Raw genomic sequence first — 288,358 nt, forward strand, 5'->3', positions numbered from 1 at the left:
TTTTTGTTTCATCAAACCAGAGGACATTTCTCAAATGTACGATTTTTGGCCCCATTTGCAGTTGCAAACCATAGTCTGGCTTTTTTTATGGCAGTTTTGGAGCAGTGGCTTCTTCCTTGTTGAGCGGCCTTTCAGGTTATGTTGATATAGGACTCGTTTTACTGTGTATGTAGAGTTTTGTACCCGTTTCCTCCAGCATCTTCACAAGGTCCTTTGCTGTTGTTTTTGGATTGATTTGCACCAAAGTACGTTAATCTCTAGGAGACAGAACACATCTCCTTCCTGAGCGGAAAGATAGCTGCGTGGTCCCATGGTGTTTATACTTGTGTACTATTGTTTGTACAGATGAATGTGGTACCTTCAGGCGTTTGGAAATTGCTCCCAATGATGAACCAGACTTGTGGAGGTCTGCGATTTTTTTTTCTGAAGTCTTGGCTGATTTCTTTTGATTGTCCCATGATGTCAAGCAAAGAGGAACTGAGTTTGAAGCTAGGCCTTGAAATACATCCACAGGTACACCTCCAATTGACTCAAATTATGTCAATTAGCCTATCAGAAGCTTCTAAAGCCATGACATTTTCTGGAATTTTCCAAGCTATTTAAAAGCAGTCAATTTAGTGTATGTAAACTTCTGACCCACTGGAATTGTGATATAGTGAATTAAGTGAAATAATCTGTCTGTAAACAATTGTTGGAAAAATGACTTGTGTCATGCACAAAGTAGATGTCCTAACCGACTTGCCAAAACTATAGTTTGTTAACAAGAAATTTGTGGAGTGGTTGAAAAACGAGTTTTAATGACTCCAACCTAAGTGTATGTGTTATTTTCGATAAGGGAATGGTTATTTTATTTATAGAATGCCTCTGAGCTAAACTGTCCCATGACAATTACCCCAATTCCAAATAAATACCCTTATCCCTTCCCACATACACATTTGAATCCTCCTTCTAACGTACCTAATAGACGAATCTCCCTCTCTTTCTCTGTCAAGCTGAGGTATGTGTGATGTCCTCACTACCCTTCTCCGTTTGTGTGCTGATGATTGTTGACAATGCGACATTGGCATAAAGGATTGCCATCCTGTGATGCGAAAACAGAGCAACAAACATACTGATGTGAATAAGCATACCGTTGAAGCATACATGCATACCAAACATTTATACAGACACACACTCATGAAGAAATCAAGATATGCGTCCTTGGTAGGATTTCACATCTGGACAAAAAACTGAATATACTAGGTGCATGTAGAATTGTCCACATACTGTTGATATGTATTTTAAGCATCCCTGTGTTATGTTGCTGTATTAGCAGATACAATAAAAAAAGAAAAATGCAATGAGTGTGGAATTGTATGTATAGGCTACAATATATCTGCTAACAGTCCAAGCTAAAGAGTTAAGGCATCAGGGGACAGAAGCCATGTGACAAAGCAGATGACTGCCGGAGTGCCGGGATTGGCTCAGCGCAGGTGTGACATCAGCAAGCAGCATACTCACTCCCTCCATTGCTCTCTATCTCTCTCTCAGTCTGCCTCTCTCGCTTTGTGTTTTTCTCCTTTGCCTTTCCACCTCAGCATCCACCTCTCGTTGATGGCGTGTGTCAGTGCTGTTGGGGCGACTGAGGCCTAACGCGCTGGGCCCTTCCCCCAATTGTCTACACCTTCCCTGGGCCTCTGTCTCTGCCTCTTCCGTCGGCCCGACAGCCTGCCTGGCTACCTCCCCCACCCCCGGTGTGCTGGTGTCTGGGCTCAAGGGGTGGAGGAGGAGGGAGCAACGACGTTCCGCTTCACTTGGGAGCCGTTCGGCAATTAGCAATGCCCTAGACCCGGCATCATTTAGCCACTTGGAATATCTCGGGTTTCTCCATCCGCCTGTCTGTCTCTCTATCCATCTGTTCGTCTCCCTCCATCCGTGGAGGGGGACAGAGGAATGAAAATCTGCAATCATGATGGAAGGTAATTATCTGTGCCCCCCCCCGCTCCTCCTTTTTATCCTCCATCTCCTCCCTCTCTTCTCCTACCTATTTATGCCCTTCTGCAAGGCAGTATTTTGGGTGCTATAGCTTGGTAATAAGCTCTAGTGGGTATCTAACTATCTTGAGCATCTCTGTGTTTTGGTGCTTAGGCTACCGTATGTTTTTTTCTATCTGTAGTGTGACGTGGCTCTGTCAGATGCCAATGTGTGTGTGTGGATTGATTTGTAAGGGAGGGATAGATGTTCACACCACAGCTGTGTAGCACAATGAGGCAGACGTCCGGCTCGGCAGGGTGTGTGTGTGTGTGTGTGTGTGTGTGTGTGTGTGTGTGTGTGTGTGTGTGTGTGTGTGTGTGTGTGTGTGTGTGTGTGTGTGTGTGTGTGTGTGTGTGTGTGTGTGTGTGTGTGTGTGTGTGTGTGTGTGTGTGTGTGTTTCTCTCTCTCTCGTGATGGGTGTGTAATTAGTTAATAGTCTTGTCTCAAGGTTATGCCTACTGAGGTTGTGGCTGATAGTAACTGTGCTAGAATTCGGTGAGCTCTAGTGTATTCTATTCAAGTCTTTTGTGTTGGCTGAAATAATGTGAATGTGTTTGAATCAGTGGCCCATTCACTGATCACCTATCATATTAAGAGGACATTATCAAAACATTCTGTATGGCGCAAATTAAATAGTGTTTTTATTGTGACATGAGTTGGTCTATTCTCTGGTTGTTATATTTCTTTAAACATTATGTCAACATGGTAGGTGTTGTTAACAAAACACATACACATACATGGTCTGAAATGAGTTGATTGCATATGTTTTGTGTTGTCAAACAAATACTGTATTATATTGTATGTTGCTTAGGTTTGCTGATTGAATGGCTCACATTAGAAGTGTATAATGGTTTATAGATACAGATTATTTGTGAAGCTATGGACTGAATCATTTGTAGACGTGCATGCCAAGCTGGCAGCTCTTAGGCTCTAATACAATTGAGATGTTAGGCTTTCTCTCCATTCATCATTGAGAGCCATGGTAGTGTGAGCCTCAGTGCCCATTTGAATAGCAAGGTGCTCTATGGGATTGAAAGGTCTTAGGTAACAGATAGGCACACTGGCCAGAAATAGAGATGCTGTGAGATGCATTCTGAAGTAGAGAGAGAGAGAGGGTCTTGCCTATGGTTTCTCTGAGGCCAGTTGACTGCTATTCAGTGCAGTGTTACTGTACAATGTTTTATTAAGTTGTCCATTAAAGAATCTTGAGTGGAGCGGGTAAGGGAAAACTGGGTGCGTCTCAACAGTCTAAAGCAGCTTCATCCCCATGTGCCCTCTCTTTTTTTCACTGGCCTTAAAAAAACATTGGACATTGGTGAACGCAATGGGGTAGATGCCCAATTCGTCCCACGTGTCCCGCTCTTTCATGTCAGTGCAAATTAAGGAAACAAAGAGAGTAAGCCATGGTAGACTATTGAGATGCATCCCAGAAGTGTCTAAGGCCTGTCCGAGGCTGTTTTTGTCTACTTATTGTGCTTGGCTTAAACTAGGCCTACATCAAAACAGCTGAATAAAATTGACCTCATGATTCAGTAATACTATAGTTAAATGATTAATTCCGTTTCCATGCTTCTACAGCACTGTCTGCCTACAGGCCCTGTTAAGTCAAACTTGGTTACTGTGTTTTCAAACACAAACGCTTCTTCATAGGCTGCATTTGGATTCAATGCACTTAACAAAACTATATTTAGAAGGTAAAAAATAAATATATTAACATGTTACTGAGTGGGAAATGTTTTTAACTTCTCCATGAGACCCAGTTACAGGTCATGATTCAAAATAATCCCTTAAAGTAACTGTCCAGTGTTTCCAGATTTCTATAAAATAAATGTATTAGGCATGTTAAAAAGCAGCTTTTCTGTGTTGGAATAGTTTGTGTGTACCCCAACAACAGAATGGTGTGGGTGTATACCGGTCATAAAAAGTTTTCATGCAAGTAGACTGCTGATTAGCCAGCTCAGCCAATGAGCCAACAAGACGACGTGTTCTATGAGGAAATAGCAATAATTTTTGAAAAGGTCTGTTTGAGATACAAGTTTGAGTTGGGGTTTTTTAAGTGTTTTTTTCCTCTAATTTGTGCTTTGGCCACAAATACGAGTATAGTCAACAACATTACTTGGGTATGAGTTGAAGATGTGTTTGGGTTTTATATAATTTCAGCCAGTCATTTTGAAAGTAGCCAAAATGGGTTCCTGAAAATGGTGCACGATTGTGTACAACAGTGGTTCTCAATCCTGGTCCTGGGGACCCAAAGGGGTGCACAATTTTGTTTTTGCCCTAGGACTACACAGCTGATTCAAATCATCAAAGCCTTTTGATGAGTTGATCATTTGAATCAGCTGTGTAGCGCTAGGACAAAAACAAAAATGTGCACCCCTTTGGGTCCCCAGGACCAGGATTGAGAACCAGTGGTGTAGAACATAATCCATTTCCTATGATATGTTATGTCCTGCAAATATATATAAAAAATCCCCCTGCAATTCCAATTCGTACAATCTCTTTAACACAACTTTTACAGTATGGGCCCCAAATTAGAAATTCAGTATTTTCCTGGGACACAAGCGCATGAAAACATGCCTCCTTTGTTGGGGCGGGCCTCCATTTCGCAGGCCAAACATTTTTGTGGCCCCCTTCTTGATATCAGAGAGAAACATTTTAGTTTTATAGTTAATTTCATGAAATCCTACACATTCGATTCGGTCTTATGTAGAAAAATTTGAAATTGTGTTTTTTTACATTGGATAAAAGTAGATAGTCAGAGATTGAAAACTGTATATCATACACTACAGTTGAGGAACAATGGAAAAGTAATTGGAAGTTGATCTTCGTTCACAGCCTCTTAAGCCTTAGCCCCACCCATTTCTTTAAGGATTCACATGTGAGGCCATGTGCTAAACAGTGAGTATGGTAGTGTACAACCAAAGATTTCAAGACTAAAGGCTGGTGTATACTACTTCTATCAACATGTCTGTATGCAGTTGTCGGAGTGACATCATGTACATTCTATTGTCGTCCGACATTAAACTTGTCGTTGTCGTTATGAAAAGTATAAACACAAAAACGGCAGGCTTCATGACGTCAGCAGCCTGGTGATCCAAAATAGCATTTTAACACCAATAAACCTGTCTCTTTAAAAATGTATTTAGTATATGTCAATCTAGCAAACCAGGCAACTAAAAGCAACTTTCTAAACAACGATTTGTTTCGTTTCTAGTTTGTTAGCTAGGTAGCTAACTTTAAGTTAGCTGGCTAACCAGTTCAAATGATGACCATATCACAAAGCTGACAACCTCTTAACTTTAGCTAATTTGTATTCAATATTACAGGAAAATAAGCTCACAACAAGATCCTTATTTACAAGTTAATGGCGAGCTAATTACAGAAAATACGGTTGCGAATGTGACGTAATAAAAGCAGGGCATTCTACTGGAGAATTGTAGAACTTGGACAATATCTCGTTGGCCTAACGTTATATCCTAATCTGACTTTGGTGCAGGTCATGTTGTTCTTCACATTACCTTTCTGGGTTATGAATTTGAAACATATTTTTTAGCACTTTTTCATGAACGTGGCCGAAAATACATTTTTAGGCCCTATCCGGCATGCCGCTAGTTCAGCATGACGGGAGACACCGTGTCTGGGTTACGAACTTGAAACCAATTATTGAGCAGTTTTTCATGAACATGGAGGATTTTAATTTTTTTAGACCCTATCGTAACCCACAAATGTTTGTTTCTGGTAAACACACACTATATCAAATAAAATCAAAGTTTATTTGTCACATGCACAGGATACAGAAGGTGTAAAACGGTACAGTGAAATGGTTACTTGCACTGTGGAGTCTTTTGTTTAGACATGTAGCTTGCTAGCCAGCTTTAACTTGCAATGAAAATGACTTTCTGACAAAATTAGAAACGTATAATATCTGAAAATGTAGCTAGCAAGACTCTCTTACCCGTATACAAGAATGAACGCTTCTCCCTCTCTGTCACGGATGCCATTGTTGCCCGGTCTTCCTGTTTACGTTAAAATGCATCTCCTGTGAAGTAGTGACATGCGACATATGCCTAGTTTCCTGAAACGAGTCACATTTTGCCATGAGACGTAAAAAAAATGTTGATGTTTAAAGCATATTTCCTGCAAATCTACACATTATGCCATGAGGCAGAGAAATAGTTTTTGTGGTTTTACAGCTAATTTCCTGCCATTCTACCCAGAAATAGAACTAAAAGGTTCTGTACTAACTCTACTAAGAGAAACAACACAGAGACCTACTATTCCAGGCCTACATTTATCATTTACATGTTCATATATTACATTTACAGTCAGTAGCATCAATCAGTACTGTACATACACACAATATGATGTCTGAGTGAGAAAGCAATGGGGGCCCCCTGGAGGTCAGGGCCCCTGGGCACGTGCCCTTCATGCCCGGTCGGCATTCGGCCATGATAGCTGGCTAGACTAATTTACCTACCTAAAAATTGTTATCTGACATGTCTAATTAAGTGACTGTCAGTGACTGACATACTGTAACAAGAGAGAAACTGCTGATGCTCAACCACATTTCGAAACTGCAGCTTGTATATGCTACAATTCCCAACAGTAAGTACACTCTATACACTACCATTCAAAAGTTTGGGGTCACTAAGAAATGTCCTTGTTTTCCATGAAAACATACATGAAATTAGTTGCAAAATGAAGAGGAAATATAGTCAAGATGTTGACATGGTTATAAATAATGATTTTTTAATTGAAGTAATAACTGTGTCCTTCAAACTTTGCTTTCGTCAAAGAATCCTCCATTTGCAGCAATTGCAGCCTTGCAGACCTTTGGCATTCTAGTTGCCAATTTGTTTGAGGTAATCTGAAGAGATTTCACCCCATGCTTCCTGAAGCACCTCCCACAAGTTTGATTGGCTTGATGGGCACTTCTTACGTACCATACGGTCAAGCTGCTCCCACAACAGCTCAATAGGGTTGAGATCCGGTGACTGTGCTGGCCAGAATATCCATTTTATTGCTTCTTTAACCTGTTAGGGCTAGGGGGCAGTATTGACACGGCCGGATAAAAAACGTACCCGATTTAATCTGGTTACTACTCCTGCCCAGTAACGAGAATATGCATATAATTATTGGCTTTGGATAGAAAACACCCTAAAGTTTCTAAAACTGTTTGAATGGTGTCTGTGAGTATAACAGAACTCAAATGGCAGGCCAAAACCTGAGAAGATTCCATGCAGGAAGTGGCCTGTCTGACAAGGTGTGTTTCATCTTGGCTCTTTTTACTGAAGACTGAGGATCTTTGCTCTAACGTGACACTTCCTACGGCTCCCATAGGCTCTCAGAGCCCGGGAAAAAGCTGAACGATATCGAGGCAGCCTCTGGCTGAAACACATTATCGCTTTTGGCAAGTGGCCGATCAGAGTACTATGGGCTTAGGCGCGTGCCCGAGTCGACCGAATGCTTTATTTTCTTTCGTCTGTTTACCTAAACGCAGATTCCCGGTCGGAATATTATCGCTTTTTTATGAGAAAAATGGCATAAAAATTGATTTTAAACAGCGGTTGACATGCTTCGAAGTACGGTAATGGTATATTTAGAATTTTTTGGTCACGAATTGCGCCATGCTCGTCACCCTTATTTACCCTTTCGGATAGTTTCTTGAACGCACGAACAAAACGCCGCTGTTTGGATATAACTATGGATTATTTTGAACCAAACCAACATTTGTTATTGAAGTAGAAGTCCTGGGAGTGCATTCTGACAAAGACAGCAAAGGTAATAACATTTTTCTTATAGTAAATCTGACTTTGGTGAGTGCTAAACTTGCTGGGTGTCTAAATAGCTAGCCCTGTGATGCCGGGCTATCTACTGAGAATATTGCAAAATGTGCTTTCACCGAAAAGCTATTTTAAAATATCGAGTGCATAGAGGAGTTCTTTATCTATAATTCTTAAAATAATTGTTATGCTTTTTGTGAACGTTTATCGTGAGTAATTTAGTAAATTCACCGGCAGTGTTCGGTGGGAATGCTAGTCACATGCTAGTCACATGCTAATGTAAAAAGCTGTTTTTTGATATAAATATGAACTTGATTGAACAAAACATGCATGTATTGTATAACATAATGTCCTAGGGTTGTCATCTGATGAAGATCATCAAAGGTTAGTGCTGCATTTAGCTGTGGTTTGGGTTTATGTGACATTATATGCTAGCTTGAAAAATGGGTGTCTGATTATTTCTGGCTGGGTACTCTGCTGACATAATCTAATGTTTTGCTTTCGTTGTAAAGCCTTTTTGAAATCGGACAGTGTGGTTAGATTAACGAGAGTCTTGTCTTTAAAATGGTGTAAAATAGTCATATGTTTGAAAAATTGAAGTTTTTGCATTTTTTTGGTTTTTGAATAACGCGCCACGGGATTACACTGGCTGTTACGTAGGTGGGACGATTTGGTGCCACCTACCCTAGAGAGGTTTATCAGGACAACAGTTTTTAATGATCAATTAGCCTTTTATAATGATGAACTTGGATTAGCTAACACAACGTGCCATTGGAACACAGGAATTATGGTTGCTGATAATGGGCCTCTGTACAACTATGTAGATATTCCATAAAAAATGCAGCTACAATAGTCATTTACAACATTAACAATGTCTACACTGTATTTCTGATCAATTTGATGTTATTTTAATGGACAGAAAATGTGCTTTCTTTCAAAAACAAGGACATTTCTAAGTGACCCCAAACTTTTGACCGGTAGTGTCAAAAATGTGTGGATTCGGCTATTTCAGCCCTTTGTTGACAGGTGTATAAAATTGAGCACACAGCCATGCAATCTCCATAGACAAACATTGGCAGTAGAATGGCCTTAATGAAGAGCTCAGTGACTTTCAACACGGCACCGTCATTGGATGCCACCTTTCCAACAAGTCACTTCGTCAAATTTCTGCCTTGCTAGACTGCCCCGGTCAACAGTAAGTGCGGTTATTCTGAAGTGGTAATGTCTCAACAACGGCCACACAAGCTCACAGAATGGGACCGCCGAGTGCTGAAGCATGTAGCTTCCAAACTGCCTCTGGAAGCAACGTCAGCTGTTCGTCGGGAGCTTCATGATATGGGTTTCCTTGGCCGAGCAGCCGCACATAAGCCTAACATCACCATGCACAATGCCAAGCCTCGGCTGGAGTGGTGTAAAGCTCGTCGCCATTGAACTCTGGAGTGGTCTGACGAATCTGGGTTTGGCAGATGCCAAGAGAACGCTACCTGTGCGAATGCATAGTGCCAACTGTAGAGTTTGGTGGATGAGTAATAATGGTCTGGGGCAGTCTTTCGTGGTTCGGGCTAGGCTTCTTAGTTCCAGTAAAGGGAAATCTTAATGCTACAGCACACAATGACATTCTAGACGATTCTGTGCTTCGTGGAAACAGTTTGGGGAAGGCCCTTTCCTGTTTCAGCATGACAATGCACCAGTGCATAAACCGAAGTTCATACGGAAATGGTTTGTCGAGATCGGTGTGGATTAACTTGACTGGCCTGCGGAGAGCCCTGACCTCAACCCCATCGAACACCTTTGGGATGAATCGGAACACTGACTCCGAACCAGGCCTAATTGCCCAACATCAGTGTCTGACCTCACTAATGCTCTTCTGGCTGAATTGAAGCAAGTCCCTGCAGAAATGTTCCAACATCTAGTGGAAAGCCTTCCTAGATGAGTGGAGGCTGTTATATCAGCAAAGGGGGGACCAACTCCATATTAATGTCCATGATATTGGAATGAGATGTTCGACGAGCACTTTTGGTCATGTACTGTATATGTTTTTACTCCCACCATTAACATGTCCGCGACTCATACTGTAAGAAAGGCTGCTTTAATAGAATATTAACTTTTAAAAATGCGATTTTCACTGGACAGTTAGTTTAAAGTGTCTGTACAGAACTTTTGCTTCTGGGGGTGCCCTTGAGTCACAAGCGGTACCCTAAATGGACAGAACTATTGTAAAAAAAAACCGCACCCACACCCTATGTGTCCCCAGTATTACGTTTTTCCACCTGTGCTTCAAAGTCACCTTAAACTGTACCAACATGGGATCCCTCCAGGGGACATAGGCCCTGAGCTCTTCGCTGTGTCCACACATTAAACTGTGTCAGGGTGTTGGTTTTTCCAGTTGCCCTGATTACAACACTGTATGATGCCAACTACCAACCCTGGAGGGGGCTTGGCCTCAGTTTTGGCACAGAATGGCCGCCGTAGCTAGATTTCTCACAGGCTCAATGGGGTGTATAAATTGATCACTACTGCCATTTCTTCCATTTCTGTATTGTCTTTGGTTGTACAAATGTGGTGATTGTGTTCCTGTCTTACAGTTCCTAGTGAAAGTCTGCACACCCTCTTCACATTTTGTTGCCTTCAAATTAAATAGGAATAAAGCATACTGTACATCTGGATTTTTCTCCTACCGATCTACACATCCTACTTCATATTTTCAAAGTGTTAGAAAAATTATAGAAAGTGTGACAAAAATAAATAAAAGTGAAGATGTCTTGATGGCGTATGTTTTCACACCCCAGAGTTAATACTTGGTGGAAGCACATTTGTCAGCCATTGCAGTTGCTGATCACTTTGAATAATATTCTACCAACTTTGCACAACTAGGAAACATTTATCCATTGTTTTGTCATAATCAAATCAAACTTCATTTGTCACATGCACTGTGAATGGCTTACTTACAAACCCTTAGCCAACAATGCAGTTCTAGAAAGAGTTAAGAAAATATTTACCAAATAAACTATAGCAAAATGTATAAAAAGTAACTCAATAAAATAACAATAACTATATACAGGGGGTACCGGTACCAAGTCAATGTGCAGGGGTATAGGTTAGTCAAGGTAATTTGAACATATAAGTAGGGTTAAAGTGACTTTGCATAGATAATAAACAGCAAGTACCAGCAGTGTAAAAACAAATGGGGGGGGGTGTTAATGTAAATAGTCCGGTGGCCATTTGAGTAATTGTTCAGCAGTCTTATGGCTTGGGGGTAGACGCTGTCAAGGAGCCTTTTGGTCCTAGACTTGGCGTTATGGTACCACTTTTTGAGGATCTGGGGACCCATGCCAAATCTTTTCAGTCTCCAGAGGGGGCATAGGTGTTGTCAGTGCCCTCTTCACAACTGTCTTGGTGTGTTTGGACCATGATCGTTTGTTGGTGATGTGGACACCAAGGAACTTGAAACTCTCGATCCACTCCACTACAGCCCCATCAATGTCAATGTGGGCCTGTGCGGCCCGCCTTTTCCTGTTGTCCACGATCAGCTCCTTTGTCTTGCTCACACATTTGGGAGATGTTGTCCTGGCACCACAGGTCTCTGACCAACTCCCTATAGGCCATCTCATCATTGTCGGTAATCAAGCCTACCACTGTTGTGTCATGTTTGGCCACGCAGTCGTTAGGGTGAACAGGGAATACAGGAGGGGACTAAGCACGCATCCCTGAGGGGCCCCAGTGTTGAGGACCAGCGTGGCAGACGTGTTGTTGCCTACCCTTACCACCCGGGGTGGTCCGTCACGAAGTCCAGGATCCAGTTGCAGAGGGAGGTGTTTAGTCCCAGGGTCCTTAGCTTAGTGGTTTTTTATTTTTTTTCCTTAGGGGTGGATCTGCTTAATATTGTGGAAAGATTGTTGCTTCCATCAATGTAATTGTCTGCATCATTTCCAATTCCCCATATCTTTTTTGGTAAATATATATATCCATATACATACATGTACATACCCATACATATGCATAGGCATACATAAACATTCATACATATACACATATATACATACACATACCTATATAGATATACATACTTTTTTTGGAATATACCTTTATTATTCCCCGCAAACCCTACCACCCTTCCCCCAATTGGAGTAAACTAATAAACAACAACTCTTAGGCTTCTTCCTTCAGGTTATACATATTATACACATTTTACAGACACAATCTATTTTACAATAGATATATTTTGTTTGTTTTTAGTCCTTCCTCTATTTCTGATGTCCATCCAGTTTGATTTCTATTTGTAACTGTGCTATTTCACAAAATTTCTTAACCTATATACATTTTACAGACCCCATATGTTTTACATTGGCTATCTTATTATTAGTCCCAACCTTCAGCTCCATTCAACCCCTCCCATCTATCTCTTAACACCATCCATTTTGGATTTCTATTTGCCATATATTTTTCAACTGTGCTGTGATGCTTCACAAAAGTACTGAACCATTGACTCTGCCTCCTCACAGCAAAATCTGCAGAGCTGGGAAGATTATATCCCCCATATATATAACATTCTATTCATTGCAAAAATTTTGTATAGTAATTTAATTGAAAAATGTGAAGTTTTGAATCCGGCGTTGTTTTGCGTGTCAATTCATAAACCATGTGCCATGGAATGGGTACATCGAAAATCTCTTCCCAACTATTTTGCAATTTAAATGGCACATCTGTCGATTTTTTTGGTCTTTCAATTAAATTGGTATATGTTTTTATTTATCACACTTTTCTTTAACCATTTATGTTCTTTAATGCAGGGCCGACAGACAAGTTCCTTACTTTTTTCTCCTTCTACTTGCCTCTTCCATTTTTGTGGTAATGCTGCAATTAGTTGGTTGTAATTTTGGGTAGAGCAGACATTTCCATATGTCTGTGTTAGCTGCATGTGTGACATAACTCCACCAGTCCTATTTATGATATCATTCACAAAAATTATACCTTTTTTAAACATTTCATCGAAAAATATGTACTTTCTTTTTTTTTTATCAATTAGTGTATTTGAATTTAACCACAATGTTTGTTGTATTATTTGTTCTGTCTTTTCAGGTGGATTAAACTGAAATTGCAACCAACTTTCTAAAGCTTGTTTAAAAAATAACGATATTTTGGAGATTATTTCCTTTTCAAACCGAAAGTGAGCAGTTGTAATCTGAATAAAGGGAAAAAGGCCATTCTTGAACATGGGGGAGACATTCCTACCAATTTACTAGAGAATCAGTTTGGATTTAAGTATAACTTTTATATGAGTGATGCCTTTAGTGAGAGGTCTAATGCTTTAATATTTAATCATTTCTGCCCTCCGAATTCATATTCGTTATATAAATAGGCCCTTTTAATTTTGTCTGGCTTGCCATTCCAAATAAAATGGAATATTTTTTGTTCATATAATTTAAAAAGCAACCATAAGCAAATAGGTAAACTGTGATATGACTAAAGCGTTAATCAGGGGGATTTCTTTCCACAAATAAACAGGTATTTTCCTTTCCATGGTGGCAAGATCTTATCTATTTTTGCTAACTTTCTATAAAAATGTATTGGAGTGAGAGGATTTGTATACCGAGTATGTCCACATCCCTTCAGACCATTTTATTGGTAAATGACACGGTAATTTAAAATTTGAATTTTTTAGTGATCCAATATGTAATATAGTACACTTATCATAATTTGGTTTTAATCCAGAGAGGATAGCAAAAGTATCTAGAGCCTCTATGAGGCTGTGGAGGGATTCTAATTGTGGTTTTATAAGAAAATATGAATCATCAGTGTACAATGACACCTTAGTTTTTAAGCCACAGATTTCTAATCCCTTAATATTATTGTTGGATCTAATTTTAACAGCTAACATTTCGATGGCAACAACCTTGTTTTACTCCTCTAGACAGTTTAAAACTTTCTGAGATGTAGCCATTATTTACTATTTTACACCTAGGGTTACTATACATAACTTTAACCCATTTTCTAAGAGATTCCCCAAAATGTTTATTCTAGGCATTTATATATAAACTCCAGTCATACTTCATCCAAAGACTTTTCAAAATCAGCTATGAAAACCAGGCCGTTTTCCCCGATATTTCATAGTATTCTATTGTTTCCAGTACTTGTCATATATTATCTCCAATGTATCGTCCATGTAAAAAACCTGTCTGATTAGGATGAATAATATCTGACAATACTTTTTTAATTCTATGCACCAAGCATTTAGCTAGGATTCTTGCATCACAACACTGAAGTGTAAGAGGCCTCCAATTTTTTAAATGGACTGGATCTGTCACGCCCTGACCTGAGAGAGGGTTTGTTTCAGTATGTGGTTAGGTCAGGGTGTGGGGTGGGCATTCTATGATGTCTATTTCTTTGTGTTGAGCCGAGTATGGTTCCTAATCAGAGGCAGCTGTCTATCGTTGTCTCTGATTAGGAATCATACTTAGGCAGCCTTTCCCCACCTGTAGTTGTGGGATCTTATTTTTGTACTGCTTGTTAAGCCTGCAAGACGTTATTGTCATTGTTTATGCTTTTGTTTGTAGTGTTCTGATTTATAATTAAATACAAAGATGAACACTCACCACGCTGCACCTTGGTCTACTCCCTTTGACGATCGTGACAGGATCTTTATATATACACCACTCGGGTCCTGTTTCAGTAATAATGATATCAGACCTTCTTGTTGCGTGTCCGATAATCTACCATTTATATAGGAGTGGCTAAAACAACCTATTAATGGTCCTCTGAGTATATCAAAAAAAGTTTGGTATACTTCCACTGGTATGCCATCCATTCGGGCTATTCGATGCTAATGCAGTGTGCCACGGGATATTTTTGTGCTGGTCGAGGGCAGTCAGGTCTGGAGTGAACCAATGGCTATATCTGTTCTTAGTTCTACATTTTTTGAATGGGACATGCTTATTTAAGATGGTGAGGAAAGCACATTTAAAGAATAACCAGGCATCCTCTACTGACGGAATGAGGTCAATATCCTTCCAGGATACCCGGGCCAGGTCGATTAGAAAGGCCTGCTCGCTGAAGTGTTTTATGGAGCGTTTGACAGTGATGAGGGGTGGTCGTTTGACTGCAGACCCATTATGGACGCAGGCAATGAGGCAGTGATCGCTGAGATCCTGGTTGAAGACAGAGGTGTATTTAGAGGGCAGGTTGGTCAGGATGATATCTATGAGGGTGCCCGTGTTTACGGATTTAGGTTTGTACCTGGTAGGTTCCATGATAATCAATGTGGATGTTTCCTCTAATCCATGGCTTCTGGTTGGGAAATGTACTGTGGGGTCACTGTGGGGACGACATCATCTATGCACTTTTTGATGATGCCGATGACTGAGGTGGTATACTCCTCAATGCCATTGGATGAATCCCGGAACATATTTCAGTCTGTGCTAGCAAAACTGTCCTGTAGCGTAGCATCCGCATCATCTGACCACTTCCGTATTGAGTGAGTCACTGGTACTTCCTGCTTTAGTTTTTGCTTGTAAGCAGGAATTAGGAGGATAGAATTATGTTCAGATTTTCCAAATGGAGGGCGAAGGAGAGCTTTGCATGAGTCTCTGTGTGTGGAGTAAAGGTGGTGTAGAGTTTTTTTTCCCTCTAGTTGCACATATGACATGCTAGTTGAAATTAGGTAAAACTGATTTAAGTTTGCCTGCATTAAAGTCCCCAGCCACTAGGAGCGTTGCTTCTGGATAAGCATTTTCTTGTTTGCTTATGGCCTTATACAGTTGGTTGAGTGATGTCTTAATGCCAGCATCGGTTTGTGGTGGTAAATAGACGGCTACGAATAATACAGATGAGAACTCTCTTGGTAGATAGCGTGGTCTACAGCTTATCAATAGGTGCTCTATCTCAGGTGAACAATACGTCAAAACTTCTTTAATATTAGACGTCGCGCACCAGCTGTTATTGACAAATAGACCGACACCCCCGCCCCTCATCTTACCAGACATAGCTTCTCTGTCCTGCCGATGTATGGAAAATCCCGCCAGCTCTATATTATCCGTGTCGTCGTTCAGCCACGACTGAGTGAAACATAAGATATTACAGTTTCGAATGTCCTGTTGGTAGGATAGTCTTGATTGTATATCATCCATTTTGTTTTCCAATGATTGCACATTGACCAATAGAACGAATTCTTCTAAGAATTCGCCTACGAATTCTTAGAAGGCAGCCAGACCTCCTCCCCCATTTTCTCCATCTTTTCTTCACGCAAATGACAAGGATTTGGGTCCGTTCCCGAGAACGCACTATATCCTTTGCATCGGACTCGTTAAAGAAAAAATCTTTGTCCAGTTCGAGGTGAGGAATCGTTGTTCTGATGTCCGGAAATTATTTTTGGTCATAAGAGACAGCAGCAGCAGCACTATGTACAAAATAAGTAAAAAAATAAGTTGCAAAAAAAATACAAAATAGCATAGTTGGTTAGGAGCCCGTAAAATGGTAGCCATCCTTTCCGGTGCCATTCTAAATTGCCCAAGCTCAGTAAATTTGGTCAGAATAAAAGAAAAATATGAAAGGAGCAAAGCCCTGGTAAAAAGTTAGAGGAAATCCCACCTCAGTCTTCTGAAAACCTATCCCTGGGATAAATTACACAAATGTTAATGCCAAAGACACACCAGAAAGGCTTTCCAATAGATGTTGAGTGTTTCTGAATGGTCCAGTCTCAGTCCTGACTTAAATATGCTTGAAAATCAGAGACAAGGTTTGAATATTGCTGTCCATCAATGTTTCAAAACCAAGTTTACTGAGCTTGAGCATTTTTTACAAAAAAATAAAATATATAAACGCACCAGGCAACAATTTCAAAGATTTTACTGAGTTACAGTTCATATAAGGACATCAGTGAATTGAAATAAATTAAATAAGCCTTAATCTATGGATTTCACATGACTGGGAATTCAGATATGCATCTGTTGGACAGATACCTTAAAAAAAGGTAGGGACGTAGATCAGAAAACTAGTCAGTATCTGGTGTGACCGCCATTTGCAGCGCGGCACATCTCCTTCGCTTAGAGTTGATCAGGCTGTTGCTTGTGGCCTGTGAATGGTTGTCCCACTCCTCTTCAATGGCTGTGCGAAGTTTCTGGATATTGGCACGAACTGGAATACGCTGTCGTACACGTCGATCCAGAGCATCCCAAACAGGCTCAATGGGTGACATGTCTGGTGACTATGTCGCCATGTAAGAAATGGGACGTTTTCAGCTTACAGGAATAGTGTACAGATCCTTGCAACATGGGGCCATGCATTATCATGCTGAAACATGAGGTGATGGCGGCGGATGAATGGCACGACAATGGGCCTCAGGATCTCGTCACGGTATCTCTGTGCATTCAAATTGCCATCAATAAAATGCAATTGTTTTCGCTGTCCGTAGCTTATGCCTGCCCATACCATAACCCCACCGCCACCATGGGGCTCTGTGTTCACAACGTTGACATCAGCAAACCGTTCGCCCACACAACGCCATCTACTACTTTTCAATGTCCATTGAAGTCCGGTGTCGGTCAGTGCTAAGTGGGTGAGGATGCTTATTACAGTAAATGGAAAGAGAGGGGGCTCATGGGTAGGTGTTCCTAAGAGCTGGGGGAGGTGATATTAACTGAAGAGAGAGAGGCAGAGGGAGAGAGAGAGGGAGGGGTTGTCCAGACTATTATGATTTCCCATTGTAGCCAATTCAATTGCAGTAATTCCGTTACTGATTCTTTAGTAATTACGCTATTTGGTAACGGAATTACGAGTTTTAGTCACTTAATAATTCATGCAAAAATAGATCACTACAACTAATTGGTAGGTCTATCATTACTTGTTACTTCTGTGAACTTTCATTATCCACCCTCCTCATGAGGGAGACAAATTAGAAAAAGATATGTGGGATTTTAGTAACGGAATTACATAGCATTTGGCAATATTTCTGAAACTTACAGAAGATAAACAATTTCTCCAAAAGTACATTTAATTGTTGATATTAGCTTGCAGGGATCTTTATGTCAACATTATTGTGACTTTCTGATACCTTTTAAGACCTTTTTCTGGAACATGTTTTCCAGAAATCAAAGCCGTTACTTATGCCTACTTTTTAAGATGGTTGTATCGATGCCTTCATTTCCCAAAAATATACTCTTAGCTTTCATTTGACACCCTATTTGATATGCTTCTATGAACTTTACATGTTGGTGCTCATGGGTCCTTTTACATGGAAATGCCCATCAGTATTTCATTACTCTCTCTAATTCACTTTCTCTCCTTCTTCTTCTTCTCTTTCTTCACTGCTAGGACTGAAAAAACGTACCAGGAAGGCCTTCGGGTTACGAAAGAAAGAGAAGGATACAGATTTCACGTCAGTGTGCACGAGTAGACAGTTTAACATGCAGAATTAAACACCTGGCACCAAGACATTAAAAACATGACATAATTCAGCAGCTAGATTTACTTTGGTAACACTTACTTGATTGCAAGTCCATAGACATGCGGTTTGCATATTACTGCATGTTGAACGTCTATGATCTATCCCAGTGTTGTTTTTTTATTTTGGTCTGATAGCTATTAGAGAGGTCATTTAGAACTTCTGAGCTTTTCACTACTATTGTCAAAGTAGTCTTACCTGATGATTCTGTCCTTTCCTCTCGTGTCTCTCTATACAGGGGCTCACCTGACAAAGATGGAGTAAGCACGAGAAAGGTAGACTATGGGGTAAACAATCTATGTGATGTCCTTGATACCCTTATTTTTCACTCTTATTTTTTTTTTTTTTTTTACTTCTCTTTACTTTAGTTGAATGTTTCGCCATTGTGAATTGTGTTGTTGTTGTTTTATTCAAGCTATGTGTATTTAAAATATGGGTATATAAAATGCTTGGTGTTATGAGAGTTTCTCACTCACACGTTCCATTATCACAGAAAAAGACCAACGGGGCTCCAAATGGCTATTATGGGGAGATTGATTGGGATCGATATGTAAGTACATTCATACAGCACAGTGCAGTAAATAATCCCTCTATAGTGTCAGTAATTAGTAGTAATACAATGGGTTAGTGAATAAGCAATAGCAGGTATAGGGAGCACAAAGGGAAATGGTTGTCAGAACTCGAACTCATGACGTGACGATAAAAATGAAGACATATTAAAAGTTCAAAACCGTTCATGCAATACTTTGCTTATAATCGTTTCAACCACAAAGGACAAACCACATTTGAAAATGTACTTCCCACAACCAGATGTCACTTCTGCTTCTGCTCCCTATAGCTTTCCTGATTATGGCAATCAATCATCCTCATATAACATTGAATTTGGAATCAAAACGTGATCTCTGTTTTCAGAATCGTACATAAAGTTTGTGTGAGTCTGAACAAACAAGCATCTTCAAACATCTTTAGTTATGAAAAACGTAGGATTGCGGTTTTTGTGTGCATATATTTAACCACAAGCATGAGAGAAGTGACTGTGTTTGTTGGCACACAATGTCATAAACCATGAATTGACCACTTAGTTATACATATTTACTTCCTGTTACAGGCAACTCCAGATGTGGATGCTGAGGGCTTCAGTCTCAGACCTGGAGAGGAGGGGGAAAATATCCTTTTATCAGATGTAGCTGATGTAGAATGGCTAGCTAGTTATCGGTGCACTAGTAGTGGGAATCTTGCAAGTGCTGTCACCAGCTCTGAGACCTAGTGCTGTTGCCGGGCACCAAGAAATATTTGACATTTCTGTCATTTATCCAGAGCGACTTACATTTGTGCATTCATCTTAAGATAGCTAGGTGAGACAACAACATAGCACAATCGTCACAAGTACAGTTTCCCTCAACAAAGTAGTTATCTAATCCAGTCAAACTGTATTTGTCACATGCGCCAAATACAACAAATGTAGACCTTACCGTGAAATGCTTACTTACAATCCCTTAACCAACAGTGCAGTTCAAGAAGTGTTAAGAAAATATTTACCAAATAAACTAAAGTAAAAATGTGATAAAAAATAACACAATAACATAACAGTAACGAGGCTATATACAGGGGGTACCGGTACCAAGTCAGTGTACAGGGGTACAGGTTAGTTGAGGTAATTTGTACATGTAGGTTGGGTGAAGTGACTATGCATGGATAATAAACAGCAGCACTGTACAAAACAAATGGGGGGGCGTCAATGTAAACTGTCCGGTGACCATTTGAATAATTGTTCAGCAATCTTATGGCTTGGGGGTAGAAGCTGTTAAGGAGCCTTTTGGTCGTAGACTTGGCGCTCCGGTACCGCTTGCCGTGCGGTAGCAGAGAAAACAGTCTATGACTTGGGTGACTGGAGTCTCTGACAATTTTATGGGCTTTCCTCTGACTCTGTCTATTATCTAGGTCCTGGATGACAGGAAACTTGGCCCCAATGATGTACTGGGCCGTACGCATTACCCTCTGTAGCGCCTTACGTTCAGATGCCAAGCAGTTGCCATACCAGGCGGTGATGCAACCGGTCAGGATGCTCTCGATGTTGCAGCCATATAACTTTTTGAGGATCTGGGGACCCATGCCAAATCTTTTCAGTCTCCTAAGGGTGAAAAGGTTTTGTCGTGCCCTCTTCACGACTGTCTTTGTGTGCTTGGACTATGATAGTTTGTTGGTGATGTGGACACCAAGGAACTTGAAACTCCCGACCCGCTCCACTTCAGCCCCGTCGATGTTAATGGGAGCCTGTTTTCCTGTAGTCCACGATCAGCTCCTTTGTCTTGTTCACATTGAGGGAGAGGTTGTTGTCCTGGCACCTCAGTGCCAGTTCTCTGACCTCCTCCCTATAGGCTGTCTCATTGTTGTCGGTGATCAGGCCTACCGCTGTTGTGTCGTCAGCAAACTTAATGATGGTTTTGGAGTTGTGTTTGGCAACGCAGTCGTGGGTGAACAGGGAGTGTTGAGGATCAGCGTGGCAGACGTGTTGTTGCCTACCCTTACCACCTGGAGGTGGCCCGTCAGGAAGTCTAGGATCCAGTTGCAGAGGGAGGTATTTAGTCCCACGGTCCTTAGCTTAGTGATGAGCTTCGTGGGCACTATGGTGTTGAACGCTGAGCTGTAGTCAATGAACAGCATTCTCACATAGGTGTTCCTTTTGTCTAGGTGGGAAAGGGCAGTGTGGCATGCGATTGAGATTGCGTCATCTGTGGATCTGTTGGGGGGGTATGCGGGAGGATGCTGTTGATGTGAGCCATGACCAGCCTTTCAAAGCACTTCATGGCTACCGACGTGAGTGCTACGGGGCGGTAATCATTTAGGCAGGTTACCTTCGCTTCCTTGGGCACAGGGACTATGGTGGTCTGCTTGAAACATGTAGGTATTACAGACTCAGTCAGGGAGAGGTTGAAAATGTCAATGAAGACACTTACCAGTTGGTCCGCGCATGCTTTGAGTACATGTCCTGGTAATCCGTCTGGCTCCGCGGCTTTGTGAATGTTGACCTGTTTAAAGGTCTTGCTCACATTGCCTACCGAGAGCGTTATCACAAAGTCATCCAGAACAGCTGGTGCTCTCGTGCATGCTTCAGTGTTGCATGCCTCGAAATGAGCATAAAAGGCATTTAGCTTGTCTGGTAGGCTCGCGTCACCTCTGCAGCTTGCGTCTGGGTTTCCCTTTGTAGGGTTTCCGTAATAGTTTTCAAGCCGTGCAACCTCCGACGAGCGTCAGAGCCGTTGTAGTACGATTCGATCTTAGTCCTGTATTGACGCTTTGCTTGTTTGAGGGTTTGTCTGAGGGCATAGCGGGATTTCTTATAAGCGTCCAGATTAGTGTCCCGCTCCTTTAAAGCGGCAGCTCTTGCCTTTAGCTTGATGCGGATGTTGCCTGTAATCCATGGCTTCTGGTTGGGATATGTATGTACTGTCACTGTGGGGACGACATCGTCAATGCACTTATTGATGAAGCTGATGACTAAGGTGGTATACTCCTCAATGCCATTGTATGAATCCCGGAACAGCAAAGTCAGTGCTAGGAGCAAAAGACAAGTGCATTTTTTAATATATTTTTTAAAATTGGTGTGGCTCTTCTAGGTCAGGTATTGAAGGTGCTTCTTTGGGTGGCGAGTGTTGATTGGTGCAGAGGATCCCTGATTCCTGCCCAACTCGGGGCAGACAGGGATGGAAGCTATGCTGTGTCTTGGGACACTGACTGTTAAGTTATTGACCTGTTTAGCTAGCTGAGTCATTGGGCCAGTGGAGCTCAGTGTTAAATAGTCCAAATCAATCAGACCACCTCTCTATCGCTCTCTATCTTTATGCTCTACATGTCAGTGACCCTTGCCTGCAGGACCAAAAGAGGGCCAGTAGGTGAAAGGCAGTGTTGGGGAAGCTAGTTTACCAAGCTTCCAATTACTTCACACTGAAAGAAGTTAAGCGACACTAAAGTTACCGTTAAGAAACATATAGTTTACTTAAAAAGTAATTCACTTCATCTAAACTGTCCGTTCTAAATCTGAAATGTCATAGACTACAAATTGCAAGAATAGATCACTCTGGAGTCAGATGTTATTTAACAGAATGTGTAATTTAGGCTATTAATAAACTCACAAACTATTATTCAAGCAAAAATTAGGCAGGTCTGATGCCGGAAATGTAAGAAAAGTATTGCCTACATCACCCATATTTTCTTTAATTTTTGCAAAAAAGAGTTGTGTGTAGTTCCAGTAGTTAGCTACACCGCTACATGTAAATAGTAGTAATTAACTACTGAAAACACTAAGATTTGAATTTAGTTCAACTACCAACAAGCTACTGCAAATTGTAGTTATATTACCAGTTGAACTAAATGTAGTTCACTACTCCCCAACACTGGTGAAAAGGTAACACAACCTGAACTCAGGGGTAGACGTAATATAGTACAATTACATTTGTCTCCCTCCATTTTACACCACTGCTACTCTCTGTTGTTATCATCTGTGCATAGTCACTTTAGTACCTACATGTACATATTCACTCAACTTGGCGGTGCCCCCGCACATTGACTCTGTAATAGTACCCTCCTGTATATAGTCTCACTATTGTTATTTTACTGCTGCTCTTTAATTACTTGTTACTTTTATTTCTTATTCTTATCCATATTTTTTTTAAACTGCAATGTTGGTTAGGGGCTCGTAAGTAAGCATTTCACTGTAAGGTCTACACCTGTTGTATTCGGCGCATGTGACTAATACAATTTGATTTGATTTAATATCATATGTTACGATTTATATGATATGTATGAATTTGTGGATGTCCATCATCCATTTCATATGATATGTTACTTCGCACAATATGTTACAAATTTTCAATACGTATGATATGTTCCGAATTCCGACGGCTAACGAGAGCTAGCTAGGTGGCTATGGTTAGGGGTTAGGGTTAGCTAACATTGTAAGTAGTTGTGAAGTAGTTAAAATGTAGCTAATTAGCTACAACGCTAAAGTTGTGGTATTCAATGCTAAGGTGCAGTGGTATTCAAACTTTTGCAGCGGGGACCCCATTTTTTTGACAACAATTTCTCACGACCCCACCCCACCCCACACCAAATCTAATGATACAACCTTCAAATCTGTACATTTAGATTTTAACATTAACAAATAACCTTCAATTCATTACATTTTCATCTCTTGAAAGGAATCCAATAAATACATTTACTTAATACATATATATATTTTTAATTATCTTTCTCAAAAACATTTGTATATTACCCATAAAAGAATCTGCACTCATAATTTTTTGTTCCCAATCATTTTTTATTTTAATTTATTGACCCCACTGCAGTTTCCACGTCGCGTCCCCGACTTTGAACACCACTGTCGTGGTGTAATTCGAACTCGCAACCTTTGGGTTGCTAGATATTGGCGTTATACACACACCCATCCTCCCTGACCAACCTCCCTCTTTTTGTTCCTGTCTTAAATAACCTTCTGTCTTATGTAACCATACCAAACGTAACAAAACATACTAATTGGACCGATACAAATGTAGTATTATTTTACGTCTAGTCAGAACAGCCAGGCTGGGTAACAGGGCAGAGTCAAATAAGAGGATCTGGGGACCCATGCCATTGTTCCCATTGTCTATCTCTGTTGCATCCCACCTAAAAGGTTTTCAATAACATAGAAAATGTATGTTTGTAATCACTGGCCCAGGATCAGATTAGCAATTGAGCCTTTGGACAAGGTTAGGGGTAGGGCAATATTCAGTGAGATCTTCTACCATCAGCAGTGAGATATAACAATTAGGATTTGGGGTAGGATAATCTGATCCTAGATCAGGGACAACAGCAGGTGCAGTATAGTAAACTAGGCCACACCAGACGGAGTCAGACAGGCGTACTGTATATTGCTGCACCATTTGTGCTCCAGCGACTATTGGCTTTCTGTCTGACAAAGTATCTATTTGGCCCAATTCTGATATTTTGCCACAAATGAATCTTTTGACCAATCAGATCAGATCTTTTGCCAATAATTGGGTAAAAGATCAGAATTAGGCTGCCTTAGTAAATGCACCCTTTGTGTCTTTGGAACGGATGTATGCTAACGCTAATTATACATTTTGTGGCAAGGGAAATTGATAGGCACTTGGCTCGATATGGTCCAGAGTATGTGTGAGGATTGGTCTTTGATGCCCTTAATTTCATTTAGGGATCAAATTACACATTGATGTACCCGAAAGATAGGGATTGGACAATCTTTAGTCATTTAGTTTATTAGAAATGCTTTTGGTGCTCCTTTGTCTAATTTGATTTGTCTCATGGACAAATCAAATTATATTGTCACATGGGCCGAACCCAACAGGTGTAGACCTTACAGTGAAATGCTTACTTACAACCCTGTACAGACGTACGTAACATAAATGTATCCAACCATAATGGAGAAGGTCACACAGTAACGCAAGATTTTTGTTCTGGGTTTCCAAGATTAGGTTACGGGTACCAAGATTACCCCTGGGCGCCTCTCTAATGTGACTCTTTGAAAAATATATTGTTCCTTAACGAGTGTTCACCAGCTCCCAAAGGCAAGCAGCACTTCTTCTCCTCCAGCGACTCGGAGGACGAGGACGACAAGAGGAAGTTCAAGATCAAGATCAAGCCGTTGCCTTCCGACACTGCCAAGTGTGCCGTCCCATCAATGGACGAACTGAAAGCTTCAGTTGGGGGCTTGGCTCTATCTCCCTCTCTGGTGAGCCCTTGATGTTATATCTGTATGTAATTGGAGTAGGATGAAGTTATCCCAAGATGCTGCTCTTGGGTTAGTTTAGCATATTTCCCACTAATGGTTAAGGATAGGATTTGGGGAGGGGATGTTGACCCTAGATTTGTACCTAGTAAAGTAGGTTAAAGTGCAATGTACCTGACCAGGGCTTGAACTCGGGTTGCTATGACCAAGGGTCACGGCCGTAACTCATTCTCTCTTGGATTTAGCTTGGTTTTTTGTTGTTGTGATATTTGCTGTCAAAAATGCTTGATTTTCCTGCTGCAATTCAGAAATTTTATACGGCAATATGCAACGATTTTGTCCAATTTGTTGCGAAAATGCGCTGACGAGGGATAAAGTTTGTTGACGTCTGGCTTGACTTTATGCAGCAAATGTGTGGTGATTAGTTGAAATTGCAAGCTCTCTTTTTGTACTGCGGCGATGGGTCAGTTTTATGTGATAATATTGCGAGGATTGAACTGTTTTATGTGGAAATAGTGTTGTGTTCATTTAAATATGCAGGCCCGCACATAAATTTGCTGAAAATTGCTAGCTCTCTTTGGCGTTATATGAACTATTACTGTATATGAATCTGTTTGTTGAAACTTGAGACGGCTACAGCTAATTCTAGCCAGTGAAATTATCGGGAATGTACAGAACATCTGAATATCTTTCCCTCCTCTCACTTCCTCTTCCCTTTCTCTTCCGTCTCTCTGTCTCTTCCATCTGTTGCTCTTGTAGCGGAGAAGTCCGGTAAGCCCGTCTTTTTTTTTTTCTTCTTTCACTTCTTTATCTTTCACTGTAAAGTAAGAGCATGGCATGGATTCACTTGACTGTGGATTCTCTTCTCACGTGGGTTCTCTTTCCCATACAGAGGCAAACATTTTTTTATCCCAAGCAGGCAAAATGTTGCATGTGATGTGATATTACTTTCTTTTGTTAGAAACTTGATTTTCGGATTCAGAATACTTCATATCACCAGATTATAACCAAGCAACCTCTGTTTTCATGATGAAATCAAGAAAGACGTCATATATTGGTTCTCATCTGGTCAAGTGTAACCCGATTACAACTAGATGAAGATCTATTTTTCTGGTTGTTAAAAATACATTTACAAAACGTTATTTTACAACCTTAATGACGTCATTGACGTCATTACTACCAGTTTTGCCCGCTGGGATTGGCTCTGGTATTTCAGTTGTTTAGTTATTCTAATTCCTCTCTCTGCATATTAGATATGTTTTATAATATTAACTATTTCACAATGCATGCCTTTAGCACATTTTAAAGAGCATCCTCGGTTAGAATTTTGTTGAAGTTTTATTTTAGTTGAAACCTTTACTTGAACTTCCCTTGCAAGGCTTACATGGTACATAATGCACAATTCTTCACATAACACCTGTTGATAGCCCATTGATTCTGTTTGACCAAAGCTAATTGGTAGGCTAACAAACGGGATCACGTGTGCAGCTTTGTCAATTAAATGACAGCAGGGTCTTGTTCATAGGCACCAAATGGAAGAAAACAGACTGAAGCAGGGAGGGTCTAAATGGAAATGTCCAATCAGAAACCCTTTTTAATTTACCGTTGCAAAATGTAAAAATATATATTTTCCGTTCTCTGCCCTAAAGTGCACGACCCAGGCCTATGATAATAACGTAACCTACCAGGTGCTATGTTGTATTGCTGCATTACCGTATGTACAGTAGGCTTTATGGCACAGTGCTGAAGTAAAGGGGTGCTACATTCTTTTCCGTTCCATTTGACTGATTTGTCACTCACTCTCTGACCAGGTCTGTTCTCTCTTCCTTTTTGCTGGTCTCAGAGACGCAGCCCGGTAAGTCGCCACCTGGTGGCTTATTTTAAAAGTGTCTGCACCCAAAACACTTGCAGGGAAATAAATGAATTATTGAAGATTATCTTTTGGTGCTGTCCATTTAATTTTCTACATACCCAAACACGGCCTTTCAACACCTATTCTCCAGTCCAGCAATATGAAATTTACTGATGGCCTCAAAAAATTTGGTCTTTTGTCAGTGTCCATACTTACAGTTAGTTCTTCACTCTATTCATTCACATTAGCAGGGAGACTCATCCGGGGAAATGAACTATCAGTTGAACTGTTTACCTTCATGTTTCTTATGTGAGGTTAGGATTCCTTTTTACTGTTACACTGAAAATGACTTTATTTTCGTTGCAGGGCTCGATAAAGAGACACCTGTCTTGTAAGTACATTGTTTGTGGAAGTAGTGTAATGCTATTTGTAATTGGTTTGACATCATGTCAGTGTCAACTACATACACATACAGTACAGTATAACGTCATAGTTCTACACCATCAGTTAAACAATTTGTTTAGGGTTGGAATACATACTGTAGTTACACTAGTTTGAGTGCAGATGCACATTCAGTGGCTGTCACAATTTGAAGACATCCAGTATACATATAATAATATATGATAGAATGTTATGATATATAATATTATAATATTGTTCTTTCCAGGTGAGGAGATTGCCAGACCCAGACGCTCCACCCCGACGCCAAGCCCCGCCCCCGAGATGCAAAGGTCAAAATTCAAACCCGCGCTAATGCTAACAATGCAAACAGCCTAGCATATTAACATACTGTATTGTTAGAATTCTGCTAAATGTTATCGTTGGGGAAAATAAAGCTGTTCTTTCAATTTCAATGACACACTACAAGAAAATCGATGAAATCTTGAATATCAGAGTTGTAAAATCATATTTATGGAAGTTGACTTTATCATCTCTTGCAGTGAGAGAGTATCCCAGAGTCGCAGAGCATCCCCAGCTTTCTTCGGGCTTCCTCCAGAGACGACCTATGAGACACACATATATGATAGTAACAGAAATGATGGTAACTCTCACAAGAATAGTCTTTCTGACTGCATATGTTGCATGGGTCTTAGCTTTGTGTTAATACAGTATGTTGGTTGATTGCCCCTAATCATAATAATGCTATCTGTAGCTGTATTATCACCAGTGCTTGACTTGGACTGGAATAGGTGCCTGTGCTCATTTTGAGTGCCGGTACTGTTCATATTCAGGTGCAGGAACCACAATACTTTTGAGCTTATTCTATAGGAGATGCAGGAACTCAAGCAGTGAATACATACATATACATATAATAATATATGATATATAATATTAGTGGTATTGGGTTGTTCCTTTATTATTATTCATGTATTTATTGTTGTAATGGTTTAACCCCCCCCCCATATAGAAAATCATTACTGAACTGGCTACTGTTTTAGCTGGACTGGGAGTCAATGTGTGAGTTTTGGTAGCCCATTTGCCTGCCATTGTACTGTAAGCCTACCTAAACCTCTACCAGAGCATCTGCATGATAAGAAATACATGGAGTTAGTCATGTGTGTGTGATCAGGGCTCTAAAATGTGACCAGTTCGGTCGCATATGCAAGGAAATGTTTTGCTGTACAACCATGAGTTTTATTTTGGGAGCACTGTGCGACTAGGGTTGTTGTAATGCTAAGGCTTTGCGCTGTACCAGTGTTTTTTAGTTTTTAGGTTTTTTCTTCTCTTTACTTTTTTCTGCCTACCCTACCATCCCTCCCTGATTGGAGTAAACTAACGGACAACAATACATCTACTGCTACTTACAGCTATTTTGCACACATCTACGGTACCTGTAGTTAAGTAATTATACATATATTCCTAATTGCCTCTTTTTCAAGTGCTGGATTTTCACCCACAGCGGCCAATCCACCATTCTTTCTGATCTTAACTCCAAACCCTCCGATGTCCACAGATGAACCTATATTTCCCAGTATAATCCCATTTCGCTCTTTCCTTTTGCAATACATCCTTCCATATTGGGTTGTTCTTTCCAGGTGAAGAGATTGCCAGACCCATACGCTCCACCCTTACGCCAAGCCCCGCCCTCGAGGCACAAAGGTCAGAGTTCAAACCCGTGCTAAAATTAACAATGCAAATAGGGTAGCATATTTACATACTGTATTGTTAGAATTTGTAATGGGTCTGCTAAATATTATCATTGGGAAAAAATAAAGCTGTTAAGTTCAATTTAATAACACACCACAAGAAAATGAAGGAAATCTTGAATATCAGAGTCATAAAATCGTATTTATGTATGTTATCATCTCTTGCAGTGAGAGAGTATCCCAGAATCGCAGAGCATCCCCAGCTTTCTACGGGCTTCCTCCGGAGATGACCTATGAGACACACAGATATGATAGTAACAGAAATGATGGTAACTCTCACAAAAATAGTCTTTCTGACTGCATATTTGTATTTGTGTTGCATGGGTTTTAGCTATGTGTTATTACAGTGGTATGTTGGTTGATTGCTCCTAATCATAATAATACTACTATCTGTAGCTGTATTATCACCCAACAGTGCCTGTTCTGGCTGTGTGTGATATATTTGTGCATGATACCTTATGTTCCCACTGAAGTTCGATAAACTTTTGATCAAGTTTGATATCATGTCTTGCTTTATCATAGTGGTCTGCATAGAGGCCGATGCATGGTGTGACTCCAGACCGTACCCTGACTCCCCTCTGACCAGATCCTTTCCCACAGGAGGTAAGCCCAAACTATCATTCATCAGTCATGTTTGTGATTTTAGATTACTATATTTCTAAGACATCTACGGGCCATTAAATCGGCTTGTGGTCCGTATCTGGCCCGCCAGTTTGAGACAAACGTTTAAGTCAATTGTGTTACTAAGTGTTATAGTAAGTCTATAGACTGACCTAGTGTCACACTCTCTAGTACCGTAGTACTGTAAACTAACTATTGTACAAAATGCAAGTCCTTTGACCAAGTGTCACTCTCATTGTAGCTCCTCCTCCACTGCCTCCCAAGAACATCCCAGCAGCTAGTCAAGGCTATTCTTTGACTGATTCTTCCGGTAATATTATTCTGCCAATGACCATAATTCCCATATCGAAGCAGATTCATTCCAAAACTGAAATGGTTTTATTTGTATTTGTTTTGGAATGAATCAGCTTCCATATTCCCATGCCTCGTGCACAGTTGTCATAGTGAATCTCGTTGTTCTTTGGACAGCATTGATAGAAGGGCCACTTTAAATCAGCAAGATCTCTGAACTATTTTTTTCCACAGCTGATTTACCCAATGGGAGAATAGTCCCAAGCCCCAACCCTATCTACCTGAATGTCCAATCCCCAGCCTCGTACAGAGGTTCCCCTGTGCCTGACCTGGAAAACGTGTTCGGCACCATGGAATCTTCCCAGACCAGTGAGGACAGGGACTCGCCCCGATGGATCAGCTTCAACAGCGAGAGACCGCCCCCACCAGACGAACCGGCCCCTCCTCCGCCCTCTGCCTCTCCTCCTTCCGACTCGCCCCACTCCCTCTCCTCCACCCCAGACTCCCCCTGCCTCTCCGCGGGCCCCCCTCCGGATGAGCCTCCCCCCTCCCCGCCGCCCTTCTCCTCTCCCCCCGACTCTCCCATCTCCATTATCTCTATTCCTCCTCCAGATGAACCCGTTCCTCCCCTGCCTCCCGACTTCTCTCCCCCGGACTCTCTGCCATGCATCGGCATCGATCCTAGTCTGTTTTTGGATGATGAGATACTGGGGTACTCCCCTGCTCCCTCTGGCTCACTGGAGTACTCCCCTGCCCCTACCAGTCCCATCCCTCCCCCCCTGCCTGTGGAGCGCTACCTTCGGGCAGGTGTCCCTTCCCCTCTGGCGTTCCTGAGGGAAGAGCAGCCTGACTATATGGCCTCGCCCCTTGGGCTGACCCCAGGCTTCAGGGGCACACCGCCCCCACTCCCCCCGCTCACCTACAGGTCCATGGTGTCCTCCCCCGGACCCTACCCAGGCAGTGGTGAGTACCACTGTAGGAAAAACATAGATAGAGTGGGTAGATTACAACTGTAGGAAAACGTAGAAATACAATCATTAGAATGGGTAGTCCGATCGTAGTGAAACTGTAATTTGTGGACATCTATTACTTGTGGTCAATTGCTATCGGATCTAGATGGTCATGTACTCTATATAGTGTAAGTCATAGCTGATCATAACACTTCTAAATTGGGGACATTTTTCCTCATGTCACATGCCTTTCTTTTCCCTGTGCAGGCCCCTCCTCTCCAGCTCGTCCTTCCACGCCCCTGTCAGGAGGCAGTCCAATCCCTCCCCCTCTTCCTACAAGGCCCTCCTCTCGACCCAAACTGCCCCCTGGGAAACCAATAGGAGACCTGGTATGGCACCTACAGTATACTCTTACATGTGTTAGACTTCTGATCGATACCATTAGAATTTATTAGACTCTCATTATTCGTTTTTTTCTTCAACCGATTTCCACAAAGTTAGAGGTACTACTTAACCTAACTGCGGTTACTATGCTAACATTACAATGTGTTTTAAAAAGTTTGGTACAGGAGCGGGCTACTGATATTCTCACCCCCTCCCCCAGACTCGACCCTTCAGCCCCCCAGTCTCCGGCAGCCCTCCTCCCTTCGCCCCCCTGGCCCGGGCCGAGAGTTCCTCCTCAATCTCCTCCATCACCTCACTGAGCGCAGCCTCCACCCCCACCCTGGGGAGAGAACTCAACATATCCACCACAGGTACTACCATCCTCCATAACACCTCCTTCACCTGTGTACGCTGAGAATACCAAACATTGGGAACACATTCCTAATATTGAATTGCACCCCCCCTTTTGCCCTCAGAACAGCCTCAATTCTTTGGGGCATAGACTCGACAAGGTGTCGGAAGCGTTCCACAGGGATGCTGGCCCATGTTGACTCCAATGCTTCCCACAGTTGTGTCAAGTTGGCTGGATGTCCTTTGGGTGTTGGACCATTCTTGATACACATGGGAAACTGTTGAGAGTGAATAATCCACCAGCGTTGCAGTTCTTGACACAAAGCGGTGCGCCTGGCAACAACTACCATACCCCATTCAAAGGCACTTACATTTTTTTGTCTTGTCCATTCACCATCTCAATGGCACACATACACAATCCATGTCTCAATTGTAGCAGGGCTTAAAAATCATTTTTTGCACTGATTTAAGTGGATTTAATATGTGACATCAATAAGGGATCATAGCTTTGACCTGTTCTTAATGTTTTATATACTCAGTGTATGTCTCTGGTGTTAATACATTCAGTGTTCATCATAATGAACTGTTCATTGTTTTGTCATTTTGTGAGTGGTGGTATGCTCAAATTTGAAGCATAAAATTTGACTTTTGGTGGAACAGGTATTTTGACCATAATAGGACAAGCCTTTTTCACCACAACGGTACAACCTGGTTAAATACTGTGGAGAATGGAAGCATGTACCCTGTACATAATGATGCATACATGCACATCCCTCATCATCTTCACCCTCCTAAACACACAATGGTATACCATGCACAATCTGATGTTCTCTCACTTTCTATCTATCCATCACGCAAAAGCTCCCTCTGGCCTTGCCCTCAGTGTCTTGTGATGGGTCTACACCTCCAGTAACTCATCCACCTCTTCTTCTCTTCCTCTCCTCCTGCCTGCCTCTCCCCCATGTCCTCTAACCCTCCCCGCACACACAGAGGAAAAACAGCCAGCCATGGTATGGTTTGACCATGGCCGGTTTTATTTGTCTTTCGAAGGTGAGTCGTACCAGGGTCGTATTCATTCGGGTACACTGCAACAACAACAAAAATGTGCAACGGAAAAGGAAAAATAGCATGTCTTATTGGACAAGTCTCTTTCAGTCCGTTTGGTTCCTAATAAATATGACCCAGTACCAGTGTATGGAGGCTACTGTGTTGTACTGCACTACTCTGGTTGTCCATGCTATTCTAGTCTCTTTAAGCATCCTCTTCATTCGTCATTTTATCCCTTTCTATGATCTGTCCAAATCGTCTTTCTTGCCATTTCTATGCTCTTTCACCATGCTCTTCCCATCTCCCCTTCCTTACGCATGTCTGCTCATTTGACCATGTCAGTAGGCCGTTACAGACACAGGAAGTGCTGAAAGTACTGAGCTAGTGTCTTTCTATAGTAATCAACTGTGTGTGTGTGTGTGTGTGTGTGTGTGTGTGTGTGTGTGTGTGTGTGTGTGTGTGTGTGTGTGTGTGTGTGTGTGTGTGTGTGTGTGTGTGTGTGTGTGTGTGTGTGTGTGTGTGTGTGTGTGTGTGTGTGTGTGTGTGTGTGTGTGTGTGTCAGGATGCTCCAGAGGACCCAGCCCACTCACCATGGGAGCCCAGGACACTCTGCCTGTGGCGGCTGCCTTCACCGAGACCATCAACGCCTACTTCAAAGGAGCCGACCCCAGCAAGTAAGACTAGCATTCCTCTCAATGCTAGGCTAATGGTAACACAAGTAGCAATAGAAATAGGCTTACATTCTCATTTCAATGCTAGGCTAATGCCTACACAAGTAGCAACATTGATACTATTATCGATAACAACATTGATGTGAATCAAAGTCAATACTGATGTGAATGCAAATTCATGACAACATGATGTTTCAGCCGGCAAAGCGACCCTCATCAGAATAAATGCAACAAGTAAGATGGCTATGATATTGTTGTTGATATATATTATCACATTGCAGCTATGCCTATTTATTGTCCCCTTTTGCTGTGCCCACAGGGAAATTCATTTTTTTGCCTAGATTGTTCTGAGAATGTGGATATTTTGTAGTGAAATGTAGTTTGCTTGTTTGTGGCATCCCTAAGGATTCTGGGTACTGCAGTTTTTGTCTTTTTCTTTTCTTTTTTGTCTTGACCCATTTCTGAGCACTGAGGTGGCTCTATTCTCCGTTTTTCAGGTGTGTGGTAAAGATCACTGGGGAGATGGTGCTGTCTTTCCCTGCGGGCATCACCAGGCACTTTGCTAGCCACCCGTCAGCCCCTGTGCTCACCTTCAGCATCAGCAACTACAGCCGGCTTGAGCAGGTCCTCCCCAATCCACAGCTACTGTGCTGGTAAGGCTTACTATACAGTGCACTGACTCACTAATTTGTTTTGGGGCAAGGATTATAAAAATGTAAAAAAATATATCATGGATTGTGGCCAAATCTAAAATGCCCACGTCATGTATTTCTTTCCAGTGACACCACCATGTCCAATGTGGAAACCAAGGAATTCTGGGTAAATATGCCAAACCTGATGAGCCACCTGAGGAGAGTGGCTGAACAGAAGCCTCAAGCAACCTACTATAATGTGGACATGATCAAATATCAGGTGAGGCCATCTGCATAGTGCATATTATTACATATTATTACATATACTGTATATAGTCACAATTACATAGAATTGTTAAACAAATGCAAAATACTGTGTGTGTGAGTTTCTGTCTCAGGTGGCAGCCGATGGGATCCAGTCGACTCCCCTGAACCTGGCAGTGAGTTGGCGTGGCGATGCCACCAGCACGGATCTCAGGATAGACTACAAATACAACATGGATGCCATGGCCGCCCCCTCGCCCCTCCACAACATCCACTTCCTGGTCCCTGTGGACGGGGGCGTGCACAAGCTCCAAGCCATGATCCCCACTGCTACCTGGTAAGGATGCTGAATTGCTGACCTGAGATTCTTTTAAAATGTATTTAATCTTAGAATTGTTATTTTAATCAAATTTGAAAAAATTCAGGTTAATGTACTTGAAATAATAATGGCAAGTAGGCAACTATAACTATTTTGTTTTCTCTCTAAGGAAACCAGAGCAGCAGAAAATTCTATGGAAGATACCAAGCCTTTCCCAGAGGTCTGAAAATGGAGGTAGGTGATCTTCCTTTATCTCTTCCTCATCCTCTTCCTCCTCTTTCACTTTTCCTGTCTTCCTCCTCCTCCTCTTCTTCCTCCTTCTCCTATCCTGTCCTCCTCCTCTTCCTTATCGTCTTTGTTTTCATCTGCCCCAACTTTATCTTCATAATCTGAATGATACTCTTCACCATCACCATCATCATCATCATCCTCATTCTCTTTCCTATAGGAGTGGGGGCTCTACTGGGTAGGTTCCAGTTGACAGAGGGTCCCAGTAAGCCATCCCAGTTGGCGGTGCATTTCACCAGCGAGGGCAGCACTCTGTCAGGCTGTGACATCCAGCTGGTGGGGACTGGCTACAGGCTCTCGCTGGTCAAAAAGAGATTTGCAGCAGGTCAGTGTCTGTGTGTGAGGGAAGCATGAAAATACTGGCCTGATCCCAGATCTGTTTGTGCTGTCTTGTCATCTCCCATGGTCATTGTCACACATTTTGGGATGCTAATCTTGGGCCCTTATTTGAAACTGAATTGAAATTATACCGTTCCTAATCCTGAATGTGACATTGTTGCCTTACCATGCAAACAAGGCAAGACAACACTTTGGCAATAGTTGAAATTCCCTTGATTGAATACTCTGTGTTTCTTTACAGGGAAATATCTGGCGGACAACTAGTCACTACTGTTGTATAATGACACCCTTTCACCCATACAATGGCTTTTGATTGTGAGGATGATGAGCGTCTACTACGGATTCTTCATTCAAGCTACCAACTGAAAAAACAACTGAAACCTTACACTTGAGCAGGGAAGGGTGGATGATGGGATAGAAGCAACAACAGGATGTGATGTAATTCACAAAGTTCACCAGGGTATCACTTTGTTTTAACACGCTCAATACAGTAGTCTCACTGTTGGGGTTTATGCAAGTAGTACAGCCTTTTTCCGTTCTGTGCACCTTGAGGGTTGTCGAGGCAAAGATAATGAATTCAACACTTACGTTTATCAAAGTCATTTATCATTGGCACCACATCCAGTTTTATTTGTGAGAAGAAATGTGTGAATGAGTGATGATGGAAGATTCACTGGACAGATTTATGTGAAAAGATATAGATACTGTTAACATTCATTGATAATTCGCTATGAGGACATTTAGATTGTATTATTTGATGCTTTTTTTTAATTTCTCGGGTTGGTAAAACTAATATGGTACCAGCTGGTACTGTACCAGCAGGTTGAGGCCCACAACTTGGAGTCAACTTGGAGACATTATGTATGTGGTGGTTGTGTGTTTGCTGGGAGGTCAAGTGGTTAATGTAATGGTTCACATTGTTTACCTGATTGTGGATGACAAAAACAAAGCAGGCTGCCTTGCAGGCTGGATAGTAGAGTTGCCTTGAACCAGATAAATGACTGATCTGTTTGTCCCTTAGAGTTGTGTTCATCTCCAGGAGGCCTAACCAAGCAAAACTGGTTGAAATGACATCATTACAATGAGAAACTGTTTGAAATTACGCCGAAACTGGTTGAAATTCCTTCTTTATGGCGTCAATTCAACCAGTTTGAACCAGTTTGGCCCACTGGGAAGTATAACCGAACTACAGCAAAGAAGATGAAAAAGTGCCACAATAATTATTTATCTAAAATAGAATACTAATGTACGTATATGTAATTGGAAGCCCCTAATGTTATGTTTCTTTTGTTGTTTTTCCACCGTGTGGAGTAAATAGGTGTTTTATCATTTTCTAATAGCAATATATTGAAAATCAATTTGTAAAAAAGTGTAAATATGAAAGAAGTTTCCCTTTGGACATATGGATGTTTCTGTGTATTGTCAAATAAGAGTTATGCTATATGGTGGTGTTAGCCTTCACGATACATAACCATTTTTAAAAATGACCATTTCAAGTTTCATTTCTAACATGGATTTCTTGTAATATACTGTGACTGTCCATGCTTAAAAAAAAAAAAAAAACTCAAAAGGTACAGCATGAGATCTGCGTTGCTCAAAAAGTTGTTTTTGGTTACATTTTACTCTTAACACAATACTATTTATTTCAAGACATTTAGGACGCACAGCAGCACACAATATGGAGAAGAAGATAAAATATCCATCAAGAGTCACCTCCTTATCCAATGCTATTCCAACCTAGCCTGGTTAAACCAAACAGTAGTGAACGTAGCATTCAGTCTAGTTTAACCAGGCTAATTCAGATCTATGCCTTTTATACAGTAAGTGTACTATGTGATTGCCTTCACTGTAACTTCTAGTCACTTCATCGTGTTTGACCGTTCACCTAAAGCTTTGACCTTCGGCATGAATCCCAACAACATTATCACACTTCCATGATATATTGCCGTTAACATCCTCTTATGTTTTCTCCTGATTTCAGTACATGGGGTTTTCCAGGTGAACAACAGTCATTGATCATATCAATCAAAATCATTTTGGTTTATTACAAGAATTCAGGGAGAACATCTCCAGAGCAGAAGCCAAGAGACATTTCTAATTCCCCTTCTCTAAGCATACCCTTAAATTCTAATCTGGTAGCACCGATGTTCTCTAAACAACAGCCAGAGGCTTCTACAAAGTCACGGCAAAAGACAGTGACTTTGCCAGCTGCTACAAAATCACACAATGTTCATAATTTCATCAGTATAATATCTGTGTGTCCTCGGCTCAGTGTAGCTCCAGTCTGACGTCAATCATTATCAACAATATGAGTTTCATACATAAAATACAGCATCCAGTCTAGTGACCATCAACCTGTGATACAAATGAGTGTCACAAATAGAATACTTGAAATCATGTGTATTACATAAAAAGGCAACATATAAATATGCTAAGAATTGTGTTAATTACTCTTAACTAAATATTAACTTTCTTACACCAACAACAAATTATTTTGCATAACTATAATTGTTATTCTCCTGCCCATCTCAAGGAGAAAATGTTTAGTGTGTTATTTTATGCATTTTCACGTCATTATAATGTTAATAGCCTTACATTACCTCAGATGTTATTACTCATTTCCAAATCAATATATTCAAAAGGAGTCACAAACAATGACAAACATCGCTTTTTGTCCTTGATATTATCACTAACTATCGTACTATTACTTTTTAGTCCTGGTTGCAAACTTTTATTTCTTTGTTTGAGCCTTACTGGTCCTTAAAAAAGAATGCACAAATATCAAACTTCTCTCTGGATATGTTGAAGCAGCAATTTATAAAGGTTTCAAAAATGCTTACATGTTTTATTATTTGCCTTATTCTGGATTAGCATATTTCCAGCCAGTAAGAGACTTTCTGTATGTTTTTGTACTATGAATTTTTTTTCTTTTTCTGACTGTATTTTATTCACTGCATAGGACACATTTCATGTAAACATTTCATGTAAATTTCCCATCCAAAGATTTTAAGAGTGAAAATATATAAAAAAAAATGAATATAATGTGATAACTTTACCTGGTTTACTTGGTAATAAAGAATGGGAGAATATTGGAAATTAAAATTGTCTTTATTTTTTATATTTACCAATATTACAGGTGAAGATGAATATACACTACTCTTTTGGATAGGCTATTACTTGTCTGTTGCGCGCTCTACACTGTGTGTTGGTCTTTGAATTGACAAGTTGCAACCATAGACTTAGATAGGCATTGCATCATTGTATCTGTCAATTTCCTGTCAGACCCTGATCTGTTTCACCTGTCTTTGTGCTTGCCTCCACCCCCCTCCAGCTGTCTCCAATCTTCCCCATTATCCCCACTGTATTTCTAGCTGTGTTCTCTGTCTGTTGCCAGTTTGTTTTGTTTTGTGAAACCTACCAGCGGTTTTGCCTTTGCTCCTGGCTGTTCTAGTTTCTAGTTTCTATTATCTAGTTTTTCCTGGTTTTGACCATTCTGCCTACCCTGACCCTGAGCCTGCCTGCCGTTCTGTACCTTGCCACACCACACTGAATTATTGACCCCTGCCTGCTCTGACCCTGAGACTGCCTGCCGTTCCGGAACCTTTTGCACCCTATCTGGATTACTGACCTCTGCCTGCCCTTGACCTGTCGTTTTGCCAGCCCCTGTCCTAGTAATACACTTTTGTTACTTCGACACTGACTGCATCCTGGGTCTTACCTGAAATGCGATAGTACGAACTGGCCATGACTGACCCAGCAGACTCGGTCCAGCTCCGCAACGCCATCTCCTCTCAAGGAGCCACCATAGGAACGCACAAGGAGTTGCTTTGTGGTCTAATGGAAGGGTTCCAGACCTTGGCCGAACACCATGACCAAGCGCTGAACAGATTGCTGGAGAAATTCCGCGGGTTGTCTGTTAGGCAGCCTAACACGACGGTAACCTCCCAGCCCCTCAGTAACCTGTCTGTTAGCAGCGCCACCTCCCCGGTCACCCCGGTTTCCCGGGAACCCCGCTTACCTCCCCCGGAATGCTCTGATGGAGTGTCGGGCACCTGTTGGGCGTTTCTCGCTCAGTGCTCCCTCATCATCAAGCTGCAGCCCTCCTCCTTTCCCTCGGACCTCTCTCAGATAGCGTACCTCATCACGCTGATGTCCGGGAGGGCTGCAGCTTGGGCTCAGGCAGTATGGACAACAATGCTCCGTTGTCCGGGAGATAGGCTGCCCGGAAGTTACTCCAGCTTCGGCAAGACTCCCACAGTGTGGCAGACTATGCGGGGGATTTCCGGTGGTGTCCATGCAGTCCTAAATCCAGCCGTCTAAAACCGGAAAACAGCCTACCAAACCGCTCTGAGCCGTCTGCATGGTCCTAAAGCACACCGGTGCCGCGTTTCCTATCACAGTGCAATAATAAAACTGGGGGGGACAAAAATGCAATTTTAGAATGGGTGTGGGGGGGCATGTCCCCCCATTCCCTGTGAAAGTTGCACCCCTGTCACCATCTATTGTTATTGCAAAAAATGTTGCCATCATACGCCATAGAAATTGTTAGAAATAATTAAATGAAGCTCCGGTAATATGGATAACTATTGAAAGATCGCTGATATGCGTTTTCTACACAGTGCAACCTGCGGTACAGCAAAGTCAAGTCAGCCACTGCTCATGGTTCTCACAGGGGAAGTGAAATGATAAGCTACAATGACTTTCCTCATGATCATGCACGCTGCAAATTACATGTAAGAATACGTTCCTTGAATTTTCTTTTGTGGGTGCCTTTTCATTCATGGATAGACACTTTGTGGTTTCTAGCTAACATTACACATATCAAAGCAGTGAGCGTGTAGTGAAGCAAGACATAATGATCAAAACCATTCAGCTTTGGGCAACCGGGGAGTGGGTTTGCAAAATGCTGTCATATCAGACAATTATAAAAATTTTAAACTGGTCATACACTACCGTTGAAAATTTGGGATCACTTAGAAAGTTCCTTGTTTTTGAAAGAAATTCAATTTTTTTGGTCCATTAAAATAACATAAAATTGATCAGAAATACAGTGTTAACATTGTTAATGTTGTAAATGACTATTGTAGCTGGAAACGGCTGATTTTGAATGGAATATCTACGTAGGCGTACAGAGGCCCATTATCAGCAACAATCACTCCTGTGTTCCAATGGCACGTTGTGTTAGCTAATCCAAGTTTATCATTTTAAAAGACTAATTGATTATTTGAAAACCCTTTTTCAATTATGTTAGCACAGCTCAAAACTGTTCTGATTAAAGACTGGGTTTCTTTAGACTAGTTGAGTATCTGGAGCATCAGCATCTGTGGGTTTGATTACAGGCTCACAATGGCCAGAAACAAAGACCTTTCTTCTAAAACTCGTTAGTCTATTCTTGTTCTGAGAAATGAAGGCTATTCCATATGAGAAATTGCCAAGAAACTGAAGATCTCGTACAAAGCTGTGTACTACTCCCTTCACAGAACAGAGCAAACTGGCTCTAACCAGAATAGAAAGAGGAGTGGGAGGCCCCGGTGCACAACTGAGCAAGAGGACAAGTAAATTAGAGTGTCAATGATTTATTTACCATGATTTATTGACTTAAAACGTTGTGCAACATGATGTTGGGTAAGCTCTGGCTGTCGTCTTTTAGCTCGAAAAAGTGGATTTCTACTGGTGTGGGCGTTAAAGAAAATCGTGTGTTAAATGACGTCAAAAGAAGACTGTAGTGCCACTTTAACCACACTGCTAACCTTATGTTGCCTGGCTACCCAAACTCCTTGCTCTGGCCAAAGGCTACGCCACGCCCATGGACGAGAGTTTCTTCTCCTCAATGAGTCTGGATCTGAATACCTTCCCATTGATTTTAAAAATGGAAATCCATTCTAGACCATCTGATTGGGCCCAGAAACTGATGGGTTGGGCCAGAGCCAGAACACACGTGGGTAAAGAAGCGTTTTGATCATTGACTTTTTGATGCTCTGATGGATAGAGCTGACCCAATCGCTGATGACTGTTTTGTACAGCACCCCTCATTTTCACATCACCACAAATGACTTCAATGATGTCAGTCAGACTGAAGTATGTAGCGAACGATAGAGCAGTGGAAGAATTCAGTTTGAGTCGTCAGGCAAAACCTTATGCCTAACCCTAACCTTACATTAAGACAAAAAGCACATTTTTCTTTTCTATAATTTTTTTTGATTTTGCAATTTTAACTTTGTGGCTGTGTTATCTAGGGGAAACCAGACAATAATGGTTGAATATAGCCAAAGATAATGGATACGCTGACAAGGTACGGTATCTACACCCTAACAATGGGAGTAGTTGAGCTCCCACCAATCCTTTCTTTGGACTGGTGGATACAACTCATTATACCATGGCATTGTTGAATACTTGTTTCTGATTGGCATTCTAGAGTGTGCTTTATTTCCCTATAACGCACAGTATATTTGCACGGTAGAATTCAATGACTAAAGTTCATTCTTACATCTCTATGTTTGAGCTGCTTTTGAAAGCAAAAGTCTAATTGAAAACATTATTGGCATTATTTTATTCGATTTTCATAATGGCAAACTAGGACTGTTAGCTAAACTGGCAAGTCTGTTTGTTTGGTTACCACAGCAACTACTGTAGTTATCTAGTAAACTTGCTAGCTACTTCAGTGGATGTTGAACACATTTACCAGCAAATAAAAAAATTATAGCGGCAGATGGGTTAAATTATAGCCATGGTATAAAAGGGATAATTCCATATTTAACTAGGCAAGTCAGTTAAGAACAAATTCTTATTTTCAATGTTGGCCTAGGAACAGTGGGTTAACTGCCTTGTTCAGGTGCAGAACGACAGATTTTTACCTTGTCAGGCCAGAAGCAATTTAAGAAAATTGCTAATCATTTTTGGCTGACTGCAGCAGCAGTCGTACGGGTTCGACGAGCCAAACCCAATGAATATAGTTGGTCACGAATGGGTTTTGATTAGATGGGTTACATTTTTCGTCAGATTTTCGTAGCAGGTTAGAATAATTAGGTTAGGGTAGGAAGAGGATTAGGCTGAGCTAAAATGCCCCACAAAATAACTTTTGACAGCAATTTGACAAACGGTGTACCCTTTCTAGCCATGACCGAGATGTAGGGGAAATATGTGTATGGGCGGGGCAAGTCAATCCGGGAAATTGCTGACCCCCAATGTAACCCTACAGGATTTCAAACATGGCGGAGGTAGGAAGGAAACTCCAATAAATATTCGGGATAATAAAAATGTTTTTATTTATTTTATTTATAGAGTTGATTCTGGTGGGTGCACAGGTCCCAAATCAGAAACAAAAATATGTACTAAAAACACGGAGAAGAGATATACATTTTTAAATGTTAAACTTGTCGCGTTTCCATAAGTTGTATTTTTCAAACTTCAGTTTAGCGATGCTGGCTAGCTTCGTAGCTATGCTACGCTATCTAGCTATAGTTGGCATAGCGTTAACGTTACCCACTCGAAAATATAGAATTTAATATTTAGAGTGCTATTGTATTTATTTATTTTTGACCTGGTGGTATTCTGCATATTGAAAACGAAGCTAGGTGGCTAACTATTTGAATAACTAACTTAGCTAGCTAAAGTTAGCTGAGGCAGAGGCTAGCAAATAGCTAACGTTAGCTAGCTAATCATTCATACCTAAGTGTCTACATTGTGAGAACAACCCACTTGTTTATCAAAAACGACTTTAGCGCTCTGCTGAAATTGATGATTTGACTTGTTTCAATGATGGCCTGATCAGAGTTCTCTCCGTGCTAGAACCAGCTAACGTTAGCTACAGTAATGTCTATTCTACCTTAGCGTTGGCCAACAAGGAGCCAGGCATAAGTTTCAGGCGCGCTTTTAGTTTGACTTCCACTTCCATCCACTACCCAGACTGATGATCGGTTTGCTGTATTGTAGGCAGTTCATGTTTTTGTTCAGGCCTAGGTTGCCTGGAGACGATATTGACCTCATCCAGAAAACAGCATAATTCACTGACAGTATCTCTGAACCGTAAAGTTATAGCAAAGTTACAGCTACATGTGTTGGCATCAACCGTACTTGTGTATCTGTATCTGGTTCTGACTACTTTTGTTTTGTGTTTTAGCCCTCCGTTGGGAGTACGAGCCCAGGTAAATATTGTTGTATTACAACTGAGAGAAAGGTATATGCTCACTGATATGTTCATTAATAATCCCTCATTAAATCATTAACATGCGTGCTTCTACACCTGCATTGCTTGCTGTTTGGGGTTTTAGGTTGGGTTTCTGTACAGCACTTTGAGATATCAGCTGATGTAAGAAGGGCTTTATAAATAAATTTGATTTGAAGGAAAATTGTGCTGAACACACCACGCTAACCACATTTCGATCCACAGTTTTTATACGAGTAAAGTCATACCATATAAATAATAATCATGACAGCAGTGATGGATCAGTGGTTCCCAAACTGTAGGGCGCACGAGGGGCTGCCAACAATAGGGGTGTGAACAGCTTCCATTTTTTTTATTGGCCACATACACATATTTAGCAGATGTTATCGCGGGTGTAGCGCAATGCTTGTGTTCCTAGCTCCAACAGTGCCGTAGTATCTAACAATTCACAACAATACACACATCTAAAAGCAAAATAATGGAATTAAGAAATATATAAATATTAGCGTGAGCAATGTCATTGACTAGAATACAGCATATACATATGAAATGAGTAAAGCAGTATGTAAACATTATTAAAGTGACTAGTGTTCCATTATTAAAGTGGCCAGTGATTCCATGTCTATGTACATAGAGCAGCAGCCTTTAAGGTGCAGGGTTGCGTAACCAGGAAGCTGTTTTTCAGTCTCAGTCCCAGCTTTGATGCACCTGTCATGGCCTTCTGGATGACAGTGGGGTGAAATAGATGTGGTGTACGGGGGTGGTGAGAGATGTTCCCCAATGCTGGAAGAGGGGCCTGATTGAAGCGGTTTAGGAACCCCTGATAGAAACAGGAAGTTTCTGTACAATTTTTATAAATGCCGACAGATAATTTGTTCGTTCGACATGGTGGGATCTTTTTGTGTCAGTAAAATGTATTTTGCGAGAATAGGTGGTGGAACCTTGGAGTCAAACGATGATATCGTGTGTGGTCCTCCCACTACGAATCGGGAAAGAAATCTTATTCTGTTGACATGATCGATGCTTGACTGCCGCTTGATAATGAAAAATATTCTCGCTCTTAGCCATAACAATCTCATGTAGACTAGCCTACCCTACTGTATCGGCGAGCTGTTGCCTAGAGCGCACATACCAAGACCAGAGTAAGCACATTTGCTATTTACCACAACAGTTAATGGCTAAACTATCGGTGGAGTTGAAAATGTGATGGAAACACATTGAACTTTAGATTTTTATTCAGTATATGAAAATATACATTTAGCAGATTTTTATCTGCAGAAAGTCAGTTTGGTGGAAACGCACCACTGGTGGGAAAATGTGCATATTTTCTTTATGCGACTTTTAGAATATTTACCTGAAAATCTGTCACCAATTAGATGGAAACCTAGCTTATGTCACAATATTGTTTGTTATAAATCATGTAGCACTTTATCAAGTATCTCCTCAGTTTCCCGGTGTTTTTTTCCTTAGGAGGTTCAGCAGACGACTATGAGTTTGATCCTTCAGCAGATATGCTCGTTCACGACTTTGATGACGAACGCACACTGGAAGAGGAGGAGATGCTCGAGGGAGAGACGAACTTCAGCAATGAGATTGACGACCTTGCACGGGTGCGTCTCAACATAATTTCCTCTTGTGGTTTGAAAGTTATCCAGAGTCCTATTCATTAGGCACTGATCGGGAGGGACTACCCAAACTTGTCCAATAAGAAACACTTGTTTTTGTTTTACGTTGCAGAGCGTTTTTGCTACAGTGAATGCTTTAATGAATACAACCCTGGGAACAGTAACCTTTTAGTTATAGATATTGACTATTTGACCCCTATTATTGTAACATACCAGTGATTTATGTTAGAAGGCAACACTCAAATATTGATCATGTGAAGCTAGCTAGTCTTAAGTGTAATCCACTAAATCCAGTGTGCAACAAAAGTTGTTTTTGTTCCATTTGTGCCATAGGAGGGAGAGATGCCCATTCATGAGTTGTTGAGTATGTACGGATACGGCGGTGGTTCACCTGCAGATGGAGAGGAAGAAGATGAGGAAGACCTAGAGGATGATGAGTTAGAGGATGATGAAGAGGAGGAGGAAGAGGAGCTGGACAATGATGAAAGCAGCAGAAGCACTGGCGAGCTGAAGAGGAGTAAGGTGGGCGCCATAAATCTCCTGTAATAACAGGGATAGCAATCAACACACTCATAAAGGAATGCTTCTTTGCACCTTATTGCACTAATTTGATGTTATAAATCAATACTACATATTCTGTAGCCAACAAAATTGACATATTTACACTGAACAAAAATATAAACGCAACATGTAAAGTGTTAGTCCCATGTTAGTCCCATTGGCTGAAATAAAAGATCCCAGACATTTTCCATATGCACAAAGAGTGTATTTCCCAAAAATGTTGTGCACAATTTGTTTACTTCTTTGTTAGTGAGTATTTTTCCTTTGCCAAGATAATCCATCGACCTGACGGGGGGCACATCAAGAAGCTGATTAAACAGCATGATCATTACACAGGTTCACCTTGTGCTCAGGACAAAAGGCCACATTAAAATATGCAGTTTTGTCACAACACAATGCCACAGATGTCTCATGTTTTGAGGGAGTGTGCAATTGGCATGCTGACTGCAGGAATGTCCACCAGAGCTGTTGCCAGAGCATTGAATGTTAATTTCTCTACCATAGGCCACCTGCAACGTCGTTTTAGAGATTTTGGCAGTACATCCAACCGGCCTCAACGTTGTGAACAGAGAGCCTCGTGGTGGGGTTATGGTATGGGCAGACATAAGCTACGGACAACAAACACAATTGCATTTAATCAATGGAAATTTGAATGCGCAGAGTTACTGGGACGAGATTCTGAGGCCCATGGATCCATGTCGTAAGACTCTCTACACAATTCCAAGTAGCTGAAAATGTCCTAGTTCTTCCATGGCCTGTGTACACGCCAGACATGTCACCCGTTAAGCACGTTTGGGATGCTCTGGATTGACGTACGACAGAGTGTTCCAGTTCCCGCCAATATCCAGCAACTTCGTACAGCTATTGAAGAGTGAGACAACACTCCACAGGCCACAATCAACAGCCTGATCAACTCTATGCGAAGGACATATGTCATGCTACATGAGGGAAATGGTGGTCACCAAATACTGACTGGTTTTCTGATTCACACTTCTTTTTTTTAAGGTATCTGTGACCAACAGATGCATATCTGTATTCCCAGTCATAAAATCCATAGATTGGGGCCTTACGAATTTATTTCAAATGACTGATTTCGTTATATGAACTGTAAGTCAGTAAAATCTTTGAAATACGTTTATATTTTTGTTCAGTATAGTTACAAGTCTGCTGATAGTATTTAAAATGCTGATCATACTTGAAACATATGCACGCATGACTGCTAAATGGCATATATTATTATATAATAGATACATCTAGGCAGCTTTGATGCTGATTCCACTGTTTTCATGAATGAATGGCAATTTTGTTGGTTCACAGGGGCGTTTTTGACTGTAATGCACCATTGGTGACTAATCTGTGTGTAACTCCGTGTGTGTGGGTTCAGACCGAGAGGCTGAAGATCTCTTCAGGACTGGGGAACGAGAACCAGTCGTCCAACGAGGGTCACACTCGCTCCGTCAAATCCCACTGCACGGCAGAGCTGATACGTGGATCACAGAAGCTCAAGTACTTTGAAAGTATGCACCTTTGCTTCCCTCACGAGCAATGTTTTTTTTTTTGTTTTTTTTTGTATTGGATAGTTTGTGAGATCTTGTTCTATGTGTTTTAACCCAGTAGTTCAAAATGAGAACTAATGTGTCAGTAACCAGGTTTCCATCCAACCTTTTTATGTGAGTAAAGTACATGTAGGATAAACATTTTATCTGCAACAAATACATTTGGTGGGAAAAGGCGCATAGTGTTTATGCGGATTTTAGGATATTCACATGAAATTCTGTCGCCAATTCGGATGGAAACCAGTCAAAATGCCAAATCTTGTTTCAGATAATGATGCAGAGGAAGAATCAGAAGACGAAGATTATGTCCCTTCTGATGATTGGAAAAAGGTAAATCTATTGTTTTTTATTAATGTTTAATCATTTGTTAGATATGGTAGTTCTAACATTAAAGACATGTTATTCATTTGAAGCACACTTTCGATTTGTGAAACTAAACAATGTTTGTTTGACCTGGACAGGAAATCATGGTTGGTTCCATGTATCAGGCTGAAACGCCCTCTGGCCTTTGTAAATATAAAGACAATGAGAAAGGTAAGGCATTATGTTTGCAATTACAATGCACTAATTAAGATCAAGTGAAATATCTTCCAATCGCAGAGGTAAATGGGAAATAAAATTCGTTTTTTTCCTTCTCTCTTTCTCCCCTCTCTCTCTTTTTTGTTCACTCGTTCCAGTATATGAAAATGATGACCAGCTTTTATGGGACCCTGAGTTTCTTCCCGAGGGCAAGGTTGTGGAGTTTTTGACGGAGGCGTCAAAACGAACAGGAGAGGAAAAGGGAGTGGATGCCATCCCTGAGGGATCCCATATCAAAGACAATGAGCAGGTATGAAGACGACCACAGTCAAGCAGACTGGCATCCAGGCTTGTGTTCAGTAGGGCACACCGTAGAAAAAAGTTTCGCAACGGAAAACTTTGTTTATTGGAAAAGTTTAAGCCTTCACATTTCACTGTTCCAAAACTTTATGCCACCTACAGTTGAAGTCGGAAGTTTACATACACTTAGGTTGGAGTCATTAAAACACATTTTCAACCACTCCACAAATTTCTTGTTAACAAACTATAGTTTTGGCAAGTCGTTTAGGACATCTAATTTGTGCATGACACAAGTCATTTTTCCAACAATTGTTTACAGACAGATTATTTAACTTATAATTCACTGTATCACAATTCCAGTGGGTCAGAAGTTTACATACACTAAGTTGACTGAGCCTTAAAACAGCTTGGAAAATTCCAGAAAACAATGCCATGGCTTTAGAAGCTTCTGATAGGCTAATTGACATAATTTGAGTCAATTGGAGGTGTACCTGTGGATGTATTTCAAGGCCTACCTTTAAACTCAGTGCCTCTTTGCGTGACATCATGGGAAATCAAAAGAAATCAGCCAAGACCTCAGAAAAGAAAATTGTAGACCTCATCAAGTCTGGTTCATCCTTAGGAGCAATTTCCAAACGCCTGAAGGTACCACGTTCATCTGTACAAGCAATAGTACACAAGTATAAACACCATGGGACCACGCAGCCGTCATTCCGCTCAGGAAGGAGACACGTTCTGTCTCCTAGAGATGAACGTTCTTTGGTGCGAAAAGTGCCAATCAATCCCAGAACAACAGCAAAGGACCTTGTGAAGATGCTGGAGGAAATGGGTACAAAAGTATCTATATCCACAGTAAAACGAGTCCTGTATCGACATAACCTGAAAGGCCTCTCAGCAAGGAAGAAGCCACTGCTCCAAAACTGCCATAAAAAGCCAGACTATGGTTTGCAACTGCACATGGTGACAAAGATCGTACTTTTTGGAGAAATGTCCTCTGGTCTGATAAAACAAAAATAAAACTGTTTGGCCACAATGACCATTATGTTTGGAGGAAAAAGGGGGAGGCTTGCAAGCCAAAGAACACCATCCCAACCGTGAAGCATGGGGGTGGAAGCATCATGTTGTGGGGGTTTTTTGTTGCAGGAGGGACTGGTGCACTTCACAAAATAGATGGCATCATGAAGAAAGGAAAATTGTGGATTTATTGAAGCAACATCTCAAGACATCAGTCAGGAAGTTAAAGCTTGGTCGCAAATGGGTCTTCCAAATGGACAATCACCCCAAGCATACTTCCACAAAGTTGTGGCAAAATGGCTTAAGGACAACAAAGTCAAGGTATTGGAGTGGCCATCACAAAGCCCTTGACCTCAATCCTATAGGAAATTTGTAGGCAGAATGGAAAAAGCTTGTGCAAGCAAGGAGGCCTACAAACCTGACTCAGTTACACCAGCTCTGTCAGGGGGAATGGGCCAAAATTCACCCAATTTATTGTGGAAGGCTACCCGAAACATTTGACCCAAGTTAAACAATTTAAAGGCAATGCTACCAAATACTAATTGAGTGTATGTAAACTTCTGACCCACTGGGAATGTGATGAAAGAAATAAAAGCTGAAATAAATCACTCTACTATTATTCTGACATTTCACATTCTTAAAATAAAGTGGTGATCCTAACTGACCTAAGACAGGATTAAATGTAAGGAATTGTGAAAAACTCAGTTTAAATGTATTTGAATTCAACTGTACTAAACATGCACCATTACCATAAAGACTTCAGTATGCACTATTGTCTGTAACCGTCTTCTTTACAATGTTGTCTTTCCACAGGCGCTTTATGAGTTGGTCAGGTGTGAATTTGACACAGAGGAAGCTTTAAGAAGACTGAAATTTAATGTGAAGGCAGCTAGAGGTAAGACCAGCAGTGAAATTATTTGAACTTTCTCTTGATTTCAGTCAAATATCTGGCATATTTTCTCATAATTATCTCACCAGGCATGTGTGGCTTATTGAAGTATTTTGATGATAAAGGCTTTCCTTGGGTTACTTTGGTCCTGGCTTTTGTTTGTGTCTTGTTCATAGCGTCCTACGCCTGGGACCTGTAACATTTTCATCGTTTTTATGATATTTTATTTGAATGCAGCAGTTGTCATGATACTCAACTCTTTCCCTCTGTCACAGAAGAGCTGTCTGTGTGGACAGAAGAAGAATGTCGATATTTTGAGCAAGGACTAAAAGCTTATGGGAAAGACTTTAATTCAATACAAGCCAACAAGGTAAGCTATGTTTATCTTAGAGATATCCTATTATATTTGCTACAGTATTTTATTGAAAAGTATATTGACATTAAGAATAATGCTAATCGTCATGTTGATTTGAGAGTTGCATATGTTTTTTAAAGCAATCAGGGTTGGGGTCAATTCCATTTGAACCTCATTCAACTTTCGTGAGGAATCGAAAATCAGTTTATGAATTGTAAAGCTACTCCTACTTTTTCATACGTTTATTTTTTTTTTTTCAATTCACAAATTGCATTTCGACTCATCCATCATAGACTTGACTGGGGAGTTGAAATTGAATTGAGTCCAACTCTGGAAGGCGATGGTAATAATGGCTATCTCGTTGTCTCCTGATATTACATTTTTCAGGTGAGAACTAGGTCAGTAGGAGAATGTGTGGCCTTTTATTACATGTGGAAGAAGTCTGAGCGTTATGATTTCTTTGCACAGCAAACCAGGCTGGGGAAAAGGAAATACAACCTTCACCCCGGTGTCACGTAAGTATTTTCACCAGACCAAGTACTTTTCAAATGCTTTCACAAATCTTTGAAATATTCGATTACGTCAACAAACTTATGTTATACAATTCAATATATTATAGATTTTAACTTACCTGATTTGAGATGTATTTGAAACATATAACGAAGAGAGTATATGGGTCTTTCTATAAATAATGGGGCCAATATGTGACATTAGGATCAACATTTTAAAACGATTTGAAACAAAATGAAAAAATATTTGTATGCAGTTCCACGTGTACTTAGAGGAATATGTGCGAATTAGCCCATAACTCCATCTATACAACATAGGCCTAGGACTTTAAGCAGGGTTCATACAGACATTGGCAAGTGAAATTCAAGGACTTTCAGGGACTTTACTCACTTAATTGTAATTTAAGGACCTCAATGTTATACAATTGTACATATAGGGCCTAATAGAGAACCCCCCCCCCCCCCCAAAAAAAAGTATTAAAATGTGTCAAAAAGGCCATTACCACTTTAAGAATAATGGATTTTTTTTTTTAGGCATTGCCAATGCATTGATATTAAAATGATTATTACATTCTAAAATATGTGAGAATAATATGGACTTGCCAGACTAAATAGATTGAATGCCTGCGTGGCAATCTTCCTGTAGCATATGTGGCCGACGCAGGCACACATAATAAACCATGAATAGCGGCAGCATTAATCTCACTTTCGCTGTTTTTATAATGCGAAAGCGACCAAAAACCAGGTACCTTTTGTAATAGAATGATCTGTATGGAAAGCGAAGTTGAAGCCAGCATTAGATGTTGTCGTCCTAATTATAACCGTACAAGCTTTTAACGCAACGGAGTAGTGCAACACCCTTCAATTAAAGCGGCGGGAAACAAATTAAAGCGTCCAACAAAGACTGATCAAAAATGAAATCACAGATAATTATAAGAGCGCATGAGAACTTATCATTTATGACTTTAAGCACGAAATTGAGGAAATGTCTGATTTTAAAGGTAGGCCTATTCCAGAATTTCTGGATTCAAGTAGGCTCCTTCTATTGTTTATAATTGCAGGTGTAACATGGAATCCAACATTTATTTGTCATGTTATTTAATTACCAGATCATTGTGAAGTAGGCCACTACTAGGCTATGTCATTTGTCATTATATCCAGAATAATTCATAGGAATAGCGTTGGGTGTTGCGCAATAGTCTATCCTACACAATTGCGCCCAGTAGACACCGCCACTGTCTTCACCGACGTAACAAATGAGAGAAATATTCTTGACATTCCTTGCGAACACCTTTTTTTCCAGCACTTGGGCTGTGTTGTTGCGCTATCACTTGACTGTCATTCAGAAATGTTCACCCCGTAACGAGACACGAAACATTACGTAGTTACACTGGATTTCTGAGATCGCTATACAAAAAGTTGTCCGACAACTATATCCAGGATTCTTACAGGGTTCAAGTTCAATGTCTAATTTAACCGATTGATGCTTAATATATTATATAACGACAACTTACACTGCCATAAATGCAAGGACAGAAAACTGTTTTGTCACACGATTTTGGTTTTAAATGTATTTGTGAATTGTGTTTAATATAGATGTTTCCCCTTTACAGTGCCTGTTGTTACAGCCTGAATTCAAAATGGATTTTCTCACATCTACACAAAGTACCCCATAATGACAAAGTGAAAACATGTTTTTAGGAATTTTTGCAAATGTATTGAACATGAAATACAGATCTCATTTTCACACCCCTGAGTCAATGCTTAGTAGAAGCACCTTTGGCAGCGAGTACAGCTGTGAGTCTTTCTGGGTAAGTCTCTTATTAAGAGCTTTGCACACCTAGATTGTACAACATTTTCCCACTTATTATTTTAAAAATTTTACAAGCTCTGTCAAATTGGTTGTTGATCATTGCTAGACTACAATTTTCAGGTCTTGCCATAGATTTAAGTAGACTGAAGTCAAAGCTGTAACTCGGTCACTCAAGAAAATTCACTGTCTTCTTGGTAAGCAACTCCAGTGTAGATTTGGCCTTGTGTTTTAGGTTATTGTCCTACTGAAAGATGAATTCATCTCCCAGTGTCTGGTGGAAAGCAGACTGAACCAGGTTTTCCTCTAGGATTTTGCCTGTGTTTAGCTCTGTTCCATTTCTTTTTTTATCCTGAAAAACTCCCCCGTCCTTAATGATTACAAGCATAACCATAACATGATGCCGCCACCACTATGCTTGAAAATATGGAGAGTGGTACTCAGTAATGTGTGTAATTGGATTTTCCACAAATATAACACTTTGTATTCAGGACATTAAATGAAATGCTTTGCCACATTTTTTTGCAGTATTACTTTAGTGCGTTGTTGGAAACAGGATGCATGGTTTGGAATATTTGTATTCTGTACAGCAGGGGTATTCAACACTTTTTCAACAATGAAAAAATGCAGCGGAACTGGCTTCAAGGTCCAGAGTTGATTTAAGGCTATACAGGCTTCCTTCTTTTCATTGTCATTTTAGGTTAGTTTATCACAGCCATTAAACTCTAACTGTTTTAAAGTCACCATTAGCCTCATGGTGAAATCCCTGAGCAGTTTCCTTCCTCTCTGGAAACTGAATTAGGAAGAACGCCTGTATCTTTGTAGTATTGATACACTATCCAAAGTGTAATTAATAACTTCACCATACTCAAAGGGATATTCATTGTCTGATTTTTTTCCCCCCATCTTTACCCATCTACCAATAGTTGCCCTTCTTAGCGAGGCATTGGAAAGCCTCCCTGGTTTTTGTGGTTGAATCCGTTTGAAATTCACTGCTCTGCAGAGGGACCTTACAATTATCTGTATGTGTGGGGTATAGAGATTTACATTTTAGTCATTTGGCAGATGCTCTTATCCAGAGCGACTTACAGTAGTGAATGCATACATTTTATTTCATGCATTTTTTTGTACTGGCCCCCCGTGGGAATCGAACCCACAACCCTGGTGTTGCACACACCATGCTCTACCAACTGAGCCACAGGGAAGGCCAGAGAGATGAGGTAGTCATTCAAAAATCATGTAGATGCAATTTATTATGTGACCTTAAGCAAATTTTTACTCTTGAACTTATTTAGGCTTGCCAAAACAAAGGGGTTGAGTACTTATTGACTCAAGACATTTCAGCTTATGTTTTATTTGTAAAGATTTCAAAAAACACAATTCCACTTTGACATGGGGTATTGTGTGTAGGCCAGTGACAACAAAATGTGGAAAAAGTTAAGGGGTGTGAAATCCTCACTGGTACCCTAGTTTAGAGAAAGACCCATATTCAATGAAATGTAACTTGTCATGAATGGATGTTCCATGTCACTAAATGTGTGCTAACCTTTGTTTTGTGAACCATACCTACTGTTGACACTGTTCTAGGGGTGTGAATCAAATATCCTTTTAACACTATAATGCCGAGCTGATATGGGCTATGCTGGTAGGCTGTAGTTGGTGCTGACTGTGGTTGGTTGTTTACCCCGTGTGTCTCAGGGACTACATGGACCGGCTGCTAGACGAGACGGAGAGCGTCACTTCCAGCCGGGCGGCCTCGCCCCCTCCCACCACCTCAAACAGTAGCACCAGCCACTCAGAGAGGGAGGACGGCAGCAGCAGCCACAACGGTAAGGAAGAAATATACTCAGGGAACATGAAATACTGTTAAAATGACTGAACATATGTGAATTCTTGTGAAGACCCTACATAGTTCATGACGTCAGCAGCTCACTCTTATCTTTCCTCCAATAGGTGTAGTGAGTCAAAACTCTGGCTCTGGAGAAGGTTCCCAATCGTCCACGGTGGCGAATGAAGTCAAAGCAGAACCCGCCCAGTCCAACAGGCCCACTGACAACCACCCCTGTCTGGACGCTTTCCCTGCTCCCACCGCCTCGGACAATGACTCCAACGGCTGCGAGGCGGCGGCCGTCGTGCCCAGCCACAACAGGAACGGCTCCCTGGAGCCCCAACGTGCCGACGGTCACTACGATGAAGACGCACTCCTCTATGACAGGCCGGCCAAGAGGTGCCGGACGGAGGCGGATTCACTGGAACAGGGGGAGCCGGAACCCTCCAGAACGTCGACGACACTCCAGCAGGAGGACTGATGATAGATGACGACCCCTTCTCAGAGGTCAAAGGGCACAGAACCAAACCTTTAAAAACCATGGTCGTATTAATTAGTGCACACGGAAGCAAAACATTTAGCAACGGAAAACAAAAACTAGCGTTTCTTATTGGACAAGTTCAGGTAGTCTATCCCTGTTTCCTTCCATCTGTTTTCGTCTGTTTGGTGGCTAATGAATACGACCCGTACTAACCAACCAAACCCAGCTGGGCCACACCAGCAAACGGAGGGAGGGCAGCGGCCTGATTGTAAAGGGGCACAACATACAGCCCTGCCTCGTCCCCCATCCAGCAAAACCTCCAACGCTCCACACATCCAAAGTACCACAGTTCCTGAACCCCTACCTACTATAACTTCCACCACATAATACTTCATACTGATTCTTCTCCTTATTCCCTTTTTTGGAGAGACCGATCTCAAATTTGTACGCTCAATGCTTTTTTCCTATTTGTATTAGAATAAAAATCAGCTGTGATATTTTTTTACGTGAAATATTTATATTTTTTAAAAATAAATGTATTATGATTGATGGGTATTTGCTGTCCTAGCCATTTGAAACCAGGAAATCGAAGGGGTGGTGTTGTATGTAGAGGGTTCTCGGTCTTCGACAGGGCAATAGATAAGCAGGCAGATTGGCGCTGTTGCAGGCACACTAAGTTGCACTTTCATCCTTTGTTTTCTTTCTTTGTTGATATTGAGTGCTTAATGCAACACTGCTGAATGACATCATTGCTTATTTGAAACATGATCCCCCATATGCCGTAACCATGGACATTTTAATTGCAAGAAATGAACCAATGGGAGTGTCTGTCCCGAGGTTTGTTTGTGTAAAGCGTCTGACATCAGTGATGTCCTGTGGAACGCATCGGTTTGAACGCTATATTTTCTTAGGCTTTCATATTGTTTCTCGATTTTAGACAGTAAGTATGTGTAAAGTTTGTATAGATTGTTGTACAATTATACTTTTTGATAACCGTGTCTTTAATCTGTCTGTTTTATGGTCTCTCTTAAGCTTTCTCGTAAGCCTCCTCTCCTTGTTGCTCTGAGCAGAGCTGTTCTTAAGTAGTCATTCTTATATCCCTGGCCCATTTTTCCACAGCAAAAAGATGTTTGACAATGACTCCATGTAAACGAGAGGTGGTGCAGTGATGCTTTTCGAAATCGGAGACTGGTAACAGTAATGTTTCTTCTCTCACCTGCCAAGTTTCATGATGGCCTCTGTAAGCAAGCTCTTATTATTCCGAATTGTAATTAAAGAACTTGACTACGCTTCAAATGTGAAGGACCTCCATTTAGTTCCAGTGGAGGCTTCTTAATAAGACTGTTTTGAGAACTTGATTTTGTTACAGTAGCCTTTGGTCTACATTCACAAAATGGTAAAACAAAATTGTTGATTAAAGTGAATACCACGACTGGCTGTGACAACGGTGGCTATATTTAATAAATGTATTCAGACTAGTGACCTGTTATTTCATGTTTTTACTGTGGCCTAACTGCAAAATAGGCACTTTATCAATGATAAAATGTAATGATTTTACAGGGTGGGAAAATTGATTTGAATTATGTGGGGGAGTTTGCATACATTTCATCAGTGACAGGAAATTAATGTTGAAATATGCATGTAACCAACATTTGAGGTTTAAAATGTTGAACATAGTAAATAATGTAAAGCGCTTTGAACCTAATTTCTAAGCAAAAACATTTTTGAATAAACAAAGTATCAAATGGCTCATGGCCACAACATTTTTACATTATGCAATGTGAACGAACAGGTAGAGAATCAGAGGCACATTGTCAACAAGTACATTGCAGAACCGACAAAAGGCAATTTCCCAGAAGTTTGTGGAGATAGCATTCATGCTAAACACTGCAGATGTTGGCTCAAGAAGAAAAAACGTTTACAGTACTACGTGTCTTATTGAATTCTGGCCATAGTTACTGCATTTACTTGATTAGGCACAAATCTTCTTTAACACTGATTCAGTCTTGTGATAGTATGATTAAGAAAATGTTGAAATAGTGGCCAAAGGTAAATAAATGTTCGACATACACGTACGTCTTAAAGTCCAGCTCCAACCTTCCAGTGGCACCCCCATTTTAAAGTTTTTCTGTTGAAATGACAAATAAACATTTTAGAAATGTATTAAGTCCATAAAGTGAAAATTCTGAATTTTACTATGGCCATATAAATAGAACATAAAATAGCATAAAATAGCATCAACTATGGACCAAATCTAGGATTTCAAGCACACAGGCCTTTTTGCTATGCCAAGTATCAGCCAATGGGAAAGTTGAACAGCTGTTTTTATTGAACATACTTTACATAACAGTACCATTTGGAGAGGAAAATAAAACTGTCCGAAATGAACAACAATACCAAGTCCATTTCTTTTCACACACACGATTTGTAATCTAATTTTCCTGGCTAATCTTTTCACTTTGCTTACTTGATTGTTCATCTGTGAACGTGATGTAGGAGTACACCAGACTGCCGGCAATGCTAGGGAGACAAAGAGAAGGATGCTCAAATTAAACTCACGGCATCTCTTCAGTCAATGACATAAGGAAAACCCCCAGCACACTTCAGTATATGGGGCGTAGACCTGTCAGTAGCAATAAATCGGAAGTAGAAAAGAGAAGGTCCGTACTTTCAGAATTAAGCTGAATGAAGAACATTCATTTACCTGATGTTTAATCCAATGAAGTTGACCCAGGTGAAAATATAGTCTCCACCAAAGACCATTCCAAGATAAGTGACTAAAATATTCTGTGGAAAGAATTAAAACAGCAGTCAATACTTTAGTCACGACAGTGTAGAACTACGTAAATGCTGTAAGTGTAGAGCTGTAGTGATAAAAACAACTTAGTGATGGCTTACTTTAATACAGCCCACTATGGTGGTGGTCAATGCAGAGTTGTGCTGAGTGCAAAGCACAATGGAGTACATTAAAACAAAGCTGCCAAAACAGAGAACAAAAGACGTTATGAATTAATAATCCATATATAATAATCTTGTTAAACATGATTTATTTAATTTGGAAGCAATGTTGACACTAATTGCGGTTGACAATGTGAGGCTTCTAGAAACTCTATGACAACCGAATTGTCCAACTATAGGCTTATAACAAGACTACAATGCACAATATTAAAACTATTGTAAAATGAATCACTCCTCCCAGACCATTATCGCAATGAAATCTTATACCAGGTATACAGTGCACTAGGAAAGTATTCAGACCCGTTGACTTTTTCCACATGCTGTTACATTACAGCCTTATTCTCAATCTACACGCAATACCCCATAATGACAAAGCGAAAACAGGTTTTTGGAAATGGATTAAAAAAACAGAAATACCTTATTTACATAAATATTCAGACTCTTTGCTATGAGAATCGAAATTGAGCTCAGGTGCATCCTGTTTCCATTGATCATCCTTGAGATGTTTCTACAACTTGATTGGAGTCCACCTGTGGTAAATTCAACTGATTGGACATGATTTGGAAAGGCACACACACACCTGTCTATATAAAGGTCCCCCAGTTGACAGTGCATGTCAGAGCAAAAACCAAGCTATGAGGTCAAAGGAATTGTCTGTAGAGCTCCGAGACAGGATTGTGTCAAGGCACAGATCTGGGGGAAGGGTACCAAAACATTTCTGCAGCATTGAAGGTCCCCAAGAACACAACCACCATGAATCTTCCTAGAGCTGGCCACCCGGCCAAACTGAGCAATCAGGGGAGAAGGGCCTTTGTCGGGGAGGTGACCAAGAACCCCATGGTCACTCAGATCTCTAGAGTTCCTCTGTGGAGATGGGAGAACCTTCCAGAAGGACAACCATCTCTGTAGCACTCCACCAATCAGGCCTTTATGGTAGAGTGGCCAGACAGAAACTACTCCTCAATAAAAGGGCAGGACAGCCGCTTGGAGTTTGCCAAAAGGCACCTAAAGGACTCTCAGACCATGAGAAACATGATTCTCTGGTCTGATGAAACCAAGATCAACCTCTTTGGCCTGAAAGCCAAGGAGACTAGTCAGGATCGAAGGAAAGATGAACGGAGCAAAGTACAGCGAGATCCTTGATGAAAACCTACTCCAGAGCACTCAGGACCTTTAACTGCGGTGAAGGTTCACCTTCCAACAGGACAACAACCCTAAACACACAGCCAAGACAACACAGGAGTGGCTTCGGGACAAGTCTCGGAATGTCCTTGAGTGACCCAGCCATAGCCCAGACTTGAACCCGATTGAACATCACTGGAGAGATCTGAAAATAGCTGTGCAGCGACGCTCCCCATCCAACCTGACAGAGCTTGAGAGGATCTACAGAGGAGAATGGGAGAAATCCCCCAAATACAGGTGCCAAGCTTTTAGCATCATACCCAAGAAGACTCAAGGCTGTAATTCCTGCCAAAGGGGCCTCAATAAAGAAAAGGGTCTGAATACTTATGTAAATGTGATATTTTTGTAACAAATTTTTTACATTTGCAAAAATGGAAAAACCTGTTTTTGCTTTGTTATTATGGGTTATTGTGTGTACATTGAAGGAAAAAAACTATTTAATCAATTTTTAAATAAGGCTGTAATGTAACAATGTGGAAAAAGTCAAGGGGTCTGAATACTTCCAAATTATATGAAAATATCAATACTCTCACCCCATAACACAGGTAAGCACAAACTGGAACAGAAACAGCATGTCCGACCACCCTTCAAACTCAAATGCCTTGGACAGAAACACCACACGTGGTTAGTTAAAGGGTAACAACAATAGCCAGTAGATGTTTTTCACAGCACATAAGTTACACACAAACATGGTATGCAACGCAGACAAACAACAACCTCTTACCATTTGTAGATCCCCAGCGAAATGTGCATATGCCACTGTAGGGATGATCATAAATAAAGCGTTGTAATACAGCAGCCCATATTTGCCAAGCTCCTATGAACACATACATACAGGTCGGAAAAAACATGAACACAACGGCAATACTTCAATGGCGAGGGTATCAAATTGACACGGAATGTGTTGTCCAAGTCTGTTTTTATATCAATATGTGTGGACCCACTGGACCACATTGTTTATAGATATACTGTACAGAAGTAATGAGTTGTCTCAATCGGGTGCACACATAACATAAAACATAATGTAACATGAGACCTGTACTGTAGATATATAGTGGGGTGGCCTCTCCCCATGTTTTATTATGCTCTAATACAAATACAGAGGAACAAGTCAAGTATTCACAACAACAAAAAAGTTGGCACATATCCACTTACCTTGGAATCAAGTTTCTGTTTCACATAGGCCCCATTGGCTGCAGTCAGAACATTGTTGAGCATTATGAAAACATAGCCTTGGAGATCAAAGGCCAAATCCGTGCTGTAACAGATTTTTACCAAATGAGAAATGTTTTTTTTTTTCCTTTCGTGTATTTCCACACTAAATGGGGACAATTCCCTTTTCAACAGTTTAACTACATACTAGACTTTGCAATGGTAAACTGAACCTGTCGGGTGAGACACGTGCTTAAAGCAATCTGGTCTAGACACCCTAAGAGCCAGCAAGCAAGTCAAATTCTTACCTCGCAGCTACAAAGGCTCCAAAGATCATGGCAAACACTGTTGCCTTGATAGGTCCAGAGAATGTCTTTCTGTGGGGAATGAAACATGTTATTCACCCAATGAAAAATCGAATGCAATCTTATTTTGAAATGTCTAATATTGGTTTCTAATATTTGAAGAGAACTTACTTCAGTAGGATTCCCTCAGCCAACATGGTTAACAAAATAGAGAATCTTCTTAAAACTGTAAACATGGGTAGACTGGAAGAGGATAAAGGATACATACAATCATACCACTGTGTTCTTTTTGAGTGATTCCTCATGAAACCAGGACCAAAAAAATTACCACGATTAAGATTTTCACTAAATTAAATCCATAGAATGGTCCATTGGAGGAAGTATTGTTGACATATGACATATTTGACAATTGTATCTAACGGCATAATTTAGAAATCATTTATCAAAGTTGGTATATTTATGACATTTTGGTCTTACCCAGGCCTCCTTTAAGTGTGTAGGTGCTACAAAGCAAACATTGGCACCTGCTCTGTAATATGGCATATCAAAGTTCCAGAGCTACTTTTAGAGTTATGATCCAATTTATTAGCATTACCCATGGAGTGAATGTGAAAAGGGATTCAAAATGTTCACCCTCTGCTGGTGATTAGCAGGATGTGCAATGATACAAGTAAAAGGAGGGCTGTGATTGGCTACATTGCCTACTATGCCAATTTCTCTGTATAAAATGGGCCATAACTTTAAAACTCGCTGAGATCCCACTGGAACTTTGATATTCCCATAGAGTACATTCTGTTCAGCAATATATTGAAAAATATGCCAAATTCTTTTCTTTTCAATATTCATGTTTATTTTTGTATATTCTTAAATTAATGTAAAAAAAAATGCTATTGAAATCAAAGAACTACTCATACCACAGAGCAATTGGTAAAGCTTCATATGAACCAATTTGTGCTTTGTAGCGTCTACAAATGAAACATTATGGAGTCTTAAAGGAAGCCTGGGTAAGGCCAAAATGTTATTAATGAAATTCGGCATACAGTATTTATTACTTCTCAATTATGCTTTTAGATACAAATGTCAACAATCTTTCCTACAAAGGACAATTTTTAACTTTTTTTAACCCCGTTTTCTCCCCAATTTCGTGGTATCCAATTGGTAGTTACAGTCTTGTCTCATCACTGCAACTCCCGTATGGACTCGGGAGAGGCGAATGTCGAGAGTCGTACGTCCTCCAAAAAACAAAACAACCAAGCCGCACTGCTTCTTGACAATGCCCACTTAACCCGGAAGCCAGCCACACCAATGTGTCGGAGGAAACACCGTGCACCTGGCGACCGTGTTAGCATGCACTGCACGCGGCCCGCCACAGGAGTCGCTAGTCCCCGATGAGACAAGGACATCCCTGCCGGCCAAACCCTCCCCTAACCCGGACGACACTGGGCCAATTGTGCGCCGCCCCATGGGTCTCCCGGTCGCGGTCGGCTGCGACAGAGCCTGGACTCAAACCCAGAATCTCTAGTGGCACAGCTAGCACTGCGATGCAGTGCCTTAGACCACTGTGCCACTCGGGAGGCATACAAAGGACTATTCTATGGATTACATTTAGCAAAAATCCCCAAAATCATGGCCTTCTTTGTCCTGATTTAGTGAGGAATCACTCTTTATTTCTATGATATGAAGCATAAGTGGTGAATATTCAATATCAGGGTCAATGAAGAAGAAAGACGTCATACTTGAGTCGCTTGGTTCCTAGAAGTCCTGATACCTGATTCCCAACATACAGAAGCGGTAGGGGAAACATCTGCAAAGACAGAATAAAAGTCTACTATAGACACAGTAGTTCATGTTGAAACAGGCACAGGGTTTCCATTGTCTGATGCAAGACTCGGTGTACACTCCACTCCGAGAGAAACCATGGTTTATCTATTTCTGAGAGGGTCTATGGTGAGGAAAACAAAATACAGCTTGGGGCTATGTACCGCCCACTTTAAATTTTCACCAATTACTGTTTTGGACATTAGGTCGTCAACCATTTTGAAAAGAAGGTTGACGACATCCGATCCTCGTTTGCTAAGTCAAACGACACTGCTGGTCCTGCTCACACTGCCGTACCCTATGCTTTGACCTCTTTCTCCCCTCTCTCTCCAGATGAAATCTCGCGTCTTGTGACGGCCGGCCGCCCAACAACCTGCCCACTTGACCCTATCCCCTCCTCTCTTCTCCAGACCATTTCCGGAGACCTTCTCCCCTACCTCACCTCGCTCATCAACTCATCCTTGACCGCTGGCTACGTCCCTTCCGTCTTCAAGAGAGCGAGAGTTGCACCCCTTCTCAAAAAACCTACACTCGATCCCTCCGATGTCAACAACTACAGACCAGTATCCCTTCTTTCCTTTCTCTCCAAAACTCTTGAACGTGCCGTCCTTGGCCAGCTCTCTTGCCATCTCTCTCAGAATGACCTTCTTGATCCTAATCAGTCAGGTTTCAAGACTGGGCATTCAACTGAGACTGCTCTTCTCTGTGTCACGGAGGCTCTCCGCACTGCTAAAGCTAACTCTCTCTCCTCTGCTCTCATCCTTCTAGACCTATCTGCTGCCTTTGATACCGTGAACCATCAGATCCTCCTCTCCACCCTCTCCGAGCTGGGCATCTCCGGCGCGGCCCACGCTTGGATTGCGTCCTACCTGACAGGTCGCTCCTACCAGGTGGCGTGGCGAGAATCTGTCTCCGCACCACGTGCTCTCACCACTGGTGTCCCCCAGGGCGCTGTTCTAGGCCCACTCCTATTCTCGCTATACACCAAGTCACTTGGCTCTGTCATATCCTCACATGGTCTCTCATATCATTGCTATGCAGATGACACACAATTAATCTTCTCCTTTCCCCCTTCTGACAACCAGGTGGCGAATCGCATCTCTGCATGTCTGGCAGACATATCAGTGTGGATGACGGATCACCACCTCAAGCTGAACCTCGGCAAGACGGAGCTGCTCTTCCTCCCGGGGAAGGACTGCCCGTTCCATGATCTCGCCATCACGGTTGACAACTCCCTTGTGTCCTCCTCCCAGAGTGCTAAGAGCCTCGGCGTGACCCTGGACAACACCCTGTCGTTCTCCACTAACATCAAGGCGGTGACCCGATCCTGTAGGTTCATGCTCTACAACATTCGCAGAGTACGACCCTGCCTCACACAGGAAGCGGCGCAGGTCCTAATCCAGGCACTTGTCATCTCCCGTCTGGATTACTGCAACTCGCTGTTGGCTGGGCTCCCTGCCTGTGCCATTAAACCCCTACAACTCATCCAGAACGCCGCAGCCCGTCTGGTGTTCAACCTTCCCAAGTTCTCTCACGTCACCCCGCTCCTCCGCTCTCTCCACTGGCTTCCAGTCGAAGCTCGCATCCGCTACAAGACCATGGTGCTTGCCTACGGAGCTGTGAGGGGAACGGCACCTCCGTACCTTCAGGCTCTGATCAGGCCCTACACCCAAACAAGGGCACTGCGTTCATCCACCTCTGGCCTGCTCGCCTCCCTACCTCTGAGGAAGCACAGTTCCCGCTCAGCCCAGTCAAAACTGTTCGCTGCTCTGGCACCCCAATGGTGGAACAAGCTCCCTCACGACGCCAGGACAGCGGAGTCAATCACCACCTTCCGGAGACACCTGAAACCCCACCTCTTTAAGGAATACCTAGGATAGGATAAAGTAATCCTTCTAACCCCCCCTTAAAAGATTTAGATGCACTATTGTAAAGTGGTTGTTCCACTGGATATTATAAGGTGAATGCACCAATTTGTAAGTCGCTCTGGATAAGAGCGTCTGCTAAATGACTTAAATGTAAATGTAAGTCAAAGCAACAGAAAGGGCCATTTAAACTGTGAAATTGAGCTCCCTTCAGCTTGAATGGTGGGTCATATGGTGCATTTGGAAATTTAAGCTACAAAATGTATATGATATAGAAAGGAATCATCGTATCACCTTGTTTGGGATGCTCCTGTCCAAACCTGGAAATGTGATGACACCTATTGCCTTTGCAGCTCCTAGTACAAGTACTGTAGCCAGCATCTGGAGAAAAAAAATCAAATGTAATAAATCTATTATAAGCAACTTCAATTGATGTAACTCATGAAGCGCATACTTACTTGACCGATCCCAACACATGTTGATGAGGGGAATCTGCAAACAAAAGTTATTAAAATGTGACTTCAGCAAATGCATTACAGTATGACAAAGTAGGCTCCTATCATAACTATTATGGCCAGTATCAGAGGAAATTCCCATAAAATAATAGTACCATGTAGGAATAAAAGCAGTTCTTTGGCAATAAAACATTACAGCTATTTTATTCAGGGTAAAATAATAATCACAATGACAAGTTTGACATTCAAAGAAGTCAGAGTGTTTCTCTACATAAATCTGTGGTCAGCTAAAATCTTTAGATAATGTTTAATACTGTGAAAGTAAAGTACCAGTCAAAGGTTTGGACACACCTACTCATTCAAGGGTTTTTCTTTATTTGTACAGTTTTTTACATTGTAGAATAATAGTTAAGACAAAACTATGAAATAACACATATTGAATCATGTAGTAACCAAAAAGTGTTAAAATATATTTATATTTGAGATTCTTCAAAGTAGCCACCCTTTGCCTTGATGACAGCTTTGCACACGCTTGGCATTCTCTCAACCAGCTTCACCTGGAATGTTTTTCCAACAGTCTTGAAGTAGTTCCCAAATATGATGAGCACTTGTTGGCTGCTTTTCCTTCACTCTGCGGTCCAACTCATCCCAAACCATCTCAATTGGGTTGAGGTCAGGTGATTGTGGAGGCCAGGCCATCTGCTGCAGCACTCCATCACTCTTCTTCTTGGACAAATAACCCTTACACAACCTGGAGGTGTGTTGGGTCATTGTCCTGTTGAAAAACAAATGATAGTCCCACTAAGTGAAAACCAGATGGGATGGCGTATTGCTGCAGAATGCTGTGGTAGCCATGCTGGTTAAGTGTGCCTTTAATTCTAAATAAATCACAGACAGTGTCACCAGAAAAGCACCATCACAACTCCTCCTCCATGTTTCACGGTGGGAAACACACATGCGGAGATTCATTCACCTACTCTGCGTCTCACAAAGACATGGAGGTTGGAACCAAAAATCTCAAATTTGGACTCATCAGCCCAAAGGACAGATTTCCACCAGTCTAATGTCCATTGCTTGTGTTTCTTGGCCCAAGCAAGTCTTCGTATTTTTGTCCTTTAGTAGTGGTTTCTTGGCAGCAATTCTACCATGAAGGCCTGATTCACACAGTCTCCTCTGAACAGTTGATGTTGAGATGTGTCTGTTACTTGAACTCTGAAGCATTTATTTGGGCTGCAATTTCTGAGGCTGGTAACTCTACTGAACTTATCCTCTGCAGGAAAGGTAACTCTGGGTCTTCCTTTCCTGTGGTGGTCCTCATGAGAGCCAGTTTCATCATAGCGCTTTATGTTTTTTGCGAGTGCACTTGAAGAGACTTTCAAAGTTCCAGATTGACTGACCTTCATGTCTTAAGGTAATGATGGACTGTCATTTCTCTTTGCTTATTTGAGCTGTTCTTGGCATAATATGGACTTGGTCTTTCACCAAATAGGGCCATCTTCTGTATACCACCCCTACCTTGTCACAACACAACTGATTGGCTCAAACGCATTAAGAAGGAAAGAAATTCTACAAATTAAACTTGTAACAAGGCACCCCTGTCAATTGAAATGCATTCCAGGTGACCACTTCATGAAGCTGGTTGAGAGAATAGCAAGAGTGTGCAAAGCTGTCATGAAGAATATAAAATAAATGTTGACTTGTTTAACACTTTTTTGGTTACTACATGATTCCATGTGTTATTTCATAGTTTTGTTATCTTCACTATTTTTCTACAATGTAGAAAATACAAAAAAATAAAAGCCCTGGAATGAGGTGTCCAAATTTTTGACTGGTACTGCATGTGTAAAACAGCTTTATGCCACACAACATTCAGCTACATTGATGTTGGTACCCCCGAGACCGAGTAAGCAAACAACCCCACTCTGTTTTTATCACTGTCATTAGTGTCCAAAGTCCAACCAACTGCCCATGCATAGACTACTGTAGGCATACCTGTAACTGGTGAGGACGCTTTTGTTCACAACAACGATTAAAAACGAGCTCAGCCCGTAAAATCCGGCAGCGAAAAGCTTCAGAAACACGGCTGACCTCCCGCTCGTCATCCCTTTACTGTCATTCTTGGATACTGAGCTTTTATCCGAGGTTTTCCCTTCAATTTGCACATGTTGACGTTTCCGAACTTCCGCCATAATTCACTAAATACTACGTCATGACGATGTCAGAGGGGGTGTCTTCCAATGCGTAAGTGATAAACATTGGGCTCGTTTGAGTGGTAAGGCGAGAGCAACCGACAGTAGACGAAAGTCGAGTGAAGTCGACTGAGGTGCATCTGCGACAGCTAAAAGTCGGACACTGCAGTTGCTTTCCAACAGCAAGGCTAAGATCAGCATGACAGTGTTAACATAGCTGCTATTGTTTACAAAAGTTTGTCTGAATAAATGTCAAAATACACTCAAACTGGAAACAATGTGTGTACAATTATTTGGTTAGAGGTCTCAAATATCACTTTTCATTTGTATTCCCTGTAGCTTTATATTTGAGCAAAATTGTTTCCTGTTTCAGTCACGTATTTAGACATTCACATTGATCAAATAAAAACACCCTAATAATTGGTTGACATATAGGGCCTCCCACAATGCAGGTGATGGCTGCATAGTGCAGCGACTTCATCAAAAACCGCATGAGCTTCAATCACATTTTTGTAAAGTTCATGCAGTTGACATGTAGTCGCAAGTCAGACAATTTGTATAACCATAATGCAACACTTTGAAAGGCGGTGACCAACAATGGTCAATGACTTGACAAAAGTAATCCACTGAAGCGTGTCTATTGCTACAATGTAGCCACCTTGTAGGATGCAAAAGTGTCATGCCAGAATGTACCCAAATTGTTCTCAACTCCAAAATGTACATCACATCAATGGAGACAACTGTGGGAGGACTGAACGTTGAGTAGCTGTTAGTCGATACTTGTAAATGTAAATTCTAAACCGTTACGTGTACCCGTTTGTCCTCTGTAGCTGCATGCCTTTCGGTTTGCTGAAATCCACCATTTTTAGAAAACGTTCCTTAAATACAACAACTGACTGTTTTCTCGAATCTACTGACAGTTTCTCAATTTAGTCACGGAGGTACACTCCACCCGCCCACAGTCTTCGCAACCCAACTCTACCTAGATGTACAAATTGTGGAGTTTAGAAACCTAGATAACCAGAATGTAGACTAATACAGTTGGCGCGTTTGAGTGGTAAGGCGAAAGCAACCGACTGGAGACAAAAGTCGAGGAGTGAAGTCGGTGGACGTGCATCTACAACAGCCGAAAGTCCCGACACTGTAGGTCTCAGATCGACATGGCAGTGTCAACATAGCTGCTATTGTTTATAAATGTTTTTCTGTGTAAATAATACACTTTTCTATACCCCCCATATCATACTCAAAAACTGGAAACATAATGTGTGTACAATTCATTGGTTAGAGCAGAGTTTCCCAAACTCAAGCTTTGATTATTTGAGTCAGCGGGTGCAGTTGGTGAGAAGCAACTGTGGCGACTTCATCAAAAACAGCATGACCTTTGATCACGACTTTTGTAAAGTTGATGCAGTTGACATGTAGTTGCAAGTCAGACAATTTTTATAACCATAATGCAACACACTTTGAAAAGCGGTGACCAATGGTCGACGACCTGACAGAAGTGATCCGCTCGAACGCGCCCACACTCCCATATTTTCATCATAGACATTAAAACCAGGTTTTCATATTAATATTCCATGTCATAAGGAAAGCCTGCCTGGCCTAAGAAATTGAACATTTATGTAATCTATGGTTGGCATCATCTTGCGTGTGTTGTGATTTCCAATAGTATAACACTTGAATCCTTCATCAAATTTTAAAGGTCCAATGCAGATGTTTTTCTCTCAATATAAAATCATTACTGGGTAACAATTAAGTACCTTACTGTGATTCTTTGCAATTAAAATGGTAATTTTTTTTTAACAAAAATAGCTTCTTAGCTATTTCTCAAACAAGAATTTAGCTAGGACTGTCTGGGAGTGGTCTGAGGAGGGAGGGGAAAACTGAAAACTAGCAGTTATTGGCAGAACGGTTTGGAACTTTTTCTTATTGGTCTATTCACTCATTTACCGCCTGGTGTTGTCACCAGGCAGGCCAAAACTCCATCCCACCAAAACAGGCAGAATTTTCATGCAGTCTTTTCAAAAAAGCTCTTTACACCAAAAGGGGCATTATCATAATGTTCACAATTTCACAGTATTATTCCAACCTCAGAGTAGAAATATATAAAAACACAGGGGGGAAAGAAAATCACATTTTGACTGCAGTGGGCCTTTAAAATGTGTTATGACATAACATTGAAATAATCCCCCCCAAGAAAAATCACACACAGCTTGAGTATAGAAAAGCACTTTTTTTTTTTTTTTTTTTAAAGAGTGTTCTTTTTAAAAGTCGCAGTAATGATCTCACACAACTCACTGCCAGAATACATTTACCACCTCTAAGCAATTTATTAGAACAGGGATGTTTGCAGAAAAATCTACCGTCAAATGGCTCAAACAGTCCTACAAAAGGATTTGCTCCAGTCACCTGTGTCCCTGTATTACCAGCAAGTCTTTCCAGAGCATTGGAATATAAAGCTTTCAGTCATTTAAAATAGTCAAATGTACCCCTTCCCCAAACCCAATGTGTGAAGTATACATACTTCGGTACAATAAAACCTAGCCTGGAAATACAAGACACAGATGACTACAAGCACGATTAGCAGTCATACATTCTGTAGCACTCGATTGCTCCACATTGAACGGCCCATTTCTTTCAGACAAATTATGCAGTAGTGCTGCTGTAGTAATGATAACAAAATGCAAAAATAACAGCAAAGATGATCACAAGAGAAAAAAAAAGGGGCTTTACTTCAGAGTTCTGGTGCTGATAGGAACAAGTGCTTTGCAAACTCTAAAAGATAGGACTACAAATCCTACATTTATCAAATACTCTAATTGCAAGATATGTCCACAATCTTACCTAGATAGTCGTTTCTATGTTCTCAGAAATAAAAACTACTTCAGGCCAAACCGAGCTGCTTTTGAACTTCTGGTCACGTTCCTGGAGAATGTCAAGTTCGTGGCAGGGGAGTACTTCAAGTGTTTAAGTAATTATTGTTCACATTCAACGCAATTACACTTTCTCTCACACACAAACAAAATACAATATATTCGCATAGTGGTCTTAAGGTTACTAATAGTATAGCCTGTACAACCTACAAGGACCAGCCTAGATACACATTTGGGCCATGGCTGCCCTAAAGACACAGGTAGTAACATCTGGACCAGGGATAAAACACACCAACCACTGGTTCACCAGAAAAATAAGAGCCAAGCTATCAATAGGAAAATAAAAGGAAACCAGAGGCATCAACTTTCACTGCATAACAAGCAGAAACATTACACTTAAGGAGTCACTACTTTTAAAAACACAGTTCATAGATTTAGTACAAAGGTACTAAAATGTATTTTAAGTTTAACATCTGAGTAATGCATGACTTAAAAGTCACCCCTTTAAAATAAAAGCTTGTCTAAGATGACCACAAAATATTCAGGTAAAGTCATGAGGAAAGCCAGCCAAAGCCTAAGGAGGACCACACACACACACACACACACACACACACACACACAAAATCTTGGAAATGCATATATTCAAGCAGCAATACAAAAAAAATATCCATGAAGTATAACGCATAATCTCTGAAAAAAACAAATAATATATGAAAACATCCCTGCTATCTTGTCTCTAAATACAAAACTTCTACCAATAACTTGCTTCAGTGTAACAAGAGAAGTCATTTTTCCTCTTTTTTTTGTCTTTTTATCAGTCCTTTCAAAACAGGTTAAAATTTCAGTCCTCAGCTGTGAATGGTATGGATGACTGTCTTCTTTTCGTCGTTAAAATCATTTCCTTTTTTTTTCTCTCCTCATATACTTGAAGTTGTAAGCATGCAAGCCTCATAGGAGGGGGTTGGAGGCGCTGACGGGGCGGGCTGGTGGCGATGCTGAAGTCTTAGGCCAGGGCTGGGAAGGCCTCTGGGTCGTCAACGTTGGGAACAGACACTCCACCTGGCTGGGGACCAAGAGAAAAAAATAATGCATTTATAAAAGCTCAGAGAATACTGGGTCATGTTCAGTAGGGAGAAAATGTTTTGCAGTTGGGAGATTATAGATGAACAACAGTTCAAAACAATAATTAGTCAACTTCAGCACAGAATTTCACTTCGTGGTCAGTGAAAACAGCTTTCTGTGGTCAGTAACCTAGGGTCCTTTACAAGCTGCGTTGCGGAGAATGCAGACGGAGTCACGGAATCCAGACATTAAACCGGAAATCAACAATAATCAAAAATGTATTGAATTTTGTAGAAAATCAACTAAATGTATTGAACTTATTCAGAAATGCATTACATTAGCCCAAGTTAATCATCAGACATGAACAAAACACGTTAGGGATTCTTACAGGAATGCTCCTGTCGGTGTGTGCGATGATGCTAATAATAACCTTCTGTTAGAGATGGAAAGGCTTTCCCAAAAACCATCTCAATTAAATGTTGACTACAAAAGTACCCTATGCCTACTTGGCAGAATGATATTGTGATTATTTGCATCAGCATTCATTTGTTTTGCAAACTCTGAAATCACAGGAGCACTACAGAAAGACTGCTAATCAAACAATGGACTCTTGCTGGTGCTCACTTGCATTAAGTTTAACACCCCAAAATCTAAATGTATTATATTTTTCCCAGACCTCAAAAGAGGTCTCTTGATGTGGTTTAAGCATTGTTGTGAACTTAGAACAGAACATCCATTTATTAAATCAACAAGTGCGAGTTTGAGAGAGAACCTAAAAAAAAAACGGGGAAAACCGTAAACCTGAAAAATTTCGCGGAATCAGGCCAAAAATAAAACTGATTTTATAGGGCCCTAGTAACCATAGCCTTTTCTGATCAATATTTACAACCATTTGTGGTCAGTTACAACAGCCTCAATTAGCGTTACCTTTTCGGGTCGAACTCCCCCTGTGCGAACCGGACGGTCGGATCGGCCGCCTCCTCCACCGCGGCCTCCCCTTCCTCCACGGGCTCCCCCGCGCCCGCGCCCAGGGCGGCCCAGGTCTCCAAAGTTGATCTCCAGCTGGGCTGTGATGTCGTTGGCGGGCTTGCGGAAGTGGTGGTCCGGGCCGATTTCGTCAGGGTTGCCCTGATGGACGAGAATTGACTTTGTTTACATTTAGTCAGAGCTAGAGTTTTACATTTAGACGGAGTCCACTCATGCAACCATGTAAACTCAAATAGCCAACATGCTAACTACTGTTTGACATAATTTAACTACTATGCCAATGTGTAGATGAAGGCTTGTTTAATCAGAATTGTATAGGGTTGAATATATGAAACAGGTACCTTGAACAAGGGGGTCATGTCTTCAATCTCCGGAGTATCAATCACAGCTGGTTTCTGCAACATCCAAGAGAAAAGGCCAACAATAAGACCAAGCACCTTTGTAATGACATAGCCTCATGGGGTTCGTTTTTAGCTGGTTTGCATTACGATCTGGTTTATATCAGCACTTTTGGTGGCTAATACATAAACAAAACAACAATGAATCAATACCTTAAAGATGTGCATACTTCTTGAGCATTGATCAGTCAATAAGAATCAAACTTTTCTAATTGCAACTCCTTTCCAAACTTGAAACGCAACAGTACAGCTAATCCTACACTTCTTGAACATTCACCAATATTACTTGGGTAGAGTAGATCTGTAGGATGTTTTGACTTCAAATAGATTTGAAATGAAAACAAATGATTTAAATCGATTCAGTCACATCCTTAAATCTAAATAACACGTACTTTGCTGAAATATAGGGTTGAAAAAAATAATGAAATGTTAAAAATACAACTAAATACAATGGCAAAATATAAAATATACATGACAGCGATAGATAAGCAAACATTTGGCACAGTTTGTGTCACTTACATCTTTAGGCTTTTCTTCGCTGACATCTTCGCTCTTGGACTTGTGCAGCACATAGCCCTTGTTCCACTTGCTGTCGGCGCCCTCGTTGGGCTTGCGGATGTTAAACTCCACCTTGGCGCGCTCCTTGTCCTGCATGGCCTTCCATTCGTCCAGGGTCATCTCCTTGGGGCCCTCCTCCTTAGGTTCCTCGACTTCGTTCTCCCTGGAAGAAACAGAGATGCATCTGTTACCGCAAGCTATTACCAGCCATTGTCTGTTAGCTTTCAAATTGGGTTTGTCGTTTTAGATTTCTTCTAGATTGACTGTAGTGCTACTTGCGTCGTGGACCATGTGATGAATTGAACGTTGAGATCAGACTGAATGAAGCAGTATGAATGGAGCACCCTAGTGAACCGGTACAGTGATGTTAACTCCAAGAATAGGTTTCCCTTGCAAAAATTAGATTTAACCTGTAAAAATAAATGTTAAATGAAAAAGGAGAGAAATGAGTTGGTTGTCCCGTTTCAGTCAGAGCAGCAGTCCTGGGGTGTTTTGCACTGTGGTGTGTGGGGGGGGTTAACTTGACAACTGCCCCAGGAGGGTACTCACTTATTCTCAGAGTCAGCAGGGGGGTGTTCCACTCCCTCAGGGGTTTCCTCAGGGGCAGTAGTCTGTTCGGCATCAACACTGGGAACAGAAATTCAATTTATTCATCCCCTCCGGGGCAAAAGCAGACACTAGTCAATATCAACAAAGCCAGGACCTTGCCTACACATAATGGGTCTGATCGGTCTCCATTTAAGGAAATAGGTTCTGATTTTTTGAACACCCACCTCGTTTCGTCCTTGGGGTTTCCCCGGTTGTGAACACCACTCCCGCCACGCTTCTCCTCGGATTTCTGACTGTTGAGACAAACATGAAACCAAATGCGCCACCATCACTAGTCACAGGGCATCTGAAGCTCAAATCCCTCCCCCCCAAAAAATCCTTTGAGGACTCGGAGCAGAAATGACTCACGGTTTGTCGCCACTGCTGTGTCTGTCGAAATCCCGTTTGCCGCGGGAGTCGAAGCTGTCGCCCCGGCCCATGCCCCGCCCCCGTCCACCACGCCCAGCACGGCTGCCACCACGCCCTCTGGGGGGCCGGTCTGCTAGAGGCCTGATGAGGGCACACACAGACTTTGCTTTAAGAAGGGCAGATAGTACTGAGCTGCTCCTATGAATAATACTTTATTGAAAGTTTCTAAAAAAACATGCAAGGATAGGTATGATTTGAATTGTGACTTAAAAAAAAGAAAAGTCCTTTACACCAGTCAAAGTCTGGTGCCACCTGACACTTAAAAAGTAACTAAATTAAGCATGCAGTGCGTCCCAGACATCCGTCTATCCCACAATCCCTAGACAACCAGATTTACATTACCAACAATTATTATTAAAACATTTTTTTATTGCTGACCATTGTCATTTACTACAGCAATTACTCACTTGTCTGCAGAGAACTCTCCTCTTTCTCCACCGTCGGGCTTGTCCTCAAGGGGTTTGTCGAAGCGGCGCTCGCGTGGGGGTCTCCTGTTGTCCGGCCTCCTGTCACCGGTGGGCCGCCCCTCCCCCTGCCCGCCCTGGGTGCCGGGCTGACCCTGCTGGTCCGGCCTCCGGCCCACCCGCCTGATAACTGCTACCACAACAACACATGGAGGCTTTAGATGTGGCCAATCACTCAGCACTGGCCAGAGATGACTACAGAGACAAATGAAAAGGGTTGTGCAGTGATAAATCCCATGAACATTCACCACTCTTTCAAATCAATAATACCTTTTGATTAAAACATGTTTAGCCTGATAAAGGGTGTTGGAGCCAAATAATGTATAACCAAAAAGTATAATACAACCAAGAATGGTCAACTGCACCGGTGTCTAGACTAGAGACGAATTGCATGAGGAACTTCAAGGAAGCATTTAACATGAAATATGGGTCAGTTGTCAGCAAACGTGTTAGCTAACCAGCTTCGTCTGGTATCTCATGAGGGTGTGGAGTGTTAGCTACGCCCTGTCATGGTTTATTACTTTGACAGCATGCACTCTTGACTCAAGGCAGACACGCCTTCTTTCAATGCATGTTAGACATGGTATTTATACTTGTGTAGTTGAGGACATCTGGCCAAATCAATTGTTTACAAAAATACAGCGCACATGCACGTAGACTTGGCTACTACTTCAGCAAGCTAGCTAGCGAACATGATCTGTATGGAAATGCTTCTGCAAAGGTAAACGCCAGCACGCTCAGTCAACGACTGTCGCCACACGTTACTGCATAAACCGTTTGAACAGACAACATAAACAGTGCTAACTATGCATTAACTAGAGAAATCAAACGGTGCAAGGTTTGCTACCTGTGTTGGCCAGTTTCTATCAAAATGCTGGAACAACAACAACCAGCATGGGAGTTTGGTTGGCTAGCTACCTACCTAATGGTGCACTTGCAGGATAACGCACGGGCCTTGACGTTAAACTCGTGATTTTTGTTTTTACAGTTTAGTCGCATCAGTGTTGTTTTGAAGAATAGCTAACGTTAGCTAACTGCGCAGCAAGCATGCCCCGCAAATCCTAGACGAGCCAGCTACCTTTTTGCTCAGCTAAGAAATAAATTACCTAATTCCTATAAATATATGCCCACCAAACTCGAGCTGTTTCATGACAAACACATTTTACTGCGCAACTAGCACTGGAGTATCATTCAAACAATCCACATCCTGCAGGTGGAATTCATTTCTGCGACAGGTTAGCCTCGGTGTACTGTTGGGTGATATACAGTACATATCCAATGCATGATTAACCTGTCCAATAATCATGCATTGGATATGTGCATGTTTGCAGTGGGTTCTGTTGCCGTCTAAATGCATCACAACAGGACAGGTACCATGTTGACCCTCATCATGCTGTTGTTACCAAGCTGGCTAGGGTTTTGCAGGTTTTGAAATATAAAAAAAAAAAAAACGCAATACCAATTTGTGAGTGAACCTTACCTTCTTTCTTCGGAGGTACTGGAGCCTGAGTTTCATCTTTTTTGTCAAGGAGCGGATTCTTCCTGTCCTTCTGTGACTCTTTCTTTGGCTGCTTGGCAGCTTGGGCTGCAGACTTGGTGACACTAGCTGCGGCCGCCTCTTTCTTCTTGTTCTCCGCTGCCTTTAACACCTCGAACGGATCTGATTCATCATCCAATAGCTGGTCAAACCGATTCGTTACGACGCAGCCGAAGCCTTCTTGCAGTTGTCCGGGCATGATGGCGCCCCTTCAGCGGGATTTACCTCCGATTCTACGAGGCTGGGTGCGAACAATTCGCTAGATACTGCCACAAGATGGCTGGGAAATGTACCCCTTCTCTTCCGGCGTGAGGAATATCCGGGACATTCAGTAGTGCGCCATATGATATGGGGTTATGTACTTGTCTTGCCAAGCAGGGTGTCAAAATATCCTGTTTGTAAACACATGCACATTTTCTCACGTGTCAGAAGGTGATAACTGTTGAATTATTCCTATATCGCATTAGCCATGAAATATAATTGCTACGTTAATTGACAAAAACAAAATGCCTATGCACTGTAGGTCGGTAACAAGAAATATACTAATGACCAATAAAAATCTTTATTGCCTTATTGTTTAGAAGAGAATAATAATTACCCAATATGCAGTTAATGCTTTTCAGGAAATGTAGAGAGCTAGAGGAAGAGAGAGGGAAGAGGGGACCTTTTTCCAAGTGAAGCATTTCCATATCCCAATATACAGCAGCTCTCTCTGTGTGGGTTCTGAAGATTAAGGAGGATTTATAGGTTTATAAAAAGCAGAAAATAAACTTGTGTGTAGAGGGCAGGCAGGGAAATGTTGTGAACAGCTGGTAGTGTCATGCAGCTGTCTATTTACAAGCATTTCGCTACACCCGCAATAACATCTGCTAAATATGTGTGTGGCCAATACAATTTGAGTTGATTTGATCTGACTAGGCACTTCTCTGTAACCTATCAGAATGGGAAGTTTGGGAACTCAACCATCCAGCCAAACACAGCTGTTGGCGACAAGGTCACATATTGGATGCCAAGTTAATTTAGCTTTTATAATTTTCTATTCTATGGATACAATATCTTTGTAATACTTTAGCCCCTGTAGAAGGTATCATATTATTTGTTTGTACATAAGTCTACTACAGAGTTTTAATGCATGAGCAAGACACTCACATGACTCAACTGTGACAAAGCAGTTTGGCAAGCAAATGCCTCTCCTCATAACGCCCTAAAGTGGTGTCAATGAAATGTGTGCCATGTACGATATCGGTGACTTTACAAGCATCTGCACCAATAAACTTATTGGAAGTATCCGTGTCATGTTGGAACTGGCATTATATCCTATGTGCTACTGTATTTCTCTTTAGACCTACAGTACAATATGACTCACGTTTTACCTGAGACCCATTTTAGTAGTGGGATATTACTCCTATATTAGCCTCATTGTTCAAAATACTGTTACATTTGGTGTGAGTGACACTATCCATCACCACATCATCTTTTATGAATGAAGTGACATAAAAGGAACACATATAACTGGCTTGAGATAATTGGTGTGGGCCTAAGGCAAACCATGCCACCCAAATAACCCTAATCATGGTTTGTAAGGCTACACCACACCACAGCAACCTGTGTGTGTGTGTAACATGATACAGGTATCAGGTAAAAACAGGGCTGGTGTCTTTGTTACACCAGTAAACTAGGCCTACACAGCTCACATGCTCTGCAATACAGACAAGACCAACTGCTGCTGCCCTGTTGTTGAACAATTCAACCTATGAAATATCCATTTGAACACTAATTTGGCAATGTTGATTTTAGACTGAAATACAATTGGCAATGGTTAGACTTTGACTACATACTGTGCCTTCAGAAAGTATTCAAACTCTTGACTTATTGTTACAGCCTGAATAAAAATGGATGAAATATTTTTGGCTTTCTCTCACCCATCTATACACAATACCCTATAATGACAAAGTGAAACCATGTTTTTAGAATTTTTGCAAATTTCTTGAAAATGAAATACAGAAATATCTCATTTACATAAGTATTCACACCCGGGTCAATACTTTGTAGAAACACCTTTGGCAGCGATTACCGCTGTGATTCTTTCTGGGTAAGTTTCTAAGAGCTTTCCACACCTGGATTGTGCAACATTTGCCCATTAATAGTTTCAAAATTCTTCAAGCTCTGTCAAATTGGTTGTTAATCATTGCTAGACAACCATTTTCAGGTCTTGCCATAGAGTTTCATGTAGATTTATGTCAAAACTGTAACTCAGCCACTCCGGAAGATTCACTGTCTTCTTGGTAAGCAACTCCAGTGTAGATTTGGCCTTGTGTTTTAGGTTATTGTCCTGCTGAAAGGCGAATTCACCTCCCAGTGTCTGGTGGAAAGCAGACAGAACCAGGTTTTCCTCCAGAATTTTGCCTGTGCTCCATTCCGTTGATGTTTTATCCTGAAAAACTCCCCAGTCGTTAACAATTACAAGCATACCCATGACATAATCAGCCACCATTATGCTTGAAAATGTTGAGAGTGGTACTCAGTAATATGTTGTATTGGATTTGCCCCAAACACAACACTTTGTGTTCAGGACAAAGAGTTAATTGCTTTGACACATTTTTTGCAGTACTACTTTAGTGCCCTGTTGCAAACAGGATGCATGTTTTGGAATATTTTTCATTCTGTCAATTAGGTTAGCATTGTTGAGTAATTACAATGTTGTTGATCCATCGTCAGTTTTATCCTATCACACCCATTAAACTCTAACTGATTTCAAGTCACCATTGGTCTCATGGTGAAATCTCATGGAAGGACGCCTGTATCTTTGTAGTGACTGGGGCCTCCCAAGTGGTGAAGTGGTCTAAGACACTGCATCGCAAATTCCAGGCTGTGTCGCAGCCGGCCCAGCATCATCTGGGTTAGGGGAGGGTTTGGCCGGCCGGGATGTCCTTGTCCCATCGCGTTCTAGCGACTCCTGTGGTGGGCAGGGTGCATGCACTCTGACACTGTCGCCAGGTGTACGGTGTTTCCTCCGACACATTGGTGTGGCTGGCTTCTGGGATAAGCAGGTATTGTGTCAAGAAGCGGGGTCGTGTTTCGGAGGACACATGGCTCTCAACCTTCACCTCTCCCTAGTCCGTATGGGAGAGTTGCAGCGATGGGACAAGACTGTAACTACAAATTGGGGAGGAAAAAAAAGAGAAAAAAAATACAAAATAAACATTATTTGAAGTGACTGGGTGTATTGATACACCATCCAAAGTGTAATTAACAACTTCACCATGCTCAAAGGGATATGCAATGTCTGTTTTTTTTACCCACCTACCAATAGGTGCCCTTCTTTGCGAGGCATTCAAAAACCTCCCTGGTCTTTGTGGTTCAATCTGTTTGAAATTCACTGCTCGACTGAACGTGTGGGGTACAGAGATGAGGTATTCATTAATCCATGCAAGTTATTAAGTGACTTGTTAAGCAAAATCTTACTCCAAACTTATTTAGGCTTGCCATAACAAAGGGGTTGAATACTTATTGACTCAAGACATTCCAGCTTTTCATTTTTTATTAATTTGTAAACATTTCTATAAACGTAATTCCACTTTGACATTATAGGGTATTGTATGACAAAATATCTAAATTTAGTCATTTTTAAATTCAGGCTGTAACACAACAAAATGTGGAAAAAAGTTCCTAAAGGCACTGCAGATAAGAACACGTCAGAAATTGAGCCAAAGTCAGCATTAGCTTGAAGAGTGGTGGCATCGATCAACTTTTCATTCAAACAAGCTACACATAAATAATGCAAATAAATCTTTCATTTTAAACTTTAATTTCAATAAAAGTTCAACAGCTCACAACTCTTCATCTTACCAACCAAACACAAAGGAATGCTTTGCCTAGTTCTGGTCAGGTATTGCTATTTGTGCTTGATAATTCACAAACGGTCTTGACAGTCTACCACATTTAGCTCCTTGAGTTAGCAGCAGGAATGTACAGGCTGCATGGTCCCTTTCTGAGACATTAACAAATGTTCATTAACCATGGGGCGGCAGGGTAGCCTAGTGGTTAGAGCGTTGGGCTAGTAACCGAAAAGTTGCAAGTTTGAATTCCCGAGCTGACAAGGTACAAATCTGTCGTTCTGCCCCTGAACAAGGCAGTTAACCCACTGTTCCTAGGCCGTCATTGAAAATAATAATTTGTTCTTAACTGACTTGCCTAGTTAAATAAAGGAAAAATAAATAAAGTTTCAGTTTTAGCATTTTAGTGTTCCAGTATTTTCAGTGGATTTCAGTATTCAAGTTGCAGTCTCTGTTTAATATAATCTTTAAACCATATTTTATCTACTTGAGTGCCTACTATACATGTTCCTGTTATAGTCACAAAAGGACAGCACTCATGTAGCCTAGCTAGCGTACACTAACCAAGATCAAATTATAAAGTGCTTGAAAATGTGAAACCTCTACTCAACTAGGGAGGCTATTGAAAATGGTGGCTGATAAAAAGTCAATGCATACAGCTGATTCTATAGAGTATTCACACAAATAGAGCAACGTTATTCAAACCACTACTAGTCCCTCATGGCTATGGTCAACTTATACAGAGCATACCATTTCTCTTCATTCACACAGAGTAAAACACACTCAATAAAACAGTTTCGTTTATATACAATGCTTTCAGAAAGTATTCAGACTCCTTGACTTTTTCCACAGTTGGTTCGGTAACAGCCTTATTCTAAAATGGATGAAATTATTTTTTCCCCTCATCAATCTACACACAATTCCCCATAATCACAAAGCAACAACAGGTTTTTAGATTTTGTTGCTAATTAAAATCTCACATTTACATAAGTATTCAGAACGTTAACTCAGTACTTTGTTGATGCACCTTTGGCAGCAATTACAGCCTCGAATCGTCTTGGGTATGACACTACAATCTTTGCACATCTGTATTTGGGGAGTTTCTCCCATTCTTCTCTTCAGATCCTCTCAAGCTCTGTCAGGTTAGATGGGGAGCGTTGCTGCACGGCTATTTTTAGGTCTCTTCAGAGATGTTCGATTGGGTTCAAGTCCGGGCTCTGGCTGGGCCCCTCAAGGACATTCAGAGACTTGTCCCGAAGCCACTCCTGCGTTGATTTGGCTGTGTACTTAGGGTCGTTGTCCTGTTGGAAGGTGAACTGTCACCCTAGTCTGAGGTCCTGAGCGCTCTGGAGCAGGTTTTCATCAAGGATCTCTCTGTACTTTGCTCCGTTCATCTTTTCCTCGATCCTGACTAGTCTCCCATTCCCTGCCGCTGAAAAACATCCCCACAGCATGATGCTGCTACCACGCTTCACCGTAGGGATGGTGCCAGGTTTCCTCCAGACGTAACGTTTGGCATTCAGGCCAAAGAGTTCAATCTTAGTTTCATCAGAGAATCATGTTTCTCATGTTCTGAGAGTCTTTAGGTGCCTTTTGGCAAACTCAAAGCGGGCTGTCATGTGCCTTTTACTGAGGAGTGGCTTCCGTCTGGGCACTCTACCATCAAGGCCTGATTGGTGGAGTGCTGCATAGATGGTTGTCCTTCTGGAAGGTTCTCCCATCTCCACAGAGGAACTCTAGAGCTCTGTCAGAGTGACCATCAGGTTCTTGGTCACATCCCTGACCAAGGCCATTCTCCCCCTATTGCTCACTTTGGCCGGGCAGCCAGCTCTAGGAAGAGTCTTGGTGGTTTCAAACTTTTTCTATTTAAGAATGATGGAGGCCACTGTGTTCTTGGGGACCTTCAATGCTACAGAAATGTTTTGGTACCCTTCCCCAGATCTGTGCCTTGACACAATCCTGTCTCGGCGCTCTACAGACAATTCCTTTAACCTCATGGCTTGGTTTTTGCTCTGACATGCACTGTCAACTGTGGGACCTTATATAGACAGACAGGTCTGTGCCTTTCCAAATCATGTCCAATCAATTGAATTTACCACAGGTGGACTCCAATCAAGTTGTAGAAATCTCAATGGAAACTGGAGTTCAATTTTGAGTCACATAGCAAAGGGTCTGAAGGGTATTTGTTTTTATTTTGTAATACATTTGCAAACAATTCAAAAAATCTGTTTTCACTTTGTCATTGCTGAGGATTTTGTATTTATTTAATCCATTTTAGAATAAGGCCGTAACAAAATGTGTAAAAAGTCAAACGGTCTGAGTACTTTCCGAATAGAATAAAAGTTGAGTGATTAGGCCTAAACTAGGAGAATAGCCGTGCAAAATACTACTCTGTCTGGTTGAGGTACTTTTTGTAGGCTTGTTTATTGTCATCCTCTTCTTTCAATCTCTTACGAGCAGCTTTTTCCATTTCCAGCAGTTTCACATACAGGGCCTCTGACATGTCGTCATCGATGTCCATCTAAAAAACAGAAAACACCAAAGTCATGAGAAAAAGGCTAGATAACAATACAATACTATCAAATAACATTGACTTAAAACCCCTTGTAAACCTATTTATTTATTTAACTAGGCAAGTCAGTTAAGAATAAATTCTTATTTACAAGGACAGCCTAGGAACAGTGGGTTAACTGCCTTTGTTCAGGGCCAGAACGACAGATTTTTACCTTGTCAGCTCGGGGATTCGATCTAGCAACCTTTCGGTTACTAGCCCAACGCTTTAACCACTAGGCAACCTGCCGCCCCTAAAGCTAGAACAACCCTATCAGACCGAAACAGTAATATAGAATCTGTTCACAACTTTAATATTACAGATGTTTATCTTGGGGCCTAGCTTTCTATAGTGTTTGCTTACTGTCTATTGAATAACATTTGGTGGGGGGGGGGGGAAATATGATTAAATGAGGACCGTGAAAGACACACTCACTTGTCGAGGCTGCGTGTAGTTGCTCCCCATGCCTGACGTCAAACTGTGATACTTTGCCCTCGGATCCAGGGACTCTGTTTTTTTCAGAAACAGCGAGTGCTATTAAAGGCAGGATGACATGTCAGATTTTGAAATATGACTCAAAGGATGTATTATGAAAACATTTCAAGCTGTTGAGAGTGACATTGTCAACCGTAAAAGCATCTTCCGGATAAACACACAAAAACCATCAGATAAGCATGGCTAGAGTGATAATGCAGTAATACTATGAATATGCCATGATGTTTGTTGTAAGGACGCAGTTGTAATTAACTGTAAAACACTAAGAAAATACTGATTTCATATTTAAATATTCTTATGCTGTAAAATATCCAATAATTGCCAAAACAGATCAAAGATGCAGAATGTAAAAACAAGTTAATTGACGGTAACATTACATAAAAAAAAAAAGACAATACACGTTTGGTTACCCAGACACAGATTATGCTTTTTAGTCCAGGAATAAGCTTTTCATCTGTGTCTGGGAAACCAGCCCATAAATATGCATAATATTAGATGTTAATATGTAAATAATACACATCTGAACTGTTTCGATTGGTTTCTGAGAGACATACCAATGCTCCAGCTCCATTGTACGGTGTCAGTGTGAACGTGTGGGTGAAGATTCTTATCTGTTCATAAAGACATACATGTTAAGTAACAATACAAGTTGTACAAATTTGAATTTCGGATTAAATCACAAGACCACAAAACATTATGTCAAAACAGTAAAAGAAGACTGTGGACTAACTTTAAAAAAAAATTTTTTAGAAACTTACAAGATACATGATGGGCATGATGAGGGTCCAGAAGAAGGAAGGGAGGATGCCATAGGTAAGATTGGTCATCACCAGCCCTGGACAAATCACTGATGAATACAGCCCCTGTCAATCGTGTAAAAAAAAAAGTATCATTATTGATTATCTGACACATGTACTGACTTTTGAGGTAGAGTTTTACTAAATATAAAATGTCATGCAACTTGACATTATGAACAAAGAGAGAGGGCAGCATTCACAATTCCATTCGGATCTAGCACAGACAATGCAGTCTCTAACCAGGCCAGGACCCAGAATGGACCCACCACAACCCACCAGTTGCTCCTGAATTATGATTAAGGGTAAACCGTAGTCCACAGACACTGAGACGCGATAGTCCGGCGTCCCATTGTGACATAGCTACGCTTCTCTTGAGACCACCATGCGTGGGGGACGCACAGCCCGAATGCGTACCTCCCACAATTCCCAACCAATGCGACTCCGGTACGCATCCTCTATTCATTTGAACGTGTTGACAGTTGGAGAAATTGCTTGAGTTGCTCTGAGAATGTGAAAAGTATGAAAGGCAACGGTCCAATATTCTAGAACACTGCTGTGTGTACGCGTGCAAAATTTGGAATATGATGAAGCCTTTAGGCAAACACAGCCATGTGCAACTGAATGAGTGTGTACCTAACCTAGTACACATCTCTTGCAAGGATCCAAAATGGATCTGCCACAACCCACCAATGGCTCATAGCCCAATACTGCCATGTGTAACTGAGTGAACATTTTGGCTTACCTGGCTGTTGTTGTGTCTGTTGAGGGCAAGGCTGATGAGGTCGGAGGCATACTTGGAGGACGCGTAGGGCTCGGTCCCCAGTCTGTGCTGGACATCTTCTAGACTGAAGGCCGAGCGTCTGGCATTGCTGGACGAAGTCCACACTACCCGGGAGGTCTGACCAGCCTGGCAAAGGATAGAGTCTAGCTCCCTGACCTGGAACATAGAGATGGAAAGTATGACAATGTTTGAAGGGACAGATAACCTGGACCACTTTGACACCACATTGGTGCAAGCTACACATTGTACATGCTCACCTCACTCAAAACGTCCTATTTTTTAGGAGGCTAAAACCATGAGTTGGTCAAACAGTAAATTCTCATTATTCCTGTAATGAAAGTCTCCGTCCGGCCCCTGTACCTGTTTTGCTGGGGCCTGCTGCCGTGTCGAGCGAGCCACTACTTTCCCAGAGTAAAAAATGCTCCGGAAGAAGAAGAAAAAAAGTGTTCTGATTGTATAACATTTAAAAATCCAATTGCGGGGAAAACAGGGGGACCATTAGGTGATGCGAGCATGAGCAAAGGAGTGTGAACAGTGCGGATCCTAAGTTGGGGAAAGCTTAACTTTATGCAAATCCTCTGTGATATCGCGGCACTGTTGAACAATCGAAGTTCCCTATAGCTTCCAGCCCATACAGGATTGGCTGTTGATACCTAGCACTATCTAGCTTGCTTGCTAGCACCCAGAGGAGGGCATAGCAAGACGAAATACAAGCGCTAGTTAAATTCATTATGGCTACTAGCAGTAGGTTTTATATTTAGTTAGTGATCTAGCTAATGTGTTTTGGGTTTCCACTTACTCAGGTGGTGAATTACCCCAAAATAAACTTGTATATGATATTAGTGCACATAAAGATTCATCTCTATTGAACAAAGGAAAAAAATCATAAAATTCTGGAGCCAAATTTTAACAGTAAAATATAACAATAGCCTAATTGTCAACCCAAAATGAATGACAATCAATGGATTAGGTTGAAAACATGAGATGTTATGGTGACTCTATTACCGCCACACCGGCGGTCATGTGTCATGACCTGACCGTTTAATCACGGTAACTAGGCTTCTCTAAAACTGCGCTCAGATGGCGCTGATGGTCATTAGTAGCCTACCAAACTTGCTAACTGCCAGTCGCTAATGATGAGTTTTGACTGACCACTATTTAAAAGAGGATTCCAGCTTTCACATGCTGCTATATTTACGGCTCAATTCTTAAAATTAAGCACATTAATCCACTGTACAACCGGTGTAGCCTACCTGGCATACATATACAGTGCATTCAGAAAGTATTCAGACCCCTTGACTTTTTCCACATTTTATTACGTTATAACCTTATTCTAAAATTGATTAAATAAATAGATATGTTTCTACAGCTTGATTGGAGTCCGCCTGTGGTAAGGTCAATTGATTGGACATGATTTGTAAAGGCACACACCTGTCTATGTAAGGTCCCACAGTTGACAGTGCATGTCAGAGAAAAAACCAAGCAATGAGGTTGAAGGAATTGCCTGTAGAGGCGCCGAGGCAGGATTGTGTGGAGGCACAGATCTGGGTAAAGGTACCAAAAAATGTCTGCTGCATTGAACGTCCCCAAGAACACAGTGGCCTCCATCATTCTTAAACGGAAGAAGTTTGTAACCACCAAGACTCTTCCTAGAGCTGTCCGCTCAGCCAAATTGAGCAATCTGGGGAGAAGGGCCTTGGTCAGGGAAGTGACCAAGAACCCAATGGTCACTCTGACAGTGCTCTAGAGTTCCTCTGTGGAGATGGGAGAACCTTCCAGAAGGACAACCATCTCTGCAGCACTCCACCAATCAACCATCTCTGCAGCACTCCACCAATGGTAGAGTGGCCAGATGGAAGCCACTGCTCAGTAAAAAGGCACATGACAGCCCGCTTGGAGTTTTCCAAAAGGCACCTAAAGACTCTCAGACCATGGGAAACCAAGATTGAACTCTTTGGCCTGAATGCCAAGTGTCACATCTGGATGAAACCTGGCACCATCCATACGGTGAAGCATGGTGGTGGCAGCATCATGCTGTAGGGGTGTTTTTCAGTGGCAGGGACTGGAAGACTAGTCAGGATCGAGGCAAAGATGAACAGAGCAAAGAACAAAGGAAGCCTTGATGAAAACCTGCTCCAGAGACCTGAAAATAGCTGTGCAGCAACACTCCCCATCCAACCTGAGAAAGTCCCCAAATACAGGTGTGCCAAGCTTGTAACGTCATACCCATGAACCGAAGGCACTGCAGGCGGCGTGAGTTTCAAGTTTTGGGAAGCAAATTTTTACAATAAAAATGCACCTTTATAATAAAGCATTCCATGCATCATGGCATTTGCAGACTTATGTAAGATAGCCTACTATTCATAATGTGATGAGTAGATTGGATAGTCATAATTTAGGCTAATAATAGAACTCAATCACTGTTTGAGAAAAAACGTTCAATGCATGGCTGAGCGCGTATAGCTAGACCCTAGGCGATATCAGATATATTTCTTCTTTCTTTGCATGGGAAAGATGTGTCCTTTTAAACACATTTCATGCAATTCTACTACATTTTCTATGACTTGAAACATTAGCAGAATATTTTAGCAGAACAAATTACAAGGTAGCCTACTCGAGTTTTTACACCTGTCAGCAACAGGTGTGGCTGAAATAGCCGAATCCACTAATTTGATGGGGTGTCCACATATTTTTGTATGTATTATGTGGACACTCACGAACTGCCTCTAGAAGCAACGTCAGCACAATTACTGTTTGTCAGGAGCTTCATGAAATGGGTATAGTGTACAGTGTATTCAGAAAGTATTCAGACTGCTTGACTTTTTCAAAATTTTGTTAGGAAACAGCCTTATTCTAAAATGGATTTAAAAATGTTTTATCAATCTACACACAATACCCCTTCATGACAAAGTGAAAACAGCTTTAAAGAAATGTTTGCAAATGTATTAAAAGTAAAAAACTAAAATACTTTATTCACGTAAGTATTCAGACCCTTTGCTATGAGACTCGAAATTGAGCTCCGGTGCATCCTGTTTCCATTGATCATCCTTGAGATGTTTATACAACTTGATTGGAGTCCACCTGTGGTAAATTCAATTGATTGGGTATGATTTGGAAAGACACACAACTGTCTATATAAAATTTTTTATTTATTTTTTAAATTTTAGAATAAGGCTGTAACATAACAAAATGTGGAAAAAGTCAAGGGGTCTGAATACTTTCCGAATGCACTGTATGTGCAATTGTAGGCCTATTCTTCATACTATAAAATAACATAAAATAATGCCACAGAATTCTAAACAAATTTTGTCTGCTAAATGAACTTTTGTAGCCCATAGCCATATGGCATAGCCAGCTCAGGGCCTAACATAAGGACAACTCAGAATATGCTATTCTGTTCTTCATATGCTATTCTTCTTCTACATTTTCTTTATAAAATCAGCAAAAAAATAAAAGTCCCTTTTTCAGAACACTATCTTTCAAAGATATTTCGTAAAAATCGAAATAACTTCACAGATCTTCATTGTAAAGGGTTAAAAACACAGTTTTCCCATGCTTGTTCAATGAACCATAAACAATTAATGAACATGCACCTGTGGAACGGTTGTTAAGACACTAACAGCTTACAGACGGTAGGCAATTAAGGTCACAGTTATGAAAATGTAGGACACTAAAGAGGCCTTTCTACTGACTCTGAAAAACATCAAAAGAAAGATGCCCAGGGTCTCTGCTCATCTGCGTGAAAGTGCCTTAGGCATGCTGCAAGGAGGCATGAGGACTGCAGATGTGGCCAGGACAATAAATTGCAATGTCCGTAATGTGAGACGCCTAAGACAGCGCTACAGGGAGACAGGACGGACAGCTGATCATCCTCTTAGTGGCAGACCATGTGTAACAACACCTGCACAGGATCGGTACATCCGAACATCACACCTGCGGGACAGGTACAGGATGGCAACAACAACTGCCTGAGTTACACCAGGAATGCCCAATCCCTACATCAGTGCTCAGACTGTCCGCAATAGGCTGAGAGAGGCCTGTTGTAAGGCAGGTCCTCGCCAGACATCACCGGCAACAACGTCGCCTATGGGCACAAACCCACCGTCTCTGGACCAGACAGGACTGGCAAAAAGTGCTCTTCACTGACGAGTCGCGGTTTTGTCTCACCAGGGGTAATGGTCGGATTCGCATTTATCGTCGAAGGAATGAGCGTTACACCGAGACCTGTACTCTGGAGCAGGATCGATTTGGAGGTGGAGGGTCCGTCAGGGTCTGGGGCGGTGTGTCACAGCATCATTGGACTGAGTTTGTTGTCATTGCAGGCAACCTCAATGCTGTGCGTTACAGGGAAGACATCCTCCTCCCTCATGTGGTACCCTTCCTGCAGGCAGGGGCCGAAATCGCGGGGGTGACACGACCCCCCCCATCCTGGGAAAAATATGATTTGTCCCCCCCAATATATCACTGAAACATAACTATGTAATTTTAAAAATATTAATAATACGCAATGAAAGCAATTGTGCTGATTATAGACACTTAATAGAGCGTTTTTAAGTTTCAAAAGATTGCGACCCCCCCACCCTTTTCCTCACAATGGTTTGATCCACTGGCAAGGTAACAGAGGGGTCGTAGCCACTGTCTGAAAGGCACTCAATGAACGTAACTGACGTGAGGTTAATCCAGTCAATCGCGCACACACACTAGCTGAATATGCAGAGCTAGCGCGCAAATATGAACTATTAAGCTAGCTAGTACCTATTCCATTTATGTGGCCTCCTCAAAGATGGAATCTTTGCTATCGTCAATTTATTCCGAGATCAGCATGCAGATGATGTAAGTTAGTGCTTCAAAGTCCCTGTGATAAGGTTAGCGATAAACTGAAGTCCAAACTGAACAGAACTACACTCTCTTCTACCATTGTCTTAAATATATTTAATGGTCTCGTTGCAAAAGCTAAATTGTCGCAAGGGAACTTTTATTTATTTATTTTATTTAACCCGGGTAGCAAAGATTATAGCAAACACCACTGAAACTGAATTGGTGCTCGCTAGCTTTGCAAATTCAGCTATTGTTGGAAGCCAGCCAATATGAAACAAACTATTAAAATTACAAAAGGTTGCAGCATATGTTGTGTAAATGGTGAACTCATACAGCTGTCAACTCTTGTCATTTTAATCCGTTTCACATTTGCTAGCTACCTTTTAGATCGAAGCCCAAATAGAATGATAAAAGATAAGATGATAGAAGCCCATCTCCTACTGTAAATAACCTACACACTGTGTGTGTGTGTAGCCAGCCAGCCAGGTAGAAAAATGGCAGAAAAATAAAAGACGGACATCAGAGTATTTCTCAGTACACCAAAACGCAAAGTAAGAACCCTAGTAGCCTAATATCTCAAAGACTAGTTGATAAAATGTTCATAAGAAAGAAATGAAATTCTAATGGAAATGTTTCACAATGATGTCATTAGGCAGAGCAGGCAACAGATGGCACATAGACAGCAGAGTTGGGGACAGATATGCAGGGACAGACTGGCAGAGACAGGGAGTCTCAGGTAAGTTTGTTGAGTCTTTGTTTGGCAACATTATGAAAGGTTCTCCATTTTTTTTACTTGTAAAATAGGAACATTATTGGAAAATGCCATGGATACCCCCACTCTCAACTTAAACTGGTGACTGAACTAAGATTTGTTAAAGGCAATGGTATTACTGTTGTGAGTAGTTGTGTAGTTTTGGGTACCGGTAGTTAGGAGTACGGCAAACACCTTATTTCTTTGGTTCCTCAATATACATTTACCATATTACAATGTAGGCTATGTGTTACAGCACTACTTTTGGTGTCCCCCTCAGGAATTGCTCTTGAGAAAATTTCATGTAATTGTCCCCCCCAAAGTTGATATCAGATTTTTGCCCCTGCCTGCAGGCTCATCCTGTCATGACCCTTAAGCATGACAATGCCACCAGCCATACTGCTTGTTCTGTGCGTGATTTCCTGCAAGACAGGAATGTCAGTGTTCTGCCATGGCTATCGAAGAGCCTGGATCTCAATCCCATTGAGCACGTCTGGGACCTGTTGGATTGGAGGGTGAGGGCTAGGGCCATTCCCCCAGAAATGTTTGGGAACTTGCAGGTGCCTTGGTGGAAGAGTGGGGTAACATCTCACAGCAAGAACTGGCAAATCTGGTGCAGTCCATGAGGAGGAGATGCATTGCAGTACTTAATGCAGCTGGTGGCCACACCAGATACTGACTATTACTTTTGATTTTGACCCCCCTTTGTTCAGGGACACATTATTCAATTTCTGTTAGTCACATGTCTGTGGAACTTGTTCAGTTTATGTCTCAGTTGTTGAATCTTGTTATGTTCTTTCAAATATTTACACATGTTAAGTTTGCTGAAAATAAACGCAGTTGACACTGAGGACGTTTATTTTTTTGCTGAGTTTATCATGTTTCTTTAGACCTGCCTAAAATAAATAATAGATTTATTGTGATGGTGTGGGCTATATTAAATGGATTTATTAGACATTATTTTTTTTATGTAGATGTTCCCAAGGTCCGCATCAATGGCTTGTAGGCTATGCGTGAAAGCCAGGAGATGCTAAATGTGTTTATGTTAATTAACGGTTAATTACCATGAGATTGGCAGCTATTTGCATGGCAATCACCGGCTGACAAAATGTAATGACTGCCACAGCCCTATTACCATCTCAGTAATGATGCCAATTTGTTTCTATTGAGTGATGCTGCAAAAGAATTGTGTGCGACCAAATCATGGGCTGGTGTCAAAAACTGAAAAACTTGGAAAATGTTCGTCTGGAGACCTGGACAGGTAAGATTACTCTCTCATATACGGTAGGTTTAATTTTGACTTGACTTTTTCTTATCTTTTGTTGTCCTTTTGTCTTTGTGTCTTGTGGAAAATGAATAAAATACGTTTTCAATTGGGAATCAAGAAATATGATGAGTGAAATTACCCCAAGAACTGTGAAAAAGTACATGAAAGTAAACATTGCTAATGAATGCCTGGTTTGATTGAATTCCAGCCCTTGCCTGTCATCAGTCGTGTCCTATCACTGAGACTGTCTAATGCCAGTCCAAGGGACTAGAGAGTAAGGTGCATGGACGGTACAGCATGGAAACAAAATGGACAAGATAGAAACAAACGTTTAATAGTTAATGGCATGAGTCTCTAGAGGTTACTACCTGTTACAGTGAGCTGGGTATCATTTTCCCTGTGGTTTTGAAAAGTAGATGAGTTTTTAAAGTTTCCAATACCTTTGTGGTTTTCCTTTAAAAAAGGGGCCAACTCAAAAAACAACTATCTGCTTGAAAATGGCCTATGTGGCATCAATAGTAGTCCTAAAATTGACCCCAAAAAAGTGTAAGTGGGAGAACTTGAGTCATAATGTCAGTTTTTTCCCAAAAATAGATTTGTGAGATTTAAGGAATCCCGCACGCCACAGTTTTCCTTGGGTTGGCTTTGGATTTCAATCGTGCCCACATGCCTACTACGAGAACGCTACTTGGCAGCACCCCCCAAAAAAATATCATTGATTAGGAGCACATCAGCACGTGACCCGGCGTTTGCAAAGCCATTAGTCACGCAATCCCTTGTTGAAAGTAAAGTGGCTGTATGGGATATTTCAACTATGGTGAGTAAAGAGGAACACAACCAACATAACACACCTACATCATACCACAGCCTCAAGACAACTCTCGCTATGGCTTCTATCATTTCTTAATAAGGACGTGGAAAAGCGAGGCGAAATCAGTGAGTTCAGCCCACCACTACGTTTTTCCTCACCACGTGACCATGAAACCTGACCAAGGAAAACTCCAGGCCCTATCCCTTAGTTGTAACAGGGGCCTGGGTCAGGTTACGTAGGTAAGAAAAAACACCTGGCCCTAACCAGCTTAAGTTTTAATTTCCAGGGTGTGTTTCCATTTGAGACAAACCTCTCTGTGTTGAGAAACATTATGATACGAAAGGATAAAATAAGATAAGTGACTTACCAGCACAAAGTGTCCAAAGAGGTTTGTGGCGAAAACTTCCTGTAGTCCGTCTTTGTTGACACGGTCCTGCTGGGTCAGGAGGCCCTCTGCTGTGGCAAACATTTTCACGACGTTGCTGCAGCACAAAGATGACATCACATCAGAGCACTGGACAACGCTAAACACTTACTAGATATATATCTATATATATCTGAAGGGTTAAGTTCAAACTTTTTCAGGGGGTCAAATGGAAAATGATTTGTACTTGGAGTCTAGTTGTGAGAGAAGTAAAGGTGCCTGGAAGAACCTTGCCACACTGGTGGAACCTTTCCAGTTCAAAAAGGTTCCTTGAGGAACCCCTCTGAAAAGGATCTTCGAGGAACCCCTGTGTAAAGTTTAAAACCAGAACCTTTTCGTGATGGGATGGGTTAAATTTGGAACTTTTTTAATAAATGATTGTAGACATGGCAGCCTATCAGATTGCAGATGTGGTTTGTTGGCGGTGTGGCTTTTTGGCCACCCGTTAGGGTAAATGTTAAGTTTCTACACTGCAAATTTAAACTTTCCTTGAATATTTATGCAGATTACATATTACAATATAATATTAACATTTCTGATTACACATAGTAATACATGTATTTATTTTATTTAACTAGGCAAGTCAGTTAAGAACAAATTCTTATTTACAATGAAGGCCTACCCCAGCCAAACCCTAATGACGCTGGGCCAATTGTGCGCCGCCATATGGGACTCCGAATCATGGACGGTTTTGATACAGCCTGGAATCGAACCAGGGTCTGCAGTGACACCTCTAGCACTAAGATGCAGTGCCTTAGACCGCTGCGCCACTCAGGAGCCCAAAGAACCTTATAAAGTGGTAACTACTCCAACTTCGGGATTTGCATAGGCTCTTGAGGAACTCATACACCTCTGTTAGCCTCATTGAAACTACAAAACCGCGGTGCCTGTTAATTTATCATCAAATCACAGCCTACTTCGCCAAACGGGTGATGATTTAACAAGCGCATTCGCGAAAAAAGCACTGTCGTTGCACCACTGTACCTAACCATAAACATCAACGCCTTTCTTAAAATCAATACACAAGTATATACTTTTTAAACCTGCATATTTAGTTAAAAGAAATTCATGTTCGCAGGCAATATTAACTAGGGAAATTGTCACTTCTCTTGCGTTCTGTGCAAGCAGAGTCAGGGTATATGCAACAGTTTCGGCCGCCTGGCTCGTTGCGAACTGTGTGAAGACCATTTCTTCCTAACAAAGACCGTAATTAATTTGCCTGAATTTTACATAATTATGACATAACATTGAAGGTGGTGCAATGTAACAGGAATATTTAGACTTATGGATGCCACCCGTTCGATAAAATAGAAAACGGTTCTGTATTTCACTGAAAGAATAAACGTTTTGTTTTTTTGAAATGATAGTTTACAGATTTGACCATACTAATGACCTAAGGCTCGTATTTCTGTGTGTTTATTATATTATAATTAAGTCTATGATTGGATATTTGATAGAGCAGTCTGACTGAGCGGTGGTAGGCAGCAGCAGGCTCATAAGCATTCATTCAAACAGCACTTTCCTGCATTTGCCAGCAGAACTTCGCAATGCTTGAAGCACAGCGCTGTTTATGACTTCAAGCCTATCAACTACCGAGATTAGGCTGGCAATACTATAGTGCCTATATGAACATCAAATAGTCAAAGGTATATGAAATACAAATGGTATAGAGAGAAATAGTTGTATAATTCCTATAATAACTTCAACCTAAAACTTCTTAACTGGGAATATTGAAGACTCATGTTAAAAGGAACCACCAGCTTTCATATGTTCTCATGTTCTGAGCAAGGAACTTAAATGTTAGCTTTTTTTACATGGCACATATTGCACTTTTACTTTCTTCTCCAACACTGTGTTTTTGCATTATTTAAACCAAATTGAACACGTTTCATTATTTATGAGACTAAATAGATTTTTATTCATGTGTTATATTAAGTTACAATAAAAGTGTTCATCCAGTATTGTTGTAATTGTCATTATTACAAATATATATTATTATTTTTATAGAATTCGGCCGATTTAATCGGTATCGGCCTTTTTTGGTCCTCCAATAAATCGGTATCGGCGTTCAAAAATCGGTCAACCTCTAGTACAGGTGCATCAATGTTGGGACCGAGAGACTGAAAAACAGTTTCTATCTCAAGGCCATCAGACTGCTAAACAGCGATCACTAACTCAGAGAGGCTGCAGCCTACATGGAAACCCAATCACTGGCCACTTTAATAAATTAATAACTAGTCACTTTAAAACAATGCCACTTTAAATAATGCCACTTTAATGATGATACATACAGTTGAAGTCGGAAGTTTATATACACCTAAGCCAAATACATTTAAACTCATTTTTTCACAATTCCTGACATTTAATCCAAGTAAAAATTCCCTGTTTTAGGTCAGGTAGGATCATCACTTTATTTTAAGAATGTGAGATGTCAGAATAATAGTTGAGAGAATGATTTATTTCAGCTTTTATTACTTTCATCACATTCCCAGTGGGTCAGAAGTTTACATACACTCAATTAGTATTTGGTAGCATTGCCTTTAAATTGTTTAACTTGGGTCAAACGTTTTGGGTAGCCTTCCACAAGCTTCCCACAATAAGTTGGGTGAATTTTTGCCCATTCCTCCTGACAGAGCTGGTGTAACTGAGTCAGGTTTGTAGGCCTCCTTGCTCGCACACACTTTTTCAGTTATGCCCACAAATGTTCTATAGGAATGAGGTCAGGGCTTTGTGATGGCCACTCCAATACCTTGACTTTGTTGTCCTTAAGCCATTTTGCCACAACTTTGGAAGTATGCTTGGGGCCATTGTCCATTTCGAAGACACATTTGCGACCAAGCTTTAACTTCCTGACTGATGTCTTGAGATGTTGATTCAATATATCCACATAATTTTCCTTCCTCATGACACCATCTATTTTGTGAAGTGCACCAGTCCCTCATGCAGCAAAGCACCCCCACAACATGATGCTGCCACCCCCGTGCTTCTCGGTTGGGATGGTGTTCTTCGGCTTGCAAGCCTCCCCCTTTTTCCTCCAAACATAATGATGGTCATTATGGCCAAACAGTTCTATTTTTGTTTCATCAGACCAGAGGACATTTCTCCAAAAAGTACGATCTTTGTCCCCATGTGCAGTTGCAAACCGTAGTCTGGCTTTTTTATGGCGGTTTTGGAGCAGTGGCTTCTTCCTTGCTGAGCGGCCTTTCAGGTTATTTCAATATAGGACTCGTTTTACTGTGGATATAGATACTTTTGGACCTGTTTCCTCCAGCATCTTCACAAGGTCCTTTGCTGTTGTTCTGGGATTGATTTGCACTTTTCGCACCAAAGTATGTTCGTCTCTAGGAGACAGAACACGTCTCCTTCCTGAGCGGTATGACGGCTGCGTGGTCCTATGGTGTTTATACTTGCGTACTATTGTTGTACAGATGAACGTGGTACCTTCAGGTGTTTGGAAATTGGTCCCAAGGATGAACCAGACTTGTGGAGGTCTACAATTATTAAGGTCTTGGCTGATTTCTTTTGATTTTCCCATGATGTCAAGAAAAGAGGCACTGAGTTTGAAGGCAGGCCTTGAAATACATCCACATGTATACCTCCAATTGACTCAAATGATGTCAATTAGCCTATTAGAAGCTTCTAAAGCCATGACATCCTTTTCTGGAATTTTCCAAGCTGTTTAAAGGCACAGTCAACTTAGTGTATGTAAACTTCTGACTCACTGGAATTGTGATGCAGTGAATTATAAGTGAAATAATCTGTCTGTAAACAATTCTTGGAAAAATGACTTGTGTCATGCACAAAGTAGATGTCCTAACCGACTTGCCAAAACTATAGTTTGTTAACAAGAAATTTGTGGAGTGGTTGAAAAACGAGTTATAAAACATTACTCATATCATATGTATATACTATACTATACTATTTTATACTATTTTATACCATCTATTCCACCTTGCCTATGCCACTCGGCCATCGCTCATCCCTATATTTATATGTACATATTCTCATTCACCCCTTTAGATTTATGTGTATTAGGTAGTTGTTGGGGAATTGTTAGATTACTTGTTAGATATTACTGCACTGTCGGAACTAGAAGCACAAGCATTTCTCTACACTCTGTTGGGTTCTGAGAATATGAAATATACTTATTCATGTCACGGATGGAGTGCTGAGGTTTAGAGGGTCTACACCAGAAGTTAATGGTTATAGGAGGAAGGTATATCATGTGTGCAACTAAGCTTGGAATGTGTTGAGTGCAGGGAAGTGATTACATGTGGCAGGCATTGATAAGGAGAGAGAGCCATGGATTAGTGATGGAGGGGGGTTGAGGTCAGGTCAAATAAAGGGAGAAATAAAAAAGTTTATGCCCGTATCACCAGTGTCCTGCATAGCATTAAAGAATGATGTTTGTACAGATGGGTAGGAGGAGACAGCCTATGAGGAACGGTTAAATATCAGTGCTTGTGTGAAAATGTTTTTGTCGGAATGCAGCTGTTTTTACCTGGGGCAGAATAAACTTGGTTAAGCTTTCATAAATGTCCTCTGAGTTTTTACTCTGAGAATTAGAACCTAACAACTCGCATTAACATCTGCTAACCATGTGTATGTGACCAATACAATTTGATGACAACACAACAAATTAACATTTACTCTAACAGGTTTCCAAAAAAGATCTATCTTAAAACCACGCCCCTACTAAGCCACACCTCCACCCCAAGGTTCCTCCAGGAACCTGTTGCTACATTGAACCATTAAAGGTTACTCCAAGAACCCCTCAAATAACCGAAGGTGCAAATATGAACCATTGACTAGAAATGGTTCCTTGAGGAACTGCAGGGGTTCCTTGAGAAATTAAATGGTGCGTGTTGTTTGAGTAGAGTACGGCTTGAAGGCGATTACCTTACCTAGAAAATAGGCCCTTGAAAAAGGCTTTGATGTCAATCTGTGGATTTGGCATGATCCCGGCATTAAGGTATAGGTAGTCCAGTCTGTTGTACCTGTGGAATGAGTATTAGCAAAAGTATTTATTGATGTCACATTGAAAAGGATGTAAAGTACATATGCATTTGTGTGTGTGTGTGTCTATACGTATGTGTGTGAGGGGTTAACTGGGTAATGACTATTACTTCTACTGTGTGGCAGCACTGACAACATGGCGGACAGAGCCCATATCCAGATGTGTTTGTGTGTCTGTGCTGTTTATTATTATATATATTGTTTATGAGCATGGTCTTATTTCTATTACAGCATATTGGATGACTGTCATTCATATTCCATTCACCCAGCTCAATGTAACATTGATAGGTGTAGGCTACTACATGATACTTGAATTTTCCCTTCACCCATCATGAGGTTTCTACAACCTAGCCTACAAATGAAAGTTTCTGATGCAGGTGCACGTCGAGAGACAAAATTTTAGTAATCAAGGTGACAGACAGTGACACATTCAATACCACCTTGCACACTTTTGCCTGCATCTTGCTGATCTAGAATATTCTGGTAGGTTTATCCCATTTTCATTCAGTTTGCTTCCATTTAAGAAAGGTATTTCAACGTGCTCTCCTCCTCTAACCTTTTCCCTTCGCTTGTGGACTTCAGTGCACAACATAACAGCTGCCTGTGACTAGGCGAAAAAACCTTCCCAAGCCAAACTTTCATACCTGATATAGGAATTTTATCTTAATGATAATAATCAACAATCAATAAGCCTTGACTAATTCCCAAGGTTTGTAAAACAATGGGTTAAATAATTAGGCAAGGACTCAGCTTTCTGCAAAAGGTTCATTCGGCTTTATTCATGAGAACGTTCTGAGGTCAAGATAACAAAACAGTCATTATATAGTTTCTTCCTTACTTACGCACATGCATTTACACACAAACTGTTGGTGAACTGCATCTCCCCTTTGACTTCCCACAAGCTTTATCACTATCCAGCTCTGCCTGTTTCTTTCCCTCAAGATTAGGACAACCTTGACGTTTACTCCCTGAACCACATGTCCTCTTCTCTCTTGGGCACACTAAATACACACACACACACATTTCTCTCCCTCTCCAGCCTCTACTAGACTTTCTGGGACTAATCGGACTAATCGTTCATTACATTGATTATTCATTAACCATGCTACATGACTAATAATTCATGGTTTATTGATTAATTTACCTTTATTAGATAATTATCTTATCAATACCATAACCACTACACACAGCCTACATCATTGTCACTATATTAGCTAAAGTCAACATAGCTACTAGAACTAACACGTTAGTAAACCAGCTACAATCATGCAGTACAGTGTACAGCAAGCAGTTTAGCAGTTACACCTGTGGGCCCAGTAGCAAAAAAATTAATAAAACCGAAAGCTTACCTTGACTTGGAAGAGTACCAGTGTTAGATAGCCTTAGTCAGCTAGCTAACATAAATAGCATTCCTCTCTGTTTGAGAGGAATACCACAAAATATCTCTCGCTCTCTCTTCTTAATTTTTGAAGATATTAATTTGTTCAACACTGTTCAACTATTGTTTTTCTCTGTCTTTGAGTCAACTACTCACAACATTTTATGCACTGCACTGCTAGCTAACTGTAGCTTATGCTTTCAGTACTAGTTTAATTATCTGATCCTTTGATTGGGTGGGCAACATGTCAGTTCATGCTGCAAAAGCTCTGGATAGGTTGGAGGACATCCTCTGGAAGTTGTCATAATTACTGTGTAAGTCTATGGAAGAGGGTAAGAATCATGAGCCTAAAATGTTTTGTATCGAAGTCAATGTGCTCAGAGGAGGATGGAAAATAGCTGTCCTTCGGATACACCACGGTGCTACCTCAGAGAGCGCTACCCCAGAGAGTGCTGTTGAGGCTGCTGTAAAACTTCATTGCGAAACAGTGTGTTTTTGTCAGTTATTTGGTGATGTGAAAATACTTTGTATAGTTATCTAAAAAACATAACTTTTTACATTTTTCTGAAATTCACTGAGTAGGATGGTCCTCCCCTTCCTCCTATGAGGAGCCTCCACTAGTGTGTGTACAGTATGTGTGTGTGAGGAGTTAACAGGGTAATGGTCTGACGGTCTATACCTAGCCTTGACCTTGTGGGCGGCGTGGAGAACCGAGCGGACAGAGCCCACATCCAGGTGCAGCAGGTCTATGTGGGCGTCGGGGTGAGAGGTCAGCAGAGCGGAGCGGGCCGCCTCAGCCCTCTGCATGTTCCTGCAGGCCAGACACAGCTGCAGCCGACTGTCCTCACAGAGCAGCCGCTCACACAGGGCTAGGCCGATACCACTGTGGAGATGGAGAGGTCATAGATAGGAGATGACATATACTGTAGGTGTAGGACACAAACGTCCTCATGTGTTGCATTGCACGCACACACACACGCTTATTTTAATTCCATAGGTCAACTGTTATTACAGTCAGTGGACAATCAGTGAATCAAAGTCAGTTTATGGATTAGTCAGACTAAATGACAACAAGCTGGCTTGAGATAGAGTAGAGAGTAACTTGGCTATTAGTGCAATAGCTTCATTACAAGTGAGACGTGAATGTAACTTGGCAGTATTTCCACTAACAGCAACTTTGTCAACATGTAGCCTACATTTGCCACAATATGACGTTACAAGGCCATATTGCGTCAAGTGGTTCTTCATTTGAAACGTTGTTGCAAATGCTTAGCTTAACTTTTTTCAAACACATTAATTCCCCGACAGGCAGTGATTGGCGACATTGTATCGCATTAATAACGTTATCCTATCCCATCAAGTAGCCTGGACAAGATTAACTGCAGTGACAGTCAGCCTATTTATGAATAATGTACGTTGCCTACCTGTTCGCGCCGGTCACTAAAATCACTTTCTCCATGATGGCTCTTCTTCAATTGTAGGAAACCGGTGAAAGTTAAAAGATAACAGAAAAGAATACTATCAATGTACAACACTCTGGTCCGATGTTATGAACACAACGATAGCCTATGCAGACACGGCTACATGGTGTGATTGGATGACGACACATCACTGTCGGCCAATCAGATGTAACTTCAGAGAGCCAAGCGGCTCATCCTTCCCAGCAGCGCAAAATAAAATAAAAATCTCGAATGCGGAGTTTTGTAGGTTTACAGAAGAGAGCGAAATACACTTTTATTTTCTTTCATCATTTTGCAAGTGCTGTTTCATTTCAAGATCTAAAGCAATGTAAAGACCTCAAATAGAAATGTAGAACAAGGAATGCAAAATGTGTTTTATTCTATGATCAAAATGCTTTCTTTGTCGCAACATTTTGGTTTGACCTAAAGCATTTTTTATTTTAAAAAAGTACATTTATTGCATGTAATTCTTGTGAAGTGCGCATTAGATTTTTGTATTTCAATTTTGCTTGGTATGGAGGCCTATTTAGGCTTTCATGCGCTGGTGGGAAGTTGGAAATTGGGAAGTTCAAATTTGTAAGTCCAACATGGTTGTGTTCAAGTGCCTTTGAAGTCGGAACAATTCTTGAACCAATAAGATTTTAACGTTGCCAATAATAAAGTTAGTTAGCTTAACATAAATTTGTAATTATCAAAGCGGATTTGTTGTAATCTTTTGGGTTGAAAAGGTGAAAGGTGAGTGGTGAAACGTCACAACTCAGCAACAACAGAGACGGAAAAGGAAGCGAGACACCCCACTCTGTCGTTTTTTCTAATTCAATGGAAGTCAGTGAACTAAGTAGTAGACAGACCCAGCTGCTATCACTATGGGAGAGCCATCCCCTTATTAAGTAGACTGGAACTGGCATTATTTTTTCTTCAATGGTAAACGGCCTAAGGGAACTATCTTCAAATTTTCCACCATCTTTGACAACATTTCAAGCCAGAGTCCCACTTGTAATTATGGGCGCGTTTGAGTGGGAAGGCGAATGCAACCGACTGTAGACGAAAGTTGAGGAGTGAGGTCGGGGGAGGTGTATCTGCGAAAGCCGAAAGTCTGACACTAATGTGGTCTTCCAACAGCAAGGCTCAGATCAACATGTCTCCAACCCCCATATCACACACTCACAAACTGAAATCATGTGTGTGTACAATCAATCAGAGAGTGAGAGATTGAAATGTCACATGAATTTGTATATATCCACTGAATTGCACTTTGGTTACATTTGCGTGGCTCAAACAAAAATACCCTAATGTTTGGTTGGCAATTGAGCCTCCCACAATGCAGGCGATGAAGTTGGTGAAGAGCAGCTGCAGAAACCTGCAGTCAAAACTTCATGACCTTTGATCACATTATTTTTGTAAAGTTCATGCAATCAGCATGTAGGCTCAACTTACTTACAAAGACTTGACAAAAATGATCTGCTTGAACGCGCCCTACAACTTGGGTTGTTCAAGTAAAACTTCCCAGTCGGAACTCCGAACTTCAGATTACTCTGACAGCATGAGTTGTGCAATCGAACTCTATGGGTATAATTAATGCTGCGCTCACGTGCTATTCGGAACGTGGAAACGCAGAAATGTCAGACTTGCTAACTGTTTGAACGCGGCAGGTGTATAACTACAACCAGTAAGCAAGTTGAACATTTAAGTTTCCTAGTCATGACTAGGACATGAACGTGGCATTAGCCTGTCGCATGCTCCCCAGTCGAAAAAGTTCACGCATATCTTATGTTGACATTTTGTGATGTTTTTGTTCGTTTTGGTATTCGAGCACGTCATTTTTTCTTGAGACAAGTCGAAGTTCTGTAACGAATGCACGCTCAAAACAACTGGGAGCTCGGATTCCTCAATAAAGTGTTTATTGTTATTCAACGAGACCCGACTAGTTTCTATGTATTTTTTTTTTCACTTGATAAATACTGCACCACACATCTTGGTGAGATATGAAATTGCGCGACTAAGACCTCGGCAAAAACGTCAAAATGCATTACAGACTTGTAGATTTTCCTTAGATGAATTCTGACTATCTTGAGGAAGTGTATACTGGCTATGTTGTTGTTATGGTATCTCAAGAGGGACAAACAGTAATATTGCAGCTTTTTTAGATTTTTCAACAAAGGTCTTTTAAGGGAGTATGGGAGGCACAGACGTTCGCCTCGGGCGCCTAGCCAAGTTCTGCTAGGAGCAAACCGAACCTAGTATGCGGGCACCTTTAGAATTCTGCATGACAGAGGGCCATCAGAGCCATAGCCATGTATTTAGAATCTATATCTAAATACACTGAGTGTATGAAACAATAGGAACACCTTCCTGATATTGAGTTGCACCCCCTTTTTCGCTCAGAACAGCCTCAATTCGTTGGGGCACAGACTCTACAAGATGTCGAAAGCGTTCCACAGGGATGCTGGCCCATGTTGACGCCAATGCTTCTCACAGTTGTATCAAGTTGGCTGGATGTCCTTTGGGTGGTGGACCATTCTTGATACACACGGGAAACTATTGAGCATGAAAACCCCAGCAGCATTGCAGTTCTTGACACACTCAAACCAGTGCGCCTGGCACCTACTACCATACCACGTTCAAAGGCACAATCTTTTGTCTTGCCCATTCACCCTCTGTATGGCACACATACACAATCCATGTCTCAAGGCTTAAAACTCTTTTAACCTTTCACCCCCCTTCATCTATACTGATTGAAGTGGATTTAACAGGTGACATTATTAAGGGATCATAGCTTTCACCTGGATTCACCTGGTCAGTCTATGTCATGTAAAGAGCAGGTGTTACTAATGTTTTGTACACTCAGTGTGTACTGTATGGCTCTGGTCAGAATTATATGACAATGACTGTCACAATCAGGAATGGAATCATTTAAGTAAAGAGCAGTCTACATAACTCTTTACTAACACAACGAAGACAGCGACTTTTACACCAAAAATGTTAACTTTCAAATATGGAGAATGATTTCATGACAGGGGAGAACGTTTGAATTTGAAATATATCTAAAAAAGAAGATATTATAATGAATTACAAAATAGCATTTTGAGTAGGCCTAGAAAGAGGATATGTAAAATATCAAAGTGTGGAACAATTTGGTCCAGGAAACTTTTGGCTGTGTTTGCTGTTTAACTATACCACTGCATTTTACATTTGCTGTTATAGCCTTGATATACCTTTCAAAAGTTTGGGGTCACTTAGAAATGTCCTTTTTTAAAAAAAGAAAATCACATTTTTTGTCCATTAAAATAACATCAAATTGATCAGAAATACAGTGTAGACATTGTGAATGTTGTAAATGACTATTGTAGCTGGAAACGGCAGATTTTTAATGGAATATCTACATAGGCGTACAGAGACCCATTTTCAGCAACCATCACTCCTGTGTTCCAATGGCATGTTGTGCTAGCTACGTTAGCTACAGAGTTGCAAAGAAAAAGCCATATCAGACTGGCCAATAAAAATAGAATATTAAGATGGGCAAAAGAACACAGACATTGGACAGAAGAACTCTGCCTAGAAGGCCAGCATCCCGGAGTCGCCTCTTTACTGTTGACGTTGAGACTGGTGTTTTGTGGGTACTATTTAATGAAGCTGCCAGTTGAGGACTTGTGAGGCGTCTGTTTCTCAAACTAAACACTAATGTACTTGTCCTCTTGCTCAGTTGTGCACCGGGCCTCCCACTCCTCTTTCTATTTTGGTTAGAGCCAGTTTTCGCTGTTCTGTGAAGGGAGTAGTACACAGCGTTGTACAAGATCTTCAGTTTCTTGGCCATATTCTCAGAACAAGAATAGACTGATGACTTTCAGAAGAAAGGTCTCAGTTTATGTTCATTTTCAGCCTGTAATCAAACCCACAAATGCTGATGCTCCAGATACTCAACTAGTCTAAAGAAGGCCAGTTTTATTGCTTCTTTAATCAGAACAACAGTTTTCAGCTGTGCCAACATAATTGCAAAAGGGTTTTCTAATGATCAATAAGGCTTTTAAAATTATCAACTTGGATTAGCTAACACAATGTGCCATTGGAACATAGGAGTGATGGTTGCTTATAATGGGCCTCTGTACGCCTATGTAGACATTACATAAAAAATCTGCCGTTTCCAGCTACAATAGACATATACAACACTTTAAAATGTCTACACTGTAGATCAGTTAGATGTTATTTTAATGGACAAAAAAAAATTGCTTTTCTTTCAAAAACAAGGACATTTCTAAGTGGCCCCACACTTTTGAACAGTAGAGTATTTCAACACTTTTTTTGAGTTGATAATATCTGATAGTAAAACAGATCATGCCATGAATGAGAATAACCCAATTTATAATGCCAAAATCCTTTCTCGTATCCAGATTTTTGTTTGTGTTGCCATGACGTTTATTTCAGACCGGATCTCACCTGAGATCCGCTCCTACCAACCGGAAGGTTTCTTACCTTGATGAGTTTCACATGTTGGAACCAACTTCTCAAAATGCAACTGAAACTGTCTGCCATGGACCTCCCTAAGACAGAGGTACATGTAGAATTTGGGGCCCAACATGGCACCATCTTCTCTCTCACCAATAAGGTCATTGGGTGATGAGTATGCTGCATATGGCATCGATAGCTCCCTGCCATCATCACTTAGTGGAAGCTTCATTTCAATAAGCAGCCTCAAGACTATTATATTGTGCTTCACATGACTCCATAATCTGTCTGGCTAACTAGATCATTGGCCAGGTCCTTGACAAAGCATCCATGCATATTCTTCTAAAGGAGTTAAACCTCCCTAACGCATCATCTGGGGTTCCCTCCATCTCCCCAGGAGAGCTGCCAGTGAGCTCTGTGGCCCCTCAGGATTGCACACTGCTGGCTGAAGCCCCTGGTAAACTACAGATTCCTATCAGTGATGACCCCCTCTAGCCTTTCCACTGCTACATGTGGGAGGAAGAAGATTACAGGACTTCCAGGGAGCACTGAGAGAGGGCAGAGGAAAGTAGAAGCCTTTTAGCATTACTAAGCACTCTCTTGTACTTTTACTCTGTATTTCATTTCTCAAATATTGTAGCAATACATCCCGTCAATACAGAATATTGAAAAGAAAAAGTTGTGAATTACATGGTTTTTTTTCTACTTCTGTTTTTGTCTTTCTTTTTCAGGCTCACTGAGTTGCTAAGGCAGAGGAAAAGAGGAATAATCTGCATCATCTTTTTTTATTTGAACATTTTATTGTCGTTTTTAAAATTGCTTTGAACATTGAAGAATGTTCAGTAAATTCATTGAAACCATAATTAGGCCTACTGTCTAATTAGAGTATAAAACTTGCACGAACAATAGAAATGCAGGTTTTAAGTATGAAGTTGCACTATTTCAAAGCACAAATTTAACTCAAAGGATTATTTATCTTTGACAAAATACAACACATTTCACAACATCAACTGAATAAAGAAAAACCTATCAAACAGATACATTCTTGAATATCTGAGTCCAAAAGGAGACTTTCTACACATTATTATTATCTTCATAATAGAAGATTATAAACAACATTACATTTCCTGGTGTGCACAATCTGACACAGCATTCCTACATTTTATCATCACAGACATAATGAATTATTTTTTACAGAACTGTCCCCCACCCTATAAACTAGATTGTGATTGAGAGAGAGAGAGAACGAGAGAGAGATGGAGCGAGACAGAGGGAGAGGGAGAGAGGTGGTGTTTTCATAGTGTGCAATAGATATTGTTAATATAAATATACATGGCTCTGGCGAATAGAGATAGGGAGTCAACTCAAATTGAGAGAGAAAAAGGCTGAGAGAGAGAGAGAGAGAAAGAGAGAGAGAGAGATGAATAGAACATTGCATGCAGTTTTCAGTCAGTTCTCACGTGCTAGTTCTAATTTACGGGGTCCTCAAAGGAGGAAGGACCATACTTTGCCGTCCCTTGAATGTAGAAGGACCATAGATGTTGGTCCATGTTACAAAAAAGGGTGAAGTGTAGGATAAAGTTGCCCCTAAACGCTGATCTTCGGTCTGTTTAACAGGGGAAGCTGATCCTAAATCTATACCTAGGGGAACTTTTACCCCAGAGCACTCTATATAATCATGGTCTATATATGAGCTGCTATTCCTGGCTCTCCCCAAGCTGGCTGTATATCTCCTGAAAAGTGGGTCTCTGTTTGGCATTCCTCCTCCAGCAACCCAGCATCAGGCTGCTATAGACCGCATCAGGGCAACAGGCAGGCCTCGGCAGGTACACCTGAGAAGAAACAACCTTTTAGGAAATTACAGGAAAAACACATTTTAACAAAATGACCAGATTTGGGATGTTTTGTCACACATATTTCACTCATAGAACAACACACAGTGCATGTCTGTCAACCCCAACAATGAGTAAACCGTAACATGCTGACCAGACTGGACACGTCGCGTGCGTGAGCGTTGCAAAATAAATGTAGAAATCCATGTTATTCAATTATTGCACCCACACTGCTCGCGCGCGCCAACGAGTGTCTGCGTTGCCAAGGGCTAAAATAGAAATCATTCCTATTTCTGACGCAGATCGCGCTGCAAGTGCTGCCTCTCCCATCTCCTCATTGGTTTATAGAAGCAGGTACCCACATGCCATCTCCTCATTGGTAATACCCACGTGGGTGATTGAAAGACAAACTGTTTTGCGGGTTGTCGTGGTAATACTATGAAAGTGTAGATGCCAATCACCATATAAGTTCAAAGATGAAAAAGCCTGGAAGGAGGAGAGATGACTAGAAACGATTCGGTTGACCGTTTTATGTGTGGATTAATTGTCGGAGTAGAGGACCTTGTGCATTTCAGGTAAAATAACAACTCAATGTTGACAAATTACAAATTAGAGACTAATTAGCTAGCAACAGCAAGCTAGCTAAATAGGACAAATTAGCTAGCAAGTGCAAGCTAACTAGCTAAATTGCTATACATGTTTAATGCTTTTCGACCTGTCCCCAAATTAATGTCATTGGTTCAGAGTTTGTTTTGATATTTTAACCTGCATGTCGTGATCGCGTTTGGTGTAGGGGGACAAAATACATTTATGCACGATAGTGCACAATGACGCACGTGCGCAGCCGGTTTGGGTTCCGTGTGAGACTAAGCTAGCTCCAAGACATTTAGCTGAGCAGCAACCTAACAGAATATTTAGTCATGTAGACTGACAAACCTGGTTCTAAACCCATTTTGTTGCATGTACACATATTGCTGCCATAGAACAGTGCTGATTGCATGCCGACATAGTAAACATGTGGTAGCCGACATAGTAATGTGGTAGCCATACACCATACACCGGTACAAAAGGTACTATTTACAACCTAAAAGGGTTCTTAGCTGTCCCCATAGGAAACCAATTTTGGTTCCAGGTAGAACCCTTTTGGGTTCCATGTAAAACCCTTTCCACAGAGGGTTCTACATGGAACCCAAAAGGGTTCTACCTGGATCCAAAAAGGGCTCTCCTATGGGGACAGCCGAATAACCCTTTTGGAACCCTTTTTTCTAAGAGTGGAGTAAATACACTAGTGTGTAGTCACCTGCTTGCCCTGGTCCCTGAAGAACTCGCCGGTGTTCTCGATGACCTGCTCGTCGGAAAACTGCGAGTAGGGCTGCTCTTCACACAGGGTCAGAATCTCCCACAGAGTCACGCCAAAAGCCCACACGTCGCTGGCCATGGTAAACTTACCCTGGGAAAGACACACAGTCATTTGACTCATATCTAAACACAGGGAAACATGTTTGGTTGAAAACTACATGCGACAGAACGTTACCAGCTAATATCAGCTCTCTCCAAAACTCCTCACCAATAGGATGCTCTCCCATGACATCCAGCGAATAGGGAGAACGGCCCGCCCCTGGATACGGTAGTAGTCACCGCGATACAGGTTCCGGCTCATGCCGAAGTCAGCAATCTTGATGGTGTAGTTCTTGCCCACCAGACAGTTGCGCGTGGCCAGGTCGCGGTGGACAAAGTTGAGAGAGGACAGGTACTTCATTCCAGAGGCTACCTGTGTAGCCATGCTCATCAGGTTGCTATAGCTAAGAGGACATGAGAGTATTGAAAAGTAATTGAACTCTAAACTTTTTTTAATATAATGACAAAGAGAGGGCAAGAGTATGTGGTCAGAAAATAACATTTTAGCTAATTTTAAAGTGTTGGCATGACAAACTTTTTAATACTGCTAATGAATCGGTTTCCGCATACTGTTATGAACTATATGGATTAAAAAATTAACTTGATAAATATAATATAAGAAAATGAATTATTGTTATGATTACAGTATCACCTTTCATAATAACCCTAATCGGGGATGTCATTATCTAGTAAAATTATGCAGATGTAACATACCTGACCGTGGCTTTGTCACTAGATTGTATCTCCTCCACTTCGTCCAATTGATGGCTGGACAAGAACTGGTTAAGGTCTCCATTTTCCATGTACTCCGTGATCATGCAGAGGGGGTCGCTCTCCACACACACTGCCAGCAGGCTGACGATGTTAGGGTCCCTCAGCCGAGACATGATCCGGATCTCCTTCAGGAAGTCATTCCTGTAAGACGAGGTGGTAACGGCTATGACATCTTCCAGTCACACTTTCCATTAAGTTGCACAAGTATACCGTGTAGTTTCTCCTTCAATAAGTCATTCCTGTAACTAACACTGGACAATAACAGACACCTGCTAGTAAACCAATCAATCAAATGTATTTATAAAGCCCTTTTTACATCATCAGATGTCACAAAGTGCTGTACAGAAACCCAGACTAAAACCCCAAACAGCAAGCAATGCAGATGTAGAAAAACTCCCTAGAAAGGCAGGAACCAAGGAAGAAACCTAGAGAGGAACCAGGCTCTGAGGGGTGGCCAGTCCTCTTCTGGCTGTGCCGGGTGGAGATTATAAGAGTACATAGCCATTAAGGTCAGATTCTTCTTCAAGATGTTCAAACGTTCATAGATGACCAGCACGTTCAAATAACAATCACAGTGGTTGTAGAGGGTGCAACAGGTCAGTACCTCAGGAGTAAATGTCAGTTGGCTTTTCATAGCCGAGCATTCAGAGGTCGAGACAGCAGGTGCGGTAGAGAGAGAGAGTGCTAGTCACACTTTACATTGAGTTGCACAGATAGTTTCTCCTTCAGGAAGTCATTGGTGTGACATAAGATAATAACGTCTGTGACACCTGCCTGTCACACTTTACCTTGCCACACCATGTAGTTTCACTTTCAAAAAGTCATTCCTGTTACAACGGATGATAACCGATGTGACATCTGGCTAAATAGGGAAATACAGTGCTCTTTCCATTTGTTGATTGCTCAATTTACTTATTCTTTCTTGGTAGATTATTGTGAACACATTCTCTGTTACAACTGGCCAATGGCAAGACACCAAGAACACAAAGTGAAAGATGAGACAAGAACAAGCGTTGTTCTCATGCAGATCACAAAAGTAATTTTCCATACTGTAAATCATGTGGCTCTAGTACTTACGGCAGTACAGTTGTCATGGAAACAGTTCCAGATCCAGTGCTCTCACCTTGCGTTCTTGTTGGCGTCCTCCCTCAATGTCTTCACAGCCACCAGAATAGGTGTGTCATCGCTGCCCTCTACCTCATTAGAAAGGTCATTGACCGCTTCAGACGGATCCTTCTCCACAATATTCTGCATGCCCTCTGCCTCACACAGGTGCACCTGTGGGAAGAAACAAAGGCATTTTACTATTGATGTTTCATCTGTCTAGCAAGAAAGCAAGAGTCATCTGACTTTTGTTCTTTTGAATTGCTTTCCTGGATTTTTGCACACACACACGCATGCACGCACGCATGCACACACACGCACACACGCACACACACACACACACACACACACACACACACACACACACACGCACACACGCACACACACACACTCACAACACTCCCTTTATCCCCAGTTTTAATCCATACCTCTCCAAACTGTCCCTCTCCCAGTTTCTCCTTAAAGGTGAGCTTGTCCCTGGGGAACTCCCTCATGGCCGTGTCCTTCCCAGAGAGCAGACTCATGTTGACGGCCGTGATGGAGTAGGTGTTGCTGCCCGTAGTCCCCTCCTGCAGGCTCACAATGTCTGCCTCGGCATAGTGGGGAGCCCCGTCTGATCCACAGGCCTGGGGTGGTCTGGAGGAGGAGCTTGTCCCTGCTGTGGAGTACACAGAGCATAGGTTCACACTTCAGTAAGATGTGACCTGATCAAGACCATTGAAATGTTCTTGTTACCCTCCAAATTAACAACCCTGATATTTCTAGCCACAGGCCTGTCTTAATAAGCCACAACCCAAAAGTAATTAGGGGTCACTATACCCACCATTTGAGAAACACTAGCTTGAAGGGACATTACACTCCAAAATCAGTTTGTCATATTTTTTTCACACCTCAAAAGAAGTCTAACGTCAAGATTAGTCCAAGTCCCTCACCATCGCTGAAGTCTGAAAACATCTGTTAAACTTTGATTTTGGATTGTACTTTCCCTTTAATCCACTTACCCAGCTCCTCAGTGGACTGGGCGAACTCGGGCAGCTTGCGGATGAGGCGGGAGGGCTCCTGGTAGTCAGAGGAGCAGAGGGGGAAGATCCTCTCGTAGGTGGAGTTGGAGCCGTCCCCGCTGGACTGGGACGAGTGGTGGAAGGAGAAGGCCTGGGTTTGGACGGCCAGACGGGCCGACAGCTCGTCGTCTAGCATACGCCGCGAAGCCTGGAGGGAGGGGTAGTTACTGTTATAAGATGTGTGTGTTGTAATGTTTGCTGGCGCCAGAGAGAAACGCTAGAGGGGGCTCTTGGGACAACAGAAGCAATCAATGGCAAAGATAAGAGGTGCATCTAGCTTTTCTAACGCTGTGGTTGGCACCAAGTCAAACATTGACAGATGTTGTAATCTTGTGTTGAAGTTTAGCTAAGAGGCCATGCAAATCGATGTCAGGGGATACATTACAGCTAATTAAGAAACACGAGGTAAAAAAAAAAATAATAATAATTATCAGTGTCATTTGCAGTCTTAGTTTCTGACTTCCTTTTTAGCCTGACAGCAGTATTTATTTTATAACAAGACAGAGACATTTCCTCGTAGCTATTAGATCAACCCTAATGACCCTAACACCTCAGAGAATAAAAATCTGTTACATACCTTCTCTAGCATCTTCTGCCAGACCTGGCGCCACAGAATAATGACTATGATGGCCAAAAGGATGACGATGATGGCCACCAGGCAGCCAATCAGGATCCGGGTGTTGCTTTCATCCACTTTGTGGATGGGGTCATCTCCTAATGTACCAGAAGGTAGAAAATATTTAACAGAGAGCTTCGTTGCTTCCTCCGTCCTTGTTTGCTCAATTCCTTACCTCCCTGTCAAAGCGCATTGGAGCGAAGAATCCAAGATCCCTCACTGAAGGAGTCGGAGGATACAAAGATTTGACAGCTTGAAACATTTTATGGCATTATAATATTTATTACAAGAAAGGGTTGTCATCAAGACGTTTAGTGCTCACATCACATGTAAGGTTTTCATAAAAACTCATAATGTCATCCTCAGTAAGTGTTGTATTTATCATTCATTAATGCTGTTGTAATTTCCCTCGTATTTCACTGTAACTAACCTCTGTTCGTCATAATTAATGCAACAGCATTTTAAGAACAGGCAGCAGAGGGCACTATTGAATGTAAAAGGAGACAGGGTTGGCGAAGACAAAATAGGTAAGAACGTAGCTGGAGCTAACCTGGAAGAACATTTGTCGGGTGGCCACGTTTGCGGGGAGTCGGAGATGTGTTATAAACTGCTGTCCCTGCTGAAAGAGGGGGTGGGCGGAGAGAGAGAGAGAGAGAGAGAGAAGAGAAATGTCATCATCTATTTTGAAACAGAGTGAGACGGGGAGACACCACCTGAACTAAAACACAATAAGATTTTCGTTCCCTGTTACAAAAATGTTTTGTTATAGTGAGCCCTACTGAACATGACCCAGGCTTCTCAAGTCTCACCTGACTGGAAGGCCACCTCGCTGATCATCATCCAGGCCTCGTTGAAGGCAAAGCGGCACTTGATGGCACTGGCCATGCGGTCCCCCAGGGGCACTGTGATGAACCGGGCACTCTGGCTGACCCGGTCCACCGGGAGACGTAAGGTCACTGGCTGGGACTCCCAGTCCAACTCAGATGTACGGAAGTAACACGAGGCCTGCCGAAACATTCTCACGCCGCGGCTGAACATGTTATTGCAGTGCACCTACGGAGAGAGGAGGAGAACTATCAACTATAACACTTGAGAGTAGAGTGTACTGTGGTATACTGTCTGACACTGTCACTGCATGGTTAGAAGTACAAATTGGATGTCCAGGTGCTATTCAGCCAATGACGAAACAATTGGAGGCTAAAGTTGTTGGACATATGCCTAAATATTCAGCCACTCTTGAAGGACAAAATAGACCTCCACATATGGCTGAATACAGTATCTCTTGCACACCTACTGAGTGAACCAATGACACAAGGTTATGGTCGGTCTGAAATTACATCAACACAACCAGAATTTCAACCAGTTTTGCCCAGTTTTTCCCATTGGGAACATGGTAAAACCACATCCTCCTCCACCTCCTTTTGTACTAGTTGACCTCTCACCTTCATCGAGGTGAAGTTGCGGACACGGTCAAATTCGAAGGTCATCTCCACGTAGCCCTTAGGGAAGCTCTCATTGGTCCAACCCACATAATCGTATCCGGGCCACACGCCGTACACGTGACTGTGGAGGAAGTCATCAAGACCCCACGTCCCGTCAGTCAGCTGGCCCAGGCCTTCCTCCATACTGGGGGGAGAGAGGAGACAGGACCATTACTCCCATCCACTACGGTTGTGCCCTTGAGCATGGCACTTAATCCCTAACTCATACTGAGGGGAGAAAGGAAAAAAGAAGGTCTTTGTTGCTATCATGCCTGTGTTGACTCCACTTGTGTCTTACACGTCATTATTTCACACTATCATACTGAACCGAACCGTATTGTGCTGGCTTGGATATTTTCCTTTTGCATTGTTATTTTCTGCACGGTTCCAAAAACTATGGTGGATACAAAACCAGGCCAGGGCAGGACAGCTTGGCTCCGCTTAGCTCAGTAGTGTGACAAGAGTTGTCCACAGAATCTTCACATGGGCCAAGAAGGGCTCAAAACTTTGTGAAATAGTACCTTCGGGTCAGAGTCACTCAGGATGTGGACCATTTAACGCTTCTTAACAGTTTTGTACTTAGAAAATGCCACTGTTGAAGTACAAATATACTAAAACAAACCCAACTGACTGTAGACCCATGGATCCATCGTAGACCGAGTCATTGAGGTGGACGTCTAGGCCTCTGTAGGTCATCTCCTGGCCGGCCGGAGCACTGTAGGACACCAGGCCATCTGCAATAACACACAGCCAGGGACAGGTCAAAGGAAAGGTCACAATCAATGACAGTGGCCATTTTACATCAGCCTGGTCTAAATTTTGTTTTACATTCCAACTATGGTAGCATCTAGACTATTCTCTTTTCTTTCAGTTTCATATATGGAAAGGATGTAGGATGGGATTAGATATAGGATGTAGGATAGGATGGGATTAAATATAGGATGGGATTAGATATAGGATCTAGGATGGGATTAGACATAGGATGTAGGATAGAATGGGATTAGATATAGGATGGGATTAGATATAGGATCTAGGATGGGATTAGACATAGGATGTAGGATAGAATGGGATTAGATATAGGATGGGATTAGATATAGGATATGGGATGTAGGATAGGATGGGATTAAATATAGGCTGTAGGATAGGATGGGATTAGATATAGGATGTACTGTAGTGTGTCTGACCTAGCCATTCACAGCCATAGAGCTCTACCCTCATGCACACGATCATGGAGTGGTCTGTGATTGGCATGAAGCGTACGAAGCGGGCAATGATGGGTGGCTCTAGGTCCTTCAGCACCACATCATAGGCATTCATGTTCCCCTCGATCACCTGCAGACAGGAACAGGAAAGGGCATCATCATCATCATCATCCAAAAACTACAGTCACTAAACATCGAACAACAACAAACACAGCCAGACAAGAATGGAAGTTATAGAAAAGTCACACCAATCACAAAGCAAGATTGGTGTGGGGAGTCGTCCCCAAAGTAAAAACCCAGCCCAACAGTTGGGCCCCAACTGGCACTCCAGGCTGGCTCAATCAAACACTAGTATTTGAAAGAAATCTCATACTATTTGAACCCAGCCAGAGAGCAAAAGGACATTGAATCAACATTAGAAAAACATTGAAAGCAGAGTCAGAAACAATTCTGGTAGTATGGACACTAGCTTGCATCTGCTCACCTGCCTGCCTTTCCTGTCATGCCAGGCCACCCAGCGGCTGCCGTCGCGGCTGTACTTGATGCGGTAGCGCTGGGCAAACTCATTCCCCATGCCGTCGGCGTGGCGACCCTGGGTGCCCACGAGCGTGATGAAGTGCAGCGAACGCAGGTCCACCTGGAGAAAATCCTTCGGTCCGCCTGCGTCCGTCTCTGCCATGATGTTAGGGCACCATGCCCCGTCACCGTCTCCATCGTCAAAGTCCAATCTGAGGAGGAGAGGGAGAAGGAAGGGAGGAAGTAGTAGGAGTAGAAGGGAATATTTAGTGAATTGAATAATAAAAATGCCTTCCTCCCTTATTTTAAGGAATCACTGCTCTGACAAGGTTGGATTGGTGAAGGGCAATAGGCAGGCAATCTTGCCTTCACTCAGACAGTACAGTCAGTATTCTGATTACCTGATGGAAAAGAGTTTAGAGTGTGTATGGGTCTACAATATGGTGACAATGCGGATAGCATACCTGCCATATCTTGCTGCTGTAGACTCTGACCACTGACTAGAAGCAGAGATATCCTCATCAAGAATCTGTCCTCCAGTCATTCCCAGAGGATACCGACACACACCTAAAAGCAGATGCAGTGTTACAGATGCATGTTTTTAGGGCCATGTGTTTTTCCTGACCAGGGAAAGACTCCAGGACCTAGTTAAAAGCTATGACAATGGCAAATGAAACAGATTCAACTCATGTCATCAACAAGTCTCTGAGATGTTTGGTGTGTGCGTTTGTGTGTGTTTGTGTGTGTGTTTGTGTGTGTGTTTGTGTGTGTGTGTGTGTATCTATGCACGGGAACGTATTCCCGAAGTCCATGAGTGTGCCACACTGCACATGCATTTGGTAGGATCTGGATTGAGTCAGAACTGAAGTGGACAGGGCACAACCCTCCCCCAGCTTCTTCCTTTAGGCCTGGGAGGCCCCTCCACTGAAACAGAGGCATCACTATGTAGGTGCCAGTCCAAGCAAAAAGAGTAGGGAGGGGCCCCTTTAGTTTTCCTCCTCTTTATTTTGCATCTCTTTTTCTATCATTTGTACCAGAGCCAAAGCCACAGATAGTTTTAGACTTAGAGCTGTAACCATTGGAATTTTATTTATTTTTTAATGTAAAACTCTAATTGCTCAAGATATTATTACGGCGGTTTAAAACAACATTTATTAATTTAACTAGGCAAGTCAGTTAAGAACAAATTCTTATTTTCAATGACGGCCTAGTGGGTTAACTGCCTTGTTCAGGGGCAGAACGACAGATTTGTACCTTGTCAGCTCGGGGATTTGAACTTGCAACCTTTCAGTTACTAGTCCAACGCTCTAACCACTAGGCTACCCTGCAAGAAAGAAACAAACCATGAGCTGTTAAAACAGCGATTGAAGTGCGTGTGTATGTGTTTTTGTGAGACCAAATGGCTTCTTTGCCTACTGTGTCAGTGATCAAATCAAATCACATTTTATTTGTCACATGCGCATGAATACAACAGGTGTAGACCTTACAGTGAAATGCTTATTTACAAACCCTTAACCAACAATGCCATTCTAAGAAAATTAAGTGTTAAGTAAAACATTTCTAAGTAAAAAAATAAAAGACAAAAAATAAAAGTAACAAATAATTAAAGAGTAGCAGTAAAAATAACAATAGTGAGGCTATATACAGGGGGTACCGGTACAGAGTCAATGTGTGGGGGCACCGGATAGTCGAGGTAATTGAGGTAATATGTACATGTAGGTAGATGTAGTTAACTTATCATGCATAACTGTTGACTCTGTCCTACTGTACCTGCCTATTACCCTTCATTCTGGATCTGCTTACAACTCAAAGTAACACTGAAACATAGAAATAGACTTTGAGAGCTTGTGGACAAAATACGCTTTATACAGTGAAACTATTTCAAGTGGAAAAGTCCAGGAGTGGTAGGTTATGAATGAGTGCCTCTCCTGTCACCCTGCTCCTTAGCACTGACACAGACGTACGCACACAGACACACACACACACGCACACACACACACACACACACACACACACACACACACACACACACACACACACACAGCACACACACACACACACACACGCCAGCAGCTCACTCCATACCTCCAGCAGCCTTTTTCTCCTGCCCCTACAGCTTTTCAGACATTTCCTGAATGCCCCCAGCCTGTGAATGGTTTTCCTGTTCTCACATATTTGCTGTCTGACCAATCGACCAATGGCTAAACCCCACACACGCGCGCTCACACACACACATTGACGGTGATGACCTAACCAGCCCACCTAGCTATTACGGCGTGCTGGTATCTCGATCATGTCAACATCTTGACTCGACTACAATGCGGTAATACCCCCTTCAGTATGTACTATATAAATAAAGGCTTTAGAAAATGCCGAGACGTGACATGAACATGTAACATCTTAAAATGAGTTAACAAAACACTTAACATCCTTTTCAGATTACTGAGTCAACCAAGTCAAGCTGTACTGTCTTGGCCTGGTTACACATCCACTGTAGTTGCTGGGACCATTGCTGGAGAGGGCATCTAAGCCAGCACAGTGCAGCTCTGATAGTGTGAAAAGGCTATGAGTTGACCTTCATGTACAGTACCTGGGTTGACTTGGGTCCTTACAGCAGTGAGGAGGAATAACAGGAGACAATGTCTTATCTGTAGAGCCTTCATCTCAGAGGCAGGAGCTGAACACCTGACAGAATGGTTCACAAGTTCAGTATGACAACAACAGCAGCAACCACAATATGTATGTAATGTTACTTACGTAGGGGTTGTACTTGTACCATCCGTTGGTCAATGCTAGCCTTCTCTCTAATCTTGACTTTTTCTCTATATAAATAGAAATGTTGGTAAATTAGCTTTTATTGTTGAAAGAAATGATGAAAGAGATTGGTGTTTTTTTTTCACCGTCTAATAAAGGCATGGAGATGTTCAATGACAGAGATGTGTTTGTTTAAAATATGTCACTTGATGGTTTCATTTCAGAGACAAATAATCCGGGTTTTTGCTAAATGCTATATATCCGCCTCATTCTAAGAGCAATAAGTAATACTGCTACGTTTTACACAGTCAAATGTAACAAATAACGAAAAAGAAATTCAATATTATTATTATATATATTTATAATTTAATACAGTAATATGAGATCTGTATGTACAACATTTACATTTGACATTATAGTCATTTAGCAGATGCTCTTATCCAGAGCAAATTACAGTAAGTGCATTCATCTTAATGTGAGACAACCACATATAACATTCAAATATACAGGATACGAACATTCCATTCCAGCTAAACAATGGATATAGGCTATAGAGTTTAGCAAAAAGAAAAAAGAAATCCTACACATCTAAAATCTAGGAATTAAAAATCTGAGACCAGTAATTTTTTAAACACACATGAAGGTGTGTTTAACCCATAAGCAATCATTTCTGATGAAAAAACACAAATGTGAAAAATTGGTGTTTATAGCATTTTGGAAATAAACTCTTCATTTATGATTACTATATTTTAGCACTTTAATGTCTCCTGCCAAGAACTAAAATGTCCCTTCGGTATAATGATGAAGATTGATTGATTTATCGATCAGTCGCTAGATTGATTGATCCAATGCGTCAGGGTAGGGTCAATTCCATTTCAATCCAGTCAATTCAGGATATGAATTGAAATTCAATTCAAGGAATGAAAACAGGCATCCATTCGCCATTAGGATTTTCAATTCGCTCTTTATGGAGTTGAAATGGAATGGACCTCAACCATACAACGCATACAGTATACAAAGAAGACCCCCTAAACATGTTCTAAGATTATGCACCTATCTAAGCCATTGGTTCCAACCAGCGGCAGACATACACAGAGACCTCCTTGTACGGTCTACTCAGGTAATTGACTACCTCTCCATCCACAGTGCATGCAGTATAAGTCCCCAATGCTTATTTATCTTTTAAAAGGCCTGTAAATGTCTCGGTGAAATATGCCTACTGCACAAATATGCTCTACATGGCTACCCTCCTGTACTTTCAGTAATTTATGTGGTGAGTTTACCCCAAAAATGTGAGTGGGGGGGGAAAAGTACTGACTGTGTGGTTCTGTATAGCCCTGGTGAGTTGGTGAATTCACATGGACGCTATCTGATGCCCACGGATCCTTGCTGTAAAGTGCTGCCTTTGTGCTTTTGTGTGGTCCTGTCCTGCGTTAGGCCTATTTCATCATGCTCAACTCGGACTGCTCTCTACTTCAGTTGGGTGTGTGTATGTGTAGGGTCAGGAGTTTTCCTCTGGTCAGGTCAGAAAACTCTGGGCCCTAGTTATAATAATGTGTAATTAGAAAAAAAACTTGGCGTTTAGGTCATATCCACCATGGCTAATATACTGATAATGTTAATGTCCGTGTGTCACTTACATGTCAATACTGACACTGGCACTGGCAGGTCAGGTTACTAGTGTATTCAAATAAAGTATCAAAATAAACATAAATACATTCAAATAAAGTCAATCATTAGAAGAGAATGGAATTCCACTTTTTCCTCAAACAAATAAAATAACCCAAAAATGGTGAACTAGTATCTAATGGAAAATAACTTATTTTTGTTAAACAACTTATTTATATTTACATGTCAATCAAGTTGGGAGGTACCAGCTCAACTTTTCTCAGCTTTCAATTTCATTGATGACAAATACACCCATAGCTGTCACCGAAACGTGGCTACTAGCAGTGTCAAAATACAATGGCAAATGACGTTCTATAAATGTAAGAGTAATCGAGGAGAGAATAATGACCACACTTACTTTTCACTGCCTTCCCAAAACCCTTAGTAGTCCAGGGGAATATTATTCCATAATCGACTGGATAAAATTCCAAAGTCTATTACACTGTAATATACTTTCTTCCCGGGATAGACTTTCTGGGAAAGACGGAGGAAAAGGGCTGATGTAAAAGCAAGCTCTCTCGCTAGTGGAAAGAGAAATGGAAAAAAAATGAAATAAAAATAACACACTCTGGGATTCTTTGGTGTGACGCCAAAAAGCCCCAGAATTCCACCTGATGCACATAAGGTTTCAATTATGGCCTGGAGAGCTGTAAGGGAGTTAGTTTAGAGCAGGCTTCTGTTGAGCAGCCAAGTGCTACTGAAGAAGGACCCGAGTTTACATTCATCCTGTGGAAACCTGTTCATTACTGTGGGAGTGATGGTGTTTTATAGGGCTTTTAAAAATATCATGCAGAATGTAGACCAAAAAAAGAAACATTGCTGGACTAAGAAGTCAAATCATGTCTGACTGAACTTGAATTCTCCTTGTTCTGCTTTTTATTGAAGTGTTATTGATCTGTTTTTCAACTGTATAAAAATAGTAATGTCCACTCTTTGTTTACTGACAGCAGTGAGTGGATCTCACCAGTTTTTCAACAGTGGTTCTTTTGTGTTCAGCTCGTGCCAATTTAGCATGAATTGAGACACTGACCTGGAACTGCCACAGTTCAGTAATGGAGTTTACCATGAGAGGGCAGCAGGGACGGCTCATGGCATAATTGACATAAGGGGTCGCTTAGGGCCCCTGACCGCTAGGAGGCCCCCCAACCACAAAAAAATAAAAATATATATATATATATATAATAAATACACTGAGTGTACAAAACATTAGGAACACCTTCCTAATATTGAGTTGCGCCTAGGGCTGTTACAGTGACTGTATTACCGCCACACCAGCGGTCAAGTGGCATGAAGGCAGTCCAATTTTTCTTGACCGTTTAGCTATGGTAATTAGGCTTCTCCAAGCTCTGATGCTGCTGATGGTAATTAGAAGGCTACCAAACTTGCTAATGCCTGGTACTCACCACTCAATTGTCACTCTGAAATCAATGCAAATGTAATCGGAAATCTAATCAAACACTTCATGAGAACCCATGAGCTCATGTTGCACAACACTTTTATAGGCTAAGCAATATCATGAGAAAACAGAGTGATGGCTTCTATTAAAACTTCTTAGGGATTGCTCCTTTTTTCAATTTTCGCCTAAATTGACATACCCAAATCTAACTGCCTGTAGCTCAGGGCCTGAAGCAAGGTTATGCATATTCTTGGTAGCATTTGAAAGGAAACACTTTGAAGTTTGTGGAAATGTAAATTGTAGGAGAATATAACACAATAGATTTGGTAGAAGAAAATACAAAGAAAAAACCAACCGGTCTTTTTCAACCACCATCTTAGAAATGCAAGAGAAAGGTCATAGTTGTAGCCATCACTCTGGTTGTAATTCCGACAGTGTGCACAAAATAGCAGCAGTGTATGTGAAAAGTTTCAGATGAATAACTTGAAAAATGAGTGGACAACAATACTTTTAGTGTGAAGTCCCCAAGTACATTTGGACAAATCGTGAAGCAGACATTCACATTCATATTCCATTTTTCTGCAAGAATATCGTCAAATCTGTATACTTAACTTTGATTTAGCTTTCCAAGTATTAGTAGCCATATTAGAAGTTCAAAATTTGCAAAACAACCAGTTTTCATAACTTCCTAACTCTCAATATCCTTATAATTTCTGTCCAAAATGAAAAGACATGCTGTCGTTAGAAGCTACATTTTACGACATATATATGGTTTCCAGATACTCCCGTGAAGCCCAGCTAATTGGCTATCTAGCTAGCTTTGTTTGACCCTGATTAGTGCTTATTTGACAAAGATACAGTCATTCAAGAGATGGACGCCCGCGTCATCGGCGTGCCATGAAGGCGTTGCTCTCTGACCAAATAGGGTGTCCTATAGGATATACTACACCCCTAATGAAATAGTGAAGTCTTGTTACCTTCTAGGATCTCTGAGGAGTAGATACGAACGTGATTTGTCTCGTTCAAACAACGTTTAGGGTGAAATTTTCATCGATTCCTTTCTTTGCAAATTGAACGAGTGGAAATACAAAATCAATCGTGCGTGATATATGGACCTTTTTAGGATATGAAAAAGGATTTTATCTAACAAAACAACACTTCATGTTATCTCTAGGACCTTTTGGATGATAAATCAGAGCAAAATTTCAGAATGTAAGTACACATTTTACCTTCAGAGGTGAAGAGGAGCTCTCCTCAAATAGTAGCATGGCATTATTTTGTAGTAATAGCTACTGTAAATTGGAAAGTGCAGTTATATTAACAAGAATTTAAGCTTTCAGCCAAAATAAGACACTTCTATGTACCGACATTTGTTGTTACTCTAAAATCTGCGATCTTGATATAACGCGCTGCATGATTTACAACTGTCCCGTTGACGGAACGCCGATCCTTTTAAACAGAGGAGGATCCCATCAGCTTTCTGTAGGCTTGGCCTACTATATTTATATCTCAACTTTCCTAATATTAAGCACATTGCTTGTCTTTACAACAGCCTACCTGGCTGGCATGAAAATGAACCACGGGGAAAGTGTCCTCCATTTGTTATTTAACTGCATATATGACATGTATTTTTTCCCCCTGCCCCTGTATCGAGACAGGTGCATGATAATGGTCCACTCTAAATCCTTAACAAATTTCATACATATTATTTAATATATGTAAAGGCACGATTAAATCAAGAATAGTCTGATGGGTGACAATATTAGCCTATCACTTGTGAATTATATATTATTACTTGTGAATGATGCCTTGTGTAAGGCAAGAAACAATGCATACCTTTATTTTGCGAATTTTTCCAATCATAGTCCCACACCTCACTTAGCCCTAGCCCATAGGCCTATATGTTTTGATAAGGTTTGTAACAGAACTAAAGTGGCCAAATAACCTATTCAAATGAAGCACATTAATCCGCTTTACAATGGGTGTAGAGCCTTACTGTCATACATACACAGTGCTTGAGTTTTAAGTTTGGGGAAGATCATTTTCACCATAAAAATGCAACTATAATAAAATCATTACATGCATTAATCACATTTGCGGTCACTTTTGATAATGGTGTTCTCCCGCTAATGGAACATTCGCGCTTATAGCCTACTGCCGTGTACACATTGTTCTGCTTATAATGTGAAGAAAAAGCCTAATAGTTTAGCAACATTTTAAGCTAAACGTTCTGATCTGTTGTGTCAGCCTCATTGCGTAAAAAAGGTTTTTGATGCTTGTGGTTGTATTCATTTGGGATCTATCGCATCCCACAACTGTCCCAGATTGTGTTTGGAATATTTATTTCTCACACAGAAAATAATAGGTTGACTTTTCTACCATGGGGGAGGATAGATTGACGTAGGCTAGTGATTTTGCTGTTCGTTAGGCCTACTCATCTTGTTGGCAGACAAAAAAGTAAAAGTGGACAGTTCTTCCAATATCTTCAATATGCGTTCCCGATGTGTTTGTCTTCACTTGTAGCCTGTGAGAAAGACCCAATCACGTGACGGAGAGCCACGTGAGTGAGAGGTGCTTTGCAACACGCAGTTAGAGGGGAATTAAAATTATTATATTCAGCCCAAGGGAACAACTGCCACTGGCTGCAAAAGGACTGGATTTTTTTGTGGGCATTACGACAACACAAAGGGGATGCCACCGGGTTAATTCGAGGCATTATCAAGTGTTTGTCAAATTGTGAATGAGAGACTGATGAAGTGTGTACAGCCTGCACAAAACAGCAGATCTCATGCCTTCCATTCAACTTTTTTCAAATCATCATTAGAGTTGCATCATGCAGCCTTAGAATTTATACAAAATAGAAATATATCCCATTGTTTGTATCACAACTAAAGTTACACAAATAATTCTAAATTAAGCATATAGGAATACCTGTTTCTTTGTTAATCGCTCAACACAGAATAGCCGCATGTGCGCATTCCCTCAAATCGTTTGGAGAAAATATCCTTTCCATTTTATTCAGCTTTGTTCAATTGTATTCTTCATACTCTAAAATACTATAAAATAATGCCACATAATTCTAAGAAAATCTCGCCTGCTAAATTACTGTAGCCCACTGCCATATGGCATTGTCAGATCAGGACCTAAAATAACTCAGACTATGCTATTCTGTTCTTCTGAAATAGACAACATTTTCTTCTTATCATGTTTTTTCAGACCTGTCTAAAATAAATAATGGATTTATTGTGAAAGTGTAGGCTATATTACATGGATTTATTAGACTTTTTAAAGTGTAGATGCTTCAAAGGCCTGCATCAGTGGCAGTGTCGAAGCCAGGAGATGCTAAATGTGTTTATGTTAATTAATGGTCAATTACTCAGAACAGACTCAATTTGTCAGGGCATGGACTCTACAAAGTGTTCCACAGGGATGCTGGCCCATGTTGACTCCAATAATTCCCACAGTTGTGTCAAGTTGGCTGGATGTCCTTTGGGTGGTGGACCATTCTTGATGCACATCGGAAACTGTTGGGCGTGAAAAACCCAGCAGCATTATAGTTCTTGACAAAACCGGTGCATCTGGCACCTACTACCATATCCTGTTCAAAGGCACTGTCACGCTCTGACCTTAGAGATCCTTTTAATTCTCTATTTGGTTAGGTCAGGGTGTGACTAGGGTGGGCAATCTAGTTTTTCTATTTCTTTGTTGGCCTGGTATGGTTCCCAATCAGAGGCAGCTGTTTATCATTGTCTCTGATTGGGGATCATACTTAGGCAGCCTTTTTCCACCTTAAGTTTGTGGGATCAGAAAGACATCTGGATCCTGGTCCTCCTATCAGATCAGTTCTGTCTGAATATCATTGATCAGCTGTGAAGCAACTGTGAACGGACTGACCATAGGGATTTCAGAAGTAAAGAAAGAATGGCAGTATAGCCAGTCTTGGCAATATGGTATTCAATATGTACATATCGAAAGTTAAATTATATCACTATTAAATTATATTATTATGAAGTTATATTCTGTTGTGAATGTTGCTAAATGTTTTCTTGGAAGTGCTTTTAGGAAAGCAACAGATGAATCAAAACTTCTCGCTCTAGCCTACTCATCCATGTTTACGTATCGTGGGCGTGAAATCCCAAACAGCCAATGCCTTTCCAAGAAAGCATTAATATGGAAGTACTTTATTTTGTATCTTACCACGAAACTACCATACCTTTGAGTCTGAGTCGTATTTCACTGTTAGTTTTATACAAATAATAATAAAAAAATGGTTATAAAACTGACAATTGTTTATTTTGTATAAAAAGTAGGTTTACTCATGTTGATTCATGCGTTGTATGCGTGTGCTTACTGTGACTGTCACCCTGATATTGGCTACTAGGTAGCTGGCTACTTCCCAGGCCGTTGCAGGACAGTAGTGCTTGTCAAGCGGGAGCGAAGGGCGCTGTGTCGTTGCCGTTCATGCCCTCCCATTGAGTAGATTGTATGTACAGATCAAGGTGACATCTAGATGGTTATCAATATTAGTACTTCCTTGTGCAGGCTGCTATCCTACTTGAAATAAAATCCTGGGAGGGAAAACATTTGCTACCGTCGGCAACACGACCAGACCGTGCAGCTGCCGAGTAGCAAGCCCGTATCAGTGGTCAGCAGGCACATCGAAACAACATCGGTGCACTAGTCGCTGGTTTATCGACTTGACTCGTGCAGCCCAGTCAGCCACGCAAAACGGTCTTGAGGGGCAACAAATCTACCCAATTAGCTGATTTTCTTTCCATAGACCCATCCTTTAGACACACCCACGCTCCGATCGCCATATTGGGCTGCAGCTGCCCATACTTGCCAAAGGCGAGAAGGCAGGCGGTTTTCTTATCAGTCTGCTTATCGTGGACAGATTTTGACAGGAGTAAACACTCTCCGCCTCCATGAAAGATCGACCACAGATGGAGATAGGAGGGACTGACCTCTATACATAGATAGCCTAACTGTTATTGGTCCTTGTTTGAGAGTAAGCTAGATATTTTGTCGCTATAGGCTAGACATGCCTTCAGTGTCAGGAGCAAAAATTATAACTAGGTTTTATTATATGAAAAGGATATAATAAACATTGTTCTGACTGTGTGTGATGTTTGTGGGCCCAGGTTTTGTTCTCTAATTTCCAATAATCATTATCACAGTGCTCTTCTTAGTACTCATCTGCAGGCCACTGTAAGTGTTACCTCAAAGCACAAAGAGCATATTTGGGCTGTTACCATACTGCAATTTTTACTACTTTACTTTGTAGTCTCAATACAGGGTGTGTCAGTCCTACAGAGTTGTGCTTTTTGACAATATACTCTGACAACCTGAAGAAATAGGGTGTGACTATCTCTTGTCTCAAATATTGATGGGGTTGTTACATTATCTGGTTAAAACGTGTTTTTGGCATGTTTTTAAGCTGATAATGTAGGATTTGTTGAGCAAGTGTCACCTACTTTTGGCAGCCCTTTTAGCTGAAGCGCTGAATTTGTGATTTAGAAATGATTGTCTGAATCAGCTGCAGTGCCTTCAGAAAGTATTCACACCACTTTCCTTTTTCCACTTTTTCATGCATTTAAAATGGATTTAATTTAGATTTTGTGTCACTGGTCTACACATAATAGCCAATAATTTCGAAGTGGAATTATGTTTTTATTAATATTTACAAATTAATGAAATGAAAAGCTGAATATTTTTCTTGATATTCATGGAACTTTTGGCGGCACTTTAAGCTGAAGCACTGAAAATACTGATTTAGAAATGACCGTCATATCAGCTATATAGTCATGAAGTCAACAATCAGACAGGGGCATACACCTTCAGAACACTTTTGTAACTCTGATGAGTCAAAACACTCGATTCTGTAAACATCAAATGTTTTGTAGCATGTCCAACATTTATGTGTTCTACCTCATTAGCTACCCAAAGTTAGGCAACAGGGAGGTGTCAGTAGTCTTATCACGTTGAGCTTAACGAATGCTCCCAAGGGTACTGACCCAATCCAAAGACCAGCGCTGTTGTCTTCTCACTCTCCCAGTTAGGCCGGGCACCTTTCAAAATGATCTCAACACAGTCCACAGACAGAAAATAGCTATACATACCCACAGAGACAGGTATTTGAAAAGGTCAACGTTAGTTGGAGAACGGAAAGTCGTATCTAGAGGAGAATCGGTGCTGAATATGATAAGAGCAGACATGGGTTCAAATACTATTTGAAATCATTTGAAATATTTCAGCTGTGCTTGATTGAGCTTGCCTTTTGCAATGGATGTAATAGAACAGTCCCAAAAGTGCAACCCCCGCCCATCTTAAAGCGGATGCTCAAAGTATTTGAAAGATTTCATTTAGTATTTGAACCCAGGTCTGGATAAGGCAAACTAAGGATGAGTCCCAAATGGCACCCTATTCACTATGTAGTGCACTTATTTTGATCAGGTTTTGGTCAAACACAGTTCCCTACATAGGGAATAGGGTGCCATTTGGGACACCTACTAAGACAGTAAGTTATTTTTAATTCATTCAGATGAGCTAAAAGAGGAGATACATCGAACATGGCATTTGAGAATGGGCATTTCATTCAGTGAGGAGAGCATTAGTGACATCACACCTAACTGAATGCGCTTAGTCAGTTGTCCAACTGAATGTATCTTCCCTTTCCACTTTTTGTACACTTTCATATCAGAAAAGACATGACCCTGAAAATAAACGATTGAGAGAGAAGAAAGAGTAGAGAAATAGTAAAACACAAAAATGGAGGGTGACAGGGAAAAAGAGTGTGTGTGTGATTGGAAATCTGTGTTTGAGTGAGGGAGAGAGAGAGCGAGAGAGTAAAACACACAAAAAAAGAGCGTGAGAGAGATGTATCGATTTAGAGAGTGCTCAAAGATGCGGCCCCAATACGATGAGTCAGAGGCTTGGAGCTGAGTCAAAAACTCCTGCTGTTTGACAGCTGCTTTGGTGTGCTGCTTTGGTGCAGTACGGAGACATGAGGGAGCAGTGACAGCCAAGCTGCAGGGAGAGCAGAACCTGCTAAATATGCTGCTGCTGATTTTGTTACACACACCTCTGTGTTGCAAACAAATTGTCCTTAGGGGGACGATAAAGTCTAAAGAGTAGTGATATATTGTTGGCTCCAAACTGAATCCTAACCGGCTTAATCTTGGGAGAGAGGGAAAATAGTTATGTTGAGCTACTGTAGATATAGGCGTAATAACATTTTGGCTAAGTGATATTCAATTGGCTTCAAACCTCTTATCTATTTGAGACTAGTGAGATATTATTGGTTCCGTCTAAACCCTAGCATGCCTTGTATTGGGAGAGAGGGTAAATAACTGTGGTGAGATATATTGTACACTTAAGGCATCCGCGTACTTCCCTTCCGAAACTGTTCGGAACAGTTCATGCATATATTATGACGCCATTTTGTGACGTTTTTGTTCGTTTTGGTCTTCGGCAAGGGTTTGTTCGGCTGTTTGTGAACACAATTTTTTTTTTTTTAGGCAAGCTGAAGGTTGGAGCCGAAGTCTACGCATTGGTCAAGAGTAGGGATTATTCAATGAAGTGTGTGTTGTCATTCAACAAAAGATAACTCATTTTCATGATTCTTTTTCTTCAATTGCACCCCAAAAAAACAACACCAAACACAACAACCTTTTGGGTGTATGATATTGAGTTGGCTCAAAAGTGAATCGTACCAAAGTCTTGGGAAAGAGGACATATTGCATGGAGCATCACGGTGGAGGAAAACTTGAATGTAAACTGTCTTGAATCAATTGACCATCACAAATGAGATCCAGTCATGTAATACAGCACTAGTACAGCAGGCTTTTGAAGTTCACGGTCTTTACATTAGACGTTTATTCATTTTCAACCCATTCAAAGTCTTTTCATTAAAAAACAACGCCAACGACTGGCCATGCTGGGTGTGTTTCACTATTACACAATGGTTCCATAACACAGACCAGAACCATATATTTAGATGGCTGTGACACAGACTACAACTACACTGCAGTAAGCCCAGGAGAGCAGGAACAGCAGCAGCAAGTTCAAGTGCTGAGACAAAATCTATGAAAAAATGTAAACACATTCAAGAAACACATGTGAATAACTGCAACAGATATAAACAAACATCAGACAAATGTGACCAAATAAACAAAAACAAATTTTAAAATATCCAACAAATACAAAAAAATGCAACACACAAACAACAAATATAAACAAATATCAAACAAAAGGACTGCAGAGCAGAGTTTGGAGGGTGGGGAACAGTTAACACCATAGAACTGTAGACTGTGTGATATGATTTCGTTCTTGGGTGAAGCGAAGCCGTGGAGGGCTACACGGCCACCTCATCACCCAGACAGTCCGCGGGGCTCTCCGCATTCATTACGTTGAAGAGAAGTGCCGCACCCTCAGGCCCCGCCCCCTCGCCCCGCCCCCAGCTGTCCCTGTCACTGCTCTCATCCGCGTTGGACTCGTACTCCGAACCGATCCCCGACTCCCGGAAACGGAGGAGCTCCAGGGCTCCAAGAACCTCCCCTCCCCCCAGAGGGGAGTCCCCGCCTGGGCAGCCCGAGCATGGACTCTCAGCCTCCTGGTTCTGGCTCTCATGGTTGTCCCCTCCCCCACTGCGGGGGAAGCGGAAGCACTCCAGCCTCACTCCGCCCGGGCCCAGAGAGTGGCTGTCCGGGGCCCTGGTCCCTGGAGGAGAGGCCCCTGGTAAGATGGAGGCCCAGGGGCCATTGGTTAGCTGGGGCTGGGGCTGACCCTGCAGGGGGCCCATGGAGGTGTGGGTGGTGATGTCACGTAGCACAGAGGGGGGCTTGGCACGGAAGGTGATCTCCAGCAGACTGTCTTGGGAGCCCACTGTGGAGAGAAGAGAGAGAGAGAGAGAATTTGTTGGAATGGAGGAAAGAAGATGAGTGGAGGGAATATAGCGAGAGGACGTGAGTTGAGAACAGGATTGAGAGAGGCGATGATGATAGATTAGAAAGGGCAAGATGACAGTGTTGCTTACGAGCTGTGATGTCAATGTGGATAATTATTTCAAAAAACTCAACAAAAAAAGAAACGTCCTCACTGTCAACTGCGTTTATTTTCAGCAATCTTAACGTGTAAATATTTGTATGAACATAAGATTCAACAACTGAGACATAAACTGAACAAGTTCCACAGACATGTGACTACCAGAAATGGAGTAATGTGTCCACGAACAAAGGGGAGGACAAAATCAAAAGTAACAGACAGTATCTGGTGTGGCCACCAGCTGCATTAAGTACTGCAGTGCTGCTCCTCCTCATGGACTGCACCAGATTTGGCCGGTTCTTGTTGTGAGATGTTACCCCACTCTTCCACCAAGGCACCCGCAAGTTCCCGGACATTTCTGGGGGGAATGGCCCTAGCCCTCACCCTCCGATCCAACAGGTCCCATATGTGCTCAATGGGATTGAGAATGAGCTCTTCACTGGCCATGGCAAAACACTGACATTTCTTGCAGGCAATCACACACAGAATGAGCAGTACGGCTGGTGGCATTGTCATGCTGGAGGGTCATGTCAGGATGAGCCTGCAGGAAGGGTACCACATGAGGGAGGAGGATCTTCCCTGTAACGCACAGCGTTGTGATTGCCTGCAATGACAACAAGCTCAGTCCGATGATGCTGTGACACACCGCCCCAGACTATGACGGACCCTTCACCTCCAAATCAATCCCGCTCCAGAGTACAGGCCTTGGTGTAACGCTCATTCCTTTGACGATAAACGTGAATCCGACCATCACCCCTGTTGAGACAAAACCGCGACTCGTCAGTGAAGAGCACTTTTTGCCAGTCCTGTCTGGTCCAGCGACGGTGGGTTTGTGCCCATAGGCGACATTGTTGCCGGTGATGTCTGGTGAGGACCTGCCTTACAACAGGCCTACAAGCCCTCAGTCCAGCCTCTCTTAGCCTATTGCGGACAGTCTGAGCACTGATGGATGGATTGTGCATTCCTGGTGTAACTCGGGAAGTTGTTGTTGCCATCCTGTACCTGTACCGAACATCACACCATCCTGTAGGTGTGATGTTTGGATGTACCGATCCTGTGCATGTGTTGTTACACGTGGTCTGCCACTGCGAGGACAATCTGCTGAGTTTACATAACAGTACAGAATCACCTCTGAGTGAAAGGATGAGCAAGAGAACCAAAGAAGGAGAAGAAAGGGAGGCATGAAGAGAGGGTGAGAGAGGAGAAGAGAAACAAGGATGAAGAGAGGGCGAGTGGAGAAACAGGGATGAAGAAAGGGGGAGAGATAAGAAGAGAGAGGGAGGGATGAAGAGACATGGATGAACAGAGGGAGAGAAAAAGATACATGGAAGAGACGAGAGGGGGAGGGGGGAGGGAGACATGAAAAGAGAGGGAGAGAGATGAGAGAGAGGGATGAAGAGAACAAGGGACGAAGAGAGAAGGAGAAATAAAGAAAGGCAGACAATCAAAGAGCGAAGGGATGAAGAAAAAGTAAGAGATGCCACTCCTATTTGAAGTGTGTGCCCTCAGGCCTGGTGGGAAGGAAAAGTAATTCCGCTACCAAAGAATAGTAAAGCCCCCTTTACTGGCTCAAATAGCTGACCAATCACCCTGTTACCAACCCTTAGTAAACTTTTGGGAAAAATAGTGCTTGTCCAGATACAATGCTTTTTTTTACAGTAAACAAATTGACAACAGACTTTCAGCACGCTTATAGGGAAGGAGATTCAACATGTACGGAAGACACTTATTCAAATGACTGATGATTAGTTGAGAGAAATTGGTGATAAAAAAAATTGTGGGAGCTGTTTGGTTAGACCTCAGTGCGGCTTTTGACATTATCGATCATAGTCTGTTGCTGGAAAAAAGTATGTGTTATGGCTTTACACCCCATGCTATATTGTGGATAAAGAGTTACCTGTCTAACAGAACACCGAGGGTGTTATTTAATGGAAGCCTCTCCAACATAATCCAGGTAGAATCAGGAATTCCCCAGGACAGCTGTCTAGGACCCTTACCTTACACAATAAAGAGCTGCAGTCAGTTTCAGAATGGGTTGCAAGAAATAAGTTAGTCCTAAATATACTGCTCAAAAAAATAAAGGGAACACTTAAACAACACATCCTAGATCTGAATGAAAGAAATAATCTTATTAAATACTTTTTTCTTTACATAGTTGAATGTGCTGACAACAAAATCACACAAAAATAATCAATGGAAATCCAATTTATCAACCCATGGAGGTCTGGATTTGGAGTCACACTCAAAATTAAAGTGGAAAACCACACTACAGGCTGATCCAACTTTGATGTAATGTCCTTAAAACAAGTCAAAATGAAGCTCAGTAGTGTGTGTGGCCTCCACGTGCCTGTATGACCTCCCTACAACGCCTGGGCATGCTCCTGATGAGGTGGCGGATGGTCTCCTGAGGGATCTCCTCCCAGACCTGGACTAAAGCATCCGCCAACTCCTGGACAGTCTGTGGTGCAACGTGGCGTTGGTGGATGGAGCGAGACATGATGTCCCAGATGTGCTCAATTGGATTCAGGTCTGGGGAACGGGTGGGCCAGTCCATAGCATCAATGCCTTCCTCTTGCAGGAACTGCTGACACACTCCAGCCACATGAGGTCTAGCATTGTCTTGCACTAGTCAGGCTACCTCTGGCGAGCACATGGGGGGCTGTGCGGCCCCCCAAAGAAATGCCACCCCACACCATGACTGACCCACCGCCAAACCGGTCATGCTGGAGGATGTTGCAGGCAGCAGAACGTTCTCCACGGCGTCTCCAGACTCTGTCACGTCTGTCACGTGCTCAGTGTGAACCTGCTTTCATCTGTGAAGAGCACAGGGCGCCAGTGGCGAATTTTCCAATCTTGGTGTTCTCTGGCAAATGCCAAACGTTCTGCACGGTGTTGGGCTGTAAGCACAACCCCCACCTGTGGACGTCGGGCCCTCATACCACCCTCATGGAGTCTGTTTCTGACTGTTTGCGCAGACACATGCACATTTGTGGCCTGCTGGAGGTCATTTTGCAGGGCTCTGGCAGTGCTTCTCCTGCTCCTCCTTGCACAAAGGCGGAGGTAGCGGTCCTGCTGCTGGGTTGTTGCCCTCCTATGGCCTCCTCCACGTCTCCTGATGTACTGGCCTGTCTCCTGGTAGCGCCTCCATGCTCTGGACACTACGCTGACAGACACAGCAAACCTTTTTGCCACAGCTCGCATTGATGTGCCATCCTGGATGAGCTGCACTACCTGAGCCACTTGTGTGGGTTGTAGACTCCGTCTCATGCTACCACTAGAGTGAAAGCACCGCCAGCATTCAAAAGTGACCAAAACATCATCCAGGAAGCATAGGAACTGAGAAGTGGTCTGTGGTCCCCACCTGCAGAACCACTCCTTTATTGGGGGTGTCTTGCTAATTGCCTATAATTTCCATCTGTTGTCTATTCCATTTGCACAACAGCATGTGAAATTTATTGTCAATCAGTGTTGCTTCCTAAGTGGACAGTTTAATTTCACAGAAGTATGATTGACTTGGAGTTACATTGTGTTGTTTAAGTGTTCCCTTTATTTTTTTGAGCAGTGTATTTCAAAAACTAAAACCATTGTATTTGGGACAAATCATTCCCTAAACCCTAAACCTCAACTAAATCTAGTAATGAATAATGTGGAAAATGAGCATGTTGAGGTGACTAAATTGCTTGGAGTAACCCTGGATTGTAAACCTTCATGGTCTGTCTATAATAATGCGCTGCTCTGCCTTCTTAACAACACCATCAGCAAGGCAGGTCCTACAGGCCCTAGTTTTGTCGCAACTAGACTACTGTCCAGTCGTGTGGTCAGGTGCCACAAAGAGGGACTTAGGAACATTACAATTGGCTCAGAACAAGGCAACACGGATGGCTCTTAAATTTACATGGAGAGCTAACATTAATAATATGCATGTCAATCTCTCATGGCTCAAAGTAGAGAAATAGACTTCATCACTAGTTGTTTTTGCAAGAAGTATAGACATGCTGAATGCACCTAGCTGTCTGGTTAAACTACTAGCACACAGCTTGGACAACCATGCATACCCCACAAGACATGCCACCAGAGGTCTCTTCACAATCCAAAAGTCCAGAACAGACTATGGGAGGCGCATGTTACTACATAGAGCCATGCAAGCAGTAGAATCAGATTTGAAAAACAGATAAAAATACACTTCATGGAAAAGCGGGGACTGTGAAGAGACACACACACAGGCACAGACACATACATACACACCATTATAACACACACACACACCACACTCTACAAACAAGTACTCATGGATTTTGTATTGTAGATATGTGGTAGAAGAGTAGTGGCCTGAGGGCACACACATAATGTATTGCGAAAAGTTTTATGAAATGTAATGTCATATAATATTTGTTATTGTACATAACTGCCTTAATTAAGGCAGGAACTAATGGGGATCCTTAATAAATAATACAAATGGAAAGAAGAAGAAGAAGAAGAACCACCACCACTCACTGGAGCTGAGTCCTGCAGCAGATTTGAGCTCCATCTCCTGGATCTGTTTGACCAGTAGGGAGATGTGCTGCAGTAGATCAGTGTTCTGCAGTAGGAGTCTCTGGACCCGGGCCTGGGCGTCTGTCCTGGCACACACCTCCACTGACAGCTGGTCCTGGAGCACACGCACCTAGGTAGGCACACGTAGAAGAGAGGTGAGAGTGTATACACACACGTACGCAGATACACTACCGGTCAAAAGTTTTAGAACACCTAGTCATTCAAGGGTTTTTCTTTATTTTTACTATTTTCTACATTGTAGAATAATCATGAAGACATCAATCCTATGAAATAACACATATGGAATCATGTAGTAAGAAAAAATGTGTTAAACAAATCAAAATACACGTTATATTTGAGATTCTTCAAATAGCCACCCTTTGCCTTGATGATAGCTTTGCACACTCTTGGTAATCTCTCAACCAGCTTCACCTGGAATGCTTTTCCAACAGTCTTGAAGGAGTTCCGACATATGCTGAGCACTTGCTGGCTGCTTTTCCTTCACTCTGCGGTCCGACTCGTCCCAAACCATCTCAATTTGGTTGAGGTCGGGGGATTGTGTAGGCCAGGTCATCTGATGCAGCACTCCATCACTCTCCGTCTTGGTCAAATAGCCCTTACACAGCCTGGAGGTGTGTTGGGTCATTGTCTTGTTGAAAAACAAATACTAGTCCCACTAAGCCCAAACCAGATGGGATGGCGTATCACTGCAGAATGCTGGGGTAGCCATGCTGGTTAAGTGTAATAAGTGGTAAGTGTAATAATAAATCACAGACAGTGTCACCAGCAAAGCACCCCCACACCATAACACCTCCTCCTCCATGCTTTACGGTGGGAAAGACACATGCAGAGATAATGCGTTCACCCACACCGCGTCTCACAAAGACACGGTGGTTGGAACCAAAAATCTCCAATTTGGACTCTCCAATTTGGACTCTCCAATTTGTCAATTGCGCGTGTTTCTTGGCCCAAGCAAGTCTCTTCTTCAAATTGGTGTTCTTTAGTAGTGGTTTCTTTGCAGCAATTCAACCATGAATGCCTGATTCACACTGTCTCCTCTGAACAGTTGATGTTGAGATGTGTCTGTTACTTGAACTCTGTGAAGCATTTATTTGGGCTGCAATGTCTGAGCTGGTAACTCTAATGAACTTGTCCTCTGCAGCGGAGGTAACTCTGGGTCTTCCAGTCCTGTGGCGGTCCTCATGAGAGCCAGTTTCATCATAGCCCTTGATGGTTTTTGCAACTGCACTTGAAGAAACTTTCAAAGTTCTTGAAATGTTCCGTATTGACTGACCTTCATGTCTTAAAGTAATGATGGACTGTCGTTTCTCTTTGCTTATTTGAGCTGTTCTTGCCATAATATGGACTTGGTTTTTTACCAAATAGGATTATCTTCTGTATATCCCCCTACCTTGTCACAACACAGCTGTTTGGCTCAAACGCATTAAGAAGGAAAGAAATTCCACAAATTAACTTTTAAGAAGGCACACTTGTTAATTGAAATGCATTCCAGTTGACTACCTCATGAAGCTGGTTGAGAGAATGCAGAGCGTCTGCAAAGCTGTCATCAAGGCAAAGGGTGGCTATTTGAAAGGGTGGCTATTTATAAAATATATTTGGATTTGTTTAACACTTTTTTGATTACTACATGATTCCATATTTGTTATTTCATAGTTTTGATATCTTCACTATTATTCTACAATGTAGAAAATAGTAAAAAAATAAAGAAAAATCCTTGAATGAGTAGGTGTTCTAAAATGTTTGACTGGTAGTGTATGTAGGTATGTTTGTGTGCAGGCTCACACACCAGGGGCACGCACAAATGCAAACACACACACACCACACAAGATCTAATTAAAATTCATGGTACACACACCCACTGATCAAGATCAAAACAAACGTTTCTTCACTTCTACAATTCTGACGCTGTTCAATCAGCATTAGATAGAATCCCTCATTATAATCAAAGCAAGCCCAAACCTCATTAGACCAAGACATGTGATTATAGGAAAGAGAAGAGGGAACAAGAAACAGAAAAGAGAGCACAGAGTGACACCGTTGAGCTGGCTTGCTCATTAGCCATAAGGAATGTCTTATCACTCCAGCAGAGATGAGCGCTACCTTTGATGAAAAGTACTGTCTTGTCCTCCCTTTACAGCCACAATCGCCTTGTTGAACTGTCAATCATTATAGGGATTAGAGGTCGGCCGATTATGATGTTTCAACGCCGATATCGATACCGATTATTGGATGACCAAAAACAGCCGATATCGATTAATCAACCGATTTTATTTTATTTATATATATATAAATACATATATATATGTATTTGTAATAATGACAATTAAAACAATACCGAATATAACTTAATATAATACATCAATAAAATCAATTTAGTCTCAAATAAATAATGAAACATGTTCAATTTGGTTTAAATAATGCAAAAACAAAGTGTTGGAGAAGAAAGTAAAAGTGCAATATGTGCCATGTCAAAAAGCTAACTTTTAAGTTCCTTGCTCAGAACATGAGAACATATGAAGGCTGGTGGTTTCTTTTAACATGAGTCTTCAATATTCCCAGGTAAGAAGTTTTAGGTTGTCGTTATTATAGGACTATTTCTCTCTATACCATTTGTATTTCATATACCTTTGACTATTGGATGTTCTAATAGGTACTTTAGTATTGCCAGCCTAATCTTGGGAGTTGATAGGCTTGCAGTCATAAACAGCACTGTGCTTGAAGCATTGTGAAGAGCTGCTGGCAAACGCAGGAAAGTGCTGTTTGAATGAATGCTTACGAGCTTGCTGCTGCCTACCACCGCTCAGTCAGACTGCTCTATCAAATCATAGACTTAATTATAACATAATAACACACAGAAATACGAGCCTTAGGTCATTAATATAGTCAAATCCGGAAACTATCATTTCGAAAACAAAACGGTTATTCTTTCAGTGAAATACGGAACCGTTACGTATTTTATCTAACGGGTGGCATCCATAAGTCTAAATATTCCTGTTACATTGCACAACCTTCAATGTTATGTCATAATTACGTACAATTCTGGCAAATTAGTTTGCAATGAGCCAGGCGGCCCAAACTGTTGCATATACCCTGACTCTGCGTGCAATGAACGCAAGAGAAGTGACACAATTTCCCTAGTTTAATATTGCCCGCTAACATGAATTTATTTTAACTAAATATGCAGGTTTAAAAAAATATATACTTCTGTGTATTGATTTTAAGAAAGGCATTGATGATTATGGTTAGGTACATTCGTGCAACGATTGTGCTTTTTTCACAAATGCGCTTTTGTTAAATCATCCCCCGTTTGGTGAAGTCGGCTGTCTTTGTTAGGAAGAAATGGTCTTCGCACAGTTTGCAACGAGCCAGGCGGCCCAAACTGCTGCATATACCCTGACTCTGTTGCACAGAAAGCAAGAGAAGTGACACAATTTCCCTAGTTAAAAGAAATTCATGTTAGCAGGCAATATTAACTAAATATGCAGGTTTAAAAATATATACTTGTGTATTGATTTTAAGAAAGGCGCTGATGTTTATGGTTAGGTACACATTTCGCGAATGTTAAATCACCCGTAAATCACCCGTTTGGCGAAGTAGGCTGTGATTCAATGATAAATTAACAGGCACCGCATCGATTATATGCAACGCAGGACAAGCTAGATAAACTAGTAATATCATCAACCATGTGTAGTTAACTAGTGATTATGTTAAGATTGATTGTTTTTTTTATAAGATACGTTTAATGCTAGCTAGCACCTTACCTTGGCTCCATAATCGGTGTCCAAAAACGCTGATTACCGATTTGTTATGAAAACTTGAAATCGGCCCTAATTAATCGGCCATTACGATAAATCGGTCGACCTCTAATAGGGATACCTCAGGGTTGCAACCAAAAACTAATTAAATCAAAGGTTTGTGTGTAGGACAATAGACGAGCCTAGGGTTGCAAAGGGAGGCTATATTTCTGGATATAAACATTCTAAGTTTACCAGTAAATTATCAGAATTTTGCTAACTTTCAATTTTTTACATTATTTTTTATCATATGACATCTAGTGACCTTTTTGGGTACTTCAGATTATCATAGGTGTCTGTAATTACCTCTGGCCCTCTGTGTGGCCTTATCGCATTGTAAAATATATATAATAATCAAACAGCGAAGACGATTTTAAAATACACATTTTTATGACAAGGCTGTTAAACACCACACTAAATATAAACCATCAATTTAGTCAATACCACTGGTGTTTAATATGAGGGTTTCAGCATAAACTATCATTTCTATCCTTTTTTACACAAATGTATTTATTTTATTTTGTTTTAAATGTTTTGGTGCCAAACTGGCGGCAGTTGTGAAATAAGTTAATAGTTGGAAGAGTGGCAGCGTTAATTGAAAAATAATGCCATTGTTGATTAGATGCTTTTTAAATACATTTTCTCTTGAACCATATGGTGTATCCACTAGAAACTCACGGACAATATGGACAAAGTTATAAAAAAGGAATACTATATATTCATTTTTTTAAGTTATTCAAATATAAATTACCACATTACAATAGACTGCCATAGATGATCAGTTAATTATCAAAATTACAGAATATTCCAGTAACTTTGGTAAATTACCGGTAGCTTTGCAACCCTAGTTGAGCCACTTGTGCTCTTCACACACTCCAATTTAAAGTTGCTAGCTAACAATCTGAAAAGGTACTGTAGCGCACGGCAAGTCCAAGTGCCTGTTTCTGGTCTAAACTGCCATTACAAACAGTGAAATGTACATTACTTTGGCAAACTGAACATCAACATGTTTGAATAGCGCAGACCCACACACATGAGCTGCGTTCCATAAGGCAAACCATCATTTGGAACTGTTTGGAAACGTGTGTCTACCTGTGCTGCAGCAGCCTGCGCCTGCTGCTCCTGCTGCTGGAGCTGTCTCTGGAGAAGCTGCACCTGGTGTGCCACAGAGCAGTCCACAGCTAGCAAGCTTGACACAGGTGGCCCCGACCTGGATGAGGTCAGCTGCTGGGTTGGGTCCTTGGATGGGGAAAATGAGGACCAGGTCAGTGATTAATGATCTATAATGACTGAGGATACACAATGCATTACATACTGCAAGGGTTGCAAGATAACAGTAACTTCCCCAAAATTCCCTGGTTTTCCAGAAATCTTGGTTGGAGGATTCCCAGATTTCCTGCTTATTCCCTCCATATCTACATGTACATACTACCTCAATCAGCCTGACTAACCGGTGTCTGTATGTAGCCTCGCTACTTTTATAGCCTCGCTACTGTATATAGCCTGTCTTTTTACAGTTGTTTTATTTCTTTACCTACCTATTGTTCACCTAATACCTTTTCTGCACTATTGGTTAGAGCCTGTAAGTAAGCATTTCACTGTAAGGTCTACACCTGTTGTATTCAGCGCACGTGACAAATAAACTTTTATTTGATTTGATTCCATGAATCCAACCATGCTTTCAGGAAAACCAGGACATTTTGAGGAAGTTACTGGCATTTTGCAACCCCATACTGTATTTTAAACGATTTACAACATTACTTTTGATACTTAAGTATATTTTAGCAATTACATTTACTTTTGATACTTAACTATATTTAAAACCATATACTTTTAGACTTTTACTCAAGTAGTATTTGAAGTAGTACAGTTGAAGTCAGAAGTTTACATACACCTTAGCCAAATACATTTAAACTCAGTTTTTCACAATTCCTGACATTTCATCCGAGTAAATATTTCCTGTCTTAGGTCAGTTAGGATCACCACTTTACTTTAAGAATGCGAAATGTCAGAATAATAGTAGAGAGAATGATTTATTTCAGCTTTTATTTATTTAATCACATTCCCAGTGGGTCAGAAGTTTACATACACTCAATTAGTATTTGGCATTTCCTTTAAATTGTTTAATGTTGGTCAAACGTTTCGGGCAGCCTTCCACAAGCTTCCCACAATAAGTTGGGTGGATTGTGGCCCATTCCTCCTGACAGAGCTGGTGTAACTGAGTCAGGTTTGGTCCTTGCTTGCACACACTTTTTCAGTTCTACCCACAAATTTTTCATAGGATTGAGGTCAGGGCTTTGGGATGGCCACTCCAATACCTTGACTTTGTTGTCCTTAAGCAATTTTGTCACAACTTTGGAAGTATGCTTGGGGTCATTGTCCATTTGGAAGACCCATTTGCGACCAAGCTTTAACTTCCTGACTGATATTTTGAGATGTTGCTTTAATATATCCACATCATTTCCGTCCCTCATGATGCCATCTATTTTGTGAAGTGCACCAGTTCCTTCTGCAGCAAAGCACCCCCACAACATGATGCTGCCACCCCTGTGCTTCACGGTTGGGATGGTGTTGTTCGGGTTGCAAGTGTCCCCCTTTTTCCTCCAAACATAACGATGGTCATTGTGGCCAAACAGTTCTATTTTCGTTTCCTCAGACCAGAGGACATTTCTCCAAAAAGTACGATCTTTGTCCCCATGTGCAGTTGCAAACCGTAGTCTGGCTTTTTTATGGCGGTTTTGGAGCAGAGGCTTCTTCCTTGCTGAGCGGCCTTTCAGGTTATGTCAATGTAGGACTCGTTTTACTGTGGATATAGATACTTTTGTACCTGTTTCCTCCAGCATCTTCACAAGGTCCTTTGCTGTTGTTCTGGGATTGATTTGCACTTTTCGCACCAAAGTCCATTCTTCTCTAGGAGACAGAACGCGTCTCCATCCTGAGCGGTATGACGGCTGCGTGGTCCCATGGTGTTTATACTTGCGTACTATTGTTTGTACAGATGAACGTGGTACCTTCAAGTGTTTGGAAATTGCTCCCAAGGATGAACCAGACTTGTGGAGGTCTACAATTATTTTTCTGAGGTCTTGGCTTATTTCTTCTGATTTTCCCATGATGTCAAGCAAAGAGGCACTGAGTTTGAAAGTAGGCCTTGAAATACATTGTAACGGCTGTCGGGAGAGAGAGTTGACCAAGGTGCAGCGGAGTTAGTGTTCATCTTGAATTTTAATTACAACGAAGAGAACACTACAAAAAATAACAAATACACGACAGCAGAACAGTCCTGTTGGAAATTACTCTAAACAGAAACAGAAACAATTACCCACAAAACCCCAATGGAAAAACAGGCACTTATGTGTGACTCCCAATCAGCAACAACACTCTACAGCTGTGCCTGATTGGAAGCCACACGGCCAAAATCAATGAAACAAACCAACATAGAAAAATGCACATAGAACGCCCACCCAATGTAACAGGGCGTTACATACATCCACAGGTACACCTCCAATTGACTCAAATGATGTCAATTAGCCTATCAGAAGCTTCCAAAGCCATGGCATTGTTTTCTGGAATTTTCTAAGCTGTTTAAAAGCACAGTCAGCTTAGTGTATGTAAACTCCTGACCCCACTGGAATTGTGATACAGTGAATTTTAAGTGAAATAATCTGTCTGTAAACAATTGTTTGAAAAATTACTTGTGTCATGCACAAAGTAGACAACTGAAATATTTTATTAAAGTTAAGTAATGTGAATAAAATATGGTATATAAGTGTTAAGCAGTAATGGGCAGTCACTACCATCATGGGACTTTATTAATTTTTTTATTCTGCATTTAGTGTATTGTATTTAACCTTTAAAAAAATATCGAAACAAAATAGAAGACTGAAAGAGAGTGGTTATCAGTCTTATGGATGTCTTTGAGCGCCTCCTTGTATTGTATAGCATGTTAGCCAGACAGACATCTACCACGTCACAGTAAAACAACTCTATCTAGAGTCTAGATAGAGTTAAGAGTCAATCTCAGCTCATTTCAGATATAGGTATGGTTTGTTTTTTTAGGATGATCCTTAGTTTACCATTTTATTTGTTTAATTTATTGATGGTATACAGTAAAAGACAGACCGTTCAACTTCCCTGTACTCTGACTGAGAGAATGTCCTTCTAAATGAGCGATAGAGCAAGAGAGCGAGAGTGAGAGAGAGCGAGAGCGCGTGCGAGAGAGAGATAGTGGGTGGTATGACAAGATGGTTAGTAGAGCACTGGATAGCATCATGCTGTGCGTTTTCGTCAATAAACCATAGGAACACATCAATATTACAAGAACCCTATGAAATATTTCTCAACCTTATGACAACAAATATGAGCTATCAACCCAGTTCAACACTAGATCGTTCCGTGGCGGGCTGTTGATTTGTATAAAGCTTCCTTTGAGGGAGACATCATATGCAGGAGCCATGTTCTGTTTAGAGTATTTATGAGGTTTGAAATTGTTAGATGATGGCGATTTCAATACCTTACTTTAGTCAAACGTATGTCGAAAGGATGAGCTTTGGTTGTGGAATTGTAGGGCACTGTATATGTTGGGTAACACGACTTCACACGGCAAGACAAGGTCCTGAAAAAGGGCCGTTTCTTTTTTTTGCTGAGTTTAGTAGGGGGAAACGGTTTTGAAACTGAGTAAAACATCGTACTACCTGAACTTGTCCAATACAAACACATATTTTTGTTTTCTTTTGTAAAACATTTTGCAACAGTTTGCTCTAATAAACACAACCCAGGTCATATACATTACCTTCCCATCTTTACTGAGAAGGTCCTGGCTCTTGGTCTTGTCCTGGTCGGATGACAAACGGTCGATGCTTTCCTCTGTAGTGGCTTCAAGGTCAGTGGAATCAGACAATGCCAACCTCTTCTTGGCTGAGAAATATATGGATAGAGAGAGAGAGAGAGAGGAGAAAGGAGAGAGAGAAATCATCAATAAACTAAATAACAATCACCAGCAAAAACGCATAACATAACCCATTCCTTATATACAAATGAATAGTACATAATATTTTTATTGTGCTTTTCTCAGACCAAAAAACTGAAACATGGAATTCAAACTTGGCTGGAGTCACACCACACGACAATCTCTAACTGATTCAGCCTCAGTAGAGAATGTCACCACTGTGCAAAGATGAAACAGTAGGTACTATGTAATAAGATGGCATGGTGCGTGGGCAAATGCCAGTCACACCTGGCACGGCGTCTGCCCCTTTTGCATCGGCAGTGCTGGTGTCCCCTCCATCCTCTGAGATCTGTTCCCCTGTCTGCTGCAGGGTCAGCTGGTGACACACGTCAAAGGCCTGGCCCACCGTCCGCACGATGCGCATGGCCTGGGACTGGAGGTGGGCAGGGGGAGGGGGGAGAGGGAGGCGTGGGGAGAGGGAGGTGAATTGATGGAGGGACGGGAGAGAGGTAGGTGAGGGGAGGGAGGAGAGGGAAAGAGAGAGAAGGGTAGGACAGAGACAGGATCAGGTGTGGAGAAAGGGGGAAGAGGGGGGTAGTGGGAAGGAGATAAAAGAAGAAACAGTTGAAAGAGAGGGAGATAGAAAGAGGGGGCAGTGAGGGATGGAAAGAGGAAGAGAACAAAAAGAAGAGAGAGGAGAATGTTTGACAGCGCACAGTAATTCAGCGACGTAGCCTTACTGATCTACTGTAGGCGCATGCTTTCGTTGTAACGGATTGGTTCATTCCAGAGACGTTTTTCCTTGAGACCCTACAAGGCGCAAAGCTCTTGGTTATATAGTTATCTACAGTTATCTACAGTTATCTACAGTTATCTATGTCACGTGTGCTCCCTCTCCGGCCTCTAGGTCACCAGGCTGCTCGTTATGGCGCACACCTGTCACTATCATTACGTGCACCTGCGTGTCTTCAGACTCACCTGGACTCCATCACCTCCCTGATTACCTTCCCTATATATGTCACTCCCTTAGGTTCCTTCACCAGGCGTTATTGTTTCTGTTCCTGTGTCAAGTCTGTGCGTTGTTCGTGTTTCTTATTTTGTATTATGTTGTATTTATTTATTTAAATACTCACTCCCACAACTTGCTTCCCTTAGGTGAGGCGTTATTCTGTAACGATGTGCGCTGAGAGTCGGGAAGCAACTCCATCATTCTTAAATGGAAGAAGTTTGGAACCACCAAGACTTCCTAGAGCTGGCTGCCTGGCTAAACTGAGGGGGAGATGGGCCTTGGTCAGAGAGGTGAACAAGAACCCGATGGTCAGCTCCAGAGTTCCTCTGTGGAGATGGGGGAACCTTCCAGAAGGACAACCAGATGGAAGTCACTCCTCAGTAAAAGGCACAACAACACGCTTGGAGTTTGCCAAAAGGCATCTAAATGACTGACCATGAGAAACAAAATTCTCTGGTCTGATGATACCAAGATTGAACTCTTTAGCCTGAATGCCAAGCGTCATGTCTGGAGGAAAGCTGGCACCAGTGAAGCATGGTGGTGGCAGCATTATGCTGTGGGGATGTTTTTCAGCGGCAGGGACTGGGAGACTAATCAGGATCGAGGGAAAGATGAACATAGCAAAGTACAGAGAGATCCTTGAGGAAAACCTGCTCCAGAGCGCTTAGGACCTCAGACTGGGGCGAAGGTTCACCTTCCAACAGGACAACTACCCTAAGAACACAGTCAAGAAAACGCAGGAGTGGCTTTGGGACAAGTCTCTGAATGTCCTTGAGTGGCCCAGTCAGAGTGGCCCATCCAACCTGACAGAGCTTGAGAGGATATGCAGAGAAGAATGGGAGAAAATCCCCAAATACAAGTGTGCCAAGCTTGTAGGGTCATACCCAAGAAGACTCAAGGATGTAATCGCTGCCAAAGGTGCATCGACAATGTACTGAGTAAAGGGTCTGAATACTTATGTAAGTGTGATATTTATGTTTGTTCGTTTTTATACATTTGAAAAAATTGATAAAAACCTGTTTTTGCTTTGTCATGGTATGCTATGTAAAGTATGTACTACTGTTCTAGACTGTCTAACACAATTTTGTTCATTTTCAGTAGATTTTTTTTACTGGCATGGCCACTGCTGAAATTGAACCTAGAACCTTTGTGAAACCAGCATTGTGCTTCAACCAACTGAGCCACATGGATGAGAAGGTAAACACTAAGATTCTGGGGATACTATAAACCCTATACAGTGATCCATGGGAAGCCACATGAAGTCCAGTAAATCAAGCCCAGTATCATCGGTTCTTCACCCTCCCCTCCAATGGCCATAGTTCGATCTGGAAGCCTGAGATAAGAGCTTCAAGGCTGGAATCATCTGAATGGCACGACTACACTACACAGGATTACAGCCTGTGTCTCTGTTCTCTGGTAAGTGAAGATGGTGGGTGGTACAGCTTGAAGATGACATTAAGGACAGAATTAAAAGCCTCTTTCTTCCCACCTCACTCACTGACTGCGTCCTAAATGGCACCCTATTCCTTACGCAGTGCATTACATTTGACCAGGGCCCATAATCCCCAATAGGGAATAGGGTGCCATTTGGGACGCAGACACTCATTAGCATGCTGCTTCACTCAGTCACTGTCTACAGTACATGACTGGTATCCATGGTGAAGTGATAAGAGCCAACCTCATTGGTGGGGTTGCTACCCAGGCTTTTGTTATGCAGAAAATTGTCGCTGTTCCATATGCAGCTATGGGGTAGTCGCGTGCCATTCATTTTCCCAATAATTTTTCTTGCATGCAAGGTTGTGTGAAATTGATATTCATCAGGTGTGTGTACTGTGTATAAAACGTGTATGCACTGTGTTCAACGTGTATGCACAGCGTGTATGTATGTGTTTGTATAGACTAAACTCTCGAAGATCCCTATTGATCCGAGTCCCAAGTAAAATATAATGCATCATGGCACATTCCCTATACCCAGCCCCCTTCCCTCCCTATTCCCTGCCCCTTCCCTAAGCAGCTGCTGCCACGATCTGATACCCTGTAGAAATAAGCGGATTACATATCACTGATCTGGAACCTGTGGATAACTTTAATCTCATACTCAGCACACTCTCATAGAGCTACATCCTTCTTACCCACATAATCATCAAATAGAACATTCAGTTGAAGTAAGAAGTTTACATACACTTAGGTTGGAGTCATTAAAACTCATTTTTCAACCACTCCACAAATTTCTTGTTAACAAACTATAGTTTTGGCAAGTCAGTCAGGACATCTACTTTGTGCATGACACAAGTCATTTTTCCAACGATTATTTATAGACAGATCATTTCACTTATAATTCACTGTATCACAATTCCAGTGGGTCAGAAGTTTACATACACTAAAATGACTGTGCCTTTTAAACAGCTTGGAAAATTCCATAAAATGAAGTCATGGCTTTAGAAGCTTCTGATACGCTAATTGACATCATTTGAGTCAATTGGAGGTGTACCTGCAGATGTATTTCAAGGCCTACCTTCAAACTCAGTGCCTCTTTGCTTGACATCATGGGAAAATCAAAAGAAATCAGCCAAGACCTCAGAAAAAAATTCTGGTTCATCCATGGGAGCAATTTCCAAACGCCTGAAGGTACCACGTTCATCTGTACAAACAATAGTATGCAAGTATAAACACCATGGGACCATGCAGCTGTCATAGCGCTCAGGAAGGAGACGTGTTGTGTCTCCTAGAGATTAACGTACTTTGGTGCGAAAAGTACAAATCAATCCCAGAACAACAGCAAAGGACCTTGTGAAGATGCTGGAGGAAACAGGTACAGAAGTATCTATATCCACAGTAAAACGAGTCCTATATCGACATAACCTGAAAGGCCGCTCAGCAAGGAAGAACCCACTGATCCAAAACCTCCATGAAAAAGCCAGACTACGGTTTGCAACTGCACATGGGGACAAAGATCCTACTTTTGGAGAAATGTCCTCTGGTCTGATTATAAAAAAATATAACTATTTGGCCACAATGACCATTGTTATGTTTGGAAGAAAAAGAGGGAGGCTTGCAAGCCGAATAGAATACCATCCCAACCGTGAAGCATGGGGGTGGCAGCATCATGTTGTGGGGGTGCTTTGCTGCAGGAGGGACTGGTGCACTTCACAAAATAGATGGCATCACGAGGAAAGAAAATGATGTGGATATATTGAAGCAACATCTCAAGACATCAGTCAGGAAGTTAAAGCTTGGTCGCAAATGGGTCTTCCAAATGGACAATGACCCCAAGCATACTTCCAAAGTTGTGGCAAAATGGCTTAAGGACAACAAAGTCAAGGTATTCGAGTGGCTATCACAAAGCCCTGACCTCAATCCTATGGAAAATGTGTGGGCAGAACTGAAAAAGCATGTGCGAGCAAGGAGGCCTACAAACCTGACTCAGTTACACCAGCTCTGTCAGGAGGAATTGGGCCACAATTCACCCAACTTGTGGAAGACTACCCGAAACGTTTGACCCAAGTTAAACAATTTAAAGGCAATGCTACCAAATACTAATTGAGTGTATGTAAACTTCTGACCCACTGGGAATGTGATGAAAGAAATTAAAGCTGAAATAAATAATTCTCTCTACTATTATTCTGACATTTCACATTCTTAAAATAAAGTGGTGATCCTAACTGACCTAAGACAGGGACTTTTTACTCGGATGAAATGTCAGGAATTGTGAAAAACTGAGTTTAAATGTATTTGGCTAAGGTGTATGTAAACTTCAGACTTCAACTGTATACTGTAGAATTATAGGATCTCTAAGGTCTTACCTTCCTCTTGGATTTGAAGACATTACAACGGAACATGTTGCTCTTTCCATCTCTTGCAATGTAACTGAAGATCTTCAAGTCCTGGGCGTCATGTGACACATAGAAAATCCTAAATGGGATGGGGAAATATCTTGATCACGAGAATTTAACTGATTCCAACCTGAACTACTCAATCAAAAATCATCAATGGGTTTGTATGGTCCTACCAAAGAATAGTCTTAAAGAGGGTTATGTTTGAGGGCACTTTGTGCCTGTCTTTACCTGTAGATGGGGTCTTGTGTTATCATGACTGTATTGTCATCCCACGACCACTCTTTCCTCTGGAACACAACCACAGAGCAACAACACTTACGCAATGCTGTAATTCACTTCTATGACTTATGGTCAGTGTTTCACCTATAAGAAATACGTACATATGGAGGTTCTTAAACCTTTTCCATCTGCAGAGACACTCAAGATGAGGGACCTTGCAGCTTCCATGAAGGACAAAGAGCTATGGCATTCAATCATTCATCAAATCACCACATTTCACAACCATAAGCCATTCCGCCTCCATACGCAAAGAAAGCCTGTTTACATTTGACCATAGAACCGTCTTTTCATCACTGATGATTAATTTTCCTTTTGATTTACTGCATCTGGAAAATAACAGTTGCACACTTCACACTGGTGGAAACATTTAGTAAATCTAGCCTTTCAATATGATGGGCTAAGAAATAACATAACAGTTTCAGTTTCTTGTATCATTGACCTTGGTGCAAAATAATAGTTGATGTACAAAAGTACAAATGAAAATGTATCCACTCACTACTGTGAGTGTAGCGAGTGGCTCCTGAGTGGCGCAGCGGTCTAAGGCACTGCATCTCAGAACAAGAGGTGTCACTGCAGTCCCTGGTTTGAATCCAGGCTGCATCACAATCTGGCCGTGATTGGGAGTCCCATAGGGCGGCGCACAATTGGCCCAGCGTCGTCCGGGGTAGGCCGTCATTGTAAATAAGAGTTTGTTCTTAACTGACTTGCCTAGTTAAATAAACATAAATAAAAGGAACTTACTCTGGATAAGTGCATCTGCTAAAATGTTGATGTGAGTTTTCACTATGAGCACAAGACAGTCAAGCTCATACAAATGTAAGAAAAGGCACACATTCTCCAATAGAACAATTCATAATCAAGACCAACATTTTGGTAGCTACTCTGACTTCATCAGGTATTTCATATTTTGAAGGGGACTTACCTTTTTCTTTTTTCGCAAAACCACCCTTACACCATCCGCAGACACGATGATGTTGACTTTCTTCTTCTTGATGTTCTTCAATTTGAATTCATACTGTGGGGGGAAATGTAAATTCCATCGATTTGTACATGACACTGGAATATAAAATGATCCATACAAGCCCACGGCATATAGCCTAGGGGTGACATCATGGACTTTGTGTGTGAATCATGTCATTATAGTTTGCACATAACCACAGAGCAGGGTTGGGGTAAATTCCATTTCAATTCATTCGTATTCAGGAAGTAAACTTAGATTCCAATTCCAATTTTCCTCAACCTTGTCAGAGATACAGTTCCTGTAGAGATGTAAAGGGATGGAAGCATGTGCTTTGAGGCAGGGAGTGAGTACTTAAGTATTTACCATTGTTGTCTCTACAAGACACCATCTGCTGCTGAGAGTAAATCAAAGTTTGGGTCAACACAAAGTTGCCTAAGGTTGAAAGAAAACGGGAAGAGTCAGATTGTAGAGCCTGCAAAGTCTCCAGCAACTAGGTTACCCCTCCCCTCAGAGTGCATTAGACATGAAGGAAGACTCAGCAGCGTGCACCCCTTTTATTCATGCCTTTGAGTAGTTAGAACCGTTCCCGCTGCCTCACTGCAGTCAAAGGGACCAGACATCTAAACGACAAACACTAATCTAAAATAAACATGTTTTTTCCGTAAATGAGGAAATACAACATCAGAAGTCGAATTGATCAAATGAGGACTTTTATCAAAAGCACTTTTCCCCCTCTGATCCTCAACCAAAAGGCTAATCAGGATTCTCTCATGTCAAAGGTTTGAAGATTCTCCATGCTGCTCTTCTTTTCCTGTAAAAATGTAGGATATTCTGCCTGTTCTATTGGCTGACTTTTTACTTCATTTTTAGTATTGGACTATGGACTATTTTATGAAAGGGTGGCTACTTTGAAGAATCTCAAATATAAAATATATTTGGATTTGTTTAACACTTATTTGGTTACTACATGATTCCATATGTGTTATTTCATCGTTTTGATGTATTCACTATTATTCTACAATGTAGAAAATAGTAAAAATAAAGAAAAACCCTTAAATGACTAGGTGTGTCCAAACTATTTACTGGTACTGTATATATTAAGCATACCAGATTGCACAATTTTCTTGTTTTTTATTTATTTACGGATGCCCAGGGGCACATTCCAACACTCAGACATAATTTATAAACGAAGCATGTGTGTTTTGTGAGTCCGTCAAATCAGAGGCAATAGGGATGACCAGGGATGTTCTCTTGTCCTGCTAAGCATTCAAAATGTAATGAGTACTTTTGGGTGTCAGGGAAAATGTATGGAGTAAAAAATACATTATCTTCTTTAGGAATGTAGGGGTGTAAAAGTAGTAAAAAAAATACAGTAAATAGTAAAGTACAGATATCCAAAAAACGACTTAAGTAGTATTTCAAAGTATTTTTACTTTGATCAAGGAGCTGATCGTGGACTTCAGGAAACATGGGCAGGTGCACAGCCCCATTCACTTCGATGGGGCCGCAGTGGAGAGGGTCAATACCTTCAAGTTCCTCGGTGTCCACATCACTGAGGATCATGGTTCTCTCACACCAGCACAGTTGTGAGGAAGGCACGGCAGTGTCTCTTCTCCCTCAGGAGGCTGAAACGATTTGCCATGGCTCCTGACATCCCTAGAACCTTTTACAGCTGCTCCATTGAGAGCATCCTGACTGGTTGTATCACCGCCTGGTATGGCAACTGCACCACCCTCGACAGGAATGCCCTACAGAGGTTGGGGCGGATGGCCCAGCGCATCACTGGGGGTGAGCTCACAGCCATCCAGGATGTACATGCCAGACAGTGTCTGAGAATGGCCAAAGACTGGCCACCCGAGACATGGACTGTTCTCCATGCTCCCATCAGATGGTGGAGACGGTACCGGTGCATCAAGGCTCAGACCAACAGACTCCTAAACAGCTTCTATCCCCTGGCCGTAAGATTGTTAAATACAACCACGACACTGCTGTTCATTGATTGCCATTACCATTAGTATCTATCTATCTATCTATCTATCTATCTATCTATCTATCTATCTATCTATCTATCTATCTATCTATCTATCTATCTATCTATCTATCTATCTATCTATCTATCTATCTATCTATCTATCTATCTATCTATCTATCTATCTATCTATCTATCTATCTATCTATTTATCCTGCTACTGGTCACTATTACTCCTGTTTACATGCATATATTACCACTAGTATATTACCTTAAGTATTTGTATATCCTTGCTACCAGTTACTTTCCAGCCACGTTCACATGTATATCCACCTATCACGTCTACATTGTCACTATAACACCCAAACACTTACACACACACACAATCACCACCAGACACACCCACCCACCCACCACTTATGCTGCTGCCATACTGTTTACTACATACTGTACTTGTTTAAACATACTGTTTCTTATATATATATATATATATATAGAGAGAGATAGAGATTTTTTTTGTTAAACTATTTTGATATTGAGTACTGCACTGTTGGGTAGAGCAGGCAATTTAAGCATTTCACTGTGCTTGTGCATGTGAAAATAAAACATGGAAATTGTCCCTCTCTGGGTGTCATTGAGGAACTGGCCAACCTCTGTGTGACACAGACACATCACTAGATTAAATGTAACATTTGGCTCTCCCAGCTGACTCTGCAGCAGTTAAATCCTCTCTGTAACACTGTAATACTCTGGCCCACTGCAGTATCCGTTAATGCCAGACACCATTGCCATCTCTGTCTCATCTCTCCAGAGGAGTGGACGTCTCTTAAAGAGATGGTTAGGGATATTGGTTTTACGATTTAGAAAGAGGACTCTTCATACAGAGATGGTTAGAAATATTGGTTTTATAAGATTAGAAGAGATGGTTGGTTTAAGGCCTTCCAACACTGTACGTCGGATTCAGTCTTTTACGATTATTCCGTCACACTGTGCGATGTTGTCAAATTAAAATCTTGATATCAACCTGGCTAGATTGTATGATCGCCACATTCTGCGATTGGCTTGCGAGGCTACGTCAGCCGATGTAGGCTACGTCAACTGCAGCGGTCGATTTAATCTGCGCATGTGCCAGCACCCGCAGCACAAACTTCCCAAGTGAGTTCGGAAAAACTGAAAGTATGCATCTTAGAAATAGTTTTCACATATGAACTCCGAATCAAACAGGCTTCCCAAAAGTAACATGGTTTATGTGGTACAATGTTTATTTTGATTGGCGATTTTGTGCATTTGTCAACAAGATTATTAGGGAAATCGTTATTCTTGCAATGCATGCAAATGTTTTTATCGAACTATTTAATTAATATGACGATTCCCAATAATCATTATATTGTGTGCATACTCAGTGCCAACCGTGGTCCCATTGGTCAGTCACCGGCTCGTAACACCAGGAACACTACACTATAAATGCTAAAAAGTTCTGACTGCCATAACTTTGTCCGAGCCTACGACCGCACACAGTGGTACTTAATCTGCAGACCTATACTTTAGCTGTGTTCGAATACTCATACTAACCTCACTAACAGTACTATTTGTGACATTAATTGAGTATGTAGTATGCTTATTGGTCATAATATGGATATAGTTAGTATGCCAAAAGTTCCCGGATGTCATATTAAATTCGCCAAAATACGAAGTATACAAACAGTGGACACTATTTCCGTGCCCATAATGCTATTCTTCAGAAAATGGGCGTGGCTTCACGTTTTCAGATTTGAAGAAAATGGCGGAAAATATGCAGCCGAAGTCCGACGAGAGAGGATACAAATTCATTGCTTTAACTAATTATGATAAATGTTAAAATGTTGAGCAATGTAATAAAGTTATGAGTTTTCAAATAAGTTACGTTGCGTTGGCTGACAATTTATTAGCCACATTATCCTTAAGAACCGCATAGCATTACAGCAGTATGTACCAGTATGTTAGCTACTTACCTAACGCTAGTAGACTACTAATATGTCGAACTTGCCAGGCAGTATATTAACTATATGCTATCTAACTAACTACCAAATGTTTATTGACGTGATTATTCACATCATTCTTAGCTAAGTGGTATAGTCGTTGTGCGTTCTCAACGGACATTGTTAATTCTGGCAATCTACTCCGATTTCAGAGCACTCTTGTCTGAGTGTGCAAGACTGCAGAATAACTGATGAATTTACAAACGCTCAACACCCGTTGAATATGGCTAGTGTCAGTAATCGTCGGCTAAAAAGCGTAATTGTTGCCAGCAGCACAGTTACTGTCACCAATGCTCTGGATAACATAAAAACAGCCTCACCAGCTCTGCTAGGGTGAGTAAAATGGTCAGAGTGAGGTGTTCTCTCATTTGTGTCTGGAAGTAGCTAGCCAACGTTAGCCAGTTATCTTGGGTGCTCGACTGCCGTTGTGAGGTCAGAAGGCTCGGATCAACCCTACTCCTCGGCCAGAGCGTCCAGTGTGCTCTCTGAACGCTCAGAGAGCAAAACACTCTGAATTTACAAACGGACAATCTGACAAAGCTCTGAATTTACGAACGCCCAGAGCGCACTCTGAGTACTATCTGGTACTCCAGATTGAATTTACGAACATACCCGAAAATGTAAAATGTGTAGCTAGTCATTTGTTATGCTAACATGCTAGCAAGAGGTTGCATAGCAAAAGCGAAGCACTAATATGCTCAACTGAAAGGATACAGTTCATTTACAGTATACTAAAATGAACTAATAGTATTTAGTATATACTCATTAAGGGTGCGCTCGGAAATTCCCTCTGGCTATCTACTCCGATTTCAGGCACTCTTTTCTGAGTGTGCAAGAGTGCAGAATAATTGATGGATTTACAAAAGCTCAACACCAGTTGAATATGGCCGGTGTCAGTAAACGTGGCAAAAAACGTAATTAAACTGTTGCCAGCAGCACAGTTACTGTCACCAATGCTCTGGATAACATAAAAATAGCCTAACCAACTCTGCTAGAGCGAGTAAAATGGTCAGAGTGAGGTGTCCTTTCATTTGTGTCTTGAATTAGCTAGCAAGCTAATCAATGTTAGCCATTTAGCTTGGGTGCTTGACTGCCGTTGTGAGATCGGAACGCTCTGATCAACCCTAATTCCTCGGCCAGAGCATCTATTGTGCGCTTTGAACACTCAGAGAGCGAACATTTCTGAATCTGACAACGCTCTGAATTTACGAACGCACCCTAAGTATGTAGTATACAGTATGTTAGAATGGGTATTCGGAACACAGCTTCTGTCACACTGAACGAGCCAAGATGTCCGACAATCATTTATGACCTAAGAATTTGCCCAAGACGTGGACTTTGTCCGCAAAAACGTGGCATAAGACTGCTAAGATCGTAGTCTGTGGGGGCCTTTAGACTGTTATTATAGTCTATTAGCCTTAGAATAGTATGATTGACTAGCAATATTTGATAAGAGGCAATGTCATTCTGTTTGATATGCAGATACCATACCAATGTGTGAGAGTAGAATATTAGTCTCTTTAAAATATATTTGCATGCAAACACGTGCACGTACATGCCCACACACACACACACACACACACACACACACATACAGTCCAAGTTTTGAAGGGCATTGCAATATTCGTAATATATAGTGAAAGTGTCATTTCTGGAAGGGAGAGAAATGCATTTAATATTATGGCTCACAGATTGTATTGTTGAAAGTGTCTTACCCTTATCCTTCTCATTGCAGCCACTATCTCCATTCGGCTATTTGGACGACCGACTTCCAGACTGCCAATGTACTATAATATTTACAAAGTTATGAGACGTCATTAGTAATTCAAGTAGCCTATTCATATCTTCAACTCTTACTCTGATCTCAACTGCTTCTTGTCAAAAGGAGTTCACTATACATTCTGAATAAATTGTTAAGGTACTGTAAATGGATTTGAATAGCAAACAAGTTGGTATATAGCTTAATAAAATGAATTAATAGATGTCAAAAGCGCACTGTAACTTATAACCGAATACAGTGCATTTAGAATTCAATTAACAAGCACAGCGTAATATTAGCGTGCGATTAAAATAAAACATGCAAATATATCCTCATTACATTGTACTGTCATAACATTTTGGAAGAATGTTATTTTAGATATCAATTCATTATTTACTAAGCGCGACGCCGAGTCACTCCTGTTATCCTTAACTACATTGTTGCCCCACATTGATAAGCGGTTACTGTTGTTTATAGCCTACTAGGTAACCTTACCTTTGCCTCAAAGCAGACCCCATGCTGAAATGCCGCCTCGTTGTGCATGGGGATCCTCAAGTCCTGTGCATCATCCACTAAATTATACTTGGTTATCCCTGGCATCGCCCTTCCGATACACGACTAGTCCGACACTAGTTTTATGCCAACGCTATTAGAAGACTGTAAATACGCGCATCTCGCTCAACACTCACGAAGGTCTTTGATTGGTTAGTCGCCTATGGAATGGAACCACTATGTTAACACGATATGCGTATAGCGGTCCAATTTTATACAGTCCGAGATAGAATATCTGCCGCTCTAGTGCTGTTTTGGATGACGCACAATTCTCAAGGGCCGGATTCGATTATGCTGAGCCGCCGGGCACCGGTCTATGGCCCATGAAGGAAACGGGCAAAAGCGTCGAGGGAGGAGTGTACATCTCAAATTGAACCGTAATCTGCGCCAGTGTAACGCAGCATGGTGCATCGTCCAGAAACATACATCTATTTTCCATTAAATGTATGTTTGAATTGTCAAACTAGTTTTCATTGGGAAGGCAGATAATGGGATTTTATCAAAAGCAAATCACATTGACGTGAAAACTCAGAATCCTACTCATTACCACGTCACTTTTGTTTTGAGGCGACTTTGCCGTGTGCTTTGAACTGGGCACCTGGCTCACGCCGGGGGAGGCAGCCCGGTTCTAAAACGAATGCAATCAAATTTCACCCGGTGCAAAACATGCCTACCCGGGGTCTCGGGACAGATTAATCGAATCCCCTCGAGGCAAGGTTGTCCGTTTTTCCTGTCTTGGCCATAAATAAAAACAACAGGTTTACAGCAGTTTATGCGCGTGCCAAATCAAATCCATTTTTATTTGTCACATGCGACTGGTGTATACTTTACCGTGAAACGCTTGCTTACGAGCCTTTCCCAAGAATGCGGAGTTTAAAAATAATAATGAAAAAAAAAAAAGATTAACAAGAGGAAAAAAATAATAAGAATGGAGCTACAGTGAGTACTGTACCAGCACCAGATCAATGTGCTGTGGTATTTGAGGTAGATAATGTACCAGTCAGAAGTTTGGACACACCCACTCATCCTTGGGTTTTTCTTTATTTTTACTATTTTCTACATTGTAGAATAATAGTGAAGACATCAAAAATATGAAATAATACACATGGAAAAATGTAACCAAAAAAATATATTTTATATTTGAGATTCTTCAAAATAGCCATCCTTTGCCTTGATGACAACTTGGCACACTCTTGGCATTCTCTCAACCAGCTTCAAGAGGAATGCTTTTCCAACTGTCTTGAAGGAGTTCCCACATATGCTGAGCACTTGTTGGCTGCTTTTCCTTCACTCTGCAGTCCAACTCATCCCAAACCATCTCAGTTGGGTTGAGGTCAGGTGATTGTGGAGACCAGGTCAGTTAATGCAGCACTCCATCACTGTCCTTCTTGGTAAAATAGCCCTTACACAGCCTGGAGGTGGGTTTTGGGTCACTGTCCTGTTGAAAAACAATGATAGTCCCACAAAGTGCAAACCAGATGGGATGGTGTATCACTGCAGAATGGTGTGGTAGCCATGCTGGTTAAGTGTGCCTTGAATTCAAAATATTTCACAGACAGTGTCACAAGCAAAGCACCCCCACACCATCACATCTCGTCCTCCATGCTTCACGATGGGAACCACACAATGCGAGATCATCCGTTCACCTGTTAGCTACTTAGTTGTCTTTGTCATAGCTTGATAATTGTGTAGTTTAGTAATTACCGAGGTTAGCTAGCCAGCCATCGAGGTTAACTAGCCAGCTATTTCCGTCCCCCGCGACGCCATTTTCCTAACCCAGCCAACTATTACCGACGAGCAGCATTGTAGAAACTAAATACATTACAAGGAACGTCTTGATTAGTGTTATGTTAGCTAGCTAGCTACAAAGTTGCTTTGTATCATGACAAGGTGTAGTACTGAAACTATCGAGGTTACCTAGCCAGCTACACGTTCAAAGTCAACAACGCAGCCACTGCTAGCTAGCCTACTCCACCAGCCAGCAGTACTGTACCATTTTCGTCATTTTAGTCAATAAGATTTTTGCAACGTAAGCTTAACTTTCTGAACATTCGAGACATGTAGTCCACTTGTCATTCCAATCTCCTTTGCATTAGCGTAGCCTCTTCTGTAGCTTGTCTACTATGTGTCTGTCTATCCCTGTTCTCTACCCTCTGCACAGGCCATACAAACGCTCCACACCGCGTGGCCGCTGTCACTCTAACCTGGTGGTCCCAGTGCGCACGACCCACGTGGAGTTCCAGGTCTCCGGCAGCCTCTGGAACTGCCGGTCTGCGGCCAACAAGGCTGAGTTCATCTCAGCCTATGCTACCCTCCAGTCCCTAGACTTCCTGGTGCTGACGGAAACATGGATTACCACAGATAACACTGCTACTCCTACTGCTCTCTCCTCGTCTGCCTACGTGTTCTCGCATACCCCTAGAGCATCGAGCCAGCGGGGTGGTGGCACTGGAATCCTCATCTCTCCCAAGTGGACATTCTCTCTTTCTCCCCTGACCCATCTGTCTATCTCCTCATTTGAATTCCATGCTGTCACAGTTACCAGTCCTTTCAAGCTTAACATCCTTATCATTTATCGCCCTCCAGGTTCCCTTGGAGAGCTCATCAATGAGCTTGACGCCTTGATAAGTTCCTTTCATGAGGATGGCTCACCTCTCACAGTTCTGGGTGACTTTAACCTCCCCACGTCTACCTTTGACTCATTCCTCTCTGCCTCCTTCTTTCCACTCCTCTCCTCCTTTGACCTCACCCTCTCACCTTCCCCCCCTACTCACAAGGCAGGCAATACGCTTGACCTCATCTTTACTAGATGCTGTTCTTCCACTAATCTCATTGCAACTCCCCTCCAAGTCTCCGACCACTACCTTGTATCCTTTTCCCTCTCGCTCTCATCCAACACTTCTCACTCTGCCCCTACTCGGATGGTATTGCGCCGTCCCAACCTTCGCTCTCTCTCTCCCGCTACTCTCTCCTCTTCCATCCTATCATCTCTTCACTCTGCTCAAACCTTCTCCAACCTATCTCCTGATTCTGCCTCCTCAACCCTCCTCTCCTCCCTCTCTGCATCCTTTGATTTCCTCTGTCCCCTATCCTCCAGGCCGGCTCGGTCCTCCCCTCCTGCTCCGTGGCTCGATGACTCACTGCGAGCTCACAGAACAGGGCTCCGGGCAGCCGAGCGGAAATGGAGGAAAACTCGCCTCCCTGCGGACCTGGCATCCTTTCACTCCCTCCTCTCTACATTTTCCTCTTCTGTCTCTGCTGCTAAAGCCACGTTCTACCACTCTAAACTCCAAGCATCTGCCTCTAACCCTAGGAAGCTCTTTGCTACCTTCTCCTCCCTCCTGAATCCTCCTCCCCCTCCCCCCCCCTCCTCCCTCTCTGCGGATGACTTCGTCAACCATTTTGAAAAGAAGGTTGACGACATCCGATCCTCGTTTGCTAAGTCAAACGACACCGCTGGTCCTGCTCACACTGCCCTACACTGTGCTTTGACCGCTTTCTCCACTCTCTCTCCTGATGAAATCTCGCGTCTTGTGACGGCCGGCCGCCCAACAACCTGCCCACTTGACCCTATCCCCTCCTCTCTTCTCCAGACCATTTCCGGAGACCTTCTCCCCTACCTCACCTCGCTCATCAACTCATCCTTGACCGCTGGCTACGTCCCTTCCGTCTTCAAGAGAGCGAGAGTTGCACCCCTTCTGAAAAAACCTACACTCGATCCCTCCGATGTCAACAACTACAGACCAGTATCCCTTCTTTCCTTTCTCTCCAAAACTCTTGAACGTGCCGTCCTTGGCCAGCTCTCTTGCTATCTCTCTCAGAATTACCTTCTTGATCCTAATCAGTCAGGTTTCAAGACTGGGCATTCAACTGAGACTGCTCTTTTCTGTGTCACGGAGGCTCTCCGCACTGCTAAAGCTAACTCTCTCTCCTCTGCTCTCATCCTTCTAGACCTATCTGCTGCCTTTGATACTGTGAACCATCAGATCCTCCTCTCCACCCTCTCCGAGCTGGGCGTCTCCGGCGCGGCCCACGCTTGGATTGCGTCCTACCTGACAGGTCGCTCCTACCAGGTGGCGTGGCGAGAATCTGTCTCCGCACCACGTGCTCTCACCACTGGTGTCCCCCAGGGCTCTGTTCTAGGCCCTCTCCTATTCTCGCTATACACCAAGTCACTTGGCTCTGTCATATCCTCACATGGTCTCTCATATCATTGCTATGCAGATGACACACAATTAATCTTCTCCTTTCCCCCTTCTGACAACCAGGTGGCGAATCGCATCTCTGCATGTCTGGCAGACATATCAGTGTGGATGACGGATCACCACCTCAAGCTGAACCTCGGCAAGACGGAGCTGCTCTTCCTCCCGGGGAAGGACTGCCCGTTCCATGATCTCGCCATCACGGTTGACAACTCCCTTGTGTCCTCCTCCCAGAGGGCTAAGAGCCTCAGCGTGACCCTGGACAACACCCTGTCGTTCTCCACTAACATCAAGGCGGTGACCCGATCCTGTAGGTTCATGCTCTACAACATTCGCAGAGTACGACCCTGCCTCACACAGGAAGCGGCGCAGGTCCTAATCCAGGCACTTGTCATCTCCCGTCTGGATTACTGCAACTCGTTGTTGGCTGGGCTCCCTGCCTGTGCCATTAAACCCCTACAACTCATCCAGAACGCCGCAGCCCGTCTGGTGTTCAACCTTCCCAAGTTCTCTCACGTCACCCCGCTCCTCCGCTCTCTCCACTGGCTTCCAGTCGAAGCTCGCATCCGCTACAAGACCATGGTGCTTGCCTACGGAGCTGTGAGGGGAACGGCACCTCCGTACCTTCAGGCTCTGATCAGGCCCTACACCCAAACAAGGGCACTGCGTTCATCCACCTCTGACCTGCTCGCCTCCCTACCTCTGAGGAAGCACAGTTCCCGCTCAGCCCAGTCAAAACTGTTCGCTGCTCTGGCACCCCAATGGTGGAACAAGCTCCCTCACGACGCCAGGACAGCGGAGTCAATCACCACCTTCCGGAGACACCTGAAACCCCACCTCTTTAAGGAATACCTGGGATAGGATAAAGTAATTCTTCTAACCCCCCCCCTTAAAAGATTTAGATGCACTATTGTAAAGTGGTTGTTCCACTGGATATTATAAGGTGAATGCACCAATTTGTAAGTCGCTCTGGATAAGAGCGTCTGCTAAATGACTTAAATGTAAATGTACTCTGCGTCTCACAAAGACACGGCGTTTGGAACCAAAAATCTCAAATTTGGACTCATCAGACCAAAGGACAGATTTCCACCAGTCTAATGTCCATTGCTTGTGTTTCTTGGCCCAAGCAAGTCTCTTCTTATTGGTGTAATTTTGTAGTGGTTTCTTCCTTTGCAGCAATTCGACCATGAAGGCCCGATTCACCCAGTCTCCTCTGAACATTTGATGTTGAGATGTGTCTGTTACTTGAACTCCGAAGCATTTATTTGGGCTGCATTCTGAGGTGAAGTTAACTCTAATGAATTTATCCTCTGTAACTCTGTGTCTTCCTTTCCTGTGGCGGTCCTCATGTGAGCCAGTTTCATGATAGCGCTTGATGGTTTTTGTGACTGCACATGAAGAAACATTCAAAGTTCTTGAAATGTTCCAGATTGACTGACCTTCATGTCTTAAAGTAATGATGGACTTTCCTTTTGCTTTGCTTATTTGAGCTGTTCTTGCCATAATATGGACGTGGTCTTTTACCGAATAGGGTTATCTTCTGTATACCACACATATCTTGTCACAATACAACTGATTGGTTCAAACGCATTAAGAAGGAAAGAAATTCCACAAATTAACTTTTAACAAGGCACACCTGTTAATTGAAAGAAATTCCAGGTGACTACCTCATGAAGCTGATTTAGAAAATGCCAAGAGTGTAAAAAGCTTTCATCAAGGCAAAGGGTGGCTACTTTGAAGAATCTCAAGTATTAAATATATTTTGATTTGTTTAACACTTTTTTGGTTACTACATGATTCCATATATGTTATTTCATAGTTTTTAAGTCTTCACTATCATTCGAAAATGTAGAAAATGGTAAAAAAAAATTGAGTATGTGTGTCCAAACCTTTGACTGGTACTGTGTGTATATGAAGGCAGGGTAAAGTGACTAGGCATCAGGATAGAAAATAATAACAGTGCTTTGAGAGACTAGTCACCTCCACCTTACCTGTCACCCTAGACCCACTTCAATTTGCTTACCGCCCCAATAGGTCCACAGACGTTGCAATCGCCATCACACTGCACACTGCCCTATCCCATCTGGACAAGAGGAATACATATGCAAGAATGCTGTTCATTGACTCTAGCTGTTCAGAATATCAGCAGCAAATGAGTGTCAGCAGCAATTTTTTCTGCAATTCTACACATTTTGCCATGGGGCAAAGAGAAAAACTGTGCTGTTTTACAGCTAATTTCCTGCAATTCTACCCATTTTGCCATTGGGTGGAGAGACAATTTTGCCATTTTAAAGCAAATTTTGTGCAATTCTATACATTTTGTAATGACTTATGCCATGTAAATATGATATCTGAGTCAGAATGACCAACAACATGCTCGGTCGGTATTCGTCCATGATTACAACAAGTTTAGATACAGTGCATTCGTAAAATATTCCGACCCCCTGAATTTTTTCCACATTGTTACGTTAGAGCCTTATTTTAAAATTGACTAAATTACTTTTTTTCCTCATCAATCTACACACAATACCCCACAATAACAAAGCAATACTTTTTTTTTTTTGCATATGTATTAAAAATAAAAACAGAAATACCTTATTTACATAAGTATTCAGAACCTTTACTATGAGACTTGAAATTGAGCTCAGGTGCATCCTGCTTCCATTGATCATCCTTGAGATTTTTCTACAACTTGATTGGAGTCCACCTGTGGTAAATTCAATTGATTGGACATGATTTGGAATGGCACACACCTGTCTGTCTATATAAGGTCCCACAGTTGACAGTGCATGTCAAAGCAAAATCCCAGCCATGAAGTCAAAGGAATTGTCTGTAGAGCTCCGAGAAAGGATTGTGGCGAGGCACAGATCTGGGGAAGGTTACCAAAATATTTCTGCAGCATTGAAGGTCCCCAAGACCACAGTGGCCCCCATCATTCTTAAATGGAAGAATTTTCGAACCACCAAGACTCTTCCTAGAGCTGGCCGCCCAGTCAAACAGCAATCGGGGGAGAAGGGCCTTGGTAAGGGAGCTGACCAAGAACCCGATGGTCACTCTGATAGAGCTCCAGAGTTCCTCTGTGGAGATGGGAGAACCTTCTCGAACAGGCCAAAGCAATTCCAGAACATGGGGGCCTGATTGGTGTCACACTTTCCCCCCATCCCTAGCAAACACACCTGATTTAAACTAATTGCATTTTTAACTGAAGATCATGATTAGTTGATTATTGGAGTCAGGTGTGTTAGCTGGGGCTGGGGCAAAAGTGTGACACCAATCAGTTCGCCGAGGACTGGAGTTGCCCAGGCCTGTTCTAGGAGGACAACCATCTCTGCAGCACTCCCCCAATCAGGTCTTTAAACCTGTTTTGCTTCGTCATTATGAGGTATTATGTGTAGATTGATGAGGGGAAAGAAAGTTGATTTAATTTTATAATAAGGCTGTAATGTAACAAAATGTGGAAAAAGTCACGGGGTCTGAATACTTTCCGAATGCACTGTAGCTGGCTAGACTAACGACCAATCAAAAGGTGTTAGCTGACATGGCTAATTGAGTGACTGTCAGTGACTGACATAACAAGCAAAAAACTGCTGATGCACAACCAAATTTCGAAGTTGCACCTGGTTTATTCTACTATTCTTTCCTCTTAATGGTAAGTTGCAACCACGACTGTTGCTTATGCCTGGAACCGGCCCTGTGTATATATACACTGAGTATACCAAACATTGAATCAGTCAATGCAGTTTGCTGTTCCCAAAACTAGAATCTGTTATGAACAGAGTGTAGAATTTACCCTTTGCTAAAGTTGAAAACAATTGCGTTGTTTAGAAGGAGTGCAAGGGCTGATTGAGTTATTGCACAAGCGCACTTCACAGGGTCGTCACTAGTTACCACAGATACAAAGTTATAATGATAAACCCTGCCTATTTTTCCAATTAATTTTCTTAAAATGTGATTTTAAACGTAATCTTATCCTTAACCACACTGCTAACCTTATGCCTAACCCTAACCTTAAATGAAGACCAAAAAGCACATTTCTGTTTTCATGAATGTTTACTATAGTTAATTTTGACTTTGTTTGATGTGGTAAGTGGAAACACTTCACAGAGAAGGAGTACCCTAATGGAAATATACAAATACATGCTAAAACGCGACAATAGGATCTCGCTAGTTTGTGCTTGGCTCTGCCCATTTATTCTTCCCGCCATGCTTCATTTGCTCTCATTTGAAAAAATGCCAATGAGATGTCTTGGCTTAGTTACCTGTATCTTTGGTATAACTCTACCTCCAATTCAGATAAAACCACACAATATGTAATAATTGATACAGGTATGACATCTAGTGGTATCATCTGGAAACAGCGCAGATGCTGTTTTCAAACGTGCCTACTGTATTCACTATTGGTCTCCAGATTAACAAAGTAGTCCTATGCAGATGGTACTGGTTGGCTACAACTGATCACAGAATCCATTTGATATGTTTAGGCACAAGGACCAAGCCATGGGCCCCAGAATGGGTTTGCTACACAATGCCAACAGGGCAAAGACTATGTGTAATGTACCTGGAGGACAGATGTGGTTAAATAGGAGCTGTAAAAAAAGACCCTGCCCCTTTAAGGGTTTTGAGTGACCATGTAAACAGGATAATTAGGGAAATCGCTCCTCTTGCAAAGCATGTAAACATTTTAATCAAACCATTTCATTCATTCGAGTATTCTTATAATCTGTCCATGTAAACATGCCCAATGAAAACCACACAATTAAAACGACCTACTAGCCGGAATGCATTTATTTGTAAGTTTCATTTTTGGTTAAAAGTGATACCCCTTGCCTCGTGGCTAAATGTGTTTGTGTACCTGGATTTGCACTGTGGAAGTCACTTTTGAAGTGTTTTACGGTCTTAGCTTTGGGATTTCTTCTATTATTTAGTCTGCTTGGTGTATTCAACTGGTATGGATATCTCAGTAACCACAGGTAGAAATGTCCATCACAAGAGACAACTTGGGAGAAAACTCGTATTATAAATAATTTGCCATTATTAAAACAATTATTGTCTTATGTAAATGAAAATCCTCTATATTAGTCGAATGTATTGAGCGGTTGTCACAAACCTTATTTTTACAGTAATGGATGTTGATTAAGGCAGCCCCCCCCCGCACCTCTCTGATTCAGTTGGGTTAAATGCGGAAGACACATTTCAGTTGAATGCGTTCAGTTGTACAACTGAGGTATCCCCCTTTCCCTTATGTAGTTTTGACTGCTCCATCATTTTTTTGTCATGACCGCATTCTCTGTGTCCAGAGGATGGCGCTAGATCTCTGGATTACAAAGGAAGACCCAGCCGTGATCTGCCCAACGAAGCCTCTCTACCAGACAGACTCAACGCATTTTATGCACACTTTGATAATAATAACATTGTGCTGGGTGTGAGGGCCGCCACCAACTCAGATTGGGCGATCTAGCTGTCTGAGGCCGACGTGAGTAAAGTCCTTAATCAGGTCAACACCTGCAAGGCCAAGGGGCCCGATGGTATTCCAGGGCGTATTCTCAGAGCATGTACAGAACAGCTGGCAGGCATATTCAAGGTAATGTTCAGCCTCTCCTTGTCCCAGTCTGTAATCCCCATGTTTTATTAAGATGTCTACCATCATTCCTGTTCCCAAGAACTCTAAGGCTTCATGCCACAATGACTATTGCCCTGTAGCACTCACTTCTGTAATCATGAAGTGCTTTGAGAGTCTGGTTATGGCACACTACAACTCCATCATCCCAGACACCTTAGACTCACTACAATTTGCATACCACCCCAACAGTTCCGTAGATGACGCAAATCTCAATTGCACTCCACACTGCCCTCACCCACCTAGATAAGAGGAATACAGTGCATTCGGAAAGTATTCAGACCCCCCCCCCGCTTCCCTTTTTTCCACATTTTGTTACGTTACAGCCTTATTCTAAAATGTACAAAATATTTTTTCCCCTCATCAATCTACACGCAATTCCCGATAATGATAAAGTGAAAACAGGTTTTTAGAAATGTTTTCAAATTTATTTAAAAAATAAAGAAAAAATATAAGATTTATGTAAATACTCAGACCCTTTGCTATGAGACTATAAATTGAGCTCAGGTGCATCCTGTTTCCATTTAACATCTTTGAGATGTTTCTACAACTTGATTGGAGTTCACCTGTGGTAAATTCAATTGATTGAACATGATTTGGAAAGGCACACACCTGTAAGGTCCCACAGTTGAAAGTGGATGTCAGAGCAAAAACCAAGCCATGAGGTCGAAGGAATTGTATGTAAAGCTCAGAGACAGGATTGTGTCGAGGCACAGATCTGGAGAAGGGTACCCAAAAATGGCTGCAGCATTGAAGTTCCCCAAGAACACAGTGGCCTCCATCATTCTTAAATGGAAGAAGTTTGGAATCACCCAGACTCTTCCAGGTTCTTGGTCACCTCCCTGACCAAGGGAGAAAGGCCTTGGTCAGGGAGGTGACCAAGAACCTGATGGTGACTCTGACAGAGCTCTAGAGTTCCTCTGTGGAGATGGGAGAACCTTCTAGAAGGACTACCATCTCTGCAGAACTCCACCAATCAGGCCTTTATGGTAGAGTGGCCAGACGGAAGCCACTCCGCAGTAAAAGGCACGTGACAGCCCGCTTGGAGTTTACCAAAAGGCACCTAAAGATTCTCAGACCAAGATTCTCTGATGAAACCAAGATTGAACTCTTTGGCCTGAATGCCAAGCGTCACGTCTGGTGGAAACCTGGCACCACCCCTATGGTTTAGCATGGTGGTGGGGGTGTTTTTCAGCGGCAGGGACTGGGAGACTAGTCAGGGTCGAGGCAAAGATGAACAGAACAAAGTACAAAGAGATCCTTGATGAAAACCTGCTCAGGACCTCAGACTAGGGCGAAGGTTTACCTTCCAACAGGACAACGACCCTAAGCACATAGCGAAGGTAACGCAGGAGTGGCTTCGGGACAAGTCTCTGAATGTCCTTGAGTGGCCCAGCCAGCTGTGCAGCAACACTCCCCATCCAACCTGACAGAACTTGAGAGGATCTGCAGAGAAGAATGGGAGAAACTCCCCAAATACAGGTGTGCCAAGCTTGTAGCGCCATACCCAAGAAGACTCAAGGCTGTAATTGCTGCCAAAGGTGCTTCAACAAAGTACTAGGTAAAGAGTTTGAAAGTTATGGAAATGTGATATTTCTGTTTTTTATTTTTCATACATTTAAAAAAAATGTATAAAAACCTGTTTTTGCTTTGTGATTATTGTGTGTAGATGATGAGAACAATTTTTATATTTTATCCATTTTAGAATAAGGCTGTTAGGTAACAAAATGTGGAAAAACTCCAGGGGTCTGTATAGTTTCCGAATGCGCTGTATATAGTGATCCGAACAAAGGCGATAATACTGAAAGGCCTGTAGGTGGGATATGTAGTCAGTTGTAGAACTGAATGCGTCTTAACCCAACCCCTCTGAATCAGAGAGGTGCGGAGAGCTGCCTTAATTGACATCCACGGTTCCCGGGGAACAACTACCTTCAGGCCACCATGAACAACTGCCTTGTTCAGGGGTAGAACAATAGATTTTTACATTGTCAGCTCTGGGATTTGATCCAGCAACCTTTCGGTTACTGGCCCAACGCTCCTACAAGCCAGGCTACCCTTCCTGATTGTGGACTACCGGAAATGTGGGGGGGAGCATGCCGCCATCCATATCAACGGAGCTGTAGTGGAGTGTGTTTAGAGCTTCAAGTTCCTTGGTGTCTAAATCCCTAAGAACTTAAAATGGTCCAAATACACGCGCACAGTTGTGAAGAAGCGCCTCTTCCCCTCAGGAGGTTGAAAAGGTTTGGCATGGGCCCTCAAATCCTCAAAAAGTTCTACAGCTGTACCATTAAGAGCATCTTGGCTGGCTGCATTACTGCTTGGTATGGCAATAGCACCGCCCTTGATCACATGGCACTTACAGAGGGTGGTGCCGACAACCCAGTACATTACTGGAACCGAGCTCTCTTCTATCCATGTCCTTTATATCAGGCGTTGTGAAAGGAAGGCCCGGAAAATTGTTAAAGACTCCAACCACCCAAACCATAGACTGTTCTCTCTGCTTCCGCACGGCCAGCGGTACCGGTGCATCAAGTCTGACACCGACAGGCTCCTGAACAGCTTCTATCCCTGAACAGCTTTTATATAAGACTGCTAAATAGCTACCAAATGTAGCTAACAAAATGGCTACACGGACTTCTTCTTATTTTTGCACTGTCTATTTTTGCACGGTCTGTAGGCACACTCACAGGGCCGTTACACTTACACACACAGACACTCCAACACACATACAAACACTCACTCCATCATTTGCTCACACACACATAATATGCACCACAGGAAGTTGATGGCACCTAAATTGGGGGGGGGACAGGCTCGTGGTAATGGCTGGAGTGGAATAAGTGGAATGGTATCAAATACATCATAACATTCCATTCGCTCCATTCCAGCCATTATTATGAGCCGTCCTCCCCTCAGCAGCCTCCACTGGTATGCACATACACTTATACTGACTCTACACACACGCACACCCACTCCTATACAATCATCATATATGCTGCTGCTACTCTGTTTATCATATATCCCAATGCCTAGTCACCTTCCCCCTATACATGTCTACCTCTATTGGTCCAGATTCCCTGCACGCTGTAAATATGGTACTGGAACTGACCCTGTATATAGTATTCTAACTTACTTAACAACTTACTTAACGTGTTCTTATCCTTAAGTTTTTGTTCTACCTTGTTATTTTTAGCATTACATTGTTATTGATTACTGCATTGTTGGGGTTAGCCTGCAAGAAAGCCATTTCACTGTACTTGTGCATGTGACATTAAAACTTGAAACTTGAGACTATTACATGCTGACAAATCTCAACAACATTATAACAAATGCCGGACTTCTCTCAATAGTGCACGCATAATGTACCATTTCAGATTGATATTCAATAGAAATAGTAAAAAAATTACTAGGAACTTGCCTCAGTTGTTCTTCTTATCGAATTATATTAGTTCCACATTTTGAATTCACTTAGAGTGACAACATTTCCATGGCTTGATGGAAATGGAGTTTGACCATGTTGAGTCGGGAATGACATCTGAAATAAATAATTGACCAAAAACGTCTGCCAATCACAGTCAATGTAACCTCACTCTTTTTTGCCTCAGTGTTTCGAAACTGATGGCCTCCTTTGTGAGGCGCAGAAAGCCAGATACACCAATTCCAAAATAACACCCTTTCTTACGTGACATGTCATGCTCATGTTCTCAAGAGCATAATCATCATTCCATGTTTTGAGGTTATTCTTCAGTCTGGATACTGACTGTACTGGTGATTTGTCAGGGCAGCTGAAAAGGTGCATTTTCTAAATTCAACCTAAATATAACATTTTTGCTTCAGCTTGAAAACTTGTTCTGTTTTTAAGGCCATGATGAGAGTTACGAACACTAGGTTTAAGAGAAGCCATGGCTGCTAGAGAAGCATCATTCTGGATGTCTAACAGTGAAATACAGTTAGGAGCAGGGCTGGAATTGTTCAAATTTGAGATTTAGTTTTCTCCAAGAACATTTGCAATAGCGTGCAAAAAAGTGTTAAACAGAGACTTTTTTTTTTTTTACCTTGCTTGACATCTTTTTGTTGCAGATTGAATGAGCTAAACACTTTCTATTTTCAGGTGTGATGCACGTATCATGTAAAGCTCTGACGTACTAACTATATCAGCCGTTGGCAGTGTACGTAGCAAGTGATATAAGTTCACTTGCGTTGTCAGTGCACTGTCACCCAATCTTCCCTTGCACCTTGCGCGAGTGTAACATAGCATTTGCTACTAGGGGCGGAACTCACTGGGGACAGGGGGGACATGTCCCTCTCACATTCTGAAATTCTATTATTGTCCCCCCCCCCCAGTTTTATTATTGGAATGTATTGTAAAGCTACAATCAGCAGTAGAAACAATAACAAAGCGGTCGCCCCCTGATTCGGTAAAAACCTGAGGGGTGGGGCTGGACAAATGTAACCTCTCTCAAATTCATAGACAGAGCTATGGATGCAAGGACTGATTATCCATGATATCAACATTTGAGTTTTAACCATGTTTTGAGGCTATAGAGTGTTTATTTATTTATGTTTTTTTTTTTTTTGGTTTACAACCATTGGAGTAAAACAAGCTTATATTTTGGGTTCTGATGGGGTGTTATAGTTAAACTAAGCTCATGAGCCATTTATAAGTTACATATTTCAAGAACCAATGGGTACACATCATTCATTTATAAGTCCAAAAATTGCTGTAGCAACTGCTGATTGCCACTTTAAGCGTAATTCATAGTGCAAAGATGCAGAGTGTTAGACCAGCGTCCCATTGTGACATAGCTACATGGCTCTGAGACTACTGCCCGCGGAGGTACGCACAGCCCGAACACGCACCTCACCAAAATTCCCCACCATCATGACCTCTTCATTTGAATGTGTTGACAGTTGGACAAATTGCTTGAGCCATGCTGAGAATTGGAAAAGTATGAATTCCAATATCCTAGAACACCGCTGTGCGTACTCATACAGGTTTTGGACTCTGACAGATGAATAATAAAGGGAAGGTCTATGTTTCAGTGTATCCTATGTGACTGAGTTTGGGTGTATGTGACGTGTAGTTAAGCCCAGATGTGACAAAATCTACTGGGTAAGACATTTACCTTTTCTATACTGAAGAAAAAATATAAACGCAACATGCAACAATTTCAAAGATTTTACTGAGTTACAGTTCATATGAGGAAATCAGTCAATTGAATTAAATTCAGTAGGTCCTTATCTATGGATTTCACATTACTGGGAATGCAGATATGCATCTGTTGGTCACAGATACTTAAAAAAAAAAGTAGGGGCGTAGATCAGAAAACCAGTCAGTATCTGGTATGACCCCTATTTGCTTAATGCAGCGTGACACATCTCCTTCACATAGAGTTGATCAGGCTGTTGATTGTGGCCTGTGGAATGTTGTCCCACTCCTCTTTAATGGCTGTAACTGGATATTGGCGGAAACTGGAACAGGCTATCGTACACGTCGATCCAGAGAATCCCAAACATGCTCAATGGGTGACATGTCTAGTGAGTATGCAGGCCATGGAAGAACTGGGGCATTTTCAGCTTCCAAGAATTGTGTACAGATCCTTGTGACATGGGGCCATGCATTATCATGGTGAAACATGAGGTGATGGCAGTGGATGAACGGCACGACAATGGGCCTGACGATCTTGTCACTGTATCTCTGTGCATTCAAATTGCCATCAATAAAATGCAATTGTGTTCAAGTTCCATAGCTTATGACTGCCCATACCATAACCCCACTGCCACCATGGGACACTCTGTTCACAATGTTGACATCAGCGAACTGCTCACCTACACGACACCCTAGATGTGGTCTCTAGATGGCAGCCGTGCCTCAGACTGTTGCGCCACTCTGGAGCCCGGCTGTATATGGAATGATCATGCTTTTTAATCAGCTTCAGGAAATGCCACACTTGTCAGGTGGATGAATTATCTTGGCACAGGAGAAATGCTCACTAACAGGGACGTAAACAAATTTGTGCACAAAATGTGAGAGAAATAAGCTTTTTGTGCATATGGAACATTTCTGGGATCTTTCATTTCAGCTCATGAAACATGGGACCAACACTTTACATGTTGCATTTATATTTTTGTTCAGTATAAAAAGCATTTCAAACATCCTTCCTCCCAATGAAGTTTCTATGTGAGAATTCTCAGAACAATCTGATACCCAAATTACTATTAGGGCCATAAAGAAAATTATGCTTGAGTATGCATAAATAGCAGGTCCTGTACCGGGAAGAAATGAAATCTAATTTCAACACTGATTGTGACGCACGTCCATGTATCCACTTTCTATGCGTATAGACAAATGTTGACAATGTAGAAACATAATAATCCAGCACATGACTTTGTTAATATAATGAAAAGTATTGCAATCAACATTTGAGCTTTTACAATAACAAATGATTCTGTAGGGACACATCTTTTTCTAGGGCTTGCAAGCTTTGTCTGTTTTGAAGAGTATGGTTTTCCATTACCTGCCATGCTTCAGAGGCATCTCCAGACATCTCTCAGGTTTATTTGGAAGAGGGATGACATTCTCAGTGTGATCATGCTCTGGCCTCTGGAGCAGGATACCAAACTTGAATTTGATTTGCTTGGCCCGACAAGAAGAATGAGCATGTGACAATCTGGCATACCATCAACTCAAAGACTAATGTCATTTCTGATGTTTGAATCAGAATAACGTCAGTTTCTAAACATTTACAATAAAGACAATTGAATGGGGTACATTTGAAAAGCACACATATACTGTACATTTCCATTCAAACATTAGGAGTCAGGAGAACAAGTGTTAAAGCTTTAAACAAGTGTTAAACAACAAGTGCTAAACAAGTAAGTGTTCAACTGGTGGCATGATTTTAATGATTCTAATGACACTGAGCAATTGCAAAGCAGAGAGGCAAAAACCTACATAGGATTAATAAATCATCAGTCAAACAGAGCCCTAAAAGTCAACTGTTGTATCAAAAAGAACAAATGTATTTAAATAGCCTAGATGTGAAAATTCATTCAGTATACATATTATTTGGACAGAATGCTCATAGTGTCCAATTCCAATTTAGGAAATTACGCCTTTCTTACGCACGCCATTCCTATGCACTTTTCAGCAGTTGGTTTTCAGTCTTATCTTATGAAGGTGCGTAAAGGGCTTTGCAGACGTGGTTCCCTTGCACACGCTGAATAAGTGTCATTCAAATGCGGAAAACCCTCCCACTTGCTGGCCAACAGATTTTCTTGTGGCGTTTTCATTCAATAGGGTTTATCATTTGTCTCAAGCCATCCCTTTAAATACGGTGTACTTTTAATTCGAATTTTGTCGACAGACTGGAATACATAGAGAGAACGGGTTCATAAAATAGGGATCAATGAAAGAAGTCCATCTAAATATATGCATATTCGTCTCCGTTTCAACACCAACTGGTAGATTGGTGTTGATTTAATAAAGATTTAATTAGCCTACATGTTTTTCTTCATATTATCAACAGTTAATAATAATCCTCAGCAACAATCACATGGCCATGACAGCTTTTACAGAGGAAGCTGTAACGTATACGCCGGGAGTGTCACGTCCTGACCATAGTGAGTGTTATTTTCTATGGTAGATTAGGTCAGGGCGTGACAGGGGGTGTTTGTCTGGTTTTTGTATGTCTATGTTTTGGTTCTAGGTTTGTATTTCTATGTTGGTGTTATTTGGCATGACCTCCAATTAGAGACAGCAGGTTGTCGTTGCCTCTAATTGTAGGTCCTGTTTAAGTTTAGGTTTGTCCCACAGGTGTTTGTGGGTGATTGTTCTTCGTGAGGTTTATGTTCCTCCAGCATCACGGTTTGTTGTTTTGTATTTACTTAAAGTGTTAATTGTTGCATTCGGTTTCACTGATTTAAATAAAACATGTGGAACTACGAAAACGCTGCATCTTGGTACGCTCTTTCAAACAGCCATGACAGGGAGTCAGTAAGCAGGTGCAAAAGGTGAGTTTAATAATGAACCGACACAGATTAACCTCCTAGGGCAAGCGTCCCACCTAATCAACAGCCAGTGGAATCGCGTGGCACGAAATACAAATTCCTCATAAATGCTATAACTTCAATTTCTCAAACATATGACTATTTTACACCATTTTAAAGACAAGACTCTCGTTAATCTAACCACATTGTCCAATTTCAAAAAGGCTTTACAGCGAAAGCAAAACATTAGATTATGTCAGGAGAGTACCCTGCCAAAAATAATCACACAGCCATTTTAAAAGCAAGCATATATGTCACAAAAACCAAAACCACAGCTAAATGCAGCACTTACCTTTGATGATCTTTATCAGATGACACTCCTAGGACATTATGTTATACAATAGATGCATGTTTTGTTCAATGAAGTTCATATTTATATCAAAAACCAGCTTTTTACATTAGCACGTGATGTTCAGAACTAGCATACCCACCGCAAACTTCCGGTGAATTTACTAAATTACTCACGATTAACGTTCACAAAATACATAACAATTATTTAAAGAATTATAGATACAGAACTCCTTTATGCAATCACGGTGTCAGATTTTAAAATTGCTTTTCGGCGAAAGCACATTTTGCAATATTCTGAGTAGATAGCCCGGCCATCACGGCTAGCTAATTTGACACCCACCAAGTTTGGCCCTCACCAAACTCAGATTTACTATAAGAAAAATTGGATTACCTTTGCTGTTCTTCGTCAGAATGCACTCCCAGGACTTCTACTTCAACAACAAATGTTGTTTTGGTTCCAAATAATCCATAGTTATATTCAAATAGCTCCGTTTTGTTTGTGCGTTCAGGTCAGTATCCGAAGGGTGACGCGCGAGCGCATTTCGTGACAAAAAAATTCAAAATATTCCATTACCGTACTTCGAAGCATGTCAAATGCTGTTTAAAATACATTTTTATGCTATTTTTCTCATAAAATAGCGATAATATTCCAACCGGGCGACATTGTATTCATTCAAAGACTGAAAGAAAAACATGGAGTCGTCTCGTGGACGCGCATCTCCAGTGTCATTTTTCCCTGCCTGACCACTCACAAAAACTCCTGCTGTTTTTCGCCCAGAGACTGCAGAGACGTCATTCCACTTTCTGGCGCCTTCTGAGAGCCAATGGAAGCCTTAGAAAATGTAATGTTACAGCAGAGATGCTGTATTTTTGATAGAGATGCCACAGAAGGAGAACAAATTGTCAGACAGGGCACTTCCTGTATGGAATATTCTCAGGTTTTGGCCTGCCATATGAGTTCTGTTATACTCACAGACACCATTCAAACAGTTTTAGAATCGTTAGAGTGTTTTCTATCCAAATCTACTAATTATATGCATATTCTCGTTTCTGGGCAAGAGTAGTAACCAGTTTAAATCGGGTACGTTTTTTATCCGGCCGTGCAAATACTGCCCCCTAGCCCCAACAGGTTTTAACAAACATGAGGCGTGTACTGAATGTGAGAGAAAACAATACTACCTAATGACTGATACTACTAAGGGCTAAATAAAGGGAGAGTAATCAGAGTGATGATGTAGTCCAGGGGTGCGTAACGATGGGGAGCAAGTGTGCACAATGATGGTTGCCAGGTGTGCTTAATGGAGGCTGCTAGGACCGGTGGTTAATAGACCGGCGACGTCCGTGCCAGAGAGAGAGAGAGAGTTAGGGAGGGAGCAGGATTAGGCATGACAGAAGCAAATTAAGGTAAACTAAACAATGTAATTCAATGATAATATAGTTTATACCAAATGAAGGGAACTAACAGTAAATTGGCAGTTGAATATGTTTTGTTATTTGGTCTACTGATGGTCGATACTCATAGTGGTATTTAACGTGATAGCAATAGGAAACAGAAAGTCGGTGTAGCCTATAATTAAGACATTAGAGTTCCCATCCCTGCAAGTTAAAAGGCCATGCAATTTAATGATGGTTGCTAGGTGTGCGTAATGTGGGTTGCCAGGACCGGTGGTTAGTAGACCGGCGACGTCAAGCACTGGAGGAAGGGAGCAGGAGTAGGCGTGACAGTCCCCCCGATGCACGGCTACAGCCGCAAGATGACACTGGTTCCTTGGGCGAGGAGGGGGCCGGTCCGGACAGCGGAGATAGAAATCCTGGATGATGTTGGGGACTAGGATGTCCGGCACCGGAAACCAAGTGTGCTCCTCAGGACCGTACCCCTCCCAGTCCACTAGGTACTGGAGCTGACCCCCAACAGCATAGATGGGGTCCCCTCAATGTCCAGGGGAGGCGGCGGGGTGTCATGGGGGACGGCATCAGCTAGGAGACCTGGAACCACCAGCCTGAGGAGGGAAACATGAAAGGAGGGTGAGATCCGGTAGAGATGATAGGTTCCCTCATTGACTCTCTGGAGGACCTTGAAGGGCCCCACAAACTGGGGGCTCAGCTTCCGCAGGGCAGGCGGAGCGGGAGGTTCCTGGTGGAGAGCCAGACGCGATCACCAGGATTGAACACGGGAGCCTCACTGCGGTGGTGGTCCGGCTGATCCTTCTGACGGCGGACGGCGACCTGGAGCCTCACGTGGGCGGTGTTCCACACCTCTTCTGTGCCGGAAAACACACATCCACTGCAGGAGCCTCGGTCTGGCTCGGAGTCCACCCTGTGTCAGTCCAGTGGAGGAGTGTCAAAGTGAGTTCTGGGCGTATTCTGCCCAAGGAAGGAACCAGGCCCACTCCCCACGCTGGTTCTAGCAGTGACTCCTTAGGAATCTCCCCAGCTCCTGGTTGGTCTTCTCCACCTGTCCGTTGAACTGAGGCTGGTACATGGATGTGAGGCTGACCGTGACCCCCAGGTTCTCCATAAAGGCTTTCCAGACCCGTGACGTGAACTGGGGACCATGGTTGAAAACAATGTCGTCGGGAAGCCCATAGTACCGGACGACCAGCTGGAATAGTGCCTCAGTGACCTGGAGAGCGGTAGATAGAACAGAGAGAGGGGTAAAATGGCAGGATTTAGAGTATCTGACAACAACAACCGTAATGGTAAAACCATCAGACAGGTGGAGATCAGTTACAAAGTCTATGGACAGATGTGACCAAGGCCGCTGAGGTAGTGGAAGGGGAAGTAGTTTCCCTGCTGGAGCATGCTGGGTAGATTTGGATTGGGTACATATGGAGCATGAGTTGACATAGTGGGTGATGTCCTGCGCCAGGGTGGGCCCCCAGTACTTCTTGGAGAGGGATTGGATGGTGTGGGTGATACCTGGGTGTCCAGCGGCGAGGGATGTGTGTGACCAGGTCAACAGCTGACCTCTTACCCCCATGGGGACGTAGATGCGTTCTGGAGGGCAGGTAGCAGGAGCGGGTTCCCTCTCCAGAAGCTGGCGTATGTCCACATCTACGTCCCAAAACACGGGGCCAACGATATGAGAGGACCAATTGATGGGCTGGAGGGCACTTACTGGACTCTCAACCCAGCATGGAACCACAGGGTACGGGAAAGCAAGTCCTCCGGCATCCTGGTCTGCAGGCGGTGATTTTCATCCTTGACCAGGAGATGGTGGGGTTATGACGTTGGAGCCACGGGAGGCAGAGGATTGCTTTGTGTACGGGTGCGGTGGTGATGAGGTAGGGAAGGCTTTCCTGGTGCATGGGTTCCATGGTGAGGGTGAGGGGTGCTGTGATGTGCCGGAGAATATTGTTATATCTATTGTAAAAAAAATTAAGTAGATGCTTTTCCACTTAGAACTGGCAGGTTCGCTAGACCTTATTCATGGTTTCCTTGTGGTACAGCTGGTGGAATTTATTAGGGAATGAATGTCAAGTTCAGAATATGACACATTTGTATACTCTCCACCCAAAACGAATAGCAGGTGAATAGCACTCTATTCTCATGCATAAATTCAAGGTCAGAATATGCATTGAGAGAAAAGTGCATTTACGCGCTCAAGTCAGAATGGGGGGCCATATAGAACTGCATTTACCTCTCAAAGCATGTTTGCTGTAAGGCCGCAAACCTTTTACACATTCTCTGAGGTTTCCTTTATTAGTTTCTCCTCTGCATAATTCTTTGAAAAGCTCTGTTCTGAAGAGACAGCTTATTGGCCAAGGGTTTAAAGAAGAGGAATTGGGTCGAGCTGAGAGTTAGAGGAGACATCTGGGCTGCTCATGTTGACATCCCGTTAGTTATATCCCAAAGGACATGGACTCATCTAGTGGGTCATTCACCCTCTGGGATCTGGTTACACAAATGTGGCACAAAATACTTTAAAAAAACTTGCTTTGGTTAAGTTTTGTGGTTTTTTTTTTTTTTTTTTGCAACTTTTGTCCACAAGCAAGCAATCTGAAATCAACCCTTTCCTGCTTTTTTTTACAGTTAAACTAAGGAATGTGTATTCAATAGAAAATAATGACAAATGCTATTTTCGGAGTTTGAGTTCTCTATTTTTAATGTGATGACAACTAATTGCAGTCCTCTGGTGTTATAATTTAACAATGCAAAAACAAAAACACATTTCAGCTATATTATGAGTATTTAAAGTACTTCATATGAGTATTTAAATTATATTATGAATATTTATAGTATTTTGAATGAGTATTTCAAGGAACATCCAACACCTTTCCGTTCTTTATTACCTTCCGGAACCTATACTCATTCCAGTAAGTCTTTGTAAGCATTGGGGGGAAAAGCAATCACCCTGCAAACTGTAAATGCCATGCTGTGAGTAATATGTACCTAATTAATGCCAGAGCTGAGGCAACCACCATTACATTTCCAGTGACGAGGCAAACGTTAAACGTTGATTATTATCCGTTATGATACGGACGGTTAATTGCAAAACATTCATTTGTCTTACAATAAGACAAACCACAATGGATTAAGTCAATCACAATCATGGGGGATCTAATGTTATCGGCTGCGTGGCAAATGTCATGTAATCCGAGAACGTTCTCCAAACGACCACTCCGCTACTCGTCGGCTTGGTTCCCCTAGTAACCTTGTTACCATGACTATGGCCCTGTATTTTGAACATGGCTCTCTCAACATCATACGTAGTTTTTTTTTTTTTTTTTAAGTGAAGGGCAAAATCATCAAGCATCACTTCTAAGCCAGCAATGTACTATATTAAACATGTCCTGTATGTGACTCATTTGTACTGATCAAGCTCTAACTCTAATGGGCCTGCTACTCTTTGTTCATATTCTTGTTGTTGTACCTGCATCAGATTTACTGGCAACTCCTTATAGTCCACCATGCTTTTTTTTTGGACACAAGACAAGGAGAAAGGACTAACATGTTCTCACAAGGGGTTTGAGGAGAAGTAAGCTGTTCTGTCCCAACTGCAAAGTCCAATGATCCATCTTCTTGGAAAATAGAGCCAAGAAAGATAAGGGCCCTCTTAGGCTAGTAATAAAATCAACATTTATTTGTCACATGCTTCGTAAAACAACAGGTGTAGACTAACAGTGAAATGCTTTCATGTGGGTCCTTTTGCAACAATAGTAAGTCCACATATATCTGTTGCTCTTCACAGCTATGCTTATGCGTTCATCCATCTTTTCCACTTGACTTGTTGCAAACCAACAGTTTATTCTGACATTCCATTTCTTTTGAGATGCTCAAGGACATGGTTTTAAAGTATTATGTCTCTATTATGTCAATTTAGAGAATTGACAAAAGACTTAAGATTCACAAGGCTGTTGGGCTCACAGAGGCAGTTGATTGTTATGCTTGACAGGAATCAGAAAGGACCTGTCTGTTTTTTCTTCCAGCCAGTGACTCAGTTACCTGGCCTGCCGCCTGAACCTTTGGAACCACCCACACTGTAAAGCTACAGACAGACAGTCACCGGAAGAAAATCCCTACCATTGTTTCCTTTCGGTTATAACAACATTGGACCTTGGTGATCCAGCCACACTGCTTGTCTACAGACAAAGACAGACAGATCGACAGACAGGAAGAGAATCCGACCAGCCAAGGTTTCCACTGAAGAGAAAGCCAGGAAAGCTCTTTTGCCAAGCAACAGCCTTGTTTACAGTTTGTTTGCCCTCTGTGGGTGGATTTCAAACCATTTCATGGAATAAAATCTCAGTACATGTTCTAACAGGGGTGGATGTTTCTTCCTTAAATAAATCAAAATAAAATCTCAACCGATGCACCAATAGGTCCGCTGTGTCACAGTGAATTGGTCCAAAGTTGGATTTTTAAAAAATGTGTAAGGCCTATTTTGAAATCTCAGAAAGCACAGTCAGCTAATCTCTCTGGTTTGTTCATTTCTCACAGGTCTCCAAGGGGATGTTTTCTCCCACAACACCCACACAGTATCATAAGAAGAACATCTCAGTAAGATGGAACAATCTTTTTTAATGATAAATCATGTTTTTTAGTGATTCAGTAGTGATCAGATCATCTAGGATATGCTGTATAGGGAAGGGATGTTTATGTGACCAGGAAAAACTCCTTTCACCCAAGCTAGGGGATTCTCGCTATACCTGCAACTAGGGCCTAGAGTTTTCCTTGGTCCATTCACATGGTCAGGAAAAACTCCTGGCCCTGCTTATGAAGCTCCAAGAAACCTTTCAGTTAACTCTTCCAAATACGACCATGGACCATTTACAATATGAGGCTACATGAGCTTCACAGTGTGAGTTTATTCACATCTTAGTGCTGAGAATGGTGTGAATGTGGAAGAATAAAACTCGAACGTCACATAAAGAAATTATTCTAAACTAATTGCGGAGTTGCAGTGAACTAGCATTGACCTCAAGGTAATCTCTATTGAGCCAAAGTGCATTTATCTACATCCAACTCACCACAACAGGGCAGAGTTGGAGTACTCAAAGGAATTCCTATTGTGTGACTGTTACCCTGGAAAGACTTCTATAACTTTGCCAATTTCTGTCCAGAGTGGTTAGGAGTTTGACACTGTAAGGGGGAAGTACTTCCAGTAACTGAAATCAGGAAATATTCCCTTGGGGATGGCGTAGTGAGTGAGTAAAACCATTTCCAAGCAAATCTGCTTCGACGCAATAGACTGACACTTAGAGTAGTGTTTCAAATGGTAGGTCTGAGACCTACACGTTTTTCGCAGCTATTTTCTTCTGGTCGAGGCCTGACTAAGGACTTAGTCTAGACGTGAAGGTAATTTTAAATGGCTCTACAGTCTTAGAAAAAAAGAACCTTAAAGAACCTTAAAGGGTTCTTTGGCTGTCCCCATAGGAGAACCCTTTCCACAGAGGGTTCTACCTAGAACCAAAAAGGGTTCTCCTATGGGGACAGCTAAAGAACTCTTTTGGAAGCCTTTTTTCTAACAGTGTAGGCCTAGGTGGAACTGGGGAGAAATACATTTATGAAACTTTCTAGCAGGGGATTTTAAGCCCCTTGATTAAGACGCATTAGCTGTAATCGATCAACCAAGTTGAATGGTAAACATAGGATTTGATCATCATGCTAGAGCTACATATAGTTAAATACAGTCAAGCGAGGGCTGTATTCTTAATCCAGTGGACCTTGTCTGTAGAAGATACAGGGTTTATAATCAACAATGACATAGAATCATTCTATCATTTATTTGTTCGTTTTTTTTCATGATCATTACAATACAATGAACTGTATACAGTACATATGTTAATAATGCATCTCTTCCAACTATTGCCACAGTTACAACTAAATATTTTCGATGTCTATAGTTCAGACCAAAGACCCTTTGCTTTACTGCTCTGTCTATTGCCCTCTGGTCAGACTACATACTCCTAGGAGAGAGGATGGGCCCTGGTCAAAAGTAGTGCACTGCATTGGGAATATGTGCCATCAATCTTTGACCTTATAGTTACTGAGTTAGTGGGTTGACTGGAGATGTTGGTTGGCTACCATCCTTCTCCATGTGATGAGTGGCTTTGATGAACAACCCTTTTTTTCCCTCACCCACTTTTCTGTGGGAGTCTGTATTACATACTTCATTGATGTGTGGAAGGAAAGGGGGAAGAGAGAGAGGTTATGTAAAGTGAGTCACCGCGGCTCTGAGGGGTTCACTTGTGGGCCGTGGCGCCACAGCAAACAAACCTGAAGAGGTGCACAATGGGTGATCGCTAGTCTTCATGGAGACCACGGCCAGCCCATACTCTCTGAAGCCGCTTTCTGGGAAAACCCCTCCGGGAGGCTGAGCGTACTGGAGAATTTGCTCCTCCAGATGTTCCTGCAGTCTACCCCCTCACATACACAAGAACCCTGAGACCAACGGCGTAACTTTGAACCTGACCGCCCCAATATACAACACAATGGCCACCCTGGGAGATTTATAACTGTGAAATGGTTGTTTCTGGTGAGTTTTGAAGGGGAAATACATTTCCTGATTGTTTGTTCAATATATCCCAACCACAACTGAAATATCAAAAATGTCTGTATTACTTTAAACTGTTGGTCTAACTCTAACAGTTCAGAAAGGAACCATGCTTGGTAATTTCTTTGTAGAACGACTGAGAAAGTCAATTCTGCGGTGTGTTCCGTTTGATGGAACGTTCGCTACATTGCATAACGATTTGCACCGAATTACGTTTTCCCAAACATTCTTCAACGTTCTTAAACAGACTTTGAGGTAGCATTTGCTCCATTTGATGGGTGTGGCGGGGTGTGGCTTGAATCAATGAGTGACGTATTTGACGGACAGCGGTGCATTTTCAAACCACAAACGAGCCCCTCCCTGTTTTTCAACTGGTAATTCAGGACAGCACCGTTGCCGTTTAATTGAACGCTGCATTTCCTTTTTTTCATAGTGAACGCAGACCTGGTGACTTTTCTACTCAAAAATTCATGAAAATCAAATAATTGTGACACCATTAAAATAAAATTTTACCCTCCAAAAATGTGCCTAAAAATGTGTCCAGATTATCAGGCTGGTGTGTCATTTAGCAATAAGCATTACCACCTGTAGCCCAACTGATGCAGCGTGGTGGCTATAAATAAATAAGCTGAAGCATGTGGTTGCCCATTTGTATTTGTGATAATCATTAGCTAGATCAGAGCTTCCCAAACCTTTTCAGTTAGCCCTTTTCATCATGGAGGAACATCTTATGCCCCCTCCCCCATGCTCCCTCACTTCCTCCAATTGAATGAAGTGCTACTATTGTTACAGAAAATATGGTATAAGAATTCCTTTCACTCATCAAGAAACAATACATACAAACACCAGTACCTGGTTTCCTTCCATATTGAAACCAAGAAGAACACTTTTATAAAGGAATAATAAACCAGCTTACTGCTGTGCAATGTCACATGCATCTCTATCAATAAAGACTAGGGTTGGCCAATTTCTTTTGTAGGTTTTCTGTTGAAATAATATATGAAGGTAGTTCTGGAGGTATTCTTAGGGTGATTATTGGGTCGCATAAACATGACGAGTGTTCCACATAAATAAGGAGGATAAGTTGCTGCTGCTGGTCAGAGTCTGTGAGACAGGCAGGCAGGCCTCCTCTGACTGAGAAGAGAAACAGGCTTGCTTGAGTCTACTGCCTGAGGTTCAGAGGAACATTCCTTCTCTAATTCTGTAGCCTAATAGAAACCAGTTATTTGAAAGTTTAAAATACTACTAAAGTTGTCTTGGAACTCAAAAAATAGAACCATTTCCAATGATCTCTCGTTTTGAGAATTAACGCATGTGCATCTAGTTACATCGCAATATAAACTTTCTCTACTTAAAAAATATCCTTTTCGATACAATTCTTATTTGTGCTTATGAATTTACCATGTCAAATGTGAGTGTTCTTCTTTATTTGTTACAAGTTAGCTCACAAAGTTAAGGGTTTGTTAAGAAGAGAAAGAGAGAGAGATTCTTCAACGTGTGTTTTGTCAGTCCGTCAGATCAGAGGCAGCAGGGATGACCAGGGATGTTTTATTGATACTGTACAGTGCCTTCAGAAAGTATACAGACCCCTTCTCCTTTTCCACATTTTGTTACGTTACAGCCTTATTCCAAAATGTATTTCCTCATCAATCTACACACAATACCCCAAAATGACAAAGCCAAGACAGGTTTTTATAAATATTTGCCAATTTATAAAAAATTCAAACAGAAATAACTTATTTACATAAGTATTCAGACCCTTTGCCATGAGACTCGAAACTGAGCTCGGGTGCATCCTGCTTCCATTGATTATCCATGAGCTGTTTCTACAACTTAGTTGGAGTCCACCTGTGGTAAATTCAATTGATTGGACATGATTTGGAAAGGAGGTTGGTCACGGAGGTGACCAAGAACCCCATGGCCACTCGGACAGAGCTCCAGAGTTCCTCTGTGGAGATGGGAGAACCTTCCAGAAGGACAACCATCTCTGCAGCACTCAACCAACAGGCATTTATGGTAGAGGCCAGACGGAAGCCACTCCTCAGTAAAAGGCACGGCAGCCCGCTTGGAATTTTCCAAAATGCACATAAAGGACTCTCAGACCATGAGAAGCAAGATTCTCTGGTCTGACGAAACCAAGATTGAACTCTATGGCCTGAATGCCAAGCGTCACGTCTGGAGGAAACCTGGCACCATCCCTACAGTGAAGCATGGTGGTGACAGGATCATGCTGTGGGGACGTTTTTCAGCAGCAGGGACTGGGAGACTAGTCAGGATCGAGGGAAAGATGAATGGAGCAAGGTACAGAAAGATCCTTGATGAAAACCTGCCCCAGAGTGCTCAGGACCTCAGACTGGGGCAAAGGTTCACCTTCCAACAGGACAACGACCCTATGCACACAGCCAAGACAACGCAGAAGTGGCTTCGGGACAAGTCTCTGGAGTGACCTGAAAACGCTCCCCATCCAACCTGACAGAGCTTGAGAGGATCTTCAGAGAAGATTGGGACAAACTCCCCAAATACAGGTGTTCCAAGCTTGTAGTGTCATAACCAAGAAGACTTGAGGCTGTAATCACTGCCAAAGGTGCTTCAACTAAGTACTGAATAAAGGGTCTGAATACTTATGTAAATGTGATATTTCAGTTTTAAAAAATGAATACATTTTCAAAAAATTTTAAAAACAAGTTTTTGCTTTGTCCTTATGTGTCACGGTTGTCGTAGGAAGGAGCGGACCAAAGTGCAGCGTGTGTGTCGTTCCACATTTTATTTTCACTGTGAAACTATGCAATACATATACAATAAACTGAACGGACAAAAACAACAAACGCAGAGTATCAACATACACTAACTCAAAACCAATCTCCCACAAACCCAGGTGGGAAAAAACCCTACTTAAGTATGATCTCCAATTAGAAACAACGATGACCAGCTGCCTCTAATTGGAGATCATCCCAAACAAAACCCAGCATAGAAATACAAAACTAGAACATGACAACATAGAAAAACTAAACTAGAAACCCCCCCTGTCACACCCTGACCTACTCTACCATAGAAAATAACAGCTTTCTATGGTCAGGACGTGACATTATGGGACATTGTTGGTAGATTGATGAGGGGGAAAAAACAATTTAATCCATTTTAGAATAAGGCTGTAACTTAACAAAATGCGCTGTAAGTGCGTGAATTGGACCATTTTCCTCTCCTGCTAAACATTCAAAATGTATCGAGAACTTTTGTATGTCAAGGAAAACATATGAGTAAAAAGCACATTATTTTCATTAGTAATGTAGTGAAGTAACAGTAAAAGTAGTTTAAAATATGAATAGTAAAGTGAAGTAGAGATGCCCCCCAAAAATGACTTAAGTAGTACTTTAAAGTATTTTTACATAAGTGCTTTACACCACTGGGAGTTATTGCTCCATTCTCCTTACCAGGGTTTGCCAAAGTCGGTCCTTTGGCACTCCTGGGTGCACGTTTTGGTTTTTGCCCTAGCATTACACAGCTGATTAAAATAATAAAAGCTTGATGATGACTTGGTTATTTGAATCAACTGTGTAGTGCTAGGGCAAAAAAACAAAACATACACCCAGTGGAAACCCTGCTCCTTTACAAGCCTCACTCAACTTTTTTCCCTTCACAAACCATGGCCTCTGAGGACGAGGCCAAAGCAAATGCATCATTGGCACGGGGGGGATCCAATCATACAATTTTGAATTGAATAGTACTGTATAGTGTAAAGCCACAGAAAGCTGAATGCATCAAATTCATCATGGTATATTATTGAGGGATTCAAATTGGCCTGTCTGTAATATTAGGAGGGTCATGATCCCCCTGTCCTCCCTGCAACTTATGTGCCTGCCTGATACTAGGAGGCAAAGGCTTCATCCCAATTAGATGGGACTTTATGGTGCATGGCCAGTGATGATTATCTTTCATTTGTTCATGGAGCCAAATTATTTCAAGATCCTTCCCCTTTGTCTTCTCAGTCTATATACAGTATGTGCAGGTCACAGAGGAGAGACAGAAATTATGGATATGTTTTGCATGTTTCATATATCATATTGAATGGACAAAGAAACCGAACCTTTGATCTGATCATTTCTGTCCTTTTTGATCTGGTAATGGAAATGAATAAAACCTCATGTCGTTATGTTTCATATAGTTACATTTTATTTCAAATAATTTCTTGTCACATAAGGAATTCTGTGAAGAAAAAAATACATAAATATATATACATAAATATTACAATCTAAGTGGAACAGTTGCACAGTAGAAACGAATAAATAAATGCTAATAAATACAGAAATAAATAGACAAATTAAAGTATTGGATAATACAAGACGATAACAGCTTCTCCATCAGTGATTGTGCAAAGCAGTCCTTTTCCATCTCATTATTCTTTCTACTCAAATGCCGTGAACAGGAACCTCTTATCCTCTTATCATCTTGTCCTTGACTTCAAGACACAGGTTCACCTTTTGCAAACCTCAATGCCTCAATCTTCACATTGAGCGAGGCTATTTCCCAGGCCACAGGACAAGATTTCCAGTCTTGATTCTGACTGACTTCCAGTCCAGTATTCATCTTCAGTTGCCCCTCCATACTTCTGACCAACCAGTACTGAGGAGGAACCTAGTGAGGCTACCTGGTTTCCAGTGTGTGCTTTTTAGCTTGTTTCCTATAGACTTCTTCTATGTGTCCCATTCGCCACTTGCAGTGGGCCTTAACCAACCATAACCAGCATCAACCAGCATTAACCAGTCTTAATCAGCCTTAACTGGTCTTAACCGGCTTTGACCTGCCGACTGATCTCCAGGTAGGTGATGGACTTGAGGAAGCGAGGGTAGCAGTCTTTCTCCATTAGGGTGTAGATCTTCTCCTGGGCCAGGCTGAAACAGGACTGGCTGGGGCGCTCCAGGTTCTTCTTGGTGATGGCTTTGGTCTCATGGTCTAGGTTGACCTGGGTAAAGAGGGCAATTTGATTAATATGTGCTTAACAATAAACTAACTGTTATTGAGTATTGTTCATGTACAATTAGTAAATGATGTGTGTGTGGGCGCATATATTTATGTAGTGTACATCCAATCCATGAATTCCCCTTCAAACATATTCTGTATGTAGTTAGAACAATTTAATCATTATATTTATACTGTATATTTACCTCTCTTGGTGCGTCACTGCAGACAAACTCCTCATAGATCTTCTTAGCCTTAACGGATAGCTTTGAGGAGGTCTTGGTTATCCTGTAGTCTTCACAGGCCAGGTAGAAAGCTATGTTCTCCTCACTAAACTCTGACACCAGGAAAGCTCTGAACAAGCACAGTCCATCTGGAAAAGAAAAGACGAGATTCACTTTCAACTGTGTCCATTTTTGATATTTGGAAAAAGCTGCATTTCCTATAGTGTTTAAGTATGAATAGTATATTTTAATGTGATATTATGAGTGCATCCTGATACTGCTCTTTGGGCTATTTATTCTGGCTATATGGGGTACCAGCTACATGGCTTTTCCTATCCACTTGTGCAATGCACATCTCTACAAGATGTACTTCTGAGCTTGTACAGTATGCCCAAATAAGTATGCTAAAGATGCAGGATCTTAATTTGACCAGTTTCTTACAGCAGGAAAAGAATCCCGCAGCAACAGGAAAAGTGAATTATTGTGTGGGTTATAATTAATGAACATTTTTGAAGGGGTTGACACACTTTTAGCTTTTTAAAATAATTTCCTGCAACAACAGGGTGATCAAATTAAGATCCTACATTCGTATATCATTTAAGTAAGAGAAGTGATCAGTATGATAACCCATATCAATAATCAGACTTACGTTGGTTGGACAGCAGGTTCTCAAATGACTGCCTCCATTTTAAGGGCTCGTCCATATTTAACCTGTTGATAAGAAGCGTCAGGTTAGTTCACCCAGTCCTAAAAATATTTGTTAGCATTTATAGTATCCTAAAGTTTTTTTTCATTTCCGATGCAAAATTTCAATCATGACTACATTTCTCACTATTCAATTTAGATCAAGTTTAAAAATCTATATAGAAATGGAGTATTCTGAGCTAAAATATCTTACCTTATTTTGTCAGTCTTGTGTGAGTGACTGATGATGCTCAGATCTGGCTTCTGTAGAAAGCTTCTAAAGAGAGCTTTGAGTTCCTTTGCCCTATGAAAACAGAGAAACCATTTACATTAGATTGATGCAATCATTCACATCTTACTTACAACTGTCCATCCAATTTCCCCATGAAGTAGCTATATAATAATTCCCATCGATGTAAATCCAAAATGTAACCCAAATCCAGGGACATATAATGAGATGGAAGAAATAGTAGAGATATATGACAAAACATACCTCTCCAGACATGTGATAGGCAGTGATTCCAGTTCTCGGCACATGGTGGGAGATGATGAGATGTGATCCTTTGTGCTACTGTGCTGTATTTCTGTAGTGTTCCAGAGCTTTTAGTCTACGATGGCTCTAACACTGCAGTGAAACTAGTTCTCAGTGTGGTCTACTGGCTGTGTGTGAAGAGAGTGTTTTTATAAGGCAGCCCCCTCTGTGACATCACGTCTCTTAGCCAATGACATGAGGGCCGTGGGAGGAGGAAAATACTCCCTCGTTTCATATTTTTTTAAATATTTTTTGGGGGGGGTTGACCGTCACGTGTGTGATTAGAAAGAAGGAAGCAAATATAAGCAAGCATATTATATTAAGCAAGCATAATATAAAGTTAATTGCAAATCCACACAATCATTTTTTAAATGTGTTGCATGGATTGAGTTTATATCCAGCCCTCAAGCAAAAAATATCTGTTTGGAGTAGTAATTACAACACTTTTGCCACTGCAATAAATAATTGTTATGATACTGAAATTACACTTTGGGCCAGTTACCGAGACGCATATTTAGCGTAGTCCTGATCTAAAAAGCATGCTCAATAGAGAATCTCCATTGAAAGTGCTTTTTAGTCCAGGACTAGGTTAAGTGTCTGGATGTCCGGGAAACCATCCCAAAATGTTATAGTAATTTCACTATCATAACAATACATCGAAGAGGACAGCTATTTCTCACAGTGGCCCAAATGACAAAAGCATTAAGCTTATTCTGAGAAGTCATACACCCATGTCTATAAATAGTCTTCCATTTTGGGCTAGACGAGAAATCTATTGTCTATTCAGAAAGGGGTTTCTACTTTTAAACATGAGACAGAGCCAACACCAAAGACAATCTGATGAATCTCAGTGAGTGTGAAACAGGAAAGGAAGGGAAAGGGGAAAGGAAGTAGGCGAAACAGGAAAAGGGGGTAGACTAGAGGATTCCTTGGAAGGACTGTAGGTCCTACACTGGCCAACTAATACAATGTGACTCGTTCCCAGAAACTCTGCTACATTATTCATAATGTCACACATAGTTTGGTTGTTTACAGGTCAGAACTACAGATATAGTGACTCATCTTCCTTCTTACAGTAATAGGCAATTGGCCTACACTTACACTCAGGAAACGGTGGTCGGCTCTATTCTGCTAATTCATGGGTTATTCACAAGTGCGTCAGGCCGTTTTTATGAATGTTTTCTTGAGGACTGGCCAACTTTTCAAACTTGTTTATTCATTCTAAATGGAAGCTAATGATGATTTTGTCTAAATTACACTGCGGTGTCTTGGAAATACGATAACATTGATTAAGTAGGCAAATAATTAGTAGGAAACCAATTTGTCTCTCTATAAACTGTGGGACTATTGGGAACAATCAGAAGGTGACGACGTCACAATGATGACAAAAGCTTTGCCTACTAATGATTAGCTTCCTTTAGAAATGTCCTTGTTTTTGCCAAGCCACTATAAAGCACTTTAGATGACAGCTTCATCAGCGCCAATTGAGAATGCATTGAGTAGAACTTTCAGTCATAAAACTTTCACCAATGTAGTGATGCGACGTGAAACCCATGAATAGGCTAGGGACTGTTATAGTGTGGACACTATATAAATAATGATATGGTTATTATTGGTATTGACCGTGACCTTTCCCTTTTGATGATGTCATCACTAAGAGTGAGTTCTGTGCAATGTGATTCTACCACCGGTGGAGTGGGCTATATAGTTCTGTTATATTTGTACCGTTTGTACCTGGCAATACACCTTTAGGTTTGGGTTGAAAGTAAAGGAAAGTAATATCGAAATGCGTGTGGGCATTCCTTGTCAAGTTACTACAGGGACCAAAATACTTTTCTCATATCGTCATCAATCTAAGACAGTGACTGGAGTAGACATTGCTGAATGAGGTAACCCACTGGGCACATACTGGTAGAATCAACGTTGTTTCCACGTCATTTCAATGAAATTACGTTGAACCCACTGTCACGCCCTGATCTGTTTCACCTGTCCTTGTGCTTGTCTCCACCCCCCTCCAGGTGTCACCCATCTTCCCAATTATCCCCTGTATATTTATACCTGTGTTCTCTGTCTGTTTGTTGCCAGTTCGCCTTGTTCGTTCAAGCTTACCAGCGTTTTTCCTGTCAGTGCCTGTTGTTTCCCAGCCTCTCTTTGCTAGTTCTCCAGGTTTTGACCTTTGCCTGTGCTGACCCTGTACTTGCCTGCCTGACCTCTCTGCCTGACCCTGCCTGCCATCCTGTACCTTTGCTCCACCTCTGGATTACTGAACCCTGCCTGACCCTGAATCCGCCTGCCGTCCTGTACATTTGCCTTACCCTGGATTTTCGACCCCTGCCTGCCTTGACCTGTCTTTGCCTGCCCCTGTTGCTACAATAAACAGTGTTACTTCGACAGTCTGCATCTGGGTCTTACTTTGATTCCTGATACCAACGTTGAATTGATGTCTGTGCCCAGTGGGAAACTTCAAAACTTGATGTTACTTAGTACCAAAGGATTCTCTGGTATGGGGCTCTGCTTATCTGGGTAGTCATTGTAGATTCTTGATATTCCAAAAAAGGAAATGTGATAGCATCTCCCATAAATGTCTAAAAGCTTGACTAAATCCACAGGTTGTCAGCTTTTTTTAAATAGAAAGTGCACCATGAATTAAAGACCTTGTTGCTGCTGACATTTATGGGAGATGCTATCACCTTTCCTTTATTGGAATATCAGGATTTAAAAAAATGTATGCTCAAGTGTATCCTTGCTTGGACTCCAAACATTTCTAACGTTTTTATTTGTGGTATTGTCATGTCCTGACCATAGAGAGCTCTTATTTTCTATGGTAGAGTAGGTCAGGGCGTGACTGGGGGGGTTTATTCTAGTTTTATTTTTCTATGTTTGGTTGTAGTTTCTGTTTTTCTATATTTTTTTTTTTGGATGATCCCCAAATAGAGGCAGCTGGTCATCGTTGTCTCTAATTGGGGATCATACTTAAATAGTTGTTTTTCCCACCTTTGTTTGTGGGAGTGTCACGTCCTGACCAGTATAAGGGTTATTTGTTATTGTAGTTTGGTCAGGACGTGGCAGAGGGTATTTTGTTTATGTGGTTCAGGGTGGTGATTTATTTAGTAGGGTGTTTGTTTAGTTAGTTCCGGGTTTTTGGGGTTATGTTCTATGTTTGTATTTCTATGTGGTCTCTAGTCTTTTGTATTTCTATGTCTAGTTTATTGGGGTTGGACTCTCAATTGGAGGCAGGTGTTTTCTAGTTGCCTCTGATTGAGAGTCCTATATATGGGTATGTGTTTGGTTTGGTGTTGGTGGGAGATTGTTCTTGGATTGCTGTGTTGCCTTCAAGACTGTTGTTCATCGTTTTGTTATTTTTGTATGCTTGTTTGTTTGGTTTTTCCTTCTTTTCCCGTCAATAAAGATGAGTATACATGTCCCTGCTGCGTTTTGGTCCTCTCCTTACGACAACCGTGACAGGGAGATTATTTTGAGTTAGTGCATGTAGCACCTCTTCGTCATGTTTTGTTTATTGTATGTCTTGCATAGTTTCACATTAAAATAAAATATATGGAACGATATTCACGCTGCGCCTTGGTCCGTTCCTACACACAGTTGTGACAGGTATTAAGATTTATTTGTCCATTTGTACCCAGGGTCCAACAGAAATCTGGCTTACGCTTTATCCCAACCCTTCTGAAAGACACACATACATGTTGGAGCAGGGGGCTGCCATACTACAGTGCCCGTGGAGCAGTTGTTGCTCAAGGGAAAAACAGCAGCCGATAGCTAGTAAGATTTAATTCCAGAAACCCTTAGCTCACTTCCTGCCAGATCCCTTGTCATGTCTAAGATCACTAGGCCAGAAGAGTCGATGGCCTATTTTCCTGCTCTATGGTTGATGTTTTTAAGGACATTCTGTACATCTCCCGGCTCTATGCCAATGGAAGCTTCAACATAGAGTAAACATGTTTTCCATGGCCTTAACCATCATGCTGTTGAATTACATAAGCCCTGACGGAATGAGCCAGATCTATTTCAATACAAACTCTATTATTCTGACTTCTCTGATGTTTTTGGCATTTAAGAGCGTCAACGGCGACACATTTCTGTTAATGTTTGTAATTTTATCAACATAACAGGCAGCTGTCGAAGCGTATGAAAACTAACTATACACTATTATGACACATTACTTTAATTATCCCAGTTGTTTAGATCAAGGCCCAAAAAATTGTTGAACATCCTCACACCATGCCATGACTGTTTGACTGTTTAGGGATGTAGTGGTAAAAATAAAATTGCGCTCCCTATACTTTGAAAGCATTTTTCTGCAAAGGTTATGTCATGCCAGTGTTATAAAGCCCTCATGTGGGAGGGTTCAAGCAAAATGTTACCAGATTTAGGATAGTAGTGTGTCAGAGCAGATATGTTGGGTCCAAATGATTTGTGTTCCCCTTAGTATTTGAGGGTCAGAATCTTACTCACTACAACTGTATTCAGTAAAGACACATTCATATGGCAAAAAGGCTTACATTCATCTTAAACTCTTATCCTAAAGAGGGACTGAAATCCTTCCTCAAGATTATGGACTAGTGTGAGCTGTAGCAGCTAATTTACACTGCAATGTTTGAATGACAGAAAACAGTAGGCTACAGAAGTTAATAAAAAAATGTGTGAGTAGCTAGGGAAGTGTGAAGTCCTTGTCACAGCTGTCGTAATGTAAGGACCAAGGCGCAGCGGGTGGAGTGCTCATCATTAATTTATTAAACAACGTGAACAAGAAAATCAGAAACACGACAGGAACAGTTAGCAGGCTAACATAAAGCAGCAGTGCTAAAGACAACCCACAAGCCCCAGGTGAAAAACACACTCCTAATATGACTCCCAATCAGGAACAATGACATACAGCTGTTCCTGATTGGGAGCCACACAGACTAGCAAAGAAACAGAACAACTAGATCAACCATACAACACAACCCTACTGCCACGTCCTGACAAATCTAATTCAATTACTCCCTCTGCTGGTCAGGACGTGACAGTCCTTGATAATTGACAATAAGTAATACAAATACACTGCTCAAAAAAATAAAGGGAACACTTAAACAACACAATGTAACTCCAAGTCAATCACACTTGTGTGAAATCAAACTGTCCACTTAGGAAGCAACACTGATTGACAATACATTTCACATGCTGTTGTGCAAATGGAATAGACAACAGGTGGAAATTATAGGCAATTAGCAAGACACCCCCAATAAAGGAGTGGTTCTGCAGGTGGGGACCACAGACCACTTCTCAGTTCCTATACTTCCTGGCTGATGTTTTGGTCACTTTTGAATGCTGGCGGTGCTTTCACTCTAGTGGTAGCATGAGACGGAGTCTACAACCCACACAAGTGGCTCAGGTACTGCAGCTCATCCAGGATGGCACATCAATGCGAGCTGTGGCAAGAAGGTTTGCTGTGTCTGTCAGCGTAGTGTCCAGAGCATGGAGGCGCTACCAGGAGACAGGCCAGTACATCAGGAGACGTGGAGGAGGCTGTAGGAGGGCAACAACCCAGCAGCAGGACCGCTACCTCCGCCTTTGTCCAAGGAGGAACAGGAGGAGCACTGCCAGAGCCCTGCAAAATGACCTCCAGCAGGCCACAAATGTGCATGTGTCTGCTCAAACGGTCAGAAACAGTCTCCATGAGGGTGGTATGAGGGCCCTGAATCCAATTGAGCACATCTGGGACATCATGTCTCGCTCCATCCACCAACGCCACGTTGCACCACAGACTGTCCAGGAGTTGACGGATGCTTTAGTCCAGGTCTGGGAGGAGATCCCTCAGGAGACCATCCGCCACCTCATCAGGAGCATGCCCAGGCATTGTAGGGAGGTCATACAGGCACGTGGAGGCCACACGCACTACTGAGCCTCATTTTGACTTGTTTTAAGGACATTACATCAAAGTTGGATCAGCCTGTAGTGTGGTTTTCCACTTTAATTTTGAGTGTGACTCCAAATCCAGACCTCCATGGGTTGATAAATTGGATTTCCATTGATTATTTTTGTGTGATTTTGTTGTCAGCACATTCAACTATGTAAAGAAAAAAGTATTTAATAAGATTATTTCTTTCATTCAGATCTAGGATGTGTTGTTTAAGTGTTCCCTTTTATTTTTTTGAGCAGTACATTATCACTTGTGAATGATGCCCAGCGCAAAGGCAAGAAACAATGCCTTTTTTTGCGACTTTTTCGAATCATAGTCACACACCTCATGTAGCCTAGCCCATAGGCCTATATGTTTTCATAAGGTTTGTATCACAACTAAAGTGGCCAAATAACTTCTTAAAAATTAGCACATTAATCTGCTTTGCAAAGGGTGTAGAGCCTGACTGTGAGCGAAGTGAACCTTTATAATAAAATCATTACATATATAATTGCATTTGCAGTCACTTTTGATAATGGTGTTTTCCCACTAATTGAACATTTGCGCTTATAGCCTACTGCCGTGTGCACATTGATGCGCTTATAATGTGAAAAAATTGCCTAATAGTTTATTAAGATATTAAGCTAAACGTTCTGATCTGTTGCGTCAGCCTCATTGCGTAAAAATGTTTTTTTTTAATGCTAGTGGTTATATTATTTTGGGTTCTATCACATCTCACAACTGTCCCAAACTATGTTTGGAATATTTATTTCACGCACAGAAAATAATAGGTTAACTTTTGTACTATGGGGGATAGTAGATTGACATAGGCTAGTGCTTTTGCTGTTCTTGTTGGATGACAAAAAGTAAATGTGGACAGTTCTTCCAATATCTTCAATATGTACCTCAGAATTTGATAAGGACGCACACAGTTGCATCCCCGATGTGTCTGTCTTCACTTGTAGCCTGTGAGAAAGACCCGATCACGTGATGGAGAGCCATGTGAGTGAGAGGTGCTTCAAAGAACACAGCACTCAGAGAGAAGGGAATTATAATTATTATATAACACTGTCATGACCCCTATATACCTGTTGTGACGTATTGTGTTATTTTTTGGCTGGTTATGACACCTACGTAAGCGTGTCAAAACCCACATTTATACAAATTCGTTTTTTCCCTGCCAAGAACTTTCGTTTCATTTGAAAGTTTGTTTCTTAAATCATTTGTTGTTGTAATCAATTCTTTACAGTCATGTTTTTTTCCATCATATTTTTTTAAACTTGTAGAAAATATACTTCATGACACTGTAATGAAGCATTATGACCATCCTGTGTCACTTTACTTGGACGAAGAAAATACACTTTATGACGCTGTCAAGAAGCATTATGACCATCCTGCCTCTTTACTTGGACTATGAAAATACACTTTATGACACTGTCAAGCAGCATTATGACCATCATAATCATATAAGCCAGATAGGCCTATCACGTACATGCCCTTATGTAGGTCAAAAAGAGGGTGTCTTGTCCTGCTCCTGAAATCTGACCCTGCGTTCACCCAGTCATCAGCACCATATCATCATTGGGGTAGGTGCATGTCTGACATCAATGTGTGCCCAATTATAATGATAATTTAATATGGTCAATAAAATAAATATACAATTTAACATAAACATAGGCTATGGTGTAATGGAATGTTTTGCTTTGTGTGGTAGGTTTTGTGGGTTTTGAGACTCTTATGTACAGTAGGTGTCATAACCAGCCATAAAATAACTACCATTGTAGGTTTTGTGGGTTTTTACATTCTTATGTAGGTGTCATAACCAGCCATAAAATAACTACCATTGTAGGTTTTGTGGGTTTTTACATTCTTATGTAGGTGTCATAACCAGCCATAAAATAACTACCATTGTAGGTTTCGTGGGTTTTTACACTCTTATGTAGGTGTCATAACCAGCCATAAAATACTACCATGGTAGGTTTCGTGGGTTTTTACACTCTTATGTAGGTGTCATAACCAGCCATACAATAACGCAATATGTCACAACAGGTCTAATGATGTTTCATGACAGTGACCATATTATAACAGGTTATGACACATTATGTCAGCAGTTATGACATATTATGACATGGTTATGACCGTGTCATAACAGGTGTTGTGACGCTGGGTGTCAAGTAAAAGTGTTACCCAAAAGAGTAGTGTCAATTTACATTTTTTTGAATTACGTGATAGGCCTAGAAGAGGAAAATGTGATCACGCTCCTACCCTGTTGTTGGGGTCCTTCCATTTATTGCTTTCCAATTGGGGTCATAAGATCACAATCTCATGGGTGTGTATGCGTGTGCATATGTGACTTACAGACTAGGGCTGACCACATTTAGTCGACTGGTCAAATGTTTGGTGATAATGTTGCAGGTTTGCTAGCACGAGCTTCGTGCCAGACCAAGTTAATGCAATTGTCACGTCCTGACCATAGTAAGTTGTTATTTACTATGGTAGAGTAGGTCAGGGCGTGACAGGGGGTGTTTGTCTGTTTTTGTATTTCTATGTTTAGTTTCTAGTTTTTGTATTTCTAGATTAGTTTTGTTTGGCATGACCTCCAATTAGAGACCGCTGGTTGTCGTTGTCTCTAATTGGAGGCCATATTTAAGTTGATGTTTGTGTCACTGGTGTTTGTTGGTGATTATTCGTTGTGAGTGTATTAATCCTCCTGCGTCACGGTTGTTGTTTTGTGTATATTTTGAAGTGTTTAATTGTTGCATTCGGTTTCACTGGTTAAATAAATATGTGGAACTACGAAAACGCTGCATCTTGGTCCGCTCCTTCAAACAGCCATGACAAAATCACCCACCACTGAAGGACCAAGCAGCGTGGAAGGGAGCAGCAGGAAAAGTGGACTTGGGAGGAGGTATTGGACGGCAAGGGATCCTGGACATGGGAGAAGATCCAGGCGGGATGGGATCACCTTCCATGGGAACAGGTAGAGGCAGCAAGAGCAGAGCGGCGACGAGAGGAGGCACGATACCAACGAAGAGGCAGGTGCGAGAGGCAGCCCCCCAAAAATGTTTTGAGGGGGCACACGGGGAGTTGGGCAGAGTCAGGGTGGAGTCCTGAGCCAGCTTCCCGTGTTTACTGTGGGGAGCAAGCAACGGGGCAGGCACCGTGTTGTGCGGTGATGCGCACTGTGTTTCGTCAGGGCGCATTCACAGGCCGGTGCGATCTGTGCCCGCACCCTGCAGTTGTCGAGCTGAGTTGAGCATCCAGCCAGGGCGGGTTGTGCAAGCCATACGCTCCAGGCCTCCAGTGCGCATCCGCGGCCCAGAATGTCCTGTGCCTGCTCCTCGCAACCTCCCTCCAGTGCGCCTCCATAGTCCAGTACGTCCTGTGCCTGCTCCTTGCACTCTCCTTTCAGTGTGCAGCCATAACCCGGTACAGCCAGTGCCTGCTGTGAGCACTCGGTCCTTAGTGCATCTCCCCAGTCCGGTGAGACCGATTCCTGCTCCTCGCACTATTCCTCCAGTGCGCATCCATAACCCGGTACAGCCAGTGCCTGCTGTGAGCACTCAGCCCTTAGTGCGTCTCCCCAGTCCGGTGAGACCGATTCCTGCTCCTCGCACTCTCCCTCCAGTGCGCCTCCATAGCCCAGTACGTCCTGTGCCTGCTCCCCGCACTCGCCCTGAGGTGTGTGTTACTAGTCTGGCGCCACCTATGCCAGTCCCACAAATCAGACCTCCAGTGCGCATCCCCAGTCTGGAGTCTCCAGCGACGCTCCTCAGCCCGGAGCCTCCAGCTACGGTCCTCAGCCCGGAGCCTCCAGCTACGGTCCTCAGCCCGGAGCCTCCAGAGACGCTCCTCAGCCCGGAGCCTCCAGCTACGGTCCTCAGCCCGGAGCCTCCAGAGACGCTCCTCAGCCCGGAGCCTCCAGCTACGCTCCGCAACCCAGAGCCTCCAGCTACGTTCCGCAACCCAGAGCCTTCAGCGGTGGTCTACAGCCCAGAGCCTTCAGCGGTGGTCTGCAGCAAAGAGCCTTCAGCGGAGATCTACAGCCCAGAGCCTTCAGCGGAGATCTACAGCCCAGAGCCTTCAGCTGAGGTCTACAGCCCAGAGCCTTCAGCGGCGGTCTGCAGCCCAGAGCTTTCAACAGTGGTCTGCAGCCCAGAGCCTTCAGCGACGGTCTGCAGCCCAGAGTCTTCAGCGGCGGCCTTTAGCCCAGAGTCTTCAGCAGCGGTTGTTGGTCCGAAGCCTCCGACGATGATCCAGGGTCTGGTTCCTCCGGACATACAGAATCGGGGGGGATCAGCCGGGCGGTGGGGGTACTACGCCCAGAACCAGAGCCGCCGCCATAGACATTTGTCACCCACCCTACCCTCCCTTTGTGTTGTGTTTTTTTAGGGGGGGGGTTTGTTTATTTTTTATTTTTTTGTAGGTGCGGTCGGGGTCCGCACATTTGGAGGGGGGGTACTGTCACGTCCTGACCATAGTAAGTTGTTATTTACTATGGTAGAGTAGGTCAGGGCGTGACAGGGGGTGTTTGTCAGTTTTTGTATTTCTATGTTTAGTTTCTAGTTTTTGTATTTCTAGATTAGTTTTGTTTGGCATGACCTCCAATTAGAGGCAGCTGGTTGTCGTTGTCTCTAATTGGAGGCCATATTTAAGTTGATGTTTGTGTCACTGGTGTTTGTGGGTGATTATTCGTTGTGAGTGTATTTATCCTCCTGCGTCACGGTTGTTGTTTTGTGTATATTTTGAAGTGTTTAATTGTTGCATTCGGTTTCACTGGTTAAATAAATATGTGGAACTACGAAAACGCTGCATCTTGGTCCGCTCCTTCAAACAGCCGTGACAGCAATAGCTGCTAGAATGTTTCAAGTTCCTTGCAGACAGGCCATACGTCGCCAATGTGATTTATAGGATATTTATTTTTATCAGGATATTTTCTACCTGCGGTTTGCAATGTTTTTGTTTGTTGGCTTTATGTAGGCAATTTTTACACATTGGCAATGGCAATATAACTTACTTTTAGATTTGTATCATTTTCATTTAGATATAATTTTGATTAACCACATGACATTGACTTTGAGATATGAAAACTTTATGAATTAAATTGCTCCACAAAATTAAACTGTTGCACAAAAATGTGCACATGAAAATCTTAATTGGCATGCAGATCAGTAGAAATGGTACGATAACTTGGCACTCCAAATTGAAAAGGTTGCTGACGACCGCTGGTGCAACTTAAGGCAATTTCAGGAGCATAACCTCAGTGAGCGGGAGGAGAGTTGGGAACAGGTTTTTTTCTTCCGGTTAGTCTATATTGATCACTGGCGCCCTCTTTAGTAATTTGTGTGGTTTAACAAGCTCTGTAGCCTACATACAGTGCAGTTGATTTTATTCAAACATAGGGTGTGTCTATACATTACAGTTGAAGTCAGAAGTTTACATACACTTAGTCATTAAAACTAGTTTTTCAACCACTCCATAAATTTCTTGTTAATAAACTATAGTTTTGGAAAGTCGGTTAGGACATCTACCTTGTGCATGCCACAAGTAATTTTTCCAACAATTGTTTACAGACAGATTATTTCACTTATAATTCACTGTATCAGAATTCCAGTGGGTCAGAAGTTTACAAACACTAAGCTGACTGTGCTTTTAAACAGCTTGGAAAATTCCAGAAAATGATGTCATGGCTTTAGAAGCTTCTGATAGGCTAATTGACATGATTTGAGTCAATTGGAGGTGTACGTGTGGATATATTTCAAGGCCTACCTTCAAAATCAGTGCCTCTTTGCTTGACATCATGGGAAAATCAAAAGAAATCAGCCAAGACCTCCGAAAAAAATTGCAGACCTCCACAAGTCTGGTTCATCCTTGGGAGAAATTTCCAAACGCCTGAAGGTACCACATTCATCTGTACAAACAATATTACGCAAGTATAAACATCATGGGACCACGCACCTGTCATACTACTCAGGAAGGAGACGTGGTCTGTCTCCTAGAGATGAACGTACTTTGGTGCAAAAAGTGCAAATCAATCCCATAACAACGGGAAAGAACCTTGTGAAGATACTGGAGGAAACAGGTACAAAAGTATCTATATCTACAGTAAAACGAGTCCTACATTGACATAACCTGAAAGGCCGCTCAGCAAGGAAGAAGCCACTGCTACAAAACCACCATAAAAAGCCAGACTATGGTTTGCAACTGCACATGGGGACAAAGATCGTGCATTTTGGAGAAATGTCCTCTGTTTGGCTATAATGACCATCGTTATGTTTGGAGGAAAAAGGGGGAGGCTTGCAACCCGAACAACACCATCCCAACTGTGAAGCACGGGGGTGGCAGCATCATGTTGTGTGGGTGCTTTGCTGCAGGAGGGGCTGGCGCACGTCACAAAATAGATGACATCACGAGAAGGGAAAATTATGTGGATATATTGAAGCAACATCTCAAGACATCAGTCAGGAAGTTAAGCTTGGTCGCAAATGTGTCTTCCACATGGACAATGACCTCAAGCATACTTCCAAAGTTGTGGCAAAATGCCTTAAGGACAACAAAGTCAAAGTATTGGAGTGGCCATCACAAAGCCCTAACCTCAATCCTATAGAACATTTGTGGGCAGAACTGAAAAAGCGTGTGCGAGCAAGGAGGCCTACAACTTATTGTGGGAAGCTTGTGGAAGGCTACCCGAAATGTTTGACCCAAGTTAAACAATTTAAAGGCAATGCTACCAAATACTAATTGAGTGTATGTAAACTTCTGACCCACTGGGAATGTGATGAAAGAAATAAAAGCTGAAATAAATCATTTTCTCTACTATTATTCTGACATTTCACATTCTTAAAATAAAGTGGTCATCCTAACTGACCTAAGACAGGGAATCTTTACTAGGTTTAAATGTCAGGAACTGTGAAAAACGGAGTTTAAATGTATTTGGCTGAGGTGTATGTAAACTTCCGACTTCAACTGTATATGGAAAAATACACGTTTTAAGATGTCGACCAATTGATTGGTCGAAAGAACAGACGACTTGGTCGACCTAAGAATTTTTTTAGTAGGGACAGCCCAGGTGCGTTGGTATATTGTCTATAAAAGTGGATCCTCGTGATTGTATTTTCCTTCCATTTTATTCCACATAGGCCTAATAAAATACTTCTGTCTGAGCATGTGGTGACTTAAAGAAGAGTAAAGTTAAGGCCTCAACATCTTGATAAATTTATCTGAACTAACATCTATCTGAATTTCTTTCGGTGTCCATTTTGAAAGTGCTGAACGAATAGGTCTACTTTGTCACAGCTTGTATGCTTGCAGTTGCTCATACTTAGAGCTAAGTGTTAATGATATAAGAACAAACATAATGAATTTACTGAACATAAATGTAATAATGTTTTTGTATGGTTCAAAAGTCAAAACTCATGTTGGCATTGCTTATTATTGAAGGACAATGCGGTTCTTATCGACATACACAAATCCACAAGGAGTTAGTAGAAATCACATTTGTTTAAGCAGGTCAGCCATTTCAGCTATGGTTTTAAAAAGTTAGTAAATGAGGCTGAATTAATGATTTCGCTGCCAGACGATGGGACCGGCCACACTCCAACAACAAAGAATATTTGTTTGGATTACAACAATACTCCCCAAACAATGACTGGGGGACATTTTATTTCAGGATGTCTGGTGAGAAAAGCATGTTGACATGTTTGGGTACTTTGAAATGTTTGTAAGATTTCAGCTTTCTCATTGGTGACAATGTTTTGATAATGAATGTATGGACACAACCGGGAGTTGGACTGCCCACAATTTCCTGTCCGCTTGTGGTGGTTGGATTTCTCAGCTCAACTTAAAAGGGGAGTTTTGGGCAGAGTGACCTAGCCTTGCGAGAGTGGGAAATCGGGAATGTGAAATATGGGAATTCCAGACAATCTGTCAGGTCCACAAGCTTCTGACCCCAAATATCTGGCTCTGGCTGTATACCAAAAATAAGTTTCCAGGCTTCTTTCTTCCTCCTCGCTTGAAGGCGGTCTATCTGTGTAAATAGAGATATATGTCTTTGGAAAATAGTATATATTTTGACCAGCCAGTGAAGGGAGATGTTTCCAACGGCGCAGTGGGTTAGCATGGTGTTGCCAATACCAGGGGTGTGGGTTCAATTCCTGAATGGGCCGCCATTACAGGTGTGAATCATTTTAAATAAGATTCTACCAACCTTGCACAACTCTTGGGGCAACATACAGTAACAGTCAAAAGATTGGACACATCTACTCCTTCAAGTATTTTTTTTACTAATTGTCAAAGACCATCTTTATTCGGTCTTATATGAAATTGTGTTTTTTACATTGGATAAAAGCAGAGACATATCATATCATGCTATATCATACACTGCATTTTTGAGGAACAATGGGAAAGTAATTCTGCTTTGAAAGTTGATAAATTTGTAACCTCAATTTCAAGAAAATGGCCTTTGAATGTTTTGGAACTACTAATGGTGAGCTCTCCTTTGTCTACACCCATTCAGCATTGTTCACACCCTCTTAAGCCAGCCCCACCCATCTATTTAAGGATTCACATGTGAGGTCATGTGCTAAACAGTGAATAGTGTAGTAAAGATTAACACTAAAAGTGGTAAAAGTAGTAGCCTACAATAAGAAAAAATTCCAGGTAAACAGAAAATGTCCAGATAACAATATTTAATAAATGTTAGATGACGCCAGTGGCAATTTTAGCATGTAAATCTTGGTGGGGGGGAAAAAATATATGTTTTAGATGCATGCCAGCAAAGCCACTGCACAACACAACACTAAACAATACAATACATTAATTGCACTATAACGGTGACAAGCGGTGCCCACAAACGTTAGGGCCTACATAAAGCCGTCGCAACAGCAGAGCTTTCTTTCTAGCACAATGGAGTGAATCCTTACCACCGCTACACCTGGCAATCAGCGGAGCCTTGTCTGGCAGCGAAACAATTCATTCAACCTCGTTTAATGCTTTAAAAAAAACATAGCTGATATGGCTGACTTGCTTAAACAAATGTGGTTTCTACTGACAATTGAGCTGTACAAAGTATGGCATAAGGGAACGATGAGTCGATAAGAGGCATTCCATAATTTCGATTAAGACATTAATGAGCGAGCTAAGATGGACGTAGTCAATATAACTATGTGTTCAGCACTTTTGAAATGTACAGCGACAGAATGCAGAACATTGGCTGCTCTTACAGTATTTTACCTGTACACCAAGTCAGAACCGTAAGATAAATAAAGGGAGCATAAAAGCAGACAATGAAAGCTCTTACAATATTAGATGATGACATTTCTCAAAAACATGTTATTGGCTACATGTGCACCACCGAGTCAGAACAGTAACATAAGGTGAAATTAAGAGGTGAAAATAGACCAAATTGTGAGGCACATGGGCTACTAACATCTTACTACACCACATACACTTAGTATTACTTTCTTAGCTACAGAATACATATCTGCCTGGCATATTACACTGCTCAAAAAAATAAAGGGAACACTTAAACAACACAATGTAACTCCAAGTCAATCACACTTCTGTGAAATCAAACTGTCCACTTAGGAAGCAACACTGATTGACAATACATTTCACATGCTGTTGTGCAAATGGAATAGACAACAGCTGGAAATTATAGGCAATTAGCAAGACACCCCCAATAAAGGAGTGGTTCTGCAGGTGGTGACCACAGACCACTTCTCAGTTCCTATGCTTCCTGGCTGATGTTTTGGTCACTTTTGAATGCTGGCGGTGCTTTCACTCTAGTGGTAGCATGAGACGGAGTCTACAACCCACACAAGTGGCACAGGTACTGCAGCTCATCCAGGATGGCACATCAATGCGAGCTGTGGCAAGAAGGTTTGCTGTGTCTGTCAGTGTAGTGTCCAGAGCATGGAGGCGCTACCAGGAGACAGGCCAGTACATCAGGAGACGTGGAGGAGGCCGTAGGAGGGCAACAACCCAGCAGCAGGACCTCTACCTCCGCCTTTGTGCAAGGAGGGGCAGGAGGAGCACTGCCAGAGCCCTGCAAAATGACCTCCAGCAGGCCACAAATGTGCATGTGTCTGCTCAAACGGTCAGAAACAGACTCCATGAGGGTGGTATGAGGGCCCGACGTCCACAGGTGGGGGTTGTGCTTACAGCCCAACACTGTGCAGGACGTTTGGCATTTGCCAGAGAACACCAAGATTGGCAAATTCGCCACTGGTGCCCTGTGCTCTTCACAGATGAAAGCAGGTTCACACTGAGCACATGTGACAGACATGACAGAGTCTGGAGACGCCGTGGAGAACGTTCTGCTGCCTGCAACATCCTCCAGCATGACCGGTTTGGCGGTGGGTCAGTCATGGTGTGGGGTGACATTTCTTTGGTGGGCCGCACAGCCCTCCATGTGCTCGCCAGAGGTAGCCTGACTGCCATTAGGTACCGAGATGAGATCCTCAGACCTCTTGTGAGACCATATGCTGGTGCGGTTGGCCCTGGGTTCCTCCTAATGCAAGACAATACTAGACCTCATGTGGCTGGAGTGTGTCAGCAGTTCCTGCAAGAGGAAGGCATTGATGCTATGGACTGGCCCGCCCGTTCCCCAGACCTGAATCCAATTGAGCACATCTGGGACATCATGTCTCGCTCCATCCACCAATGCCACGTTGCACCACAGACTGTCCAGGAGTTGGCGGATGCTCTAGTCCAGGTCTGGGAGGAGATCCCTCAGGAGACCATCCGCCACCTCATCAGGAGCATGCCCAGGCGTTGTAGGAGGGTCATACAGGCACGTGGAGGCCACACACACTACTGAGCCTCATTTTGACTTGTTTTAAGGGCATTACATCAAAGTTGGATCAGCCTGTAGTGTGGTTTTCCACTTTAATTTTGAGTGTGACTCCAAATCCAGACCTCCATGGGTTGATAAATTGGATTTCCATTGATTATTTTTGTGTGATTTTGTTGTCAGCACATTCAACTATGTAAAGAAAAAAGTATTTAATAAGATTATTTCATTCATTCAGATCTAGGATGTGTTATTTTAGTGTTCCCTTTATTTTTTTGAGCAGTGTATATATTTTATGCAGCAGCATATAAGACATTTTTGGACTCACCTTGTTGTGATGTGCTCACTAGAACAGGAAGGTGGCATGGCAGTCCTTCGCGGGTAAATTTTGTCATCAAAGAAAGAGAAAGATTTACAATACCGAGTTGGATGACCATTCAAAACGTATTTTCCCAGTCTGAGCTAATTTATTCTCGACTTCCCAGTTGCAATGCTTGCAGTTAGCCACTGTCACCGATTTATTCCAAATCACTCATTGTCGAATTTGCGATTTCCAACTTGTGTAATGCTTATGTCCAATGGCTGATGAGCACCGATACATTTTATCTATAATGTATCTTCATTATTTGTCTTCATATGACAAGGATTAAAAATGATTTGCAAGTAGATTGTCGACTTGATTCATGGTGATGACTGCTAGCTAAGATTTTGAAAGTAATATGTTGACATGATCAGTCCAATCAAAGCTACTGTACTGTACATATAACGTGATTTGATGTCCTTTTATCTGTGGCCAATGACCTTGAGCCTTCTTGGAAGGGCACTACTAATGTAACTATATGGCAGGACGCAGAAGTCTTGATTTTCGATGTCTACCCTTACTAAGGACTGGTGATGGAGTTTCCCCATGAGTGACAGAACACTGAGCTAAACAAAGCTCATATTTTGTGCTGGCTTGTCCCACCACCACAGAAAGCACTGAGCTTGGCTGAAACACCTGCATTTTGGATCTGCCTTACACAAGAAAACTAAAAAGAGACCATGTTCTTATGCAGCTTTATTAACTCAATTATATATTTTTTTACATTGTTTGCAAACTGATATGCGACTCGTATTAATGACAAAATAACATGCAAAACAGGCAAGCCCCCGCCCACCAAAATAAATATATATATTTTTTTGTTTTTTTTGCAGAAAATTTGCCTCACCTGCCTTGAATGACGGGTCGCCACTGGATGAAGCCTACCCAGACACACTTGTCTAAATTGATGGGTCATGTGAAAGAAATGCTATAACCCCTAGCCACATCTTGCTAAATGAATGGGTCTCTACAGAAGGTGTAAACGGTACAGCCAGATGGTTACTTGCATAGTAGCAATATCAGAAATAGATAGTGTATATTATTTTATTTATATTGACACTATGTACAAGAACAATATCAATAACGATATCAGTGATAGATGAGGAAGTTATATGCATACAATCAGGGGTAAAGTGGCTGAGCGGCGAGATAATATATATATTTTTTTGCTGCAACGTATGTGTGTCAGTATAGTTAATTGTACTACACTGACTCTGTTTTGCAAATCTTTCATTGAGAGTATTTTAACTTTTTGTATTGTTTGTTGGTTTGGCAATTCCACTGTCAGCCAGAGAAATATGCTGAGAAGGATTATCACCACAGCAAGCAAGGTACTTGGAGTCAAACAGACAGGCCTGGATGAGATCTTTAAGGTCAGGGCCCTCCGCAAGGCTCACAAAATCATTTTAGAGCCAAGCCACCCCCTTTACCTGGACTTTGAACTACTCCCCTCTGGGTGCAGGTGTAGGGCACCCCTCGGGAGGAAAAATAGAACTAGACAATCATTTGTTGCAGGTGTGATATCTCTCCTAAATAGCTCGGGCTAATGTTCCTACCATCCCAGTAAGGCCAGCAGGCTAGTCTCTTTTTATTGGTACTGTATGTAACTGTTATGAAAGTTGTATTGTCAATTTGTTTTGTTATTTAAATGCCACTTTAAACGTGTACATGACACTGCAACAAAATGTTCCTATGGGGACAATAAAGTAAGTAAAGTAAAGTAGAGAGTCATGTGAATAGAGGCACTGCAGATAGTGCTAATGACTGGTCCATCCGACCCACGCATGAACAAGGGAATCTATATTCGGAGAGCCTGTTTCTGTCCTGCCCTTGACTTTGGTGCAGTGCTTGTGATGTCCATAGCCTCTTTGTCGCAAAACTTTTAAAGAAAATTAGTTTGTCTAGCTGTGTCCAGTCCAGGTGGTGCTTGTACAGGCAGACCATCTATGGGAGGAAGAATGTCAGCGTTGCGCAACAGCTGAAACCTGGTCCCGACTTAGTCCAAACACTCCTTGGCAACAACAACACCAGGCTCCGGAGCATCAAAGCTGTAAAACAGGAAATAACAAAAGAATCGAGAAGACATTACAACCTTGCACAACATCAATTCACCTCCCAAGTTTAGATAAGAAGAATAACCTCATACAATGCAATGAAAATTATATTCACCTGAAGTGCTGGTACTGCTTGATCTGTGGCAGCAGCCTCAAGTACGAAGTCAGGTGTTGTTGCCAGCCATAGCTTTCCACCAGCTCCGTACCATCCTCCAGTCCAACCAGCTGTGTGATGTTGATCCCTGTCACAGTGCTGTCCTTCACAACACCAGCAATCTCAGGCAAAGTGCCAATCATGTTGGAGGTCAATTACATAATCAAAATGTGCTGTTTATGCTTTACATACCAAGTGTTGTCATCGATTCCTTGTAGAGAAGCCACACTGCTGTTTTGTCAAATGGGACGGCAGCAGCTTTCCACCAAAGTGTTTGTGTCCTGGGTGGCGTCCTGGTAATACTATTGCATTATCCTCTGCGTAGTTGTTGATTAAGTTCACCACTCGCTGCAAGTCCTCATGCTTGAGGTATAACCTGTGCTTGCTTGGGCCAGCTCTCTTTTTGATGGGAGGCATTAGACCATTCTCCTTGTATGACTGGTGGAGGAGAGTCAGGCGTGTTCTACTGATGCTGAAAGACAAATTCCAGATACAAATACTTTAGCATTATTATACAATAGATAGCCGTAATCACCGTCAGACACACCTGGCTAACTTAATGAGTCGTCAGCTAGCTAGCTAACAGTAAACTAGCTAGCTAAACAATGAACCATAATCCCAATCCATAGAGTATTAGCAATACAAACCGATTGTCATACCTAGCTAAAGTTAACCAAATAGGTTCAAAGTTTGCTAGTTAACTAGCAATGCGAAATGGCATTCTGAGATAACATTACTGGGCACAGATCATAAACGTAATGTTAGCTAGCGAGCCAGCCATCTAACGTCAGCTAGCTAGCTAACAGTAAGCTTTAACTTGCAATGAAAACAACTTTCTGACAAAATTAGAAATGTATAATATCTGAAACTATAGCTAGACTCTTACCCGTATACATGGATGAACTCTTCACGGCAGACTGCAACCCCTTTCATTAAACGATGGCATAGAAGTCAGACGTCCTTTGTCCTCGTCTTGTCCCGTGTATATATATATTTACATATTTTCTTCGCATATCTTTTATATATATTATTTTCTAAAAACTCAACTTCAAAACACTCTCCTGCAACCTGCCTCACCAATTTAAAAAAAAGTATTATTTACCTCAAATCTGAAATCCACAACAGAAGCTAGCCAGTTCACTAGCTAACGTTAGAATTCAGCTAACCACGGTTGGCGGTCATCAGCTATCCCTTAGCTCAAAAAGCTATCGCCAGTTTTGTACAACGCGACTCAGACCAGAGCATACCGGACCTATTTTCTCTCCATATCCCTGGATTTCTACCGCAAGCTCTGGACATTTACACCTGGATCTTGCAGCTAGCTAGCTGCTATCCGAGTGACTATTCGCTAACGTCGGTCCCGACTTAAATTATTCCGGAGCTAGCCAACTGAAGAGTTCCATCAGCCACTCCTGAGCTACAATCACCTATCCGGACCCATTTTACTGCTGATGCGGAGCCCCATCGGGCCTTCATGACTGGACTACCGACGTTATCTGTCCGAGGGAGTTATCCAACTGGCCCCTCCGTCACGATGTAACCTGAACGCCCATCTGCGGCCAGCTAATCGTTAGCTGTCTTATCGGCTGCTATCTGAATAGGTCTATCGGCCAATTTTCTTGGGCCACTATAACTATAACTATTTTTGCCAATTGGATTGGTCCCATCTACCACATCGAACCCCACTAATCTACCGACGGAAACGTACGAGGTGGCTAAAAACAGACCATCTTCTGCCAACTTCTGACTTGCTACTCATGGCCCAGCTAGCTGTCTGAATCGTCGTGACCGCAACCGACCTCACTACTCACTGGACCCTTTTGATCACTCGGCTAAGCATGCCTCTCCTTAATGTCAATATGCCTTGTCTATTGCTGTTCTGGTTAGTGTTTATTGGCTTATTTTACTGTAGAGCCTCTAGCCCTGCTCATTATACCTTATCCAACCTCTCAGTTCCACCATCCACACATGCGATGACATAACCTGGTTTCAATGATGTTTCTAGGGACAATACTCTCTCATCATCACTCAATGCCTAGGTTTACCTCCACTGTATTCACATCCTACCATACCTTTGTCTGTACATTATACCTTGAAGCTATTTTATCGCCCCCAGAAACCTGCTCCTTTTACTCTCTGTTCCGGATGTCCTAGACGACCAATTCTCATAGCTTTTAGCCGTACCCTTATCCTACTTCTCCTCTGTTCCTCTGGCGATGTAGAGGTGAATCCAGGCCCTGCAGTGCCTAGCTCCACTCCTATTCCCCAGGCGCTCTCTTTTGATGACTTCTGTAACTGTTATAGCCTTGGTTTCATGCATGTTAACATTAGAAGCCTCCTCCCTAAGTTTGTTTTATTCACTGCTTTAGCACACTCTGCCAACCCGGATGTCCTAGCCGTGTCTGAATCCTGGCTTAGGAAGACCACCAAAAACTCTGAAATCTCCATCCCTAACTACAACATTTTCAGACAATATAGAACGGCCAAAGGGGGCGGTGTTGCAATCTACTGCAGAGATAGCCTGCAGAGTTCTGTCCTACTATCCAGGTCTGTACCCAAACAATTTGAACTTCTACTTTTAAAAATCCACCTCTCCAAAAACAAGTCTCTCACCGTTGCCGCCTGCTATAGACCACCCTCTGCCCCCAGCTGTGCTCTGGACACCATATGTGAACTGATTGCCCCCCCATCTATCTTCAGAGCTTGTGCTGCTAGGTGACCTAAACTGGGACATGCTTAACACCCCTGCCATCCTACAATATAAGCTTGATGCCCTCAATCTCACACAAATTATCAATGAACCTACCAGGTACCACTTCAAAGCCGTAAACACGGGCACCCTCATAGATATCATCCTAACCAACTTGCCCTCGTAATACACCTCTGCTGTTTTCAACCAAGATCTCAGCGATCATTGCCTCATTGCCTGCATCCGTAATGGGTCAGCGGTCAAACGACCTCCACTCATCACTGTCAAACGCTCCCTGAAACACTTCAGTGAGCAGGCCTTTCTAATCAACCTAGCCCGGGTATCCTGGAAGTATATTGACCTCATCCCTTCAGTAGAGGATGCCTGGTTATTTTTTTAAATGCCTTCCTCACCATCTTAAATAAGCATGCCCCATTCAAGAAATTTAGAACCAGGAACAGATATAGCCCTTGGTTCTCTCCAGACCTGACTGCCCTTAACCAACACAAAAACATCCTGTGGTGTTCTGCAATAGCATCAAACAGCCCCCATGATATGCAACTTTTCAGGGAAGTTAGAAACCAATATACACAGGCAGTTGAAAGGCCAAGGCTAGCTTTTTCTAGCAGAAATGTACTTCCTGCAACACAAACTCAAAAAAGTTCTGGGACACTGTAAAGTCCTTGGAGAATAAGAGCACCTCCTCCCAGCTGCCCACTGCACTGAGGATAGGAAACTCTGTCACCACTGATAAATCCACTATAATTGAGAATATCAATAAGCATTTTTCTACGGCCGGCCATGCTTTCCACCTGGCTACCCCTACCCCGGTCAACAACACTGCACCCCCCACAGCAACTCGCCCAAGCCTTCCCCATATCTCCTTCTCCCAAATCCAGTCAGCTGATGTTCTGAAAGAGCTGCAAAATCTGGACCCCTACAAATCAGCCGGGCTAGACAATCTGGGCCCTTTCTTTCAAAAATTATCTGCCGAAATTGTTGCAACCCCTATTACTACCGTGTTCAACCTCTCTTTCGTGTCGTCTGAGATTCCCAAAGATTGGAAAGCAGCTGCGGTCATCCCCCTCTTCCAAGTGGGGGACACTCTTGACCCAAACTGCTACAGACCGATATCTATCCTACCCTGCCTTTCTAAAGTCGTCAAAAGCCAAGTCAACAAACAGATTACCGACCATTTCGAGTCCCACCGCACCTTCTCCGCTATGCAATCTGGTTTCAGAGCTGGTCATGGGTGCACCTCAGCCACACTCAAGGTCCTAAACGATATCTTCACCGCCATCGATAAGAAACAATACTGTGCAGCCGTCTTCATTGACCTGGCCAAGGCTTTCGACTCTGTCAATCACCACATTCTTATCGGCAGACTCAATAGCCTTGGCCAGGTCAATGAAGACGGCTGCACAGTATTGTTTCTTATCGATGGCGGTGAAGATATCTGGCCAAACACATGCAGCAGTATATGCAGTGGCCCAATGGGGAAAACCAACTGCCTGTATGTGAACGAAAAGAAATCCAAGGATATGGTCATCAGCTTCAGAAGGGCTGTCAGGTCCTTAACAATATCATAACCGCCATCGATAAGAGACATTACTGTGCAGCTGTATTCATGGACCTGGCCAAGGCTTTCGACTCTGTCAATCATCACATTCTTATTGGCAGACTCAACAGCCTTGGTTTCTCAAATGATTGCCTCGCCTGGTTCACCAACTACTTCTCTGATAGAGTTCAGTGTGTCAAATAGGAGTGCCTGTTGTCCGGACCTCTGGCAGTCTCTATGGGGGTGCCACAGAGTTCAATTCCTGGGCCGACTTTTTCTCTGTATACATCAATGATGTCGCTCTTGCTGCTGGTGAGTCTCTGATCCACCTCTACGCAGACGACACCATTCTGTATACTTCTGGCACTTCTTTGGACACTGTGTTAACTACCCTCCAGACGAGCTTCAATGCCATACAACTCTCCTTCCGTGGCCTCCAACTGCTCTTAAATACAAGGAAAACTAAATGCACTCTCCTCAACCGATCGCTGCCTGCACCTACCCACCCTTCCAGCATCACTACTCTGGACGGTTCTGACTTAGAATATGTGGACAACTACAAATACCTAGGTGTCTGGTTAGACTGTAAACTCTCCTTCCAGACTCACATCAAACATCTCCAATCCAAAGTTAAATCTAGAATTGGCTTCCTATTTTGCAACAAAGCATCTTTCACTCATGCTGCCAAACATACCCTCGTAAAACTGACCATCCTACCAATCCTCGACTTCGGCGATGTAATTAACAAAATAGCCTCCAATACCCTACTCAATAAATTGGATGCAGTCTATCACAGTGCCATCTGTTTTGTCACCAAAGCCCCATATACAACCCACCACTGCGACCTGTACGTTCTCGTTGGCTGGCCCTCGCTTCATATTCGTCGCCAAACCCACTGGCTCCAGGTCATCTACAAGACCCTGCTAGGTAAAGTTCCCCCTTATCTCAGCTCGCTGGTCACCATAGCAGCACCCACCTGTAGCACACACTCTAGCAGGTATATCTCTCTGGTCACCCCCAAAGCCAATTCCTCCTTCGGCCGCCTCTCCTTCCAGTTCTCTGCTGCCAATGACTGGAACGAACTACAAAAATCTCTAAAACTGGAAAGACTTATCTCCCTCACTAGCTTTAAGCACCAGCTGTCAGAGCAGCTCACAGATTACTGCACCTGTACATAGCCCATCTATAATTTAGCCCAAACAACTACCTATTCCCCTACTGTATTTATTTATTTAGCTCCTTTGCACCCCATTATTTCTATTTCTACTTTGCACTTTCTTCCACTGCAAATCTACCATTCCAGTGTTTTACTTGCTATATTGTATTTACTTCGCCACCATGGCCTTTTTTGCCTTTACCTCCCTTATCTCACCTCATTTGCTCACTTTGTATACAGACTTATTTTTCTACTATATTATTGACTGTATGTTTGTTTTACTCCATGTGTAACTCTGTGTTGTTGTGTGTCAAACAGGGGCGGAAATCCCGGGGGGGACGGGGGGCACACGACCCCCCCATCCTGGGAAAAATATGATTTGTCCCCCCCAATATATCACTGAAACATAATTATGTAATTTAAATAATATTAATAATACGCAATGAAAGCAATTGTGCTGATTATAGACACTTAATAGCGCGTTTTTAAGTTTCAAAATATTGCGACCCCCCCCACCCTTTGCCTCACAATGGTTTGATCCACTGCCAGTTCCTTAGTTGGCAAGGTAACAGAGAGGTCGAATCTACTGTCTGAAAGGCACTCAATGAACGTAACTGACGTGAGGTTCATCCAGTCAATCGCGCACACACACTAGCTGAATATGCAGAGCTAGCGCGCAAATATTAACTATTAAGCTAGCTAGTACCTATTCCAATTATGTGGCGTTGTCAAAGATGGAATCTTTGCTATCGTCAATTTATTCCAAGATCAGCATGCAGATGATGTAAGTTAGTGCTTCAAAGTCCATGTGATAAGGTTAGCGATAAACTGAAATCCAAACTGAACAGAACTACACTCTCTTCTACCATTGTCTTAAATATATTTAATGGTCTCGTTGCAAAAGCTAAATTGTCGCAAGGGAACTTTTATTTATTTATTTTATTTCACCTTTATTTAACCCGGGTAGCAAAGATTATAGCAAACACCACTGAAACTGAATTGGTGCTCGCTAGCTTTGCAAATTCAGCTATTGTTGGAAGCCAGCCAATATGAAACAAACTATTAAAATTACAAAAGGTTGCAGCATATGTTGTGTAAATGGTGAACTCATACAGCTGTCAACTCTTGTCATTTTAATCCGTTTCACATTTGCTAGCTACCTTTTAGATCGAAGCCCAAATAGAATGATAGAAGCCCATCTCCTACTGTAAATAACCTACACACTGTGTGTGTGTGTAGCCAGCCAGCCAGGTAGAAAAATGGCAGAAAAATAAAAGACGGACATCAGAGGATTTTTCAATACACCAAAATGCATAGTAAGAATCCTAGTAGCCTAATATCTCAAAGACTAGTTGATAAAATGTTCATAAGAAAGAAATGAAATTCTAATGGAAATGTTTCACAATGATGTCATTAGGCAGAGCAGGCAACAGATGGCACACAGACAGCAGAGTTGGGGACAGATATGCAGGGACAGACTGGCAGAGTCTCTCAACTTAAACTGGTGACTGAACTAAGATATGTTAAAGGCAATGGTATTGCTGTTGTGATTAGTTGTGTAGTTTTGGGTACCGGTAGTTAGGAGTACGGCAAACACCTTATTTCTTTGGTTCCTCAATATACATTTATCATATTACAATGTAGGCTATGTGTTACAGCACTACTTTTGGTGTCCCCCTCAGGAATTGCTCTTGAGAAAATGTCATGTAATTGTCCCCTCCAAAGTTGATATCAGATTTTCGCCCCTGGTGTCAAACTGCTTTGCTTTATCTTGGCCAGGTCGCAATTGTAAATGAGAACTTGTTCTCAACTTGCCTACCTGGTTAAATAAAGGTGAAATAAAATATTAAATAAATAAATAAAAATAAGACATCCTATGTCGTTTCTGTTTTGTTTGAACAGCTTGCTTGGCCCGTTGTGTCAAGTCACTCGGGTTCACACCAACCGTGTGCAATGCCATAAGAATAATCTTAAACTTTAGCCCCCACTCAAAATCTGACCATTTTACTCGCTGTTTTCATGTTATTCAGAGCGTTGGTGACTGTAACTGTGCTCCTGGCAACAATTTAATTACACTTTTTTGCCGACGTTTACTGACACCGGCCATATTCAACGGGCGTTGAGCATTCGTAAATTCATCAGTTATTCTGCGCTCTGGCACACTCAGACGAGAGTGCTCTGAAACAGTTGTGCAGTGACATTCTATTGAAATGCATACTTGCATAGTGGAGTCTTTTGTTAAGTTTTACTACGCAATACATAAAAAAAGCCGCGTTAGACAGGATTACCTAAACATACTGACGAGCTCAAATAGACAGAAGCGTGCAATATAGCAGACCAATCCAAGCTCATCTCTCGGCCTGCCCAGCCCACTCATTATCTCAGCCAATGAAGGTTGCTGTCTTTTTACGTGGCTTAACCAACTAGGCTTTTAATTTAACCATTTTATTCCTATTTAGAGATGGCATACAAGTTTGTTATCAAGGCACATGAAAGTTCACCTATTCCAGAAGGCATTTCTGCACAAAAACACATTTTGATAAAAAAAATGGTTTACGTTCAAATAGCTCTCCTGTGAGGTAGTGACGCGTATACTACGAGTCACAAATCATGTCCAATCAATTGAATTCCCGGTGACCCAGCACGTTGTACAAACATCTCAAGGAATGGAAACAGGATGGACCTGATCTCAATTTCGAGTCTCAAAGCAAAGGGTCTGAACACTTATGTAAATAAGGTATTTCTGGTTTTTATTTGTAATACATTTGTAAAAATGTATAAAAAACGTTTTTTATCTTTGTCATGATGGTGTATTGTGTGTAGATTGATGAGGGAAAGAAATATTTAATCAATTTTAGAAAAAGGCTGTAAGGAAACAAAATGTGGAAAAAGTCAAGGGGTCTGAATAGTTTTTCCGAATACATTGTATATATGTTTCCTGCTCTTTCTGATACTCTATCTCTCAGATATAGAAGATATACTTTTTGGGGGCACTATCTGTTTTTCCATGTAGTGAATCTGTTGTTCAATGTGTTTGTATGGGCTAATAGCAGTATTTTTTTCATCAAATACTTATTTAATATTCTTCAAATTCAAAATCAAATAGTTAAATGATTCTTCGTATGACCTTTTTAAAACAATTCCATAAAGTTTGGTAGAAATGTGGAGTATATTTTGTTTATCTGTTGGGAAAAATGCAGTTTAATCCCGTTTTACATTTAATTTTCAGGCAGCAAAATGTGAAGACTGCAAGGAGTGTGTAGGCTTTCACTAGGCACTGCATGTGTTACCATCAATGTCAACAGTTCTGCTAGTCACTTTGGATGAAGGTATCTTCTACATGACCATATATTATTACAATTATTACATACAACATTTTTCAGCAACACTTGTGTTTGACATTTGTCATTAACGTCCAGAATCTTTGGTGAACTAAACAACTAATTTAATCTAAAATCTTTCCTCACCACTAAAGCAAGGAAATCTCCAAGTCAATTAGATTATGTTTGGTTTTATGTCAAGGCTGCAGACAATGCTTTGAATCCTGACCATCTGGCAGTGGATCTGGGAGTCATCCTTATTTATCCCTCTGAATGGCTATCTGATAGAACAGGTGGAGTCCAACCTCATGCATCCCAACTAACATGTTGACCCAATGTGGATAAACGATATGGCGCACCTTATCTGCGGAGGATCAAATGTCAACCGGTCATTGGTGGTTTTGCAAAGCTTTTGGCTGGGATAAATCCATGTTAACTGTGTTATACAAACACCGTCCTTGCTTCTGTTGGAATAATAATTGAAACATGTGGTCTCACAATGAAATCCATACAATCAGGTGTTGAGTAAGAGGATACTGTTCCTGATACATGGCCCATGGGTCTTGGTGAGATACCAAATGTTACCAAGCTATAGTTTTTAAACAGACGGCTTGTTATAAATGAATGCACCCCTTGTTTTTCACTCATTGTGTGCTACAAGAGAAGCTTCTGTTCTGAAGGAAAATAAATAAACATTTGTCCAGCACTAAAACTACAACATCATTTCAACCAATGAGCTATAACTGCTTATGAATCATTTATAAAAAACATATGAACTAATAAATAATCATCCATAAACTACTTATAAATGGTCTACAACACCCTTTAAAGGTACCTTAATACAATGTTACCCAAAAAAGTTTAATCATTATTACATCTTATTGCACCAAACATGGTTGACCCCCAACTTTCTGCAAGGAGTATGCCACGGAAATGATCTAGCACTCTCTCACTGTTTTATTTGCAAATCATTCTAAGAATGATTCATTTAATTTTAAAGCTAAATGGAGAGTACTTTATTCCCTCAGACAGAGCCTAAATAGTCTCTCTAGACATCCGCGTTGCCTCCCACCTAGGGTCTGGTTTTCGAGACTATAGCCAGAGAGGAAGAGGCGATGCGAGAGGATTTACTCTGCCAAAAATCTGTCTGCATGAGACAAGCAGGCCAATTGGGGATTTTTTTGTATTGAGGTCTATGAGAGAGTGTCGAATTACGTGAGGCTTATTTGTTCAAATAGAAGTTTCGCAATGTTTAGGGTGTTACAAATGTAATGATAAAAGTGGATGCACGTGGCATTCTGGCTACTTTGAGAAAAACATCTTAGTTGTGCCTGTTGTTCACACGTGTACATGCCCTGTTATTGGCTAGAATGGTCCCACCTGATCTCACCTCTTCCCGCCTGCCTTCCATCTTTGTATTTCCATTGTTAGAGTGGTCATTCGACCATCTTATCAATATAATAGATAATCTTTGCTATAGCCTAAAGATGATGAAGTGCAAATGTCATAACATCTTTCACAGAAAACTCTACAGGGGGCGACGAGCACGACTTGACTAGCCTAGAAACAAGATGGCGGGTGCAGGGCAAACACCATAACAGTGGGATGCTAGTACACAGAAGGCTAATTGGGAACATTGCAGAGAGGAATTGATTAACTTCAATATTTGACTAATGCATCCTTTCTGATTCCGTAGAGTGGTTGCCTAATGAAAAACTAAGACGAACGGGAACACAGATATATGTGAGTGCTGGTAAACAACAGGGGGATGTCACATCGGTGTCACCAAGGGCAACGTTGAGGGCAACAGAGGATGTCCGTCCCTTTTATTATATCATATTAATGTCAAATCATGCAAGCCTACACACCATGAACACTGCATGTTTTCAGCTTTTCCACATATCTTGTCTCTAACAGGCCTAGTTCCTGGGATAGTTCCGAAGAGTTCAAGAATACAAACGCATGTAGATGCAATAATGAACTCGTAGGCTTTCTTACTGGTCAGGTCGCCATGGCACAAGCCAGGTCAAACTTTGAATCAATGACAGCTCGGATCGTGTTCATTGGTTGCTTATTTAGCCAAACATGTTTTGCCATACTCCATACATCCCAAAACCATTACAAAGGGGTCATTGGATGAAAGCGCACTTACATAGCCTAATGCATGACCGGCTGGATTCAAACCCGGGGTTTCATGAGCACCTAAGGACTGTGTTAGCCCATTAAGCTAAAGCTTAGACATTGGCCTAGGGAGCTACGTAAGTCTTTAGCTCTCAGACAAGGTTACCCATTATGTGAGTTTGATGCACCGAACCACCTCCACTACATGTCATCCCCCTTTGACCTCATCATCATGGGTTTTCTGAGCGGTATTCAAAATGCTTTCAAATATTATTTGTTTTTCTGATACCTGTATTTGAATATCAAAGAAAATATTTGCTTTTATTTGTCACGTCCTGACCAGTAATAGGGGTTATTTGTTATTGTAGTTTGGTCAGGACGTGGCAGAGGTATTTGTTTTATGTGGTTCGGGGTGGTGGTTTGTTTAGTAGGGTATTTGATTTATGTATTCCGGGGGGTTTTGGGCACTGTTCTATGTTAGTGTATTTCTATGTTCTGTCTAGTCTTTTGTATTTCTATGTTTTGTTAATTGGGGTTGGACTCTCAATTGGAGGCAGGTGTTTTCTAGTTGCCTCTGATTGAGAGTCCTATATATAGGTATGTGTTTGTTGAGTACTTTGTGGGAGATTGTTCTGTGTATAGCCTTGTGCCTTACCAGCCTGTGAATAGTCGTTGTGTTGTCTTTGTGTATGTGTTTATTTTGGTTCTCCTTCTTCACCAAATAAAAGAAGATGAGTGCACATATTCCTGCTGCGTTTTGGTCCACTTTATCCGACGACAACCGTTACATTATTCTACTACCATGCGTATTTGAAAAGTTGGTATTTTCAAATAAACCACAAAATACAAAATGTTCTGCCCAGGTCTGAATCAGTTTGATTTGCTTATACCAGGTATTATTTCTTTGAATATAAAATAACCCAAATCCTCACAGTATATGGCCCCGGCTTCTGATTAACTTTAGTCTATGTGATTTAACTTGCCCAGAGAGGGTAATTTGCATCAACTTGACATGCTGAACCTATGAATGATACATTAGCTTTCAGGTGGACACTTTCCCCACTTTAGTTAAGGCTTGAGGCAAGAAGAACATAATCAATTAGTTAATCAGTTATAATTGCAATCTTTGTTACACTTCTAATTTGGTTAGGACTAACTGCCTCTACACACATGTTTGATACATACTAATAACATTATGGATGGGTTAGATATACTGCCGTTTATTATCATGCAGAAGCTATGTTTTCTTGTCGCACGCTCCCAATTCCAACAGAGCACTTGGCATGTGTCTCACGGATACACCAGCAGATAGCAGCAAAGTCTCACTTTTAAACGAATCAACATCAGTCAGTCCAAGCAGCTTGTTAAAAGCAGGATTTATTCAATACATTTCATATCTACTGAACCGAGTTAAATCAAATTGTATTGATCGCATACAAATGTTTAGCAGATGTTATTGCGGGTGTAGCGAAATGCTTGTGTTTCTAGCTCCAACAGTGCAGTAGTATCTAACAATTCACAACAATATACACAACTCTAAAAGTAAAAGAATGGAATTAAGAAATATATAAATATTAGGATGAGCAATGTTGGAGTGGCATTGAATAAAATACAGTAGAATACAGTATATACATGTGAAATGAGTAAAGCAGTATGTTAACATTATTAAAGTGACTAGTGTTACATTATTAAAGTGACCAGTGAGTCCATGTCTATGTATATAGGGCAGCAGCCTCTAAAGTGCAGGGTTGAGTAACCGGGTGGTAGCCGGCTAGTGATGGCTATTTAACAGTCTGATGGCCTTGAGTTAGAAGCTGTTTTTCAGTCTCTCTGTCTCAGCTTTGATGCACCTGTACTGACCTCGCCTTCTGGATGATAGCGTGGTGAACAGGCAGTGGCTCGGGTGGTTGTTGTCCTTGATGATCTTTTTGGCCTTCCTGTGACATCGGGTGCTGTAGGTGTCCTGGAGGGCAGGTAGTTATTTTCCTGGCACCACTCTGCCAGGGCCATCACCTCCTCCCTGTAGACTGTCTATTCATTGTTGGTAGTCAGACCTACTACTGTTGTGTCATCTGAAAACTTGATGATTGAGTTGGAGGCGTGCGTGGCCACACAGTCATGGGTAAACAGGGAGTACAGGAGTGGCCCCCCTTGTGGGGCCCTTGTGTTAAGGATCAGCGTAGTGGAGGTGTTGTTTCCTACCTTCACCTGGGAGCGGCCCGTCAGGAAGTCCAGGACCCAGTTGCACAGGGCGTGGTTCAGACCCAGGGAACCACCACTGACATATACAGTAAGGCCTATTACGTGTAAACCTCTTCACTGACTCTGCTCCTTGAGAGATACCCCATCACTTCTCTGTTTTCAAGGTCCAGCTATGAATGCCAATGGAATACTTTGTATATCAGGTAACAGATGCATGAATACATTATGACTTGAGGGTGAAAAGCTTAGAGTTCAAGGGCTAACAGAGGAAAAATGATTTAGTCACAGTCCGATCTGGCTGAATTGAGAAATAAATAATAAACGGTATGCCGTGAACAAATGCCCACTTTGGCCCAAGGCCTTAAACTACGTACTTAATATGCACTTTACCATGCAAGGACAATGTATGATTGTGTTCCTACAGTACATGCAGAGCTACCATATCAGTGTTAATGAAGGATTCACATAATACATATCCCAATACCAATGCTTTTTTGTTTCTCATTATCTAATGAAGGTAATGGGGAGATATGGGTAGTTCCATGAAATCAGTCCCATTTGGGTAGTGTACATTCTGTCTTGACGAGCACACCTTTAACTTAATAAAAAACATGTTCTCCCATCTCAAACAAAATACTATAGTGAGTGCCAATTAAAGGAAAATTCCACCCCAAAACAATATTTTGGTATTTGTTTCATTAGTCCGTTGTTGACATAGTCCCAAAAATGTTTTGAATGTCAGCAAAAACATTTTCAAGATATGACACTTTTAAAATACAGAAATCATCTCTGTATGATGCATTTTGCATCATTCAGGGATGATTAAACTTTTCATGTGTGATTAAACTTTTCATGTGTGATTCAACTTTTCATGTGTGATTAAACTTTTCATGCGTGAGTTCCAAATATCTCTAAGTCGCCCCATCCTGAGTTTGTTTAGATTTTTTTTTATGCGTGGGATGTCAGAATGCACTCACTATCCCAACATGTAATTGTCAAATCAAGACACACACTGCCTGCTAATTACCTATAGGCTATATTTCAACTTGTCAATTTGAAATAATTTTCGAATAAGTTTTTATTTTCTAACAACAGTTTGAATTAAAGTGTGTTCTGCCTCCTCATTAATTCACATAGAAGTATCCCATTTCACTGTTGCGGATAATTTATGTTTGAGGCTTTACTGAACTGGACAAACTTCTCTCTTCCATGAGAGCCCAAGCACCTCCCCAGTGTTTCCCCAGATCAAGTATGCAGATATTTGAGCAGTCTAGCACAAACTTTTCCCTCCTGGTATATTTTCTGACTGGTGCTTGCATTGCCTTCATTGTTGTTTTCCTTGCAAATAATAACTTTGGACATGTGTGTGTTCCAACCAAAGTAAGTGCCTTACTTTCTGTATATCGTGATGTAATTTTTACTGTAGCATACCATATGTATGTATGTATGTATGGAGCATAATGTATTTACTGTTTTATTCAAGTTAAACTGTAATGATCAACATTAGGACGCAGTGTTTCTTTTTAAGAAAGGGTGATAAAGGTTTTGTGGAGTAAACCAATACTTTACATTTATGGACCCTCACATGTTATAGTTAGGCAGAGACATAGATGATACCATAAAGATTAATCTCATCTGATTTTGTGTTTTTTATTGCACAGATAGGATAGTGAGAGGCAGATAAGGAGGAGTTTGAGTCAGAAGGGTCAGATTCCAGCCCATGATAACTCCGGCATATACAGTGCGTGTGTTGGGGTCAGGGGCACTAGCCACACGACCACACAGGCCACATTCATCTTTTGATGGTGCCATTCCCTTATGGCTACTTATAATAGTTTGAAGATGGAAAAGGGAGGAACATACAGTACACTTAGTATATATGGGTGAATATGGTGGTATCAGTGCCACATCTGAAATGATTGAAAAAGCCAATCCGGGAGTGAGGGGAGTGAGGAACTCTACTCGGAAAAGTCGTTAATTCTCCCCAAAAATTACAAAGAGATGCAATTTTGTGTTGTTATGTCCTCAGTTTCAATACACAGGTGTCATATTTAATTTAGACTCCCGACTGAGACATTCTTTTTCAGTGCTGTATAGAGTCTCGATATAGAGTTGAAGAGTTTTTGGAAAATAATGAGTCTCTGTGCTTATCATACTGTACCTAGTACTCCTCCACCTCTGTAGGCCTACTTGACATAGAAGGATAATGGAGAAAAGAGCTGTTGAGGGGATGTCTATTAATTCCTTCCATTTTGAAGGAGAGTTTCATTTTCAACAAGGGATTAATCGGATGACCTCAACAAGACACTTGACCACCTCCAAACACGAGTCTATGGTAATCATTCCACTTGCATGGATATAAGGGAAAATAGGAATACGATAACACATGCTGGTTGAATTAAAGGGATAGTTCATCCACGTTACAAAAATGTTTTGTCTATTTGGAAAGGAAACACATATGTACATTTGTAATTTGGTTGAGCTATCCTTTAATTAGCTAACACAGCAATCTCCATCTGTGGCAAATGCTGGCTATACAGTACGCTAAGAGCTGAGTAATTAAAACTTTTGAATGTTATATTCAGAACATTTGTGGATTTGTTGTAATTTGGGGAGATACGGTTATGTGCTATAATGTTCAGAACAGCGATAATAAAGACAAGCAACAATGCCAGGCAATGTTTATGCCACACTGTCAGAAAAACAATGCTGCACATTTTCTATGTGCCATTCTGGTGTCAATTTTAATTACTGTTTTATTCCATCTTTGACATACACTAATTGCAAACATATGCTGTCTTAGGCGACAAGTGCAAATGAAAAGTGCCTCTGCATTTTAGGCTTTCATACTGAATATTAGGGCTTTAGTGGCAATGGGCAATTTATACATTTTTTGCAGCAATTGCACTGATTGCATCTGACTGCAAAATGTGAAGCCCGGAAATCATTCTTTGAGGACTTCTTTGTTAGGTTTAATTGAATCGGTAGATAGGGCCAAGTCACTCAGGGAATGGTGAAATTACATTGCCTATCTTCTCACTTTCTATAAGAACACATGGAATCAATAAGAGATGTAACAAATGCAACTACTCGCAAGTGCCTCACCTTACCACACACACTGTATACCCATGGTTCTAAGGGGTAAGAGTTGGGACATTATAAAACATATTTTATTATTGTCGAGGGTCATTACCCATCTGCCTAAGCACTAACAAAACTTCTATATAGTTAAGCCTGGCTGATGTATTTCACTTGCTTTTAGTTGTGAAATTAGCATACGGTTACAGTCCTCTTGGAGGACTGGCCGAAATGGGAGCCAATTAATTGAGGCACAGGTAAATTGTCAGTCATGTAATGTGTCTCGAAGGACAGCGCGATATAAACCTCTCTAGAGTTATGATCGTGCTGAAATCATTGATGTAAATACCGTAATTTCCGGACTATTAAGCGCACCTGAATATAAAAAAATATATATTATTTTGAACATAAATAAGCCGCACATGTCTATAAGCCGCGGGTGCCTACCGGTACATTGAAACAAATTAACTTTACACAGGCTTAACGAAACACGGCTTGTAACAAAAATAAATAGGCTTTAACGAAACACGGCTTGTAACAAAAATAAATAGGCTTTAATGAAACACGGCTTGTAACAACAATAAATAGGCTTTAACGAAACACGGCTTGTAACAAAAAATAAAAAATTAGCAGTAAGCTTTAGTTGTCTTTTTGCACTGAGTCAATTCCTCACACTGCTGTTTCCAACGTCTTATCATCGACTCATTAAGACCAAGCTCCCGTGCAGCAGCTCTATTTCCTTTTCCAACAGCCAGATCAATCGCCTTCAACTTGAAAGCTGCATCATATGCATTTCTCCGTTTCTTTGCCATGATGAGGGTGACGAAATGACTACCGTAATCAGAATGATGGGAAGTTTGAGAGCGCTCGATTTAATCTAAACAGTAAACAAAAAAGTTGTTTGACCGTAACCCGTTCGGTAATTTCATTGGTCTAATGAAAGCTTCATGCCGCCCAAAAACTGAGCACGTCACAGAATATGTTTTTTGGGAGAAAAAAAAATGTAAGCGGGAAAAATCCATATATTAGCCGCGTCATTGTTTAAGCCGCGAGGTTCAAAGCCTGGGAAAAAAGTTGCGGCTTATAGTCCGGAATTTACGGTACATGTTCCTGTTAGTTGCTGGGGCATCGAAATCAATGAGCCAAGGATAAAACCAACAACTTTCTTTGCATTCATGTTTCAAAGTATATGTTTTTTCAATCATGAAGGACCCACCTTCTAATTCATTATCTACCTGTTCTCATCAAAGCAGCACGTCTAACATCCGTCTACCAAATTTCTGTACATTTGTCTCAATTTGTCTAACAAAATCATTTGGGCATCACTCTGATCCTATTAGCGGACCCCTAAGTGAAGATGACTTCATTCATTCAGCCGGAGCGAGGGATCTGACAGTGAAGGAGGGAGGAAAGAGGGAAAAGGAGGGGAGGAGAGAAGTACTCTGCGGAAAGACACCTAAATTGAGAATAATGAGCCTGGAGAGAAGCAAAGTCATCTCTTTCATCTTCAGCCAGACTTGAAACCCCTTTCATCATCATCATCATCTGCAAACTGTGGATGCTTACTGCAGACACATCAACCTCCAAGGAATAAAGAGACGTTTCGCTTTCAAAGGAATGTGCCTCAATTTCCACCTTTTTATCGAGTTTCAAGTCCTATAGTGCTGCAATTTGAGCTAGGGTGCACCGCACCGGCAGGGACGGAATTTGTGGATAGATTAAGAGTGAAGGCGTTGTACAGTTGATTTATGCTGTCATTAGGTTGTGCAAGGGTATCTGGGTTGTGTTTGGGGGAGACTAACCAGGCTCACAATAGGAGCCCAAATCTAATGAGCAACCCTTTTAAACTTTTGGACATTTACAGGTACCTGGGTCCCACTGAACAATTCAGCCAGAAATCGTCCCAAATGATCAGTCTATTCTGGCAAATTGTAGATTATGATAATAATGTAATAAGGTGGTTTGCTGAAACACGTTTGCACGATGAGTAACCTTGCCCCAGACCTGAAAACTTGCGTTAGCTCTCCAAACTAATGCCTAGGCTTAGGAGATCCTGGTTCAAACCAAAGTCGGTCATATTGACATTCCGTTGCCCCTTCTTCCCATTACTACCAATTGGACTTCAGGATGGAATGGAATCAGGTCAGGCATATGGTAAACTCAGTTTTTCACAATTGCTGAAATGTCAATCCTAGTAAAAATTCCCTGTCTTAGGTCAGTTAGGATCACCACTTTATTTTAAGAATGTGAAATGTCAGAATAATAGTAGAGAGTGATTTATTTCAGCTTTTATTTCTTTCATCACATTCCCAGTTGGTCAGAAGTTTACATACACTCAATTAGTATTTGGTAGCATTGCCTTTAAATTGTTTAACTTGGGTCAAACATTTTGGGTAGCCTTCCACAAGCTTCCCACAATAAGTTGGGTTGATTTTGGCCCATTCCTCCTGACAGAGCTGGTATAACTGAATCAGATCTGTAGGCCTCCTTGCTCGCACACGCTTTTTCAGTTCTGCCCACAAATGTTCTATAGGATTGAGGTTAGGGCTTTGTGATGGCCACTCCAATACCTTGACTTTGTGGTCCTTAAGCCATTCTGCCACAACTTTGGAAGTATGCTTGGGGTCATTGTCCATTTGGAAGACACATTTGCGACCAAGCTTTAACTTCCTGACTGATGTCTTGAGATGTTGCTTCAATATATCCACATCATTTTACTACCTCATGATGCCATCTATTTTGTGACATGCACCAGCCCCTCCTGCAGCAAAGCACCCTCACAACATGATGCTGCCACCCCCGTGCTTCACGGTTGGGATGGTGTTCTTCGGCTTGCAAGCGTCCCCATTTTTCCTCCAAACATAACGATGGTCACTATGGCCAAACAGTTTTATTTTTGTTTCATCAGACCAGAGGACATTTCTCCAAAAAGTACAATCTTTGTCTCCATGTGCAAGCCGTAGTCTGTTTTTTTTTATGCCGTTTTTGGGAATCGAACCCACAACCCTGGCGTTGCACACACCATGCTGGTGTTGCAAACACCATGATCTACCAACTGAGCCACATGGAAAGCAATGAATTTTAATGACTCCAACCTAAGTGTATGTAACTTCCAATTTCAACTGTTTATTAAGGTAATCAGTCAATTTAAATAAATACATTAGGCCCTAATCTATGGATTTCACATAACTGGGAAAACAGACATGCATCTGTTAGTCACAGATACCTTAAAACCTGTTACGGCTAGACGTTCCCGTTTCGACAACATCCGGTGAAATTGCAGAGCGCGAAATTCAAATTAAATTATTAGAAATATTTAACTTTCATAAAATCACAAGTGCAATACACCAAAATAAAGCTTAACTTCTTGTTAATCCAGTCACCATGTCAGATTTCAAAAAGGCTTTACGGTGAAAGCAAACCATGTGATTATCTGAGGACAGCACCCCACCATACAAACACATGAAAATCATATTTCAACCAAGCAGGTGCGACGCGAAAGTCAGAAATAATGATATAATTCATGCCTTACCTTTGAAGATCTTCTTCTGTTGGTACTCCAATATGTCCCAGAAACATCACAAATGATCCTTTTGTTCGATAAACTCCTTTTTTATATTCTCAAAATGTCCATTTATTTGGCGCGTTTCATTCAGAAAAACACCGGTTCCAACTCGCCCAACATGACTACAAATTATCTAATGAGTTACCTGTAAACTTGGTCCAACATTTCAAACAACTTTCCTTATCCATCCTTAGGTATCCTAAAACGTAAATAATCGATACAATTTAAGACGGAATATACTGTGTTCAATAGCAGATAAAATCAAAGTGGCGCGAGCTCCAGGTCGTGCGCCCCAAACAAAAGAGTCCACTTGGCTTGACACTCATTCTGAATAGCCGTACCTATTCATTTCTCAAAGGAAAAACATCAACCAATTTCTAAAGACTGTTGACATCTAGTGGAAGCCATAGGAACTGCAACCAGGTGCCTCATAAGTTTCCCAGTTTTCCCATAGAAAATGAATTGAAAACACAGTGAACTAAAAAAAAAAAAAATCCTGGATGGTGTGTCCTCTGGGTTTCGCCTGCCAAATACGTTCTGTTATAGTCACAGACATAATGTTAACAGTTTTAGAAACTTTAGAGTGTTTTCTATCCAAATCTACCAATTACATGCATATCCTAGATTCTGGGCCTGAGTAGCAGGCAGTTTACTTTGGGCACGCTTTTTTTTTGGTGAAAATACTGCCCCCTATCCCAAAGAGGTTAAAAAAAAAACTTGGTCCAAACATTTCAAACAACTTTCCTTATCCATCCTTAGGTATCCTAAAACGTAAATAATCGATACAATTTAAGACAGAATATACTGTGTTCAATAGCAGATAAAATCAAAGTGGCGCGAGCTCCAGGTCGTGCGCCCCAAACAAAAGAGTCCACTTGGCTTGACACTCATTCTGAATAGCCGTACCTATTCATTTCTCAAAGGAAAAACATCAACCAATTTCTAAAGACTGTTGACATCTAGTGGAAGCCATAGGAACTGCAACCAGGTGCCTCATAAGTTTCCCAGTTTTCCCATAGAAAATGAATTGAAAACACAGTGAACTCAAAAAAAAAAAAATCCTGGATGGTGTGTCCTCTGGGTTTCGCCTGCCAAATACGTTCTGTTATAGTCACAGACATAATGTTAACAGTTTTAGAAACTTTAGAGTGTTTTCTATCCAAATCTACCAATTACATGCATATCCTAGCTTCTGGGCCTGAGTAGCAGGCAGTTTACTTTGGGCACGCTTTCTTTTTTTTCTTTTTTAATACTGCCCGCTATCCCAAAGAGGTAAAAAAAAAAAAGTTGGGCTGTGGATCAGAAAACCAGTCAGTATCTGATGTGACCACCATTTGCCTCATGCAGCCCGACACATCTCCTTTAAATAGAGTTGATCAGGCTGTTGATTGTGGCCTGTGGAATGTTGTCCCACTCCTCTACAATGGCTGTGTGAAGTTACTGGATATTGGTGGTAACAGGAACACGCTGTCGTACACGTCGATCCAGAGCATCCCAAACATGCTCAATGGGTGACATGTCTGGTGAGTATGCAGGCCATGGAAGAACTGGGACATTTTCAGCTTTCAGGTATTGTGTATAGATCCTTGCGACATGGGGCCGTGCATGAAGTGATGGCAATGGATGAATGGCACGACAATGGGCCTCAGGATCTCATCACGGTATCTCTGTGCATTCAAATGCAATTGTGTTCATTGTCTGTAGCTTATGCCTGCCCATACCTTAACCCCACCACCACGGGGCACACTATTCACAACATTGACATCAGCAAACTGCTCGCCCACACAATGTCATCTACCATCTGCCCGGTACAGTTGAAACCAGGATTCATCCATGAAGAGCACACCTCCAGCGTGCCAGTGGCCATCTCGGAATCCGAGAGGTACGGGGCTACCTTAATCAACATCATCAGTGCAGAACTGCAGATTTTTCCACCTTGCTGCCTGGGAACCAGCATTTCACTGAACCAACCTTCCGGTTACTGACTAAACGCTCTTAACCGCTAAACTACCTTAGTAGCTCTACATGCGCTTTCTCACTGCTTCAGTGAATTCCAACTTAATACAAGAGACAGCTTACCGAGGTAGGGTATAGTAAAAACAACAACTTTCACCATGGGTGTTTGGGTCGTTTAGTTCAAACCCCATCTATGGTACAAACTCCTTAAGAACTTGCCACTAAGCTCGACAACTGCAAAAGCAAGTATCACCAGTGAAATAGACTACCGATAGCGTCAGTGTACTTGATAATTGTATGCTGTAGTAAATAACTTTCAAAAGAGACAAATTACCTATGATTTTGAGACATAATTAGTATACTCACTCCACTGCGCTGTTCAAGGGCCCTGGGTTGTCCTGGGATGTGCCTGTTTCTACTAAATAATTGGCTGCAATGTTTAGGGGGCTGTGAGATTACAAGTCCTCCAGCTATGGCAGCTCCTGCCAGCCAAACAGTCTCCGAAGACCCCGAAACCGTTGATTCCAACAGCTTTTCACAATAATTTGTGCGCTCTCAAATGGTCTCTAGACATCCTGATTATGTGCTAGTCAGTGCCTGTTTCATTTATGTGAAGGGGGAACGTTGAGAAATGTTGTAAAAAGGTTCTCGAGGCATCTGCCCACCCCTGAAGCTTCCCCGGACACAGCCGAGTAAATGAGGATAACTAATTGTTTGTTTACTATGTGAAATATGAATAACACAAAATGTATGATGTTGTCAGTTCAATTCGTCACATACTATCACAGGCCAATGATTTGAGGAATGTTGTCTTGTGATGCATAGTTCTTTCCCCAAATACCTCGATTGAGATGGTAACAGGTAGCTGCACTACTTACTAACAGGTCTGTATACTATTTTGAGGTGATGTTTTGGTACATAACACAATATGGGGATGACATTGTGTTAGCTGGATGATATGAGATGACTAAGGTTATTAACCTTTGCCTGTTATATTTGGATTGTGTACTTTAGGATTAGTGTATTGTATTCAGTTTATGGGGTGTAGAACGGCATGGATTATTATACACTGTATATTGTACAATGGCTGCCTCTGGCTTTGAATAACAGTATACCACTGTTGTTTATCAGTAGTATGGCACATCATACAATGAGTACTTTTCAATGATTCAAGGAAGTTTCCCTCAAATCCCCACCCTGGTCTGGCTGAATATTCCTCAGCACCTGATTAGCGTAGCTTTATAATACCATTTTATGCTAATAACCAGAACTGCTTTGAGGAAGCCGAAGAAGTAGCAGAGGCTCCACAGGCGTTGCGTAGGGGCCCTGGTGTGTGTCTGGATTTACGCCTCTAACAGGCTTTGTACTACAGGAAGGGAAGCTAGACTCTCATTCTAATTCACATGCTCTGCTTTTCAATAATGCTAGCTGTTGAAGAAGTACGTGGCAAAACAACAGAGGAGAACCCCCACCGGTGCTCACCGGAGGGTGTTTTTTATTTGTGGTGTGCACTATCAGCGATCGGTAGATCTTTAATTCTTCAGTATCTCCGTCTTTCATCTCAGACGGCATACCTCCATCCACTGAGAGTCATTCGCTCGGTAGCTAACAATGAGAGACTGAGATAAATAACTGAACTGGCCCTTTGTTAGTGTTCCTGGCATAGCAGGGGGCATTGATGCCACTCACGATGGGAAACCTTTATTGCATCCGTTGTTAAGCTATGTGAGAAAGTATAGATGTTGAAAATATCACACTCCAGCAATATTTCAAAGCCTATGAGGTGATTCAGTCGATGGGTGCTCTTCTGATCTGAGTATGTCTATCAGCTGCCAAGCAAATTGGCTTTGTTGGATGGAAATATGGGAGGTTTCTTGTCAGTACGATGTAATTCATCAGATGAACAACATCCCTGTTCTTAGTGGTTCAAGCTTGTTTCATGACAGGTTTGAATCTCCTGAAACCAGACCTGGGACCAAATAGTATTTTTCTTTTTATACTTTTATACTTTCATTGCACTTGATTGAGCTTGCCTGGTGCTGCAGAATCAATGGAATAGTCCCACATGTGCAAAACCTGCCCATCTGGCACTCCACACTAGTTTTTGGTTGCACATTGGTTGTGGGAACAAAGACATAGGTTTCCTGACCGGTAGTTTTTTGAACGTTGAACTGACATTTTTTATTTTTAGGTTGCAGGGAGGTTCTAAGAACATTTTACTCTGGTTCCTAGACAGTTTTACTCAGAGGTTTTATTAGCGCTCTGGGAAAATAAATGATAGGTTATTTCGAGGTTTTTGAATAACTTACTTAAAACGTAACATTTCAGTAAGACTTCTAATAACACTGTTAGCTTATTTCGGGTTAACTTTTTGGAACTCCTAGCACAGATAGGACACATGGAAATTCATTATTTCATGCATTAATCATGCAAACACATTTATTTTTTGTGACACAGTATCAGAGAGACGCAAACCTATAATCTTCTGTTCTCTAGCCAGGATTTAGTCCACTGTTCTACCAGGATGGAGCTAGCATGCCTGTTTTTTTTTACATCTACAAAGATGTTAGTTTTAGTCTATTCAACCATACCCCATTTAAAAGAAAACAAACACTCATTAAGATCAGGTGTGGCCAATTAGTGGTCGCAGCCAACACACCTGATCACACTTAACAAGATAGAGGATAGAATGAGTCTTATTGATGCTGAGAATGGACATGTTTTTGAAAAACATTCTTAGCACGTTCTCTGAATGTTAATAATGTTTTCTTGTGTTTTTTATTGAATGTTTTCTTAACTTTCTGAGAACGGACTGTACGTTTTTAAATAATAGTCTAAGAACATTCTCTGAACGTTATTAAAGATTTCTTGTGGTTTTTATGGAAAGTTTTCTTAACTTTCTCGGAACAATTTGAGAACATTACTTTAAATAGAACCATGAGGAAATGTTGTGCTGAAAGTACTGACATTTCCACAGAAGAACATTGTTTTTAACGTTCTCTGAAATATGTGAGAACATTCCCAATGTCAAACCAGTTGGAGAAAGTTCATAGAACATTACCAAAATTGAAATGAAATGTAACCATGTTTGAAATTTAAGTAAACAGTCTGTTAAAGATGCACTATGCAGAAATCGCTCCGCCATTTCCGGGTTGCACATGTTTTTATAGTTTGCCTGATTTCTGTTTATGTGACAAAACAAGCAAGTACTGTATAGTGTAGAGAGTCATTGTACCATCTAAACCGCTGTGACATATCTTTTCTATAACCAAAAATATTGTATTTTCAGCTGCCTGAAGCTGGTGTATAAAACCGAAGTAAAAGACACAAAAATGGAACTTAAGAAATAGAAATAGTGCACATAGAACATATATACCGCTTCTTAGATATGCTTTCAATGAGAATGACAGATCTCCAACTTACATTTCTATGTGAATTTGGTCTGGACGCCCAAAAAGTTACATATTGCAGCTTGAAAGTAACCAATAAAATGATGTTTTTTTGTCAAGTTCCTTAAATGTGCTAAGATTGTTCCAATGTTCCAGTTGTGGGAAGGTTCTATGTAAAATAACAATAGGACAACCACACTCTCACTAAGCTCTAAGAAACATATGGTTCTCAGAACCTTATGTGCTAGCTGGGGAAGGTCTCAAGGGTAGCTATAGAATTCTGAAGAAAAAAATGTTTTTAAAGAGTGCATTAAAATGATTGTGTCAAATCTTGTTGAGGGGGCTTGAATCTATTAACGATAAATAAAACCAATACCTTAGATGATGATTTGTATCGTGTCATATATGCATGATGAGGATAACATTTACATTTACATTTAAGTCATTTAGCAGACGCTCTTATCCAGAGCGACTTACAAATTGGTGCATTCACCTTATAATATCCAGTGGAACAACCACTTTACAATAGTGATGTTTGTATTCTCTTATGAAATACAGTTATCAGTCACTCTAGGTTCAGTTACTGCTCTATCCCTGTGTGTGGATACATTTAGCTCAGATGTCCCCTTTTCACACTATCGTGCCAACCAGAAACATACTATGTTGGCTCATATATTTTATTTTTACACTGTCCTTTCCAGCATGGTTCCAGCGGTAGATGCCGAACCCGGCCAGCACAGTCGAGCATGGCTCAGCGTTAACAACAGGGCTGTTTCATATAGAGGAACTGCTGTTGTACAATGAACACACCGATTTCTCGTTTAGTCTCGGTGGACTTCCAGGGCGAGTTCATTGTGTTCTTCCTGTGGATTGTCAGACATTATTTTTAATGCCTCTCCTGAGAGACCCCTCTCCATAAACTCTTCCTCTTCACGGCAGCCCGACCTCCTCCTCACCAGCCCACTTGTAAAACAGACACACACATTAGTCTAACTCATGTTTCCTCCAAGGCCCCACTGGCCTGTCAGCCCAAAGCCTCAGTTAATCATTCAGTGTGTGTGTGTTTCCTTCATCCTTCTATGCTCATCTCTGTCTGTGTGTGTGTTTAAAAACTCTACATTTGCAGATATAGGCCTATACGATCACAATCAAACACCATGATTACAAAAATGGCCAGTTGTGAACAACCATTGAATTAACATATTTCAACAGAAAAAAATTGGCCTCCCTTCCTACTGAATGACTTTGGTTCCCTCTTGGTAAATAACATTTTGAAACACAACACAGTGTAAAGGTTAGCAATCCGTGGACGTTGCAACCCCACAATCAAGGAGCATTATAAAGGGTTTGTTCAAGTACATTTGGGCCTTGTCGATGAAATGCTACACATGGGTGGCATAGCTGTTTGTTTGTTTACTCAGCCTTGATTTTAATTACTTTACTTTCCATTTGGATATGCAAATATAACTAGGACCTTTTTTTAAATTGATTAGAAATCTAAACCTTGCCTCACTGAAAATGGTTCTGTCTGTCAAATTTGGAAAGCAATCCAATTTACTTACAAATTAAATGACTGCATATTTTGGGGACAAGGAGTGCGTCATTTGTAGTGTTTTCAAGTCAATCGCTTCTGTTTCTACCCACTTTCTCTTTCACTTAAATTAGAATTACAACAAAGAGAAGAGATGGGATGGATAACTCTGATGATATTTTATTTTTAAAAAGTCTGGCATAAATAACACACAAAATAACATGTACAAGCTTCTCACTATTAGACTACAGAAAAACACCCTTATACACAGTCGCCAATACCCCCTACCTCCATAAAGTACCATCACATTGCATAATCCCTTCAGCTCTCATCCTCTTTAAATTCAATATGAGCAGTGGTTAGTAGAGAATATCAGAAAATCAAGTCTCTCCTTAACCCCAGGAGAAAATGTCTTATGAATCTAAATTACATGACTACTAGTGACTTCTGCACAAATGCGATCTAAGATTTACCCATTGGTCTTTGAGACTTTAAATCAACTCCCTCTTGCTCCGTGTGAGAACTACAGTTGAAGTCGGAAGTTTACATACACTTAGGTTGGAGTCATTAAAACTCGTTTTTCAACCACTCCACAAATTTCTTGTTAACAAACTATAGTTTTGGCAAGTCAGTCAGGACATCTACTTGTGCATGACACAAGTCATTTTTCCAACAATTGTTTACAGACAGATTATTTCACTTATAATTCACTGTATCACAATTCCAGTTGGTCAGAAGTTTACATACACTAAGTTGACTGTGCCTTTAAACAGCTTGGAGAATTCCAGAAAATGATGTCATGGCTTTAGAAGCTTCTGATAGGCTAATTGACATCATTTGAGTCAATTGGAGGTGTACCTGTGGATGTATTTCAAGGCCTACCTTCAAACTCAGTGCCTCTTGGCTTGACATCATGGGAAAATCTAAAGAAATCAGCCAAGACCTCAAAATAAATGTTTGACCTCCACAAGTCTGGTTCATCCTTGGGAGCAATTTCCAAACGCCTGAAGGTACCACGTTCATCTGTACAAACAATAGTACACAGGTATAAACACCATAGGACCACGCAGCCATCATACCACTCAGGAAGGAGACACGTTCTGTCTCCTAGAGATTAACGTATTTTGGTGTGAAAAGTGCAAATCAATCCCAGAACAACAGTAAAGGACCTTGTGAAGATGCTGGAGGAAACAGGTACAAAAGTATCTATATCCACAGTAAAACGAGTCCTATATCGACATAACCTGAAAGGCCACTCGGCAAGGAAGAAGCCACTGCTCCAGAACTGCCATAAAAAAGCCAGACTATGGTTTGCAACTGCACATGGGGACAAAGATCGTGCTTTTTGGAGAAATGTCCTCTGGTCTGATGAAACAAAGATAGGACTGTTTGACCATAATGACCATAGTTATGTTTGGAGGAAAAAGGGGGAGGCTTGCAAGCCGAAGAACACCATCCCAACCGTGAAGCACGAGGGTGGCAGAATGTTGTGGGGGTGCTTTGCTGCAGGAGGGACTGGGGCACGTCACAAAATCGATGTCATCATGAGGAAAGGAAAATGATGTGGATATATTGAAGCAACATCTCAAGACATCAGTCAACAAGTTAAAGCTTGGTCGCAAATGGGTCTTCCAAATGAACAATGACCCCAAGCATACTTCCAAAGTTGTGGCAGAATGGCTTAAGGACAACAAAGTCAAGGTATTGGAGTGGCCGTCACAAAGCCCTGACCTCAATACTATCGAAAATTTGTGGGCAGAACTGAAAAAGCGTGTGCGAGCAAGGAGGCCTACAAACCTGACTCAGTTATACCAGCTCTGTCAGGAGGAATGGGCCAAAATTCACCCAACTTATTGTGGAAAGCTTGTGAAAGGCTACCTGAAACGTTTGACCCAAGTTAAACAATTTAAAGGCAATGCTACCAAATACTAATTGAGTGTATGTAAACTTCTGACCCACTGGGAATGTGATGAAAGAAATAAAAGCTGAAATAAATCATTCTCTCTACTATTATTCTGACATTTCACATTCTTAAAATAAAGTGGTGATCCTAACTGACCTAAGACGGGGAATCTTTACTAGGATTAAATGTCAGGAATTGTGAAAAACTTAGTTTAAATGTATTTGGCTAAGGTGTATGTAAACTTCCGACTTCAACTGTATCTCTGATCATGGCCATTGATACCTAGCCTGTGTTTGATGCTTTGCATGTCTCTCTGCTTCCCTCCCTCATCCATCACAGTAAATGTGAATGTCGGCCAGGTACAGAGTAGGAGGCTACTACTCTCAATGTCCCCACTATATGCTTGGTAATCTGTGCCAAGGATGCCTTCCCTCCCCATTGGAGAATAGAGACACTGTGAGACAATGTATTCTGCAGCTTCAGATGGTCAGTACAAGCACAGCCCATATGCAGCGTCTCACTCCCCTTCCCTCAGCAGATTCATTGGATTGATACATATGCTCCAGTAGGGTGCATGTTAGTATCAATGTAATAACCAATTGATGGTTTGTTTCCTAAAATTCATAAAAGTACATAAATCTAAGCAATTTGATTAATTTGAGTGATTAAAAACATCACATTTAATGACACTTACATACAACTAAAGCCATGAACAGTGTACACCGACACAAATGGACCCATTGGACAAAATCTATAAGCTATGTGGCTGACATTTTCTCTGATTGGGTTAATACAAAAAACATCACATTGGCCCTGCCCACCGCTCATTATTAACTACATAGTTTGGTTGCTTCGTACTCCACAGAGTTTGGTTGTCTGACACTGAAAGCCTGTAAGGAAGCCAGTATTCTGGTCACTTCAGAGCTGGACAGTTTCAGTCTGTGACGGAGCAGACATGAGAACAGGTCCATTGGTTGAGCCCCTGGAGGAGAGAGTCGGTTGACCCTGTAGCGGATCTCCACCAGCTGCAGCAGGGCCGAGTCCTGGGATCCCTGAGTGTACGGGTAGTCCAGCTGCAAGATCAGGTCCTGGATGGTGTCCGGGTCAAAGTGCATGCTGTATCCAAACAGCTGCATGCTGTTGATCTTCATGTAGCCCATGCTCTGGGATGAAGATGCCACCATTGGTTCCACGGTGCCCTCCGGTGATTCCAGGGACACTGTACTAGCGTTCCTGTGTCCCCTAACCTCTGGCCCCGGAGCCAATCCTGGCACTGAGTCCCTAATGCGGCTCCTCAGGTAGAAATGCACTGTCTCGAAAAAGCTCTTCCACCGGTTGCCCAGCGTCAAGGTCCAGTTGTAGCAGTCCAGGGGGATATCCAGCTTGGTCCGCTCCCAGTCGGGGTAGCCATGCTGGCCGATGGGCATGGTCCAGCTCTCCGAGTGGCTGCCCCCGAATGGGTTGACGAACATGGACAGCGCAGGCTCCAGCGAGCTGTTCTTGGTCAGGCACACCTGGAGCGCCACCCCCAGGAGCATGTGCACACGGTTGGACTTGTAGCGGTTGCTCTTCAAGGTCAGCAGCATCCTCTTCCGCCACGACGGGTCAAACCAGGCGTTGAGGCGAATGTCGTTGCTGACGAAGATGCCGTGCAAGGTGATGCGCGGGTCCCGGTGCTGGAGCAGGTAGCACAGCTCCAGGTCCTGGAGGTCGCGGTCGCTCTCCAAGCCCAGGTAGGGGTCTGTGGGGTCAGGCACGGCGGGCCGGCACAGCCCCTGGCCCAGGGTAAAGCCCGGGTTGCAGCTGGAGCAGCGCGTGCGGTTCTCAGAGGAACAGGAGGTGCAGCGGGGGCCCTCTCCTACTGAGCAGGGGATGGGGCCCTGGCAGGGGGGGTGGTGGTAGGGGCAGGAGCAGCTGCGGGTCTCCACAGAGTACAGGCCGATGTGGTCGTTCTCACTGCAGTACAGAAGGGACAGGATGTAGCTCAGCCAGTAGCGAAGGGGTCTGAGGACAGAGGATAGAACATACTGTAGATGAGGGTAACTTCTTAGTCACTTTACATTTTGATTTCTTAGTAAATGTACGTTTTCTTTTGTTTTGGTCACTTTTGTTAGTCCATTTTCTTGTTTTCTGTCCATGAGATCCAGTCAGGTCTAAAATTATTGGGATCCTTTATAAAGATGAGCAAAAAAAACCTGTATAAAATAAATAATATTTGTATGCAAAAAAAAAGGGAACTTTACCCAGTACCAGGACAGAGGCTGAAACTTGGTTACAACTGGATCTTCCAGTGAAACAATAATCCCAAACACACATCAATATCCACAAAGAAATGGTTAATTGGCCACAAAAATCACAATCTCAATCTCAGGACTTAAAACCTGTGGGTTGAATTGAAGAGGGCAGTCCATAAGCGCAGACAAAGGATATCAAAGAACTGGAAAGATTCTGTATGGAGGAATGGTCTAGATCCCTCCCGATGTGTTTAGAAAAAGGCTCAGTGACATTTTCCTCGCAAGGTGAGGTTTTGAAAGGTATTGAAAACAGGGGTGCCAATCATTTTTTAACCCTTATCTTTTTGCGCAAAATAATATTACTTGTTAAACAAAATCTTTCTCAGAGCAATTGTATTAGTATAAACATTTTCAAATTGGAGCAAACAATATAGCTCAGTATTTATTTTATCCAGTCTTGTTTGCTAATCTTTATCAAGGGTGCCAATCATTTTTGACCTGACTGTATGTGAAAAACATCTCATCAGACACAGCAGGATTCATACTGCACATTAACAGCAATAATATCGTAAATTGAGTGGGATAGGCAGATCAGAAGCCCCGTTTCTGCTCCCGTAGGCTCAGCTGTTGCAATGCAAGCCAAATCAGACCAAAATGAACATGTTCATCTAGTCGTGAATTCCCCCTGAGTAGGCAGGTGGGTGGCGATGGAGAGAGCCACACGAACACACACACACACACACACATACACACACACACTTTTTTGTTCAATGTATGAATACGGCATATACTAACAACTCAGTACAATTACAGAGCTATTAAAGAAAAAAATAATATGGGATTCTGAGGTTTCATGGGAACACATGCAAAAAATGTACAAGTTTAATAATTCTGCACCTCCATCAAATCCCCCTTTACTACCAGCGAGGTGTGATAAAGCAGTGTAATTGGATTGTGGATTGAGGAAGCAGAGCTTGCCTATGGCAGTAGAACTGATGTATTGTGCCATTTAGTTAATTTCCTATACAAAGAATGGCTATCAAAACAGAGCGGTCAGGAGAGAGGAAGTTATGATAAAAGGAGAGCTGCTCTGGAAAGCTGGAGTAACTAATAACAGGTGGGCCAGGTACAGGGCATAGGGCTGAACCAGGAAACCACAGTAGTCACAGTGCTAAAACCATTTATAGTTTATATTTTTAGTCATTTAGCAGATGCTCTTATCCAGAGCGACTTACAGTAGTGAATGCGTACATTTCATGTATTTTTTATATTTTTTTGTACTGGCCCCCCGTGGGAATCAAACCCACAACCCTGGTGTTGCACACACCATGCTCTACCAACTGAGCCACAGGGAATGCCGTTTACTCAGAATCAGTATTTTTAGAGGTACAGTAGCATGGTCCCAGATCTGTTTATGCTATTTTGCCAGCCCCAGTAAGCACAAAGAGTTCTGGGACCAGGCTATCCAAATTCTAAATTGAATGTACTTCAGACTGTAGTTTTGGCAGTTAACATTAATTAAAAGTGATTGCATGTAATTCGTTACTTTAGAAGAGGCATGATCAAAGCGCAAACGTTTGAATGTCAAAACGTTTGTTCTTCATACTCCTTTCTGAGTGTGGACATCCCACATTATCCGAAGACTTATTGTGACCTAGTATTTAGGCCTAACACAACTCCTGAGCACTGTGGTCTTAGATACTTCGGACAAGAAAGTAGAAACGGTTCTAATTGTACTGCAATAAGCGACTGCCGGTCGTCCAACTATCCTTAATTCGGGTTTTCCCAGGTGAGACTCAATTTCTACCGTCAGCACTTCTTGTCTCCTTTCAAAACTTCTCAGCTTTTGTTTCCCAAAAGTACATTTCTTTCTCGTACAGTGCATAAATCAGTTGCATAAATACAAGACAAGGAATTTTAGGGGGGGGGGGGGACCTCGGGTTGAACGGACCCCCTAAAAATACTCTGTACCTCTCCCTCTGCAGCACTATTCTGGGCTGATGGCGGCATCTCTTGCTAAGACTGAAGAGCTTGTTAGCGGCGCGACGTGCTTTGTCGAGGAGCAGGCCGCTCGTGGTCTCCAGCTGCCTATAGCGTTGGAGCAGACCCCCATCCATCCTCCACAAGTGCTCCACGACAGATGTGTTCACGGCGTAATGGGTTGGCAACCTTCCAACAAAGCTTTGGAACTCCTCTGGAATAAAACCAAAATAAGCAGAAAAAAAACATGAATAAGTGAAGTTTTATTTTCTCGGCGGGGAGGAGCATGAGCCATTGGGTAATAATAAGAATGTGGTAAAAACCTGTCTGTTCTCAGTGTTTTTCTATGTCCCAGAAAAGCAAACAAAGCCGAGTAGAAATAAACAACAGCACAACAGTGTGCTCAGAGGTACTGATTCAGGTTGTTCCTATTGTTTATGACTTGCTAGAGAACAGGACTGACATTATTTAATTGGAGCAAAAATGTATCATATTTTATTAACCACCTGTCTGTAATCTGGAGTAGTGAGGGATGGTTATCCAACCTCGGTCATTAAACTGGTAATTTATCAGATGGTGAGTAACTTGGAGTGGGTGCAAAAATACACTTCCAGCTGTTTACAGTATCGAAGCAAGCCCATTTAAATCGCCGTGTTAACCTATTATATCAAGGTTTTTGTTGAAACAATGGTATTTCAGAGGTCTTTCAAAGGAGTGAGAAATACATCGAGACACTTTTGTTATGTGAAGGTTTTAAACTAGTATGCACCCTTCTCCACGACCATATCGCAATGAAAAATTGGACAATGGGGATTTTTATTATTCCCACACATATGAATGCTTATTGAATGTGAGCCTGAAGACCTGACTCCCTACATTCAACACTAGATTGTTGCAAGTCATCGACAAGCTGGCTAAAGCAGAAACATACTGGCACCCAGCCTACTCAATTGTCGCTCATCACCAAGTACATTGGACTGTTGCATATTCAACTAACTCCAGTAAACACCTGATTCCACAAACTCCTGGTTGGCCAGTGTCCAAGTCTCCCTGAGGCGCAGTAGGTTGTTCTCCAGGGCCTGGAGGTCCGTCTGTGGACAGTTGCACTGTGGGAAGTCCGGGCTGCACTGGCACCAGCAGTCACTGGCCCTGCAAACAAACTGGCCCTCCGAGTTACAGCCAATGTAGCTGAGGGCTGCCTGGACGAAGCGGCTCCGCAGGTAGGCTGGTAGAATTACCTGGAGTCCTGGGGAGGCAAGTGAGACGTGGGTAAGTGTTTTGGGGTGTAAGAAGACAACAACAAGCAGGCACTGCAGCTACATTTCTTTAGAGGATTTACCAATTACAGTCATCCAGGGGTATGAATACGTTCCTTGTGGGTTAGCCTCGAGAGCCAATTCGATTCCGGATAGGAACTACTATCCCCTGTATTTGCTGCATTGGACCTCCTTAAGGATGCACCCCATATAGAGGCAGCTGTAGTAAGTTATTGTACAGTAGTCCCTCTAACTTGTTGGGAATAAACGAGTAAACCATGAAAGCCACACCTGATTCATTAATGTTCTTCCAGAGTGATACACCTGTTGACATTTTGTCTGTAGATCTAGTTTCAGAAGTACCTTGTAACTGGATCTTGTTTTCTGGACTGTGGACCAGTACTGAGCTGATAGAGTCAAGGTTGTCATAGTTACTGCATCCAAGCGGGCCCGTCCTGGTCTCAGTCACCTGGGGAGGAAAGGTAACAAATGAACTGTCAATGTTGAATGTTCATTAATTTACCCATGTTTTGTTTCCTGCATCAAACATCTAAACACATTCTGTGGATCTGAATGAGTTCTGAACGATTAGTGCTTTTTGAGGTCAGTTCGGTTTCGGTTCAATGATTTAAAAAAGAATCATGGTTTTTGATATCGGTTTTGATTATTTTGGTTGAATGCTGTAACAACAATTTAATAATAATAAAACAATAATAATAAAAGCCCCATGATGGTAGTGGTAGTATTATTTTCATTCCAAGTCATCATATCATCTCTATAGAGCTGCTGTCTGACAAAATCACATTTTTTTTGTTCTTCAACGTAAATAAGGCATACTTTTATGACTGCAGAATTACACCCCCTCAAACACCCCCACCCCCTTGCGAGCAAAACACTTTAGCAGCCCCCCTCATGACAGCGAATAGAACAAATATACGTTTTAAAGTTCATTTCATGCAATTCTAATCATTTTGGCATGGGATGGAGAGAAAAATGTGCAGTTTTACAGCCAGAGATACCTCGCGAAGCAACAGCTGCACTCTATATCCCCTCACGATTGTGCATTCTTCTGCCTCTTCCACAGCAGACAAAAAAGAAACACAGACCGGACAAGTAGATGCGCAATGGATTATGGTCATTGTAGTTAATTACCACTCCCTAGTACATCGCACAGTTTAGAGGTCCTGATTTATCTCTAGAGAAGCTGTGCGATGTGCGCCTTGAGCTCACAGAAAACCCCCCGAATCTGAATGAATAGTACACTACATAACCAAAAGTATGTGGACACCTGCTCGTCGAACATCTCATTCCAAAATCATGGGCATGAATATGGAGTTGGTCCCCCCTCTGCTGTTATAACAGCCTTCACTCTTCCGGGAAGGCTTTCCACTAGATGTTGGAACATTGCTACGGGGACTTGCTTCCATTCAGCCACATGAGCAGTAGTGAGGTCGGCCCTGATGTTGGCCGATTAGGCTCACAGTCGGCTTTCCAATTCCTCCCAAAGGTGCTCGAAGGGGTTGAGGTCAGGGCTCTGTGCAGGCCAGTCAAGTTCTTCCACACCGATCTTAACAAACCATTTCTGTGTGGACCTTGCTTTGTGCACGGGGGAATTGTCATGCTGAAAAAGGAAAGGGCCTTCCCGAAACTGTTGCCACGAAGTTGGAAGCACAGAATCATAGAGAATTTCATTGTATGCTGTAGAGTTAAGATTTCCCTTCACTGGAACTAAGGGGCCTAGCCCGAACCATGAAAAACAGCCCCAGACCATTATTCCTCCACCAAACTTTACAGTTGGCACTATGCATTGGAGCAGGTAGCGTTCTCCTGGCTTCCACCAAACCGAGATACGTCCGTCGGACTGCAATATGGTGAAGCATGATGAAGCACTTCAGAGAACATGCTTCCACTGCTCCAGAGTCCAATGGCGGCGAGCTTAACACCACTCCAGCCGACACTTGGCATTGCGTATGATGATCTTAGGCTTGTGTGTGGCTGCTCGGCCTTGGAAACCCATTCCATGACGCTCCTGACAAACAGTTATTGTGCTGATGTTGCTTCCAGAGGCAGTTTGGAACTCGGTAGCGAGTGTTGCAACCGTGGACAGACGATTATTACGCGCTACGCACTTCAGCACTCAGTCCCGTTCTGTGAGCTTGTGTGGCCTACCACTTTGCGGCGGAAATGTTGTTGCTCCTAGACGTTTCCCCTTCACAATAACAGCACTTACAGTTAACCGGCACAGCTCTAGCAGGACAGAAATTTGACCAACTGACTTGTTGGAAATGTGGCGTCCTATGATGGTGTCACGTTGAAAGTCAATGAGCTCTTCAGTAAGGCCATTCTAATGCCAATGTTTGTCTATGGGGATTGCATGGCTGTGTGCTCGATTTTATACACCTGTCAGCAATGAGTGTGGCTGAAATAGCCAAATATACTATTTTGAAGAGGTCTCCACATACTTTTGTATATATAGTGCATGTGTGTTCCAGTAGTGTACTCATTAAAGAAGAACATCAACCCTTGGCCATCGCAAAATGTTGATTTTGTGGACAATTAACCATTTCTTTGTCGATTTTGTTGTGCGCTTGGAAGATCCACATGGGGCCAAGTTTCAGCCTCCTAGCAGAGGCAACCAGGTTTATAGCTAAAATGTCCTGGTACTGGGTAAAGTTCATGATGCCGTTGACCTTAACAAGGGCCCCAGGATCAGTACAAGCAAAACCGCTCCATAACATCAAAGCTCTACCACCGTATTTTACAGTAGGGATGGGGTTCCTTTCTGCTTATACATCCTTATTTCGACACCAAACCCACCAACGAGTGGCCAAAGAGGCTTTATTTTCATGTCATCCAACAAATGTAAACGTCTGGAGTTTGCTAAACACCATTGGCACTTGGATTGGAACTGGTGCTTTGGTCAGATGACATGAAAACAGAGCTCTTTGGCCATGCACACCAGTGGTGGGTTTGGTGTCGAAATAAGGATGCATAAGCAGAACAGACTACCATACCTACTGCAAAATATGGTGGTGGATATTTGATGTGATGTGTATATTTTCTTGTTATGGGTACACATTCTTTACCGACAGAATCCTGTCCATTCCTTGAATATATAATTGAAACACGTGGGTACAGCCTGATTCTCAGCAGTTTCATCTTGAGATAGACTATGCTACAACTCTTACATACTGAATCTGCACAGCGGGAGTCCGACAATAAGGAAAATCAACACGCTACACTTAGACTATTTCACATAAATAAATTATCAACAATAAAATGTTGCCAGCAGCCTATCCACTTGCCCCCCCCCCCCCCCCCCCCCCACAGAAACATAGAAAAAATTATAATAAAAGTCCCCACAGCAGCACAGGTTTAACAGTTTGACCTCCTATACTGTATATAGTAACCTATTCTGTAGTGACCTATATTGCATATAGTAACCTATTCTGTAGTAACCTATATTGCATATAGTAACCTATTCTGTAGTAACCTATATTGCATATAGTAACCTATTCTGTAGCAACCTATATTGCATATAGTAACCTATTCTGTAGCAACCTATATTGCATATAGTAACCTATTCTGTAGCAACCTATATTGCATATAGTAACCTATTCGCATCTAACTTCAACTCCGTATGCCCAGAGGCAGAGGGCAGTCGAGGGCCTCTTACCCTGATGGCAGTGGAGGCAATCTGGAGGTGGTGGAGCCGGCGCAGAGTGCTCTCCCTGTCGGTGAAGTAGGAGGCAGCCAGCTGGTGAAGGGCCTCCAGGGTCACCGCCCCTGCCATGGCCCCCGTACCGTTGTGTCTGCTGCCCTCAGCTCCAGCCCCTGGTTCCGGGTCGCGGCTTAGCTTCCTCTTATCCACAAATATCGTCAAGGACTCCTCCCCTGATTACAAAGCAACAGGAAATGAGGAAATGGGAGACTGAGCGGCTGAGCCAGAGACGTTAATCAATGGTAATTATCTCCCATCTCTCCTTCAGGGAGGTTCCAATTATTCAATGACTGTGTTGAAGAACGGTAATGGGCAGAACACGTGATCTATGTTTAATCTCATCCCAGTTCAACAATCATACTGAACTGAGCTCTCTGCTTTAGTGTATGAAGCTCTTTATGCACATAATATATATGTATACATCACATCCAAACTGTATCATTTCCAAGTTACGTTTGGAATCAACGGATTCTGCAGAAGAATCTGTTGTATCTAAGTTACTGAATATATCTCAGACACTGAGAAGAGTAGGTTTTGACATGAGAGTTATACAAAATTCCCTCTGCAAAAACACACTTATTTTTAGTCTAAGACATTTCCCAGGGAACAATACTGCTATAATGCGGGTCAAGTAGGAACCAACATTCGGAGCACCCCTTTACTGTACCTCCCAGCGTGGCGGACAGTAGGAGGTGAGTCCCGTACTTCTTGATGATTTTCTCAGTGATCCTGCGGAGTGTGGGCCGCCGCCCAAGCTGCCTGATCGTGTGCATGAAGTCAGGGTCGAGGGGCGGAGCCAGGCCGCCACTGTTGTCACGCCACTCCACCGCCAGGCTGTTGACCTTCCATCGGCCAAACTCCCTGTAAACAACATCACAATAAAATGCTTCATACAATAGTTGATTGAGTTCTTGATTTGGGGAAGGAGCTTTAACTTTGTGAAAATATCACATTAAACTAAATAGGCTGCTGAGAACATTCAGTTCGAATGTAATTGTGGAATTCATTCACAGATAAACCCCAATGCAAACAGACACAACATTTGCAGACAGATACATGCAGTATCTCTCTTACTCAGACTCCGCCACGTTTGTTCTGACAGACTGCCACTGGCTAATAGACAGTAGGTCACTCTCAAGCCACATATGTTCACAGGTCTGTAGAGGTGTTTGTGACAGTAGGACCTTATCTTGCAATTGTGTTAGTTATTGCGCCATTGCCTTATTTCTTTGTAGCTTCAAGCTAGCTGTTGCGATGGAAAGAAACCTCAGTTGGGCAATGTCTTTGCTTAGGTGATCTCCACAGTACCATACTGCTACTGTAGCATGAGTCCTTATGGGAGTCCAATGCAGCACTATGAATGCATAACAAGTGCTATAAATTGTCAATGTGACCATGAACTACTATATGCCAGAGGGCCCATAAACCAGTGCAGCGTCCCTATAAGCATGGGTAACCATGTACCACAACTTATCCTGAACCAGACTTGAGTGACCGTGAAACATCTTAAGACTTTGAGCCATTTAGAACGCAATTAGAAACCTTTCAGGAAACCATAGAAATGCTTTGAGTATGAGCACTTGGGGCATCCATAGCAAACCAAATACAGTGCATTCGGAAAGTATTCAGACCCCTTTACTTTTTCCACATTTTGTTACGTTACAGCCTTATTATAAAATGGATTAAATCGTTCCCCCCCCCCCCCCCCCCCTCAATCTACACACAATACTCCACAAGGACAAAGAAAAAAATGTTTTTTAGAAATGTTTGCAAACCTAAAACTGAAATATCACATTAACATAAGTATTCAGACCCTTTACTCTGTATTTTGTTGAAGCACCTTTGGCAGCGATTACAGCCTTGAGTCTTCTTGGGTATGACGATACAAGCTTGGCACAACTGTATTTGGAGAGTTTATCCCATTCTTCTCTGCAGATCCTCACAAGCTCTGTCAGGTTGGATGGGGAGCGTTGCTGCACAGCTATTTTCAGGTGTCTCCAGAGTTGTTCGATCAGGTTCAAGTCCGGGCTCTAGCTGGGCCACTCAAGGACATTCAGAGACTCCTGAGTTGTCTTGGTTGTGTACTTAGTGTCATTGTCCTATTGGAAGGTGAACCTTCGCCGCAGTCTGAACGCTCTGGAGCAGGTTTTCATCAAGGATCTCTCTGTACTTTGCTCCGTTCATCTTTTCCTCAACCCTGACTAGTCTCCCAGTCTCTACCGCTGAAAAGCATCCCCACAGTATGATGCTGCCACCACCATGCTTCACCGTAGGGATGGTGCCAGGGTTCCTCCAGACGTGACACTTGGCATTCAGGCCAAAGAGTTCAATCTTGCTTTCATCAGACCAGAGAATCTGGTTTCTCATGGTCTGAGAGTCCTTTAGCTACCTTTTGGCGAACTCCAAGTGGGCTGTCATGTGCATTTTACTGAGGAGTGGCTTCCATTTGGCCACTCAACCATAAAGGCCTGATTGGTGGAGTACTGCAGAGATGGTTGTCCTTCTGGAAGGTTCTCCCATCTCCACAAAGGAACTCTGGAGCTCTGTCAGAGTAACCATCAGGTTCTTGGTCACCTCCCTGACCAAGGCCCTTCTCCCCCGATTGCTAAGTTTGGCCGGACGACCAGCTCTAGGAAGAGTCTTGGTGGTTCCACACTTCTTCCATTTAAGAATAATAGAGGCCACTGTGTTCTTGGGGACCTTCAATGCTGCAGAACATTTTTGGTACCCTTCCCCAGATCTGTGCCTTGACACAATCCTGTCTCGGAGCGCTACGGACAATTCCTTTGACCTCATGGCTTGGTTTTTGCTCTGACATGCACTGTCAACTGTGGGACCTTATATAGACAGGTGTGTGCCTTTCCAAATCATGTCCAAATGAATTTACCACAGGTGGACTCCAATCAAGTTGTAGAAACATCTCAAGGATGATCACTGGAAACAGGATGCACCTGAGCTACATTTCGAGTCTCATAGCAAAGGTTCTGAATACTTATGTAAATAAGGTATTCCTGTTTTTATTTTTAATACATTTGCAAATACAATTTCTAACCTGTTTTCACTTTATCATTATGGGGTATAGTATGTAGATTTAATGAGGAAATGTAAATGTAAATTAATCAATTTGAGAATAAGAGTGTAACGCAACAAAATGTGGAAAAGGGAAAGGCTCTGAACACTTTCCGAATGCACTGCATGTTCACCATTTTATATCACAAAGCCCTTGTGATTCACCATTAACTGTTTGTGATGACCATTACTCGCTACATACAGAGTGTACTGACACGTGTCACATCGACCTCAAGTGTTAATTACACAGTCATCCCATTGGGGACATGCAAACTCTAGCATTCTTAAGACGCAATTCTCTCTCCAGTCTCTACTGTCAAGACTCCTACTGCTCCATCCTCATGGGAGGCAATCAAATCACTGCCACGAGTAACGATCGGCAGAGAAATAATTGAGGAATAAGGCCGGTGTGGAGAATGTCATTACATCCAATCATCGTAACGAGAGGGAGACTGCAGTGCCTCTCCGGTTGTCACTTGATGGGCACTATAGATCGCACCCCAGCGTTAGCCTGCGGTCTTATTCACCAGTCAGCACTTATGGATTGGAAGCAGGGATACTACGCTAACGCTACACTGGTGGATAATAGTCTGACAGCTTCCTGTTCAAGACCCAGAGCCATGTGTAATCAAATGTGGAGAAACGGGAAGGCCCCCCCGGGGAAAATGGAGAGGCGGTCGAGAGGAAAAACGGACACCAGCGGTCTGTCGGTTTAATCACTTGTAACTGAATTCGATGTTAATCCACATGGTTACGTCGCTATGATTATATTCCAATCCAAACAGAGGACGTTTCAAAGCGGGGGCTTCATCTCAATTGAATGGATACCATGTTGCTTTTTCTCCATCCTCTAGAGAGAATTAAAATCAGTCGGAGCTGTTCCGGGAGATGGGTGATGGGACTCTGTGTGCTCTCAGAGAAGACTATAGCATTCTCAGATCCAATAGAAAGTCTCCTTTATCTAGCTTACCACAAGATTGTGAACAAGTATTGAGCCATAGTGGACCAGAGAAATAAGCTTTTTGTGCATATGGAACATTTTGGGGATCTTTAATTTCAGCTCATGAAATATGGGACCAACACTTTACATGTTGCGTTTATATTTTTGTTAATTATAGTAATGTCATGATATTGTGAATTGCAGTGGCACAAGGCCAGCATCATCCTATACTTGCCAATGATCATATATGGTTCCTTGGAAGTTTGAGCAGTACAAACACTTCACCTTCAAAATACAAAAATGAAAAATGTAAAAGAACGCCCACTTCACCTTCCATTTATTCCAGGCCATTTAGGAATGTTTCAGACGATACTGCTTTTCTAAAGCAGTCTGTATCCTTTCTGATACAGAGCATGAACCAGAGCGGAGAGTGTATTCAACCAAGTACCACCAACGCAAAAGTTAATATAATGTTAAGAGCACAGTGTAACACATGACCTCAATTTCAAGTTGCACTAGTTCTGCAGACACCATACCCATCAATGCGAATTTTGGCGGACAACCAGTGTATGTGTACTTATGTTCGTGTTGATGTCTGTGTTGACGCCACTTGGATTTGCATGTCCTTGGTGAATGTATGCAGTTGAGACGCTAATATACAGTGCATTCAATGTGAGGACTGAATTATAGCATACAGTTCATTCAGAAAGTATTCAGACCGCTTATATGCCGTCTAAGAGTCGTTTACACTCTCCACTCTGGTTCATGCTCTAAGAGTTGAGAATCACGTACTATAGGAGTGAAGTGCTGTTCAGAGAGGGAGATGTGCCACAGAATAGCTTACTTGTGTAGAGCTACAGTAGAGGGCGAAAGAGGGGTGGGGGCAGGGGGACAGATGAAGATGGAGGGAGAGAGAGAAGAGAAAGCAAAGATAGATACGGAGAGAGAGATTACCTGTAGATCTTGTATCTGGTGGTGTAGCCCTGCTGGTGTCTCTCCACAGACTCTGTGAACTCCAGGGAATTGTGGAAGGGCCCTTTGTCCGACAGCAGCCAGCCCATGGGCCCAGCACTACCGCCATCACTGGGTCCGGCCGCGGCGGCAGCAACCCCAGCCCAGGTCCAGCAGCAGAACAGGCCCAGAGCGACCCCCTCCCATAAGAGCAGCACAGGCACCTGTCTAAGACCGATACCCTGGCAGCTCATGCTTCACCCAGCGACTCCTCATCCTCTCCAAACTTTGCCTGTGTCCTGGGGGGACAACCCATTTGGGGGAATTTGCGAATTGGGGAATGTTAGCCTACTTTAATTGCGACATTTTATAAGCTTTAATATTGTACTGTATATGATATTGCATGAAATTGTACTACACTGAGATATTTGATATATTAAAAATTGAAAAGGAGAGCTGTGATAAATTCAATATGAAAAACGTAATAAACAAGTACATAAATCAACATTAACATTCCTATGCAATTTCCCGTGCATTTCCACGTCATACTTACGGTTGCATACAACTTGTTAATAGATAGTCCTTATATTGTAAAATAATATGCTTGGGTCCTTACCTGATTTCTGAAAGTGTGGAGATCAAATATGTTTATGTTTAATGAATCAAAGAGATCTCGAGGTTGCACGAGCCCTGATAAAAGGTATTTTCATTTTCCGTGTGGTCAAAATATGAAATAAATTCGCTCAACTGCCCGTGTTAGAATTGATGCGAGGCTGAAATACCAAACATGGGGAGAAAAAAACGTTTTTTTTCCCAGCCTTCTGAAAATAAACCACTTTATATTCCAGAGCACATACATCCATATATTGGAAGGCTCCTCTGTAGATTGCAGGTGGATCTCACATTTGCCTGGCGCAACAACTTCAGCCTCAAAACAGAAGGGAAGAACTCTGGGCGTCCGCCTCAAACAAGTGAGTAAAAATTGCGGTCAAATACAATAATTCACAATTAGTGAATTGAATACGCGTTTTTTCAACTTCTTTATTTTAATTTAACACTTGCTAATTTCATTTGTAACCCCTAAAATTCCTAAATCGTGTGCACAAGTAGCCTGATCATTCGTTATCGGAGTTCAATTCTCCTAAGCTCAGGCAGTTGCTGCCTCCCTCTTTCAGTATCAGTTGTGTGAATGATGGAGGGGGGAGCAGATTGGAGAGATCTCCGTTCTAGACAAACGAAACGTTGTTCACAATGCACGTTCATGTATTTCATTTGGAATTTGATGATTGTGAGCTCAACTGCTCTAGCAGCCACAGCAATTTCAATTTTGATGAAGATGGCAATGATGATGATGATGATGATTGGAATGACAACAAGGCTACACAGCTCCTGGTACTGCATCTACTAATCACAATGATGAACAGCCTGACCTTAGGCTGTAAATGTGTTATATGCATGTTGACAGATTGGTCATTTCTACATAACAATGTCTTGATCTTTTTCAACAGATATTAGTGTAGTATAATTGCATATAATCAATGAGCAATGGCTAGGTATTTATTGATATCTTCCAACCAGTATGGAAGCCTACCAAAAACGAAACAACATCAAACTTGGTAGTAGGTCCCTGATTGGCACCGTGCTATAGTTCAAATGAGTTTTGGCTCAGGATTTATTTCATTAATGATGCAATCGATATGTCATTTCGGTGATGGTGGAGACAGGTGTGGAGCAGATGCATAATTTTGATATTTTCTCACCACGGCAACATCACAGCTAGCTGAAACGCCGGCCGGTCGACACCTCTCACAAGATATGAACGCTGGAGTGACAGTAGTTGAAAGTGGATCCTCTGGGATTGAGGATTAAGGAGGGGTGAGTGAGTGGCAGGTGCAGGCGATGGATCGCTAATTAGACTGTTTCAACTATGAGGGAGCAAAATAATGAAAAGCTAAATGCCTGAACATGAGTACTTTGATGTCAGGTTGGTAATCCCCCTATATGTTGGTTGCTGTAGGAGCCGGCCCTTTGTTCAAGTACTTGCAAGTCATCATTATGTTTGTCATTCAAAGTGCAACGAGTGACTGACGAGAAGTGAAACTGTTAAATGGTTTGGACTGACAGAGCACATTAGGCTAGTCTCTATTTCTCTATGCTACCGAATCCATGGTCTGCAGTCATCGATTTCTCTGTTTTATTGTCATTTGGCAAGGGCCACAGAAGTGTCAAGGGACTTCGTATTCTCGTTCAAACTCAAATTGAACGGATCTTCAATAAGGAGGGGTCATGTCCATACACCCTAAATGACTTCAGTCACCACCAATGCTAGACGTGAGGTTCAAATCAAATCAAAAGTTATCAGTCACATGCTTCGTAAAATAACAGGTTTAGACTAACCGTGAAATGCTTACTTCCAACAATGGAGAAAGACATTTTTTTTGTTGAAATAATACAAAAGTATTAACACGGAACAATAGAAGTCATAATAAATACACAATGAGTAATGATAACTTGGCTGTATACACGGGTATCAGTACCGAGTTGATGTGCAGGGGTACGAGGTAATTGAGGTAGATATGTGCATATAACTAGGAATAAAGTGACTAGTCAACAGGACAGATAAACAGTAGCAGCAGTGTATGTGATGACTTGGTGCATCGGTACCACTTACCGTGCAGTAGCAGAGAGAACAGTCTATGGGTGGCTGGAGTCTTTGACAAATTTTAGGGTCTTCCTCCGACACCGCCTGGTATAGAGGTCCTAGCTGGAAGGGAACTCGGTCCTAGTGATATACTGGGCTGCACCCATTACATTCTGTAGTACCTTGCAGTCAGATGCCAAGCAGTTGCCATACCAAGCGGTGATGAAGCCAGTCAAGATGTTCTCAATTGTGCAGCTGCCAAATATTTTAAGCATCCTGAGGATGCCCTCTTTTGATGGAAGTTGTAGCAGAATTTCTTATAAGCGTCTGTATTGGTATCCCGCTCCTTAAAAGTGGCAGCTTTAGCCTTTAGCTCAGTGCGAATGTTGCATGTAATCCATGGCTTCTGGTTGGGATATGTACGTATGGTCACTGTGGGGACAACGTCATCGATGCACTAATATTAATGAAGCCGGTGACTGATGTGGTAAACTCCTCAATGCCATCGGATGAATCCCAATCATCCCAAGGATGGTCCCAATCTACATGAAATGGCTCCATTTGAGCAATAACGTAGCCCACAATTCATTATGTCGTTTCTGTCTGGAGAATTTGCTCCTTCAGCAACTGATGGGGATTTCCAACAATATGGAAGTCTACAATTGCTTGTGCTGCAAAAGGAATGCATTAAATATTCTGTCGGCAAAAATTTGCTTCCCCCTGGGCTGAAGACTGTTATAGTCTCCTCAAATCTGGGCCTTGGCTGTTTGGGTATACGGTTATTGAAAAGTTCCTAAACCTATCTGCTCTCTTCCTTTTTCCCCACTCTCCCCAGTTATCTGTCTCTCTTTCCTTCCTTCCTACCCTTTCTCCACCTCTTTCTGTTTCTCTCAAGTCTATCTTTCTCGTCTTCCTTACGTTTCTCCCTTTTTCTTGTTCCACCTCCCCCTCCCTGTCTCCTCTTTATCTCTCTAGCTCTAGTCCTCCTGCTCTTCTTTCCACCTCCCCTGTTACCCACTGAGCTCCAGGATGCAGCTAGGTGATGTGGATTATTTGTGCAGTAATCATCCCCTGGAATTCAGTCTTGGCGGCAGTCTGGAGAAACTCAGAAAGAAATTGCCATCCTGACAAAGAATGCGCCTGGAACCTAATGCCCTGTTTTGCCAACGGGGTGCCCGAGCTAATCACAAGATTTTTTTTTTTTTACAAATAGATGTTTTCTTTTCATCCTCCAGCCAAAAATAAGGCTTGAGGTGTAGTAGTACCTAGAGTGTCATCGTAATCTGTTTGGAGTGGAGCGTATTGACAATGATGTGAAGACAGTGGCAGCGGAGAATAGGTCACGCAATTCCGTGTTTGGGAAAATATGCAGTGCTTCGTGTTGTCACCATCAAGATGCTGTTCAGAATCTCTCAGAGTTAGCTCAAGAGTTCAAGGATGGTCCCAAAGAGTTGTGCATTGCACCTCTCCTGGTTCTGAGTGATAACATATGCAGCTCAATTTTCAATGTTCAATGACTTGACAATTGACGATGTTCAATAACTTAAATTTGGTTTCTTAGCAATTACTGTTCAATGTCCTGATTGTCTACAAATGTAGAATCTTCATTTGAGCCAGTTTGCTACAGCAGGAAAATAATCCTGCAGCAACAGGAAAGGGTATTTAATGTAACTTGGCAAATGTGGACCTGAAAGTGACGTTAACATGGAGTGGATGATCAGGTCTTGGCTGTGTGCTAATTTCATTTGGCCCTGATAGGCACAGACAAAAGCCAGTGCCAAAACCTCTCCAGCGCAAGTAATTGTCAAGGCTCTGCGGTTGGATGTTCTGAAATGGAAAATGCCTCATGTTTTCAATTAGATTTACTTTCAAGGGTGTTTGGCAGATGCAAAATGTGACATATACTGCATCTTCCCATCTTGTAAGAGGTTTGAAGCAGACATGTGGTTTGCTACTGTATTTAGCCACTGTAGTTTGTGGCTGTTGTTAGTTCATGGCTGTGGCATTCTGTATTCAGAAAATAAGTAATTCCATATGTCTTGTGTTCAATGGGACATTGCCATTCTTTTGGACTAAGTAAATATTGCACAATTCTACCTGCATAATTCAGTTCAGGGAGCTGAAATGTCCTGGGCTTTATCAAAGCTTTGACTTCTTAGCCCAGCTGCTGTTTTTGCTGCATCCCTGTATATGTAACTTTTGGATGTTTAGTTTATCCTCCTTTGTTGTATCAGGTTGAACTTTGATGGTGTTTCTGTGGAGAGCTGGCCTATAAGCTGTTTTAGCCGATGGACATCACATGAATTATTGTCTGTTGGTGTTAATGGTTGTCCAGTGGTAACCTGTCATTCAGGGCAGGTGGGGTTGGTAATGTTCTCTCGTTGCGCCGTGATTGGCTCTGTGTTCTGTCACTCATGGGGACACTACGTCACCGCAAAATCTATGGGTAGAACTAAAACATGCTGCCATAGAGTTACATTAGAAGTGCCCATCCAAGAAGGCTCAAGGTCATTGGCCACAGATAAAATTACGTAAAATCACGTTATATCTACCGTAACTTTTCATTGGACTGGTCATGTCAACATCATACTTTAAAAATCTTGTATGCTGCTGCATACAAGACTACATCTGTCCTATCTCGCTCATTAATGTCTTAATCAAAATTACGGATTGCCTCTTATCCGCTCGTCGTCCCCTTATGCCATAGTTTGTACATATCAATTGTCAGTAAAAAACAGATTTGTTTAAGCAAGTCAGCCATATCAGCCATATTTTTTAAAAGGCAGTAAATGAGACTGAATGAACTGTTTCCCTGCCAGACAAGGTTCCGCTGATAGCCAGGTGCAGCAGTGGAAAGGATTCACTCCATGGTGCTGAAAAGAAAGCTCTGCTGTTGGGACAGCTTTATGTAAGCCCTAACAGTTTGTGGGCACCATTTGTCACTGTTATAGTGCAATTAATTTGTGTTGTGTAGTGGCTTTGCTGGCTTTGCTGGCATGCATCAAAACATTTTTGCCCACCAAGATTTACATGCTAAAATCGCCACTGATGTAGTGGAGTTAATGGTCTTGATACTGTACTTTAATATTCCTTGTGACATCCAAATTAGTTGTTGATGATATCAGTGAAGAGATCTTTAGTGAATCTCCATTAATTAACAATATGCCACAGTTACTGTCGAAGTAATGGTTCAGTTTATATTTTGTGATAAGATCGGCGAGTCCACGAGTCCTGCACCATGAAAATTACAATGTTTTTTATATTCAAAATGATTGATTAATTTTACATCTCCTTCTTCTGCACAAAGCAACATCAAATTTACCCTTGCCAGTGCTTGTCCTAGCAGGGTCATTACTCCAGTTAGCTCATCGTTTTGTTTATGACACCCAAGACCATAAAATGCATTTTTCATTTGTTTTTATAACTAATAACTTCCCAAAACTTGTCTCCTTTTAACCCAAAATGAATTTCACGTAATTTGGGCCTCTGCTCGATTAGGTTCTGGGTGGGGAGCGTGTTAGAATTTGAGATTTCCGGTTTGCGGAGTCTCCCCCCTTGCAAAAGGAAACTCTTAGCCAAATCTCTACCCCATTATCCTTTTCCCCTAGCTGCAACTCCAACGGTAATGAATCATCGGGCACCGTGCTTTGATGTTGTTTCATCGGGCAATCATGACGATTGAACTGCTTATTCAACCTCTGTTTTTGAGGATGTGAGCTCACAGGGTGGTCAGGGATGGGAGAGAGGCTGGCATTGGAGAGAAGGATGGTGCATACAGGTCACCTTGAGGAATTACAAGGGCAAATATATTTTTACTGAATAGTATTTGTTCGGTTCAGGTAAGTGGTACTAATTAATTGCAAGGTAAGCAGAGCTGTGCATGCATCATAATAGCCCAATTTGACATATTTGCAAGCTTTAAAGATTATTCCATTCACTGTGGACATTGCAATGCTGGAAAGGAAAGCATGAGTATTGTCTACAATTGCAAAGTTGCATATTGGAACCTACATTCAATTACATTGGAACTATGAAATTATTAAGCTAATGTATACTGCTGTTATCTTAACACCACTGCCTTAATGCATTTCAAAACATTTTATTACCTTAAGAACATCCAGTATCTCTGAGAACAGTTTGGCCCACGATAAATACATCCATGTCACATACTGGAGTTAGCTATATTTTCATGCCATGTGCTGGAGTTAGTTAAATGGCTAACTGGTCTTCATGCCACACATACTGGAGTTTGCTAATCAGCTAACTAACATCCCATGTCATGTGCTCTGAACTTTATGCCACATATTGGAGCTAGCTGGCCTCCATGTTACATATGCTGAAATTAACTAGAAAGCTAACTGACCTTGCTTCACATGGGCCATGTCATATGTAGAGTTAGTTTAACAGTTAATTTACATTCAAGTTCAACAACCAGTGGTTAATTGAAAAGTCTGCTCCATAGCCCTCGGGTTCTCCAGCACTTCTTCAGTAAACATGACAGACTTAAAGAACTCCTGTCTCTGCTCCGAGGGATGTAAACATTGCCACAGGCTCATTACGCTCAAATGAGCCCCAGTCTGAAATTATGCAAACACTGGAGAGCTTAATCAGGTCATTAGTAGGAACTCCTATGCAAGCTCTGAATACCGCTGTATGTAGGGTTACCACATGTCCCGGACTGTGCGGGACAGTCCAGAACTGCCAGCTTGAATTTGAGGGTATGTTCATGTATATCGAGCGAACCGTTTAGAAATTACAGAACTTTATGTACATAATATACATAGTACCACCATTTTAGGGGACCAAAAGTATTGGGACAAATGTGATCCACCGGCTCGATTCAGTCTTACGTAGCAAAATTTGAAATTGTGTTTTTTACATTGGATAACATTTGAGGAACAATGGGAAAGTATTCTGCTTTGAAATTTGATAAACCTGTAACCTCACTTTTGAGAAAATGGCCCTTGAATATTTTGGTACCTACTGGAGAGCTCTTCTTTGTCTACACCCATTCAGAATCATTCACATACTCTTAAACTTTAGTCCCACCCATCTCTATAAGGATGGACATGTGAGGTCATGTACTAAACAACCAAAGATTTCAAGACTAAAGGCAGGTTTATACTATGGGTGTGTTCGTAAATTTAATCTGGAGTGCCAGAGTGTGACCTGAACATTCAAAAACTCAGAGCGTTGTCAGATTGTCATTTCACTGGATGCTCTGGCTGAGGAGTAGGGTTTGTCCGATTGTTCTGCCTAACAACAGCAATCAAGCACCCAAGCTAACTGGCTAAGGTTGGCAAGCTTGCTAGCTACTTCCAGACACAAATGAGAGAACAGCTCACTCGGACCATTTTACTCACCCTAGCAGAGCTGGTTAGGCTGTTTTTATGTTACCCACAGCATTGGTGACTCCCAACTGTGCTGCTGGCAACAATTGAATTGCTCTGAAATTGGAGTAGATAGCCAGAGCACGTTTTCAACGTCTATCGACAGCGTCTATCGACAGTTGTCGCAGTGACATCATAAACATTCTATTGAAATAGTTACTTGCATAGTGGAGTATTTTTTTTTTCCATGTAGCTAGCTAGCTAAACAATGAACCATAATCCCAACTCATAACATTACTACTCTGCATGAATCTGCAGGTAGCTAACCAACCAGGTTCAATGTTAGCTAGCTAACATTAGGCTATAACTAGCAATGCAAATGGCTCTGAGATACGAATAATATTACTACATACAGTTGAAGTCGGAAGTTTACATACACCTTAGCCAAATACATTTAAACTCAGTTTTTCACAACTGCTGACATTTAATCCCAGTAAAAATTCCCTGTTTTAGATCAGTTAGGATCACCACTTTATTTTAAGAATGTGAAATGTCAGAATAATAGTAGAGAGAATGATTTATTTCAGCTTTTATTTCTTTCATCACATTCCCAGTAGGTCAGAAGTTTACATACACTCAATTAGTATTTGGTAGCATTGCCTTTAAATTGTAGCCTTCTACAAGCTTCCCACAATAAGTTGGGTGAATTTTGGCCCATTCCTCCTGACAGAGCTGGTGTAACTGAGTCAGGTTTGCAGGCCTCCTTGCTCGCACACGCTTTTTCAGTTCTGCCCAAACATTTTCTATAGGATTGAGGCCAGGGCTTTGTGATGGCCACTCCAATACCTTGACTTTGTTGTCCTTACGCCATTTTGGCACAACTTTGGAAATATGCTTGGGGTCATTGTCCATTTGGAAGACCCGTTTGCAACCAAGCTTTAACTTCTTGACTGATGTCTTGAGATGTTGCTTCAGTATATCCAGATCCTTTGTCCTTTCCTCATGATGCCATCTATTTTGTGAAGTGCACTAGTCCCTCCTGCAGCAAAGCACCACATGATGCTGCCACCCTCGTACTTCACGGTTGGGATGGTGTTCTTCAGCTTGCAAGCATCCCCCTTTTTCCTCCAAGCATAACGATGGTCATTATGGCCAAACAGTCCTATTTTTGTTTCATCTGAGGACATTTCTCCAAAAAGTATGATCTTTGTCCCCATGTGCAGTTGCAAACCGTAGTCTGGCTTTTTTATGGCGGTTTTGGAGCAGTGGCTTCTTCCTTGCTGAGCGGCCTTTCAGGTTATGCCAATATAGGACTAATTTTACTGTGGATATAGATATTTTTGTACCTGTTTCCTCCAGCATCTTCACAAGGTCCTTTGCTGTTGTTCTGTGATTGATTTGCACTTTTCGCACCAAAGTACGTTCATCTCGTCTCCTTCCTGAGCGGTATGATGACTGTGTGGTCCCATGCTGTTTATACTTGTGTACTATTGTTTGTACAGATGAACGTGGTAACTTCAGGCATTTGGAAATTGCTCCCAAGGATGAACCAGACTTTTGGAGGTCTACCATTTTCTTTTCTAAGGTCTTGGCTGACATCTTTTGATTTCCCCATGATGTCAAGCAAAGAGGCACTGAGTTTGAAGGTAGGCCTTGAAATACATCCACAGGTACACCTCCAGTTGACTAGAATTATGTCAATTAGCCAATCAGAAGCTTCTAAAGACATGACATCATTTTCTGGAATTTTCCAAGCTTTTTAAGGGCACAGTCAACATAGTGTATGTAAATTCTGACCCACTGGAATTGTGATACAGTGAATTATAAGTGAAATAATCTGTCTGTAAACAATTGTTTGAAAAATTACTTGTCATGCACAAAGTAGATGTCCTAACCGACTTGCCAAAACTATAGTTTGTTAACAAGACATTTGTGGAGTGGTTGAAAAACGAGTTTTAATGACTCCAACCTAAGTGTATGTAAACTTCCGACTTCAACTGCAGATTATTCACGTAATGTTAGCTAGCGAGCCAGCTAACATTACCTATCTAACAGTACTTCTTAGGGCTAGACGTCCCGCAAGCGGGGCAACTTCCGGTGAAACTGGAGGGAGCGCAATTCAAATTTGTAATCGTAAAACTTATGGATATTAAACATGTACGTACATACAAGTGTCTTATATCAGTTGATAGCTTAAATTCCTGTGAAACTAAATTCACTGTCTGATTTACAGTAGCCATTACAGGGAAAGCATGCCATGCGATTGTTTGAGGACGGCGCCCCACATCTAAATATTTTTCCACCGTCACAGGTTTCATAAATTCACAAATAGTGATTAAATATGCACTTACTTTTTGAAAATCTTCCTCTGATTTGTCATCCAAAGGGTCCCAGCTATATGTAGTGTTGTTTTGTTAGATAAAATCCTTCTTTATATCCCAAAAAGTCAGTTTAGTTGGTGCCATCGATTTTTAGTAATCCACTCGTTTAACATGCAGAGATTGGAATCCAAAAATGTACCTCTAAACTTTGTTAAAATAAGTCAAAATACGTTTCAGATACCCTAAAATGTAATCAAACTATAATATTTCATACGGAAAGAAGTATGTTCAATAGGAAACCGATATAAGCAAGTGCGTCTTGTCGTCATCACGTGCCCAAACACGAATTTCTAAGACTGTGTTCCTGTACTTAAACTCATATTCCTTCTTCGTTTTTGAAGTTACAAGCCTGAAACCTTGAACATAGACTTCTGACACCCTGTGGAAGCCATAGGAATTGCATCCTGGGAGCGAGAGTTAATTATTTCCCTATACATTCCATTGTAAGTGCATGGGCTCTCAAAAAAACAATTCTGGTTCGTTTTTCTCTGACCATATCTATTGTGTTATAGTCTCCTACATTATTTTAACATTTCTACAAACTCCAATGTGTTTTCTTTCCAATGGTACCTATTATATGCATATCCTGGCTTCAGGGCCTGAGCAACAGGCAGTTTACTTTGGGTACATCAGTCAGGCGGAAATTGAGAAAAAAGGACCCTAGCCCTAGCAAGATTAACTTGAAATGAAAAAGACTCTGACAAAATTAGAAACATGTAATATCTAAAAATGTAGCTTTCTAGACTCTATTACCCATATACATGTATTGACGCTTCTCCCTCTCTGTCACGGATGCCATGGTTGCCCTTAGTTTGAAGATGTAATCCGGAGACCAATGTTTTATACAACAGCCTCCTGTGTGTTCTCTTTTCGACCCCGTCTGCATATTTGCAATCAAACTGCAGAATTTTCGCCATCTCCTTAGCTATCATATTCTATTTCCAATGATTTCAAATCTGAAAGTGGAGAGCAACACTTATGCAGTTCTGCTTGGTGTTATATTTTTAAAGAGCTATGTTAGAAAGAATTACCTACACATACTGACCAGCTTATGTTAGAGACAGAAGCGAGCTACATGGTAGACTAATCTGAACTCATCTCTCTGTATGTCCAGCCTACTCATTATCTCAGCCAATCATGGCTAACAGGAAGGTTGCTGACTTTTTCCGTGGCTAAACCAACTAGGTTCATAATGTAACAATTTTATTTTTATTTACTGATGGCATACACGTTTGTTATTAAGGCACATGAAAGTTCACATGTTCCAGAAGACATTTCTTCCAAAAAACGCATTTTGATAAAAAAATTAAGTTTATGTTCAAATGGCTCTCCTGTGAAGTAGTGACGCATGACATACATGTCATTTTGCAGTAACTTTTATTGTAAATAAGAATAGAATATGTTTCTAAACACTTGTACATTAATGTGGATGCTACCATGATTACACATAGTCCTGAATGAATTGTGAATAATGATGAGTGAGAAAGTTAGATGCACAAATATTATACCACCCCAACCCAAAATGCTAACCTCCCCTGTTATTGGCGGAGAAAAAGGGGCCAGAGGGCTGGCTGCCTTTTGAGAATTCGTAGGTGATCGAATAAACCCCTACTTTCTTCCATTCTGCTTGCAAACGTGCAATCTTTGAAGAATAAAATCGATGACCTACACAGAAGATTAAACTATCAACGGGACATTCAAAACTGTAATATCTTATGCTTCACGGAGTTGTGGCTGAACGACGACACTATCAACATACAGCTGGCTTGTTATATGCTGTACCGGCAGGATAGAACAGCGGCATCTGGTAAGACAAGGGGTGACAGACTATGTAGTTTTGTAAATAACAGCTGGTGCACGATATCTAAGGAAGTCTCGAGCTATTGCTCGCCTGAGGCAGAGTATCTCATGATAAGCTGTAGACCACACTATCTACCTCAAGAGTTTTCATCTGTATTTTTCGTAGCTGTTTTACATACCACCACAGACTGAGGCTGGCACTAAGACAGCATTGAATGAGCTGTATTCCGCCATAATCAAACAAGAAAACGCTCACCCATAGGTGGCGCTCCTAGTAGCCGGGGACTTTAATGCAGGGAAACTTAAATCCGTTTTACCAAATTTCTATCAGCATGTTAAATGTGCAACCAGAGGGGAAAAAAACTCTGGACCAACTTTGCTCCACACACAGAGACGCATACTAAGCTCTTCCTTGCCCTCCATTTGGCAAATCTGACCATAATTCTATCCTCCTGATTCCTGCTTGCAAGAAAAAAATTAAAGCAGGAAGCACCAGTGACTAGATCAATAAAAAAGTGGTCAGATGAAGCAGATGCTAAGCTACATGACTGTTTTGCTAGCACAGACTGGAATATGTTCCAGGATTCCTCCAAGTACACCACATCAGTCATTGGCTTAATCAATAAGTGCATTGATGACATCGTCCCCACAGTGATCGTACGTACATACTCCAACCACAAGCCATGGATTACAGGCAACATCCACACTGAGCTGAAGGCTAGAGCGCCGCTTTCAAGGAGCGGGACTCTAACCCAGAAGATTATAAGAAATCTTGCTATGCCCTCCAACGAACCATCAAACAGGCAAGCGTCAATACAGGACTGAGATCGAATCGTACTACACCGGCTCTGATGCTCGTAGGATGTGGCAGGGCTTGCAAACCATTAGAGACTACAAAGGGAAGCACAGCCGAGAGCTGACCAGTGAAACGAGCCTACCAGACGTGCTAAACTACTTCTATGCTCGCTTCGAGGCAAATAACACTGAAACAGGCATGAGATCACCAGCTGTTCCAGAAGACTGTGTGATCACACTCTCCGCAGCCGATGTGAGTAAGACCTTAACATCCGATGTGAGTAACAGGTTAACATTCACAAGGCCGCAGGGCCAGACGGATTACCAGGACGTGTACTACGAGCATGCACTGACCGACTGGCAAGTGTCTTCACTGATATTTTCAACCTCTCCATGTCCAAGTCTGTAATACCAACATGTTTCAAGTAGACCACCATAGTGCCTGTGTCCAAGAACACTAAGGTAACCTGCCTAAATGACTACCAACCCGTAGCACTCATGTCTGTAGTCATGAAATGCTTTGAAAGGCAGGTCCTGGCTCACATCAACACCATCAACACCATTATCCCAGAAACCCTAGACCCACTCTGATTTGCATACCGCCCCAACAGATCCACAGATGATGCAATCTCTATTGCACTCTACACTACCCTTTCTCACCTGGACAAAAGGAACACCTATGTGAGAATGCTATTCATTGACTACAGCTCAGCGTTCAACACCATAGTGCCCTCAAAGCTCATCAATAAGATAAGGGCCCTGGGACTAACCACCTCCCTCAGCAACTGGACCCTGGACTTCCCGACGGACCGCCCCCCCAGGTGGTAAGGGTAGGTAACAACACATCCGCCATGCTGATCCTCAACACAGGGGCCCCTTAGGGGTGCGTGCTCTGTCCCCTCCTGTACTCCCTGTACACTCATGACTGCACGGCCAGGCATGACTCCAACACCATCATTAAGTTTGCCGATAGTGGTAGGCCTGATCACTGACAACGACGAGACAGCCTATAGGGAGGAGATCAGAGACCTGTCAGTGTGGTGCCAGGACAACAACCTCTCCCTCAACATGATCATGACAAAGAAGATGATTGCGGACCACAGGATAAAAGAAGACCGAGCACGCCCCCATTCTCATCGACGGGGCTGCACTGGAGCAGGTTGAGAGCTTCAAGTTCCTTGGTGTCCACATCACTAACAAACTAATATGGTCCAAGCACACCAAGACAGTCGTGAAGAGGGCACGACAAAATCTATTCTTCCTCTGGAGACTGAAAAGATTTGGCATGGGTCCTCAGATCCTCAAAAAGTTCTACAACTGCACCATCGAGAGCATCCTGACTGGTTGCATCACTGCCTGGTATGGTAACTGCTCGGCCTCCGACTGCAATGCACTACAGAGGGTAGTGCGAACGGCCCAGTACATCACTGGGGCCAAGCTTCCTGCCATCCAGGACCTCTATACCAGGCAGTGTCAGAGGAAGGCCCTAAAAATTGTCAAAGACTACAGCCACCCTAGTCATGGACTGTTCTCTCTGCTACCGCACGGCAAGCGGTACCGGAGCGCCAAGTCTAGGTCCAAGAGGCTTCTAAACAGCTTCTACCCCCAAGCCATAAGACTCCTGAACAACTAATCAAATGGCTACCCAGACTATTTGCATTACCTCTCCCCCTCTTTTACACCCGCTGCTACTCTCTGTTGTTATAATCTATGCATAGTCACTTGTATAACTCTACCTACATGTACATATTACCTCAACTAACCAGTGCCTCCGCACATTGACTCTGTACCGGTGCCCCCCTATATATAGTCTCGCTATTGTTATTTTACTGGTGCTCTTTAATTACTTGTTACTTTTATTTCTTATTCTTATCCATCTTTTTTTAAACTGCATTGTTGGTTAGCAGCTCGTAAGTAAGCATTTCACTGTAAGGTATGCACCTCTATTCGGCGCATGTGACTAATAACATTTGATTTGATTTATTGTAATGGTGAGAGGTTAGCATGTCTTGGGGGCACAAAATAATCAGAAACACAACTAAAACAAACAGAAAATGCATCCAACAAGTTTGTAGAGTCACAAGCTTGATGTAATTACGTGCCAGGAATATGGGACCAACTACTACATTTTTGACTACTTTAAGTGAATTTGTCCCAATATTCTCAGTCCCCTAAAATAGGGCAAAAAGTACAAATAATGTACAAAAAGTGCTGTAATTTCTAAACGGTGTCTCAATACTTTTGGAGCTCACTGCATATCATAAGGATGTGGTACTGGTTGTGTTAAAAACTTCTCCAATCGTTGTTGAGATCTGATTTTCTCACTTTCTTTTATAGTGAGACGAGGAATTAATACACAGTGAATAACGAATAACAGGTAAAAATAACATGGTTATATACCAGAGGTGGGACCAAGTCATTGTTTTACGAGTCACAAGTAAGTCTCAAGTCTTAGCACTCAAGTCCCAAGTCAAGTCCCAAGTCAAGACAGGCAAGTCCGAGTCAAGTCTCAAGTCAAGACCAACAAGTCTCAAGTCAAGTCTCAAGTCCTAAACTTTAAGTTCCGAGTCCTAAACAAGTCATAATGTGCTCTTCACCAAATGTAATACCATTTCATATTTTTAACAAGAGTAATAGTTAGTATATTACATTAACGCAAATCATGAATGCTTTAAAAAATATATATTTTATTTATTACTTTCCAAATAAATGTTATATTTCCATGGAAATACATGGGTAGCCATGAGAGAGACACCCCTCCCAATAGTGAGTAACTATCGCTATGGGGCGCAATGGGGCGTTGTAGGCTTGTACACAATCTCCCAACCTTCACACACACACACTCTCTCTCTCGCTCTCTGTGTGGTTACAGTAGGCTAACAGTATGTCAATGGTTTTAGGAACAGCAGTAACATCAGGCAGGATTTAGGCTACCAACTGCCTAGGCAGTTGTAGCTCAATCTTGGGTGCAACGATCACGTTCCCGCACTGACTGACTGTGTGGAGGCTCATTGATTTAACGTTACGTTAGTCAAAATGCCACTAGCAAAGTTATAAATTATATAGCTGTCGGCTATATTAGCCATGACTTACTGTTCTTTGTGCAGCTTCAAATGCCGAACAAAGTTGTAAATTGTTGCACCTCTGTCTGTAATTTTCTTCCTGCATGTTTTGCAAGTTGCAACCCGTTTTTTGTTGATACAGCGTTGTCTTTATATCCGAAAATAATAATTTTGGGTATCATCTTTCCAAGGGCTCTATCTGAATTCACGTTCCTCTGCACTGCCACGGACAACGTTTTCTCAGCTGGCACATTTTGATTGGCTGCTGTTCGATTCAAACTGTAATCCGTTAAATGAAGAGTTGATGCGCTACACACTTTTTTTAATAGCATCATTTTTAATATTTGGGCTTGGGGAGGGTATCAAGTCAGGGCGAGTCAAAAGGCTCAAGTCCAAGTTAAGTCACGAGTCATTAGTGTTGAAGTCAAAGTCAAGTTGCAAGTCATCATATTTGTGACTCAAGTCTGACTCGAGTCCAAGTCATGTGGCTCGAGTCCACACCTCTGCTATATACAGGGAGTACCAGTACTGAGTCGATGTGCAGGGGTACGAGGTAATTGAGGTAGCTATGTACATATAGAAGGGGTAAAGTGACTTGACAACAGGATAGATAGACAGTAGCAGAAGCGTACTGTATGTGGTGATTGAAAAAGTGTGTGTGTGTGTGTGTGTGGCGTCAGTATGTGTGTGTTTGGGTGTCAGTGTAAGTATGTTTGAGTGTGGGTAGAGTCCAACGTGTGTGCATAGAGAAAGTGCAAGAGAGTTAATGCAAAAATGGGTCAATGCGGGTATTCAGTGTAGCCATTTGATTAGCAATTTAGCAGTCTTGCTTAGCAGTCTTATGGCTTGGGGGTGGAAGCTGTTCAGGGTCCTGTTGGTGCCACACTTGGTGCACTGGCACTGCTTGCCATGCAGTAGAAGAGAAAACAGTCTATTACTTGGGTGGCTGGACACCGCCTGGTATAGAGGTCCTGGATGGCAGGGACTTCGGCCCCAGTGATGTACTGTGCCGTACTCACAACCCTCTGTAGCGCCTTGTGGTCGGGTGCCTTGCAGTTGCCGTACCCAGAGGTGATGCAGCCAGTCAATATGCTTTTAATGGTGCAGCTGTAGAACTTTTGAGGATCTGAGGGCCCATGACAAATCTTTTCAGCATCTTGAGGGGGAAGAGGCATTGTCGTGCCTTCTTCACAACTGTGTGGGTGTGTGTGGACCATGTTAATTCCTTAGTGATGTGGACACCAAGGAACTTGAAGCGTTCAACAAGCTCCACTTCAGCCCCATCGATGTGGATGGGGGCGTGCTCACCCCTCCGTTTACTGTAGTCCACGATTAGCTCCTTTGTCTTGCTGACGTTGAGGCAGAGGTTGTTGCGTCTCTGACCTCCTCGCTATTGGCTACCTCATCGTCGTCAGTGATCAGTCCTACCACCGTCGTATCATTTAACATATTTGCTGCTACTTCTGTGACGTGGTGAGATTGGACCCAGGTGCAGAGAAGAGACCAGACGAGGAATCCGATGGTCACTCTGACAGAGATCCAGATTTCCTTTGTGGATATGGGAGAACCTTCCAGAAGGACAACCATCTCTGCAGCACTCCACTAATCAGGCCTTTATGGTAGATTGGCCAGACGGAAGCCACTCCTCAGTGAAAGGCACATGACAGCCGGCTTGGAGATTGCCAAAAGACACCTAAAGACTCAGACCATGAAAAACAAGATGATCTGGTCTGATGAAACCAATATTGAACTATTTGGCCAGAATGCCAAGCGTCACGCCTGCAGGAAACCTGGCAACATCCCTACTGTGAAGTATGGTGGTGGCAGCATTATGCTGTTGGAATTTTATTCAGCGGCAGTTACTGGGAGACAAGTTAGGATCGAGGGAAAAATGAACGGAGCAAAGTACAGAGAGATCCTTGATGAAAACCTGCTCCAGAGCACTCAGGACCTCAGACTGGGGGAAAGTTTCACCTTCCAATAGTACAACGACCCTAAGCACACAGCCAAGACAATGCAGCAGTGGCTTCGGGACAAGTCTCTGAATGTCCTTGAGTGGTCCAGACACAGCCTGGACTTGAACCCGATCTCTGGAGAGACCTGAAAATAGCTGTGCAGCGATGCTCCCCATCCAACCTGACAGAGCTTGAGAGGATCTGCAGAGAACAATGGAAGAAACTCCCCAAATACAGACGTGCAAAGCTTGTAGCGTCATACCCAAGAAGACTTGAGGCTGTAATTGCTGCCAAAGGTGCTTCAGCAAATTACTGAGTAAAGTAAAGGGTCTGATGTGGATGGGGGCGTGCTCACCCCTCTGTAAATGTGGTATTTCAGTTTTGAATTGTTTTATACATTTGCAAAAAGTTCTTAACATGTTTTAGTTTTTTCATTATGAGGTATTGTGGGTAGGTTGATGAGGGGAAAAACGATTTAATCAAATTTAGAATAAGGCTGTAACATAACAGAATGTGGAAAAAGTCAAGGGGTCTGAATACTTTCCGAATCCACTGTATTGATGTTAGTTCAAGCACACACTGATAGATAGACATAAAGTCCCATAAAAGATAGCTCCTGGCATATTGTTTGATTTCTGAGTTATATACAGTTCATACAGTTTAAGAGTACGACAGTGGGATACCCCTGTATGTCTGCGTAGGCATTGTATAATGTGGAAAATAATAGAAAACTGATGGACCCATTTTTTTTAAACATTGTGGTTGGGTATAATAGAATGTGACAAGGAATGTGACATGGAATGCTTCATTTTCATCTATGGGCTATGTCACGGTCTTATGTGGATCTGATGTGTGGGATTGTTGCGTTTTGCATTCCCATAGTGGGCATTCTGTCTGACCTGCCGGTTGTCATGATCATCATTCTCTACTTTCAGTTTTCATGAAGAACCGAGACTTTCCAACTTACTTACAACTATGCTCCTACAGTTTTAGCTTGAATATTCAGCAAAGTCATTACTCTTTTTCAGTTTGCCTTACTACAAGGCAAAATCCTTTCTGTCAGGCTGAAACCTTTTCCTTTTTGGGCAGCAAAAACCCACTGAACGATTGTAAACATTGACATTTCAATTTGGCCTCAAGCGGCTTGTTAAATTTATGCAAGCATCTGTGCGCTTTGTGAATCAGAATCCAACTGAGAGCATGACGTTTTTCCACTTATGGTCATTAGGTTCTGCGCTGCTCATTAGATTGACAGACCTCTTTGCCTGACACTGGGACCTGTGTTGGGGCCCGTGGTCCTCATTAACCTCTGCACTGGTATGGTTTCATGTCAACACCCAGCATCGGCGTCCATTTTAAATGGATGTCTGTCTCGGTAAGATAGGCGTTTGTGATTGTGCTGTGTAGCGGATGCACTGCTGCATTCATTCATTCTTCAGACACTCGTGTGTTGATTTGACGTCTACTGGCCCCCGAGCAGATAAACGTCTCTCACTCGGTTCAGGATAATGAGTCATGATGGGGGCAAGAGTAGGCTGGAGCGGTAACAGCCTCCCCAGCCAGCTGTAACACCGTGCCGACTGTGCACTGCATGCATGTCTAAAAAAATAAATAATAAGAATTGTATTGAAGTTTTATTGACAGATATAGATTAGAATATGAGATGGGGAGATACAGTGATCTACAAAAGTATTGGCACAGTGATAAGTTTGTTGTTGTTTTGGCTCTGTACTCCAGCACTTTTGATTTGAAATTATACAATGAGTATGAGGTTCAAGTGCATACTGTCAGCTTTAATTTGATATTTGATACATTTGATATATTTTCATCCATATCGGGGGAACCGTTTAGAAATTACAACACTTTTTGTACATAGTCGCCCCATTTTAGGGGATCAAAAGTATTGGGACAAATTCACATACAGTGTAAGGAAGGTCAAAAAGATCATCAAAGACAACAACCACCCGAGCAACTGCCTGTTCACCCCGCTATCATCCAGAAGGCGAGTGTCACGTTCTCCAAGATAGCAGGAAAGGGGTAAGTCAGGCGCAGGAGACTGAGGTCCGTTGAACAGACGTTTAATACAGCCAAGAGCAAACACAGCAACAAGGTAGGGTGCACAATCCACAAAAGGAAGGAGAACAGCTCCAAAATCCAAATAGACGGGGCGCAGCCCGGCAACCCTAATGCCTAACAAAATACGTTGCACAGTCCAATACATACAGTTAACCTGCCCACTACAATAAACGTAACAAGCAACAATCCCGCATGAATCCCAAACGAAACAGACAAACTAAATACCCCCCACTAATGACAAACAACGAACAGGTGCAGACTAAAACAGACATAACCAACAGACACTGAAACATGGATCGGTGGCAGCTAGTAGACCGGCGACGACGACCGCCGAGCGCCGCCCGACCGGTGAGAGGCGCCACCTTCTGTGGACGTTGTGACAGTGAGGTCAGTACGGGTGCATCAAAGCTGGGACTGAGAGACTGAAAAACAGCTTCTATCTCAAGGCCAACAGACTGTTAAATAGCCATCACTAGCACATTAGAGACTGCTGCCTATATACATAGACTTGAAATAATAATAAATGGAACACTAGTCACTTTAATAATGTTTACATATGTTGCATATGTATATACTGTATTCTGTTCTATCCTACTGTATCTTGGTCTATGGCACTCTGACATTGCTCGTCCCTATATTTATATATTCTTAATTCCATTCGTTTACTTAAATTTGTGTGTATTGGGTATGTTGTGAAATTGTTAGATATTACTTGTTAGATATTACTGCACTGTTGGAGCTAGAAACACAAGCATTTCACTACACCCGCAATAACATCTACTAAACACGTGTATGTGACCAATAAAATGTGATTTTATTTGATTTATGTGTCTTAAAGTAGTCAAAAGTTTAGTATTTGGTCCCATATTCCTAGCACACAATGATTACATCAAGTTTGTGACTCGACAAACTTGCTGGATGCCTTTTCTGTTTGTTTTGGTTGTGTTTCAGATTATTCTGTGCCTCCAAGGATTGCTAACCTCTCACCATTACAATAACAGGGGAGGTTAACATTTTTGGGGGGTATATGATATTTGTGCATCTATAACTTTCTCACTCATCATTATTCAAGATGAATTCAGGACTATCCGTAATCATGGTAGCATCCACATTAATGTAGAAGTGTTTAGAAACATATTCTTATTTACAATAAAAGTGACTCCAAAATTCCACATGACATTATTTACTATTAATTTCTATCGGGCACAAAATAATCTGCAACACAACCAAAACAAACAGCAAATGCATCCAACCAGGTTGTAGAGTCACAAGCTTGATGTAATCATTGTATGCCAGTTGTATGGGACCAAATACTAAACTTTTGAATACTTAAATACACATATAGGTGAATTTGTCCCAATAGTTTTGGTCGCCTAAAATAGGAGGGACTATGAACATAAAGTGCTGTAATGAAAATAACCCCAAATTAAAGCTGTCAGTTTGCACTTTAACCTCATAGTTATTGTACCAAAGTGCTGAAGTACAGAGCCAAAACAACAGAAAATGTGTCACTGTCCCTATACTTTTGGAGCTCACTGTAGATTAGAGGGAAACAGTGCAGAAAGTGTGTGGCGGAAAGGGGGACCGACTCGCTGCCTCCATGGGCGCATAGGGCCCAGGGGTGGCAGCACTACCACGAGACTAGCCTGCATGCATTTTTTTTATACAGATGTCAAGCAACTCTGTCACATTTAGTTTTCCAAATCCTGCATGTATGTTTTGGTAACGTGATGTTAGTTATTGCAACATAGTTATACTTTTTTGATTACATCATAACCTTTAATACCCACTCTATTTCAGCTAAGAAATTATGTAATAGGAAGTTCCTTTGGTTGCTTCAGGACATTAATTGGGGCTGACTTACTCCAATTGATTTAAAAAGGATGGCTTTATCATGCGAGCTTCAAACACTAGCCCGGGTACCACCGCTAGTCCATGCTGCTCTTTCTTTCCAACCTCTGCAATAAGCAGCGACCTTGTAAGTACATTATGGACGTCAAGCATCCACCCACTCATGGCATAGAGAAAGAAAGCATTTGATGTATTTATCTTTTGAAAATTACAGTTTCCAGGCTTTAATGTCAGCCACCCTGCTAGGCTCATTGGGTATTGGCTCGTCGTGTGAATTATCATAACTAATGTATTTTTAATACTGACCAGATTTACAGTCCCGCTGAGAAGACTGGCTACATCGGACACAGTTCTTGTGGAATTGTAACGGGGGTTCATCATCCTCTACTGACAGGGGTTAGGACACTCATTTAAAAACCCTGGCTGAAATATTAAAGAGTGATATTTATTCTCTTTAGCCACCTGAAGTGTCAGTTGGGTTGCCAGTTAGTGAATCTGGGTTTTGGAAGTGGCTCCAACATTTCATTAGAATTAGATGTGCTCTACAGAACTCTGATCAGTTCTATCTCAGGTTAGACCATGATGAGACATTGTGGTTTTGAAGGGATGTAGTCCGATACTGCCGGATTACAAATGAACTGTTCAAGGGTGTTATTTATTTCATAATCAAAACATGTTGTTGCCAAAATGACTACAAATGAAGATATACAAGAGGAAAGACAGATAGGGTCAACTTCAAGGTACACCTACAGCTTTTTCAAATCAACTTCTTTCAAACAATTTATTTCGTACAGACTTGAAGGAAAAACTCATACAAGTCAGATATTGTACAGATATAGAATCTTAATTTGAGCCAGTTTGCAACAGCAGGTAAATAATCCTGCAGCAACAGGAATTGTTCATTATTATGTGGATTATATTTAATGAACATTTTTTGGGGGGAAAATCAAGTCAGAAATTTCCAAGTGAAAATTACAAACTTCAGAAGCCTTTTTAAACCTCAAATACACTGCAAGTTGATAATTTCCTGCATTGCACAAATGTTATTCTAAAACATGGTGATAAAATTAAGATTGTACATCTGTAAGTCAAATAGTGCTTTGAAGTAACACTGGCCCTGAGTTTTTTTCCGTACTGTTCTGTAATGGGGTGGCTAGTTCCCATAATGTCTGAAATATCTTGAATCCAAAAAGATGAAAGAATGTTTGAAGGACTTGAAGGACATTGCAGTTAATGCAGATGGTCATTTTCGGCTAGCGTATCCCATTTCATAGTGAGTTTGTGGTTTCAATTCTACTCGGAGGAGGGCCTGACGGGAGAACAGTGAGAAGCTCTGAGGACAGGTCAGCCAGTGTGTGGGGGATCATTGATCCCACTCAGCAGGATTTAGACTCTGGAAAGAGGGACATCTGAGAGGTGAGAAGGTTTAAGAACTGACGCTGTGCAGGGAACACATGGTCCTCTGGAGCTTTTGGGCCAAGGTAGGATGGCCCCTCAGCTCACCTGGTGAGATAGATAGAGAGCCTCTAAATAGAAGGTGGGGAATGGGGGATCCTCTCAATATTAGTAATATACAGCAGCCAGTCTTATTTTGTTCACCTTCAGACCAAAAGTACAAAATCAAGGGAGACAAACAAACATTCCTCATGAAATATTTCACAAATGCAAAGGTGTTCTATATCTATACGTACTGTAGCAAAATCAGGAAATTCCAGTTTTCTATGTCTCTCGGCAGTCTGCATATCATCCCAAAATAATAGAAAACCGTTCACCCATTCTCATTACCACAAGGCCAAACAGTCAGAATATCTGTCCTGAAACTTCATCTGCATTCCAAATGTGCCATACAAATGAGATGCGATGAACACCAGAGGAAGGCGCAAGCTTCCATGCTTCACTAAGCCAAATTAAAGACATGTTTTTGTACACACTAAAATGGGGGGCCGTTAAAGAAGTTCTTAATAGCCACACAACAGCAGCCAGAATCACAATCAACAAAAATCTGGCAAGCCATTAAAAACAGATAATATTAAGAGCCTGGAGGAGATGACAGCTGAATTTCTGCAGTGACTTCCGCATGTTTCCGTAGAGGTCAGCGCCCTAGTCCGATCTGAAGATTGATCGACCCAAGATGTGATCATTAGGTTTTCTGAGCATTTTAGAGCTCTTTCAATTGAGAAATTATTCAGGAAATTGGGTAAACGTTGCTGGGTAGCAATTGATTTATTTCCATCAATTAGGTTAATTTGCATCTTGTCCACCATTGACAATGTGACGGTGCTAACCTGATCAAGAGTTGTGCCATGCTCTTGTGACTTATTTCCAATACCCCAAAAGCTTCTAGTATGAGGCATTCCACATTGCCTTTAAAACATTTTTTACTCCTGTATTTACTAGAGTGGATAACCTTGGGCTGCATGTAAACACAGCTCTCTATTATTTCACTGATTGGCCATTCTTTGTCATTCACCCTCTGCACAACCAAATCAAATCAAATTGTATTTGTCACATGCTTTGTAAACAACAGGCGTAGACTAACAGTGAAATGCTTATCAAATCAAATCAAATGTTATTAGTCACATGCGCTGAATACAACAGGTGTAGACCTTACAGCGAAATGCTTACTTACGAGCCCCAATCCAACAATGCAGTAAAAAATATATATATATAACAATAAGAATAAGAAATAAAAAGTAATAAGGAATTAAAGAGCAGCAGTAAAATAACAATAGCGAGACTATATACAGGGGGGTACCGATACAGAGTCAAAGTGCGGGGGCACCGGTTAGTCGGGGTAGTTGAGGTAATATGTACATGTAGGTAGAGTTATTTAAGTGACTATGCTTACTTACGGGTCCTTTTCCAACCATGCAGAGTTAAAGAAACCAAGGTCTAGCTTTCAGATTAACAAAACCAAAAGAAAAGCTCAACATCCTGTACAATATCAAGGTAGGCTAAAGAATTGTAATAGTCTGAATGACATCAGCAAAAAAAGGGCTCATTGGCTTCATCGATGCGAGACAATCAATAGTGGTATACAAAGAGCCCATTCAGTGACTGGAAATGTATGTATGCTGCAATCTGAACAGCCTCTGTTAATTAAAAAGGCACAAACAGAGGCTCCTGTGAGAGACAATGCAATGTGTTTTCCCTACAACTCTGATTCTTTTCACACATTCTGCTGTCTACTAGATTCATACAAGGCACTTTCGTCATTGAAACTATGATTAATACAAGTGACTTTCATGCCATTCACAATAGCATTGTGTAGGCTGATTGTATAACTGAAGATATCATATGTTTCTGTATATTCATTACATATGGAGACAACAGCACAGTACAAATTTCAACACTATTCTGTGCATAGTATTCATTCACTGAAAAAGTAGGACCCATATTCTAAAACACGACAGCTCAATTCATGCTATTAGCTGAAAGTGGTTTTTGTCCTGTACTGTAACCTAACAAGACAGTTCTCATGGTCTGTTGTTCCAACAAGGTGGACCCCTCTACAGATAATCATTATTTATTTAAGGTCAACACCAGGTCAGCAAGTGACTCAGACATAAGTAATACACAATTTCAAAGATGTTGACAGGTGATAACTGTGGGAAAGTTCAGTTGGTTGTTGCCATCCACAGAGGTTTAGACATCAACAAAGATGTGCAAAGATGTAACGTAATTTAGGTGACAACTGTGGGCAAGTTCACCTTCTACAGATGTTATCTGAAAGGTCAAAAGACTTTTGTGTATATACACTATATAAGGACTGGGCAATTATTTTCCATGGAGGGCCACATTAGAATATATGTTTGCCATCGCAGGCCAGAATCATACTACAGGATTATACATCATGTGTATGACTGTGTTGACAGATATATCTACTGTAAATCATTTCCAGATATGCTACTTATTGAATTTTTTTAACATGCACAGAAATAAACCAGATCCATGTTCTCCTTTTGGTAGGTATTTTCATTATTAAACATGCAATGAACTACACGGAGGGAAAAGTACACTGTGCATTCAGCACCACAGACAGAATTCTTGTTAACGGGTATGCACAAAAACACAAGAAAGAGAGCGAGAGCTCAGCATTACGTTTAAACGACTCAATCAGTGTGAGGAGTGAAGCCTCTGATGGGCATTGAGTAGAGCAGTGAAGTCAGGTATAGATTCTGACGTCGCTATGCGCCGGATTGCTGAGAGGTGAGAGTCAGTAAGAGATGATCTGTGCCTTGACTTGTTATATTTCATCACTGAATATGTCTGTTCACATACATAGGTTGACCCAAACAGCACAAACATCTTCTGACCATGATTCCTAATCTTTGGAAAGTGTTCATTGAGAGATGCCTAGAACCTCATCAGTGACATCGTTTTGAATAGTTCTCCAATCACTGCATCAGACTGAATCACTGCATCAGACTGAAGATCGATAAGCTCAAGTTGCAGGTCAGTGGGAGCGTTATCCACATTGACGGTGAAATGAGAGGAAACCAACAGCATGTCATTTTCCAACACTGAAATCCTCAGATCAACGGGAAAAAAACGTTCAAACACGCCGCAGCGATATATACTTCTCCCGCTGGTCATCTGATAGGGAACAGACTAGTAGTGTCGAAAGGTGGATGAGATTGTTGGCTTTTACTTGGCGGATCAGGAGAAGTAATTTTCTTTTGAAGGCTTTGACAAGGCTGTACATCTGATGTGCAAAAAGGCTCTTCCCTTGTAGTTTGAAATTCAGTTCATTCAAGAGGGCCATGATGTCCATGGTGAAGGCAAAATCAGCCAACCATTCTTTATCTTGCAGTTGAGGGAAATCCACATATTTTCTTTCCATTTGCAAAAACTCAGCAATCTCCGACTTCAGGTCCCACACCCTTTTAAGCACCTTCCCCAAACTCAGCCATCTCATGTTTGTGTGGTAGGGGAGATCTGCATGACCCGACTCTGTCTCTTCCAACAGTGAGACAAACTGCCTGTGGTTTAAAGATTTAGCTCTTATGAAGTTTACCACTTTAGTGACTGTATCCACAACATGGCTCATTTTCAGAACACATTTACAGAGCACCTCCTGATGAATAATGCAATGCAGGAAAATCATTTTCTGATCTGGGTTGAGCTCAGCTACTTGATCTTGTATCCTTTTCAAAAGGCAAAACGTTTTTTCATGTCAAGTTTGGGCACCATCAGTGGTCACACTGGATAACTTTTCAAAACTCAGTCCTAGCTTTGCCACACACTTATTAACCTCCAATAAATCTTTCCCTGTGGTTGTGCTCTTCAGTGACTGGACTGAAGCAAGCTCCTCTGTAATTTAAGTCTGGGGTTATTCCTCGTAAGAATATCAATAACTGCACCGTGTCAAGTGCATCACTGCTCTCATCCAGGACCAAGGAGAAATAGGTGAAATCCTTTACATTATCTTTCAACTGTTGGTCCATAGTCTCTGTGATGTCCTCAACACGCCGTGTCACTGTTCGTCTTGACAGGGAAACATTTTCAAACAGTTCTTTCTTGTCGGGCAAAGTGTTTCTGCGGAGTCAATGAAACATTCTTTAATGAATTTGCCCTCAGCAAATGGCTTGCTATGTTTCGCAATTTTGTGGGACAGTACGTAGCTAGCTCTTGCAATTCTGTCATTTGCTGAATGCAGTTTTGTGAAAAGTCCTTGCTGCTTTTGCAACTGAGAAAGCAACTCTTTCGATGCACTTGCCCTCTGCTCAGAAGACATATTCCTATATTTCTCTGCATGCTTCGGCTGGAAGTGTCGGGACAAGTTGTAGTCTTTCAAGACAGCGATGCTCTCTTTGCACACTAAGCAAACAGCTTTCCCTGATACCTCAATAAAGGAATATTTCGATGTCCACTCATGCTGGAACACCTTACATTCAAAGTCCTTTTCTTTGAAATCTTTGAAAAAGTATTTTTTGCGCAATTTCTAGCTAGCTACTATTTGTAACTGTGATGTGTGTGTCAGCCTGTCAGTCACTGTCTGTCCTAGTGCAGTTGTTATTTATACGGGACATCAAAATAAATGTCCCACAAGCAGTGGGAGTTAAATCATTGCACAAAGATGAGTATTCATTGGGCTTTTAATTTGAATTACAAATACTTTTTTCAAAACTTTACTATCGCAAATTCTTTATGTGATCTGAGCATGATTCCGCGGGCCGTATTGAATCAGATCACGGGCATCATATGGCCCCGGGGCCGGCCATTGTCCAGGCCTGCACTATATATACAAGAGTATGTGGACACCCCTTCAAATTAGTGGATTTGGCTATTTCAGACATACCTGTTGCTGACAGGTGTATAAAATTGAGCACACAGCCATGCAATCGCCATAGACAAACATTGGTAGTAGCATAGCCTTACTGAAGAGCTCAGTGACTTTCAACGTGGCGCCATCATAGGATGCCACCTTTCCAACAAGTCAGTTTGTCAAATTTCTGCCCTGCTAGAGCTGCCCTGACCAACTGTAAGTGCTGTTATTGTGAAGTGGAAACATCTAATAGCAACAACAGCTCAGACGCTAAGTGGTAGGCGACACAAGCTCACAGAACGGGACGGCCGTTCTGTGGAGTGATGAATTAAGCTTCACAATCTGGCAGTCCGACGGACATATCTGGGTTTGGCGGATGCCAGGAGAATGCTACCTGCTCGAATGCATAGTGCTAACTGTAAAGTTTGGTGGAGGAGGAATAATAGTCTGAGTTACTTTTTCATGGTTTGGGCTAGGCCCCTTAGTTCCAGTGAAGGGAAATTTTAACGCTACAACTTTGAGGCAACAGTTTGGGGAAGGTCCCTTTCCTATTTCAACATAACAATGCCGTTGTGCACAAAGCGAGGGCCATACAGAAATGGTTTGTTGAGATCGGTGTGGAAGAACTTGACTAGCCTGCAGAGACCACAACCCCATCGAACACTTTTGGGATGAATTGCAACGCCGACTGTGAGCCTGGCCTAATCGCCAAACATCAGTGCCCGACCTCACTATTGCTCTTGTGGCTGAATGGAAGCCAGTCCCCGAAGCAATGTTCCATCATATAGTGGAAAGCCTTCCCAGAAGAGTGGAGGCAGTTATAGCAGCAAAGGGGGGACCAACTCCATATCAATGCCCATGATTTTGGAATGAGATGTTCGACGAGCAGGTGACCACATACTTTTAGTCATGTAGTGTATATATATTGGAGTCATTAAAACTTGTTTTTGAACCACTCCACAAATGTCTTGTTAACAAACTATAGTTTTGGCAAGTCGGTTAGGACATCTACTTTGTGCATGACACAAGTAATTTTTCCAACATTGTTTACTGACAGATTATTTCACTTATAATTCACTGTATCACAATTCCAGTGGTTCAGAAGTTTACATACACTAAGTTAACTGTGCTTTTAAACAGCTTAGAAAATTCCAGAAAATGATGTCATGTCTTTAGAAGCTTCTGATAGGCTAATTGACATAATTTGAGTCAATTGGAGGTGTACCTGTGGATGTATTTCAAGGCCCACCTTCAAACTCAGTGCCGCTTTGCTTGACATCATGGGAAGATCAAAAGAAATCAGCCAAGACCTCAGAAAAAAATTGTAGACCTCCACAAGTCTGGTTCATCCTTGGGAGCAATTTCCAAACGCCTGAAGGTACCATGTTCATCTGTACAAACAATAGTACGCAAGTATAAACACAATGGGACCACGCAGCCGTCACACTGCTCAGGAAGGAGACGTGTTCTGTCTCCTAGAGATGAACGTACTTTGGTGTGAAAGGTGCAAATCAATCCCAGAACAACAGCAAAGGACCTTGTGAAGATGCTGGAGAAAACAGGTACAAAAGAAGCCACTGCTCCAAAACCGCCATAAAAAAGCCAGACTACGGTTTGCAACTGCACATGGGGACAAAGATCGTACTTTTTGGAGAAATGTCCTCTGGTCTGATGAAACAAAAATAGAACTGTTTGACAATAATGACCATCGTTATGTTTGGAGGAAAAAGGGGGAGGCTTGCAAGCCGAAGAACACCATCCCAACCGTGAAGCACAGGGGTGGCAGCATCATGTTGTGGGGGTGCTTTGCTGCAGGAGGGACTGGTGCACTTCACAAAATAAATGGCAAAATGACAAAGGAAAATTATGTGGATATATTGAAGCAACATCTCAAGACATCAGTCAAGAAGTTAAAGGTTGGTCGCAAATGGGTCTTCCAAATGGACAATGACCCCAAGCATACTTCCAAAGTTGTGGCAAAATGGCTTAAGGACAACAAAGTCAAGCTATTGGAGTGGCCACCACAAAGCCCTGACCTCATTCATATCGAACATTTGTGGGCAGAACTGAAAAAGCATGTGCGAGCAAGGAGGCCTACAAACCTGACTCAGTTACACAAGCTCTGTCAGGAGGAATGGGCCAAAATTCACCCAACTTATTGTGGGAAGCTTGTGGAAGGCTACCTGAAACGTTTGACCCAATTTAAACAATTTTAAGGGAATGCTACCAAATACTCATTGAGTATATGTAAACTTCTGACCCACTGGGAATGTGATGAAAGAAATGAAAGCTGAAAGAAATAATTATCTCTACTATTATTCTGGCATTTCACATTCTTAAAATAAAGTGGTGATCCTAACTGACCTAAGACAGGGAATTTTTACAAGGATTAAATGTCAGGAATTGTGAAAAACTGAGTTTAAATGTATTTGGCTAAGGTGTATGTAAACTTCCTACTTCAACTGTATATATACAGGATACAGTATCATTCAAAAGTCACATACTTATTCAAGGGTTTTTCTTTATTTTTACTATTTTCTACATTGTAGGATATTAGTGAAAACATCAAAACTATGAACTAACACATATGGAATCATGTAGTCACCAAAACAGTGTTAAACTATTCAAAATACATGTTATATATAAGATTCTTCAAAGTAGCCCCCCTTTGCCTTCATGACAGCTTTGCACACTCTTGGCATTCTCTCAACCAGCTTCACCCGGAATGCTTTTCCAACAGTCTTGAAGGAGTTCCCACAAATGCTGTACACTTGTTGGCTGCTTTTCCTTCACTCTGCGGTCCAACTCATCCCAAACCATCTCAATTGGGTTGAGGTCAGATGATTGTGGAGGCCAGGTCATCTGATGCAGCACTCCATCACTCTCCTTCTTGGTCAAAGCCTGGAGGTGTTTTGGGTCTTTTTCCTGTTGAAAAACAAACCAGATGGGATGGCATATCGCTGCAGAATGGTGTGGTAGCCATGCTGGTTAAGTGTGCCTTGAATTCTAAATAAATCACTGACAGTGTCACCAGAAAAGCCCCCCCACACCATCACACCTCCTCCTCCATGCTTCACAGTGGGAACTACACATGCGAATATCATCCAATCACCTACTCTGCATCTCAAAAAGACACGGCGGTTGGAACCAAAAATCTCACATTTTGTCACGCCCTGACCATATGTTCTCGCCCTGACCCTTGGTTCTCTATGGTGTTTAGGTCAGAGCGTGACTAGGGGGGTGTTCTAGTCATTGTATTTCTATGTTAGTGAGTTGTATGGTTCCCAATTAGAGGCAGCTGGTAATCGTTGCCTCTAATTGGGGATCATATTTAGGTAGCCTTTTTCCCACCTGTGTTTTGTGGGATATTGTTTTGAGTGAGTGCATGTAGCACTACGGTACTTCACGGTCGTTGTTTGTTTCTTGGTTTGTTTAAGTTTCACTTAAATAAAGATGTGGAACTCCAATCACGCTGCGCCTTGGTCCGTCTCTCTTCACGAATGTGACACATTTGGGCTCATCAGACCAAAGGACAGATTTCCTCCGGTCTAATTTCCATTGCTCGTGTTTCTTGGCCCAAGCAAGTCTCTTCATATTGTTGGTGTCCTTTAGTAGTGTTTTCCTTTCAGCAATTCGACCATGAAGGCCTGATTCACGCAGTCTCTTCTGAACAGTTGATGTTGAGATGTGCCTGTTACTTGAACTCTGTGAAGCATTTATCTGCAATTTCTGAGGCTGGTAACTCTAATGAACTTATCCTCTGCAGCAAGGGTAACTCTGGGTCTTCCTTTTATGTGGCGGTCCTCATAAGAGCCAGTTTCATCATAGCGCTTTATGTTTTTTGTGACTGCACTTGAAGAAACTTTCAAAGTTCTTTACATTTTCCTGATTGACAGACCTTCATGTCTTAATTTAATGATGGACTGTAGTTTCTCTTTGCTTATTTGAGCTATCTTGCCATAATATGAACTTGGTCTAATACCAAATAGGTCTATTTTCTGTATAACACCCATTACCTTGTCACAACACAACTGATTGGTTCAAACACATTAAGAAGGAAAGAAATTCCACAAATTAACTTTTAACAAGGCACACCTGTTTATTGTAATGCATTCCAGGTTCCTACCTCATGAAGCTGGTTGAGAGAATGCCAAGAGTGTGCCAAGCTGTCATCAAGGCAAAGGGTGGCTATGTGAAGAATCTCAAATATAAAATATATTTTGATTTGTTTAACACCTTTTTGGTTACTACATGATTCCATATGTGTTATTTCATTGTTTTGATGTCTTCACTATTATTCTACAATGTAGAAAATATGAAAAAGAACTACAAATCTTTGAATGAGTAGGTGCTCTACAGTATATATAAATCTCCCCTTGAGCTAGGGTTGGCAACAGCTTTTATTCTCCATTTGGCTCTGAGATGTGATTGAACTTTTTTTGACATGCAAATAGATTCATGTAGTACCTATTGGAGCTTTATTGTGCAGCCAGCTATAGCCTGGGAAGATGACATAAAAAAACTGCACTGCATTCATTGACAGTAAAATCCCATCTCTGATCTGGCTGACTGCCAACCATAAACATGGCAGAGATAACGCGGAAGGAATACATGTGTAATGAAAGACCAACAAAGAGCTCTGAAGTCGTAAGGAAAGTAAGGAGAAACAGACAGATGGCGATGCACATAATGCCCTCAATATTACTATCCAAGGAACTAAGGCATCCCTATTTGAAAATCAAATTCACCTAGTTTGGATCCTTTTCATCCAATGCGTGCCTCTCTGTTTTCCTGATGCATAGCACAATATATCAAAAGAGTTTTGAGATCAAAATGTTAGATGGCGAGGAATCGTACAGAATGTATCACAAGATGGTCTGTGCGTGGATGATTTGTATTAAGCGTGCAGCTCCTGTATGATAGCCAGTGATAAGACAACTGTGTTATGATTGCATGTGACTGTGATTATATGGGTTGGAAAAATTGCACAGTTAATGTGATTGATGTCAAAGTGTCGTCATTAATGTGTATTTGGTTTTACGGCTTTAACTGGGTGCTTGCCAACACTGGGTGCTTTGTTACACCCTATGTTCAGTTTTGAGATCTCATGATTGCTTTATGATTTTGAGTGTGCAATAACCTATAATGACAAATCATCATGCTGTTATTGGTGACCATGACTCAAACAGCTCCTTTTTATTGTCAAAATGGCCATTCATGATCAGCAGGCTTACACTGTGTATTGGTGTTGCACGGTAATACACAAGTGCCTCCTGGGCATTTGACATTTGACATTTGATCTCTACACAATTAACTTTCTTCATGCATGAACCCTGTTCAAAACATTATTTCTAGATTACACAAAATGTTGTTATTCAACAGGAAAAAAAACAACCGAACAACCTCACAGAGGTGGAAAAGCTTGTGGCACTGAAATACTAGTGCATATTAGTTCATACAAGGAAACATTCTAGTGGAATTATGTGTCTGACATTCATCTTGAACTGAGCATAATGCTCTTCAAGCTCTTTCATTACATCCTGTTCTTCATCAACTGAAAATATGACATTAAATAGCCTCATTGTTAGTTGTTGAATGTGCATTGGTTTCAAGGTCTCATTTAGATATAATTAATCTTACCATTTGAGGCTGTTTTTTTCTCTGCAAGACGGATTTCAGGTTAACTCCTTGGCAACGCTGGGCAATATCGTCCCTATTGAACATCTTTGTGGGCTCAGCATAGTAATATAAAGACACCATGGGGGTTGGCTAATTACTAGCCATGTATTAAATGCAGACATCTTCATCAGCTTTTCTCATCGCCATTTTTTGTGCTCATAGCCATTTCTTTTTATGACTAATTTTTAAAGTGACTAAGCAGTCTACATACTGGTTCTTTTATTGTAGCTGCTACGAGGGCAGCTCTAGAACACAAAGACACTTTACAATGGCTGATATGCCTAGTAACATTAATGCACTGTATTGCAACACGTATAAATGATTTCCATTGTTTAGTTTGCATAATTGTTTACGTTCATAAACACTTTATTCACCATTATCACGGTTTCTGAAATTTCGCAATCTGGAAGGTACACTGTGTAATTTAATGATGGCAATGCAATAATGGCAATGGCAACCTTCAAAATACACAGTCAAATCTAAAGTTCCTGAATAATTGTGTTTTACCTGTTAAATACTTATTTGTAATGCAAAATACTAACTCATTTGAACATAAACAGAAAATGTGTGTGCTTTACGGATGAACAGTACCAGCAGCACTGTGCCCACCTAGGCACACAAGAACACACTCTGCCTCTGTGATAACTACATGCTCTGCATACTTGTGCAAGTATTCTGACAGCACACACGCACACATGAGAGACCACCACACAGACCTGTGTTTTTTACTACCATCTGTTCCGCCATTTCACAAAGACATAAAAAGCTGCCACCTCCCTTCATACATATAAACATGTCCTTATGAGTTATTTCCCCACAATTGAAGATTATATGTTAACTATGTAGAGCCTGAGGTAACGTATCTCCCTGTTGGCAATTCTGCTTGTTCGTCGAATAAATGTTTTAGCTATACTTCAAGTTTACATTCCTCATGGTTAAAAGCCTTGCCCGAAACCAGAATCCACCATCCACCATCATGCATCAAACACAATGTCACAAAGTTCTCCTTTGACCCACTTTCGATAAAGTTCTGTGATGTCTTTTGAATAATGACATTCCAGTGATTGATGCAGCCATCAGTTACACTAACATTCAAGGCCATTGCGCACATATGCCCTTCATTAGTCAATTGCTCGGTGTCACCGTCTTAAGTTAAGCAGAACGTCGATTCAACCCCAGTTATAAATTCCACCAAGGACTTTATTTAAACAAAGAATCTACATTTTTATTTTAGGTATGTATGTAATTGAAAATGCAGTTTCAAATGACATCTTCAAAACTGCAAGCCAAGCATTTTATGTGGGTGTCATCATTGACATTATTAATAATGAATGATTGATGATGAAAGAGAGCAACCCGTGAGCCTTGTATTCTCAATGACACCTCACAATATACACTACCGTTTAAAAGTTTGGGGTCACTTATAAATGTCTTTGTTTTTGAAAGAAAAACGAATTTATAGGGCATTAAAATAACATCATATTGATAAGAAATACAGTGTAGACATAGTTAATGTTGTAAATGATACCGTCTGCCCAGATGTTTGTCCGCCGCTGTCGTCGTACCTGGAGGAGAGCCCGGTCAGACCTCCTTAAGACCACCTCCAGGTATTGATCGCCACCGGACCCCGGCTCCCCGGTATAGACTAGGGAAGAAGGTATGGCTGTCCACCCGGGAGTTGCCCCTCCCACAAAACACCAGTCTCAATGTCAACAGTGAAGAGGCGAATCCGGGATGCTGGCCTTCTAGGCAGAGTTCCTCTGTCCAGTGTTTGTGTTCTTTTGCCCATCTTAAAATCTTTTCTTTTTATTGGCCAGTCTGAGATATGGCTTTTTCTTTGCAACTCTGCCTAGAAGGCCAGCATCCCGGAGTCGCCTCTTCATTGTCAGCGTGATAAGGCACACTAGTTTAGAGCGGTCCGAGGGGAAGGAGGAAGGCTGAAGCTCGAAAATGAGCGCACACTGGGCTAGAAACGCCCGACAGGTGCCCGGCTCTCTATGGAAAAGTTCCAGGGGAGGTAAGCCGGGCTCCCGGGAAGCCGGAGTGACCGGTGAGGCAGCGCTGCTAACTGCCGAGTTACAGAGGAGTAGGCTGTAGTAGGCTGCCTCCCAGCCAACCCGCGGAATTGCTCCAGCAAGATGTCCAGCGCCCGGTCATGACATTCGGCCAAAGTGTTGACCCCCTCCATGAGGCCACGAAGCAATTCCCCATGCCTAACAATGGTGGTTCCTTGGGAGGAGAGGGCGTTGCGCAGCTGGTCCAAGTCTGCTGGGTCAGTCATGGCCAGTGTCACGCCCTGGCCACAGAGAGGTTTTTGTTCTCTATTTTGGTTAGGCCAGGGTGTGACTAGGGTGGGCATTCTATGTCCTTTTTTCTATGTTTTTGTATTTCTTTGTTTTGGCCTGGTATGGCTCTCAATCAGGGACAGCTGTACATCATTGTCACTGATTGGGAGCCATACTTAGGCAGCCTGTTTTCCTTTGTGGTTTTGTGGGTAGTTGTTTTCTATCTTGTGTGTTCACCTGGCAGAACTGTTGGCTTTCGTTTTCTTGTTTTATTTAAAGTGTCATTAAAGTTAATATGAGCACTTACCACGCTGCATCTTGGTTCCCTCTGTCAGACGATCGTTACAGAACTACCCACCACAACTGGATCAAGCAGCGTGCTCGGGAGGAGATGTACACCTGGTCTCATCAGGAGTGGATTGGGAGGAGAGACTGGACTTGGGGCCAGGTGATCGACAGATATCGGAGCCTACCTGGGAAGAACGAGAGGCAGCCCCAAAAAATGTTTTGGGGGGGGCACACGGGTAGTTTGGCTGGACCAGGGGTGAGGCCTGAGTCAACTACCCGTGCTTTTTGCGGTAAGCAGGTGCCTGCCTCTCGCACTCTCTCTCCAGTGCGCCTGCCCAGCCCAGTACGTCCTGTGCCTGCTCCCAGAGCCAGGCCTCCTGCATGTCTCCCCAGTCTGGTGAGTCCTGTGCCTGCTCCCAGAGCCAGGCCTCCTGCATGTCTCCCCAGCCTGGTGAATCCTGTGCCTGCACCCAGAGCCAGGCCTACTGCAAGTCCCATCAGTCCAGAGCCGCCAGAGCCGCCCGCCTGTCCGGCGCAGCCAGAGTCGCCCGCCAGTCCGGCGCCCGCGGCGAGGGATCCCGCTCTAGAGGCACCACCTAAGTGGGGTGAGCCAGTGGTGGAGCGAGGTCTGCGTCCCGCTCCTGAGCCTCCACCGCGGATAGATGCCCACCCGGACCCTTCCCTAGAGGTTTAGGTTTTGCGGCCGGAGTCCGCACCTTTGGGGGGGGGGTACTGTCACGCCCTGGCCATAGAGAGGTTTTTGTTCTCTATTTTGGTTAGGCCAGGGTGTGACTAGGGTGGGCATTCTATGTCCTTTTTACAGTATGGTTCTCAATCAGGGACAGCTGTACATCGTTGTCTTTGATTGGGAGCCATACTTAGGCAGCCTATTTTCCTTTGGGATTTTGTGGGTAGTTGTTTTCTGTCTTGTGTGTTTACCTGGCAGAACTGTTGGCTTTCGTTTTCTTGTTTTATTTAAAGTGTCATTAAAGTTAATATGAGCACTTACCACGCTGCATCTTGGTCAGACGATTGTTACAGCCAGTTCGTACTGTCAGGTTTTAAGGTAAGACCCAGATGCAGATGACGTCGGAGTAACAACAGTTTATTAATCCGACAGGGGCAGGCAAAAGACGGGCAAAGGGCAGGAAGGGGTCAGGAATCCAGATAGGTGGGGTAAAGGTACAGGACGGCAGACAGGCTCAGGGTCAGGGCAGGCAGAATGGTCAATACCGGGAAAACAAGAAAACAGGAACAATCACGAGACAGGAGCAGAGGGAAAAATGCTGGTAGGCTTGACGAAACAAAACAAACTGGCAACAGACGAACAGAGAACACAGGTATAAATACACAGGGGATAATGGGGAAGATGGGCGACACCTGGAGGGGTTGGAGACAATCACAAAGACAGGTGAAACAGATCAGGGTGTGACATTTCTAATGATCAATTTGCCTTTTAAAATTGTAAACTTGTATTAGCTAACACAACATGCCATTGGAACACAGGAGTGATGGTTGCTGATAATGGTCCTCTGTACACCTCTGTAGAAATATTCCATAAACAAAATCTGCCGTTTCCAGCTACAATAGTCATTTACAACATTAACAATGTCTACACTGTATTTTTGATCAATTTGATGTTATTTTAACGGACAAAAAAAAATGCTTTTCTTTCAAAAACAAGGACATTTATAAGTGACCCTAAACTTTTTAACGGTAGTGTAAATTATGAAAGTATTGACACGGTGACAGGTACCCTAATGGTTAGAGTGTTGGGCCAGTAACCGAAAGGTTGCTGGATCGAATCCCCATAGCTGACAAGGTAAAGATATATCATTCTGCCCCTGAGCAAGACTGGAGCCGTGGAGGTCGATTATGGCAGCTGACTCAGAGGGGTTGGGATAAATGTGGAAAATGCATTCACTTGTACAACTGACTAGGTATCCCCCTTCCCTTTTAATGACAAGCCTAATGTGAAGTTCAAGGTTAAAACTATCACAATGCCATTATAAGCATTGCAATGTGAGACAACCTCTTTCACGCCAATATCATACACAACATGTAAAACTACTAAAGATGTAAAACTACTAAAGATGTACAACTACTAAAGATGTATAACTATTAAAGATGTACAACTACTAAAGATGTACAACTACTAATGATGTATAACTACTAATGATGTACAACTACTAATGATGTGCAACTACTAAATATGTACAACTACTAAATATGTACAACTAATGATGATGTACAACTACTAATGATGTACAACTACTAAATATGTGCAAGTACTAATGATGCACAACTACTAATGATGTACAACTACGAAAGATGTATAACTACTAAAGATGTACAACTACGAAAGATTCCGGGTTGAAAACCATATTGTGTTCTTGGCCACAGTGCATACTTTATTCTCCATAAAGTTGGGGTGGCTGTCTAGTGCCCAAGCTTATGGGCCTGTTTAAAAGGCTATCTGTCACCGGGCAGAGTCAACTCATGGCATGGAGAGATCTGCCAGTGCCTCAGCTTGGCAGTCCCCCTCGCTAAGGTCACTGAAATGTCTGTTTGGCAGCCCCCCATATCAGGTCACTGAAATGTCTGCCCTG

General features: G+C 41.9%; 10 protein-coding genes across 19 annotated transcripts; 2 read left to right on the top strand and 8 right to left on the bottom strand.

Moving 5' to 3' along the window:
- The first annotated feature begins 1,416 nt into the window (after nucleotides 1-1,416).
- Nucleotides 1,417-38,221, top strand: LOC106568723 (SH3-containing GRB2-like protein 3-interacting protein 1). Its single transcript, XM_082960673.1, has 24 exons — nucleotides 1,417-1,958; nucleotides 18,102-18,165; nucleotides 18,470-18,506; nucleotides 18,725-18,781; nucleotides 19,340-19,472; nucleotides 26,788-26,831; nucleotides 27,195-27,219; nucleotides 27,496-27,559; nucleotides 27,770-27,870; nucleotides 28,865-28,928; nucleotides 29,144-29,244; nucleotides 29,498-29,578; nucleotides 29,838-29,906; nucleotides 30,122-30,850; nucleotides 31,105-31,226; nucleotides 31,442-31,592; nucleotides 32,563-32,622; nucleotides 33,182-33,293; nucleotides 33,788-33,943; nucleotides 34,070-34,202; nucleotides 34,321-34,523; nucleotides 34,675-34,739; nucleotides 34,954-35,118; nucleotides 35,374-38,221. Exons 1-24 carry the CDS (start codon nucleotides 1,949-1,951, stop codon nucleotides 35,394-35,396), a joined length of 2,769 nt encoding a protein of 922 aa, XP_082816799.1. The 5' UTR covers nucleotides 1,417-1,948; the 3' UTR covers nucleotides 35,397-38,221.
- A 4,071-nt stretch (nucleotides 38,222-42,292) lies between these two features.
- On the top strand, nucleotides 42,293-56,225 carry mier1b (mesoderm induction early response 1b, transcriptional regulator). Of its 5 annotated transcripts, none has more exons than XM_014139310.3 (13): nucleotides 42,293-42,349; nucleotides 43,252-43,276; nucleotides 44,767-44,906; nucleotides 45,255-45,443; nucleotides 46,867-46,999; nucleotides 47,307-47,368; nucleotides 47,500-47,572; nucleotides 47,716-47,867; nucleotides 49,685-49,766; nucleotides 50,039-50,130; nucleotides 50,584-50,630; nucleotides 54,133-54,263; nucleotides 54,388-56,225. In XM_014139310.3, the coding sequence occupies exons 1-13, from the start codon at nucleotides 42,341-42,343 to the stop codon at nucleotides 54,741-54,743; spliced, it is 1,491 nt and encodes a 496-aa protein (XP_013994785.1). In that variant the 5' UTR covers nucleotides 42,293-42,340; the 3' UTR covers nucleotides 54,744-56,225. The 5 variants fall into 5 exon arrangements, with proteins under 5 accessions (XP_013994785.1, XP_013994781.1, XP_013994784.1 ...); XM_014139306.3 differs by having other exon boundaries at nucleotides 42,294-42,349; nucleotides 50,036-50,130; nucleotides 50,503-50,630; XM_014139309.3 differs by having other exon boundaries at nucleotides 42,294-42,349; nucleotides 50,036-50,130.
- Nucleotides 56,226-56,227: 2 nt separating this feature from the next.
- On the bottom strand, nucleotides 56,228-66,679 carry LOC106568725 (nucleotide sugar transporter SLC35D2). The gene is made up of 13 exons (XM_014139311.3): nucleotides 66,471-66,679; nucleotides 64,482-64,515; nucleotides 64,318-64,404; nucleotides 62,077-62,144; nucleotides 60,512-60,583; nucleotides 60,344-60,412; nucleotides 60,039-60,141; nucleotides 59,608-59,700; nucleotides 59,417-59,484; nucleotides 57,642-57,720; nucleotides 57,448-57,530; nucleotides 57,211-57,263; nucleotides 56,228-56,871 (listed from the first exon to the last, which is right to left on the bottom strand). Exons 1-13 carry the CDS (start codon nucleotides 66,665-66,667, stop codon nucleotides 56,861-56,863), a joined length of 1,017 nt encoding a protein of 338 aa, XP_013994786.2. The 5' UTR covers nucleotides 66,668-66,679; the 3' UTR covers nucleotides 56,228-56,860.
- Nucleotides 66,680-68,973: 2,294 nt separating this feature from the next.
- LOC106568726 (SERPINE1 mRNA-binding protein 1) lies at nucleotides 68,974-75,883 on the bottom strand. Of its 2 annotated transcripts, none has more exons than XM_014139314.3 (9): nucleotides 75,507-75,883; nucleotides 73,970-74,156; nucleotides 73,503-73,643; nucleotides 73,319-73,387; nucleotides 73,095-73,172; nucleotides 72,507-72,708; nucleotides 71,931-71,984; nucleotides 71,530-71,730; nucleotides 68,974-70,603 (listed from the first exon to the last, which is right to left on the bottom strand). In XM_014139314.3, the coding sequence occupies exons 1-9, from the start codon at nucleotides 75,760-75,762 to the stop codon at nucleotides 70,544-70,546; spliced, it is 1,248 nt and encodes a 415-aa protein (XP_013994789.1). In that variant the 5' UTR covers nucleotides 75,763-75,883; the 3' UTR covers nucleotides 68,974-70,543. The 2 variants fall into 2 exon arrangements, with proteins under 2 accessions (XP_013994789.1, XP_013994788.1); XM_014139313.3 differs by having other exon boundaries at nucleotides 73,970-74,159.
- Nucleotides 75,884-79,354: 3,471 nt separating this feature from the next.
- On the bottom strand, nucleotides 79,355-100,091 carry hsd17b7 (hydroxysteroid (17-beta) dehydrogenase 7). Of its 2 annotated transcripts, none has more exons than XM_014139316.3 (9): nucleotides 99,913-100,091; nucleotides 99,168-99,371; nucleotides 96,999-97,091; nucleotides 92,038-92,152; nucleotides 83,985-84,179; nucleotides 83,204-83,308; nucleotides 83,000-83,056; nucleotides 82,386-82,459; nucleotides 79,355-81,920 (listed from the first exon to the last, which is right to left on the bottom strand). In XM_014139316.3, exons 1-8 carry the CDS (start codon nucleotides 99,945-99,947, stop codon nucleotides 82,424-82,426), a joined length of 840 nt encoding a protein of 279 aa, XP_013994791.2. In that variant the 5' UTR covers nucleotides 99,948-100,091; the 3' UTR covers nucleotides 79,355-81,920; nucleotides 82,386-82,423. The 2 variants fall into 2 exon arrangements, with proteins under 2 accessions (XP_013994791.2, XP_013994790.2); XM_014139315.3 differs by having other exon boundaries at nucleotides 82,386-82,484.
- A 5,069-nt stretch (nucleotides 100,092-105,160) lies between these two features.
- On the bottom strand, nucleotides 105,161-119,340 carry LOC106568728 (discoidin domain-containing receptor 2). 2 transcript variants are annotated; one of them, XR_001320387.3, is made up of 18 exons: nucleotides 119,156-119,340; nucleotides 117,133-117,197; nucleotides 116,966-117,060; nucleotides 114,840-114,942; nucleotides 114,344-114,587; nucleotides 113,842-113,989; nucleotides 113,280-113,391; nucleotides 112,619-112,802; nucleotides 111,986-112,229; nucleotides 111,727-111,795; nucleotides 111,138-111,274; nucleotides 110,501-110,708; nucleotides 109,928-110,157; nucleotides 109,519-109,673; nucleotides 108,336-108,536; nucleotides 107,758-108,025; nucleotides 107,524-107,673; nucleotides 105,161-106,223 (listed from the first exon to the last, which is right to left on the bottom strand). XR_001320387.3 is itself a non-coding variant. In XM_014139317.3 (18 exons), exons 3-18 carry the CDS (start codon nucleotides 117,036-117,038, stop codon nucleotides 106,089-106,091), a joined length of 2,628 nt encoding a protein of 875 aa, XP_013994792.2. In that variant the 5' UTR covers nucleotides 117,039-117,060; nucleotides 117,133-117,197; nucleotides 119,156-119,338; the 3' UTR covers nucleotides 105,161-106,088. The 2 variants fall into 2 exon arrangements, 1 of the variants encoding a protein (XP_013994792.2); XM_014139317.3 differs by having other exon boundaries at nucleotides 107,791-108,025; nucleotides 119,156-119,338.
- Nucleotides 119,341-125,842: 6,502 nt separating this feature from the next.
- On the bottom strand, nucleotides 125,843-161,209 carry LOC106568730 (carboxyl-terminal PDZ ligand of neuronal nitric oxide synthase protein). Of its 3 annotated transcripts, none has more exons than XM_045693842.2 (10): nucleotides 161,137-161,209; nucleotides 154,316-154,387; nucleotides 148,575-148,667; nucleotides 147,602-147,660; nucleotides 147,341-147,449; nucleotides 142,817-142,961; nucleotides 142,373-142,497; nucleotides 138,676-138,822; nucleotides 133,730-133,898; nucleotides 125,843-129,076 (listed from the first exon to the last, which is right to left on the bottom strand). In XM_045693842.2, the coding sequence occupies exons 2-10, from the start codon at nucleotides 154,346-154,348 to the stop codon at nucleotides 128,547-128,549; spliced, it is 1,410 nt and encodes a 469-aa protein (XP_045549798.1). In that variant the 5' UTR covers nucleotides 154,349-154,387; nucleotides 161,137-161,209; the 3' UTR covers nucleotides 125,843-128,546. The 3 variants fall into 3 exon arrangements, with proteins under 3 accessions (XP_045549798.1, XP_013994796.2, XP_082816845.1); XM_014139321.3 differs by lacking the exon at nucleotides 161,137-161,209 and adding an exon at nucleotides 154,855-155,779; XM_082960719.1 differs by lacking the exons at nucleotides 154,316-154,387; nucleotides 161,137-161,209 and adding an exon at nucleotides 148,149-148,360 and having other exon boundaries at nucleotides 148,575-148,669.
- Nucleotides 161,210-185,213: 24,004 nt separating this feature from the next.
- Nucleotides 185,214-187,585, bottom strand: LOC106568731 (regulator of G-protein signaling 5). The gene is made up of 5 exons (XM_014139323.3): nucleotides 187,424-187,585; nucleotides 187,145-187,234; nucleotides 186,896-186,957; nucleotides 186,229-186,395; nucleotides 185,214-186,026 (listed from the first exon to the last, which is right to left on the bottom strand). Exons 1-5 carry the CDS (start codon nucleotides 187,465-187,467, stop codon nucleotides 185,850-185,852), a joined length of 540 nt encoding a protein of 179 aa, XP_013994798.1. The 5' UTR covers nucleotides 187,468-187,585; the 3' UTR covers nucleotides 185,214-185,849.
- Nucleotides 187,586-233,439: 45,854 nt separating this feature from the next.
- Nucleotides 233,440-250,757, bottom strand: LOC106568732 (BMP/retinoic acid-inducible neural-specific protein 3). Its single transcript, XM_014139324.3, has 8 exons — nucleotides 249,955-250,757; nucleotides 249,342-249,637; nucleotides 245,046-245,239; nucleotides 244,334-244,551; nucleotides 241,021-241,126; nucleotides 240,411-240,647; nucleotides 239,393-239,615; nucleotides 233,440-237,191 (listed from the first exon to the last, which is right to left on the bottom strand). The coding sequence occupies exons 2-8, from the start codon at nucleotides 249,590-249,592 to the stop codon at nucleotides 236,018-236,020; spliced, it is 2,403 nt and encodes an 800-aa protein (XP_013994799.1). The 5' UTR covers nucleotides 249,593-249,637; nucleotides 249,955-250,757; the 3' UTR covers nucleotides 233,440-236,017.
- Nucleotides 250,758-275,784: 25,027 nt separating this feature from the next.
- LOC145860315 (general transcription factor II-I repeat domain-containing protein 2A-like) lies at nucleotides 275,785-276,381 on the bottom strand (the record flags this gene model as incomplete). The annotated part of the gene is made up of 1 exon (XM_082960674.1): nucleotides 275,785-276,381. A coding segment is annotated over one exon (597 nt), but the record flags the coding sequence as incomplete, so codon positions are not given.
- Nucleotides 276,382-288,358: the final 11,977 nt, after the last annotated feature.

This window comes from Salmo salar, chromosome 14 (assembly GCF_965601325.2).
Source record: "Salmo salar chromosome 14, fSalSal1, whole genome shotgun sequence".
In the NCBI taxonomy this organism is placed as follows: Eukaryota; Metazoa; Chordata; class Actinopteri; order Salmoniformes; family Salmonidae; genus Salmo; species Salmo salar.

Coding starts and splice junctions, on each gene's coding strand:
- LOC106568723 (XM_082960673.1), top strand. Junction 27,871..28,864: donor TGATAGTAACAGAAATGATG/GTAACTCTCACA, acceptor TGTTCTTTCCAG/GTGAAGAGATTGCCAGACCC. Junction 33,294..33,787: donor AAAGGAGCCGACCCCAGCAA/GTAAGACTAGCA, acceptor TCCGTTTTTCAG/GTGTGTGGTAAAGATCACTG.
- mier1b (XM_014139306.3), top strand. Junction 43,277..44,766: donor CGTTGGGAGTACGAGCCCAG/GTAAATATTGTT, acceptor TTTTTTCCTTAG/GAGGTTCAGCAGACGACTAT. Junction 47,000..47,306: donor GAAGCTCAAGTACTTTGAAA/GTATGCACCTTT, acceptor ATCTTGTTTCAG/ATAATGATGCAGAGGAAGAA.
- LOC106568728 (XM_014139317.3), bottom strand. CDS start 117,038: ATGAAGGCTCTACAGATAAGACATTGTCTCCTGTTATTCCTCCTCACT. Junction 109,674..109,927: donor GAGAGGGACAGTTTGGAGAG/GTATGGATTAAA, acceptor TTCTTCCCACAG/GTGCACCTGTGTGAGGCAGA. Junction 108,026..108,335: donor AGTGACAAAGCCACGGTCAG/GTATGTTACATC, acceptor ATGTCCTCTTAG/CTATAGCAACCTGATGAGCA.
- LOC106568726 (XM_014139313.3), bottom strand. CDS start 75,762: ATGCCCGGACAACTGCAAGAAGGCTTCGGCTGCGTCGTAACGAATCGG. Junction 73,644..73,969: donor GGAGAGTTCTCTGCAGACAA/GTGAGTAATTGC, acceptor TGCCCTCATCAG/GCCTCTAGCAGACCGGCCCC. Junction 73,388..73,502: donor CACAGCAGTGGCGACAAACC/GTGAGTCATTTC, acceptor TTGTCTCAACAG/TCAGAAATCCGAGGAGAAGC.
- LOC106568732 (XM_014139324.3), bottom strand. CDS start 249,592: ATGAGCTGCCAGGGTATCGGTCTTAGACAGGTGCCTGTGCTGCTCTTA. Junction 241,127..244,333: donor TTGCCTCCACTGCCATCAGG/GTAAGAGGCCCT, acceptor TTTCCTCCCCAG/GTGACTGAGACCAGGACGGG. Junction 237,192..239,392: donor ATAGTGCTGCAGAGGGAGAG/GTACAGAGTATT, acceptor CTCTGTCCTCAG/ACCCCTTCGCTACTGGCTGA.
- LOC106568731 (XM_014139323.3), bottom strand. CDS start 187,467: ATGTGCCGAGAACTGGAATCACTGCCTATCACATGTCTGGAGAG. Junction 187,235..187,423: donor CCTATCACATGTCTGGAGAG/GTATGTTTTGTC, acceptor CTGTTTTCATAG/GGCAAAGGAACTCAAAGCTC. Junction 186,396..186,895: donor GAACCTGCTGTCCAACCAAC/GTAAGTCTGATT, acceptor TTTCTTTTCCAG/ATGGACTGTGCTTGTTCAGA.
- LOC106568725 (XM_014139311.3), bottom strand. CDS start 66,667: ATGGCGGAAGTTCGGAAACGTCAACATGTGCAAATTGAAGGGAAAACC. Junction 60,142..60,343: donor GGAGCCTTTGTAGCTGCGAG/GTAAGAATTTGA, acceptor AATCTGTTACAG/CACGGATTTGGCCTTTGATC. Junction 57,531..57,641: donor CCATAGTGGGCTGTATTAAA/GTAAGCCATCAC, acceptor TTCTTTCCACAG/AATATTTTAGTCACTTATCT.
- LOC106568730 (XM_014139321.3), bottom strand. CDS start 154,959: ATGCCAGGGATAACCAAGTATAATTTAGTGGATGATGCACAGGACTTG. Junction 142,498..142,816: donor AGGGGCAGACGCCGTGCCAG/GTGTGACTGGCA, acceptor TATATTTCTCAG/CCAAGAAGAGGTTGGCATTG. Junction 129,077..133,729: donor TGCTGCAGGACTCAGCTCCA/GTGAGTGGTGGT, acceptor TTCTCTCCACAG/TGGGCTCCCAAGACAGTCTG.
- hsd17b7 (XM_014139315.3), bottom strand. CDS start 99,947: ATGGAGAAAGTGATTTTAGTGACCGGCGCGAACAG. Junction 84,180..92,037: donor TCTTTGGACACTTTGTGCTG/GTAAGTCACTTA, acceptor TCTATGTTCCAG/GTCAGGGAGCTAGACTCTAT. Junction 83,309..83,984: donor ACAGACACAACAACAGCCAG/GTAAGCCAAAAT, acceptor CACGATTGACAG/GGGCTGTATTCATCAGTGAT.